The sequence below is a fragment of the Triturus cristatus genome, chromosome 6 (genome assembly GCF_964204655.1).
Source record: "Triturus cristatus chromosome 6, aTriCri1.1, whole genome shotgun sequence".
In the NCBI taxonomy this organism is placed as follows: Eukaryota; Metazoa; Chordata; class Amphibia; order Caudata; family Salamandridae; genus Triturus; species Triturus cristatus.
In genome coordinates, this window is record NC_140589.1 from 1,643,965,033 (window position 1) to 1,644,253,390 (window position 288,358).

The following is a 288,358-nucleotide window of genomic DNA, read 5'->3' on the forward strand; positions in this document are numbered from 1 at the left end:
AATTTCTAACATATATTAAATAAAGCAATATTATGAGAAAAACAGGTGTCTGTCTACTTTCATGTCCAACTATAAACTGTTGACTTCCTACGTGTCCCTACGTCAACACGGGCCCTCATCTCCCGTTCAGGATCCCTCGGCCAACTAAGTCTGGCTCTTCGGACCTTGCCCTTGCTAATATTCACGTAGTAAGTCCCCCTGGCCTTGCCGCTACCACGGATTGCCTCCCTTATTAATCATCATGCATGGCGTGACATCTCACCTTGCGCGCCTTCATTCAATTTTAATCGTCACTTCACCGGCGCCGTATAGATTTAATTGTTCCGCCTTGAATTATAATCGCCATAGCATCACAATTTCGGGTTAGATACTTCGTTCCCTTGGTTCCTAGCACTAACGGTTCTAACTAATTTCATGCATGGCGCGAGATCTCCAACTGCATGCCTCATTTCACCAGGTGCATTTCACAAGCACAGCAAGTCCTACTCCCCCGCTATCAGAATTGCGCACCTTACAACTTATACAAGGCCCAATTAATTTATTACAACCTCACCTTTCAGCGCCATATTAATAGGAATGTCCCGCCTTGAACTATTTTCGATCGATGTAGCATCACATTAACTGCTCCGATGCTTCATTAACTTGGCCATTAGGATTAACGCTTACGCGCCCTTATTGCACCAGACTACTTAATCACTACAACGCCAGTGTTTATTAAATCTTGTTTTTAGGACACAGAACTAATTTACTACTTTCCCCTATTTTAGATCTTACGTGCTCGCACTTTACATTGTCCTGATGATGATTTTGAATTACTAAGATCGAAACACCGTCGACTACAATTTCAAAGTTCCCTCAAACTGTCTACCATCTGGGTTCTTTTGATCTGTTTTTTTCAATGCGATGCAAAGTTTTTATTGTCACTAAACACTTCACTTCACACACCCTCATTTATGTATGTGTGAGCACTGTATATAATGCATACTCTTGAAATGCAAAAATGAAAGAAACGGAAGCTACTCTATTTTATGATGTTAAATAAAATGTGATGCCTTCCTCTATTCTTCTGTGTCCTTGCATACATTTCTGAACTGGATCCGACTGGGTTCAATATATCAATGAATGTAATTGAATTATTCTTAAACTTAACAATTGTAGCCTTGCTACCTGAGTATCCTTGACCTCACCAGACCACTGTCTTTCTGAACTAATTACTTACCCCAGGTCACAAACGTGTGGGGTCCCCTTGTTTTTGAAACGCATCCTACGAGCAGTGGCTACACTGCAAGGGTTTTTCACCACTCACGTGGTATTTTTCCTTATTGATTGATTATCTTCGCTTGATCATAGAATGACAAATCCAATAGCTCCTACTTATATAGAGGACTACATAGCGAGGATCATTAGTGGCCCCTCCCTCTTCCAAACATCATCAGCAGCCCCAACTGCACCGACTGATGCTGCTACAGATAAAATAACAAAACTAGAAAACCTTAAAAAAAGCATATTAGAACAGAACTACATGCACGCATGCTCACAGAGTATCTTAAAGGCGATATTATTCCCCTAGGGCTACAGGTGCGTAACACCCCAGCCATCTTCCTACAACACCCCAAATTCAAAAACGGTTTTGCACACATAAGGACAACATGCTCACGTCATTGGATGGTCCTTGGTATAGACATCGCGCTTGAACAAAGCAAAAAAGAACTTGAAGAAATATTACTCCTTGAGAAAGCTATCTTGGAACTAGACAGCCTAGCAGACACTAAATCAGTCCTTGAAAAATTAGACAAAACTATCTCTGATTTTCACAAATTTGAACACCACAAGAAAGCAACCAAAGTGACAAAAGATATCAAAAACTATAGCAAAGAGAAAACATACCCATACCTTAGGGAGGACTATTTTACTCAGCCCCAATTCCCACAAAGACAACGGGCGGGTACCTGGGGTAGATTCAAAAATAAACAACCAGTCACTTTTTCTGACTCTTCTGCAGACTCTGACACATCTGATCAAAGTGCAGGACCGAGTTCAGCCCCCAATACTCCGAATTTTTTAGGGAGGGGCCAACACTTCCAACCAGAGAGAGGGAGGAACAAACAGAGATACAATTTCCAACCAGGGGAACGTCAGACACGACGGAAATTCTACCAATGGGGTTACCAGTATTAACCGAGCCCCTCATTGAGGATATTCCTCTTAGACAACCCATTGAAGAAATTCCAATCTTTAACCTCTCCAGCCATCAGCTAGCCACTACTGAAATCTCCCTCCTCAGTAAGGGACTCTCTTATGTACTAACTGAAAAAACTGACTGGTTTAAGATACAGACTGAAATTTTCCAATTCTTTAGAAGAATTAGACTACAGGCCTTTTTTCTCAATAGAGATACTTCCCCTAATTGGGACACTACGGGCCTACGACCTAAATCCACCTTCAATCCACCTACGGGAGCATTACCACCTGAGGTTTTATCAGTTGAGCATCTTGTCTTGAAAGATTTGGAAAAACTAAGAAGTCAACCCAAATTTGTCCCATACAATATAAGCATGGAAGAGAAAAAAAGCCTTCTCCACCTAAAAAATGCATAAAAACATTGTCATCAAACCATGTGACAAGGGTGGCGGGATTGGGATCCAAGACAAGTCCAATTATGACAAAGAAATTATGTGGCAGCTAAACAACAATACACACTATGAACCATTGAATAATAACCCTCTCAATGGCATAAAAGATCTAATACAAACATCAACCAAGGCCGCAGAAGAGGCAGGCTACATCAGTCACAATGAGTTTCTATTCCTGAATAACAAAAACCCTAGAACTCCAGTACTTTACACACTGCCAAAGGTACACAAAGATTCCAGTAATCCTCCAGGCAGGCCAATCCTCTTGGAATGTGATTCCATTTTGGAACCCCTAGGGAAATATGTCAATTTCTTTATTCAAGACATAGTTACAAACACAATTGCCTATGTTAAGGACACAACACACTTTATCAACATAGTAGAAAAAGAGACCTTTGACCCTTCTTGTGAACTTCTGGTCACCTTGGACATCGAGTCACTTTACACTAACATCCCACAAGACAAAGGCAAAGTAGTCATTGAAAAACATCTCAACAACAGACCACGTCCACATAGGGTACCGACTGAATTCATCATTTCCCTTCTCGAAATAGCTCTCTCTGAAAACTATTTTCTGTTCAATGAGAAATACTATAAACAAAGGAAGGGTACTTCTATGGGTGCAATTTTCGCCCCGAATTTTGCCATACTGTACTTCGATGAAATAGAGTGGGTATTCATCCTAAATGAACTCAACCCACACCGTAACAGAATTAAAAGCTGGCATCGCTACATCGACGACGTGTTTATGATCTGACATGGCCCCAACTTAGAACTCGATGAGTTCTGCCTCTGGCTTAACAACTGCCAGCCGGACCTCAAGTTTACACATGACTCCAGTAACCACTCTATAAATTACCTAGATGTCACTGTTATTCATTCAGAAGGCACCTTATACACTACCCTTTACAGAAAGACTACCGAACGTAACACCCTACTACATTATAGAAGTGCACATCCCAGAGCACTTACAGATGGACTTCCCTTTGGACAATTCCTACGAATCAGACGGAATTGCAAACTCAAAGATGACTATTTTAAAGAAGCCAATATCCTGTGTGATAAACTACTCAACAGAGGTTACCCTAGACGCTTAGTCAAAAGATCTATGAAAAGAGCTTGGTACTCCCACAGGGAAACACTCCTGGAACCCAAACCTAAGAAAGTCCTATCACGGATCACCTGTGTAACCACCTTTTGCCCCGCTACCAACAACATAACCAAAGTAGTCAAAAAAAATTGGCCACTTTTGACATCCATAAACATCACTAAAGAAGCCCCCCTTTTTTCCTTTAGGAGGGGCCGCAACATCAAGGATCATCTAGTTAGGGCCCAAAGACCCACATCCCAAAACAATAGAATTCAGTCTTTCTTTGGATTGCCTCCTGTTATAGGCCATTTTAAATGTGGTAACTTCGCTGCATGCCCTTTCACAACTAACAGCAGAGTATTTCACTATGACACTAGCATGCATGATCTGAATGTTTTCTCCAAGTGTAATTCCACAAATGTAATTTACTGCATCCAATGTCCATGTAACCTGAAGTACATAGGCCAGACAACGCAGAAAATCAAAGCCAGAATTGGACAACACAGGAGCAGAATACGCTGCCGAGTTACAACAGCCCCTTTGGGGGACCACTACATTGAAAAAAGACATACTGAACATGATATCAAATGGCTAGTGATTGACATGCTTCATCCTAACAACAGAGGTGGCAACCCGAATCTCATTCTAAACAGACTGGAATGCAAATGGATGTTTAATTGTCGCTCAATCGAACATGGCCTTAATACTATTGATGAGTGGAATATGATTCTGTAAGCTACAAGTCTCTATGCTGATACTGACTCTTTGCGCTTGACACTAGAGCCTCTGGGTCTCATGCTCACCGTACCATCCACTATGATGTTCATGTAACTGTGTTTTATTTTAACCCTTCAAGTATGAATTAAGACTATAACAGCATTTTGTGTATAAGCGGCCATCTGTGTATTCACATCGCTATGCCTTGTCACTCCTTTTAATTCAGATAGTAATTCCTTCTTTTGTTAGCCTCACATAACTACAGTTAATCCCTTGCGCCTTCATGCGCGTGTAGAATTCCCTCATCCAACATGGCTGCCTTTTTACTCCGTTAGGCTACAAGGCTTCTGTACCATACTTACGGTCCACGCATGCGCAAATCCAATCCTAGGCTTCATCAGCATGCTCCGCGGTTACACACGCCACACGCTACGGACTGCTGCCAGCGCGTCTCACTCCGGGATTTGATCACTCCGGAATAATCACTTTTCCAAGTAAGTTTGACTCCTGGGTTCACGCCGCCCGCATGCGGTTCCTTCTACCTATTAATCCCCGTTTTCCTCGTCTCCAGCATCACCGGGACTGTTGACTCTTCCTACGTGTCCCTACGTCAACACGGGCCCTCATCTCCTGTTCAGGATCCCTCGGCCAACTAAGTCTGGCTCTTCGGACCTTACCCTTGCTAATATTCAAGTAGTAAGTCCCCCTGGCCTTGCCGCTACCACGGATTGCCTCCCTTATTAATCATCATGCATGGCGTGACATCTCACCTTGCACGCCTTCATTCAATTTTAATCGTCACTTCACCGGCGCCGTATAGATTTAATTGTTCCGCCTTGAATTATAATCGCCATAGCATCACAATTTCGGGTCAGATACTTCGTTCCCTTGGTTCCTAGCACTAACGGTTCGAACTAATTTCATGCATGGCGCGAGATCTCCAACTGCACGCCTCATTTCACCAGGTGCATTTCACAAACACAGCAAGTCCTACTCCCCCGCTATCAGAATTGCGCACCTTACAACTTATACAAGGCCCAATTAATTTATTACAACCTCACCTTCCAGCGCCATATTAATAGGAATGTCCCGCCTTGAACTAGTTTCAATCGATGTAGCATCACATTAACTGCTCCGATGCTCCATTAACTTGGCCATTAGGATTAACGCTTACGCGCCCTTATTGCGCCAGACTACTTAATCACTACAACGCCAGTGTTTATTAAATCTTGTTTTTAGGACACAGAACTAATTTACTACTTTCCCCTATTTTAGATCTTACGTGCTCGCACTTTAGATTGTCCTGATGATGATCTTGAATTACTAAGATCGAAACGCCGTCGACTACAATTTAAAAGTTCCCTCAAACTGTCTAAACCATCTGGGTTCTTTTGATCTGTTTTTTTCAATGCGATGCAAAGTTTTTATTGTCACTAAACACTTCACTTCACGCACCCTCACTTATGTATGTGTGAGCACTGTATATAATGTATACTCTTGAAATGCAAAAATGACAGAAACGGAAGCTACTCCATTTTATGATGTTAAATAAAATGTGATGCCTTCCTCTATTCTTCTATGTCCTTGCATACATTTATGAACTGGATCCGACTGGGTTCAATATATCAATGAATGTAATTGAATTATTCTTAAATTTAACAATTGTAGCCTTGCTACCTGAGGATCCTTGACCTCACCAGACCACTGTCTTTCTGAACTAATTACTTACCTCAGGTCACAAACGTGTGGGGTCCCCTTGTTTTTGGAACGCAACTATAAACTCATGCATTTTTTTACCTGCCAAAATATTTTGTACTTTATGTCACCAACACCTTTACTGTTGCTGAAGTTGCCACAGCAACTGCTACATAGTGGCTATTGTGTTTTCCCACTACTCTTCAAAGTTGCACAGACCTGAGTGACTGCAGGTAAGCACAGTTCCATGTAAGGTATTCTTCTGTCTTTGATTGGACAAGACATCTAGTTGCAAAGAATGTGGCAGGCATAATGAAGCTATAACTCTGGCAAAGTTGGGCAATCTTGCACTTCTACGGGGAAGTGGAAGGTTTCCCGCCTTTGGCCGCTTTCGTGGTGTAGGAGGCTGGCTTAGTATCTGGTGCACACTTATTTAAGTGAAGCACCCTGCACCAATCCAGGAAACCCTTATGGTGATTTTAGTGGTCTTAGACAGTCATAGAAGGCTCTCTCAGTGGTAGCTGTAGAGAGCAGCCTTCAGGCTTAGTCCAGAAGGAGTGTAAAGCAGCTTGTTTTATTAGTGCTAATCATATAGTGTAGGTTAAACGAAAAAGTACCACACAGTGTAGTTATAAAGATATGTATTTATTACAAACACTGACTAACACATTGTTATATCTCCTACCTGTAGATATAACCACAATACCTACAATACTTCAACAGTAGAACAGGTAAGTAGCACAAATACACTGTGGTCACCAGGGGGAGACCAAACCATGTACTAATAAAGTGGAACGCAAACCCCGACTGAAGTCAAGACTGGACTCAGAAGACTTAGAAGAGCCGGGAACCCAAGGAACCATCCAAGGTAAGTACCCAGGAACCCCACGGAGGCCGTGTGAGAGTGGAAATACGACTGCATGCTCAATACAAGTGAAGGGGAAGTCGCAGCTGCAGTTTTCAAGAAGAAGGACTCTTCCCAGAGGACCGTGAAGAAACCCCGTCAGGTGATGCTGTGGATGACCAGGAGACGTTCACAAGCTGTCCCATGTTGGAAGCAGAGAGCCAGGGGGTCGGTTCCCAGCGGGAGCACAACAAGCCTTGACAGCAGCAACAGACAAAAAAAACAAAGAAGGTCCAGTGTCGGGACCAGCAAAGTCCAAGGAACTCACCAAGTGCAGGAGAGTCAGAGCAGGCCACAAGCAGGCAGGATAGCCCACTGAAGCCAAAGAAGACCCTCAAGAGGACCCACAGGCTGAAGGCATAGGAGTTGCTAGAGGACTTTGAGCAGCTCACCAAGAATGCAGGCCCACGGTGCAGAGGATGTGGTGAGAACAAAGATCTTGGTAGCAGGAGATGCTGGAGTCTGGAGCTTTTTTGAGCCTGAAGATCTCTGGAGAAGAGAGTCAACAAGCCTTGGTAACAGCAAGTTGATACGGTGCACAGGCTACTTTTCCAGCTGTTCCGACAAGGGATACTGACTTCAAACTTACTGAGAAGACAGTGCAGGCCTCGAGGGACCTGCAGAACCATCACCTGTGTTGCTGAGCCTTTTGGAGTCCATAGGACATTGGGAACAGCAGACTGGTCAGCTTAGTTGCAGCGCCTACAGATGCAGGGGAGTGACTCCTTCACTCTAAGGGAGATTCCATCGGGTGTCTTGGATGTCCACAGGCCTGGAGAAGAACCTGTATGAACCACAGGCACAGATGATGCAGAAGACTGGCAGGACGATGAGATCAGGAGCAGCAGGAGTCTTCCAGATGCAGTCTTGGTTCCCAAAGCAAAGTCCAGCTAAGTCCAACATGCCCAAATGGTTGAAGTGGTTTCAGATCTGAATCTTGTCCCAGACGAATCTGAAGAACCACCCACAGGTAAGCCCTTAGGTATCCAAAGGAAAGGGTTAAGATGATTCAGAGGTCCCTCCCAAAGGAGGGGTTGGACAGTGGGGAGGATACCCCCAGGTCCTTTGTCCAGTTTCACACCAGAGCCGGAGCCAATCGCTCCCTGAACTGGTTTGAACTGGAGTATGCAAGTAGGGCATCAAATGTGCCCTTCAAAGCAGTCTGGTGGTGCTGGCAAGCGCCCCCATCACAGCCCAATACACTAAGTCCTGTCTGGGGGGAGGTTATACCTCCCTGTGACAGGAAGCCTATTGTCCTACCTTCCCCTGCTCGAGCCTGGCTCAGCAACAGGAGTGCAGAATCAGGGGAGCCCCCAATATATGAGATACTACATCCAACACTGGAATCGGTGTTGGGGTAGGATTCCAACATGTTTAATACCAAACATGACTGGTTTCATTGCAGCCAATATATAGTTAGACATCTCGTAATTGACTTGATGTCCACTTTATATCTAAAATGGCTGGCCGCATTTCCAAACCTGGAGAATCGACTCCTAGGTTTGTAGAGAGTGTCCTGCTCATGCAGGGCACCCTCACACTTATAGCTAAGCACCCTGCCTTCAGGATTGAAAGGCCTACTGTTAGTTCTGAGAGTCTCTAGTTGGCAGAGGCAAGTACCTTTGTCCAAATAGGGACCCTTACTTTTAGTCAGGGTAAGGGGGTACACACTGTAGATAACTCCTGCTCACCCCCTTTGGTCGCTTGGCATGAGCAGACAGGCTTATCCCCAATGCAATGTGTAAAGTATTTGTACCAATACTCACAGTAATATAATGAAACACCCCAAAAGGACACTACGCAAGTTATTTATAAAAATATAAATCACTTTATATAGATCAGGCTGATCAGAACGTCATACATCCAACGTACATAAGTAGACTTTCTTTAGAATGTTCTTTGTAGTGTTCTTATCAAGAAAAAAAAAAGAAAATGATTTGGTAAAGGTAAGCTTGTAGTCTCTCTACTTCATTAGGTAAATATGCAAAACAGTCCCCGAGGTGCGGTAGACAACTGGGCAAGGGACTGTATCAATTGCTCGGAACGTTTGGTTACGAGCACCTGGTACTTGTTGAGTGGTGCTCAGTACTACTCCTATCTCCCAAAGGCTTTTGCCCCTTTAAATGGCTGACTCCGTAGTCAGCGCTGCAGACTTATGCCAACAAGTGCCACGGGTGAGAGGGTTACTTTCGGAGGGCCGGCCACAGTACCGCAGCTCTTCACTGTGCCTGCACGGGCCGCTTACTCCTGGATGTGAACAGAAACAGTCCCCCAACAGGCCCACACGTGGGGATTCAGAGCAAGCATACCTGGAGCAAGGCGGTCTCTCGCATCTCTCCGGGTAGGAGACAGCTGCTCGTTGGGTTGCTGGGGATGCCTTGCACTTCCTGGAATCCCTTGGTGGCCGAGTGACGTGTTGGCGCTGGGGCCAATCCCAGCGCAGCTCCTCCTGGACGCTCCCCTTCGTTGCCGAGGGACGCTTCGGCCAATCCCTGCGCTGCCCTGCGGTGACGTTGGCGGACTCCGAGCCGCAGTGCTGATTGCAGTAGCGATGATTTTCTCTTTGGCAAAAGGGATCGTGCAGACCCCCGGGCCGCAGCGGTGAAGCCCGCAAGCAGTATTCACGGCTCCCGGACCGAGCGGTGAAACTGGCACAAAGCATTCACGGCTCCGGGCTGCAGCGGTGAAACTGGCAGAAGGTATTCACGGCTCCCGGGCCGCGGTGGTGCAACTGGCAGCAAGTATTTGCTGCTCCTGGGCTGCAGCGGTGAAACTGGCACAAAGCATTCATGGCTCCCGGGCTGCAGCGGTGAAACTGGCAGAAGGTATTCACGGGTCCCTCTCCTTGCAGAATACACGCTGGGTGCACCGAGCACGCACTCAGCATTGCTGACGTTTTACAAAGCGGTAGTGGAGAAACTTTTATGGCCCTGTATGTATAAAACAGGAGGCCAGCTCTACTCAAGCCCTTGGAGACTTTAGATCTTCAGAGGAGGCAAATCACACAACACAGCTCCTCTTCAAGTAGGGGGGCACAGCACACAGCAGAAAGTCCCTTAGTCCTCTTCCTTAGCAGATTCAGCAAACTGCTGGCCAATCCTAGACACACTTGGCCAGTACTTTTCCTCAGTCTTCTTCTGGCTGTTCTCTTTGGCAGAGATTCCTTCTTGATCAGAAAGTTTTCTTGTCTGATTACACAGGGGTTTCAGTTCTACTTTTATACTCCAAAAGTCTTTGTTCTTCTTGTGTGGGGGGTCCTGGACCCAGTCCAAACCAGTTCTGGGTGCACTCTGCCAGTGCACATCTTCTTCCTTTGTGAGTGTGGGCCAGGGCCATCAGACGCACCGCGGGAGGTGGAGCCAGCATTGTGGCAGGCAGGCACAGCCCTATTGAGACCCAGGTGCTACTCCTCCTCACCACTCTACATGCAGATGGGGCTATTCAGCCTAGTTCTGGCTCCCCCAGACTCCTGGAGCCAACCCCAGCCCCTGTCACTCACAAACCAGACAGTCAATACACAAACAGGCTGAGGCACACAGAAAGGTTGGGCAGGAAACTAGCCACTTTCTAAAAGTGCTATTTCCAAACTTAGAATTTAAAAACCATCTTCACTAAAAGATGTGCTATTAGATTCTGAGTTCAAGGATACCAGATTCCATATGTCTCTCTTGCCGTTATGGAAAGATATGCAGGTAAACATGTTACACAGCATTCCCCATGTTATCCTATTGGCAAGATAGCCTTTCAATAGTGAAAAATGAAATTGGCAGTATTTCACTATCAGGACATGTTACCCACACTAGTACATGTCCTACCTTTCACATACACTGTGCCCTGCTCAGGGGGGTACCTTGGGCCTACAATAGGGGTGTCTAATGTGTAGGAAAAGGGAAGGGTCAGGCCTGGCCAGTGTGTATACTGTTCAGTAAAACATGGCAGTTCACAGACTGCGCACAGGCCCTGCGGTGGCGGGTCTGAGGCACCATTTTAGGGCTACTCATGTGGGTGGCACAATCAGTGCTGCAGGCCCACTAGTAGCATCTGAGTTATCCGCTCTGGCACACTTATTGCACTTTACTTGGGACCTACTGGTAAAACAAATATGCCAATCATTGATAACCAATCACAGTAATAATTTAACCAGGTAGCACTTGCACGTTGGCACTGATCAGCAGTGGCAAAGTGCCCAAAGCCTCTAAACCAGTAAAACGAGATCCATCACAGTGTCAAAAACATGGAGGTAGAGGCAAAAAGTCAGGGGAAAGCATGCCAAGGATGCCAGGTCTAACACGTGTCCCCTCCAGCTGGAAAGTGGGGAGAACTACCCACCCTCTTGGGAGTTCTCATCACTAAGGCGGAAAAACCTGGACAGACCATCAGCATTGGCGTGTTCTGTAACAGGGCGGTGTTCCACCGTAAAGTCCATTCCCTGTAGGGAGATGGACCACTTCAACAGTTTTGGGTTCTCACCCCTCATCTGCATCAACCATCTGAGGGGCCTGTGGTCTGTCTGAACCCAGAAGTGAGTTCCAAACAAGTAGCGCCTTAGCCTCTTCAGTGCCCAGACCACAGCAAAAGCTTCCCTTTCAATTGCAATCCACCTCTGTTCCATGGGTAGTAGCCTCCTACTAATGAAAGCTACGGGTTGATCCAAGCCCTCGTCATTCACCTGTGAGAGCACTGCTTCCACTCCATGCTTTGAAGCATCTGTCTGCACCAAAAACTCTTTGGAGAAATCAGGCGCCTTGAGCCTGGGTGCCGTGCACATGGCAGCTTTCAGGGCATCAAATGCGGTCTGGCAGGCATCGGTCAAGATCACCTTCCTGGGCTGCTTCCTTGAAGTCAGCTCAGTCAAGGGGGCAACAATGGTGCCATATCCCTTGACAAATCGGCGGTAATACCCTGTGAGTCCTAAAAAGGCTCTCACCTCTGTCTGGGTCTTGGGGGGCTCCCAAGCCAGAATGGTGTCAATCTTCGCTTGGAGGGGCGCCACCTGGCCGCTCCCTACCTGGTGTCCCAAGTACACCACAGAACCCTGCCCTATCTGGCACTTGCTGGCCTTGATAGTGAGGCCTGCCCTTTGCAGAGCCTTCAACACTACGCAGAGGTGTTGCAAATGTTCTTCCCAACTGGAGCTGAACACAGCATTGTCATCCAGGTATGAGGCGCTGAATTCCTCCAGCCCGGACAGTACCCGGTTGACCAGTCTCTGGAAGGTGGCAGGGGCGTTCTTCAACCCAAAGGGCATGACACGGAACTGGAAGTGCCCCTCTGGCATTGAAAATGCTGACCTCTCCTGGCCCCCTCAGGTAAGGCAATCTGCAAGTACCCAGATGTTAAATTAAACGTACTAAGGTACTGGGCAGCTCTGGGGATGGGGTGCGCATCAGTTTTGGTGACCGCATTGAGCCCACGGTAGTACACACAAAACCGGAGTTCTGGAGTGGCGCCGGGTGCAGCAGCCTTTGGTACTAAGACCACTGGGCTAGCACATGGGCTGCTTGAAGGCTTAATTACCCCTAGCGCCAACATCTTGGAAACTTCTTCCTTGATGCTGGCCTTGACCTTGTCAGCTACCCTGTAAAATTTCTCCTTCACAGGTAGGCTGTCTCCAGTGTCCACATCATGGACGCACCAATCAGTGACTCCTGGCATCAAGGAGAACAGGAAGGCGAACTGACCCAACAAATGGCGACAGTCCCTCTGCTGTTCTGGGGTCAGTGTGGGAGAGAGGTTTACCCCATCCACTGACCCATCCTGCTCCTTGGCTGACAGGAGGTCAGGAAGATGGTCACTTTCCTCCTCCATTCCATCATTTGTAGCAAGGAGCATTGTCACATCAGACCTCTCAAAGTGTGGCTTGAGGCGGTTCACATGTAGGACCCTCAAGGGGTTCCTGGGAGACTGCAAGTCAACCAGATAGGTTACATCGCTCTTGCGCTCCACTACCTCATATGGCCCAGTCCACTTGTCTTGGAGCGCCCAAGGCTCCACTGGCGCCATCACCCACACCTTTTGCCCAGTTTGAAATTCGACCAGAGTGGCATTCTGGTCATACCATCTTTTCATTTCTTCCTGGCTAGCTTCCGGGTTCGCCTGAGCGAGTTTCCTGAAGCGCTGAGTCTGGTTGCAGAAGGCCAGCACATAGTTGAACACATCCTGGGGGATATTACCAGAGGATTTCTCCCAACCCTCCTTCACCAGACTGAGAGGTCCTCTAACAGGGTGGCCATACAGGAGCTCAAAGAGACTGAACCCTAAGGACTTCTGAGGCACCTCCCTATAGGCAAACAACAGGCATGGTAAGAAGACGTCCCACTTCCGCCTCATGGGCTCTGCAAGGCCCATTATCATGCCTTTCAGGGTTCGGTTGAATCTCTCAACCAACCCATTCCCTTGAGGATGGTAAGGAGTGGTAAACTTGTAAGTTACTCCACACTCCTCCCACAAAGACTTCATGTACTTTGAGATGAAATTGGTATCCCGGTTGGAGACCACCTCTCTGGGGAACCCTAAACGGGAAAAAGATCCCCATCAGTGCACGGCCCACCACAGGGGCTGCGATTGTCCGGACAGGGACAGGTTCCAGGTACCAGGTTCTCTTTGGCAGGGATTCCTTCTTGATCACAAAGTTTTCTTGTCTGATTTCTCAGGGGTTTCAGTTCTACTTTTATACCCCAAAAGTCGTTGTTCTTCTTGTGTGAGGGGTCCTGGACCCAGTCCAACCCAGTTCAGGGTGCTCTCTGCCAGTGCACATCTTCCTTTGTGAGTGTGGGCCAGGGCCATCAGACCCACCTCAGGAGGTGGAGGCAGCATTGTGGCAGGCAGACACAGCTCTATTGAGACCCAGGTGCTACTCCTCCCCACCACTCTACATACAGATGGGGCTATTCAGCCTAGTGCTGGCTCCCCCAGCCTCCTGGAGCCACCCCCAGCACCTGTCACTCACAAACCAGACAGTCAATACACAAACAGGCAGAGGCACACAGAAAGGTTGGACAGGAAACTAGCCACTTTCTAAAAGTGCTATTTCCAAACTTAGAATTTAAAAACCATCTTCACTAAAAGATGTGTTATTAAATTCGGAGTTCAGGGATACCAGATTCCATATGTCTATCTTGCCGTTATGGAAAGATATGCAGGTAAACATGTTACACAGCATTCCCAATGTTATCCTATTGGCAAGATAGCCTGTCAATAGTGAAAAATGAAATTGGCAGTATTTCACTATCAGGACATGTTACCCACACTAGTACATGTCCTACCTTTCACATACACTGTGCCCTGCTCAGGGGGGCACCTTGGGTCTACCATAGGGGTGTCCAATGTGTAGGAAAAGGGAAGGGTCAGGCCTGGCCAGTGTGTACACTGGCCAGGAAAACATGGCAGTTCACAGACTGCGCACAAGCCCTGCGGTGGCGGGCCTGAGGCACCATTTTAGGGCTACTCATGTGGATGGCATAATCAGTGCTGCAGGCCCACTAGTAGCATCTGAGTTACCCGCCCTGGCACACTTAGTGCACTTTACTTGGGACCTACTGGTAAAACAAATATGCCAATCATGGATAACCAATCACAGTAATAATTTAACCAGGGAGCGCTTGGACCTTGGCACTGATCAGCAGTGGCAAAGTGCCCAAAGCATCTAAACCAGTAAAACGAGATCCATCACAGGGTCAAAAACGTGGAGGTAGAGGCAAAAGGTCAGGGGAAACCACGCCAAGGATGCCAGGTCTAACACCTACCTTAGGGGTGACTTATAGGTTTTAAGTGCAGTGACCTCAGATATAAGGAAACTTATATCTGTGGTTAGTGGTGCTAGCACCAGCTCACACAGGCTGCAATGGCAGGTCTCTGGTCACAGTTTAAGTGGTCTCTCATGGGTGGCATAATAAATGCTACAGCCCATGGGAGACCTCTGGTGTATCTACGCCCTAGGTATCTTAGTAACATATACTAGAGAATTAGAAGGGTACACCAGTAGCCAATTAGGAAGGTACCAAAGTAATTACCATAGTCCAATTTAGGGAGGGAGCATAGTGACTGGGGTCTTGATTAGCAGGATCCCAGTCAGACTAGTCAGAAAAACAGAATGACATCAGCAAAAAGTGGGGAAACCAAGAATGCAAACTCTACTTTCCTACAAGTGGGTACAGGTTTTCAGTTCACACACCACTAATACAAACCTCATGAATTAAAACGCATTGTGGAATCCCAGTGGTGAAGAGATAATAGTGTAACAAATGGGAAGCAATGAAGCTTCATAGAGTTGGTAACATCCCCAAATTGAATTCCAGCAAAGAAATAAGCACATTCTAGTCAGAATAATAATGCTGGCCATGACATAAATTCACAGCAAAACAGGCGGGGGGGGGTTCAGAAATAGCAGAGAAGGTGAATGCTAGCCTACGAGGGACCAGGAGAAGAGAGTCAGAGTACAATCCAGTGGATGGCCATAGGAAAATATTGAATAGACAGGTAGTGTCAGGGTAGATTTGCACTGGAGATTTGTGTTGAGTGACATGCCAACATAGGTTGAGGTGTGTAAGCAATACAGTGAAAAAACATTTGTGTGAAAAGGAAGAGGACTCTTCTTCTTAAACCTATTTCTTAAATTTCCATTGCCTGTGTTTCCTTTAAAACACAGATTAAGCTCAAAATCACGAGAGCTAGGCTAGCAACATCCTGATCAGTAGATGGAAAAGGGGACATGTCTGACACTTTCTAAACCAAGACATTCTGATAAGGTGCTTCAGGAGCTTGGCTATCCGTGGAAACTGTTTCCATCCTCCGTAAGAGGTACTAAGTGGTAAAGCTATCTGACTGCTGTGGCTTCTGTGGTGCAGCAGGAGCACAGCAGGGTTGATCCAGTGACGGCAGCACTGGGCAGTGTGGGCGAGTGGAGTTAGGAGATGATAGACAATGTGGAAACCACCTAGTCGAAACACGGCTACCCTACCATGACATGAGAGTGACTTTTCGCGCCACTCTATGCTATCGCACTGACTTCAATTCTCCTGCATTGCCCACTGGCGTAACGAACCTTGAGGGGGCCTCCCTGCAAGAAACTTGGGGGGGCCCCCTCTGGGCTCAATCAGGAGCCCTGCAGCCAGAGTGCTGTGCTGAGGAGGACCCCTAGAGCTTGGCCCCCCCCGCACCGCGGGGGCTGCGGGGGCCTGTGTTAGGCCCCTGGCATTGCCCACACCCCTGCATTCAAGCTGCTGCAGGAGAGAGGAGCTTGAGGACCTCACATTGACTTGTGGTTCATGCAGTATTGATAGTCTCTCTACTCTCTATTGTATGGCACATAGGTAGTCAGCTATTCCATCTAGTTCACAGAATGAGGCAAACTTAAGAGGAAGGCAGTGGGAGATAACGTTCTGCACAATACCCCCAAGTTTACAGAGCTTTCCCTTCTTCTAACTGAACATTTATTTAACAAGATCCAATTGGCATTAAACCAAATGAGAATCACTACTATGGAGAAACTTAGTGCAGTAAATGTATAGATTGCTAGAATCAGCATTCATTCTCGATGAGGCATGATACCAATTATTGAGAAACTCTTAAAACGGATAAAGCAAGGACCCCTCAGATATTCAGTGACAATGGATTGTATATTTTACAGGAAGAGGAGTGACAGGATATGGTACAGGATGGGTAAAGGCCTTGTGCAATGTGAAATGCTTACTCATTCTTAATGGGACAACACAGACTGATGAGCTGCTGAACATCCTGGCGAGACACTGGTGAAAACATGTTAACATTGGCAGAAGTAAATTGCATTTTTGGAATGGCTCACCTGTACTTTGACTCAGCGAGAGCTTACTTTAAAGCAACTCGTGCACATTTTTTTTTTTTTTTACTTTATTTGAGGATCTCAAACTTTAAAAAAATCAATGCGCAGTTTGCACCACAATTTTAAGTACACAAAGAGAAATGTATATTTGTGCCCTCCCTCTCTATTGACCTGTTCCTCTAAGAGGGAAGCAGGGGATAAATCTCTTATTTAAGGATATTTAATGCAGAAAAACCAAAAGGCCAATTTTTGCAAATTTTTCAGGCCAGCTAATCAGGAGGAGGAAGGTGCGCAGCACACCAACAGTTTCTTTAGGGCATGCAAAGTTTAAATACGTGTTATTTGCAATGGTGCCCTTGTTGATATTTGAGGTAAAGGACGCCAGCTCGAGACAGAATGCCCTAAGAAAATCCTGCCCGTGTATGTCTAATTGTCCTACACTCAAAACTCCCCATGGTATTAAATAAATGCACTGTTCCCTCTTGTGTGTCCACGTGTAAGGGAGGCAGAAGAGAGTTGACACATTTTTGGAAATTTTAATCTAATAATGACTGAGTCGTGGTTTTAGCAAGTTTCTTGAGAATTAAGAGAATTGAAGCGTTCAACCCATCAATGAGTTCCATGGATAAGTTATTAATTCATCAATAAATATGTAACAATATACAATATTTAGTTGGATTAAAAAAATTATTTAAGTATTCCTTTATCTATTTTTAAAGTTTTGCAGAACGCTGGCTTGTGATGAAGTGCCACTTCCTAGTCGTACAATACATCGGCGCTTCTCCATGGATCAGTCCATGGCATGCTGTAACTATCCATCCCAATTCAAATTTGGCTTTCAATATTTATTTTATATACATATCGCAGATTGTACCAAAACGGTTTGTGTAGCAAGGCACGTGATATATATATTTTTTAATAAACGTGGCAGTGACACACTGCAGTGTAACTCTGCAGGGCAGAACCCCCAAACCTGTTTCACCAGGCCCTGCAAAACATCTTTTTATGACTGTTGAGATCACAAAATCAGACGCTGGGCTTGTTTTCTTAGTTTTAAAGTGAACCGTAAATCTTCTGCTATCTGTTTCTGGGAGCTGTTTAGTGTAAGGCCCAAAGCAGTTACTCCCAGCTGCATCACCTTGTGACAGAAGGGTTGGTTATGAGCGAGTTGGTGTCCGCACTGTAGACAACACAGTTTCATTGCAGACAAACAGATCCCACAGGCGCAGAATAGGTTCACAGTCTTCACCGACTTTTTTATTTATTTTGTATATCAAGGCTGGTGTCTTGGGACACATCACACAAGTGTTACTTTAACTACAACCGGCCCAAACATGAAATCATAGGGAATACTAAGTCTTGTAAACAACATGCAAATCACATTCTGAACATGTTTTGACTTATGGCACAATTAAGGACATCATAATGATAAACAGAGTCAAGTACTGTGGGAACTCAATGTTCCTTGTAATTAATGACTTTGTTTTAAAAGCAGAAGTGCCCTGCATGATTAAAATGTATTCAGATGTCCCATGGCATAGATAAATCACACACATTCATGTCGGCTGGTCGCTTGACACTGGGATGAATGTGTATGATTGAAGAACATGTACATAATGACACTGGCAATTCTGTGTTTTTAAACCGCACTACCATGTTAGCTTTCTTCTTCTTTTTTCACCATTAATCACGCGCACAATAATGCGCGACACTATCCCAATGCGGATGTTCATACAAACGCTGTTTCAGCTATTCATTGACTAAAACATTACATGAAAAAACCCTATGTTATACTGTAATGTCTTTCTTTCCCTCGTAGGTACAGATACTATTGATCTGACCGCCAATAATTGAGAGTGGTGAATTCACCATTTTTGTGCAGAACCAAATAGATTCTACACTCATAATCCGGTCCTGACGAAAGCCCCAAGACTACACAGAGGGCTGAAACATGTCGACCAATGACCATACAGAAGTGCGTACGATAAGTTACTCATTCTAAACGCACGACCTCACTTTTTAAACCTCCCAATCACTGCCTCCGAATAAATCATTGAGGTTGAAAGTGACTTAGGGATTTTACCATTTTTTTCACTTTATCACGAGCACATATTCACTCCTATCTCTGACCACTACTGTTAGTACCAACTAGGTCTTCCTCCAGGTGGAGGTCAGCATTTTACTAAAAATGACCCAATGATGATGCTGAAACAGTACACTAAAGGCGTAAAATGAAAATATACCGCCCTCGACCTGTGTAAACGTATGAGGGTCTTTTTATGACGGAAACAGCCGACAAGACCTTGGTAAACACAGGACAAGTGGTCCATTCGATTTTGATTTATAACCTAACGACTTGGAAGCCGGATGGACCTCAGCTTCTTTTTCCCTCCATCTGATTACAATATATTGAAGCAGCGCACAGCTGTGGGAAACTTTTTGTTTCTACGACAATGCCAGTAATAAGTCTGACATACTAAAACTAAAAAGAAATCGAGCTAACATGGCGGATAATCAAGGTTTGAGCTACACAGAAGAAGAAGTGAGTGCCATCCTATCAGGAGCCTCACTGTTGCAAGATAAAGACCTATCACAAACTCTGACACACAATAACGAGTGGGATGACTTAACAGAAATGAAGAAAGAACAAGTAAGAACAGCTATACATGGGATTATTATGAAAGAATATCTACGAGCAAATTCGGCTCCGAAAGGCCTATGGGTACAGAACACCCCACGTATTTTTCTTAAAGATCTCGCTTTCCGGAAAGACTGGTCGTCAATATCTTGGAAGTGCACCCGAGACTACCTAGTTTTAATAATCAAAACAGCAACAAGACTAGTAGAAGCACTCACAATCAAGATTCAAGTCAGTGAAGCTAACTTGAAGACGACAGTTCAGATCTCCGTGTATAAGAAACGCTTGGAAGAAATCAATAAAGAGATGAACGAGACAAAGGAGTACATCACCCAAAATAAAATCCAAAAATTGGGAAAAGATTTGAAGAAATTTTCCATGGAGAAAATGCACCCCTACGGAAGAACTGATTATATCATACCAGACCAACAAGAAGATGAAGAGACAACAGGAGAAAGCTCTGGGAACAACTCAGACTGGAGCGGCGACGAAACAACTAACCCAAGAAGAGGGAGAGGACAATTTAGAAGGAACCAAAGAAGAAGAACCAACAATTGGCAAATGTAATGTAATGTAATGTAATGTAATGTAAGTGCCAATTTGTATCGCGCGGCAATCGCTCCAAGGAGCATCTAGGCGCCCAGAAAGGACCACCAGATGTTAGGTAGTCCCTATGCTTACTTGACCGAGAACCCGAATTACACTAGGCTTCTGGCAGTTATATCTTGGAGATTAAAGATCCAGGTTTTTAGATGTTTACGGAAGTCTATTTCTTTATCCAGTAATCTCAACTGGGGGGGAAGAGTATTCCATGCTTTTGCTCCCAGTACCGCCAGGGATTTGCCCCCTCGAGTTTTGAGTCTAAAACTCGGGACGGTAAGCAGGTTGGCCGTTGAAGAACGCAGTGCTCTGGTTGGACAGTATCTGCTGAATTTGTTCCTCAGATAGGACGGGCCTAGGTTGTGAACAGCTCTAAAAGTAATTAACAGTACTTTAAACAAAACCCTTTTTGTAATGGGCAGCCAATGTAATGCCTTGAGGGCTTTGGTTGCAGATGATCTTTTCGGCCATTTTAGAACCAGCCTCGCTGCTGCATGTTGCACCATCTGAAGTTTGTGTGTGACAACTTTATTTGTACCAGCATAGAGGCTGTTGCAGTAATCGATGCGCGATGCCAAGATACTATGACCAACCTCAATTCCCTTTTCAACCTTATGTTCCAAATTTCCAAGGATGGATGAACCCCTACCTACAAGGCCCAAACACCATGGGACCCCCAATGAATCTACAACAGCCTCCTTTTTTAGGGAGAGGCCAAAACACCCGGAGAGGCAGAAGAAAAGGTATAACCTGGAACGACCAAGAGAGACAAGTACATACTCGGAGCATGACAAAAGAACAGCCAGGAACCAGCTCAATGAATCTTTGGTAATTAACCTCACAGACACCACCTTAACGGCAGACCAAGAAAACGTCCTCAATAAAGGACTTGGTTTTGTCCCAACACCGACAACAGATATTTTCAAATTGAAATGTGAATTATCTGAATTTTGCCGAAAGATCAAACTAAAGGCGTTCTTCCAAGACAAGGAAAATCACAGACAAGAAAGCGATACCAATCTCAGACCAAAATCGACCTTCTGTCCATCTTCTCAAATGGTCCCTGTAGAAATCTTAACTTTTGAACAAGCTATCATGAAAGAAATAGATGACATTAACCAACCAGGAAACCTTTTATAAACATCACACGGCAAGAAAAAGAAGCAATGAAAGAGCTAAGTCAGAACACCAACTTAGTTATAAAACCGGCTGACAAAGGGGGTGCTATTGTCCTCCTAAACAAACAAGGATATAACGACCAATGCTTGACACTACTTGCAGATACTAAATTTTACCAACGACTCACTGAAGATCCAACTAAGAGATTACAGAACACTATTGAACTCATGGTAGTAGAGGCTGAGACCAATCAATGGATTTCTAAACATGAGGCCGAATACCTGAGAACAAAATCACCCAGAACACCATACTTTTATTCACTGCCAAAAATCCATAAAAATAAAACACCACCACCTGGACGCCCTATAGTCTCAGGGATTGGATCGGTTCTTGAACCACTATCACAATTTGCAGATCAATTCCTGAGACCAATAGTACAGAAAACGCCCACCTATCTGAAAGATACGAGGGATCTTCTCAACATGTTATTAAATCTAACATATAATGAAGAAACAATGCTCTTAGTGGGTCTCGACGTGGAGAGCCTTTATACAAGCCTACCACAACAGAAAACCCTAGAAACCCTAGAGGACATTCTCTTCACAGGAGACTGGCAATATCGAACACCGAGACATTTTGTCTTGGAGTGTTGTAAGATGGCCCTGACTGAGAATTTTTTTGAATATGAAGGGACCCTCTACGCCCAACGACACGGTACTTCCATGGGAAGCACATTTGCTCCTAGTGTAGCAGGGCTTTACGTCAGTACTTTCGAACAACAATGGGTACAAAACCCCGCCAATCCCTTCCGCGACCAGATGAGGTTCTGGCGAAGGTATATTGACGACATCCTACTAATCTGGGAAGACACACAAGAAACGTTAGAGGACTTCATGACCTGGATCAACACAAGAGATGAGTGCCTAAAGTTCACTTATACTTCAAACAACAAGAAAATAGATTTCCTGGATGTCACTATTTTCTCTGAGAATAACACCCTACAAACAAGAACTTTTCATAAACCAACAGCTAAAAACAGCATCCTGTCATACAAAAGTCATCATCCCAGACCACTGAGGGAAAACCTACCCTACGGTCAATTTTTACGACTGAAACGAAACTGTAGTAAATTAACAGACTACAAAATTCAAGCAGCAGCTTTGGAACACAAACTAGAACTCAGAGACTACCCCCTGAAGATCATCAAAAAATGCCAAAAGAGGGCAAGGAATCAGCCCAGGGAAAGCCTACTTGAATCAGTTCAACGGGAAGATCCAGTAGACTTACTGACATGTGTAACCACCTACTGTACACTCACAAACACGGTGAAGAAAATGATCAACAAAAACTGGGGTATTTTAACATCGAACAACCTAGACTGGCCCAAACCACGGTTTGCCAACAAACGAACGCAGAATATCAAAGATATTCTTGTACATACAAGACCTAAAACCATCAAACAGGAAACTACTGTAAGTACTCTCTGGAATTACAGACCAGTAGTAGGACACTATCCATGCGGATCTTGTTCAGTCTGTAAACTCACAAAAACAACGAAGACACTCCAACTCCTACCCAACCTTACCTGGACATTACGTCACCATACGAATTGCAATACGACACATGTAATTTACATGATCGTATGTCCCTGTGGTCTCAAATACATAGGGATGACCTGCCGAAAAGTAAAGGTCCGTATCTGCGAACACAGGAGTAATGTAACTTGTAAACGCATCACCACGAAAATGAGCAATCATTACATCGAACAAAACCATAACCCAGATGACCTAAAATGGGTAGTCCTAGAGACTTTGACAACAAAACCCTACAACGCAGAGAAGATTCTCTACGAAAAAGAACAACGCTGGGTTTATCGTCTCCACACAGACACAGAAGGGATGAATGATAATGTCCCATGGCATACTCTCTGTCAATAAAGTAAGAATTCCTAAGCATATCAATCCTTTTGGAAATTTGTCTGCATGACCACTGAAGTCTGTCTTCCATGGGCATCAAGAAGGAACTCATTTGTATCCCTGAGTCAGTCAATTCCAATGAAGATAAAACTGGACTCATTTTAATAAGATGACAATAACTAAATACCAAGTAACGATTTGATTGACCCAATGGCAGTATATAAAAATATAAAAATGAGCGTGATTTAAGAACCACTGACATCATGCCAACCATTGATGCCAACCACTCATACAACAGTCCCTTGTCACTTTTTATTATGACCGGGATGATAAACGAGCCGAAACCGGCACCCGCGTCACACGGAGCACCGCAGCTAGAGGCAGCACAAGCAGATTACGAAGAAGTAGCGGGTGAGAACCGCGTACGAGCGGACCTTTCTGAAGACTCCAAAGGTCTCCAAGTAAGACGCGTTAATCTTTACTCTCTCCCCTAGAATGAACTCACATTCTATAGCCTGCCGGTGACTCCATGAGGCGCATAGACCGAGCGCTTAAGGTAATGAGCATCGCTAACTCGCATGACTGAATGAGAACGCCAAACGGCACTGAAGCCACACAACAGTTTATTTATTTTTTATTTTTTGGTTTGCTTGCTGTTCTGTCACCGTGCATGCCAATACTATCCCGTTGCACCTTTGATAACAGTTATTCACGCAACTAGAAAACAACCTAAACATGAACTACTCGACAATTTGGGTGTACAAGATAGAAACGCCCCTATCCTCCGACAATATGAGACAGGAGTTTTAAGCTCTCAGTCTGACATTCATGTCGGCTGGTCGCTTGACACTGGGATGAATGTGTATGATTGAAGAACATGTACATAATGACACTGGCAATTCTGTGTTTTTAAACCGCACTACCATGTTAGCTTTCTTCTTCTTTTTTCACCATTAATCACGCGCACAATAATGCGCGACACTATCCCAATGCGGATGTTCATACAAACGCTGTTTCAGCTATTCATTGACTAAAACATTACATGAAAAAACCCTAAGTTATACTGTAATGTCTTTCTTTCCCTCCTAGGTACAGATACTATTGATCTGACCGCCAATAATTGAGAGTGGTGAATTCACCATTTTTGTGCAGAACCAAATAGATTCTACACTCATAATCCGGTCCTGACGAAAGCCCCAAGACTACACAGAGGGCTGAAACATGTCGACCAATGACCATACAGAAGTGCGTACGATAAGTTACTCATTCTAAACGCACGACCTCACTTTTTAAACCTCCCAATCACTGCCTCCGAATAAATCATTGAGGTTGAAAGTGACTTAGGGATTTTACCATTTTTTTCACTTTATCACGAGCACATATTCACTCCTATCTCTGACCACTACTGTTAGTACCAACTAGGTCTTCCTCCAGGTGGAGGTCAGCATTTTACTAAAAATGACCCAATGATGATGCTGAAACAGTACACTAAAGGCGGAAAATGAAAATATACCGCCCTCGACCTGTGTAAACGTATGAGGGTCTTTTTATGACGGAAACAGCCGACAAGACCTTGGTAAAAACAGGACAAGTGGTCCATTCTATTTTGATTTATAACCTAACGACTTGGAAGCCGGATGGACCTCAGCTTCTTTTTCCCTCCATCTGATTACAATATAGATAAATCACTACCAAGCCCTCTTTCCAGTGTTCCTTTTGTCTCCCGGGTACCACACATTTGCAGAATGCTAGCATGCAGTGGTTTCATGGAATACACACAAACAGTGATCACTTTATCATCTCATCATTGAATCGCATACATACAGATGATAAGAATGAGGGGCAAAATCTCAAACAGTTCTTCTAGGTGACATTTGGGACCACCAATAGGAAGGTGCGTGCGACCTTCCTTCTCCTTGAGGAAGAGTTGGTCCTGTGCATCAGGGGTGAGCCAGAGAGGCCATTTTCTGGCCATGGTCACCTAGTTGGTGGACTGCTCTTGCATCTATTTGTCACATGTTTACTGCCTGACAGGCTGTGTGTTGAGGACATGAGGTGGCTTCTTGACTAGTTCGGTTCTAAAACCTCAGAGGCCTATGTCTGATTGTAAGTGCTTCCACAAACATGGAGAATTAACATTTGTGTTCCATTTAGCACAAAGCACCATAGATAATGGCCTTATTGCTATCCTCAAGGAAAGATAAGTTGGGTGATCATTCGTGCTAAAGTTTGTAATATTCTCTTTGCATAACTTGGCTATTGATTGCACAATATTGTTATCTTCAGTATTACCACTACTACTGTAGTTAATGTGCTAGTTGTTTGCTTACTCTCAGGGCCTTAAGACACAGAGGGCCCCATCTGTGGTGGTTGAGTCCGCTTGAAACTGGTATCCTGGGCACTGAACCACTATTACGTCTTCAAGCTAAGGCAAGTAAAACCACTTTCTTCAGTCGACTCTCAGAGGCTCCTAGGGCAAGCAGTCAAAGACATTTTTCTTGGGGGCGGGGTTAAGGTGGGTAGTGAGGGCTCACAGCTCAACAGCGAAGCAACGGACACAATAATGTATTGTTCAAACCAATCTGTGGTGAAGTATAGTGAAGTAAAGAGTAGGACAGTTGAATACTTCAAGCAAAAGGTTTATTAACCACAGCTGCGTCAGTCCAGAGTAACTGTGAAACATGGAATCTTTCCACTGCAGCCTCACACAGTACATTCTACATTCCAATGACATAGCACCATGTCATTGGAATGTATGCCAGATCACCACAATATCTCCCTTCTTTACAATAAATAAACAGAAACATATTACATAGAATAACACAGCGTAAAAACATCAATATATACATGAACATCTGATAATTAATCCAAAAGAACATTAATCACGATATCTTAAAGGTTTGATAACATTCCGCCTGCTACTTCTACGCTCAAGTTCAGGATAAGATAAACACTTGGATTCAGAAACAACAATGTCAGTAGAGGAAAATGAAGGAACATGAGAATGCAAAAACGGTTTGGGTGAAAGACAAGAATCATGTGAAAGAGCATCGTGACAATCCACCTTCACCACTCTTCCCTTATTCCACCATTCATTTTTGCTAGTTTTCACTGCATTCCTGGTCACAACCTCAATTCTGACAGCAGGTTTAAATTTAGACATAACCTTCGGAACATGATTGGGGCCTTGATGCGAACCCAGTCTCCTACACATAGTTTACTTTCAACAGGTCTAACTCTGTGAGTAGTGTCGTAATGATTTTTCATTTTACTTTGAAAAGCTTCAACTTTTGGTCTCACAATCTTGTCCATATTTAACAAATGATCACTTTTGTGTTGACATTCTCTCAACCAAGCAGGGCACAACCTTGAGGCAGGTGGACGTCCTCGTAACAATTCAAATGGTGTGATACCTGTGACAGCATTTGGACAACATCTATGTGACCACAGCATTTCTTCAATAGAGTTGCAAACATCAACCTTGTTTTGAATTGCCCATTGTATACACTCAACTAATGTGCGATTCATTTTTTCTACCAGACCATTGGCTTGTGGGTGGTATAAAGCAACACATTTGTGTCTGATAGCATTGTTACTAAGGAAACTTTTCATTTCCCTAGAAACAAATTGGACACCGTTGTCCGATACTATTTCTTTAGGAAAACCTTCCCTTAAAAACATACTTTTCAAAAGCTTGACAACACTAACAGTATTAGGTTCCTCTACAAATTTCACTTCCCACCACTTGCTGTAGTAATCTACAACTACAATGGCAAATCTTAATTTCCGTGGAAACGAACAAAAAGGACCAATAAAATCTATGGCGATCTTTGACCAAACTGTGTTAGGTAATTCAACAGGTTGTAATGGAACTACCTTTGTTTTAAGACCTTTGTCGCTAGAGGCACAGATAACACATCCCCGCACACTTGCTACAATGGAAGAGTCGATGCCGGGCCACCAATAGCTATCTCTAATTTTCCTTTTGGTTATAGTTTGTCCCAGATGACCCTCATGACCATAGGAAATAATCCTTTCCCTTAATGATACTGGTGGAATGAATGTATCCCCCCGTACAAGCATCCCCTTTTCTTCAATGGATAGTTCATCTGCCACTTTGAAATAAGGTTGTAAATTTTGAGGAAGATTTTTTTCTTTAGGCCACCCACTCATGACATACCCCCTGACACTATCCAGTTCCATATCTTTAGAAGATTCATCCAACCATTCACGTTCATTAAAAGTTGTATCATAACAAATTTCGATACATGCAATTAAACATTCTTCATCGTTTTCTTCACAATTTTCAGGATAATCAGTGAAACTTAGGGGTGAGCGAGATAAATAGTCTGCCCTTATGTTTTTACCGCCTGGAATGTATTCGATTGAGAAGTTATACTGTAGGAGTTTCGAGCTCAATCTTGCTATTCTAGGGGTGTGATCTTTGATAACTGTCCCACTTAGAATGCTAACCAAAGGTTTGTGGTCAGTTTTGAGTACAAATTTTCTCACCCAAATAAAACATTTAAATCTTTCAACCGCCCAACAACAACTCAAAAGTTCTTTTTCAATAACAGAGAATATTTTTTCATTAGACCTCAATGACCTTGAAGCAACCCCAATTGTTACTTCAGTTTTCCCTTTCATCTGAGCAATGGTAGCACCAAGACCGTCATTGCTAGCATCCACAGTAATAATGCATTCTTGTGAAGGTTCAAATGGTGCAAGGACTCCGGCAGAAATGATTTCCTTCTTCAACCCCTCAAACTCAGCTTGACATCTCTCTTCCCAAGAGAATTTTATGTCTTTTTTCAACAATTCCCTCAACTTTACAGTTTTCGCTGAAAAATTCTGAATGAATTTTGAATAAAATTCACAAAGCCCTAAAAAGGAGGCCACATTCTCTTTAGACTTAGGCGTAGGTGCTTTGGTGATAGCATCTACTAAGCCAGGTCTAGGTTCTACCCCTTTTTCCGAAATTACATGACCTAGATATTCTATTGTATTCTTTGAAAATGCACATTTACCTCGATTGGCCACAACACCAAATTTTTTTAATCTCTCTAGTACCTCACTCATACGTTTGTCATGACTACTCTGATCTTTTCCTGCTATTAAAATGTCATCCTGGAAAGTCACTACCCCATCAATGCCTTTCAGTACATTCTCCAACACACGTTGAAAAACAGCCGCAGCCGAAGCGAGTCCGAAAGGCATTCTCTTAAATTGATAAGAACCCATAGGAGAAACAAAAGCTGTTAAATGCCTTGATGATTCCTCAAGTACCACTTGATGATAAGCAGATGCTAGGTCAATTTTTGAAAATAACCTAGCGCCTGAAAATGTACTTATGATGTCGTCAATCCTGGGCAAAGGGTGTGAGTTTACCCAAATTACTTTGTTGAGACTCCTTAAGTCGACACACACTCTCAACTGCCCATTTTTTTTTCTTGCGATAACCAATGGACTTAACCATAAAGATGATTCTATTGGTTCTATTACACCATCATCACACATTTTTAAAAAAATGCTTTCCAAGTCTTCACGTACACTGAAAGGTACATTCCTCAATTTGTGTTTCACAGGAGTAACACCCTCTTGGACCTTAATCTTGTGTTTGAATCCATTAATTTTACCTAACTTGTCACCAAACACTGTAGGGAACTTCTCAACCCATTTGATATTGTTCTCACCTCCTGCAACAACCTCTCTACTTTGCTCACCATCAGTCACTAATGAAACTTGTACATCTCTCCCAGGTCTAAGCGTCATCCCAAAGAGACCGTGGTGATACCATCTCAGAATATTTAAACCTTTCTTAGCCACGTATACCTTTCCAAAAATGCTACGATCTTTGAATTTGAGTTGACACTCAAAATATCCTGATAATTCAATTTTTCTTCCATCATACGTGATAGGGTTCCTATCAGGAGGAAACAACATGCGTTTACCCCATACTTCATCATACAACTCATCGGTAATCATGGTCATTCTAGCACCAGAATCAATGAGCAGTCTAAGCTCTTTACCGTCTACCTCAATGTGTTCATACGGATCTACACAATCAGACTCCTCATCCTGTACTACAACAATCATGTCTCTGACTCCTCTTGTACAATTTTGTTCTTCATCTGAACTGTCAAATACATCTCCATCTTGCATTGCATTAATTCTATCTCTAGGCGTCTGACATACCTTTGCAAAATGTCCAATCTTGTTACACACTTTGCACTTCACATTTTTAGCAGGACATGGTCTGCTGTTAGGTCCATGTCTATTATTACCACATCTAAAACAAATATTCTTTTGTTGGAAAAAATTATTCTTAGACTCTTTTTTCTTTGAAATTTTTTTTAAATTACTATTTTGTTTTGAAATTGTACTTTCATTCATATTTTCTTTTGCAAGTGTGCTCTCTTTCACCACAGACACACCACTAGTTTCTTTGCGAGTGAGTTCTCTAAGTGCTTTCCGTGAAACCTCAATCCCCTTTACTATGTCAATTGTTTCAATCAGATTTGGGTTTCTCATGGTGAGGGGTTTTTCTTGTACCTTTTTATCCCAACAACGTACTACAATTTGATCTCGTATAAGCTGGTCTGTAAAGTTTTCAAATTCACACTCAGCAGCCAACATACGTAACACTGCTACATATGTATCTATAGATTCATCTTGCAACTGCTCTCTTGTGAAAAACTCATGTCTGTTAACAATTAAACTGGGTTGAACGTCAAATTGTTTTTCTAATTTCTTAACAGCTAATTCAAATTCATCTAAATCTTCTTGACCAAGGGGAGTGACATATGGTGGAAGATGTTCATAAATAGATTGGCCCTCGAATCCTAAATTGTGTTCCAATAGGAATCTCTTACGTTCTGCTCGATATCTATTACCACCTATAGCTCCTAAATATTTTGTAAATGCCCTATACCAATTTCTCCAAGGCACAGGTGGATCTCCAGGAGTTTGGAGGAAAGGAGGTGGAGCACCCACATTTTGCATAGTTGCCACTGTGTTTGAAAAATTTTTTTTTTACAATACCACTAACCAATTCGTGAATCAGATCTAGAATTTTCCTAAATTACTAGATAAAACAATTTATATTTTTCTTAAAATGAGAATAAGAATTATACCATTTAAAAATGACAAAAATAAATAAATTAAAAAAATATTGTTAAAAACTGCGTGCAATATCTTTGCAAAATGTTCTTTAGTTAATTATGCACATTTTTTGTTGTGTTGCTTCCAACTTTTCTTGTTTTACCTCCCTTCTTTTTTTTTAATAAAAAAAATATGTGGGTATCCCTTAGTCTTTGAAGAAAAAAAAATGGAAAAAAAATTGTTCTTGTTATTTTTCTCTTTGTTGTTGAATTTATTATGAATTTAATATAACCAGTGTATGTCTTTGAGTCTCATAGAAAGCAACTTCCTTTTTGATTCCCTATTAAAAACCAGTCAGCATTCTAGTTGTTGAGAAGATTAGGTTGGTCCTTCTTCTGTGTTCTCTCTCTGGCTAGGCTTCCGTGTTAGCTTTAACGCGCATGAACGAGTACATTTCCTTTAGTTAAAAGGCTTTCAGATCACCACACAATCCTTATCTTTCATGTAAAAGAAAAGACTTTAATCTCACAGCAGATCGTAGCACTACACAATTCAATGAGAACATAAGGGTTGTAATCTAAGTTGTGTTTATCATTTAGGGGCAACACCCCCTCTTCAGCATGCTCTCTGCCAGGGTCAAGATCCCATCATTGCAGTTCACAACTCACCAGGGGCTAAGGCATCGATTGGGCACATGTGCAGATAGCATCAAATATGTCTCCTTTGCAGCAGTGCAGTGGATACAGTTCTTGCTCCCTGTCTCATGGAGGTAGCTCTTCTCCTGAGGAGACAGTGGCGGCCGCCTCACTTCTGGACAGTGTTCGTGGGATGAAATCCTAAGACAGGTCTGTGCAGCAACCTTCATCTTCAGCAACAACTGCCTTCCCAGCCATTTGAAGACAGGTGCTCACATTCAGTTGTTGCAACCTGCAAGGAGTCGTCTGTGATGGAATTTTGCGGCTGCTGTAGCATCTGGACCAATCACAGCTTTCGGCTTCAGTGGCAATGCAGCTTCACTCTCTCTGATTCCAGGAGCACCAGTATTTCAAACCCTCAGCAAACTTTCAAGTGATATTTTGGTACTTGGTATTTAAAAGTCTTCATGCAGCTCTGTTATACCTGCTGCTGTGGTGACAGAATGTTGGTGAGTGGAATGTTGATGAGTGTGTGAGTCAGTTGGTGGATGGGCTGAGTGGGGCTCTATGCTGTAACATCTTATCTTGAATAAACATGGAAACTACTTGAATCAGACCTGCTTTTATTCACTACATTTTGGCGATGATTTTGAAAAGAGCCTGCGTATGACATCTGGGTGGTGGAAGCTAAGACAATTGGAAACATTTTTCTACTGAAATTTGAGGCCTGAAGCAAATTCAAGGTAAAGGAACTTCTTTCGAAACTAACAGCAGTTTATTTAACAGCAATCTGGCACCCCTGAGCCCCACCAGTGACCTTGAGATCAGTCTCTTCATCCCAAGTGTGCCAGTTCTTGCTGTGTCTGTCTCAAGTGTACTGGAGCTGCAGTGTCTCTGTTGACCTTTTTTCTGTCTGCTGCACAAGCTATTTGAGTCATCTTGCTGTGTCCCCATCACAATTTGTTCATGTCTCCACCACTGTGTTTGGATTTGGGTCAACTGCTGTGTCATTCGGGACTTGTTGGAGTGGTCATGTGATGAGTTGACCATTTGTGATGACTGCTTTCACCTTGAATTCAACAGAGTAGTTTTGGGGCATTTCTAGATGCAGCACTCTGCCAGCTGGATGTGATTACTTTTGGATATTTTTTTTTTGTTTTAAAAACTTTATTGTGCAGGACACCAGCAATACAAACATGGGCCTACAACCACCAGGGCCGGCCGCTAGCACATGCATGCCGATTACGTTACGACACAAAGCAGCGACTGATCCCCAGAGGCGCAGCAGAAAATACAAAAGTTATGCTCGGCAACTCGGAAGTTAGACAGAATACTACTTTTGGATATTGATGGAAGAAAACTTTCAGCACTTTGTTGTAGGACCTGTTAAAGCCGACAGTGGGCTGAATTTTGGTTTTATACCCTTCTGAGGCACGTTGTGTAACGCACACAACTTTCATGTGTGCTGTGACAGTTGCTGTGCTGAATACACCGTGAGGCTCACCGTGCTAGGAAATGATGAGAAAACCTGAGGAGATCGTGCGAGAATTGTAGCTGTTTAGTGTACCAGTATTCGAAGGAGCCGCAAGACGCTGTTAACTTGCGCACATCTTACCTTGTCGATTGAAGGTGCTGTGGATTTCCTTTTTGTGTTGGCAGTGCGTTCCAGTACATGGACGGGATGGGACTGCATTGGGACGTTTTCAGCACCAACGTGACTGGAGCCACCCGGCTCTCTGTGAGTCTGCGTGCCGCCATCTTGTGGTTGGAGGATGCCACAAGCACCAAGAATGTATTGTGCTTACGAAGCACATGTCCCTGTTTTACTGCCAGATGCTCCGGTCTTCTTCCTCTGTGCAGGAGGGTTTTCCTCTCAGATGCATGCCATATGTCTTTGGGGAGCACACTGGATTCGGTCCTTGCACGATGTTTATTCACACCTGGGTCTGTTCTTCGCTACGTGTCGCCATCCTCACCATCTGCTGCTGGTCATCATCGAGGAGTTGCGGTATCCGATTCTCACCGCGATGTCACAAGTAGTTCACTTCAATTTATGTTCTTTAATCGGCACTGCCCATGTCATATGGTTTTTTAGCACTTTGTGTGGTGAGCCTGTGTAAAGCTGGTAAGTGATGAGTAGTTAGATTTTCACAGCTATTTTGTGACTACTTCATCTACAACAGAGAACTTATTGGGACATTTCTGCAGTGGAATCTTCTCTCCTCTTTGGGATATTTTCTTGTTCCTGCTACTGTGGAACATCTTGTAGAACCTACTTTTGTCAGTGTTCCAGATCCCTCGGTGAGAGGTCGTTCACCGGAGGCTGCCATTTGTCCTTTCATGAAGTCAGATCTTCTTATGTCAATGTGTTATTTTGTCTTACAGTGGTTTTATTTGTTTCTTTGATGCTTTGTTCTCAAAGCTTTAATGAATGGTTTTCTACCATGCCCCTCAGTTGGTACCCGTCAAATCTCTTTCTTGTTGGCCTGGCCAGCCAGCTTGTTTTTGGTATCTGGGTTTGTTTGTGGTTTGTGGTGTGGTAGTGCATAGGTTTTGTGGTAGAAAGGGAGATGGTGCTGTAGGGGAGACGGAGTTCCAGGTACACACATTGCTATGTTAGCATAAGCGTCTTAGATTTAAAACGCCATCTTCCCACTTTTGCTGCTTTTGCACACGACACTACAGGTAGCTGTTATTGTAAGAAAAATGCTTGCTTGCTTTTCCTTCACATGAGAACGGTCTGTTGTTCACATTCCTAGACGTGCACCGCAACCTTGGTCTGAACACTGTGTGCAGAAGCTGTCAGGGCCAAATAACAATGTATGGTTTTAAATTCATGTTGATCGGCCCACGCTCTAGCCATAACACGCACACAGCTGCAAATATCTGAAACTCGAGTGCCTTTAATATTGCAGTTTGCATGCATGATTCAGACACTTTGGAGAAGACCTTTTCCAGACACAGAGCAGAGCTGATCCTGTGATGTGATTCACCTAAGCTGATATTTACGGTATGGGGTTCCCCATTCAAACCTAGAGACCTTCTATTACTTTAATAATACTAGCTTACTAGTGAAGGGAGGGTGGTTTTATTCCACTATCATTTGTAATATGATTTCCACCTTCATTTTCTATGGTATTGTAACAATGCTGATGGTTTTATTTTTAATCATTTGTCTGCTTATGTTAGCCAAAGTACTGCATCTTATGGCACGTAGTTAAAAATAAACATTTTAAACTTTACCGTGTCTCTGATTTCTCTGGTTGTGGACTGATATGAGAATAATAACGAAAAGGTGTTTCTGATTTCCACCATTCCTGAGAGTACTCTAAGTCGCTTGTTCTGGGTTGTCTAATCATTGGTAGCTTCGAGATGATACGGGGAACGAATGAGTCACTGATGCTAGCTGGATAGGGGTTCTGGGTACTGAGGTGAGATTTTGGTACACCGCAATTCATTGAGGTCCTGGTTTCCTGCACATAGTTCTGTGCATGAGCAGAATCCCTTCAATATGGCGCACCTAACGTTTGGTCTTATGATTTGAGACACCTTAGTAGTGCTTATATTAGTCCACAACGCCCTCACTCTTGTTTCCGGATAGCTGGAGTGACGGTTTTAACCTACCTAATAGTTTCTCTATAGGTTCAATCAAGCTTGTCAATTAAAAGGTTTTTTATTTTTGAACCCTTTTTGTGCTACTTTTATAATAGATTGTTTTTCTTCTCTATGTCCTTATTGGTGAAGTCGTTATTGCGGCGCATAGCCGCGCACCTCTCGTGGTGCCTGATGATGGGATGGCTGTTATCTTTGTAGTGAGTGCCGATGCATCATATCCATATGAGTTATTTAACTCTTGGTTTACCTTGCCGGCGGTGAATGTGGACGATAGTACGTGTCACTCTTACACCCCTACGGCAGTCCCAGCAAATTATACACCATATAGGACGCAGGAGATTCCTGTTTCCACTTGGCAGCATCGTATTTGGTTTAATGGCACCCTCCCACACACTGTTAGACCGGTTCATCTGGGCCCTTTGTCCATGCCAGGGGCCACTTGGCCGGTACTGGCCGGTTTTACATCTCATCCTCGTTATTTACATGCCACGGTTGATGAGTTACGTCAATTACATACAGCCCTGATTACAGTACATCGGGCTTGGGTGCAATACGTTTCACGCAATGTGCAGGTAGGGGCACCTGTTGTTGCAGAGCAACCAGCTGGCCCGGCCGGGATTATGATTAGTCCCGTCATGGTTAATTCGGTAATGGGCAAGCACCCACAGAATAAGGACGATTTGCCTTATTGGCTTGCTGAGAAATTTTACCAGCTGGAAGCAGTATTTCCGAACTCTACTCCTGTGGAGAAACACAGGATACTCATCATTAGTTTGCAGAAAGACTTAGTCCCAGAGGTGGCTGATTGTGATAACTGGGGTAAGGGTTTTGCAGCGGTTTACTCAATGTGCTTCAGCACCCTGTCTATGGCCGTACTGCCCTCCGTGATCAAACATGTTCAAGATCAACACGGTCCGGAGGCGGCGGTCGAATTGGGGATGAGGCTTGTCAGTGTGTTCGACGTAGTTGCCACTCTCATCCTTGGTAACGTCAAGGGAGATGCGGTTCACTTTCAAGTGTCGAATGCTCTGCGCCTCGTCGATAACGTCGATAAACCCCGGGAGTTGCCTAAAATTATTGCGGAGCCGTATAGAACCACAGGCCGCAGTAGTTTAGGGGTTAAGTCTTCTGTTCAGACCACAGTTGTGCAACAGCAAACTAAGATGGGTTCGTCTTTTAAAGACAAACGTCCAGCTTTTCCAAAACAAAATTGGAAAGCTAAGGAACCAGGAAAGCAGCAACAGAAACAGGGGTCTCGCCCCGCGTCGCCTGTACAGGCGACTAGTGTGCGCACATATGATTTGCGCGATTGCACTAGAATTAGATCACCTGATAAATTTCAGGTTACTGAACAACGTTCTCCTCGTTCTTCATAGGAAACATCGGTCTCACAGTCCGGTGGAGGAGAACGTGGCAAAGGTCGGGGTGCCCAATAGGGAGGTGAGCAGCCCCGTCAGCCTGACGGTAAAGGCAAGCAGGACGAATTTGCACGCCAGTGACCCCCGTTTCAGAAGAAGAAAGTTGCTGCACTAACAGCGAGGTATGCCACAGATAATGAGAACGCAGCTTTGGAACCTGACATGGGCACTAACACTGCTTGACAGCGCATCTGAGGTTACAGTAGTGCGGCAAGCACTGCGTCCATATCTGGAGGCGACAGCAACTGACACGTTCATTACTGTAGAAACTGCTGATACTAGAGTGGCTCCCCCGACAGACTATATGACATTGTCCTTTTACTAGAGGGTGACATACAACGTAGCATAAAAGGGATTTTTGGGGAGAATCTGCCCTCTACATATGACATTCTGTTGGCAGAGGCGGACTGGCCCCCAGCTTTCATTTTGGCCGCCCCTAGAGGGGAGCGAGGTAATCCTGCCATCCTTTGCGCACACTGTGCCGAAGGATCAGGCTCAGAACTTTGCAAAAGAGTGGGCTCAGGTGCTTGCTCCGGCTTTGTACCGTACTCAGGTTGGGTGGGATAAATTGTCACCAAGCCACGAGATTCCTTTACAGTCTATGCCCCAGCCACAACCCCAATATCCCATGCGCTGCGAAGCTAGATCTCACGTTGCAGAAATCCTTGAACAATTGGAATATCAAGCTGTTATTGAGACATGTGTGTCACCCATGAACAATCCTCTATTCACTGTAACTAAACCTGATGGGTCGTACCGTCTAGTTTTGGATTACCAGCATTTGAACTCTCGTTGTCGGACTTGTGCTGTACAGAATACCCACATTTCTGCCCTCGTTGATAGTCTCGTGAAAAACAGATTTAAGACCACACTTGACATATCCAATTGCTTTTATAGCCATAATCTGTCCTCTGTTACTAGTAAATGGAAAGCCTTTACTTCAGGCGGCAAACAAAAACAGTTTAAAAGATTGGCCATAGGCTATAAAAACCGTCCAGACGTCTTTGCCGCATGCGTAGTCTCTCTGTTAGAGAGCATTGACCCTGCTGCGTACTCATATATTGATGATATCTGTATCACGGGCGATGATTTATGTCCGCATCTGTGTCGCGTTGACCTCATCATTGTTATGTTTGCGGACTTTGGTTACAAATTCAACTTTGCAAAGTCACACATTGCAGAGTATACAGTGTTGTTTTTGGGCTATGAACTCAACAATGAAGGTCGAGGATTAGCCCCTCACTTCCTGGAGAAGTGCGCATGTTTGCGTGCTCCAACAACAAACTACAATCTTTGCTGGGTTTTCTAAATTTCGGGCGTACTTACATTCCCGATTATGCCCAGCGTATCAAGCCGCTATATGCCTTGGTACAACCTACTTTTTCCAAATCGAGCTGGCTGCCAGAGCATTCAGCTGTCTTGCAAAACTTTGCAGGCTGATCTTCTTGCTTCAAAGTACTTACTTACATGTGATAACCACACTAACCTGGTAATAAGAATTGTGCCTGGTGCAGTGGGTTTCACATACTTAATGTTCAATGAGGGCGACACAGTCCCCATTGCTTACAAATCACACCTGTACACTTCGGCTGAAATGCGTTTTTCAACTGTCGAAAAAGTTTTGACTGCGGTGCAGATGGCGATTCTGAAGGAGAGAGCACAGTCGCAAGGGAAACGCATGTTGGTTGTCACACCGTATCCTGCTCTAGAGGCAGTGACGAAAGCCAGTGTACCTAATTCTAAAGCTTTGTATCCACTTTGGATACAATGGGCCACTTCCTTGACTTCGCCGGATGTCACCTACATCTTTGATGCCTCATTGCAGACTCAGGAGTATTTGCAGTATGAATTCGTTCATCCAGCTCCTCTGTCTTTGCGCCCACTTGAGGATTACCATTGTGTCATTTACACTGATGGTTCTGCGCAACCGGCGATGGATTCAAAGCATGCATATTCAGCGGCCTGCGCAATTGTGGCTGGTACTTTCGTGAATGGTGAATTCAAGTCTGATGTCGTGCATACGCAGTCATTGGGTGATTGTACCGCCCAGTTGGCAGAGCTACGTGCTCTTGTGCTTGTACTGGAGTTTGCTGATCCACGAGTTACAACTCTTATAGTGGGTGACTCATTTTACTGTGTTCAGTCTTTTAACGACAATTTATTCTTTTGATCTCAAAATGAATATCGAGATTCCAAGGGTAGCACAATCAAGCATAAAATGCTTTGGGTTCGAGTTGCAGAACTTAAACAGAATCTGCCTCTCGTGAATATAATTCATACTCTTTGACACCAGCGTGTTGGTGTCCACGCTGTCGGAAACAGCTTGGCTGACGAGGCAGCAAAGACAGCAGTGGCAACATATCTAGTAGCAGCAGTTACAAGATCCAAAGTAAGACTGATGATGACATCTTGGCAGCTATTGCTGCAACGGAGAAGGGAAGTAATTACCCTAGAGGTTTCCCTTCTAAATACTCTTATCATTTAAGTCCTGATAAAGTTCCCTATGTGAGAATTAACAACGTTGGTGACAGATTGATTCCCAACGCGGACTGCAGACTTTCCTTATAACAGCGGCTTACGAAGGTATGGCTTCTGCGCAATCCGGCGTTTCAGCAACTGTTACTCTCTTACAACAACCTTACTGGTGGCGCAGATTGTATAAACAGGCTCGTGCTTACGTTCTTAATTGTGACATCTGCCAGCAGATTAAACCTTCAACTGCTGCGCGCCCACCACAAACACAGTTGTACTTATCTAATAAATCACTTGGGTGTGTTTATTTAGATCACTGCGGTCCTTTCTCCTCTGATACTGCGTATAAGTACATCTTTTTTGCAGTGGATTCGTGCACACGTTTTCTTTGGGTATGGCCGCAACGGAGTGCTGATGTTCGAACTGTCATCAGGGATTTGCGCGTCTTTGTGGGAATTTTCACATGTGGTACCCTTCATTCTGAGCAAGGTCCTGCATTCGCCTCTAAGGCGTACAAAGAAGCCATGAGATCTTTGGGGGTCCAAGTCAAATTTTCATCTCCATACCGGCCTGAGGGCAATAGTGTTGTGGAACAAATGAACCGTGACTTAAAGCAATCCCTGACAGCTAGGGTTTTAGGCACTGGCAGGAACTGGTTAGCCCATCTATATAACCATCAACGTGCACTTAATAATCACCCTAGAAGGTCTCTGGGTGGGCGGACCCCATACGAAATGCTCTTTGGCATAAAGATGTTTGTTCCGTACCTTGATGGTCTAGACATGGCGGCGTCGGTCGCACCCTTTGACGTAGATAATCACTGTGCTGTATTACAGAATCTACAAGAGACCAGAGACAGTCTTGCAAAGGAACACTTGCCCTCCACAACTGATGCTGCGCTTCAGATTCCGGAAGTCAGCTGGCTACCTCGAGTTGGTGACCTGGTCCGTGAGAAGGTGGAGAACAAGAAGGAGTTCGGCCCCTCTTATCGTGCTCCAGTACCAGTGCTTGGCGTGCAGGGTATAAGAACAGTCATTTTACCCCCACTTCCTGGTCGCAAGGATAACAGGCACATCTACATTGACAATTTCAAACTACAGCGAGTGGCCGATTCTTCTTAGTATGACTCCAGCGGTCTCTTGTCCAGCGATGCTGAGAAATTCTGTTTTGGCTTTTGGCTCCGGCGTCTTCCACCAGGCCTGACATTGCCATCGAGATGCATACAGTTACTAATCCTTTGTTGCCACCACCGGCTGGTGGTCCACCTGAAGATACTGAATATACTTATCCCACAGATGTGTCGTTGCCTGGTTTACAATCAAATGCAGTTGACCAGTCACGTTTTTCATTTGACACTAACTCTATGACTTCCAATCCCCCATCGAAAATTTCTATTTTTGCTGCTTGGTTTAAAAGACATTTTTTAATTCCCCCTTGGACTTACATTTGGCTGTTGCTCATAAGTATTTTTTTTTTTATGTCCATTGGGTTTGTAGTGGTATTTTTTCATCTTGTAAATGGACACTATCTCGCCGAAAGATCTGCAGTTAGAATAATTGATGGAACTTTGGCCCCCCACTCCTCATCACACATCATGAAAAGGGACCAGACTTTTGTGAATATTACTGCCTGGCCTGTGTTGAATGGGATTGTGTGGGATGCTGTTAAATTTCAAATTCATGGTCCCACAGAGGTGATTAATGTCCCCAATGTACTTCGTGTTTCTATGAGGGATGTTGTGAAACAAAACATCCGCTCTGATGATTGGGACATCCATGCCATAGAGGCACTCTTTTCTGATTTGAAATATTATGCTGCTTTTGATGCTGAAGATTTGTATTTAGAGATAGCTAATTATGGGGAGTTGTTTTGCTACCAACACTATGGCAATCATTTCCTACATAAAGCAAATACTTTTAGAAATTTTGATAATTATACACAATGGGAACATTGTCCGGCACCCATTGAAGGCAGCTCCAAAACTCTAGTGAACAAATTTACATATTTTACTGATTTCAGCGTTTCTGAACCTGAAACCTTTTATTTTAAAGTGGCGGCAGAGTCAGCTAGACTGACCCACACTGAATTATTGCATTCCAAGTCCTTTATGGATGAATTGGCTATTGGGGGCTAGGAGCTGTGGAAAGATACCATTGATCTTAAATCTGTTTGGGGTTCTAAAACATGGCAGGTACAAGGAACAGAGACTCTGCATCGTGCTTGCCTTATTCCAAACCACATGTTATTTTTTAATTCTACCATTTTTCAAACCACCTGCTTTGGATTGGCTACTTCTAAAAAGATTAATTCCCCCTCTATTCCTGATCTGGGTGCTTATCCACAATGGAATAATCACACAGATCTGTCCCTTGATGCATTGCAGTCATATATCACTAATATGTCCTTCAACATTTCCGAATTAGATCGTGAAGGATGGCTGATATGGCAGAAGAGTTCAGATTCCTGTCAACATCGTTTTCTGGGTCTATACCCTGGATATACACAGGTTAGAGTGGACCCCCACTTTGAATCTTCCCATTCGGTTACTACCTATTCTGTGGGGAAGCTATGTCAGAACTGGCTGCAATATTCCACCTTGGCATCTGTTAAACTTCATTTATCAAATTACATGACAAAGTAGATTTGAATGATTTTGTTAAGGGTCCTGTAGGTGGCAGGTCCAAAAGATGGGCGTATGCTATTTATAATGAAGTCTGGAAATTATCTCAAATTGAAGCTGCTTCCAGATTAAGAGCTAATGATCAAGCAAATTTGGAAAATCTACTAGCTGTCATCGATAATAGCATTAACACCCTTTCTTCCAGAATTTACACATTAGATAATATTGTTTCATCTGTTGTGGATATTGTACAGGATGATATGTCTGTTTTATACCATGGACAAAATCAATTGCATTCTATAATGCAGTTTGCGTGGACTTTGCAAACATTGAAAGCTGGGAAAGTTCCCTGGGACTACATGAATACGTCATCTTTATTCCTGCCGTTTAATCTGTCTGCAAAACAACAGTTCATGTCCATGAAAGATGTAACATAGTCATTGCTGCATATTGAAAAGTTGGAACCTTTACCTTTCTCTGTGGCCGAATTGAACTCAGCTGTGTAGCTTATCCACGGGTTAATCACCTTGCCATTTCCTTTCTTTAAGTTCAGTTCATGTATGAAACATTATGCCCTAGGCATATATGAACCATTGGGTACTGCTTTCCTGCATGAAGTTTGGTCACTCCCATTTACATACAGATGCATGAGAGAGGGTTAAGAAGTTTATTTGAAAGGCGAGGAATGCACTTCCCCACCTGATCACTCAGTAGTCTGTAGGCACATCCAATTGCATGGCGCATGCAACGTTCAGGCACCGAATTTAGCTTGTGTTCTAAAGGGGAATCCTGCGCCAGCTATTACGCCCACTTTTACATTATTAGCTAATGGTAGTTATTTGCTTTTGAATAATGAGGCTTGCTGCGGGATGCTAGTGGGAATTCCCTACATTTTAACTGTCTCACAACGAGTAGTCTGTTGTAAAAATGCCCTTTTCCGGCCCCTGCATGTGAGACTTGATCCATCTGGCCTTCCATCCCAACCTTGAAAGCAGAGTTCAACAAGATGAGCAGAATAAGGGCTCTATTGTCTCAAAAAGAAGTCGTACTGACTTCCTTCCGTGAAACATTCGTCCTTCACGTAGCCAACACCCGCACGAGGTGCATGCGCTTTTAAATACTGTTCTCCCCCTTAATTTCGGTGCTCTGATTCATACTATATTCAATGCCTCGTCAACAACTGGCTTGGCGCATTTTTTCAAAGTTGTGGGCTTCGGCCTCATGACCTCCTTCCAGACAATCTTTGGTGTGATACCGGCATTTTTTCATTCTATTTTTTCCAGCGTCTTTGGCGGGCTCCCGTTGATTCTCGCCCTCACGGCTGGTGTGCTCCAGTTGGTCTGCTTGCTGCGCAATGGCTACACAATATGTGTCACACGACTGCCTGCCCCGGCTGCTCCAACTTCGTAACCGGATGCTTGCATATTATGGAACATTACCACTGGCCACTTTAAGCGTAGCCTATGGATTGTCCTTCCGGTTTTCCTACTTTACTTGCGTGCAACCTGTTTTTCATTGCCTAGATTGTCCTTTCGAATGGGCTCTGGATTTGTGCCTGTCGAACTCGGTGTCTCCTGCCCCGGATTATGATCGAATAACGAGTCCCTTAGTGGTTCATGAGTTGGACTGTTCTAGTGGCAGTTCTAGTTCTTATGACCTGTGGAGCGGCACATGGAGTCCTAGGGAATTGGGATATCTATACGGCAGTGTATGACTTCTTGGCGAGAAGTTATCTTGAAGAACACGCAAGTTGTCCTCTGATTGTGCTAGAGGCTCCAGTTATCGAGGAACATGTATGCTCATTTACTTTGTTAGACTGGATGGCGGAATCTTTTACAGAACATTATAATGACTTTCTCTTGGAGGCTGTCGCTACTTATTGTGCTTACACGTTGATGGATCAACTTGGAAGTTGTCCATCTTCCAGTAGTCAAACTACAGATTTTTGAGTTTGTTCCATTTTTTTTGACTCCACACCCAGGCTCTGCCAAGCCTTTGCGAGATGTTACATATTTTTTTTTCCCTTTCTTTTTCATTTTTCAAGCTGTTTTTTTTTAACTTTCACTACCAATTATATGGATGAACAATACATGCACTTGGTTCTGTCTCTGTCGAACTTGAACTCTGCGTTCCTAATTTGTATCCCTATTTGTTCGTGGTCCGATCAAGGGAGGGTGTAGTGGAGACGGAGTTCCAGGTACACACATTGCTATGTTAGCATAAGCGTCTTAGATTTAAAACGCCATCATGCCACTTTTGCTGCTTTTGCTGCTTTTGCACATGACACTACAGGTAGCTGTTATGAGAAAAATGCTTGTTTGCTTTTCCTTCACATGAGAACGGTCTGTTGTTCACATCCCTAGAAGTGCACCGCGACCTTGGTCTGAACACTGTGTGCAGAAGCCGTCAGGGCCAAATAACAATGTATGCTTGTGAATTCATGTTGATCGGCCCACGCTCTAGCCATAACACGCACACAGCTGCAAATATCTCAAACTCGAGTGCCTTTAATATTGCAGTTTGCATGCATGATTCAGACACTTTGGAGAAGACCTTTTCCAGACACAGAGCAGAGCTGATCGTATGATGTGATTCACTTAAGCTGATATTTATGGTATGGGGTTCCCCATTCAAACCTAGAGACCTTCTATTAGTTTAATAATACTAGCTTACTAGTGAAGGGAGGGTGGTTGTAGTCCACTATCATTTGTAATATGATTTCTCCCTTAATTTTCTATGGTATTGTAACAATGCTGATGGTTTTATTTGTAATCATTTGTCTGCTTATGTTAGCCAAAGTACTGCATCTTAGGGCACGTAGTTAAAAATAAACATTTTAAACTTTACCGTGTCTCTGATTACTCTTGTTGTGGACTGATATGAGAATAATAACGTAAAGGTATATCTGATTCCCACCATTCCTGAGAGTACTCTAAGTCGCTTGTTCTGGGTTGTCTAATCATTGGTAGCTTTGAGATGATACGGAGAACGAATGAGACACTGATGCTAGTTGGATAGGGGTGTGGGTACTGAGGTGAGTTTTTGGTACACCGCAATTCACTGAGGTCCTGCTTTCCTGAGCATAGTTCTGTGCATGAGCAGAATCCCTGCAAGAGTGCATGAGAGCATTCTTCTTACAGCTCATGTGTTCCTTTTTCTATCTTCCTTTTTCTTTTCTTGTGGATGATATTTTCCACCTATTGTCTTCATGCTGATGTTCAGATTGTTGCTATGTTGCCTATTTGTGGCAATGGTTCTGACATCATTCTGTTGCATGCTGTTGTTTCTTTGTCATCTTTTGCTTGCATCAGATTTCATTGTCATTCTATTTAGAGTCCTTTTGTAATTAACATAAAGAAAGGAGATGTGTTATACCTGCTGCTCAGCCAGTGTGACTGTGGTGACAGAATGTTGGTGAGTGGAATGTTGATGAGTGTGTGAGTCAGTTGGTTGATGGGCTGAGCAGCAGGAAGGCTGCTCCTGGTGGGGCTCTACGCTGTAACATCTTATCTTGAATAAACTTACATGGAAACTACTTGAACCAGACCTGCTTTTATTCACTACAAGCTCACGTAGAAACTGCACAGGGAGATTGGGGAAAATCCTTCATGGCACCGGTCACTCCTTGATAGGCCACTGGGACAGCCACCTTTCTCTTAATATTCCACATGTCAGGAACATGCTTGGCTACTCCCACAGGGCAGCCTTCCCTCCAGCAGGGGCATGCTCACTTCTCTTGCAACAGGCATGCTTCTAGGCACTTTAAGCATACCTTCAGCTCTTCCAGCAAGTAAGTGATCTTGCCTCACTTCTGAGAGGCTGACTGTCAGGCAGACACCAGGCCAGGTTACCAAACAGCTCTTTGAGTAGTCTAGTGAACAACCCCTTCCTTAGTCGAGTAAAACCAGGACTACAATTCTTCCCTTCAACAGGCCATGCCAATACTCTGTGTCTTTCTAAAGTCAAAAATGGTTCTGCCTGGTGGTGGGACTTATCAAGCATTGTGTCATCACCAGTGCTTAATTTGAGTCAGTGGTTGCTGGCATTTAATTGTCAACACCAGTGCTTATGATGGTCTGCTATATGGTGGCGCTGTTTATTTAATTTAGAGATGAGCACAACAACAGTTCTTTGCCAATACAATATACCTTAAAACTTACTAATACCTGCCCCCAAGACTTTCTCATAACTTTGGGGGGCTGGAATGGTCTGAATTGCCACACTCAAGGGAGTGTAACTGTTAGTAGCTGTGTTGGTACTGTCTTTGGCACTGCTTACTGGGGCAATATGTGATGCGACTACAGTCGTCTCCTGACAGGGGCCCTGGCACTTATTTTTTCACAAATTAAGCACTGGTCATCACTGAGAACATCCCCTCTGACAGAATACTGAGCCCATCAGCACCTGTTCTCCCGGGTGATGTGACCACACTATTGCCAGGCTAGATCACATCCTAAAAGCTCTAGCCTATGTTTTACTGGATATGGTCACTTCTGGTTGAGACACCACAGCTTAAGCCAGCTGGGTTACTCAGCTTCAGGCTAGAGTGGCTAATCTGGTACAACCATGGATGTTTCAATAAACAATTAGTGCTAGACCACCTCCCTTGTTTCCTTAGGTTCTACCTATGAAAATCAACCAGAATGTTTTGGTCACGGTTATGTTATGCTATGTTATGTTATGTTATGCTATGTTTATGTTACGCTATGTTTATGTTATGTTGTGTTATGTTATGTTCATGTTTTGTTGTGCTACGTTACATTATGCTTTGTTGTAATGATGTGTTATGCCAACAAATGATGGACAGAATGCTGAATAACTGATACATTCACCAGCAGTCAAGAGATCTGGGTTAAATCCATCGTTCTTTTGCTTACCATGCCACCCCAGTTTACACCCAGCCATATGCAAATCAGTCTTGACCCTGTGCCTCATGGGAATAGTCCAGACCGAACTGCAAAGCCAGGTCCTCCCTGGACCGGAAACAAGCATCCTGGGACCGGTTTCTGGGTATTACCCTTCATCAGCCAGGCTAGCTTGAATCCAGTGGCACAGTGAACAAGGGACCCACATCTGGGCATACCCATCCCACTTAGGGAGAAAAGTGCTACGCCATCAAATGATGGACGGAATGCTGAATAAATCATACATTCACCCCCAGTCAAGAGATCTGGGTTAAATCCATTGTTCTTTTGCTCACCATACCACCCCAGTTTAGACCCCGCCATATGCAAATCAGTCATGACCCTGTGCATCATGGGAACAGTCCATACCTGTTAGATTTGGGGGTCTCTAGTTGGCAATGGTTGGCACCTTTGTCCAAATAGGGACCCTTGTGTCTGGTCATGGTAAGGGGATACACTCCTAAAATAACCCCGCTCACCCCCTTGTAGATTGGCACGAGCAGGCAGGCTTATCTCAGAGACAGTGTGTAAAGCATTTGTGAACACATACAGTAATACAGTGAAAACACTACAGATGGACACCACACAGGTTTATAAAAATGAGTATTCTTTACTAGACTTAACACAAGACCAAACAACAAAAATCCACAATACTGTAATCAAAAGTAGACTTTAAAATGGTAGGAAATAGCTTAATTCACTTTAGATTGCAAATGCGACACTTTACTCTCAAAGTACCTTGGTTGCGTAGCGCAGAACAAACAAAAGGGTCGCAGGGAAGGTGATGCATCGGTTCCTTACACTCAGGGGAGTGGATGTGTCGGTTCCTTACTGCTACACAATAAATCAATCAATCAATAATTTGTAAAGCGCACTACATACCCGCGAGGGTTTCAAGGTGCTGAAGATGGGGAGAGGGGGGTGCTCTTGCTACTGGTCGAACAGTCAGGTCTTGAGTTGTCTTCTGAAGGTCAGAAGGTCTTCGGTTTGTCATAGGATGAGGGGGAGGGTGTTCCAGGTCTTGGAGGCGCAGTGGGAAAAGGATTTGCCTCCGGCTGTGGTTCTACGGATGCATGGGATGGTAGCCAGGGAGAGGTCTGCGGAGTGTAGTTTCCTGTTTGGTACGTAGAAGGAGAGTCGACTGTTGAGATATGCTGGGCCGGTCTTGTGGAGTGCCTTGTATGCGTGGATCAGGAGCTTGAAAGAGATTCTTTTGTCGACAGGGAGTCAGTGCAGGTTCCTCAGGTGGGGGGTGATGTGGTCGCGGCACGGGACATCGAGGATCAGGCGTGCAGAGGCATTCTGGATTCTTTGCAGTCTGTTGATTAGCTTGGTAGGGACTCCGGCGTAGAGGGCGTTCCCGTAGTCTAGTCTGCTGCTGACTAGGACGCAGGGGAGTTGATGCTCGCTTCCTTACTGTGTGGGGAGGTGATGCGTTGGTTTCTTACTGCTCTCCGGTACGATGCGACAAGATGGCGCCTCGATGTGATGCGACGATCCTGTGCGATGCGACAAAATGGCATCTTGGTTACAATGTGACAACGTAGATGCGATGCATACATGCCCGACGGCCATGCGGCGACTCAGTGATCTTCTGCGCCACGACAGGCCCTGCGACACGCTTCTCCAGTGATGCAACGGCGAACTCTGCGGAGGCGGCTAGCTTCTCCGGTGATGTGACGCGATTCGGTGATGCGATGGCGACAGCGGCAGCACGCTTCCTCGGCGATGCGACGGCAACTGCTGCGGTGGCAGCCCGCTTCTTGTCATTGAGTCGCGCTTCCAGCTCTGAGAGACACACAGTCTCTCTCTTAAGGCCCAGCACAACAGCAGGCACTTCCATTCCCAGCAAGGGAATTCAGGGGGGAGCTGGTGGTGAAGTCTTGTATCCCTGAGACTTCAGGCAGGAGGCAAGCTTAAAGTTCAAGCCCTTGGAGATCTTCTACAAGATGATGAAAAGCACACTCAGTCCTCTTCTCCTTTGTTTGGCAATGAAGCAACCACTGCAGGCCAACCCCCAAACACACAGCGCAGGGCTAGTCTCCTCCTTCAGATTCCTGGTTCTTCTCCTCAACAAAGGTTTGTCTTGACTCCCAGAAGTGATCTAAAGTTCTGGGGTCTGGGCCCACCTTTTTATACACACAAATCCTTTGTCTCTGAAGGAAGAATGTGTCTGTACCTAGTCCAAACCAGTTCTGGGTGCACTCTGCCAGTGCACAACTTCTTCCTTAGTCAGGGTGGGCCAGGGTCATCAGACGCACCACAGGAGGTGGAGCCAGCATTGTGGAAGGCAGGCACAGCCCTATCAAGCCCAGGTGCTACTCCTCCCACCACTCCCAATGCAGATAGGTCTATTCAGCCTAGTGCTGACTCACCCTGACTCCTGTAGCCACCCCAGCCCCTGTCACTCACAAACCAGACATGGAATACACAAACCTAGCAGAGGCAGGCAAGAAAATATCTACTTTCTAAAAGTAGTATTTTCAAACACAGAATGTAAAAATCACCCACACTAAAAGATGTATTTTAACATTCTGAGTTCAAGCATACTAAACTTGAATTTCTTCCTTGCTCCCTGAATCAGTTAGGATTATAAGATGTTATAATCAAACTGCCCTTTCTGGCCTATGGGAGCAGGTAGCCTTGCAAAAATGGCTGTAATTCACTATCAGGACATGCCACACACATCAGGGCATGTCCTACCTTTTACATACAATGCACCATGCCCATGGGAGTACCTTGGTGCTACCTTAGGGGTGGCAAACATGTAGAAAAGGGAAGGTTTGGGGACTAGCATGTGTGTACACTGGCCAAGTCGACATGGCAGTCCCAGACTGCACACAGGCTCTGCAATGGCAGGGCTAAGCCATAGTTTACATGCTGCTCCCGTGGGTAACACAATCAGTGCTGCAAGCCCACCAACAGCATTTGATTTACAGACCCTGGGCACACGCGGTGCACTGTACTAGGGTCTGACAAGTAAATCAAATAGCCCAATCATGGAGTCACTAATCCATTACACCAATTTACAATAGGGAGCACTTGAACTTTGGCACTGAATAGTAGTGGCAAAGTGTCCAAAGCATCTAGACCAGCAAAACACATAGCAAAAATACAGGAAGCAACAGCAAAAAAATGGACGGGAGACCCATGCCAATGGTGCCAGGTCTAATAGTACCGAACTGCAAAGCCAGGTCCTCCCTGGACCGGAAACAAGCATCCTGGGACCGGTTTCTGGGTATTACGCTTCATCAGCCAGGTTACCCTGAATCCAGTGGCGCAGTGAGCAAGGGACACACGTCTGGGCATATCCATCCCACTTATGGTGTAAGGTGCCATGCCAACAAATGATAGACGGAATGCTGAATAAATCATACATTCACCCACAGTCAAGAGATCTGGGTTAAATCCTTCGTTCTTTTGCTCACAATGCCACCCCAGTTAAGACTCAGCCATATGCAAATCAGTCTTGACCCTGTGCCTCATGGGAACAGTCCAAACCGAATTTCAAAGCTAGGTCCTCCCTGGACCGGAAACAAGCATCTTGGGACCGGTTTCTGGGTATTACCCTTCATCAGCCAGGCTAGCTTGAATTCAGTGGCGCAGTGAGCAAGGGACACACGTCTGGGCATATCCATCCCACTTAGGGTGTAAGGTGCTATGCCAACAAATGATAGACGGAATGCTGAATAAATCATACATTCACCCACAGTCAAGAGATCTGGGTTAAATCCTTCGTTCTTTTGCTCACAATGCCACCCCAGTTAAGACTCAGCCATATGCAAATCAGTCTTGACCCTGTGCCTCATGGGAACAGTCCAGACCGAATTTCAAAGCCAGGTCCTCCCTGGACCGGAAACAAGCATCTTGGGACCGGTTTCTGGGTATTACCCTTCATCAGCCAGGCTAGCTTGAATTCAGTGGCACAGTGAGCAAGGGACCCACGTCTGGGCATACCCATCCCACTTAGGGTGAAAAGTTGTACGCTACAAAATGATGGACAGAATGCTGAATAAATCATACATTCACCCCCAGTGAAGAGATCTGGGTTAAATCCATCGTTCTATTGCTCACCATGCCACCCCAGTTTAGACCCAGCCATATGGAAATCAGCCTTGACCCTGTGACTTTTTTTGCATTTGTCACCCCGAGTGGGACGTGTATGCCCAGACGTGGGTCCCGTGCTCTACATGCCACTGGAGTCAATCTATCCTGGATGAGGGGGGCAGAAAGCCCGAAACCGGTCCTAGGATGCCTGGTTCCAGTCCAGGGAGGACCTGGCCTGGCAGTTCGGGCTGGACTGTTCCCATTGGGCGCAGGGTCAAGGTTGATTTGCATATGGCTGGATCCAAACTGGAATGGCATGGTGAGCAAAAAAACAATGGATTTAGTCCCAGATCTCTGTACGGGGGTGACTGTATGACATTGTTCTGCATTCTGGCCATCAATTGTTCTTTTTGTAATGTTATGTTATGTCACCAAAGTTTCTTAGTGCCATGATACTCAAAATATGATACAGTATATGATACTGCTGAACTAAGATAGATATGAATAGGTTTTCAGTTACTGTTTAAAACATGAATGGGAAGATTCTGACCAAATAGTCAAGCATAGGAAATGCAACCCTTTTGCTGTGGCGGCTGAAATAGCATGATCGCCAAAAGTTGAAAATCTGGTCCTAGGACTGTTTAATAAAAATCTTTTTTTGAATTTAAAAATACGATTAGATGTACCTCACTTAAATATTGCTGCAATGAAATCTACAGGTTTACTGTTCCTCTAGAGAGGTTTTCTGGAGTCCCAATGAAGTTTTTCTGTTCCAGTTACAGTTACAATTTATCTGCCGACTGATAGACTTTCGATAATCAAAAGTAGCTTTGCTTATGTTCTTAATACGTGGGGGTGGAGCACTAATGACAGTGTCCTTTAAAAATCAAAATATATAACTGGCAAACCTGCAGGTTAGACTGTAAGAAGGTTTTGGAGAAATGAGCTGCAACATTGTCGACAGACAAAGGACTGCTGAGATTGAGATAAGAGAACAAAAAGATGCATGTGTACCTTACCCAATGTAATTGCCTAATAGCTGAGACAGTTTGGCTGGAAGGGAAATGTGTGTCCTTATTCTACCAAGGTGTAAAAGAAAATCTAAGTTATCGTGCCTGTAATGGACTTGCATCCCTGAGCTGGCACCTTTTGATTACCCGAAACAAAGTGGACCTGGCCAGATCGACTGATGCCGTTTTTAACTTCGCCTCCAGAGAGGGAGGGAAAACGTTTGGGGCCCTCCTGAAGATTTATAGAGCTAAATGTATTGCGAAGGTTACTTATGGGAGTGAGATATGGGGTCACACCGGGCATGAGGCACTACAAATCATCGAAAACACCTTTTTGAGGCGGGTGCTGTCTTTACCGCCGAGCTCCACATCGTATGTTGTGCACGAAGAGTTAAGGATGGCTTTTCTTTCTGATGAGTGGGCCTTTCATCCCATAGCCTTGTGGATGAAGATCTGGACCAAGAAAGTAAACTCCCTCAGCAAGGATGTTCTGAGGGATTGCCTCTCTCTTGATCACGCTACTCGCATCCGTTGGTTAAAGTACATTAGAGAACATCTTTGCAGTCTAGGAAGGGTAGATCTATTTGATAATCCAGAAACAATATGTAGAAGGGACCTAAATTTTGTGACGCACACCCAGCACAAATATTTTGGGCCAAAGATTTTACCAGGGTGCAGGAACTGTTAGCATTTGGGGAAGACAATTTTGTTTTAAAAATAAATCTTCTCAAATTAGAAATACACTTCTAGGAGTAAAGTTCAAGTGTATTATAATTAGATCGTTTAAAACATAGCCTAAAAATACCAAAGTTTTAAAAACGTTAAGTACAAGTAAATGTTAACCTGCAATTCTTTTTCCCTTGAAAGCAGAGATATTTACTAAAATTCCACTAGTCTCGTTATTGCCATTTAGCAGGATTAGAAGGAGCTTCAGGACCTGGTATGATGATAGATAATGCTGAGATGATGTTAAGTTAGAGGGGAATATATGAAAGAATACCCAGCTCACTTTATTTTCTTATATTTTTCAAATGTCCTGCTTTGGTCTTCCTTCTCTCACAGCCTTTTCTTCACCTGATCATTCCAATACTGTGTGTCTTGCTAAAGTCAACAATGGTGATACCTGGCATGGGGCCTTATCAAGCATTGTGTTATCCTCAAGTACAGCATTTCTCATATAAACTTCCTTTTAGAAAGGTGATGGCTGTCACAGCAGTTAGCAATGGGCTGGCTCCAAGTAAGGGAATCGGGAATGGGTGCAATTATGTGTAATTTCTCTGCACCTGACTCTAGTCCGTCTTCCTGAAGCTGTAACCAAAGACAGACAAAAGAGCAGGGACTGCATAGAAACTTCCTCACTTTAAACAAAAGAAACTGCAGTCCCACTCATCACCCATACCATCTATCAAAGGTCATATAATCTGGAGCCCCCTGCGAAGAAGTCCTTGATTGAAATCTGAGGGAAGCCCTGTCTCCATCCTTCACCTCAGGGTCTAGGTCTCAAACCTCCAGCCACAATCATGCAGGCAATACACTATCTGGGGAAGCTGTCCTTGTTTTCATTCATGTGCCATGATAAATCAGGGACATACAAAATTAGTCACACCTGTTCCAGTAATCAGGCTTATACAACACAAAAAGTCAACTACCATACTAGTTTCACACTCACTGCCCAGAGATGCATCCAACATGTTCATGGGATATCAGCACAATATTCTGGGTCTTCATTGATACAGATAAAAAAGATTGGGTCGCATTACAGAGTCACCAAAAATGATACACTGCCACCAACTCTTTACACGACATGCCCAATTTATGGACAGCAGTCCAATGACCACTGTGATGAAACTCTTGGTGTTAGGTAGTTCCCACTAATCCATAGAATCTGCATGTTTGTGCACAACATAAAGTTTGGTTGAGGTGCCTAGACTGATTCGATGCACCCCGTAGTATATGTTGGCCTAGAGACCAGCTAGCTCAAAGTGCCGCCAAAAGCCCCCTAGCCTAAACAGGGAGTGAATGGTTTCTGGCAACCACTGAACATGACAACCCTGACCCCTCAGGGATCGTGGTAACAGATCTAGAACCCTTTTGATCAGTCACTCGTGTGCTCTTGTTCTCAGAGAGGTATGCAAAGAATGCAAAATGGGACGTTGTTCAATATATTTATTGAACCAAAGTTATTCTTGTATAGAATACATCCTGCGCTAACCAGTAGACAGAAACATATGAAAGTGATTACAAGCACCAAAAGAGTAAATAGTAGGTACAGTTCCACCATGGTGCTAAAACAGTGTATATGCAGACATATAAAACAAAATAGTAATCAGGTGTACTCCTACTAGGCAATCCCTACTCTATGTGCCTCTAGTGTGTGTGTGAGTATGTATAGCCAAGGATTCCCCTACGGGATGATCCAACCCCATTACCTGGTGGGAAAGAATGTAGGACCCTGTCTTGGTCACAAACTGGACACCCCTTACAGAGGTGTTAGGCAGCTGCTTGGCAAAGCCTCAGCATACAGGGACCTCTCGATGTCAGCCGAAGTGTCCCCTCTGGCTAACCCCTGGAAATGCTTATTTATTTATAATACAAAGCATCCTTACGATGTATATGCAGATTAGCATTGTTATGGATATGTAGATAGCCCTGTTGCCCCAGGAATGAAGATAGGACAACATTTGCACAGCATGCATGAAGGCCTTGTACTCAGTGTTTGAGGCATTATAATAATGTTGCGCGTAGTGAAATGTGTTATCAAAGCAGTTTCTGAGAAATTAATCAAATATTGTTATTCATGAAAATATGTACAAACGGTCACAGTAAAATGGTATTGTGCAGAAAGAAGACAATGTAAGAAAATGTGCAGCATTGCTACATGGGCCTAACCCGAGCAAATAACTTTTGTGAGTCCCTCCAAACAACCAAACAGAATTTTGGACCTCACTTTACCATGTTCTGGCCTAAGCCTCCGCATAATTGCTAGATTAGTGAGACAGCAGGGCCAAAATAAAAGTCAAAATACAGGTTTCACATTCAGTCAGACGGGGCTGGGTTACATTTCAGTTCACAATGTGCAGGAAATTCTTATCCCAACACTCACATATCAGCTAAACAGCCACAAAGTGAAAGGTGACATCAGCGCCTCACACACAATACTATGGTGTCCTTCTTGATTCCATCATATCGCCTCTATTTTTCAACATCTACCTAAACCCCTTACCAAGCCTGATTAAAACTTTCAACCTCACTTCTTTCAACTCTGAAGATGACTCCTAAATCAGTGTAAAAATGGATGGTCTGTAAGAGCTCTACAATTTAAAACTTGATGTCTGCTTTTTGGGGCATAAACCCATGGATGATGAATAAACATCTATAGCTAAATACAGCAATGACACAGAGAATGACCTGCTGAGAATTACAAGTATACCAGCCTACTGCCATATGCCATAAGGAACATGAGGCCTTTTCAATGATATGAGAGGAGTCAGAATCATTAGGGTAACCATGTATTAAGACCTGTACTTGATACCACATGTTAACAACGTCAAACAGAGTGCCTTTGACAAAGGCCGTACCTACTGTTTGTCGGCTTATTATATAGTTATGTAATTTCATACATATATTTCTGGCCCACACTAGTACTAATGCCATAGTGGTCAGCAGCCAATTGTAACTTACACCTCTTAAATTCATAAGACATATCTGCTATCAGGGCTGTTCATCACCAGTACCGTGCAGTCAATAAACCAGCCATCACTAAATAAACAGGCATGGACATCTGTCACACACTGCTGGTCAGTTAGAGGACTTTAATCTAGCGCACAACTGCAGGTCCCAAATATCTATACACTACAGCAGCTTCTTTACATCTCACAATGGCACTCACATATGGGATTATAGTTACAATGACCATTTTAGCAGATCTCTCCACTTCTCTCTCCCTCCAACCATGCCAGCTCTGTCCCACAATATACACAACATTTGTGATTGGACAAGTGCAGTAACCAGATAATCAGACTATAATCATAAGAAATACCATGAAGGGACCTGCAGAGCTGCTCAAAGCTGCCAGTGTACTGGAAATGCCAGAATACTGAAAAACCATAAACTGTTCATCTGTGTCTTTTACACCTCATAATCCACAACACTGCTACATCCCATAACATGGTTACCACACTTCAGTGGTCCGCACACACAACGTGGAAGCACTTCCTGGATATGATCACAAACAAAGAAAACACCCTTCCAACTGTGAGGAAAAATATATATCTACATGTTTGCATCAGCCAAATAAGTGAATCAATCCCAAATTCTCCCCCACACTATCTCAGACCCACTGAGCTAACTATGTCTGTCTCTGACCAAACTGCTTGCTCTGTGCTTCTAAATCACCCCTCCTTTACAAATCTATTCAAGCCTGACCCCAGGACCTTTATTGCCCTCTTTGACACGTCCTGGGTTAACAGCTGTGAAAAGCCTCTGAATCTTGCAGGTTTTGCTTAAACTTGCTTTCTGTTACCTTGTGTCCCTATATTGCTCTATGTCTTGTATGACAATTCTATTTGTATATGTACAACCGTATTTGGCCTTGTCCACATCTAAGGATTTTACTGATGACAGCACTTTCTGCCCTATATATGCTCCCCTAAATATCTATGTGGGGAAGAAGAAGCTTGTTCCAAGACGTGACACTGTGTCTGCCTTCTGCCTTGGCATACCAATAAAAGAAGGTGCAAATACATTTCCTGTGTTTTGGGGCTGCTGGAGTCTGTTTGCTTTGCGGCGTTGCTCTGAGGAGGGTTGGAAGATTTATTACCCAACAGAATGGCGTCAGAAGTGAGATGCATTGAAGGACTGTAATGTCACCAGTTGGAAAGTAGGCTGTAAAACGCTAAATAACTTGCTGGAGTGACCTTTCCGTGTTTCAAATGCTCAGTTAGAACATGGTATTATAATTTTTTTTTTAAAAGGGGGTAGTAACTGGCATTTAATTTAAATAGGGGACTGAAGAGAAAGATTAATTGAGAATCTTTCTCTGTATCAATACCTTTTGAATTGATATGTGGCAGTGGTCTACGGGACCGCATAATCCACAGCAGAGGAGCCTAGCTAGAGAATAATTTATGACCCCAAAGGTAGGGGTAACAAAGAAATAAAAACAACCCTCCCGGAGTGTAGCGTGGGAAACATTGACTATTGGCTGGCGGCAGGACACAAGAAAATGAATTTCAAATTTGCACTGTTCTGTCATTGATCAATGACTGTATTTAATTATGTTTATGTGTTGATCTTTACAAGTATTGTCCCGCTATGTTTCTTTGAAATGTTTCTTTGAGTGATATCAAAAATTAGTACATTATTGCATCAGAGAAGACAAATTGTTTTATGTGGTGTCTGAGTGGTCCACAACTGTTGATTTTTTTTCTCTCAGGTCTCTCTATCCAAATGTTAACAAATGTTTCCTTCCAGGAGACAAATCTGTTTACCTTTCAGTGTTTAAAATTGTGAGTGAAGGGCACAATGGGCACTGGCAAATCTAAAGGAACTATGGAGGTGGTAAGGCCTCACATGGTGAAAAAGACAAAACAATTGTTTAAACAACTGTCATTAGAGAAGGATTTTAAATTACCAGCAGATAGCCTTGCCGCTCAGGTTGTAAAAGATACAAATTGTTTAGAATATGTAACTCCTTTTTGCGCGCTAGTGTGGACGTGGAAAGGGAATGAAGGGCTGTGGCCTAGATTTGGTTCTCTTGAGATAGATGATATTGAACGCTTGACAGGAAGTATACACTTAAAGGGTGACCCATCATGGGATTCACACTATGTAAAAGATTGTTTACAGCAGTGGCTTTCAATTGCAAAAAATAAAGCTCTCCTTTCAAAAAAGAAAGGCCAGGGGAATGCCTCCACTGAATTCAGAGACTGTTCTGCAATAGCATTGTTGAATAGTGAGTGCAAGAAGCCTACTAAAAAAGAGCTAGAATTAGCAAAAGATTGTCCCACATCTTTTAGCCAGTGTTTATTGGAATTAAGTAGCTATGTGCAAACAGAAGAACATTTGTTGTCACTATGGCAAAAGTGTGGGTTTTCAACAATTGAAGCAGACTGGGTTAAAGAAATACCAAATGCCACTACTTCTAGAAGGGCTGCTGCTCTGCTATGTATTTGGACGCACCGACAAGTAAATATTGACATAAATAAGTTAAAGAAACTGTTTATCGCCTCCAAGCCTCAAGGCCCTTTTGTCAAACTGGGGGAAGGAACAGAAAATGAGCGAATAGCTAGTAGCGCATTTTACTGAGGAGGAAATTTTGTTGCTTACTGAGGAAGAAAGGAAAAGACAGAGAGTAGATGCAAATAGTGAATTTAATTCCTGGGTCTCAGGTAGAGCCAGCAATGAGAACAGCCACCAAACATTGGGACAAAATATCCATTCTGCAGGGCCTGTTTCTCCTGCACCTTAATTCTCATCCCCTCCTCCAGCAACTTCAATTGACCCATCACTTTCAGGCCACTACATACAGTGTGAAAGATATAACACACCTGAGCAAGCACTGGCTTCACAACCAAACTTATCGCGTGTACCTTATTTCCACATATCCCTGGAAGGTGATTTAACTAGTGTATCTGACATGCCAACTAGCCCCAGAGAGGGCAGTTTTAGAACACCAGTCCTGAATGGGCACTTATCCATAGGAGGGGACATGATACATGCTTTTGAATACCCAGCCCAAACTTCCACTTTTGGTCTGAGGGAAGATTTAGGGCTGAGTGCAAAAGAGAGAAACGATGATGAGGAACATGAGCAGTTGACACACCTGAGGAAAGAGGCAGATGAGTTCCAAGAAGAAGTGAACACTGATAGGGTGGAAATACAATGCTCCATTAATAAACTACAGGATAAGCTAGAGAGGAGGGAAAGGCTGATACATACACGGTCACGCACACGGACCCTAAAGGGAAAGGGTGAGCACTCATATACTGATGACATACTATTGAACAAGAAAAAAATAACTGCACCAAAAATAGTGTTGGGGGCACAGCCATGCTCAAGCCATGGACCCTCTTTGAGGCAACCCAAATGACTACGGACGTGCCTGACCCACTGACTGCCAGTGTAAAATATTATGAGTGGCTTCATGGGGGCGTGGCTTCGGCGCCTTAGGAGATGGCCGCCGATTTTGAAAGCTCCGCGGTGCCGTGAGGTGACGCGGCTATTCCAGGCTGTTTTCGTTCGACGTTGGAATACAGAGACTGCTGCAGGCATCGTTGGAAGTGCTGCTCCGGTCACCAGGGTACTTTTAATGGCTTATGGTGAGCGTAAAAGACCTTTTTCGACTCCTTGAAGGTCGCGATTTACTCGCGGCCGCCGTTTTGTTTTTTCCTCATAATGAGATTTTCGAACTTTTCGACGTTTCTCTCCAAATAATGCATTTTTCTTCTGGGATGGTAATAAAACGAAGAGTCTAAGGCACTTTATTGCAGCTCCTCTACTGCCTTGTGGATACAATGTTTGTCATGAGGCTCCTTTTAGGCTTGCTGGTTTTGCGTCTGGAGCATAACTGATTCCCTCAGTTTTGGAGTTTGAATTGGCAGTCATGCTATTCTTTAGCCCCCGGCTACTGTCCGCTTATTGTGGGTGATACCGCTTTCTGAATAAAGAGCTTGGTACTGTTTTTACATATATAACACATAGAGTGGATTGTGTGTTACTCTGCTTTCAGTGACTTTATATTGCTGTATTTTTCTGACTGGAATTTTGCTGAGGAACACTTTTTTCTCGTCTTAGTCATGGCAACGTCTCGGTCTACCCGTAAGGACGCTCTGCTATCCAATGACGCTACATTAGAGGATTTCAATCCTTTTAATATACTTCAGGATGGCGCGGATGATATTCCTAGTGACTCTGTTCCTACGAAGGGCTCCCTTTCCTCTACAAAATACCGTCTTCGGCTTCCTCCACGCCTAGAAAAAGAGGAAACGTGAATCCGCCCTCTCCCACTAATCCTTCTTCGCCTCTTTCGTTGGAACTTATCCTTGAAGAGATTCGAGCTCTCAAACCTTATATGGAAGAAACTAATACTCGTTTGCAGAGTTTGGAAGACAATTGGTCTCATACTGAACAAAGGGTTGATGTTCTGGAGAAACGTGTTGATTTGGTTCAGAACTTCACTGCTCAAGTTCCTCATATCCACAGAGAAATCGACCATCTCAAGCAACAAGTTGAGCAGTTAGAAAATCGCAATAGGCGTAATAATCTACGCATTTATGGCCTGGCTGAAGGACTTGAAGGTTCTGACCCAATATCCTATTTTCAATCTTTTCTCCCAACTCTTCTTGGTTTTCCGGAAGCTCCATCATTAAATATTCAACGTGCACACCGTCTGGGTCAGATTTCCCGCTCTTCATCTTCCTCATCGAAACCTCGTGGGGTAATTCTGTACCTTCGAGAGTATACGGACCTTCTTAAAGTTTTACACGCTGCCAAGCAGAGAGGAAAGATATCTTGGAATGGTTCTAATCTCTTCTTTGCTCAAGACTATGCCAAAGTTACTGCTGATCGTCGCAAGAAGTTTTTGGGCATGAGGCCAATCCTTCGCAGCATGAACGCTCGCTATGGCTTATTCCATCCTTGTCTTTTCAAAGTAACTTATAACAACAAAACAACCAACTATGAAGACCCTGATGTGCTTAAAAAATTTTTGGATTCTTGTAGAGGAGTCTCTATGGATACTTCTAAATCATAATTTGATACGAATGCCTTAGCTCCATATGTTCACTGTTTGTTACTTGCTTGCCCTTCATTGTGATTCTCTTTTGTCTTAGTCATATGTGAAAACGTTGGTGTTATTATCACCTTTCATGTTTTTATCACTTTCCATGTTAATTATTATTCTTATTTTTCCTTTTAACCGGTTGCAGTCTCTGTGTTCCCCTGTTCTTTCGTTTTCTTTTCATTTTGCCTGGATGATGCTCTGCGTGTGCTTCTCGTCCTGCGGTCTCTCATCCGGCTTCTGACCTTCTCCATGTGGTGCCACCTACCCCATCCTGATTGTTCTTTTGTTGTATGTTTTTCTATTATCATATTGTCTTCTCCTTTGTTAGCAATCTTGTTTTGTCTTTTTGTTTTTTGTTTTCTGTTATCTTCTCTCTTTCCTTCTTTTCTCCTTTTCCCCCTGTTTCATTTATACTTTCAGCTTGTCTCCTATATTTCTCATTTGAACCATCTTTTTCTGTATCCTTACTTTTTCTGCTGTTTCATGATCTTTTGTATTTCTCACTGCTATCTCTTTACATTAATGAGTGTTTATTTTGATACATTCTTCATCTTATTGTGGCTTGCATGCATAACTGCTTTTTTGAAATGTTTTGAATAAGTTTTATATAAGATTTAAATGTCGTTAAATATTATCTCTTGGAATGTTAAAGGTTTGGGTTCTCCTATCAAACGTCAACGAGTTTTGTCACATATTGCAAATTTAAAGGGGGATATTGCTCTTTTACAGGAAATTCATGTACAGGATAGTGAAATAACTAAATTACGACGGAACTGGGTAGGCCATGTTTTTGCATCACTGGGCTCTGGAAAACGTAATGGTGTTGCTATTCTCTGTCATCAATGCTTAGATGTTCAGCTTATAAGACAGGATAATGACTCTGATGGTAGATGGGTGGTGATTTCCTTACTGGTTAACAAAATTCCTCTCACTATTTTGAATGTTTATGCTCCCACTGCACAGGATAAATTTTTTTGGCCCCAAATTCTTTCACTTTTAATGCAACGTACTGATGAATATTTGATTTTTGGGGGGGATTGTAATATGGTTGTAGACCCCTTTATTGACAGACACTCCAACTCCAAATGTATCCCTTCTTTTATACACTCTCAATTCACTTCCACTATTTCTCAAAGAGCTCTTGTAGATTCTTGGAGAATCTGTCATCCCACAGTACAAGAGTATACATATTATTCACCTGCTCACTCTTCGCAATCCCGAATAGACTACCTCTTTATTTCCAAGGCTTTACTTCAGCACATTTCTCATTCAGACATAGGCTCTATACTAATCTCTGATCATGACCCGGTTTCCTTGAGTTTGGACTTACTTCCTCCCATTTAAGGCACTAGACGCTGGAGATTTAATAACTCTCTTTTATTGGACCCTAAATTCACGCCAGCCTTTCTCGAGTTTGCCTCCTTATTTTTTGAAGAAAATGAATCCCCTCAACTATCTCCTCAACTTGTATGGGATTCCTTTAAAACTGCCTCTAGAGATTTTATCATATCCTTTGTTGCCCAAAAGCGACGTGCGGCTTCTCTCTCCTCTCAGACACTTAATCTTCGAATTAAAAATCTGGAACACATTTATTACTTGTCAAAAAACAAATCCACCTTAAAAGAACTCATTAGCGCCAAACTTTCATTTAATAAGGTCTCTACCGATTCTGCAAATTTATATCTACTTAAATCTAGCGCTAAATACTAAAGTGCACAAAACAAATCTGGTAATCTCCTTGCTAATTATCTCAAAGTTAAAAAAGAACGTACTAAAATTGAATCTATCACATCTTCAGCGAATATTGTCCTTCATAAAGATGAAGACATCCTTTTGGAATTCTCCAATTTTTAAAAATCATTATACACCCCAGAATCTACACCCCTCTCATCTGATATTGATCATTATTTAGCCTCTATTCCCCCTCCTCCTTCTTCCTTAGATGTAGATTTCTCCTCTCTAGAGTCTGATATAGATACTAAAGATATTCTCAACGCTATTCAGTCACTTAAAAAAGGGAAAGCTCCAGGTCCGGATGGCTTTACAATAGAGTTTTACATTCACTTTTCCAACTTACTCATCCCCAAATTACTTAGGTTATTCCTGTTTTTCATTTCTTCCCGGATTTCTGAAGGTTCATTTCAAGAGGCCCTGATTTGCCTTCTTCCTAAAGAAGGTAAAGATCATTCGTTATGTAAGAATTATAGGCCTATTTCTTTGATCAATTTGGATTATAAAATTTTTGCGAAGATTCTTGCGCTCCGCCTGGACAATGTTCAACCTCATTTAATTGGTAAAGAACAATGTGGTTTCATTAAAGGTCGCCATCTCTCTGATGATACTCGCCTCTTTTTCAATGTTCTTAGTAGATCTCACTCCCATACAGCTTCGTTAGCAGCCGTGGCTTTGGATGCTGAGAAAGCTTTTGATAGAGTTAACTGGCAGTTTATCTTTTCGACTCTTACTTGGTTTGGTTTTGGTCCTAAATTTCTTTCCTATATTTCACTACTTTACTCTTTTCCAAGATCATTTATTTTAGCTAATGGACTTGTTTCTTCTTCTTTCCCACTTCTTCGAGGTGTTAGGCAAGGTTGTCCTCTTTCTCCCCTTTTGTTTATTCTGGCTTTAGAACCCTTCTTATCTAAAATCCGGATGAACAAAAATATTACTGGTTTCCCTTATGGAGATAAATATCAAAAAATCTCGGCATATGCCGATGATATTCTTTTATTTCTTTCTAATCTACTGTCCTCTTTACCGGCTTTTCTCTCAGAAGTCTCTTCTTTTTCCTCAGTCTCAGGATACAAACTCAATGTAGACAAATGCGAAATTCTTCCGTTAAATAAATATTGTTTTCATTATGATTTTGTTTCATCTTCTTTTCACTGGAGTCCTACTAAGATTAAGTACTTAGGTTTATGGTTTACTCCTTCTATTAAAGATACTGTAGCTCTCAATCTTAAGAATCTTCAGTCAACGTTAACCACTTCCACAGTGCGATGGCTCCCCTTATTTTTATCTTGGTGGGGTAGGTTAGACTCTATAAAAATGATGTTGGTCCCTGTAATTTTATTTTTCTTGTCTAATCTCCCGGTTAACATTCCCAAAGCCTGCTACAAAAAAAATATATACTATCTTATCAAAATTTTTGTGGCAGGACAAAAAACCTAGGATGTCTTTTTCCAAACTTAAACAACCTAAACACTTAGGTGGAGTTAATTTCCCTGATTTCGCATCTTATCATACTTCCTTCTTTCTTAAGAATTCTTCTTCATTATTATCTCAAAATGCGACTGATCTGTTGTCTTTACCTTTGTGGGTAGAGATAGAATCTCACTTTATTTATCCTTTTTCATTTGAGGAATTTGTATCCTTCTCTATTACCCCCCAAACATTTTCTCTTCCCATCCTTAAGCATACTCGTAAAGTTTTTCATCCTCTTATGCTAGATGGTTTAGATGATCGGAACCGTTTCTTGCAATCGCCGATTTGGTATAATAATCACATTTGGATTAAAAATCGGACTCTTTTTTGGAAAGATTGGTTCAATTTTGGTCTTAAATGGACCCAGCAGCTCTTTCTAGGTGATACCTGCCTGCCCTTCTCTATATTGCAATCGCGGTATTCTCTTCCCTCTTCTTATTATCCTAAATATATATTATTGACCCTAGCTGCTCAGAGTTCTTATGATAAACTCCTGACTTCTTCCTCACAGATTGCTCCTTCTCCGGTTCCAATTTCATCCTTAACAGTGAACACTTCAGCTTCTCAAATTTATAATAAATTGAGACTCATTGGCCACCCTCAGATTAAATCTGCAGTTGAATCTAGCTGGGAATCTGATTTGGACACTTCCTTTTCCACCTTAATATGGGATAAAGTTTGGACTAAGTTCAGGAAATCCTCTAGGGCAGCAAATACCACACAAACATTATTTTTCATATACAATAGACTTTTATTCACTCCTGCCAAATTACATCAGATTAATCATCTTTTTCCCTCTACCTGTTGGTCTTGTCCAGCCCCTGTTGCGGATCTTAAACATATGTTATTTACATGTCCAGTTATTCATCAATTTTGGATTCAGGATTGGCACCAAATTAACAAAATATTTCACACTCGTATCCCTTTTTCTTTTTCTCATATTTTTCTAGGTAGTGTTGCAGAAGTTTGGTCTTCTTCCACATCCCTCAACACTCTCATTCTCGATTTACTTATAGCTGTTGCTTTTCAACAAATTACTAAATCATGGAAAAATGCCTGAAACGTTTCTTTTCAGGCCTGGTGGTATGGTGTTTGTTATAACCATCGATTAGATAGAGCTTATGTTCACCCGATTACATCGGCCATTAAGCGTGATTTATTGTGGCTACCTGTCACTAATTTCCTAGATGTATCCGCTCAATCACTACCTTCTCATTCTCCTGCTATAGAGGAAGTCTCCAAACCTCCTTACATTATAGTTAATTAAATATTGTCATATTTTGTGCTTGCTCTTACTATTTACTTAAGTTTGTAGTAGTGAGTTCATTATGATATATATGTTATATTTTTTGGAACAATATTTTCAATTGTATTACTATGATGTTTAACTCTTTTTTACTTTTCTTCCTCCTCCCCCCATTTTTCCATCTTTCCTTCTTTTTTCTTTTTCACTTTTCTCCTTCTTATTTCTCCTTCTTTATTATACATAGCATATTTTCTATTTCTGCATTATTATTATATATTGTATTGTATTACTGTTGTCATTTATACTTCTACCCAATAAACTTTTCTTTAAACTTAAAAAAAAAATGAGTGGCTTCATAAAATATGTATTGCCTATACCCCCCTCCCTCGAGATGTAGAAATGTTATTGAAAATAGGATATGGGAGCAGATGGTCTTTAGTAAAAAGTGTGCTCCAAAGTCCACAGGAAAGAGATTGGACCATACTGACTAATAATATGGATGTCACAGAAAATAGATTTATTAACTGGTTAGAGTCTATCAGGGACACAATAATGGCCTAGCAGTTAAACATGGTGATTTTTCTCAAGTCACTGCCACGTTGCAGAAGCCATGTGAGTCAGTGGCTGATTATATCTTGAGGTACAATGAAGCATGGGATAACAGTGCAGGGGTACCGCGCACCACAGAGGCTCTAAGGTATTGGCTACGCAAACCCTTATGAATGGATTACTAGCTTTTTTGGCCCACAGTTGTAAACTGCACCACCATGATTGGTCCACTGAAGGATATCACCAGTTGTGCATGCTTCTCATAACCATGGAAAGAGATGGTATTTTTAGGGTAAGGAAGGACATCGCTAAAAATGACAAAGGAATTACATTGCAGCAAGTACAAAGAGAGGAGGAGCCAGAGGGAATGTACTATTAGGGGGTACAGCATAGACAGGATAATAGACAAGGATACCAGAGAAGAGATAAGAGTAGGGATCGGTGTTATATTTGCCAGCGGCATGGGCACTGGAGACGCAATTGTAGAAATAATAGAGGTAGAAGGGACTGGAATGAGAGAAGTGACCAGTATAATAGAAATGATAGAAACAACAGGAATGAAAGGTTTGACAGAAATTAGATCCAGTCATCTGCACCACCCAGAGACCTGAAGCAGACCCAGCACTCCCTGGAGAATCCTTTCCAGGAGCAACATGGATCAGCATAGGACCACGCGGAGAGAGAGATTGAACAAACTGCAGCAACCAGAGCCCAGTGCTTTATGATGAAGGTATCAGACACACCTGAGGATAATCCCATGTTCCAAATTAAGGTAGGAGGTAAAGAGATCGATTTCCTAATAGACAGTGGTGCAACCGTATCAGCAGTAAGAAACAAGTTGGATCCTAGTAGTGGTGAAACAGTCACTACTATAGCAGTAAATGGAATGATGATGCATGAAGAATTGTCAGAACCCCTACCAGTTTCTGTTGATGACTTCACAATGACCCATCAGTTTCTCCTGTCACCAGATGCACCCATCAATTTGCTGGGGAGAGACGTCCTCTGTAAATTGCAGGCAACATTATATTTTTCACAAAATGGGATTTACTTACAAGTACCTGAGGACAGGTTAGAATTGGCTAATAGAACACTTACTGCTTGCAAATTAAGTGAGGACTCTGTGCACCCCCCATCTTGTCTCTCTCTCTCCAACACGTGACCAGTGGACTCCATTTCATGGAGATTTTTATGAAAACATGTTTCAAGAACTGTTTAAATACAGCCCTGACATTGAGAGTGAATTGGTCACTCATTTAGTGCAGTTGACATTAGTACCTGGGCCCATACACTGTACTGCAGCATTTTTCACAGGAGCAGTGCCTGAATGGTACGCCTACTGGGAAGACAAACATTTGTACTGGACAATGGTGTTGCTCAAGCACACATTATATGTAGGCAAAGAAGGTTGTGCAGTGAGCATTGAACTAGGATCACAGGAAATTAGGTTATTTCATGTACCAGATTTTGAACCACATGTATCCATAGCTGTAGCACCAGGTTACTACCCTAAGGATTTGGGCCCCATGGTCAAACACCTTCAGGACTTACCTAGGACAAAGGATTTTACATTTCCTTTAGGAATTATGTCTGTGTTAGGAGATGGAGAAGGGTGGTGTTGGACGTTGTGTATGAACAGAAATGACAGAACTGCAGTTTTTGACAAGCTTGAAGGGAATATGACTTTACAGCTGACTAAAAACAAGGTCCTAGAGCAAGTGAACTCAGAGGTTTGGGCAAAACACAAAAATGAGGCAGGATTATTGAAAACATGCCCTCCCCATAAATTGACACTTACAGAAAATGCAGAACTACCTTATGTCCGTCAGTACAGACTGTCACCTCAGGAAGAGGAGGGAATAAAACCTGTGATTGAATCTCTCTTGCAACAAGGTATCATTAAAAAGAACTCCAGCCCCTGTAATAGTCCTATCATTCCATTGTCCAAGGGCAATACTGGTCAGTATAGGCTCAAACAGGACTTACGACAGATAAACAACATTGTGGTTCCCTTAGCATCTGTTGTGCCTGACACCAATACTATGTTATCTTCTATACCTGTAGAGGCAGAGTACTTTTCAGTCATTGATCTCTCCTGCGTTTTTTAGTATTAGAGTCCATCCAGAGAGCGAGTACCTTTTTGCTTTCACAGTGAAAGATACTCAAGATACTTTCAGAAGACTAGCCCAAGGCTATACTGAGAGTCCCATGGTCTATGCGCAGGCAGTGAAGAGAGACCTGGACAGCTTCCACCTGGAAGGAGGGAGCATCATCTTGAAGTACGCTGATGATCTACTAGTGGCATCTCCATCACATCAGTGAGACCTGTGAAAAAGACACTGTAGCACTGCTGAATCACCTCCAGGAGAGAGGATACAAAGCTTCATTGACAAAATTCCAGTGCTGCCAAAAAGAGGTGACTTACCTGGGTTATGTGGTATCCAAAGGTACATGCTGCATATCACCTGACAGGATAAAAATTATTCAGGGCATGCAACCACTGTCCACCAAGAATGGAATGCTTTCATTCCTGGGGATGATGAACTACTGTCGACTGTGTATCCCTGAGTACAGATCCTATGATGCTATCCTACGACAATGTACACTACAAGATGCTCCCAACAACATTGCATGGACTAATGAACTTGCAGACTGTTTTAAGAAACTGAAAGAGAATTTGTGCACTGCACCAGCCCTGGGGCTGTCTGATTACAAACTGCCCTTCCATCTCTATGTGTCAGAGCAAAATGGCATTGCAAATGGTGTCCTAACACAGCAGCATGGCTCAGGAAAAAGACCTGTGGCATACTACTCTGTGACTTTGCCTGCAGCAGTAAATGGGCATCCAGCTTTTTTGAGGGCAGTGGCATCAGCAGCTGTGATGGTAGAGAGGACGGCTCCCATTGTGTTGGACTACCTTTGTATTGTTTATGTGCCACATTCGGTACAGTTGTTTTTGTCATCTGCAGCAACACAACTTTTTACGGCGGCCAGGCGAACAGGTTATGAGGTCACTCTGTTGTCTAACACCAATATCACCTTTAAAAGATGTCCACCTGTTAATGTGGCAACATTATTACCTCCACTAGGTGATTCAGATGAGAACCCTGACCATGACTGTGTTGGAGTTGTAGAGGCATGCACCACACCCAGACCAAAAAACTAACTATGAGTGGTACACTGATGGTTCCTCCAGCAGACTAACAGACACAGATTACAGAGCAGGTGTGCTATAACAACACTAGACACCATAGTTGAAAGTCCAGCCCTCCCCCAGGCACATCTGCCCAGCAAGCCCAGCTGTATGCTGTAACAAGAGTATGCATCATAGCTGAGGGAATTTTTTCTAACATTTACACTCATTCACGCTATGCCTTTAGAGTTGTTCACGATTTTGGCCAGCTGTGGCAATATTGTGGTTTCATAACAGCAGCAGGATGACCCATTCAAAATGGCCCCTTAGTAAAGAATTTGGTACAGGCAATACTACTACCCAACAGAATAGCAGTAATAAAATGTGAAGCACATACAGCAGCTAATGCTGAGATAGCTAGAGGTAATGCCATGGTGACTCAGACCACACACCACCTATATGGCATACCTCACTGCCACACATAGGAGTAGTAAGCACTATACACCAATTGTTGCAATACAATAAAATGCAATATTTATCATTTGTGTATCACCAAGATTTGTTTTGATGTTATTAAGATCTTTGTTACCATCACACTTCAGAATTACAAAACAAAATGTGCTTCAATTGTGCTTTCATAATTTCGTATATGTGTTGAAATATTTGTACAGTTCGTTTATAGTTATTACCTTTTTTTGTATCAGAAACAAATTGAAATCCTACAGTCTTTCTTTTCACACTCCCTGTACACTCTCATGACCCCCTCATGTGCCCTCTGTTTAATGGGCCTAGCACATAGAGCTCATGTCACGTTAACCTTGTGGCACTTCATGGCGTGCTATGATAACTTGCCTGAGTTTTCCCTAGACCACCTTACAGCTTGGAAGCATTCCCTAAACATGTGAACCAATGGCTTGCCTTTCTCTTGCTGTTGCTAGGGTCTTGGAGTGTTTTCCCTTGTGCACATTTCGACAACATGATACGTTAGTTTCCTATTAACTGCTTCCATCCATTAGTTTGGACCAGCTCTTCCTGTAAGGTCACAGTCAAGGCAACACGAGTTTCCTCAGGAGTCTTGGAAAACCTTCTAGATTGCCATGTGTACCACGTGCCACATGATTCCATTGTATCTATTGGACCCTGAACATTTTATATAAACCACGTCCAAACCAGAGCCTCTTGCCTGGTCTTCGCTCCCTGCGGAACAAGTTTCCTGCCTGCCCACTCATCTGAAGAACTAACTGGACCTGTGCAGGGCACTTCTTGGCTGCATTTCAGGCTACTTTGGTGATTCCCTTGACTCTAGCACCGTCAACGCATCCTTTGTCTCTGCTTTCTGCCCAGCTACTCCAGTTCCTCTGCAACTACCTGAGTCAAGACCTCAACACTTTCTCTGAACGTAGGACAAGTTGAAGTACTAGGCTAAGTACTTGATATCAGGTTAGTGCACACTATCCTTTAATAGCACCAAGCAGGCTGGAGTATCGGTGCCTTCAAGATGATAGACTTGTCTTCCAGTTTCCTTCCCTTAACTTCCCTCCAGTTCACCTTGATTATTCTTGCACCGGACCTTTCCTGCAACCTTGGCTTTGAACTATGTTTATACAAGGTCTCAGTGTTTCTCTCATGACCAACAGTGCCTAGAAAATTCTCCTCAGAGCATTTGATTCTGTACCGTGTGATCCTTGTACCGAGGTTAATGTGCCTAATATACCCTAGGAGTGTCATACTCCAACCCGTGTTCCTAATATACCTTGGGAGTGTCATACTCCAACCTGTGTTCCTAGTGTACCTTGGGAGTGCCAGAAACTCCAACCCATGTTTTGAGTGCAATCTTGGGAGTGTCAGAAACTCCAACCCATGTTTTGAGTACAACCTTGGGAGTGCTAGTAACTCCAATCCATGTTTCAAGTTGTTTTATCCTGGGAGTGTCAGAGGTTTAAACCAGTATTTAGAGTTCATCCTCGAGGGTCTCAGAGATTCCAATTAATGAACCTGGTTATACTACTTTCTTACCGTTTTGAAGAAGAATCATATAAGTTAATGTTACTAAAGTTAATACAATGACAATGCATAAGAAAGATTGCTAGTATACTGATGGCAATTACCTTTTCTTATTGTTTCCAGTGTATTGCTTCTTCACAAAACCATATGTCCCTACCTTTGCAAACACAGAAGGTCTCCGAGTTACACATCCTATTAAGCAGTGTGAATCACCGCAGAGCAGATCCAGTACGGCAAGCCTCTCTCTTCTTATTTTGTCCCTACCCCTCAGAAAAGTGCGTGATTCAGGAGTCTCGTCCCTGGTTCTCACGCCTTTCTGAGAGGGATAGGATGTCCAGCATCAACTCCAGTGTCGTCTCTGCGGTTGGGACCAGGTGAGTGCTTGACATACATAGGGCCACTGAAGTTATGCTATTCTGCGGTCACAGCATTTTCCACATAATTTTGAATTTTCCACATTTACCATATAATCCATCATCTGATGCATCATCTGCAGATTTTAAGAAAAAAAAACGGGTCAAAAGTTTGTAAAAACTCTGCAACATGTGCTGTTGCACAGTGGGAAATGTAGATTTTTCACAGCCTGGTGGCCAGAATGTCTGGATTTTTTGAATGTCGGGACAGGGAGGCTAACATTATGCCATCTCCTTTTATTGTCCAGTCAAGAGGAACATGACCAAGCATTGGAGAAAGTGTGTCAACAGCTTGAAGAAGCTGGATTAACTTTGAATGGAAAAAAATGTGCAATAAATAAGAATGAATTAACATTCTTTGGTCATATATTTTCAGAAAAGGGGATAAGACTAGATCCTATCAAAATAATAGCCTTGAATGCAATGCAGAGGCCGAAAGATGTAGCAGAATTGAGATCTTTTCTTGGAATGGCAAGTTATTGTGCAAGATACTTAAAAAATTTTGCAACCATAGGTTCACCTCTAAGAGAATTAACAAAGAAAGGAAAAAAAATTCAATGGAATACTGACTGTGCATTTGAAAAAAGAAAGATGGAAATAACAAACGCAGCAAATTTAAAATATTTTGACCCACACCTGTGTACAGAACTAATAGTGGATGCCAGTCCTGTAGGCTTAGGTGCATTATTCGTACAGCATTAACCTGGAAGGGAAAGTGCAAGATATGTAATCTCACATTCTAGCAAAAGTTTATCCGAAATAGAACAAAGATATTCGCAGCCCGAGAAAGAAAGTTTAGCTGTTGTCTGGGCATGTAAACATTTTCATGATTTTATTTATGGAAAATCATTTGTGATCATCACTGATCTTCAAGCACTAGTTTCTATTTTTGGAAATCCTAAAACTAAAATGCCTCCAAGAATTGAAAGATGGGGAATGAGGCTCATGGATTATGATTTTAAGATTATCCATAAACCAGGAAAAGAACGTAATCCTGCAGATTATTTATCCAGGCATCCATCTAAAGCAATAGATAAGCATCAGCTAGAAGTGGAAGAATACATACATTTTATAGTAAGATCAGCAGTTCCAGGAATTGTTAAGGAAAGTGAAGTAATTGAGGAAACAGAAAGAGACAGTACCCTCCAAGAAGTAAAAAAAATCTTGCATGAAAACAAATGGAGATTGATAACCAATGGAAGTCAATTTCAAAGAAATGTAAAAAAAAATGATATACTAGCATTCAAAAATATAAATTCGGAACTATCTGTAACTTCATCAGGAATACTACTCAAACTAAAATAATAATACCAGAGAGTCTTCAATGTCGTGTGATTGGTTTAGCTCACGAAAGCCATGGAGGTGTCTCAGCAACAAAACATTTTCTAAGAGAAATATTATGGTTTCCACGGCTAGATAAACAGGTAGAAGAAATTATTCAATCATGTCATGTCTGTCAATGCACAGTAAAAGAAAAAGGAGTTGAAGAATTACATATGTCAGATCTACCAGATGCTGTGTGGTCAAATTTAGCAGCAGATTTGTATGGGCCATTAGACTCTGGACATTATTTACTAGCAATAGTAGATGAATATCCTCGTTTTCCAATTGTAAAACTAATATCTTCTACTTCCACTTCAATGGTACTTCCAGTACTGGATGAAATATTCTCAACATGGGGAATACCTAATATATTGAAGACAGACAATGGGCCACCATTTAGCGGAGAAGAATTTGGAAAATGTATGAACTATTTAGGAATAATACACAGAAAAGTAACTCAAATGCGGCCTAGAGCAAATGGAATGGTAGAAAGATTGATGGCAACTATTAAAAAAGTGGTACAAAGAGCGAAACTTTCACAAATTTTTATAAATCAAGCATTGTGTCAAATCTTAAGAGATTATAGAAATACTCAGCATCCATCAACTGGAAAATGCCCTTCGGATTTAATGTTTGGGCAATCAAGGCGAACCCGTTTACCACAGTTACCCTCAATTCCTCCAAAGGTACACAATGAAGTCCTGGACAAGGACAAGGAAGCAAAAAAAAAATGAAATACTACGCAGAAAAAGGAAAAAAATGTCAAAGTCAAGATTATCAAATTGGTGACCTGTTATTAGTTTGACAACAACAAGTACAAAAAATCACAAACCAGATTTCACCCTACACCTTTGGAAATTACAAGAATACAAGGTACAGCAATGACTGCAGAAAATGATAATAGAACAATAACAAGAAATAAGTCTTTCTTTAGAAAAGTTACACCAAATGTTGAACAAGGAATTACACACTCAAATGACCAACAAGATGAATGGATACAGAGAAAATCTGAAAGAATTTAAAAATCTATTTACTTTATCTATGTTGTTTATTTTTTTATTTATTTGTTTTTTGTCTTAGGGGGGAGGGGAGAGAATGTAATAATGTATAAATGACATTATGATGTCATTAGTTCTAAAAGAATGTTAAGGCTTATGAAATGCACAAGGGGCATTCAACTGATGTACTAGCATGGACATGAAAGCTGATTTACAAGCTTCATTAAAAGATACTACTAAACTATATTTATTGTGTCTGGAGGACTCTTTTACACACAGCAGCAACAATTGGAATAATTTAGAACTTTTAAGCATTCTAGTGAGATATAAAGTACAGCAACGTGCAGCCATCATCCTTCTTCCAGCGCTGCAAACAAGATAAATCCAAAACCAAAGAAATCTCCAAGGATGAAAGCTCCCCAAACGTTATTCCAAATCCTATTCCTCAAAGCCTTTTCAATCTGAAAGAAATTGAAATAACATACGATTACCACATCAGGGTAGGATTTTGCTGTGGGATAATCTTAGCCTCCGTGTCATTAATGAAATCCAGATTTTTCTGCCCACCAGGATGTGAAGTCTACATTTTATGTCAGGACACGGAGGCTAACATTATGCAAGTTTAAAGTACTGTAAACATATTGTCAATTCCATTCACACCAGTCTAAAGTAAGATTTTATAGATATTCTCATTGGCGCAGTCTGCAGCACTACGTGCGTCTTGGAAACTACCCCCCAAGATGAAATCTTCAGATGATGACGCACCCCTAAGTAAATGAACCCCAAATCTACTGACATGCACACCAGCCTCTCTCATGACCTCCTTCACCCACCTTGCCAAGATCTGGGGTGAGACAGCTCTATGAGGCCATCTACTCCTTCAAGCATTTAATCTCGCAAAGCCTGTTGTTTGTCACAAAATAAGGGTAGAAAACAGTGATAGATAACATTTTTGTCCTTATTTTATTATAGAAACAAACTTCTGTTGGTTTATAGGCCCTGCTAGTGACATCTAGGGCTCTTACATCAGATTTTCACCTAAACGACACTAAGCAGAGTAAAACTGTCAGTTCAAGAAAGATATGTTTCAAAGACAAGTTAGAGTTATCTCCCCAATTTGCTAAAACCTGTAAAACATCCTTACATCCTATAAGGAAGAGTACTGGGGAGGTCAAGCACACACATGCCGCACATAATTTTCTTAGTCAGCAAATGCTGGCCAACAGAGACGTCAGCAACCAAGCAGTGCCCAGCTAATATAGCTGGCCTGTAGACATTCACTGTCCTGTATGATAGACCTGAGTCAAATTTCGTCAAATAGTTAGTCACATGTACTAAATCAGTTGAAATGGGACCGTATTACCTTCTAATACACCAAAAGAAACATTTCTTCCAAGCCAATCGATATGCTGTCCTCATTCCTTATGCTCAGGACTCAGATATGAGTTGAAAAGCATCTGCCGAAAGCCCTGGGATTTCCCACTATCTCCTGAAATCCACCAAGCCATCAGAACGAGGAGACCCTGACTCACTAGGGTATGAAATTTTCCCCCTGGTCGTAGAATTATGTCCCTGAATGTCAGTATTAGGATAGAGGATTCTATTGTAATTTCCAATAAGATTGGAAACCAAGCCTGTGACCTCCAAAGTGAGGTTACCACTGCTGTAGTCTCCCTGCATCTGTGTACTTTCAAAAGTCTAACTGTGGACGAGTTCCCACATCTCACTTGCATCTAAACTTGCATCAAAATCTATCACTGTTTCCAGTTCCTCTCCAAAAATTGCCCTGCTTCTGCATTCTGTAGCCATCACAACAGCTTCTCCCTTGAATCTTGATCTAATGGGACCATCTGAGAGTTAGACTTACTGGTCTGTAAACCTCTTGCCTTGAGTCTCTAGAGGGTCCGATAATACAATGGGTCTGGAAATAGTGCCTGTCTCGTTGGAGGATAACAGGCCCAGCATCCTTGCGAAAACCCTCAAATGTATTCCTTCTCTCCTTAACACTTTCTTTAATTCCCTACAAAATTGTTTTCGTTTTTCTCTTGGAGGTTTCAGCTCTGCCTCAACTGTGCCTACATTAAAACCCAGAAATGGTATCTCCTGACTTGGCACTAAGGGCCATATGTAGATAAATTATATTTACCGATTCATAAATACCGAATTTTACCGATTCGGTATTTATGAATCGGTAAATAGTATGTAGGTAAACAATCGGTAATTATTACCGATTCGGTAAATATCGGTATTTATGAATAGGTATTTACCGAATCGGTAATAATGCATCCCTTCCCATTCATTCCTATAGGCCTGGAGGCCCATAGGAATGAATGGGAAGCCATTTACTATTACCGATTGGGTAAATACCGAATCGGTAATAGGGGAAGCATATTCATGGGTGGCAGGGTGTCACATTGACACCCTGTTGCACCCCTGATTCGTGCATGTGTGCACATGTGGCGCACATACATGCCCTAAGGGCATGTATGTCTGCCACATGGCACTTTTAAATCTGCCAAATATAGCTTTTTGAAAGGTATTCGTTATTTATCATCAACCTGTAGTTGGTGATAAATACTGAATCCTTACTACTGAAATTCACTCACTTGAGTGTTCCCTACATATGATTTAAGGATTCGGTAATTTACCGAATCTGTATTTTACCGATTCGGTATTTTACCGATCCCTTACCGATTCGGTAAATTACCGAATCCTTAAATCATGCCTCCTACATCTCAAATGCCTAAATACCGGTCGGTAACGGGATATTTACCGATTTTCGGCCGTAACCGACCGGTATTTAGCTACCTACATATGGCCCTAAGAGAGGAAACTGAAGTCACTGGATCGAGTGCCTGACAGGGCTCATCGCAGCCGATCTCAAACACAAGCAAGCGCTCAGCGAGGCACTCAACATGGCCCACGGCTCGAGAGCCGCGTGGCGTGCCGTCAGGATTTAAACCGGCATAACAGCTAAATAACGCATATGCTCACAACAGGGAAACAAGGCCGCCTTGCCCAGTGTTAAGGTACAAATGCCGCTCACACTGCTCCCCCTAATGCTCATGCATACTGGAGATCAGAAACATGCCTGAATATACAATAAAGGCTAAATGATGAATATACAATAAAGGCTAAATGATAATAAAACTATAAACAGGAAAGATAAAAACACAACAGTAATTAAATTTTCTCCTACGAGGAGAGGGGAGATGCCCTTAGATACCCAGTTTAATACTATCAGACCTCTAATGTTAGTAGGTAAAACAAACAATACTTATCTTGTGAGCAGCAGCAACAAAAGAAGGAAGATAGCTGCACGTTGCTGTACTTTATACCTTACTAGAATGTTTAAAAGTTCTGAATTCTTTCAATTGTTGCTGCTGTGAGCGAGCAATAAAAGGAGATTGCACAGTGTTAGCCTCTGTGTCCTGACACAAAATCCTTCGCAAAGGTTGACTGGTCGGTCACTTTCCAGATTCTTATAGCTGTATTTGGATGCAGAACTTCTACTAATGCATTGAAGCCTTTGACCAGACAGTGTTAACATGTGTAAAAAATTACAAAGTAAAGAAATAATACTATCGGACATTTTGCTGCATTAAGCCTCATAATTTGTGTTTTCTTGCAATATAATTTCGTCCACTGCCGCAAAATTCCAGTAGCGCTGTCTGTACCCTAGTGAGATTGTCACACAGTTCTCTTTACAAATTCCTATCGCTTTCCAGTCGAAGAAAGAAAACTAAAGAACATCTCCATGTGAAAAGACTAAGCAGCAATTTGTCAGAAGACATAGCCTGACATTTAGCACAGCACAGCAAATGCAACAGGATAAAAACAAAATGTAAAGACATTTTTATTGCTCATTCACCTTTCGAACTGCAGCACTCCTCATCCCCCTCACTTCTACTTCCTTCACCTGCTTTTTCTCAATTAGACAAATACTAGGTCAGCTGGTTCGGTCATTTGGTTAGGCCAAAGATTACTAGAGGGTGGTTCGGCCCTCAAATGCCTCACCCCCCATCCCACTAAGGCCCTGCAGGGAAATACAAGTAAAAATTAATCACTTCAGCCTCGGGAGCTGAAGTGAAATGAAAGCAAGGAGATTTGAGCCATACCTCTTAGCAGAGGCAGTCAGGAAGAACACTGATGTGAAGGGTGTATTTTCTATGTTTACTATAGCAATGATTCTGGAAATAATAAAGTTTTGCACAAGTATAGGGGAAAATGTATTAAATTGCAAAAAGGATTCAATCAGCACTTTTTTTCAAGCGGCTTGTGGAGCAAAATGGGACTATAAAAACCAACCACACCCGCTGTGAAAGTGAACCTGGAAAAAAGGCGAAATTTTAGTGTTTCATGTAATTTGTGCAGATAATGTGGTTCTCCCTGATGGTCCAGTGAGAACCACACAAAGGGCATAAAGCGCTTGAATTGCCTACAAAGCTGGCAGTTTCTGGTACTTTTTAGGATTTCCGCCTTGATTTTTATATGTGGCATGTGGAAGCACAATCTACTTCCAAATACCTAAAAAAAAAAAAAATTGCCCAGCCCCACTTAAACATATTTTGAAGCTGATAAAGTTTGATGGGTTTTACATCTAGATGCAAAAGAGTTCACTTTCTTTTTTCCACCACATTCTAGGTATTGTAGGTCTGGCAACTCTATAATAATGAGAGATGTTGTGTTGAGGGTTAAGAAGGCTAGTCTGGAAACATTGCTATATCTGATCATGTACCATTAGTCATTACTTTGTATTTGCCAATGGGGAAACCAAATGGTCCCAGACAACACCATCTCAATACAAAACAGCTTTAGCATCATGCATTCAGGGCATATATTCTGGGTGAGGACTGAGTTTTTGGATTTAAAGAACGGCTATGTTAGCTCTTTTAACATAGCGTGGGATACTATGAAGTCACATTTGAGGATTAAAATATGTTTTGTCATTGCAATAGAGAGACATATATATATATGATGAAGTGTCCCGGAATGTAATTAAGGCTGAGATGCACTTTGTTAGATCCTGGAGAAAAGAGGATATGGATGCACGTACTAAAGTCTGGTGTGCTTCATGTAATATATTACATTCTAAGACTGACTATATTGTCAATGTGATGCAACACAAGCTTTGGCCAAATTGTGAGTGAGCAAGCTCAGGAAGCCCTTACTAGCAGTCTAGAAAAGGTCAGTCTGCTCACATGGACACATTTCTTTTCCAATATGTTCATGATTCTGCCCCTATAAGATCTCGAATTGCATATTGTGATGAAACAGACAAAAACAGGATTATGGTGAATGCAGGTGGGTGCCTTTATAGACTCTCAAAGGACATGGTAAAGATGAGGGACACAGTTGTGGACAGTTTGTGTGCATTTTCTTTGTAGATAGGTGTGGCCAGGGCTGGACTGCCCTCAGCGGGCACCGGGTGTTTCCCCAGTGGGCCGCTGGGGTAGAGGCTGGTTTTGGGACCATGGGGGGCATTTTGTGTCAGCCGAAACCAGCCTTAGCAAACAACTCTGCTGCACCCCCTCCCCCCAGGTTGGGCCTGGCCGAGCAGTTTGCCAGAACTGGTTTCGGTTCCCAGTCCGGCCCTGAGTGTGGCAGTTAAGTACTGGGATGACAAGGCGATGAGTAGGTAAGTGCCTCTGTGGCATTAAGCTACAGTTGGCCTTGACACATATATGACTCTTTACAATAAATGCATGAACAACGCATTCCATTACAATGCGGTCGTTACAATGACTGTGTTGTTTCAACGCAAGCCATTACATCGCAAGTCGTTTCAACGACTTGCTGTAGGGGGCTCCTAAATGCCTTCTGTGAATACCGAAAGTCTTAAAATTAGGATTTTTTTCAGTTTAGTAGTAGTATAGTTAGGACTCCTAACTTTAGGACTCCTAAATGCCTTCTGTGAATACCGAAAGTCTTAAAATTAGGATTTTTCTCAATTTAGTAGTAGTAAAGTTAGGACTCCTAACTTTAGGACTCCTAAATGCCGTCTGTGAATACCAAAAGCCTTAAAATTAGGATGTTTCTCAGTTTAGTAGTAGTACAGTTAGGAGTCCTAACTTTAGGACTTCTAAACTGAGAAAAATCCTAATTTTAAGACTTTCGGTATTCACAGAAGGCATTTAGGAGTCCTAAAGTTAGGACTCCTAACTTCTGTGAATACCGAAGTGAGTAGGTGTCTTCTGTGAATACCAAAATGAGTAAGTGCCTTCTGTGAATACGAAAATGGTAGTAAGTTTAGGATTTTGTCTTAAGTTAGTTCTGTGAATCGGGCCCAACATTTCTCTGCAAAATGCCTGTAATAGACTCTCACAGATCACCCACATCAAAAATAAATGAAAGCAAAAAGGTATTTAAAACAATCTGCTTAAGAGTTATTCTAGGTCATCAGGGTGAGACTCTCTGCAGAACAGAGCTGGCTCAATCAGGGGCCCTGGTGCAAAGCCCACTTTGCCCATGTCTTAAAATGTCTCTGTTTGCACCTGAGAATTGACACTGAATACTTTTTCCATGTTTTCTGCAATATTGTAAGACAGTATAATAATTTAACTGCAAATCCAGGGTAGCAGCAGAGATGGAGATTTGAAATGAATATCATGGATTGGCCCTGGACCATTTCATTGGGCGCAGTTGTATCTTCTGGGACCCCTCAGAGTCCAGAAAGCTAATGACAAGGCATTGCACCTTTTAAACTGTGTCTCTGAGCATATATTTGCTATCTTGTTCTTAAGGGTTTCCATTGTTCCTCTCTACCTTTCCTGCTGATTGTGGGTGATGAGCAACTTGAAAATACTGGTGAAATCTTCGGCCCTTACAAATTGCTTGCACTATGTCTGACGCAAAGTCTGTTCTGTGGATGATTGCTACTGAAGCTCAGTACTCTGAATCAGGGAATATACACTCTGAGTAACTTCTTATCTACAGTGGTGGCATCTGCATGGGCAAAGGGGTGCACTTCCACCCCTCGTGAAGACATACATACAACAAGAAAGAGATAGGAATAATTAGCACATTTGGTAATCCAAATAAAACCTATATGGGTGTGCACACAGGTGTCGAAGGGGTAGTGTGAGCAGAAAGATGGCTCTAATCCCTTTTCCAGCACTGTGTTACAGGCAGATGGTGCAGGACTGATAATAACTTTGGCTATAGCATAGAAAAAAGGGTACATACCAATGAGTTGCCGCATATGTCTCATGTCGTTCCTACCAATGTGGGCTACTCCATGAATCAACCTGGCCAGGTTGGGTAGTAGAAATGTCAGTGTGAACTCACACCCAGTGCTATCTAACCACTCACTCTCAAGGTCTATTTTATATTGCTGCTTAATCCGGCACTGTTTTTCCTTTTCAGAGACTTGGTACTGGAATTAAGCCAAATCTTTTAAAGTTGGTACAAGAAATAGATCAAGTTGCTATAACAAACACAGCAGCATCATTATTTTTAGACAATGCAGCATTCGCATCAGATTAATCGTCTAGGGTACAATGCCTTGAAACATCGCCATGAAGGTGCTGGTGAGCAGCGCATCCATCATTGCCACCTTTTCTTGTAACTGTAAGGCATTTAAAAGGTTTACAACATATATTTCCCATTCTTAAAAGGAGTATCAGCCAAGGTCAAAAACTCTCTTTGCATCCAAAGGATCTCAAAGTCACACGTCACTCCAAACCCATACTTTGTGTCTATATACACAGTAACAGTCTTTTTTGTTTTTCAAGCTTTCAAGGGTGACCATAGGATTCTATTCACAATGGTCACTGGCCCTGGGGTGATACTTGTGCTCACTCTAGATGGATAAACAGTAGTGGGATCAGCCTCCAACATGGTTCCCTTGCAAGCGCATTGCTTGTTTGCTCATTATCTCCTTGTGCTCCAGCTACAGGCGATCCCACAGACACTGATCCATTTACAGCATGACCAGCTCCAATCCCAGCCTCTTTGGCTTACATGGCAACATGTCTCACAAATTCACCTCCCCAGTATCCTCAATTTCTTTCTCTTGTGGTTCAGTGATCAGGGCAAATAAGTAGGTAGGAGTTGGAACAGTTGGAGCACAAGCCCTGATTCTGTCCCTGCTGTGACAAATAGGTATTCCAATTTTTCCTGAATTATCTCCATACTCTGGACTTTGTATTCATGTCTGGGTTGGTGTGCCTCCTCATGCAAGAGCAGCCATTGATCGGCAACTATCTTATTCTTGGAGTTGTTCAGTTTTTCTGCAAATTAGCTAATCTTTCTATCTTGAGCATTGTGTCCCACAAAGTCTGTCTACTTATTATTAGTGAGTTTCACCCACTCTCGTACATAATTAAATTTTTGTTTACCAGATTGTTGGTGCATAGTATGGGCAGGGGTTCTTTTCGGTGGGGGCTCACTACATTGAGAATGTATAGCATTTTTTACGATTCATTCACATTCAGATAACAGGAAAGAAGGGCCTGCAGGCCTTGTACCCGCACCACATCCCATTTCAGAAATTAGGGAAGGAAACAGAAAAAGGAATTGGAATAGGGGTCCCTTCAGTTATATTTCTTCTAAATGATCTTGTGGAGAGAGAAAATACAGGTCTCTTGCAGTCTCATGAAGAGAACTCCATGCATTTGAAGAACCTTCACTCAACACCCCAAAGTGCTTGTAATGGGGTCAGGGAGGCTAGATCAAAGGGCTCTTTTTTCAAACATTTAGCCTTCAAGGACCTGCTCTCCATGTCCATGCACTGCTGCTTACTGTCCCCACTGCAGCACTATTTCAAGAACCCGCTCACTCTATTTGATGAGTTCATACTTACTTTCTTTTTAATTCTGGACTCAATCCCAGTCCTATCTGCCCAAACAAATTTTCCTTGTATATCTCCCATCATATCCTACACAGATGAACATTGTGTGCATTTTCTCTGACAAAACATTAGCCACAAACAATATAAGTCATGCTGGCAAGCAACAAACAAATGTTAAGCGATGTTAAACTTTGCCTAAACTTTTGGTTCAATTCATGCTCATACTTTTAGTCAATTTGTCAGATCCTGCATTATGTAGTCTCTACCACAGCTCCCCTAGAGAAACGTCTCTGTTGCCTCTGGCGCCTTGGGTAGTTGGGTGAAGCTCAGTCCAGCACTTTCCTGTTTTCGATCTGTTAAGGCGCTTCCAGATGCCCCTTGCGTCACCTGTTAATAATAAAACACAACACATCAGGAAACCTAAAGTTCAAGTAGCATTAAAAGCAAAATAGCAAGTGGCACGGATAAAGAATCAAGCAGTTGTAATTTCAACTGACCAGAGTTTTTGCTAGAAAAAGGTGAGTTGGAGCATGGTGCTGAAATACATGGAATTCTAGACCAGTTTTCTTATATACATAATACATATATGCTTTTTCTCAATAGAGGTCACTGGAGCTTAACTGATCTTGTGGCCAAGGAAACTCTGAAAGTCCAGGAGGAGAAGATATCATTCATACATAAAAAAAAGAATCCTGGATGTCCACTTTCCCTTGTTAGATTCTTAAACAGGATTGTGCTTCTAGGAAATGTGCAAAGGTACAACCTTAAGCATCCTGCCTCCCTGGCCACTTGAATCATGGAAGTTAGCCAGTGTATTATAAGTCAGAAGAAGTGTCAAACTACTATAAAATCACATGCATATTTGATTATAAAATATTTATGAACTTTTGTTTAAATATTTGAATATTAACATTATACTGCATAGGAGTATATGGACCTGATATAAATAGGATTTAAGTTTTTGCATCCTATTGTACTTCCTGAGAAGCCCAAGAGTGCTCATTGTCCCTACCTGTGACAGTCAAGTGCTGAAGGAGCTGTACTTGGGGATCGATTACGATGGCGGATGGAATGGAGTCCGTCCACCATCGTGGTGGTGACTGGGACCGCCCGCAATACATATGGCAGTTCCGTAAACCAAATTAGGATGCAACCGCCACCATGGCGGTCGCATCTTGCATTTTAACATTGCTGACAGCAGCACCCGCCATGATGTTCAAAGAGCATTTTGTGCATTTCAGTGCACTACGTAGCAGGCACCACATGGTGCCTGACACTTAGTGCACTGAAATGTAGGGGGGTACTATGAGAACCCCCCCTGCACATACACCTCAATGAGGGCCCACAACGGGCCCCCAAAAAGAACCTCTGCCAGCTTTTTTATAACGGTTTCGCCATCATGGAAAGGCTGGATCAAGACTGCATCATAATATGGTGGATGGTGCCTGCAAGGCACCGCCACCATATTATGCATGCAGACCACTCCGCTCCACCAGGCAATCGGTCTGATTGCCTGTGGCGGTTCCCTGGCGGACCGTCTTTGCGTCTGCCACAGTCTCAGTGTAGATCCACCCGCCATCCTAATCTGGCGGGCGGACAATCCACGTTTGATAGCGGACGGATCGTCACTGCACGGTTGGCGGTGGCGGTCCTTACGGCGTCATAATGACCCCCTTGGTCCAGATTCCACCGAAATAGTAGGAAAAACCTTGGAACAGAAGAGGCAAACAACACACAGGCCCTACAGCTGAGGCCCAGTAGCCCCTGCTTATCACATGCCCCCCTCCAAACAGGACATCCTGCACTCCAATGTACGTCAGTGTTAAGCTACATACTGTATTCACTTCCCTGGTGCAGCAGAGATAATGCACCCTAAATATCAGACCACAACATCTAGGACAGAATATCGAAAAATAAAGTATCAACAGGTAGGTAAGTCTAAATGTTCTATACTTAACTCCACATATATGTATCTATGTGGTACCTATATCTTCAAGGTACATAGATATGGAGTTAGTAATAGTAAAGCTCTACTTCCCTATATGTACTTACCTTTTGATATTTTGTCCCTCGATATTCTTGTACCACGATATTGTTGGTGTTGATATTCAATAGTACAATCAGCAGAAGACAACTCACACACTAACAATTGATTAGGGGGATGCATGTTTTCTATAAATGACACACCTAGAGTATGTCATTAATAGGGAAGGAATTAATTTGCACCCTGCTGACAAAGCAGAACATTAAGCCTCCTCAGAGCCAGCTTCAATTATCATTCACATTTAAATATCAGTCCCTTCATTTGTTAACCATCAATCGACGTCATGAAGCACCAGTTTGGTGCCCTTGTTGGTACACCTCCGTGCTCTACTTAATACACTGATATTACTTCGTAAGGGAATATTCTGTGTCTCCAATGCCAGTGTGCTGTTTATCTTCGTAAGAACAATACTTGGAGAAAAATGTGCCTAGTCTTTTCTAAAGCTTCACAACATTGAACCATTGGTGTTTAGGGAATGGATTTTTGTGTAGAATAAACTTTTCTTGCAGTCACTCTAACTTGAAAATATACAGACAGGAATTACATATCCACGACAAACATAGTACGTCGCTTAAAAAAACGTAGCTGAAGTGACAGGTCTCATAGAAATGAGGTCCTATTTCCTGAATTTATGAGCCCCTATACTCTATTATTGTTGGATGTGGTGGAGAAGAGTGCACAAATTACAATAACCCTTAGTGCTGTATTGTAATTGCATTTATATAGTGTTTACTACCCCTGACAAGGCATTGAAGCGCTTTACACCAGAAAGCACACTGCTCTGGAACCCAAGTTTAGTGATTAGGCTAATCAGTGTTCTTGGTTATTGTTTCCTTTTGGGATTAGTTTTATGCACTCAAGCATACCATTCCATGCATTCATTTCAGTTCCTTTGTAGTAGATTACATTAATATGTGTTAGGTATGAACATTAATCAGGGATATGTGAGCTCATGAAGGTGGTTGAAGGGATTAATAAATGAGCTACATGAGATTAGGTATTGTTAAATTGCAAGCGTAGGATTTTCAATTTGTGATCTTTGACTTAGTTGTGGGTAATTTGCAGATTACAAATATAGAGATAAAGAGGAACATGCATGTGACTTAGAGTAGGTTGCGCTCAGAGAAAGAGGCATGCATTCGATCAAAGGAAAAGAGAATTTATCACATCCTGGGTTTCAGAGATTGTTGAATGAACACAGGTAGGACAATTTTCATGTGTTCCCGTTGCAGAATTAGATAGCAACCCCTTTCACAAAGTAGTAGCTAACACAGTTGATAATACTGGGGGCTAGTCACAAAGGTAACTTACAGTTGTAAATAATTTACAATTGTAATTTACTCCTACAATTTTGAATAAACTTTTGACTAGTCACACAATCTGAGTGTAAAATTACTCAAAAGTGTAGATTTACAGGTCTCCAATCCCTGATAAACTGAGTGGAGCCAAGTCTATGATTGTAAATTACTACTGACAAAAAGAAACACTTAGAATTATGTACAGCTAAATAATGATTCTGAGAAACCCTCCATTAGAAAATAATAGAGGTAAGTACTTGAAATAAAACCCCTGAGGAAATAATGTTAAATTATATTTCATTATTTAAAACAGTTAAAATTATAAATAAATATATTTTAATTTTAAATAAATATATATACAAAGAAATGTATAATTTAATTATAAAATATTTGAAGGACCTTTATGTCATTTAAAAATGTATGTAACATACCACAACAATGTGATTTAAAATCATTTAATTAATTCTATACATTACTTTAAATAATCTTTAATGCAAATAAAAAATGTTATTTTGGTTGGAAATGTATTATTGAATTTAACCTCTAAAGAAAATTTTATTTCATTTAACATATTTATTTTCATTATAGATTTATTCTGAATCAAATTGTAGCATTTGTGTGTTTTACATTTTTCTATTTTTTATTTAAAATAAATATACAGCATTAATGTAAATTGACATTTACCATATGAAACATTATTAATTCTTTCCATGTTTTTACACAATTTTTTACCTTTTTACTACACTTTACCATCTGGATACCATATGGATAGCTACAGCACTATTAACTTAATTTTCAATTAAATCTTTACCAAATTGCAATACATTGTAAATTAAATTAAAATGATTTTCTCAGTTTATATAAAAATATATGCTCATGTAAATAAAAAAAGATTTTTTATTACGCATTGGTAATTATTGAAAGTTTGTAATTAATTAAAAGTAATTTAATTAAATGGTAAAAATGAAGTTTAAATTGATTAAATATGATATAATTAAATAATAATATGTTTTTCATTTTAGATTTTTCAACATTAAATTATATTTGTTTATAGTTGTAACTATTTTAAATAGTTTAATTTAATTTAACATGATTTTCTATGGTGGTTTAATATTAAGCCCCTATCATCATTATTTTCTATGGGAGTGCGTTGCAGTACCAGTTGTTAACAATGTGTGGTGCTGTACTTACTCCAGCACTGAGCTGGATTAATTTACTACTGTTTTGGTCCCTTTTTAGCTGTAGTAACTTTAGAAATGCAGTTTGTGCTTATTCTTAAGTGGGTCTGTGTTTGTATTTGCATGTCCTTCTCGAAACCCATCTTTAAACCACCTTAATCCTCTCCCATTTAGGGGCCGATTCCAATCCGGGTCAGAAAGCTCTCCAACCGAGCCGGATCTGGAATGTTTTCTGACCGAGCCGGAGTCCTGCAGTCCGACTGAGCGAGTACGATGCGGCCGTATGCTGCCGAACTCTGGTTCAGTCGGACTCCCATAGAAGTCAATGGGAGCCGGTCGTACGATGCGTACATGGGCTCCCATTGACTGAATGGGTACGTCTCGAACAAGGGCGCCCCCTACAGTGGGTACGCATCGGTGTCATCCGCACCGTACATGCCTGTGTTGGGGGACCCTTGGGTCTCCCCCTGTGTCCGAGTCGTAGTGCTGCGGATGACAGGGGGTCCGACGCGGACCCACAAAGGCAACTTCCCGGACGTTTTGTGGGCCGGACACTCCGGCTTGCACCGGCTGTCTGACGCGTGCATTGTACTGGCTCGGTCGTAAATCGCATCCATTGCACGCCACGGTTAGCTTACGGCCGAGACGTACCGAGTGGTTTGGACCCGGAAATGACTCGGTCGGTGAATTTCACGTAGCTCGCATCGTACTTGCTCGCTCGTACAGCTGTACGAGTCGGCCAGAAAAAACACGCATACGGCTCATAGTTTTTCCGGCCGGATCGCATTCGGTGCCCTTCTAACCCAGATCGGAATCGGCCCCTTAGTAGTAAGTAGACGCCTTTTTTCAGCGACTTCCCCGATCCCTCCCACATTTACTAGTAAGTAGTAAACTTATAAGTGTGAGTATCTCCCCAAAGGAAAATAAATGGGGAGATAGAAGTGGAGATTTACATATGTAGGTTTGTGAACAGCATTTTGTTGTACTTTGAGTACTATTGTAGTAGTACAGAATGCAGTTTGTGAATACGTCCCAGTATGTCTGAGGTCTGCTGACGCTCTTGTTCCTTACAACAATAGGCTTAAAGTTGCTCTCCATGTCCTGCCTAGAGGTCTTTGTATAACTTTCTTCAACTGGCACTTACATTATCAGTTGCATCTAGTGTACAGCTATTAAGAGCCCAAAACAAGCTCAGTGCCACAAACCTTTATCTCAAATTGCATTCTTGATGTGTTGATTAATTCACAAACTCTAAACCGAGTGGATAATGTACATTGTTTGGGAACAGGACTATGTGTTTAATGTAACGCCACAACTTGAAATGCATTCCTTTCCTTTCGGGGGAATGGAGGAACGCCCCAAGCGCTGATTTATGTAAGGCACTCTGTTCTCTTTTGACTTCACTTTGGTTACCCGAGTGTGTGACTTTCATTTATTTTATTAATTGTATTGTTGTCTTTCAACTTTTTGTAGTGGTCTGCAGCCTGGAATGGCCTAGTTACAGATATAGGGGTCTCTATTACGATGGCGGGCGGACAAAGTCTGCCTGCAACCGCAACGGCAAAAAGGGACCGCCCGCATCCCGCATTTTCTACATTGTGGTGGGCGTTGCTGTAAGCAGCACCCGCCACAATGTAAAAAAGGCATGTAGTGCATTTGCATGCACAACGTGCCAGGCACCGCTCGGTGCCTGCCACCTTGTGCATGCAAATGCAGGGGGGTACAATAGGTACCCGTGCACCCCCACCCCCCCAACATCCAGGGGGCCTGTTACGGGCCCCCAACAGCGAACACCGCATGCCATTCCATGGCGGCAATGCCACCATGGAAAGGCTGCTCTCCACCTGCATCATGATATGGATGGCACCGCCACCATATCCAGGCCCTTTTTCACCCGGTCTACCGGCGGAAAAGCGGCGGACGATCTTCCCATCCGCCGCGGACCCCCCAGCCATCCTAATGTGGCGGGGGGTCATTCTTGGAAGGATGGCGGGCTGAACGCCATCCTAATGGGACCCATAGTGTTATATAGCAATGGGGTAACCTGATAAACCACTGGACCTGTGTAAATTACAGTACAAAATAAGGGGTGCAGTGGTACACCATTCAATCAACAAAATGTAACATCACCTCGAAATCAAATTGTTACAATGTATCAACTTCCAACATATGCTGATTTATTCAATGAAACAGCATAAATATTATGTACATTTGCTTATAAAAATGAAGGTGCTCCAAAGGAAGTGAGAAAAAGGTACTCAAAGGGGATGTGCACTCATGAGTGTTCTAGGGTAGGAAAGGCAATGTGCAAATAATTACATCAGAGGACTGATAGACACCTATCCACCCACATAAAGGCAATATTTACATATCGACACAGTGACTTTCTGACATAGATAATCAATCCCTATTGTCTGTACTTGTCCACTCTGACATGGACCGTCGAACATTAATTGTCCTTCTACCTAATCATCCTCATTTACATATGTCCATCACCAGAATAATGAGATTATATATTATTAATTTATTCTAGGTGTCTCCTCTCACCCTCCCCTTTGGTCCTGATGAAGACCCCAACGTAAGGATTATTCTACTTACACGAGTTAGGGGTTGAAACGTCGACGGTCCTGGTCAGAGTGGACGAGTACAGACAATAGGGATTGATTATTTATGTCAAAAAGACACTTTGTCCATATGTAAATATTGCCTTTATGTGGCTGGATAGGTGTCTCTCAGTCCTCTGATGTAATTATTTGCACATTGCCTTTCTTACTGTATAACCCTCACAAGTGCATATCCCCTTCGAGCACCTTTTTCTCACTTCCTTTGGAGCACCTGCATTTTTATATGCAAATGTACATAATCATTATGCTGTTTCATTTAATAAATCAGCATATGTTGGAAGTTGATACATTGTAACAATTTGATTTCGTGGTGACGTTACATTTTGTTGATTGAATGGTGTACCACTGCACCCCTTTTTAGGTCTCGCCAAGCGATGCAGCGCATGCGCTGCTTGCTCCTGGCGAGATCTATTGTCGTCGTTTTTCGTGCGAAGCGAGGGTGGAAGCTCCACCCACGCTTCTTACTGCGGCGCCCACCAAATCCATGGTTTCTATTGGGAGGGAAGCATGTTTAGTTCCCTCCTTGTCTTCCTTCGGCGTGCCTGCTCGTACACAGCATGTGAACTCGCCTGGACATGACATATGCACGCGCTGCTTTGCTTTCCCCAAGCGTTTCCTGTAATAACAGTGCGCGCTTTCACTTTCTTTACTCTTCACGCGCCTGGACATGACATATGCACGCGCTGCTTTGCTTTTCCTGGGCGTTTCCTGTAATAACAGCGCACGCATTCACTTTCTTTACTCTTCGCGTTCCCACAGTTTTCCATCTCTACACTCTGCTACCGCAATAATGTTGGAAAAGCACGTTCGAGTCCCGGCGCCGGTTCACCCTCCTGTGGTTCTGTGCCAATCACTTAATCTTCTCCGAGTACAGCTCCCGCAGTGCCAGGAGTAGGCAATACCGCAGGCCTGGAGATTCCCAACACAGATACCTCCTCTCCAGGTGGTGTCAGATGGAGGCGGTGGGGAGGGTTGGGGGCACTAGCAACCTACACTACAGTCTCCCTAGGGTTAACAGGTCTGTTTCAGACCGCTGTGTTAGTTATTCCATGATGCAGAACACGGGATTCCATCGATTTTCAATTGGAACAAAGTGTGCGGTGTATCGATTACTGCGCTCGTGCAAGTGGAGCCAGCAGCCAGCCCCTGCGGTGGAAGCGGGGAGGGGCGAGTGGCTTGGCCAGCACCTGCCCCCCGGAGATAAGGGGCCTACGGAGGCAGGCAGCACACGGCCACCAGAGAGAAGGCAGCACAAGGCGCCGCAGAGCACACATGGCATCCTTTTCACATCCTAGTGTGCAGTGTCTATAGACCTGCTGTGTGCACACAGCTCACTAGTGCAGCCAGACACAAGCACCTAGAGCTCACATACTTCTTGGCACAACGAACGAGAGGCGCGCTTGTGTTTTCCCCAGATGAAGGTTACAAGTGGTTGTTATGATCCAAACATTAAATACATGAACACACTGTTTTTTAAACACCTGTCAGTCTTTCAGTCTTGGGGAGGGCACCGCCCCCACCAGGTCTTTAGTTACAGAGTTTTCACTGACTCGTGTTCCTGTGCCATAGCACCGTCGGTGTTTGCCTGCCACCCCTGCCCTCCGCGGCATTTAGCTCACAACCTGGCGAGGGAGGGCACCAGTCTCACGAACCACACGTCTCCAAGCCCCTTTTAAATCAGCGATGTTTGGGGGCAGAGTTTAAGGTAACTAAGGTTTTATTAAGGGGTTCCATAGCCACCGCCAGGGGCTTTAAGTGCGATGAAAAAATTAGTGGGGTGAGGTCTCCGTATAGGAGTATTCAAACAAGTGCACCTAGAAATTTCTTAAAGGGGGCGTGGCTTGTGCAATTAACGGAATAGCTAAAAGATACAAAATAAAGCACCGTGCTTCAGACAGGTATCACCTGACAAGTATTTGGAGGCCTCTCTGATTTCTCCAATATTGCGTGCAGATACACCACACAATAACGAACACATGCCCAAAACAAGCTAAACATTGAGTTTGCAAATGCTTGTTAACTGTATCATAAATGAGTAACAATGATTTTGTTGTGAATATTTAGAGCTAAAAGTGTCAGTTCTGAAAATATCTCCTCCTCCGACGTTTCACCAGCTGTGTGTGCCTCCCACGCACACACTTTCATATAAAACAGTGATTACAATCTGCACATAAGTGATCATAGCACTGTGCGTCTGCCGAGAGGCCAAGGACTGGATGAGTGAGTAGTCCGAGCACCTTTATGACCCACTGCCTGGCATCGTCAGAAACTCCCATAGTCTTCACTCCAGAGCGCCCAGAGGTGACTCAGTTCACAGAAGACACTGTACAAAAGTCCTTTGCCACATGAAAATATAAAACAAGCATTTGCAATGCAATAGGTCTCGCATTTACGCGAGTGTTTAAGCTATTGGCATTATAAATGACAATACCTTCTATTTATGTTTTTTAAACAAAAACAACAATAAAAGGCATTTCATTTGCAATGTCAATAGCTCAAACTCGCTTGAAAGCGAGACCTATTGCATTGCAAATGCTTGTTTGTACTGTAGCTTCAGATATAGATAGATTGAAAATAAAGACCATTCATAATTATTCGAAAGCTGTGCACAACGCCCAATTCCAGTTAATCTTGACATGGTACATAAATACAAATTGACTCACAGATGTAAATGTTTGCAGCAGCATAACATATCCCTGGTGATTTTCCTGCAGGCGTTTGATTTATGCTGAAAACGCTATTCTTAAACATAAAGGCCCTCTCTCCACCAAAATGAAGCGGTGTACATCCCTGCTGCTCTATTTTCTGTACATTTTCCACTTGTTCGAGCAAGTTATGAAAATTAGCATATCTCATTAAACATCCAATAATTTAAATTCCGACTCCTCTTGCTTACTTAGCAAACTATTTAATTCGCACCTGCATAATCGGTTATTAGCAGTTCATAAAATAATATTTTTATACTGATGTTTCCCTTTTCAAAGCTCGGTGTTTTTCCATTTTATTTAGCTGAGTTGTGCAATCCGTCTTGCAAAATCAAAACAGAGTGCCCCTCCCTGCACAAATACAGTGACACAGCTTCACTAATGTAAATACATGCTGAGAGCATGTTTGAAAAGAGATGTTTATGCTGTAGGTTTAAAACTTTCTATACGAATGAGACAATGCTGAATTTGAACAGACCTCAAAAGAGTCTTTTATGGTTGATACAGTAGGTTTTTGGCACTAATTAAATGTTTTAGGGACATATTATCAAGAAACGGCGTTAATATGCCCTTGAGAATTCCCATAGAAGCCCATGTTCTGGTGTCAACATGGGCTTTTATGGAATTTCTCACAGGCATATTATCAAGCCCATTATTGCCGCAGTTTTCTAAAGTGCCGATAATTTTAACGCAGTGCTTGATAATATGCCCCATAGTTCCTTCCTTGAAAGATCCCCATTAACAGAGAAAAGAACTACACCTGTGAAAATGGTATGGTTACTCAGGGGAGCCCCCTTTTCTTGTCCTCAACTTTTCAAAAGAAAGTGCACCCACTTTGTGATCGTCATACCAAGTTTTGAGCAGATATGGTAAGCGGGGACAAGGACAAGTCGCACCAAAAGTTTATTTCACATTTTTCCATTTTAAGTCTCAAGGGATTCTTTGCTCATCGATACACGAAAAAAAGGAAAACAATGCTGAACACAATGACACCTAATTTGGCACGACGGTAGAGATGAAGATTCAAAGCCTCTGAACCATGGACTCCCATGGCTCTAAAAGTAAAGTAATACTTGACTTTGATTGCCCAGGGAACGTTTCTCCCATTGGGCATTGTGGTACTGCAGCCCTCAAGTCAGGTCAGCTGCATCCATTACAGGACAAAGGTATTCTGCCCCCAATCCAGAAAGTGCAAATAAAAGGGCACATACGGGGCAGGATGAGCACACCCTGAGCCCAGGCCCATGTGGAGGGGGTGTCAGGATGATTTGTTCCTGGGACTTGCAGTTCCTTCTTTGCTCTCAGCATGTCCCCATCTGTGCCACAGAATCATTCTTAGATCTCAGCATCTGTAGGCTTCACTGGCCTGGTGTCGCACAGCCAGGGACGTTTCACATAACTATGTTGTTCTCTTGTTAGGTCTGTGGTTCCAACAAAGGTCTTTGAAGCTTGCCAGAGGCTAGACTCTTCAGTGCCTTTCCCTGGATTGTGCACCCCCAAAGGTCGTGCACAGTTGGGGGCTGTATGTCACTGGAAGTTGGGTCTCAGTCACCCGACTGCACATGTCCAAAGACTGTGCACCGTGCCTGCGGTCCATGACCAGCCCATAAATAGCCGGGTCTTGATCCCGCATAGGGCGAGACGCATGGCACACAGTGGGGGTAGGATGCCGGCAGAAGTTGGGGCTAAGCACGCCCTTGCTGCACAAGGCTAAAGGCCCTATGCAGAGGGTGGTTATATGCCCACAGAGCGTAGGGTATGTGATTACAGCATGGGATTTGCACACTTGGAGAAGTTGGCTCTCATCCCATCCCTGATAGTTTTCTTCATTTTATTTTGTGCATGCCTGAAAGCTGTGCTCTGTGGTAGTCACATGACTGCAGGTCACCGGCTAGCCCCGGCTGAGTATGGCCAAAGGCTGTGCACAATGGGGCCTGGATCCCTGCGGAGGGTGGTTTGCAGCATACCCTCACCATGCACAGTGAGATTTGGACTCCCATAGAGGGTGAAGCGTAACACAGGACCTGCTTCAGTCTCTGGCATAGCTCTGAAGCCCTCCTGCTGTGCATGGTCAAAAGCCGTCCCCAGCTGAGTTTGGACACCGCCGCAGCCCACAGCCAAAGGCCAGGCGCAGTCACTCTTGTCTGCCTGTCGAGGGTCGGGCACAGCACTTGGCCTGAGACCAGGCCTTATGCTTAACTGTTGCTGGGCATGGAATGAATGACACACCACATTATTATTCTTTTTTTAATTCATAGAAACCGCTGATCTACTGCAAGTCTATCAAATTAAAGTTATGGGGAAACCATGTGCCAAACTGTGTTTTTTGCTTTGGATCTACGAAGGATCCATACTCAAAACATTGCAAAAAAAGTATATATACTCTGTCCAGTAATTGATTATCACTGTTAAATTGATAAGAACTACCAGTGATTTTAAAGTTGCATTCCTGTGAGGAACAGGCTCTGTCTGGTGAACGTTTGACCCGATTAGAATCTCGAAACATGATCGAATCTGGTAAACTTTGAAACTTGTGTACAAAGCAGGGGCATTTTTTATTGTGTAAATATATTAAGGTTATGCACGTCCAACCAATGCCTTTATTTGCAACACATAATTTAAGAAATGCTTAACCCTAATAATAAAGCCTGACCAGGTATATTAATTGGAGAGTAACATTCCATATTGTAGCTTTGTTCAGCTCACAGACTGGATGAAGATATCTCTGGTTGAATGTACGTGTCAAGATGCTGCTATGAACTTAAAAAACAAAAAAGATTCTAGTCCCTTTTTTTCTATCCCTCCTTTCTTCTTCTATCCCTCTACTATTCCTTTTCAATCCAAAAAAACAGAATAAGATGTCCACCACTCAAATTACTTTCATAATTCACTATACTAATTCACCACTAATCCTTATGGGTTCCGAAGTAGCGTGCTACACGCCGAAAAAACACTTTTGCTCATTCCTTTAAACATGATAAATTAGCTTACACCCAATTGGTACATTTGATTTACTTATAAGTCCCTAGTAAAGTGGTACAACATGTACCCAGGACCTGTAAATTAAATTCTACTAGTGAGCCTGCAGCACTTATTGTGACACCCTTTTAATTGGCCTTTTAAAACATGTATCAGGCCTGCCATTGCACCCTGTGTGCAGTTTCAAACTGCCAGTCCAACCTGGCAGCCTAAACCTTCATTTTTAATACATATAAGTCACCCTTAAGATAGTTCCTAAACTTCCTATAGGGCAGGATGAGATACATCTAAAATGTTGAGGAGGTACTTTCATGTCCTGATTGTGAAACACGCCTACATTCATTATTAACTCATTGTAATTTAAAATGCTCTTTAATGGTAATGTCAGATATTAAGTAACAATTCTAAAAATGTCACTTTTAGAAATGTGCGGGCAGTTTCTTGGCCTAGCCATTTGGTGGTCACTGCTGGTGTCCTGGGTCACATGAATAAGGGCCTAATTTAGAGTTCAGCAGACAGGTTACTTTGTCAAAAAAATTATAGATTTTCCATCCGCCGTATTCCAAGTGCCATTGGATATAAGGCATATTATCCCAGATGTGGGGAAAGATCTTGGAGTTTCTCCACTTCAAAGCTGTCTCCTGGTATAAATATTTGACCCTCAGACCAACTTTTCAGTACACTCCTGGACCTGTGGAGATTACAAAATAATCACTGCCATGCTGCCAGAGGGCTGCCCTGCTGATTGAGGCCTACTTTGCTCTCTGAGAAGGAAGACTGGACCTGTTCCCTTCATCACTGGTAAACCTGAGTGACTCCAAGGATCAGTTGGCCAACCTCCTCTTCTGAGCTACAGGGACACAACAAGCTCCAGAGGCCTCCTTGCAACAGTCCAGCCGACCTGCTGCACTGGAACGTCCTGGACCTGCAACTGGACCGACCTGAGCACTGCTGGCCTCTGCTGGAGTGAGTTCCTGATCTCCAGGTCCTGAACTTTCAGCTGGCATCACTTGAGCAGCTCCAGTGACAAAATGGAGAAATCCATGAAGTTTTGGGCTGTTTGCTACCAGGAAAGGACTCGTTTGCACTGAGATCTTGCCGCCCATGATGACTGCCTACACTAACTTCCGGTGAACCTGACTCTTGATTCTATAGCAACCACCAACAACTTGAGATCTGTATTTCCTGCTACAGCACCTAAAGCCCCCCAGTAACTGCCAATGCAAAGCTCCAGCAACCACCATTGACCCTGCCAACAGGATCTCCTCGCTACAGCAGTGTCTGTCCATGATACCCCGACCTGCTCTTCACAGTAGTCGCTGTAGTAGGCCATCCGCAATGCTGTTCCTGCTCCTCGCAGACTACTCCACCATGAACAGGACACTTTGCCCCAGATTTTGAGAAGGTAACTTTTTTCAGCAGGAATAAACTGGTCCCTGTATACATTGCGGTCAGCCTGAACATGTGACTTTTCCCCCAGTTTAGCACGACCAGATGACTGTGAGTGGCACTTTGTGCTTTCAGAAAATATACTTAGCTAAATCTTTGAAATTGCATATCTACAATTGTACTAATTACATTTATGTTGATTTGGTTTCATGTTTTTATTAAATTTTACTCTATCTTCTTTTCTTGTGTGGTGTTTTCACTTTATTATTGTTTGTGTACTAAATACATTCTTTAGACATTGCCTCTAAGTTAAACCTTAGTGCTTTTGTGATAGGTTACCAGAGAGTTTCACACAAGAATAAGGAGCCAAGGAACTGATTACTCTCAGCCAGTGACATCTGCATCAAATCTTAAGGCACAAATGGTAACATACACATTCTGGGTATCTCACAATAAATTGCATCTGTCTTTCCGGATTTCTGCCTCTGTTTTTCTCTGCCTGTAGTTTTGCTCTCCTCATTTTTTAATCTCTGTCTTTCTCTGCCTCCTTCTTTCTATCTTTTGATCTTACTCCGTCTCTCCCTCAGTTTGTTTCTCTGGGTATCTCTGTCTTCCCGTCCCTCTGTTTCTCCGTTATGCCTCAGTCTGCCTTTCTATATTTCTGTCTTGCATGCTGGGGCGGCTCCTCCACTATGGCGGAGGAGTGTCGCCCCACTGCTTTCTCGCAGTGCGAGAAGCAAAAGCATATAATGATAACTGCGAGAAAGCAGAAGTGTTTGGTTGGGAGTGGGCCTGCTCTTGTTGCAAAGTCACCCACCTGAACTCCGGTTGTTCCTTCTTCGATGTTGCCTGTCCCAGAATCTCCCTGAAGCCGGTCGGCAACGCAAGGAGTTATAATTCTTGCGTTTCCGTCTGGCCCCCGGGGGAAGGGAGGAAAGGGAAGAGAGAGAAAAATATAACACTGGAACTTCGGTGGTTGTATCGTTCTGGCAAGGCCAAGGTGAACTTCTGCTCTTTTTGTTTACCTAGGGTTCAGGAGTACCAGTCCTAAAAGACATTGAAACATAATTTATAACAAGCTGTGTAATTGTCCTTAGTCTTCTCTATTGAACATTGCTACTCTTCAAAACATACCGCAGAAAGAATTAGAACGTAGAAGCCACCATCTAGATTATGTCATCAATTTGTGGATATTCGGTGTTATTCTCTCTAAACAAATAAACAACAACTTAAGTTATGTGATATGTACTGCAGCTTACTCTAGATATATCTCTTATTGGTCATCTTATACAATCACCATATACCTGATAGTTTGTTAGGTATAAACCCTAACCGGGGTTTTTGGAATGGGAATGGTTCACCAACAATTTAAATAAATAAAAAAAGTAAAAATAAGAAAAATCTTTCTTCAATATATAATGTCAACAATGAAGATCTGTCTTCTTTTTTAAAGCACCAAAGTTCTCTTGTAAGCATCAGAGTTTGTCTCTTTAATAAGCACCAAAGTTCCTTCACAACTGTAGTTGGTAAGCTTCTAGATCTCGAAGCCTACTATTGACTTGTGTAGCCTTAAATCATCCTTGAATGTACCAATATGCAAAACATCACTACTTGCATTTTGTTCGTGAAGGGTTAATCTGGTTTCTCTCGCGACGAGGCTTTGTGTTGAAAAAATACTTGAAAACAAGAGCTCTTACCATGTAACTTAGTCATTTCTTTTGGGCGTTACCTTCTCTCGAGGGTTGCTAGGCAACTGACTTGTTGATCTGTTTTGCAGGAAGTTTGCAGGAAGTTTGGTGATGACCTCCAGGAAGCGGAAGATGCCTCCACCGGAAGTCCAAAGGTAAGAATCACCGGGATGTCAAAGATTCGGGGCGGGTTCCTGGATTCAAGGCGGGAGTCCAAAGCCGACAGGAGACGGAGTCAGGTAAGTGAAGCGCACGGGAAGCGAAGCACTGAATCGAGGCGGGTGGGGTTTAAATAGGACTGAGCGCCATGGTTCTGGAGACCGGTAAAACGTGCTCTGAGGATGATTCGCATAACTTGTGTACCGGCACGGCGGTTTACAAACGTGTTCAAAGCAATTAGCAACGTGCCTTAGTACAGTCTTGTGGAAAGATAATTTTGGTGATTCAAACATTATACAAACAAGCATTGGCAAATGAAATACAATATGCTGTTTTCTAGCAACTTGTAAAAGAACACAATGACTCCTTGACTTTCATAATTACCGGAACAAGATTGTAGAAAACACATCCTTGCATAATGTGACAGAATACAAAGGTAACACATGAAACTTAGTACTAAATATATTTCAGAAGCACTATAATCAGAGCGAGTTCTAGGTTTTCGTAACAGCTCTAGGGCAGGGGAGGAGTGGCTTGCCTACTCTAAAAAAATAAATTGCTTTATTGAAAAGCAATTACAGACATGGTGGTCTGTTAACCCCAGCAGGCCACCTTCCCTGTGATTTTTGCAATTACCAATGGGTTGAAAACCGATACTATATGAATATTAATGAGGTATGGTCTGTTTGTGACCAACTAAGAAACGCAAAATGTAATAAACACACATTTGTACAAGGATGTTTGTGATTGAAATAGAAAATCGCAAAAATGTACTATTTGTGTCAGGGAACAGACATCGCGCGCCTGCAATGTCTACGATCCCCAGAATGCCCGGGGAGAGAGTGGGAGGAGCCGCGACAATAGAAGGGCAGTGACACGCACATGACGCTGCGCGTAATTCCGGATTGGCGAGTTTCGTTGTTTCCTGAAACCGCTCCGAGGAAGATTGGAGCCGTGTCTTTGGAGCTCTTGTCCGCCGTCTGTTTGGCATCCCCTGCTGGATGCGAGAATCTCCGCCAGCCTCAGCCTTCAGATGCCCGTCCAAGTCGATAACCTGCCGAGGCAAGTGGTGGTCGAAGTGCACACTCTGAACACCTGAGCGGTGCATGGTGTTCCCGGATCCGGACCTCAACCGTCAGGTATTTCGCGTCAGAGAGTACACCCCCAGGGTGTGGACATACTTAGGTAATACTCGCTGCTGCTCGCTTCAGTCTACGGCGAGGCAGCGAGCATTGTGACTGTCTCTTCCCTTACCCCACGAATCTCCCGTGAACTTTGGTAATACTCGCTGCTGCTCGCCTCAGTCCATGGCGAGGCAGCGAGCGTTGTGACTGTGTCTTCCCTTACCCCACGAACCTCCCGAGAGGTATTTAGTTGTGGACTAGGTGGAGCGAGAGCTTGGGTCCTCGCAGCGGTGCAGTAACCGCGTTGAACGCTTAACCCAAACTATCGTAATTCTAAATCAATCAATCAATCAAAGACATTTATAGAGTGCACTACTCACCCGTAGGGTCTCAAGGCGCTAGGGGGGGGGGGGGGGTGCCGTTACTGCTCGAACAGCCAGGTCTTGAGCTTCTTCCTGAAGGAGAGGTGGTCTTGGGTCAGGCGCAGGTCGGCCGGGAGGGAGTTCCAGGTCTTGGCGGCCAGGTAGGAGAAGGACCTTCCTCCTGTTGTCGCTCTACGGATGCGTGGGATGGCGGCGAGGGCGTGGCTGGCTGATCGGAGGTGGCGTTTGGGAGCGTAGAAGTTGATTCGGTTGTTGAGGTAGCTCGGGCCTTGATCGTATAGGGCTTTGTGTGCGTGGGTGAGGAGCCGGAAGGTGATTCTTTTGTTGACGGGGAGCCAGTGTAGGTCTCTCAGGTGTCCGGAGATGTGGCTGTTTTGTGGGATGTCGAGGATGAGTCTGGCTGAGGTGTTCTGGATCCGCTGGAGTCTCTTCTGGAGCTTGGCGGTGGTTCCGGCGTAGAGGGCGTTGCCGTAGTCCAGTCGGCTGGTGACGAGGGCCTGGGTGACGGTCTTCCTGGTCTCCGTGGGAATCCACCAGAAGATCTTCCGAAGCATGCGCAGGATGTTGAAGCAAGACGAGGAGACGGCGTTGACTTGCCTGGTCATGGAGAGGGAGGAGTCCAGGATGAAGCCCAGGTTGCGTGCGTGGCTCGTCGGTTTGGGTGCGGTGCCCAGGGCGGGGGGCCACCAGGAGTCGTCCCAGGCGGAGGGCGAGGAGCCCAGGATGAGGACCTCCGTCTTGTCTGAATTCAGCTTCAGGCGGCTGATCGTCATCCACTCGGCTACCTCTTTCATCCCTTCGTGCAGGTTGGCTCTGGCGGTGGCGGGGTCGTTGGTCAGGGAGAGGATCAGCTGGGTGTCGTCGGCGTAGGAGATAATGTTGAGGTTGTGTTGGCGTGCGATGGCCGCGAGGGGGCTCATGTAGACGTTGCAGAGGGTAGGGCTCAGCGAGGATCCTTGAGGGACGCCGCAGATGACTTCGGTGGCCTCTGACTTGTACGGAGGTAGGCGGACTCTCTGCGTTCTTCCGTCGAGGAAGGAGACGATCCATTCCAATGCCTTCTCCTGGATTCCGACGTTGCTGAGGCGCTGCACTAGGGTGTGGTGGCAGACCGTGTCGAAAGCCGCGGAGAGGTCTAGGAGGATGAGGGCCGCTGTTTCTCCGTTGTCCATCAGGGCTCGGATGTCGTCGGTGGCGGCGATGAGTGCGGTCTCGGTGCTGTGGTTGGCTCGGAAGCCGGACTGTGAGGGGTCGAGGGATCCGTTCGTCTCGAGGAAGGCGGCCAGCTGTTTGTTGACGGTCTTCTCGATGACTTTGGCTGGAAACGGGAGTAGCGAGATGGGGCGGTAATTCTTGAGTTCGGTGGGGTCTGCTGTAGGTTTCTTGAGTAGAGCGCTGAGTTCGGCGTGCTTCCAGCTCTCGGGGAAGGTGGCGGTGTCGAAGGAGGTGTTGATAATGTCCCGCAGGTGGGGTGCGATGACAGCGTCGGCTTTGTTGAAGACGTGGTGAGGGCAGGGATCGGTCGGAGATCCGGAGTGAACGTATGAGAAGCTGGTAACTAACCGTTCTCTCAACAATTACTCCGTGTGGATATTTGGTCACAAGAACAACATTTATTTTGTTTTTTCTCTCTTCAAGCCTTACCGAGACACGTTAGACACCCCAGTGTGAGGGTATTTACGGAACTGAGGAGAGGTTCCTAGGGCAATTAACATTCCGCTCATTTTCTCTCATGGGGGGGCCCAAGCCAACTAAGGTGTGAGGCATAATGCCGCCAGTTCATGTACAAGTATGTCTGTGAGGTGCCTGGCCTGTGTTCTGGTTTATTTGTTGGTCTGAATATGTCACAAAGCAAGTGCTAGCAAAAAGGAAAGACAAGAACCATTAGGCAAACAGATATTAAGGAATTGGAACTCCTAGCGAGAATTTATGAGCGTAGCATTAAGTGTATTGTCTGTGTTATTTCTTTACAGGTTCTACTCCCTGCTGTTCCCTTCCTTCCCTTCCCTTCCCTTCGCTTGATTGCTCCAGCCCTCCGTGCCATTAGTGCAGGAGTTGGGGACGTCGAGAGGTGGACCCCTTATGGCATCACTCGAATCCTGAGGAGTCTTGGACCTGGGACAGAATCGTCACAGAATTCCGCGCCCACGTATTAAAACTCCTCCCGGTTCGGGGGTTGCTTTAGGGACGCGGTATGGACGAGGTCCTGCAAGCACTCGCCGCAGTTAAACAGGAATTAGCAGCGTCTAGGGCTGAAACAGCGGCGTTACAAGAGAAGATAGATAGGATGTCAAGAAACCCTTTTCATAGAAGCACAGGGACTCCTTCAATCCAGGTCACCGTGCCTCCCCCCATTCCTTTAGCCAACCCTGAGAGATACTCTGGGGATCCCCAGAAGATACAGGTGTTTTTGATGCAAATATTGATGCATTTTTCTTGCAGGCCGTCCTCTTTCCCGAATAATCACTCTAGGGTTGCGTTTGCTATCTCCTATCTGGCTGGCGATGCAGCCAATTGGGCGGTACCATTGGTACGTAATAATGCTCCGGTTTTATCCGACTGGGATGAGTTTAGGGCCGCCTTAGAAGGGGTGTTTGATAGGCGTTCTACTACGTTTAGCGCTGATCGGGAGCTTCTAGAGTTAAAACAAGGAAAAACATGAGTTGGTGGCTTATTTGACCTCCTTTAATAGGTTGGTAGCGGAGGCTGCATGGCCAGAAGAAAAGAGGATGTCCCTATTCTACCAGGGCCTCTGCGATGAGTTAAAGGATGTAATCGCTAGAATAGATCCCCAACCCCGCACATGCAAAACTCTAGTTAGTCTAGCCTTAAGGCTGGACGGGCGCATCGCAGACAGGGGGGTGTCACAGGTTCCAAGGAGAGAGAGGCAGGAAGGAAGCTACCGGTAGCGACGTAGCCCCAGAGCCCATGGAAGTGGGCGCAGTTTGTGCGCCTCTATCAAGGATGGAAAGAGAGAGCAGGAGAACACAGGGGCTGTGTATGTATTGCGGAAAAAAGGGACATTATGTCCGCGAATGTCCCGCTCGACCTAAAAGACCAGGGGGGACATACAGGAACAGGAAAGCAGTAGCCACAGTGGCAAGCTCAGACTTATACCCCGTAGCACTGGGTAGTCCCATGGACACAGAGAAACAACCCTGGAGGATCCCTTCTCTGGCCACTAACCAACAGAGAGACACAGAAAAACATATTGAGCTGGTTATGTGGTTAGACAATGGTCAACAAACATATCAGATAAAGGCCATGTTGGATTCCGGGGTCACGGGTAACTTCATACCCCGTGGTTTGGTGGAAAAATTAGCCATAAGGAGGGTGTCTCGAGTGATCCCAGAAGAGGTGTTGGCTGTTTACGGTAAACCACTGACCTCCGGGCTCCTCATAGAACAAACTGAGAGCCTCAGGCTAACGTCTAGAACAGGAGAGATGTACCACGTAGAATCCTTGGCATTGAACATTATAGAAGCCCCACAGTATGAGGTGATCCTGGGGATGCCTTGGTTTAGCCTCCATAATCCTACCATCAGTTGGAGAGAAAAAACGGTACAGTTCCTGTCAGAGGAATGCCAGGAGCACCTGGTTTTTGGTGAGAGTTCTTGTGCGGCAGTTTTGGCCAACTCGTTCATAGCCGCGACAGACGCGGAAAAAGACATAAGTTTGCCCAAAGAATATTCTCACTTTGCGGACGTTCTTAGCAAGTCTCAAGCCGAGTCGCTCCCTCCTCACAGGTCCTACGACTGCCAGATAGACCTGGTGGAGGGGGCTGCCATCCCTACGTGTAGGGTTTATGCGCTCTCCGAACCCGAGACCAAACACCTCCGTGAGTATCTGGACCACTTCCTGGAAATAGGTTTTATCCGTCCTTCCCGTTCTCATGCGGCGTCCCCTTTGTTTTTTATAGCAAATGCCAATGGGGACTTGAGAGCCTGTTGTGACTACCGCATGCTGAACAAAAACACCGTTCGCAATAGGTATCCTTTGCCCCTTATCACAGTCCTATTGGGCCAAGTACGTGAGGCAAAGATTTACATGAGATTAGATCTTAGGGGTGCGTACCACCTGGTGCGCATACGCCAAGGGGACGAGTGGAAGACGGCTTTTAAGACCCGCTACGGGCTTTTTGAGTATCTGGTAATGCCGTTCGGGTAGTGCAACGCCCCGGCGGCATTCCAGTACTTTCTGAACGATGTGTTAAAAGAGTATGTTGACAGAACAGTAGTAGTTTACATAGATGATATCTTGATTTATTCGGAGTCAGTGAGCCGACACACTGAACATGTGGTACAGGTATTAAGGGCCTTGCGGAAACACCGCTTGTTCTGCAAACTGAGCAAGTGTAAATTTGGGGTGAATGAAGTGGAATTTTTGGGGGTAATCCTCCATCCGGAGGGATTGAGTATGGCAGAGCGTAAAATACAGGCGGTGCAGGACTGGCCGATTCCCCGCAACGTTCGGGAAGTACAGTGCTTCCTGGGTTTTTCCAATTATTACAGACGGTTCATACAAGGGTTCTCGCAAAAGGCCCTACCAATCACCCGCCTTCTCAGAAAAGGCGTGCCTTTCGCATGGACCCCAGACGCAGAAACGGCCTTCGAATTCTTCAAAAAGGCGTTTACCTCAGCACCCGTGTTGTGACACCCACAGCTCAACACCCCATTCATAGTGGAGGCAGACGCCTCTAACGAGGCTATTGGGGCCATATTGTCGCAACGAGACAAAGACACGGGGCAGCTCCACCCAGTGGCATACCTCTCCAGGAAGCTTCTCCCGGCGGAAAGGAACTATAACATAGCCGAGAAGGAGCTGTTATCAATAAAAAGGGCCTTTCAGGAATGGCGTCCATACTTATGGGGAGCTAGATTTCCCATCACCGTATATTCCGACCATCGGAACTTGCAGTAAATACGAACAGCCAGACGTCTGTCCCCCAGACAAATCAGATGGATGCTCTTCTTCGAAGAGTATAATTTTGTCATCACCTTCCCACCAGGAGCGGACAAACGTAAGGCGGATTCTCTGTCCCGAGTGCTTACCACAGATGCGAACGTAGAAGTACCAGAAGAGGCCATAATTCCTTCCTCCAAGATGATCTGTACGTTACACGCGGAGGAATATCTGGATAGCATAAGGGAAAATAGGAGCACCGAGGCCTGGAGCAGATGGGCAGCGGAAGACCCGGAGAGACAAATCCGGCATGGACTGCCGTTTCAGAGCCATAGGTTGTTTCTGCCTACCTCAGCTCTTAGGAAAATGGCTTTTGCTTGGTGTCACGAATCTCCTTTAGCAGGTCACCCGGGCATGCAGAAGACGACCTTATTGGTGCAAAGGTATTTCTGGTGGGCCTCCCTAGTCCCAGACGTTAAGAACTGGGTATCCAGGTGTGAGGACTGCACAAGGGGAAAAATGGACACATCAACAAGGAGGGGCAAACTCGTTCCTTTGCCCACCCCACAGTCGCCGTGGCAGAACATTAGCCTGGATTTTATCACGGGTCTCCCTGTGGAGCAGGGTTGTTCTGCCATCCTGGTGGTAATCGATAGCTTAACAAAGTTGGGTCACTTTATTCCTTGCAAGATGCTACCTACGGCTGGACAAACAGCTCAACTGTTGCTGCAACACGTGGTGAGGATACACGGCATTCCGCAGGTCATTGTGTCTGATAGGGGCCCTTAATTCATAGCCCGCTTCTGGAAGGGGTGGTGTCGCTCTATGCACATTGAGTCAGCAGTGTCCTCAAGTTTCCATCCGCAGACCGATGGTCAAACAGAACGATTGAATCAAACGGTCAAGAAATACCTGCGGTGTTATGTGGAAGAGGCTCAGGACTCCTGGGTGGCCATGTTATGGATGGCCGAATTAGCGTACAACAACGCAACGCACAGCTCCATAGGCGTCTCTCCCTTTTTAGCCAACTATGGCTATAATGCCCGGATTTTGCCTCTCATCCTGCCAATACGCACACACAATCAGCCTTCGGTGCAAGCTCACATACGAGCGTTACACCAAGGGCACGCACAGGTGAGGAAACATCTGGTAAAGGCAAAATTAACCTATAAAAACTGGGCGGATAGACACCGCGTATAGGGCCCTCAGTACAAGGAAGGAGACAAAGTTTGGCTGTCCATGAAGAACCTCCGCTTCAAGCTGTGTAGCGTGTTCCACCCCAGATATATAGGCCCCTATAGAGTGGTAAAGCAGATCAATCCAGTGGCTTATAAACTACGTCTGCTGGGATCTCTTCGAATCCACCCGGTCTTCCACTGTAGCCTGTTGAAATCTGCCAAGGGAGGGCTGAGAAAGCCACCACCGGCCGTATCCACCGAAGATGGCCAGGAATATGAGGTGCAACGCATTGTGGATTCCAAGTACTGGGGGAATAAACTGTGGTACTTAATATCCTGGAAAGGGTATACCGCGGAAGAGGATTAGTGGGTAGCCAGTGTCAACGTGCATGCACCGGCCAGGGTACGTGCATTCTACCGCCGACACCCTGACAAGCCTGGTTCAAGGAGGCGCCGGGACGGGGAGCTACTGTCAGGGAACAGGCATCACGCGCCTGCAATGACTACGATCCCCAGAATGCCCGGGGAGAGAGTGGGAGGAGCCGCGACAATAAAAGGGCAGTGATGCGCACATGACGCTGCGCGTAATTCCGGATTGGCGAGTTTCGTTGTTTCCTGAAACCGCTTTGAGGAAGATTGGAGCCGTGTCTTTGGAGCTCTTGTCCGCCGTCTGTTTGGCATCCCCTAATGGATGCGAGAATCTCCGCCAGCCTCAGCCTTCAGATGCCCGTCCAAGTCGATAACCTGCCGAGGCAAAAGGTGGTCGAAGTGCACGCTCTGAACACCTGAGCGGTGCATGGTGTTCCCGGATCCAGACCTCACCCGTCATGTATTTCGCATCGGAGATTACACCCCCAGGGTGTAGACATACTTAGGTAATACTCGCTGCTGCTCGCCTCAGTCTACGGCTAGGCAGCCAGCGTTGTGACTGTGTCTTCCCTTACCCCACGAATCTCCAGTGAACTTTGGTAATACTCGCTGCTGCTCGCCTCAGTCCACAGCGAGGCAGCGAGCATTGTGACTGTCTCTTCCCTTACCCCACGAACCTCCCGAGAGGTATTTGGTTGTGGACTAGGTGGAGCGAGAGCTTGGGTCCTCGCAGCGGTGCAGTAACCGCGTTGAACGCTTAACCCAAACTATCGTAATTCTAAAGAAAACATATGAGAAGGTGGTAACTAACCATTCTCTCAACAATTACTCCGTGTGGATATTTGGTCACAAGAACAACATTTATTTTGTTTTTTCTCTCTTCAAGCCTTACCGAGACACGTTAGACACCCCAATGTGAGGGTATTTACGGCACTGAGGAGAGGTTCCTAGGGCAATTAACATTCCGTTCATTTTCTCTCATGGGGGGGCCCAAGCCAACTAAGGTGTGGGGCATAATGCCGCCAGTTCATGTACAAGTATGTCTGTGAGGTGCCTGGGCTGTGTTCTGGTTTATTTGTTGGTCTGAATATGTCACAAAGCAAGTGCTAGCAAAAAGGAAAGACAAGAACCATTAGGCAAACAGATATTAAGGAATTGGAACTCCTAGCGAGAATTTATGAGCATAGCATTAAGTGTATTGTCTGTGTTATTTCTTTACAGGTTCTACTCCCCGCTGTTCCCTTCCTTCCCTTCCCTCGCTTGATTGCTCCAACCTTCCATGCCATTACTGCAGGAGTTGGGGACGTCGAGAGGTGGACCCCCTATGGCATTACTCGAATCCTGAGGAGTCTTGGACCTGGGACGGAATCGCACCAATTTGGTAATCACAAACACTTTCCTCGTACATCTGGCCTCATATCTCATGCTGCCTTTTTCTCCCTGTACTTCTCGTAATTCCTCTCTCTCCCTGCCTTTCACCCTCTCTCTATGGACCCTATTAGGATGGCGGACGGACTCCTGTCCTCCCGCCATCCTAGTGGTGTCGGGACCAGCTGCCACTGGTGCGGCGGTCTCCACCGTCAATTATGATGCCACCCCCACCGTGGCGGTGGCATCCCGTATTCACAACATTGTGGCGGGCGCTGCTCACAGCACTGCCCGCCACAATGTTGTGAATGGGCGTTTTGCATTGACATGCACAACGTGACAGGCACGCGCAGTGCCTGCCACCTTGTCCATGCCAATGTTGGGGGGGTACCATGGGTACCCCCCAAGCGCAGCCCCCCATCCCCCCAACAACCTGGGGGCCTGCTACGGCCCCCTGTAGCAAACACCCCATGCCTTTCCATGGCGGAGTCTCTGCCATGGTAAGGCATGAAGTATGCGGAGTCTCTGCCATGGTAAGGCATGAAGTATGCCACATCCTAATATGCCACCATATTCAGGTCCTTTTGGAGTCCCTCGCCATAGTAATATGGTGGGGGTAATATGGGGCCATCCGGTGGGCGGATCGCCACTGCCGGGCCAGTGGTGGCAGTGGCGATCCGCCCGCAATCCTAATGGGGCCCTATATCTCCGTTTGTCTCTCTCAGTCCTCCTGAGTGCCTAAGTGCCACACTGCCCAGCCCTTGTGGGAAAGAAGTGTATTGTGGCCACAATCTATCCCAATATCTGCGGGGACAGAAGCATACCTACTCACATCAAAAAACGTAAATTCCTCAAAAGAAGAGGGCATTTTTCTGTTAGCGCTGAAAACCTAGCCAGATATCCCCATTCAAAGAAAATTTAGCTGCACCTAAATATTCTCCTAAACTTGAAGCCAATCACAAATCTTCCTCTCTTGAGAAAAATCCTAGAAAATCTGTAGTGAAAACAACTCTTGGGCCGTAAAGACAACAACCTTTAAACAAGCCCTAAATCAGTTTGAGACTAGAGGCAAAATACGCAATTAGATACAAATCTGCCTTGCGGCGAGCATGCAGTTCCTCACAATGGTTTCATTTGAATCCTCATGCTTGCCTATACAATTTGATGCTCCTCAGGGTTCAATTATCTTAGCACATCTCTTAAATCTATCTATTGAACCTTTGGCACAGTGTTCCAAGACTAGGGCACCTGTATACTCAATATGCTGATGTTTCTCAGCTTTATCTCAAAATCTCCATCCTGTGGATATTACGCCCCTTGGGGTTCACAGTGACAAGTTACCAAAATAGTTGTTGACCTTGTCACTAAAAGTTAAACAAATCGAAACTCAATTATTTTTTCAATATCCAATGCATCACCTCGTCCCCTACAAACATGGCTTGACACACTTCTTGCAATGGCTATTAGACTCTCGCTAGTACTACTTGCCAAAGCCCGCAGATTAAATATATCTCTATATGAACTCGATTTTACATGTCAATAATCCAACAAAACTGCATATTTTCAGCTACACCTCATAAGGAAAATAGAAACCTTCATTCATCTACAGACTTCAGGTTAGCTGTCCAAGTACAGATGCTCGCCCACCTTGACAAAGAAAATGCTCTCCTACCCAAAACAGCTACTTCCCATCTCAAGACCACTTTGTAAGCAGGAGCTCGCCTCGTCTCTAACATACAAAAGTTATAGCACATCGCTCCATTATTAACACAACTGCAAGACCCAAGAGGCTTAGTTCAACTTCAAAATTGCCTACATAATTCACAAAGCCTGGACTTCATTCCTCCCTCATAGACAAACTCTTCCTCTGGAGGTGAAAAGGTGACAAGAGAAAAGCCCAACTTACTTCTCGAAGTCTCTAAAACAGAAAAATAAGACAGCAAATCACTCCTTCTTTTGCTTTACCTCCAGGCTCTGCGACCTGACCCCTGAGGCTATTAGAATGACCCTCAACCTCCTGACCTTGAGGACAAATCGAAAGACTTACCTCTTTAATACATATTTTCTGGACAAGTGCTCCCCTCCTGCCCCCTTTTATTCAGTCTTTCTGGAAGTCTCCAAGACATTTCCTCATAGTACCCTATGAAATTCCTACCTCCCTCTTCCCATAAGGTCTCAGCTATCTTTATTAATATTCGTTGACTTATGCTTATGGTTGTTCTCTGCTATGTTGCACATTCTGTTCTATATAAAGCGTTCTGTAGCCCCTCTTGCTAGGGCTACATTCTAATAATTAAATATATTTTATGTCTGGGATTATTTTAAGGCACTTTTCATGGGCTTAACTTTTTCAGTTTGTGCTAGAAGAAGGCGGCGCTGAGCTGTAATGTGCAATCAATTGGAAATCAATATATTAAAGCTTATTAAGCAATAATAGAATGACCTCTGACAAAATATATGGGTCATTTACTATTTCAGAAAACCACTGAGCTAAAATGGTCTTGGATCATCAATGAAATAAGAAGACTGAAATTTGAGGAGCACTATATAAAGAATGCAGTCGTATGTGAGCTATTATTGGTTTAGAAGCGGAAGATGGATAAAGTTAACAAACTATACGGTTGGGGGGATTTACTTACTAGAGAATCAGTGGATGAAAGATAGAGTTAAGATATTTTTCACATTCTATATTTCCTTTAATAAGCAAAATAAATGAAAATTCATTACCTGAAGATACCAATATTATCGAATGAGAAAACCAGTGAGTTTGGACAAGAGATCACTTTAGAAGAGCCGGAATTTCTAGTTAGCACCATTCTGCAAAGAGAGGATGCAGGATAAATGGGCTTCTTTTGAACATTTATAAGAAGCATTTAGAAGCATAGCATTTTTTTTGTATTTTCAATCAGGTGATGACCATACACTATATTCCTGTGTTATGAATGGATGCTAAAATCAAATAACAAAGGCCACCGTTGTGCAAATCTTGAAGAATAAATTCTCTCATTAATTGTGGTTTATAAATGCATGCGAAGATAATGACATAATGGCCAACCAAAGTGTGTTTAAGCCTACCTTTTAATATTAGACAGGGCTTCATGCATCTATTGTCAAAGTTAGGACACTGTATGACAAATATGTGCCATAATGGAGTTTAATAATCAGGTCTCATCTTTTTTCAGTCCCAGACTGGGTTGTATCCTGCACGTCCTTTGTATAATTTTTGAGAGGAAGGAAATATATGAATTCCCGAAAATTTAGTAAACCGGTGCATTGTTATGCAAATTCAATTTCATTGGCAACACTAGGCTTACCTGTGGCAGCTATGCCACAAAACCAGCAGGTTTTCACTAAGAGAAATTAAAATACAGGACATAAGCAGCACCATTCCAACATTACATTCAAGAAAGCAATCAGTAAACTGTAATGGTTAAAATGAGACCACAAGGACACAAAAATGATTAGGGTATCAGGAAATAGAATTTCTGAACTCAATATAAAAAATGCAACTAGAAAATAATGAATATGTAAACGTCATCCTTAGTCTATGTGCATTGTAACATTCGGTGACCAGAGGCCACTCCTGCACAAAAAATGGAAAACAGTGCCTAGCAAACTTTGCTGCTTCATATGCTGGGCAGACAATGTCAGTTACTCATGTATGTAGGGATCACTGTCATCCAGTGTTAATTCCAGTTCTCCCCTTTCAATGAACCCTAGCACACTTAGGCCTTGATTACGAGTGTGGTGGTAAAAACTGCTAAACTCCCATATCTGGTAATACCGATTTGGCAGGGTATTTAAAAAAGGTATGTCTTGATGAGTTTTTACTGTGTCCCCTGTGGTCAGAATTTACTGCATGCGTTAAATACTAGATGTGGGCTACGTACCATGTGTTGTAAATACTACACCTGGTAAATGGCAACTGCTCAAAATACCAATAAGTGGCTATTTCCAGGAATTGTAAGTTCCTGGAGTGTGAAAATGAGCAAGGCTCTACAGAGAAGAAACCTAGGACACCCAAAAGCATACCAACTCATCCTTCCTGTGTGGAACTGTGCAGGCAGTTATATTGTGTGGCCAAACCACCTTAAAACAAGACAAACAGAATCCATTGCCATCCTTACCAAACTCTTCCTTTATTGAACCCTGCAAGGCAAGGAAGTCCCCATTTACAGATCCTGAACTGGAAGTCCTGGCAAAGGTGTGATAAGATAGTTGAATGTCTAATGAGCCATCTCATGCACAAGACCCTCCTTAAGCCAAGAACATGCCTGTGGAAAGTGATAATGGACAAAATCAATGCCTTATCAAATTATCTACATGAGGTTCAGAACATCAAATACAGGTTCCAAACCCTGAAATGCTAGATATGTAAGAGAGTCACCAAAACATGGCAACTGGTGGGAATTCTTCATCTCTGCTGTACCTCAAGCTGTAGGAAGGAAAATTAAGAGAATCATTAAAATGTCTGGAGTGGAAGTCATGAACGAAGGTTTTGAAGTTGGGGGAATCTAACTAAAAAACATGAGAGTTGCAATACAAGTATATGTGGTTGGTAAACAGTTGTCTTTGCTGAGAATCATCTTCATTTCGCACAGTGACTGATGTAATTTGTTACAAAAAATTCACATTTATTGTTGTACATCCTGCCATAGAGGTATTGAGTTCTCTAATGGTACTGATGGTGGGTACTCAGATTGGACTACAACAAATGTAATGTACTGTCATTTTGATGTTGATGGATTGATATGTCTAGTATCCACCAAGCAACCAAGTACCTGGATGGTGATATGTTACCATAGTATGACCAACATTGCTCCTATGCCGGATCCTATGAAGGTTCATGGCATTGTGGTTTGATCCAGAACAGCTAGCACCCCAATTCAGTGTACACAGGTCAGTATCCCACAGTATTTGCACATTAATGGTGCATTTCATTTTTCGGTAGCAGTACCACTAGTTGTACATGAATTCATCCAATTGATCTTAGGATCACAGCAATTCCCACAGTGATGTTATGTTTTGTTATGCTATGTTTTATGTTACGTTATGTCATGTCATGTTATGTGTATTTGTAAAGTACACTATCATATTGGTGCTGAGCAGGTGTGTGTGCCTAGCCCTGTCATGGTATTTTGGTTAATTGAAAAGCATGGTCTTCAGCTTCTTACGGAATTCAAAAGTTAAGTAGATTTTGAAGTGGAGTGGGAGGCTGATCTACGCTTTACTGGTGTTAGAATCCGGTTTCTCTGGTTGGCACAGGTAGGTACTTGTGACAAGCAGGGGACCTTTCCTCTAGTCAGGGTAAGGGGTTACACTACTAAAACAACCCCTTGCTCACCCTCTATGTAGCTTGGCGCGAGCAGACAAGGCTTATCTCAGAGCGTTATAGGTTAAGCATTTGTGAGCACATACAGTAACCAAGTGACAACACTACAAATGGACACCACACAGGTATTTATATTAAAAATAAGGATTCTTTATATAGGATTATCACAAGACCATTAAACGATTAAAAATACACAATACGGGAGGAGGAGCCAAGATGGCGACCGGGACGGCAGCGTAGGCTCCCGGCTCCGTGAACCTCCGCACCCCGCACAGATATCCTGCACGAGATCCTTAGCCTGCGCCATCTACCCGTGTTGGTGAACGCGAGCGGCAACCGGCCGTGTGACCCCGAAGTTTCTGGCAGCGGTACCGCCGGAGAAATGACCGTCTGAAGTTTGCGGCCTGTGCAGCCCCGGAGCCGGGACCTCGAGTGAACGCCGTGGCCGGGCGGCAGTGCAACAACAACGGCCTTTGGTGACTGGGTGGGGTCGGACTGCCGGAGTGGTGCGAATATCGGACCGCGCTTCGCCGTGGTCGCTCCTACCACTAAGCGTAGCCGAACGAGTGCGTGCCCGTGGTGGCAACTCCAAGACTCTCCGGTGATTGCTTCAGCCTTCGCCGGTGAGCTGCCCGGACGCCGCCCGTAACGTGTCCCGATTCTTGCGGGCTGCTCCCGGATTTTCACGGGCGCTGGTCCGTGGTGGGGACGACTGTGGCCCGTGACCACACACCGGACACATTGTTTGCCTGCCCTCGGAACCCAGTTACCAGTGCCATGGAACCCGAGGCGCTTGTGTCTGAGCCCCGGCCCCGATCTGGGATGGACCTACCCAGCGGCCATTTTGGTATGCCAGAGTCCACCATCCTGTACACCGGGTTGCAGCAGGATTGGGAGGGTGCGACTCTGAGGAGCGTAGCGGAGCGAGCGCCGGGAGCTGTACTGGGGTACGGTGACCTTTTCGAGGCTCTCGTGCCCTTCACTCCACCCTGATTCACGGAGCCTGGGTGCTGGGGAGCAAGCTCGATGGAGTGACATCAGCGTCGGAACAGTTGCCGCCTGCCTATCCCCAGGTACACTGGGACTTCTCATGCCGCGCACGGGGGGACAGTGTCGTGGCCGCCCCTGTGAATAGTGCACGCCTGGACTCTCCGGACAGTATATTAACGTAAGATCAGCTGGCTGTGGATTTGGTCTGTCCCGGAGGTTTCGGACCTGAGTGGGGGGTGGTGGCCTTGTCCCGTGCACGGTCTCCGACGACCCAGGCAACGTCCAAGCAACGGTCGCCCGCCCTGGCTGATTCCGCCTTCCTGGGCCTGGTGTGCAGTGTAAATCCTGGCTCGGCATCGGGAAAGACGATCCTCCCTAGAGCTGACTGTGTCGATCTTCAGAGCCCTCTACCCTACCTGTGTGTGTCGCTTCCTGAGTTCTATTGGACACTTCTCCTCCTGGTAATATTGGACATGGCACTGGGACTGGGGGTATGCATGGGTGGGTTTGCAAAGAGTGGCCAAGGATGATGCTGACCCTTCCGAGGTGGTCACCTACTAGGCGGGCGGGCTCGGGAGTTGTGTGCTCTCACGGCATAACTGTTAGTGTACCAAGTGCGTAATGCTCCTTACTCCTCTTTGACAGGGTCGATTTTGTGTTCTTTATTGTTTGCTTTATGGGAAACCGTGTGGTGCGGGAGGGAGAAGCCGGGGGCGTGTTTTGCAGGCCCTCCTCCAGTTTATTAATACTCTCTCTACCCCCCCGTCTGGTGGGGGCTCTTTTCCCACTTCTTTTCTCTGTTTCTTCTATATTTCGGGTCTGGTTCCGGGGCGACAGGCACACTGCTGGGGGGGGGGGGGCGTACTCATCTGCAGAGGTGCAGGGTGGGGGGTTGGGGGGGGGATCCTTTAGTCTTTCACCTCCTTTTTCTATGGCCTCCTTTTCTTCTCTTATTCTCCTTTGTCTTTTTCTGGGATCAGCATGGTAGTACTCCTTTGTTGTTAATCACTGCTGTTTCCGGAGTGCCATAATTTCCGTGGAGTTTCCTGGGTCTTGGGGCAGGGGGTTGCGGGCGCAAATGGCCGTGTCATTCCTCCACATCCTGAACTTCCTGTTTCAGCGCCATTGCTTAGATAGACTGCTGTGTATTGTTTACGTTCATCGTTCTGCCTGCCATTTTTCGCTGCTGGGAAACTGTTTGGCACCTGATCCTTCCATCCTTTTCTATTATAAAATGTAAACCTTGATTATCCTGGTCTCCTACTTGGGCTGTTCAGAGACTGAGAGAATGCTAACGTCGAGATTTTGCTCCCCGAGGTACTGACTGTGATAGACCTGCTTTCTGTTATTCTGATTGTTTAGCGGCCGGCCCCGGGGGTTGTAGGCCCATACGTGTAATTGATTGAAATGTCAATAAAGGTTTTTAAAAAAAAAAAAAAAAAAAAAAAAAATACACAATACGGTTGCTTAGTTGGTAGAAGATTGCTTAGTTTCTCTTAAGTTCTTAAATGCGACACTTTAAGTCAATGTACCTTAGATGCGACACGCAGGGCAACAAAAGTGTTGCAGCGATGCAGTTGCGTTGAAGTTCTTGGTGCAAAAGAAATAAAGACGGGATCTTCCAGATGAGTTACGCTTCTCCGATGTTGCGAGAAGGCTCGACTCGATGCGTCAGCTACAGCGGCATCACCTTTGGTGAAATGCGACGACAGCGGCCTTGGCAGCGGCACTTTTCTCCGACGTTGCGAGACGCTTCCGCTCGATGCGATGCTGCAGCGGCAACACCCCTTCTGCGAGATGCGACGACAGCGGCTCCGACGGCGGCACTCTTCTCCGTGGATGCGAGGCGCTTTTCTGGATGCGGTGCAATGCGACAACTACGATGGCTGCGATGGCGACACGCTTCCTCCTCGATGCGAGATTCTTCTCTTGATGCGGTGCAATGCGACAGCTACGATGGCTGCGATGGCGGCACGCTTCTTCGGCGTTGCGAGACACTTCCGGAATGATGCGAGACGCTTCCGCTCGATGCGATGCTGCAGCGGCGACACCCTTTGCGTGATGCGACGACAGCGGCTCCGACGGCGGCACGCTTCTCTTCCTTGCGTCACACTTCCAGCTCCCTGCAACACGCAGTCTCTCAGAAGGCCCAACAACAGCAGCAGGCACTTCCACAAGACTCTGGGGAGCTGGGGGTGAAGTCCACTGGTCCTGGGACTTCGTTCAGGGGGCAAGCTCAGTTCAAGCCCTTGGAGATCTTTTCAAAGCACAAGTTGAAGCAAAGTCTTTAGCAGTCTTTCTCCTCTCCTTCAGCAGCAAGGCAACCACTGCAGGCCAATCCCCCAGGTCAGGGACAGTTACTCCTCCTACAGCTTTCCCAGTTCCTTCTCCTCTGGCAGAGGTACTTCTTGTTTCAGCAGGATCTAATTTCTTGGGAGCAGGGTCCCAATACTTATACCCCTAATTCCTTTGTTCCTCTGGGGTTGAGGGGCCTTTGCCCAGTCCAAACCAGTTCTTGAGCACTCTCTTGACATGACTCTGCCTTTCTATTCAGGGTGCAGGGCAGAGACATCAGCCGCTCCACAGGAGGTGGAGCCAGCATCCTGGTAGCAGAGCACAGCCCTATTCAGAGCCCAGGTGTACTCCTCCCACCCATCTGACTGCCAATCTTCCTATTCACCACCAGGCTACCTAGCCCTGCCCCTCTGGGTTTTCCCAGCCCTGTCACTCACACAACCAGACAGGCAGATACACATCACAGCAGAGGCGGGCTGAAATGGTCAAGCAAGCAAATACCAACTTTCTAAAAGTGGTATTTGCAAACACCGAATATTAAAATAAACTTTACTAAAAGATGTATTTTATTATTCTGAGTTCAGGCATACTAAACTCGAATTTCTACCATGTTCCCTGGGTCTGTTAGGATCATAGAATGTAACAATTCTAACTGGAGAACAGGAAGCCTTACAATAGTGAAAAACGTAAATGGCTGTAATTCACTATTAGGACATGCCACACACATCAGGGCTTGTCCTACCTTATGCTTACAATGCACCCTGCCCTTGGGCCTACCATACGGGTGACTGATATGAAGTTAAGGGAAGGTTTAGGGACTGGCAAGTGTGTGCACTTACCCAGTCAGCATGACAGTACCAGACTGCACGCAGGCTCTGCAATGGCAGACCTTAGATACATTTTACCAGGCCGCTTCTGTGGGTGGCACAACCAGTGCTGCAAGCCCACCAGCAGCATTTGTATTTACAAGCCCTGGCACTCCTGGTGCACTTTACTGGGGTCTGACAGTAAACCAAATAAGCCAATTATGGAATCCAACCAACATATACATTTTAAATAGGGAGCACTTGCACTGTGTCACTTGTTGGCAGTGGCCCAGTGCTTCGGAGCAGCTAACACCAGCAAAACACATGAGGCACAGTGACAAAAAAGTGGAAGGGAGACTCATGCCAAGGTGCCAGGTCTAACACGTGTCCCCTCCAGCTGAAAAGTGGGGAGAACTACCATAACCCAGGGAGTTCCTCATCACTAAGGCGGAAAAATCTGGACAGACCGTCAGCATTGGCGTGATCTGTACCAGGGTGATGTTCCACCATGAAATCCATACCCTGTAGGGAAATGGACCACCTCAACAGCTTTGGATTCTCACCCCTCATATGCATCAACCATCTGAGGGGCCTGTGGTCTGTCTGAACCCGGAAGTGAGACCCAAACAGGTATGGTCTTAGCTTCTTCAGCGCCCAGACCACAGCAAATGCCTCACGCTCAATAGCACCCCATCTCTGTTCCCGTAGAAGTAACCTCCTGCTAATAAAGGCTACAGGTTGATCTAGGCCCTCTTCATTAATCTGTGAAAGAACAGCCCCCACACCATGCTCTGAAGCGTCTGTCTGAACGATAAACACTTTGGAGAAGTTGGGAGCCAAAAGCACGGGCGCCGTGCACATAGCAGTTTTCAGGGCCTCAAAAGATTTCTGACAGGTGTCAGTCCAGATCACCTTCCTGGGCTGCTTCCTTGAAGTCAGCGCTTTCAAGGGGGCAACAATGTTGCCATACCCCTTGACAAACCTCCTGTAGTACCCGGTGAGACCTAGGAAGGCTCTCACCTCTGTCTGGGTTTTGGGTGACTCCCAATTCAGGATGGTTTCTATCTTGGGTTGAAGGGGTGCCACCTGGTCACTCCCAACTTGGTGCCCCAAGTACACCATTGAACCCTGCCCGAGCATAACCCGGAACTGGTAATGCCCATCAGGGGGGGAAAATGCTGACCTCTCTTTGGCCCCATCGGTCAAGGCGATCTGCCAATACCCAGATGTTAGATCAAACGTGCTGAGGTAGTGGGCAGCCCCTAGCCGATCTATGAGCTCATCAGCTCTGGGGATGTGTGGAAATTTAGTTCGTATCTGAACATTATCTGCGCCATCTTGTCTTTCCCCAGCACCACACGCAAAAACACACGGCAGCCATTTTAGGCACCATGGCCTCTCTCCCTGCTCATTGTCGATCGCCAGCGCGTCCCCCTGGCGCTGCGAACATCCCCCCCACGCGCTGACCACCCCCGCTCTCTCATACACGGGCCATAAACCCTCTCCTTCTGCGCGACCCTGCCATGGAACCACATCCCACGCCTGACCGACATCCCATACATGGTCATACATCTCTTTGATAACCCCCTTCCTCTGTGCCCGATTGTCCGGACCGATCCCAGGCCATCACCTAGCCCTGCGGATGCAGTTTATTGCCCCTACTGTAAGGGAAACACCCCACATCAAAGGGATTACAGTAGATCAAGGCCCCCCCCCACCCCCTGAGACCCGACCAGTCGCACACACCCCCGGGAATTGGCGGAATGTCCAGCTGTGTGATAGCCATCTCCTACTGTGAGTGGGGTGGGGACTTCCACTGTAGATATGTGTGGGAACGAGCTTGAAGTAGGGATTCTGAGGATGTTCTTTCATGTATCAAAGCGATCTCAAGAATGTGCCATGTATGATAAACCGGCAATAAAGTCATAAACCTGTGTATAAGAGGCCAGGCCTCAGAGATGTGGTTAGAGCACCTCGTGACGATACCTTGCTGTCTGATCTGATGTGTTCTACTCCGACGGAATAAAACTTTGTTTCCTGCCTTCCAGTCTCCGGCGCCTGCCTCTTTTGTTGGTTAAATCATCGAATGGTATAAGAGGCGATTACCGCCGGGCAAATCTTGAAAGGTTATTGACTGCAACTGCCGCTACCATTTAACAATTGGCGTCCCAAACGTGGGGCCCATCAGCGACACGTGGAACCAGTGGGAGAGGTCCCGACGACAGAGTGAACAACTGCAACGATCGGGAGAGCTCCTGCCCGATAGACCCTCGTCTGGCAGCCGATCATCCGAACTTCACTGGTTCCGAACAGACCTCTCTCGAGTGATCTACGGTCCTGACTGGGAACCATCAGGAGTGCCGCGGCAATAACGGAGAGTAGAGGACGATCGTGCGCTGGAGGCAGAAGACGAGAAACTGTCCATGCGGTCCGGGTAAGGTCGTGAAACACGACAAATTGCGACACGATTGATTGATTGATTGAAAATACTAGTATTTCTTATTGATTGTTCTCCTTGAGATATTCGCTGTCTACAAACGGGGAAGAGTAGAAATACTCTCTCTTCCTTTGCAGATAGTGAAGGGTAGGTAACGCAGACTTTTGTCCCCATTGTAACCCGTCGTGCCTATTTTTATCTCCCCACTGATTGATTGTCCGAACATTGTTTTGAAGAATAGTGCTCTTTGAGATATTCTCTGTTTGCAAATAACGTAGAATAGAAATATTCTGTCTAGTCTTTGCAAATAGTGAAGTGTAGGTGACGCAGACTTTTGTCCCCATTGTAACCCGTCGTGCCTATCTCTTTCTCACCATTGATTGATTGTTTGTCTGAACACTAGTTGTTCGATATTGGTTCTTTGGAGGTATTCTCTGCTTACAAATAACGTGGAACAGAGATATTCTGTCTAGTCTTTGCAAGCAGTGAAAAGATAGGTAGTGCAGACTTTTGTCCCCGTTGTAACCCGTCATGCCTATCTTCTCCCCACTGATTGGTAGTTGGTTCTGCCCGGCCCGCTTATTAGAGGTGAACCATCCGGCTCCACTGGAGGGCACCCCTAATAAGGACATGTTCACTAAATATGGACTAGTCGCCGTAGCATATAGCAAGCTATGGCATAAATATACAAAGAAGGACCCCGAGAGTCAGTGGCCACTGATGGGATCCTTCGATGACCATAAAATAGAAACGCTAGACATAGCTCTACGTGGTAATAAAACGACGCCTACTATGCTTGACAGTGTCGGCATGTGGCGCAAAGAAGCAACGCAACGGAAAAAGAGGGAAGATGTAAAAGCAGAAAAGGAATTACGAAAGGCAGCTCACCTTGCCGCTAGAAAGTTAGAGGAAGAAATAAAGGAGAGAAGGGAAGCTAAACTAAAACAAGAACCTGAAACATCAGGCCAGTACCCTGTTAGGACCCCCTCTATGCTCTACCCTGAGTTGCCTCCCAAGCAACGAACGAATGACGAATTGCTATTAGGTCCCCCGATCATCTACATGCCCCCTCCATACGCACCCTCCCAACCGGTAGTGCAACACCCACAACCCCCAAACACAAGCGAAAGCAGTACCAGGGCCTCGGTCCTCACGGCCTCCACGCCGGCCGAGCCTCTTGTACTGAACACAACGTTGGCGATAACGTTAGACGACCCTGAGATGAGAAAGAAAGATTCCACCAGAATGAATCGACTAACAAAGGATGAACGAGCCGGAATCGATAAGATAGTAAGGACACTGGTAGAGCGAAAGGAAAGTGAGGAGTATATAACAGACGTGTATAACTCGTATGCTGACAACCGCAGACGACACTTTGTCGTACGACTTTGTTATCACGCCCTGAATACATATGAGGATAGGTACCACGATAAAGGTCCCGAAGGCTTAGCGGCCCTATATAGGAAGGTAGACATTGGGGAAGAAGGAGAGGGCGATGTGACGGACCTCTTCACTCGTACACTCGAGGTCCTCCGGCACCTTAAAGAGCACAGACAGACAACCAAAGCAGAGACCCCCATAGCGACTGAACCCCAGACAGGAAGGGCTGATACCATGATGCCCATCAAAGAAGCCGCCCCCTACTGGGTCCCCCCACGAGGTCAGGGAACGCATGACGACATCAACCACCAAGATGCGAAGGGAAGGGTTGTATATAACTGGGTCTACCAGCCATGGGACCGACAAGACATTTTGACCTTTAGAAAAACCCTACCCGACTTAAGAAAGAACCCGACTGCCTTCTACACCGAACTAGGTACAGCCTTAGGTTCGACAATAATGACCTTAGCAGATATCGACTTGTTCTTCGGGTTATGTCTGCCGGCTGATGTGTGGAAGCAAATCCGGAAAGTCGACCACGCTGAGCCGTTCGGATATACCTGGGTACAACTCGATACCATAGACAAACAGCGAGAACCGGGACAGAAACCCCCGAAAGCCATATTGGAGCTCCCAGACAAGATTGTACAGAAATTGAAGACTCTAATCCCAGAAAGAAAGGTAGACTGGTCGATAGTGACGGCTTGTCGCCAGAAACCCCAGGAGGATGTGTCTGAATACTTCTCTCGATTCGAGACCGTGTTTTCCGATTATAGTGGCCAGGACATGACCACTGCAACCGGACATCACCTCTTTGTCCAGAATTATGTGAAGGGTCTGTCACAAGAAGTCTCCCAGAAGCTACAGACCAGCGAGAGTAGTTGGGCAGCCTCCAAACCCGCAGCAATCCTGCAGATGGCCCAATACTACGAACACCAAAAGAATGAGAACGATAGGGCGTCCGAGAGAAAGAAAAAGGAACTGAAGGAGAGGGAAATGATAGCACAGTTGCAAGGGGTGACCATAGGAAGGGAGCCCCCTAAAGGGAATTACCAACCAACCGCCTCTAGAAAGCTACCCCCTAGAGACCATACACCTGCACCCTACACCGGACGAAGAGATTTAGACGGGAACCAATGTGCCTTCTGTAGAGGGTTCGGACACTGGAAATCCCAGTGCCCGGTCCTTCTGTAAATGAACAAAAATAGGGACACCAGAGACATGGCATATGACCCCAGAAGTAGAGGACAGGGACGAGGGTACACGAACGACGCCATCAACGACAGGCCAGGCAGACCAAACACCTTTGATCGCCCCGACAAAACCAGTGTCAGCAGTCCGACTACGAAAGCACCCATGACTTTGCATACGACCGCCAGGGGCAAGGGAGGGATCCAGTCGAACTCCGTGTTGACCAGCAAGGTCCTTACGTCACTGCTAAGGTCTTGGGCACAAAGTCTCCATTTCTGGTAGATACTGGGGGCGACACGTAGTGCGTTATCTAAACGACTGATTCCTAGGGCACCCTTGTCTGGCTCACACGTAACCTCAATAGGCTTCGATGGAACGCCCTCCACTAACCCCTTGTCAGCACCAATCTCCTTTGACTTAGAAGATAACACCACTGACACGACCTTTCTGCTCTCCTCCAACACCCCCGATGCTATTATGGGACTCGATTTGCTAAAACATTTCCGAGCTACCATCAGATGTTCCCCAGACGGAGTTCGAGTCATCCTGCACGATAACCCAGATCTGTTCAGACCTTGTCGCACACGACTTATGCTCTCTATAACCGATGCTGACCTGTCCCTACTCGACACGTTACCCTCACATCTATGGGCAAAAACCGACTCAGATGTAGGGCGCATGGTGATCGACCCAGTACACATAACCGTCCGACCGGACGCAGTGCTCCCAAAGCTTCCACAGTATCGAATATCGCCCGAAGGCGAGATGGCATTGGTGGAAATCATCCAGTCCCTAGTCGATGCAGGAGTAGTAGAATAAGTAGTCAGTAATGTTTGCAACAGCCCTATCCTACCCATTGTAAAGAAGCAAGGCGAGGGAGATGAGAAAGCATACCGCTTCATTGTTGACTTATGAGAAGTTAACAAAGTAGTCATACCTCAGTACCCCGTGGTCTCAGACATCACCACCATCCTCACCCTGATTCCGTCCACTGCCACCACCTTTACTGTTATTGATCTCAAGAACGCATTATTTTCCATCCCCATCCACCCAGACAGCCGCTACCTGTTCGGCTTCACTTTAAAAGCCCGCTCGTACAGATTCTGTAGGGCACCCCAAGGCTACAGTGAGAGTCCCAGCATTTATAGGCAAGCCCTCAAGAGACAACTAGATGCAGTCCAATTACCCGATGGAGTGGTGTTAATACAGTACGTCGATGACATTCTTTTGGCGGCCGACACCACTCCACTTGCTGTCACAGCCACCATTCACCTCCTCCACTTCCTTGCGGAGAACGGTCACAAGGTCTCCAGGAAGAAGTTACAGTTCTGCCAACCCCAAGTGACATACCTAGGCCACCTCCTATCCAAGGACGGGAGGAAACTTACACCTGACCGAATTCAAACCATCCTAGAAACCCCTGTTCCCAAAACTCAGAAGCAAGTGCGGTCTCTAGTAAGCCTCACCTCCTTCTGTCGACAGTGGTTGCCAAACTTCAGTCTTATTGTAAAACCTCTGCTTTCCCTGTTGGCTAAAGATGCCCCCTTCCCTCTCCCCTGGACACCCGAATGCCAATCCTCCTTCAAAGAATTACGAGATGCCCTTTGCTCAGCACCAGTCCTAGGAACCCCAGACTACACTAAACCTTTCTCCTTCTACACCTATGAAAGGGAGGGATGCGCGTTGTCTGTCCTAACCCAGTCCATAGGTCCTAAACAACGCCCTTGTGCCTACTTCTCTGCCACTCTTGACCCTGTAGCCAGAGCTTTGCCCGCCTGCCTTCGAGCAGTAGCCGCCGCTGCTGTCTCTATCCGGCAAAGTGAGGGGATCGTGCTCTCGAACCCCCTCACTGTATTGGTACCCCATGCGGTTGACACCCTCCTGAACCAGACCAAGACTCAACACCTGACTAGCGCACGACTGACTGGTTACGAACTGACTCTGCTTGCACCCCACATCACATTAAAACGATGCACCACTCTGAATCCAGCTACTCTACTACCTCTCCCTGACACTGACCCCAATGCGTCCCCTATACATGACTGCGTGACCCTCACCGACGAACAGACCAAGAGTAGGGTTGACCTTCGAGATACTGCCTTCCCGGACCCTGACGGAGAACTGTGGGTAGATGGCTCATGCATCAAGCTCCCCGATGGCACCACCTCAGCCGCCTATGCAGTCACCACAGCCCGAACAGTTGTAGAGACAGCCCGCATCACACAGCGATCCGCGCAGGCGGCTGAACTGATCGCTCTCACACGAGCATGCATCCTAGCAACAGGGACTACCGCAAACATTTACACAGACAGTCAGTACGCCTTCGGGGTAGTTCACCACTTTGGGCTCCTATGGAAAGAGAGGGGATTCCTGACTTCACATGGCACACCCATCTTACATGGAGATCTAGTCTCTGCCCTGACCAAAGCAGTCCTCCTTCCCACACGGCTGGCTGTGATCAAATGCCAGGTACACAAGAAGGTGACAGACATTATAGGACAGGGAAATGCACTAGCTGACATTACTGCCCGAACCACAGCCGAGAATAGGTCCACGACCCGTATGTACGTGACCAGGTCACAAACTGAGAAATGGAAGGATGCTAGGGAAACGATTAGGGACATCCAATTAGCCAGCTCACCACACGAATTAACTGAATGGGCACGGGTGGGATTGAAGGACGATGACGGTTGCTGGCGAACTAAAGACTCGAACAAATGGTTGCTACCTGACTCATACTTGATCCCCATGCTGACCATGGCACACTCCCCCGCACACATAGGGTCCGCCCCCATGATAGAACTCATCTCCAAAGTCTGGCACAATGACAAAGTCCCAGACTCAGCCAAACGTCTGGTCCAACAATGCCTGGTATGCCTCCAACACAACCCTGGGAAAGGAACTGCTGTACCCCGGGGAGGGTTTGGGGTTCCCAATCACCCCTTTGAAGTCCTACAAATGGACTACATCCAGTTAGAAAGGTGCCAAGGTTTGAAGTACGTACTTGTCGTTGTGTGCCTTCAGCAAGTGGGTGGAAGCCTACCCAACCCGCGACAACACCGCTATGACTACCGCAAAAGTACTACTGAAAGAATTCTTCCCCCGGTACGGCCTTTGTCGAATTTTGTGGAGCGACAACGGCCCCCACTTTGTAGCCGAGGTTATCCAACTCATCTTAAAGGGGCTGGGTGTAAAACAGAAGTTCCATGCGGTCTTCCATCCCCAATCTGCAGGCTTGGTCGAGCGACATAATGCCACATTGAAGCTTAAGATAGCCAAAATAGTTGCCACCACAGCACTGAAATGGCCAGACGCTCTCCCGCTAGCATTGCTTTCAATGCGTTCCACCCCCACCAAACACCACTTAACCCCCTACGAGGTCGTCTTCGGGCGGCCCATGAACCTTTGGACTGCACCGAAACCAACATCCATCCACGACGTCCCGGACGTCCTCATGTCCGACTATTTGTACAACCTAACTAAAACGTTGTCTGTTATCCATCAGCAGGTGCTGCAAGCCATTCCCGATGTTTCCAGGGGCCCCGGGCACGACATCCAACCCTGTGACTTTGTCTTAGTGCGTAACTTCCAGCGCACCAAGAGTCTGGAACCCCGGTGGACGGGCCCCCTACAAGTCCTGATCACCACCCGAACAGCTCTTCGAGTAGAGGGGAAGCGCAATTGGCTGCATGCACACCACTGCAAGAAGGTATCATCGACCCTGACGACCACGGACAACATCACCACCCAAGAGGAACTTCTGGACAAAGACCGACCATCCCTGAGCCGCTGCCCGGATACAGAGACACTTGAATTAATGAAATATCCCGATCCCACTGTGCCATCCAAAGAAGGGTATAACCTATGACGAAAGGAGGGAACTTCGGCTAAGCAGACCACAAACTAAATTGAAATCTCAGAGCGGTTGCCTAGCCACTTCAAAGGCCACCAGGAGAGAAACTAAACAAAGTATGTGGCTCTGCCCGCTACCAAGTCCCTTGAAGGTGATGGAAGCACCCGACATGAAGATGATGGAAGCAACCGGACGTCCGAAGATCCACTACAAAAATCCAAAGACTGACAAAATGCACAGCTCAAAGACTATTGCACTTTTCATTAGCCTTCTCTTTTGCCTTCTCCTCGTGGTCACCTTCTGGATCGTAGAGGAGAGCGCACCTGCTCATAGGACATTACTGACCACCGTTCAACCTACCACCATGAAAGAACACCATCTGATCTCACTTTCACCCCAACTCCGAGAAAGGCGTAAGGAGTTCTGGAATAACTCTTTTGTGCAGTTGCTCCACCAACACAATCTTGCCGCCAATGCCACAAATTGCTGGATCTGTGGATTACTACCACATGCCACCGGACACTCTATCCCTTTCATCCCTTCACCTTTTTCGGTCCATGGCTCCTGCCTCGCTTGGCTAATCCTCCTGCAAGAAAGCTACAAGGATAATGCCACTTCCGGCAAAACTGTGTCACACTTCTACCATGGGTTCTGGCTGAACAAAACTGGAAAAACTTCTGCTCCCTTCTGTCCTCTGAGATCAAACACTTCCTTTCACATGGACATCCCTGCCAAAGAACGAGTTGAAATGCAGGTGTTCAACGACCCAGCCAGACCCACCTTCTCTTACCTCCGGAAACGGACGGCCGCCACCCTAACAGTGGCCCTATCCGTCATCAACATCACTGGACTCGTGTGCCTCGAAGGCCTGGGGGCGCAGCTGGTGGGCCACAGCTCCTGCCTCATCACCCGAACATTGGACTCAGTTGATCCACCCTCCTTTGTTACCTCCCCAAATATGTACTTCGTCTGTGGTACTAAGGCCTACACCTGGCTTCCGAAAGGTTGGGGAGGCACCTGCTACATCGCTTTTGTCCTTCCTCCGACATATGTGGCTCCAGCAAACCATCACCGACAGAAACGTGCCAAAGACATTGTACAAGCCGACTCCACCGGAGCACAGTTCCTGGATGCAGTAAAGGGACTTGTTCCACTCTGGGGTCCAATGGCAAACAGCCGTGCCATCCGCCACTTAACCCAGGCAGTCGAAACGGCGATGAACATTACGGCTGGCATCCTCGCCAACAACACCGCCGAGCTTCAAGCCGTCCGCCTGGTGGCTCTTCAGAACCGCCTCGTTCTAGATGTGGTTCTGGCTGATCGTGGAGGAGCATGCCGCATCATTGGGTCCAGCTGTTGTACCTACGTACCGGATAACTCACCCTCAGTCTACAAAGCAATTGAACACCTCCACAGACTTCCCGCAAGGGTTCATCAGGAGCAAGGAGGATGGTCACTTGGAAGTTGGTTTTGGGACACTATTAAAAGTTGGGGATGGAGGCTGTTTTCATTTATCCTAATACCGATTGTGATACTATGTGGATGTTGCTTGGGGATTCAGTGTCTGCCACCTTTATGTTCGCTTTTTATGAACTGTATCTGTCCTAAGACTCTGGACTTTGAAGCCGAACGTATGAAAGCTTTGTATGAGGTAGAAATGCGTAATATTATGGGGATAGATCCGAACTAAGCAAGCTGGCGAGATATGTTAAAAGGGAGGACTGTGGAAATTTAGTTCGTATCTGAACATTATCTGCGCCATCTTGTCTTTCCCCAGCACCACACGCAAAAACACACGGCAGTCATTTTAGGCACCATGGCCTCTCTCCCTGCTCATTGTCGATCGCCAGCACGTCCCCCTGGCGCTGCGAACATCCCCCCCACGCGCTGACCACCCCCGCTCTCTCATACACGGGCCATAAACCCTCTCCTTCTGCGCGACCCTGCCATGGAACCACATCCCACGCCTGACCGACATCCCATACATGGTCATACATCTCTTTGATAACCCCCTTCCTCTGTGCCCGATTGTCCGGACCGATCCCAGGCCATCACCTAGCCCTGCGGATGCAGTTTATTGCCCCTACTGTAAGGGAAACACCCCACATCAAAGGGATTACAGTAGATCAAGGCCCCCCCCACCCCCTGAGACCCGACCCCCGGGAATTGGCGGAATGTCCAGCTGTGTGATAGCCATCTCCTACTGTGAGTGGGGTGGGGACTTCCACTGTAGATATGTGTGGGAACAAGCTTGAAGTAGGGATTCTGAGGATGTTCTTTCATGTATCAAAGCGATCTCAAGAATGTGCCATGTATGATAAACCGGCAATAAAGTCATAAACCTGTGTATAAGAGGCCAGGCCTCAGAGATGTGGTTAGAGCACCTCGTGATGATACCTTGCTGTCTGATCTGATGTGTTCTACTCCGACGGAATAAAACTTTGTTTCCTGCCTTCCAGTCTCCGCCGCCTGCCTCTTTTGTTGGTTAAATCATTGAATGGTATAAGAGGCGATTACCGCCGGGCAAATCTTGAAAGGTTATCGACTGCAACTGCCGCTACCATTTAACAGATGGGGTGTGCGTCAGTCCTGGTGACTGAATTGAGTCCTCTGTAGTCCACACAGAACCGGAGTTCGGGTGTGGCTCCCGGCGCTGCAGCCTTTGGGACCAAGACCACTGGGCTGGCCCAAGGACTGCTGGAAGACTCAATTACCCCAAGGGCAAACATCTTGGAGACCTCCTCCTTGATGCAGGCCCTTACCCTGTCAGTCACCCTGTAGGCCTTGTGCCTCACAGGTGTACTATCCCCAGTGTCCACATCATGGACGCACCAATCAGTGACACCGGGAACCAGGGAAAACAGGTCAGAGAATTGTCCCAGCAGCTGGCGACAATCATTCTGTTGCTCAGGGGTCAGGGTGGAAGAGAGGATGACACCATCCACTGACCCATCTTGCTCCTTGACTGACAGGAGGTCAGGAAGAGGCTCGGTCTCCTCCTCCATCCCAGCATCTGTTGCTAAGAGCATGCCCACTTGGGACCTCTCCAAGTGGGGCTTGAGGCGGTTGACATGTAGGACCCTTAAGGGGTTCCTAGGAGACTTCAGGTCCACCAAATAGGTAACCGGACTCTTGCGCTCCACCACCTCAAAGGGACCGGTCCACTTATCCTGGAGCGCACAGGGCTCCACTGGGGCCAAGACCCATACCTTCTGTCCAGGCTGAAGCTCTACCAGAGTGGCATTCTGGTCGTACCACCGCTTCATCTCCTCCTGGCTGGCTTCCAGGTTTGCCTCAGCAAGTTCCCTGAAACGCCTAGTCTGGTTTCTGAAGGCCAGCATGTAACTATATACATTCTGGGGAGGTTTCCTGGGAGATTGCTCCCAGCTTTCATTGACCAGACTTAGAGGTCCTCTCACTGGGTGTCCATACAGAAGCTCAAAGGGACTGAACCCTAGAGACTTCTGTGGCACCTCTCTGTAAGCAAAGAGGAGGCATGGTAAGAGGACGTCCCACTTACGCCTCATGGGTCCTTCCAGGCCCATTATCATGCCTTTTAGGGTTCGGTTGAATCTCTCAACCAACCCGTTTCCTTGGGGGTGGTAAGGTGTGGTGAACTTGTAGGTTACACCACACTCTTGCCAAAGGGATTTCATATATTTAGATATGAAATTGTTACCTCGGTCAGACACCACCTCTAGAAGGAATCCCACTCGGGAGAAAATTCCCATCAGCGCACGTCCCACCACGGGGGCCGTCACTGTCCTCAGAGGGATGGCTTCCGGGTACCGGGTGGCATGGTCCACCAGGACCAGGATGAACCTATTGCCCATCGGTGTCCTGGGATCCAGGGGCCCTACAATGTCAATCCCCACTCACTGGAATGGGGTACCGACCACAGGGAATGGTTGGAGTGGAGCCTTCTGCTTCCCTCCACTCTTCCCACATGCCTGGCAAGTTTGGCATGTTCTGCAGTGAGCATCTGAACTACTGCGCATTTGGGGCAAAAAGAAGTGGGTGACAAGCCTTTCAAAGGTCTTGTCCTGCCCCAAATGTCCTGCTAAGGGTACATCGTGATCAAGCCCCAGTAGGAAGGCTCTGAAGCTCTGGGGTACCACCAGCACACGGGCTGACCCAGGCTCAGCAACCTTAGGCTCAGAATACGGGAGGTCGTTCTCCCAGTAAATGAAATGTGTTCCGGACTGATCACCGTTGTCCTGGTCTGCAGCCTGCTGCCGCATACCCACAAGAGAAGGGCATTCTTTCTGCTCCCTGCAGAACTCTTCCCTGGAGGGTCCTCCTTCCTGCTGCCAATGGGTCAGCTCAGGCAGGTCCCCCAGTTCAGCTATCTGTTCCCCTGTAGGTTCCAGGGCATCCCCCTCAAGGTCTGCTCCCTCCTGGACCGTGGGAACTTCAGGGGCCAGTTTCCCGCGCCCCCTGCTCCTTCTCTTTAAGGCCGGTCCCTGGGCCTCCCTCTCAGGCTCCAGGACCTCTTGAGTACCTCTACTGGCTGCCATGGACCGTGTGGTGACACACGCCCAATCCGGCATACCCAACATCTTTAGGTGAGCTCTCCGCTCCACCTTAGCCCACGGTGAGCTCTCCAAGTCGTTCCCTAACAGACAGTCTACAGGCATTGCGGGCCTCACAGCTACCTGAAGAGTACCAGAGACCCCCCCACTGAAAGGGAACCTGAGCCACTGGGCAGTGACTCTCGGTGTTGTCGGCGGCAACAACCGGATAGAATGCTCCTGGGACAACCTGCTCCTGAGACACCAGGTGGCGCTTGACAGCCGTCACACTGGCTCCTGTGTCTCTGAGAGCTTCAACCCTATGGCCATTTATGGTCACCCACTGCCTGTATTTTTTAGTGTTCTCAGGCAGCTGGGTTTGGGGGACCACTTCACGGTCTCCTAATGAGACCAGGGACATCTCTGTGGGACCCCACCCACCTTGGACACCCATCTCCTCCCCCTGGGCTACACTAGTCACCTGCCGGGATGGAGCACCAGTGGGTGCTGGTTTACCAAACAATGGACATTTCACATCAGAGGCAAAATGCCCCATGTTACCACATTTGTAACATCTGATGGGCCCCTTCTGAACAGGTGTACCTGTCGGGGCCCCTGTCGGTTTCTGGGGTTGGGGAGGCTGAGAACCTTTCTTTTGGTTCCCTTGGGGACTACTTTGGGGCCTCTTCTGGAACTCCCTCTATTTACCCTTGTCCCCCCCACTCTTCTGCTGGGGACCCTGCCCACCTTTGGCGGAATCTCCCACTTGACCCTTGTGGACCCTGGTACTGACCCAGCGGTCCTCCTCCTCAGCAAGCTTCCTAGGGTTAGTCAGCCTACTATCAATCAGGTGCTGGCGTAGCTCAGGAAAACAATTACTGGACAAGTGCTCCCATGCCATTAAATCAAGAAGCCCTTGAAAATCATTAACTTTGCTACCCTTCACCCAACCATCCAGTGCTCTGCAAAAGAAAGTCACATATTCAACATACGTACTGTTTGGAATCTTGGTGCAACCCCTGAACCTTTGCCTATACAACTCAGGGGTCAACCCATACCTAGACATCAAAGCAGCCTTCATATGGGGATAGGAATTATAATCATCTGAAGGCAAATCCAGCAGTGTATCCCGCCCCTCACTAAGGAACCGTCCCCACAACCCCGCTCCCCAATCTTTCTCAGGGACCCGGTGGGAAGACATGGCTACCTCATAGGCCTTAAACCACTGCCCTATGTCATCATTCTTGAAGAATTCCTTAACCACATCCTTGGGTATGTACACCCTTGATTCTGTCTGCACTGACGGTGTGCTGCCACCAGAGGGAGCAGACTCTAAACTCTTAGCTTTCAGATCTAATTCCCTCAACTTTGTTTCATGCTCCATTTGTATTCTTCTCTCTTCCAGAGCCAGTTTCTTGCTCTCTAGCTCCAGCTGCCCATTCAATTTGAGTTTTGCCATTTCCATTTTGTGCATCCTACTCTCTCTTCTATCTGCCAGCTCCACTGGAGATATACTCTTAGTAGACACACTGCTACCAGCAGAGGAAGGGCTTCTCCTTCCTCTTGAGCCCACTGGCCCATCCAGCTGCTCATCTGCATCCTCATCATCAATGGCATTCCTTGCTTCTACCCAGGCCCTCAGCGCCTTGTAGAACTCTGCCTAGTTTTTACATCCAGTTGTAGAAACTTTAAATTTCCTGCAGAAGAACTTTAGCTGTTTCAACGGGTAGCTGTCCAGTTTCTCTTCTTCCCATTCAAATTCTGTATTGACAGAGACTATGGATGCTGCTTTCCCCACCATAGTAAAGCTTCGCAGTGCTCAAAAATAGACAGTCCAAAAAGAAATCTACCAACAAGTATTGGTTGCGTTTAAAGTCTGCACTCACTAAGTAGTGTTCACCAATTACTGTACATGAGTCACAAATGCAAGTCCAGAATCCTCACCGCTGACCACCAATGTTAGAATCCGGGTTCTCTGGTTGGCACAGGTAGGTACTTGTGACAAGCAGGGGACCTTTCCTCTAGTCAGGGTAAGGGGTTACACTACTAAAACAACCCCTTGCTCACCCTCTAGGTAGCTTGGCGCGAGCAGACAAGGCTTATCTCAGAGCGTTATAGGTTAAGCATTTGTGAACACATACAGTAACCAAGAGACAACATTACAAATGGACACCACACAGGTATTTATATTAAAAATAAGGATTCTTTATATAGGATTATCACAAGACCATTAAACGATTAAAAATACACAATACGGTTGCTTAGTTGGTAGAAGATTGCTTAGTTTCTCTTAAGTTCTTAAATGCGACACTTTAAGTCAATGTACCTTAGATGCGACACGCAGGGCAACGAAGGTGTTGCAGCGATGCAGTTGCGTTGAAGTTCTTGGTGCAAAAGAAATAAAGACGGGATCTTCCTGATGCGTTACGCTTCTCCGATGTTGCGAGAAGGCTAGACTCGATGCGTCAGCTACAGCGGCGTCACCTTTGGCGAGATGTGACGACAGCGGCCTTGGCAGCGGCACTCTTCTCCGACGTTGCGAGACGCTTCCGCTCGATGCGATGCTGCAGCGGCGACACCCCTTCTGCGAGATGCGACGACAGCGGCTCCGACGGCGGCACGCTTCTCTGTGGATGCGAGGCGCTTTTCTGGATGCGGTGCAATGCGACAATTACGATGGCTGCGATGGCGGCACGCTTCTTCGGCATTGCGAGACACTTCTGGAATGATGCGAGACGCTTCCGCTCGATGCGATGCTGCAGCAGCGACACCCTTTGTGAGATGCGACGACAGCGGCTCCGGCGGTGGCACGCTTCTCTTCCTTGCGTCACGCTTCCAGCTCTCTGCGACACGCAGTCTCTCAGAAGGCCCAACAACAGCAGCAGGCACTTCCACAAGACTCTGGGGAGCTGGGGGTGAAGTCCACTGGTCCTGGCATTCGTTCAGGGGGCAAGCTCAGTTCAAGCCCTTGGAGATCTTTTCAAAGCACAAGTTGAATCAAAGTCTTTAGCAGTCTTTCTCCTCTCCTTCAGCAGCAAGGCAACCACTGCAGGCCAATCCCCCAGGTCAGGGACAGTTACTCCTACAGCTTTCCCAGTTCCTTCTCCTCTGGGCAGAGGTTCTTCTTGTTTCAGCAGGATCTAATTTCTTGGGAGCAGGGTCCCAATACTTATACCCCTAATTCCTTTGTTCCTCTGGGGTTGAGGGGCCTTTGCCCAGTCCAAACCAGTTCTTGAGCACTCTGTTGACCTGACTCTGCCTTTCTATTCAGGGTGCAGGGCAGAGACATCAGCCGCTCCGCAGTAGGTGGAGCTAGCATTGTGGTAGCAGATTACAACCCTATTCAGAGCCCAGGTGTACTCCTCCCACCCATCTGACTGCCAATCTTCCTATTCACCACCAGGCTACCTAGCCCTGCCCCTCTGGGTTTTCCTAGCCCTGTCACTCACACAACCAGACAGGCAGATACACATCACAGCAGAGGCGGGCTGAAATGGTCAAGCAAGCAAATACCAACTTTCTAAAAGTGGTATTTGCAAACACAGAATATTAAAATAAACTTCACTAAAAGATGTATTTTATTATTCTGAGTTCAGGCATACTAAACTCGAATTTCTACCATGTTCCCTGGGTCTGTTAGGATCATAGAATGTAACAATTCTAACAGCCCATTCTGGCCTATGGAGAACAGGTAGCCTTACAATAGTGAAAAACAAAAATGGCTGTAATTCACTATTAGGACATGCCACACACATCAAGGCTTGTCCTACCTTATGCTTACAATGCACCCTGCCCTTGGGCCTACCATAGGGGTGACTGATATGAAGTTAAGGGAAGGTTTAGGGACTGGCAAGTGTGTGCACTTACCCAGTCAGCATGACAGTACCAGACTGCACGCAGGCTCTGCAATGGCAGACCTTAGATACATTTTACCAGGCCGCTTCTGTGGGTGGCACAACCAGTGCTGCAAGCCCACCAGCAGCATTTGTATTTACAAGCCCTGGCACTCCTGGTGCACTTTACTGGGGTCTGACAGTAAACCAAATAAGCCAATCATGGAATCCAACCAACATATACATTTTAAATAGGGAGCACTTGCACTGTGTCACTGGTTGGCAGTGGCACAGTGCTCTGAGCAGCTAACACCAGCAAAACACATGAGGCACAGCGACAAAAAAGTGGAAGGGAGACTCACGCCAAGGTGCCAGGTCTAACAACTGGTGATGTAAGAGAACATCCATACTCCTGATCTGGCTCTGTATATGCGTGGGATGTGTGCAAGTAGGAGTCCTGTGGAGCAGAGGTGTATGGGTTGTTGGTCGAAGGAGATGTAGCTGTTCAGGTAGGTGGGGCCTAAGTTATGTAGTGCCTTGAAGGAGCATGTGAGGAGTTTGAAATGAGCTCATTTGTGTATCAGGAGCCAGTAGAGCTCCCTAAAAGGCGGTGCGATGTGAGTTCTGTGTGGGAAGTTAAGGATATGTCTGGACGATTTGTAGTCTTCCAGTGAGTTGCTCGGTGATTGTGACATGGACAGTGTTCACGTAGTCCAAATTCCTGGTGACTAGGGCATAAGTAACCCTTTTTCTAGTGTTGCTTAGCAGCCATTTGAATATCTTCCTCAGCATCTTCAGGATATAGAGCCAGATGAAATGATGGCATTGACTTGATGCAGTGATAACATTGACTTGTACTGCCATCTCCTGTTTGCTGTCTATAATTATATGACGCTCCTGGCATTTGATCTGGATGTGTTGGACCTGGCCCTCTCTGCAGGGTCATCTCCAGAACTTTGACTTTACCCTCCACTTTTTTGTGACTTTGTTTTTGTTGGCCTCAGGACTCGGGGCACTTTATCAATGCTGACCAGGGCTGAAGTGCTTGTGCTCGCTCCCTTACGCATGGTAAAATTGGTTTATACATGATTGGCACATTTAATTTAGTTTTATGTCCCTTGTAGAGTGGTTTACCATATTCCTAGGGATGTAATTTAAATGCTACTAGTGTGGCTGCAGCACGTATTGTGTCATCCCCATGCAGCCTGAATGCAGTTTAAACTGCCAATTCGAATTGCCAATATAACCCCCTTGTAAAGCCTTAAATTCTCCCGTTATTGCATATAAGTCATACCTAAGGTAGGGCCTAGGTAGCCCATAGTGCATGGTGCCTTGTAATTAAAAGGTTAGACATGCACTTTTAAGTTTTACATGTCCTGTTAGTGAAAAACCTCTAAATTAATGTTTTACTACTATGAGGCCTACGTGCCAACTGTTGATTGGCAACAAATAAGCATTTCCTATTTGGTATCTATGAAATTGTAATTAATAATCCTCTTTAAAGGTAAAGTCAGATTTCAAATTAATTATGATATGCCACTTTTACAAAGCTAGCATTTTCCAGAACTTGTCCACTTAGAGAGTGCAGCCTCCCCGGAATCACATGTCTGGGTGTGACTAGTAGTTAGACTTTGTGAATTCCTCCCAGACAGTCACATAATAGAAGGATTAAGTGTTCCTGGATGGGCCTTCTGCTGGTAGAATGGGGGGATGGAGCTGAGCACAGCCCCATTTGCAACTGAATAGGCTATGCTCTGCCTTAGCACAAAGGGCTTGACATCTCCATGTTGTCTCTGCAGCCAGCTTGGAGCCAGGGCGGAGGAGCCAGGACATTCCAAGCACTTCAAAGAGAAACCTATAAAAAAAGTTCCTCTAACTTCAAAGATGGCAATATGTATAAACATTTGGCCCTCAGACCCACTGTTCAGTTTACTTTCTGGGCCTATGGAAGGACGCTCAGAGGACTGCAGTCTACTTTGGCTTACTGTGCACTCCATAAGACTGCTTTGCTGTACCTGGAATTATTGCGTTGCTGCCTGGAGCCTGCCTTGATCCTTCAGAGACCAGCTCTGCTGCTTGAGCTCTGCTACTTAACCTGAACCCAGGAATAGTGACTTCAATAGCTAGTTTGCTGGCTTCCTGTTCAGAGCCACAGAGACATAAAAGGCTCCCACAATTTTGAACCTGCACCTGGATCCAGCCTGAGGGACACCTGAACTCCCAATTGTTGTCCCACCAGTCCTTAACCATTGGTTGAGGTGCTAAAAAAGATTCCCAGATAGCCAATATCCCAAATTTGGGACCTGGAACATTTTTGGGTAAAAACTGCTCCTAGAACCGATGGAAGACCGAGACCAGCCTGTGCGTCAATCCGCCCAAGGTGCTTCTGCGGTCTGTTTCGTGGCTACTCCCATTACTTTCTTCTCTGTAGCAGCAAATTCTGTTCAGCGGTCCATCGCCAAATTGGTATCAGACCTGCTGAAACTGAATTGGGCTACAGCTGTGTCCTGCTGGAGATTATCGACCTCTAAAAAAGTTACTAAGTACAAACATCAAACATTTTACCGCAACTTCATCCAGAGGCTCCCCGATTACGACAGTCCATCCTCAGACTCTGTCTTCCGCTTTGCCCTCCTAAAACTTACCTTCTCAGAACATTTTTCTTGAAAATTCTTATAAGTCCGAAGATAAGCACTGGCCGGACCCAATCTACTTCTTGTATCCGACCCGCACTCCATCACAGTACAGACAGTTTCTCGAAACTAAATGTCTGCATTTGGAGTTTTAATCTTTTAGGCACTCCTTTGAAAAAAGAAAATTAAAAATTAGTAACTCCAGATCTACTGATTGGATTTTTGTTATTTTTGGTTTGGAAGAATTTATTAAAATGTACTCTGTTTGTCTAAATTGGTGTGGGATTTTTCTTGTGCTTTTAAAAAAAATCTGTTACTATTTACGTGCTGCATAAATACTTTACACATAGCTTCTAAATTAAGCCAGACTGCTTTTTGTGCCAAGCTATCCATGGTTCAGCACAGATTAATTTAGTGACTTTTTCAGGTTCACCCCTCGAGATTCTGGCTGTTGGTTGGCCAGTGCTCACACCCCAATCAACAACAACCCAATTTCTAAGTGTGGGTGTTGGTACAAATGCTGTAGAGAGGTCCAGGAGATTGAGGTTTGCCATGACTCATCTGTCAGGGATCATGCAGATGTCGTCTGTAATGGGAATGAATGCTGTTTCTGTACTGTGGTTGGGCCTGAAACCAGAATAGGTGACTGTGCACATGGTGTAATGTTTCTCAGCAGCAATTAGAGTCCTTCAGGTTCTTCAAAAGGGTGCAAAGGAGTGGAATGTTTGTGTCTTGGTATGACTTTGAAACAGTACTGCCCCAATGGCAGAGGATGAGGCATACGTTTCCACAACAAACAGAAGAGACTGGTCAGGATGTTGTAAAATGAAAGAGGTATTGGGTGCATCCTAATGCCTTGAATGGCCAAATGGGCTAGAGTGGTTAACAGTAACACAATACTGGAAAGACCAGTGATAAACTGCCTACAACAGTTTGCAAATCCCAAAAGGAGTCATATCTCCTTAACATTTGATTCAATAGGCTAGTCTCTGACAGCTTGAATCTTTTGATCATCCCTCCTTTTTCAAGATATGTAAACTCAAAAACATCTCTTCACAAGTGTCAATGGTGACTCTTTGTCACCTTAACAAATCATGAATGTTGTCTTCAGCACAGCAACATCCTATCGTGGGGAAGTGTTCTTCCAGGGTGTAGGAAAAATCAGGATGCCAATTCAAGTAGGTCACAGAAGATATCTTCAAGAAAATGCTCGGAAACTGCAAGGCCATTTCAAATCCAAGAATATGACCATTTATTAAAAATTCCAATACCAGGTGTTAAAGACTTTTTCATTTCTGCCTGTTCCGGATGCTGACCATATTATACACCCCCTGCAGATCCAAAATGGTAGAGATCTAGGTATCCCTGATCTGGTCCAAAAAAAGGAAATCAGAGTAAAGCGTAACAGTCCTAAAAGGAAATGGGATTCAGCCCCCACATTTGATCCACTGGCTTTACATTCCTCCTGCCTTAAACAGTAAAAAAACACAGACACCATAGCAGTTAAATTAGAATGGTAGAAATATCTCAACCCTCAGATTGTTCTGAAGCTAGTCTCATAAGACTTAGGAACTGCTTTAGCATTTGTTAGACAGTGTAATTTGTCAGCCAAATGGTCAATCTATCTGCCCTACCCCAGTGGATCATCAGCTTTCTGTTGTTGGTGACCCTGTTGGCCAAGGTGACAGAAAGCTTACTCCAATGCCTGACGGAGTGATGATCATTAGAGTAAGAGCATCATACTGCCAGCCTTATATAGGGCGGCTGCCTAGCATCTTTTTCACTATCTGTCACCGCTAGGGAAATTGTGGCAGTCACAAACAGAAAAAAAAATCAAATATTTACACCCCACATCCAGGGTCATAAGTTATGTGATTTTCAAACTTCCACTTTGGGAGTTTATTTTTGAATATTGCACTACAAAAAGATGATGGATGGAATGGTGAAAATTGACAAACATTCACCCCAAGTTACAGATCTGGGCCTAAATCCATAATTGTTTGCTAGCCACGCCATTTCAGTTTGGACCCAGCCATATGCAAATCAGTCTTGACTCTGTCAGGCCAGGTCCTCAGTTGACCAGAAAACAGGCATCCTGGGACCAGTTTTGGGGTATCATCCCTCATCAGCCAGGCTAGCTTGTTATCGGTTCAATGAGGACCTGACCTTACAGTTCGGGCTGGACTGCTCCCATGGGGAGCAGGGTCAAGGCAAATTTGAATATCCCCTGGTCCAAACGGGAACGACATTGAGAGAAAAGAAATGATAGATTTAACCCAGATTTTTGACTGGGGGTGAATTTTGACATTGTTCAGCATTCCATCCATTATCTTTTTGTCTTTATATCATAGTCATGGCAAATGTCCCTAAGTTGCACCCTGAAACAAATGAGTCCACCATTGAGCTTAATAATAAAGCTATAAATTTGAATCAATGAGTTCTCCCGGCCATAAGGTTACTTATTGCAGAGGTTCTCATGGCAAGAAAGGAGGGGTGGATTGGGAGGATGCACAAAGAACTCCAAGGGGATTGTGTCATCGTCACTTTTAGAAGCCCTAAGGGTGCCAGTGATCTAATTAGGGCATCTCAATTAGGCCTAATTAAAAGCAGCAGTGCTTAGATCTTGACCTGTGGCTTCTTTTATAGAGACCTGACTACGCGCTCAACTAGTTTCATGGCACCTCAACTGCCTCTTTTTAATCTTCCAATTTATAACCATTTCTCCTCATTGGGTGACCTGACAGAAAATGACTGACCCAGTACTTGTAATTTGTCTAAGTTGATCCCCTTAGAAGGGGCCAGATGTGGTTTGGACCCCGCAGTTGCCCAACCCTGTATCCCTCACGGCATGTTAAATCACGGGAACACACCAGTGTTTGGATCATAAAGAGCTACCTTTGTAACCCAACGAGGTAAACGTAACCGTCTCTGTGGATCCTGCCCATGAAGTTAACATCATTTTCTGGAATATTATCAGACTTGCCAGTAAAATGGACTGTGAGGAATGGGACCAACTTATATGCAAGTATGATATTGTTTTTTTCCAATAGACATGGGCCACAGAGGCTATTAGTGTAGTTGGCTACTATACCCATATTGTTCCTGCTTTTCTATTTACATCGGGTAGGGCTCAGGCTGGTTTAATGGCTTGATTCAAAGTTACCTGAGAATGTAGTATCTCCAATCCCCTCTAGTAGTAATTTGTTTCAAGCTTTTTTATCTACATGGCCCTCTGGTTTGAGCAACATTTTAATACATTTTTATAATGGGTACATTGAATGTGACCATATTGTTAATCTTAATGTGTTGTCTGATTTTATATTAGGCTTTGAAACCCATTTTGTCTCAGCACACAAAGGGTATTAAATTATCCTAGGTGGAGATTTTAATGTTAAACTGGGGTTATTTCTGTCGGAAAACAAATCTCATATGTTTGACTGTCTTAGCATAGGGAGTGAAAGGCAGCCTAGCGATAAGGGGGTTATGTCCTTTTTTCAAACAATAAAAATGTTGGATTTCATTAATATTAATGAATTTTGCGACCCACTTTATCTGACAAAAGTCACCTTTCAAAGAGCGGAATCCTCCTCCATTATTGATTACATATTCATCTCCTGTGATTTGTTATCTAGGGTGTCCAGGGCTGCTATCAGTGAAAGTTATTGTGACCACAATCCCCTATGCCTTGGTCTATATATCCATTGGAGGGGGAGAAGTCATAAAGGTGTGACATCTCAACCTTTAGTTACTAAGACTCGGGGCCTTTGTCTGGAATGGAGAAATGCCAACCTAAGTATCCTCTTAAAAGAATTATGCTTGAACCATCTCCCCATGGTGCTTAATTGCCTTACCCCTACTGATGATCAATGGGCCATGTCCAAACAGTTTGCTATGCTTCATTTAGTTTTCAGCAGCGGCATTTAAAACCCACTAGATCAGGGGTATATGAGACCAAGTTTACAGAAAGGCCTCTGCATGCTTACACAAGGAGAGACCCTGGGACACATTCAAAATCCAACTGTGGAGAGCAGATTATAGGGTCGCACAAAAGCTTCAGAATGAGTCCTGGGGAAAGTTGGTCAGGTTGAAGGACACTAGGACCTTTTTGGGCAGTGGTGGCAAATATTAAAATTGTGGGTGTAAAATCAAATACTGTCATCATCACCATTAGCCGAGAAGCCTGGGTTAACCACTTTAAAGTGGACTACGGGTCTGAGACCTTAGCCCAGCTGGCCAAGGAGCAGGTGGTTACCTCCTTAGCCTTGGAATTCACAATTGTTGACGTCAGGGAAGCCATTGCCAAAAGCCCCCTAAATAAGGCTCAAGGTCCCGACGGGGTACCTATAGATCTTTATAAATTATCCACAAATCTATGGCCTTCCCTGTTATGTAACTGTTTCAATGGCATCAGCAAGACGGGCATCACTCAATCTTGGCGATCTGCTGTTTTTATGCCCATTGTGCAACAGGGCAACCCACAATCCCCGGGGTGTTACAGTCCAATATCTTTACTGGATTCAGCGGTCAAGCTGGTGGGGAGAGTTGTACTGGAACGCCATTTGGTCTGGGTCAGGGAATTTGACATTTTGTCAGAGGTGCAGCATAGTTTCCATGAGGGGATTGGCATGATGGAGCAATGCTTGAACTTACATCTGTTGATCAGCAAATATACTGTTGCTATGCAGAGCTCAATCTGCCTGGCCTTTATGGACCTATCCTGTACTTTCAACAGTGTGGTTAGGTCCAAGTTATGGGAGACTAGTTTAGGAGAGCGGACAGATAGTTTTAGATTGGGGAGAGGGGTACGCCAGGGGTGCATCCCAGCCCTTTTGTTATATCAATGGCTTATGTGCTGCCATTTCTTCTAAACTATCTGACAACCCCTCTGTTGGCTAAAAAAAGGTTCCCATCCTATTGTACCTGGACGATGCCTCTAATGGTCATACCAATGTCTTAACCCCTAATGGTCTTAACATCCTAGAACAAGAATTTGTCACCTTTATGGGGTCTCTTAGACTTGTTACAAATCAATCTAAAACCTTTATTATGACTTGCAATTTTTGACAAACAAAGATGTGGAGTTTTTCAATTCAAGGTCACCCCATTGCCCTCACCCTAGACTTTTCTTTCATGGGCGTTGTCTTCGATGCTAGGGACAACTGGGGCCTTGGTACTGCCAAAGCCCGCTAGAAATGTGTTAGCTCTGCAGGGTACATTTTTAATCTTGCCAAGAGCATTGGGGATAAACTAGTGGCTCCCCTACTAGAGGTCTATAGTAGAGAGTGCCTACCAATTCTGATATATAGGTCAGGCATCTAAGGGGTACATCAACACAAATTCTTTCCAGGGGGAACAAAACAGGGTGCTTAGGAGACTTTTGGGTGTCCCGCCTGTGTTCTCCACTTTAATCTTGCACCAAGAGCTGGGGTTAGACTATGTAGTCTGGCACCCCTGCTTCTGTGGTGCTTGATTTGGACTAACCCCTCTGCCTCCTTCCACAGGGAAATTGTTAAGGACTGCCATTCTTGTGAGAAAGGCTTGAATAGTCCCTGGCTCAATTATATAAAGATGGAGTTGACATGTCTGGGAAATCTGCACTTTTTTCCCGAGCCTGATACTATGGCTCGAACTGATATGGCTTGGGTGAAAACTTCATTTAAATTCATGAAGTGGTGCTTTAGAGAGAGACACAAACTTATCAATCCCTCTGTTGGAGAGTATGCTGGATTATGTAGCACCATTCCATTGGCACTATGTTTGGAATGGATTGATTATACATGGGCTAGAATGGTACTTACCCGTTTCACATTGTGCTTTGTGAAATGGCTCCTGAGCTTTCCTGTTGGTCAGTTCGATCCATCTCTAAATTATTGCTATGCTCCTGTGATGCAACTTTGCCTCCAAGTCTTTTGCATCTCACCATTTTTTGTCAATTGTATCTTGATTTTACTAAAAGGTTTTGAATCCCAATAATTAGGACCAGGGGCATTAGAATATATAGGGCCGCATTGGTCTATTTGCAGCCGCTTGATTCCCCATCCAATTGTATACATATCTGTTCAGTTTTAAAATGTGCTATTAATTGAAGGAAACTAATGCTCTTTTCAAGTCAATTGTACCACATAATTTTTATATGTGTCTCTGTATGCCACTTGGTAACTGTTATCTTAAACTATGTAATTTCTTTAACCTGCACATGCACTTTATTTCACTTTACAAATACTGGAGAGTATGTAGCTCATGAGTGGCTTGATAAAACATTCAGTCCAAATGTGTCTCGCCTCCTTAAGGCTTTTAACCCTGCATATGGTTTGCCTTGAATTTTATTTTTGTAATTTGTTTTAGATGTACTTTTATGATTAGTTTGATAACTTAAACACAATCTTTGACTGACTGAGTGACATCAACAAAGGCAGAGTAAGCTTCTGAAATATGAAGTCCATGATCTTACATATGCAAGGCCGAGCAAGTTAATGTCTGATGTATACATAATCCTGAAAAGGCTAACTGTGCAAGTGGGTTATCTGGACACCTGAAACCAGTCATATGAAAAAAATCATACATTTAGTAGGGTGATAAAATATCAGCCCCTGTCTTGTTAAACACATTAGTAAAGTCACAATAAGCTCTTAGAATACAACGTTGGCTTATGTCTCCAAAGCCAAGCAAATTAACATCTGAAGTCTAGGTAATACTGACCCTAGGAAACAAAGGAGTGCACAATGCTCACTATTGAAGGTTATTTCCTGCTTCTGGCAGTTAATCGGAGAGTTATGAAGATGCCAAGATTAGAAGGACAACTGCAAGCTGAGGTTGTGGAAATTATGTCCACTTTCAAAGATCACACATAGCCATAGTCAGTGGGAAATGAGAAGAGATTATGTTTTCCAAGCAATATTCCACAATGAAAGTTGAGGGTGGTGCCATTAATGCCTCTTACTGTTTCATTCTATGCTTTCTTCCTAATGGGGATCCTGAGTCACCGAATGCAAAATCCATAAAGCAGCAAGGTGCCCCACAACTAATCAACGCTATGACAGACTGACAGCAGTCCTTATGCTGTGAGCAGTGTTCAATTCAAATCAAATTTAATCTTCTAAACAGTAAACCCCTTGTGCAGATTGATGCGCAATCTTGGTTTAATGACGATCACTGGAATTTCCCAGGCACTATGGGCATTTATGAAGGAAATGACCAGCTCTGTCACAGTATATGCAGAGGGCTTAATTTCTTATTCACTCATGTTCTTCAACCATAGTTACCTATCCACAGAGTTTCCTTGGATATACCAAGCGTTCCTTCAATTTTGATGGTGTGAATTTCCATTGGGATCTCCTTGACCACTTTCATTCACTATAACTCTTGTCCTACTGGGCTCCATTCTATCGTGTAGTTGGTGGTCTATGAACAACCTGGACCAGGGAGAAAAATTGTGCCATAAAATCTTTTTTAAAATGCCACATCCCGTAGCCTATTAAACTGTCTGATGTATGATACTGGAAGTTAGAATTCTTTCATAATATTAGAAAATTCATGTGGACATCCTCTTGAGCCTGGAATTTGCCAAATGTAGATTGCAATTGATCCAAAAAGAACTGGTAATTCATTCCTAATGCATCTTCTTCAGTCAAATAAAAAATAATTAATATAACCGTAGGTTTGTTTGCTGTAAAATCTTGTGGCTTGGACACTATGGGCCTAATTCCTAAAAGTGCACTTTGACTTTAGTCTCAGTTTTCTTCTTTTTGGAATTCACAGAGTCACTTACTAGAAGAGTGCATCTCTACACAGCCATGCCCCAAATATGGCCAGGAAGGCAAAGGATTGCTAGTGATTTTTATCTCATTTCCCACTTCCCAAATGTACTAGGTTCAAACGATTTGACTCATGTGGCACTTCAGCCACCTTCCCACACTGCACACATCTTATGCAACAGATACCACTGGCACTCCATCAATGTGCAGGCTGTGTGTGATGCAAGTGACTGCTTTACCAATGTGTATGCTGTTTTCCCAGGCAGTGCACATGAGATGTTTATTTTCCACAGATCACCTATTGCACACCAGTTGTTAGCGAGCGCCTTTGGGAACATTTGGCTTCTGGGTAAGTGCTGCTCTCCATACAGCTCCAATATGCATACATGTTGGTTACAAGTCCACAGCAGTAACAAATGACTAATACTCAAACCACATACATGACCCTAGCTGACACTGCATGTAGCTTGCTATGCGTAATGTACTATACAGACAAGAGAGGGCCATTTACAATGTTTCATTAGTTTTCCCTTCAGGTAATGAAGAATATGCACTTCCTCCTCATCCCCTCACACCATATAGACGGGCACCCTCTGTATCTCAGCGAAGGTACAATAAGGCACACATCCATACACAAGCCATAATAGAGAACACGTTTGGTCTCCTTGGGTTGAAATTCAGATGCCTTGAACCTACAGGGGATGTGGTATTGTACTCCCTTGAAGTTGTGTACAGGATAATAGTAGCCTGTTGCGTCTTGTACAACATTGTAATGAGGCAAGGCTTGCACAGTCTTCTAAACCCTCACCAATGTCAAAATACAGGGAACCGGGGTGTTTTCCTGAACAGATGGCAGGGTATGCATGTGCATTACCAGCTGGTTGATATTTTCTTCTCTTGATCTACCAGTTGTGTTGCAGGTTTTATGTGGTTTCACAGTCTGTTGTCAATGATGATTGGTGGGCATTTACCACTCTACCTATAATTCCATCCTGAGACTACTCTGCTAGCCTTTCATAATGTATGTAATTGCAAACTGTTATCCTTGAAAGGTTGAATTTTTTAACGCTGCTTTTAAATTGAATGTTATTATTGCCTTAAAGACTTGTTTTATTGTGTTGGGGGGTGTTATTAATTGCTGCTATTCTCCGTTTTTTAATTTTTTTTACCTGGAGTGTGTTATACTCCATTTAGCTTTGCACTTTGCACTTTGTTGGGGACGGAATGACCCGAGTGGCCATCTTGTCAGTGCCACGCCGGGCCAACACCACCCTACTTAATGGCCATATATCGGACGCGTGCAGTGGACGGGCCGATGGCGCGCCAATGGAGTGCCAAAGGCGCACCTAAGGCAAGCCCGTTTGCGCCCGTCCGCGCCCCGACAGCGCCCAGGGCCAGCCATGCTGCCCGCTCAGAGTCAACGCTTGGCGACAGGCTCCAGTTCTCTGGTGAGTCCTTAAAAGCTCTTCGGACCCCCCTTTGCCCTTCGCATGGCAGCTGTGATAAGTCTATCTACTCGGACTTTGTTTGTGCGGGCTGCGGCTTTAGGCCTATGTTAGACCTTCCAGTAAGTGCCTGGCCTACTAAATCTTTAGGGGTTCCTTGTATTCGGGTGGCCCTTATTAATACAAGATCACTTAAGAAGCATTATGCTGATGTGTTAGACCTGGTCTTAGACAATTCGCTAGACCTACTGTTCATTACGGAAACTTGACTGGATGGGACTTCTAACCCCATCGTTGCGTTGGCTACCCCGGCTGGCTATAAGATTTCTCGAGTCGATCGTCCTGTTGGCAGGGCGGGGGGAGTAGCCATCATGTACAAGGACAAGTGGGTGCTCCAAAAGGAAGACACCAGCCTATGGGGTGACTGTGAAGTTTTGGACTTCAGTATCCACCTTTCTGCCCACTTTACATTAGGGGGTTATCTTATTTATCGTACCCCCGGCCCAGTCAAGGCATTTCTTAAATCTTGTGGTGACGCCGTGGTTGAACGGCTCTCTGCTTCTCCCACTACATGGTCTTAGGTGATGTGAATCTTCACCTTGATCACGTAGAGGCCAGTGACTTCCTTGATTTTATGGAGTCTCTTCAACTGGCTTAACTTCTTCGATGGGTATGTCGCAGCACACATCAAGGGGGCCACATTTTAGACCCGATTTGTTCTAACTTTCCTATTCAGGTGGCCGAGCCTCTCCCTGTGACCTGATCGGATCATTTTCTTACCTTCTTTTCTTGGGAGGTCACCCAGCCCATCGGCCGGCGCATAGCCAGCGCCCATCAGCTTTTGGCAAAATCGATCCTCTTCTGTTTAATAGTACTTTGGTATCCTCTTGACCTTCCCTTCAGCAGGACCTTGAAGGGAGCTTGACAGGGTTCACGGAGTGGATCTCTGATTCTGTGGCAGTACTATCCTCACCACGCCCACCCAGGCTTGCCAGGGAGTCTCCCTCTAAACCCTGGTTTTTGCCTGAGCTCAAACTTGTAAAACACGATTGCAAGGTACTGGAGCGGGCGTGGCGAGTCAGCGATTACTGCCCCTTGCGAAACATACACTCAGAACTAAGCAAAAGGAGTACTATGTTGCTATAGCTTTGGCCAAAAGCCGATACTGTGCCTCACGTATTGATCAGGCCAATAGCAATTCTAAAGATATTTTTTCTATAGTGCAGAGTTTTCTGTCTCACAGTGCTCAGACTTGTTAGTTTCCAGCTTCCGAGACCTGGTGCAATGTTTTATCCAAGTTTTTCTTGGATAAGATTTGTTCCATTCAGGCAGCTTTCTCCTCCGGTGTAATTGGCACTATGGCCTCTCTGCCTCCTGCCCAGCCATCAGCTGGCTCTACCTTTACTTTGCTGGCCTTTTTGGCAGTAGACCTGCCTAGCACCCTTAAAATTCTTAAAGGCTTGAAATTGGGCTCACCTTCGGACCCTTGTGCTGCTAGACTATTGGCATCAGCTGCTGACATTATCAATATTATTAATATCTCTTTCAATCAATCACAGCATTTGTATAGCGCGCTACTCACCCGGAAGGGTCTCAAGGCGCTTGGGGGAAGGGGTCCGCTACTGCTCGAACACCCAGGTCTTGAGTTGTCTCCTGAAGGCGAGGTGGTCCTGGGTCAGCTGGAGGTGGATGGGGAGGGAGTTCCATGTCTTGGCCGCCAGGTAGGAGAAGGATCTGCCTCCGGCGGTGGCTCTTCGGATGCGTGGCACGGTTGCGAGGGCGAGGCTGGTAGACCGTAGCTGGCGGGTGGGTGTGTAGAAGGTCAGGCGGTCGTTGAGGTACTTGGGGCCCAGGTCGTGGAGAGACTTGTGTGCGTGGGTGAGGAGCCTGAACGTGATCCTCTTGTCAACGGGGAGCCAGTGCAGGTCCCTCAGGTGGCCGGAGATGTGGCTGCGTCGGGGGATGTCCAGAATGTGTCGGGCGGAGGCGTTCTGGATGCGTTGGAGTCTTTCCTGTAACTTGGCGGTGGTTCCGGCGTAGAGGGTGTTTCCGTAGTCCAGTCGGCTGGTGACGAGGGCCTGGGTGACCGTTTTCCTGGTTTCGGTCGGGATCCATCGGAAGATCTTGCGAAGCATGCGAAGGGTGTGATAGCTTGATGAGGATACGGCGTTAACTTGTCTGGTCATTGAGAGGGAGGAGTCCAGGATGAAGCCCAGGTTGCGTGCGTGGTCTGTTGGCTTGGGGGCGGTGCCCAGGGCTGGCGGCCACCAGGAGTCGATGGTCCCAGGATGAGGACTTCTGTCTTGTCTGAGTTCAGTTTCAGGCGACTGTTCTTCATCCACTCGGCGACGTCTTTCATCCCTTCGTGTAGGCTGGTTCTGGCGGTGTCGGGGTCTCTGGTGAGGGAGAGGATCAGCTGGGTGTCGTCGGCGTAGGAGATGATGTTGAGGTTGTGTTGGCGTGCGATGGTGGCTAGAGGTCTCATGTAGATGTTGAAGAGGGTGGGGCTGAGTGAAAAACCTTGCGGGACTCCACAGATGACTTCGGTGGCCTCGGATCGAAACGGGGGGAGGCGGACTCTCTGTGATCTTCCGGCGAGGAATGAGATGATCCACTTCAGTGCCTTCTCTTGGATGCCGGTGTTGTCGAGGCGACGCATGACGCCCTTGTGCCGGAAGCCTGGAAGCAGGCGAAAAACCTTCCCCTTTTAAAGAAGCCTTCACTGGACCCATCGACTCCTGGTAACTACCGTCCTATCTCACTTTTGCCTAGTCTGGCAAAGGTGTGTGAGAAGGTGGTTACTAGACAGCTTACCGAGTATGTTGAGGGTGCGGGTCTATTGCTCAGTTGGGATTTCGCGCTTCGTATAGCACGGAGTCTGCTTTGGTGGAGGTCTCTGAGGCGATTAGGGAGTGTGTGGATGCTGACGGGAGGGCAGCTTTGGTTATGCTGGGCCTCTCAGCGGCATTTGATACGGTACCCCACTCCTTGCTTCTTGCTAGTCTCTCGGAGATTAGCATATCCAGATCCGCCTAGAGCTGGCTCAGGTCCTTCCTGGATGGCCGGACACAGCAGGTCTGGCTACCACCATGCGCTTCCGCACCTCAGCCAGTGGCCACTGGTGTCCCACAGGGGTCGTCCCTTAGCCTCCTTTTGTTGAACATCTATGTCACCACACTGGTATATTTAGCGGAGGGGCTAGGGGCTACGCGGATGACACCCAGCTTCTGTTTTCTTGGGGAAGGGATGATGCTTTGGTCTCCTCTGCTCAACAGTGTCTAGCCTCCGTCTTCCACTGGCTGGCTCATGCACAGCTTAAGTGCAATGAGGAGAAATCCGAGATCCTGTTGTATGGCAAATTCCCCGCCAACTTCAGAGAGACGTTGTGGCCTCCAGGGTTCCCCTTGCCATATGTGACGGGGAATTCGGCTAAGAACCTGGGGGTGTGGTTCGAGGAGAATTTAACTTTCTCGACCCAAGTCAAGAAGCTGGCTGGGACTTGCTTCGGCATCTTAAAAACTTTGAGGAAGTTTCTCCCCTTTCTCCCAAAATCTGCGAAGGAAACTGTCATCTGGGCTTTGATCCCCTCTCGCTCCCATAGACTATGCAAATGCAATGTATGCTGGCTTGACGGGTTATCTCTTGAATAAGCTCCAGGTAGTACAGAATTCGGCTGGCAGGCTCTTGTTGGACCTCTCCGGCAGAAGCAGTGTGTGTCTGTATCTGTGATCTTTGCACAGGCTTCCTGTTGAGGTTCGGGTAAAATTCAAGATTTTGACTATTGCCCACAGTGCCCTCCATGACCTGGGGCCCATCTACTTACAGAAGAGGTTTTCGTTCTATGCCCCTGCGAGACTACTGCGGTCCTCTTCAAAACTGTTGGCTCAGATTCCCCTTTCACCCACCAAAGGCTGGAGGGTTCTCTCTTGCCCACAAAGCTGCTCTGGCATGGAATGCCCTGCCGTTGGCCTTACGCAGCATTCATGATTCTTTGACTTTTAAGAAAAAGTTAAAAACTTTCCTTTTTTACCTTTGTCCCTTGACCTTTCAATGCTCGCGCCGAGACACTCTTCGGAGTAGCTGTGCGCGTTATAAACTTATATAACATAACATAACATAACTTAAAGGTTAGGCTATGCAAAACATTTCTCTGATGTGTTTTGTATACCATCAGGGCTACGAAGTTAAGGAATCCATTGCTCTTGTGGAGCTCAAGTTTCTCGATGATCCCTGGCCCAGTAGGCATCTTTAGCATTCTCTGCAATTGCTGCCACGATGGGTCATGCCTATGCATTGAGTCAGTGACGGATGGCTCAGTGAACAAGGTGGAGACTTACACGTTTTTCACCAAATTTGTATTTTGTCACTCTCATTAAGAAGTTTCATTTCAGGCACACAATCATGCATCCCCTATGGGTTTCAGGTGCCATGCTGTCTGCCTCATTTTTTTTATCCACAAGCGTTTACAAACAAATGTTACATGGGGGTGACAGAGAGTGAAACTTCACATGGGTCCACTCACTCCGCATTGTACGGCCAACAAATGCCAAAAACACACACAGGACTTAGTGGCATAATCCACTGGATCATATAATCCACATATCAGCAGTACAGATGGAGTAGTCTTTGCTGCTGACCTACAGAGGCCATGGATGAGAAAACATGAGGGGTCATGTGCCTCTGGGGCTTATTTACAAGCCTAATCCGCTGCCAGTGAGTCACTTTTTTGGACGCACTGGCAGAGCAGAGTGCCGAACCATATCTATGAGGCCACGCAAAGCCACTTTGCGTGGCTTTTCATGGCATCTTAAATATAGAGTAAGGCAAAGCAGAGCAAGTTGCCGCTTTGCGTTACTCTGCATCAAAGAAGCGTTACATAGGAGTTGCAGTTGAGGATCCCATGCAACACCCATGAATTTAGATGCATTCTCAGATATAAATTTTTCCCCCTTTCTATGCGTGCTGCATTCTGCAGCACACATAGAAGGAGTAAATGTCTCAATTGATTGTTTTTGTGCAGGAAGGTGCACTTACTGCACAAAAGCAATCATTCCTACAATGCAGATACCCTTGCACCATGGTGCAAGTGCGCCTGTGTTGGCACTAGACATACAATTGTGCAACAGTGCAGTGGAAGAGGACAGGAAAGCACTGTATCTCATGGATACAGTGCAATCCTGCCCATTTCTTTTGACACAGGGCATCGCAGCAAAGCGAGTTGCTGTTCTGAGTGGTGTGATAAAAATAGAACCCAAAGATACATATTTGTACAGGATAGGTAACATATTTCCTATCTCCATGTGTTGTTACTCTTGCGGCAGTGTAGCTACAATGTACCATAGAGCAAGTGTTCCTGTGTCATGAAGAACATTGTGTGTGAGAGCAGTAAGGGGCTCTTTTCTGCACCTACCAAAAAGTAGAATTATGGGAGTATTTGTGTGTGATGCATTCATGCCTAGTTTGGGGATATTTAAATCTTTGCTGACAAGGCAGATGGACATAGCTAAGTTAATGTAGGATTGTGGCACAATCCATGGGTGGATGCATGGATATAGCCCTGATTGACCCATGGGGGCCTGCATAGTGTAAGGCAAGGCAAGACATTGCTATGTGTTGTCTTTGTCAAAAAATGTTTGGTTGCATTGGCATACAAGGTGATGCAAATAGACCCTCATCCCCTTCCCCCACAGGTGGTTTTGCAACTAGCAGGAAAGCTTTGTGTAGGCTTGCATTCTCAACGCAGGGACAATTTCATCCAACTTGAGGTAAGTACACATGCAATGTAAAAGAATATCATATTATGTTAGGACATGTAAGCATAATTGCACAAGTACAAACTTACCTTCCACATGTGGAGCACAACGTCCATCTTCCTGTATATCATTTCCTATACGTCATAGCCTGTATTTCATTTCCTATATGTCATATCCTGTAAGTAATTTTCTGTGTATATGTGTTGATCTCCCTCCACATGGGGAGTTTCCGCACCATGTAAGGAACTTCCGTCCCGCATTTGGAACAGACACTGCGCAGTCAGAGCAGCAATACTGCACTCGGGCGGAGATCAACACAAGCGCGCAGGAAATGACATAAAGGATATGACATGCAGGAAATGACATATATGAAACTGAAGGCAGCTAGTTTGAGATGATTCTGTGCCACCTTCTCCACAGAGATGCATCCTCCTCCATCCTGCTTCTTTTTTCACCTATACTGCCCCCAAAGTGTCTGAGGGTCTAGATGAGAAGGCACCCCCCTTCACAAAGAGTGAAGTAAAGATCATTAGTGATGAGTTGCTTGCTAATCACCTTCAGTAGCTTTATGGGAGCACTGAAACACAGTTGAGCAATGTATTGCACGCCCAATTATGGTGGACATTGCCACATGCTATAGTGAAGTGGGGGTGTTTATCCGGCAGGGCAAAATGTGCAGAAAATGTTGGAGGACCTGAGACACTTGGCCAGGACAAAGGCCCAGGACATCATGTGTGTGTCCTTCCAACCCCATTCACAGCGACCCTGCATGACCCCACTGAACTTGATGGTCCTACAGGTAGCCTGGCCGACCTTCCATGCTCATCTGGAAAGGTTTGAGCAGCCAAAAGATGGTAAGTACATGAACTGTATTATTTTGTCATGAAATTTGATGTTTGTGGTGAGTGTGATGTCCTGTCATGTGCTGTTTGCAACCTTTAACTTAACTTGAGTCATGGCCACAGAAAGCATAAGGTCTATGCATGAATAGATCTTTAGGAATATTTTTTTCGAGGACTCCTGGTACACAAATGGGTAGATTTGCATCACAAATGTATTTCTAAGATGCAATGTGGGTGGACTTTCATGACTCTTGAATAAAGGACCTTATAAAAGTCAAATGCTATGGTGAAATATTTGGATTTGACACTGATCATTGCTAGCATGACAGTTTGTAATGTTACTATGTTGTATCATGCATGCATTTTGTTTGTGTTGTTTCACTTAGTTAAAACTTGCTACTTGAACCACATCTTACTCCATATGATACATACAAATTCAATGTGTACTAAATGTGCACATCTTCTTAACAATGTCATGTATGTCAATGTCAAAAACATTTGTAGCAGTACTAAGTAAGCACATATGAGTTGCAGTGTGCTGCACAAAGCATTCTTCTAATGGAAACGTTGGCTTTATCCATGTACAGAACCTGATGTTCCCATTGGTAAAATATATTTTAATGACATGATTTTTAGCATTATATTTAAGTGCCTGATTCACATTGATTAAATCACACTTTAGTATAAGATGCATTTTGCTTTGCTATTACCAATATGAGGGCTGATATTAAGTTTATGACTGTGCGGACTAGGCAGTCAGGGCACAGAACTCCACATATAAATTGATAAACCTGGCTACACAATTTTGTGTGAAGATCTTAGCCCCAACTATGTATTCTGTGCACTTGTTCATTCACTATTGATTTGTATTTTGGGAATAATGATAAAAACTTCAACTTATACTAAGTGGAAGTTTACCTTTGAAAATACTGCAGACAATACTGACCATGTCTGTCAAATTCTACAATATCTGAATTCTTTTTTCACAAAAAAGCCAAATCACACATAATATTTTTTAAACTCACATATTATTGCTTACTTAGGTCAAAGCACAACAATGACAGCAATTGCTTCATCTTTATTTTTTAACTTTGCTTGTATTCAACACCTACATAATTATTCATTTGCATTTTTCAGTGGACCAGGCTGGCCAAGGGACATCACTACAGGACCATATGCAGACCAGTACATCCTCGGCTCGTAAGTGGGCATGTCCTCTCTACACCACCAGCAAAGAGGAGGGAGAACAATCACCCACTAGGGTACTTTATCCACCCAGAGACTGAAGAGCATAAGAAAAAAGAATCCAGATGGAAAATGAGGAGGTTGGGGGGAATAGAAAGGGAATCTACCAGCTAGGGAGATGAAAAAGTTAGTTCTCCTCATGGGTCACAAGATTAACCATCTACAATGATGTCCGCAGAGCTGCCCCAACAAGATCTGGGTCTGCAATTCCATTCCATTAGGGCCTCCAGCTACCCCCCCTGCCACTACCCCCCTTCAAAGTGGCCACCAAGAAGAGCAAGAGTTGAGGGAAACATATGCCCTGACACCCCTCCTGTGTGCCACTATCTCCTCCATGCGTGTTTGTACCTATGGTTGAACTCCAGGGGGTTAGGATTGGGATTGAGAATGCCAAGACTGTGTTCTCTTCCAGGTCATTTGGGATGAGTTCTGGATGCTCCTAGAGACACAGTCTAGGCAGGTTGATTCAATGAATGTCTTCATCATCAACTTGAGTGGTGCTATATTTTCTGTATTAGCCCCAAGACACGCCCAATCTACTGTTGTTCACCAGCCCTCTCTGTTTCCCCTGCACCTCTTGTATTGTCTCTTCCTGTGGGGTGTCTGGTCCTGCTGAGTCCAGCCAAAATTCGTCCACATGTGATGTTGATTTTCACATCACAGTAAAAGATGAGAGTGAGGATGGCCAGTGACTGTATCCCCCTGAGCCTGAACCCTACTTTCAAAACACAATGCGCAGAGGTGGCCAGCATGGTTCGTGGGTGTCAGGAGGGTGCGGGCCATGCGCGGGGGCGGGTTGTGTAGGTAAAACTGTAAAAAATGATTAAATAAATAAAACCGCCCCGGTCCTGTGTTTCTGCCTCTGTACTCTGAAGCTCAGGAAGCACAACAAAGGCTACCCTCACAAATCACAATGCTGCAATGCAGCGTTGTGATTGATTTTGAGCGCCCTGGTTCGATGCGCAACCAGGGAATGAGGGCTGGGCTTGTTATCCATGCAGGCTGTAACGCAGCCTGCATAAAGCACGGGGAAAGTGCTCATGACTGGTTTGAGCGGCCTGAGAGGGAATACCACTTCTCCCAAACCCTGCTCCGAGAACAGAGCAGCCCCGATCACCCGCCCACCCGCAAAGCAACAGGAAACTTAAAATGCTTATAACTCAAAATTATTATAATTTTATGTTTCCATTGCAGGGCACTGCTTAAAAGCAGTGGGGCGACACTCCTCTGCCATAGCAGAGGAGCCGCCCCTGACCATGCGGCTTGGAGAGCGGGCATTGTTCTTTAAGTTGACTGTGGACTCTTGTGTTTGGACAATGTTTTGGCTGTGGACTATTTTATTTGGTTCCTTGTATATAGACTGGTTCCCCTGACGGTTCCTGACACGTTTTATTATGTTGCCCAACCACATAATAGTTCCCTTGCCCTGTCTGCCAGAAGTCTTTATTTGAGTTCCTTTCTCTCATTTCACCTGACAGCTTATTTTTAAACTTTAGTAGAAATGTTCTTTATTTATGTACGTATATTGATATTTTTCACAAAACATGTCTGCAATTTATTTGCCATAATTATAGTTGCATACGATGTGGTTAATTGTAAATCTGTAGGGGTTTAGCATATGCTTTCAACATGATGCCTTGTAACACAGATGTCCAACAGGTCAACATGCAGTACTCACAAACATGTATATAGAAATATATGTCCTACAACAAAATGAATCATCTAAAAAAACATCAAAGTCAACTCATGATAGGGGCACATATTTGTATATACATATGTTGAGTTAGAAACATGTACAATAGTCATGAGGGATATCTTTCACAATTTTGCAATTGCCGGGGTGAGCATTCTGGGTGCATGCCAATGTGTGTGTACATGTGTGGCAGTTGCCTGTGCAGGTGGATCAGTTGGCTCTTCTGATGGAGCTAGTGGTTGTAAAGATAGGGGGTGGCTGTACAGGTTGGGGTGGGGGTTGCTGTACAGCTGGGGGTGGCTGTATAGGATGGGGTAGTTTTGCAAATGAGGGAACGCCTTATTGAGATAGCGTTGGTGCTACATGTATGCCAGCACAATATGAAGTACAGGAGGTGCAGCACACGCATCTGGGGCCCCTTCTGTAATATCAAGTGCTCGGGGCACACAAAGTGGGTGTAAGACAGCCCCAGGTGTTCATATTACCATTTTGATGCATTCATTTTTATGTAGTTGTTTCCTTCTGCAAACCTTTCTAAGGTCACATTCTGGAATCAGGTGTGGTCTGCAGTATGGAAATGAAAAACTTTGCTGGTGGTCTGGATCGACGCTCCCTTTTGTGAGGAGTGGGATCAACAGTTGCAGGGAATGGGGTGGGTGACAGTGTTTCTACTTGTGTCAGGGGCTCACTTTAAGAGGCTACAGCATATGTACTTGGGCCAGATGTTGTAGGACCACAGACAGGGGTAGACGGTACTTGGAAAGTCCTGCACATATGTGTGAGAATGTCAAGCAGCACCCAAGCCAGGGACCCCATATTGGAGCTGAGATTCTCCATCTGTACATTGTGCTCCCTCTTCAACTGCTTCATGTCCCAGAGCGCTGTGAGTAACTGGCCCATCATGTCTTGGGTCTGATAGAGGAATCCCAAGACTGGTTGATGGTGGCCTGGCTGAAAGTTAACCCAGTGGCCTCACTTTGCTGGCCCACTAAATCCCATCTATGACCCCCACCCATACTACCCTGTGACCTTGGCCTAGTGTGCCCCATCCCACAGGTTCCTGGCTGAACCTGAAGTGGTGGTGGTGTCAGGTGAACAGCGGGACTGGGAGCTCAAGATTAGGGTGATGTTGCTTTGGACACAGCGAGTGGAGGTATCCATGGCCTGAGATGTGGTAACACCTGGGGTGGAAGGTGGAGGTGTGGGCCTAGTAAGACTCACTGGAGCCGCCTGCCCAGGCAGACCAGATGAACCAGCCAGCTCCTTATCATCCAGACTTACAGGACTGGAATCCTCACTGAAGGTTTGTTCCTGGTGTAGAGTGGAGCTCTCCTCAGTGGCAGGTGTTCGCCCACGTACTCTCGGTGTTGGACCTATTATACATGAAAAACTACAATTATTAAAAGTCTAGATTATACATCAAATGTGTTTAAAGCCTAGAAAGTAGCACTCTACAAGGAAAAAAGATATTTAACATAATGATTGTACGTTTCAGTGGTATTATAACCAATAACAGGGACAGTTCATCAGAAAAATAGGTAAAAAGGTGTCCTGAAATTAAAATAAAAGAATGAATTCTAAAGTACACATTAAATTCACCAAACATTCGAAAGAACACAGTAGAAAGGAGAAATGTGAAATTCAACCTCCCAAAGACTAGCATGCAAAATACCTGACTATTACGCAACATAGAATTATATATGGCATTAGGCATCATACAAATATTGCAGAGTCAATTAAAAAAAAACACTTCATTATACAAATTTACATGCCTTACACTTTTGAAAAACAAACAAGATGATGGACGGAATGTTGCACATTGGCAAAACATTCACCCCCAGTCACAGATCTGGGTTTAATCCATCGTTATTTTGCTCACCACACCACCCCAGTTCAGACATGGCAATATGCAAATCAGTCTTGACCCTGTGCCTCATGGGAACAGTCCAGCCCGAACTGCCAAGCCATGTCTTCCCTGGACTGGAATCAAGCATCCTAGGACTGGTTTCGGGGATTCACCTCTCTTCAGCCAGGATAGCTTGAATCCAGTGGCGTAGTGAGCACGGGACCCACATCTGGGCATACCCTTCCCACATAGGGCGAAAAGCAAAACAAACAAGATGATGGACGGAATGTTGCACATTGGCAAAACATTCACCCCTAGTCACAGATCTGGGTTTAATCCATTGTTATTTTGCTCACCACACCACCCCAGTTCAGACATGGCCATATGCAAATCAGTCTTCACCCTGTGCCTCATGGGAACAGTCCAGCCCGAACTGCCAAGCAATGTCTTCCCTGGACCGGAATCAAGCATCCTGGGACCGGTTTTGGGGTTTCACCCCTCTTCAGCCAGGATAGCTTAACTCCAGTGGCGTAGTGAGCATGGGACCCACGTCTGGGCATACCCTTCCCACATAGGGCGAACAGCAAAACAAACAAGATGATGGACGGAATGTTGCACATTGGCAAAACATTCACCCCCAGTCACAGATCTGGGTTCAATCCATCATTATTTTGCTCACCACACCACCCCAGTTCAGACATGGCCATATGCAAATCAGTCTTGACCCTGTGCCTCATGGGAACAGTCCAGCCCAAACTGCCAAGCCATGTCTTTCCTGGACCGGAATCAAGCATCCTAGGACCGGTTTCGGGGTTTCACCCCTCTTCAGCCAGGATAGCTTGACTCCAGTGGCGTAGTGAGCACGAGACCCACGTCTGGGCATACCCTGCCCACATAGGGCAATCAGCAAAACAAACAAGATGATGGACGGAATGTTGCACATTGGCAAAACATTCACCCCCAGTCACAGATCTGGGTTTAATCCATTGTTATTTTACTCACCACGCCACCCCAGTTCAGACATGGCCATATGCAAATCAGTCTTGACCCTGTGCCTCATGGGAACAGTCCAGCCCGAACTGCCAAGCCATGTCTTCCCTGAACCAGAATCAAGCATCCTAGGACCGGTTTCGGGGTTTCACCCCTCTTCAGCCAGGATAGCTTGACTCCAGTGGTGTAGTGAGCACGGACCCACGTCTGGGCATACCCTTCCCACATAGGGCGAACAGCAAAACAAACAAGATGATGGACGGAATGTTGCACATTGGCAAAACATTCACCCCCCAGTCACAGATCTGGGTTAAATCCATCGTTATTTTGCTCACCACACCACCCCAGTTCAGACATGGCCATATGCAAATCAGTCTTGACCCTGTGTCTCATGGGAACAGTCCAGCCCGAACTGCCAAGCCATGTCTTCCCTGGACCAGAATCAAGCATCCTAGGACCGGTTTCGGGGTTTCACCCCTCTTCAGCCAGGATAGCTTGACTCCAGTGGCGTAGTGAGCACGGGACCCACGTCTGGGCATACCCTTCCCACATAGGGCGAACAGCAAATGGAATCAAGCTATCCTGGCTGAAGAGGGGTGAAACCCCGAAACCGGTCCTAGGATGCTTGGTTCCAGTCCAGGGAGGACCTGGCTTGGCAGTTCGGGCTGGACTGTTCCCGTGAGGCACAGGGTCAAGACTGATTAGCATATGGCTGGGTTCAAACTGGAATGGCATGGTGAGCAAAAAAACGATGGATTTAGGCCCAGATCTCTGTACTGGAGTGAATGTATGACATTGTTCTGCATTCTGTCCATCAACTGTTGTCTTTGCATTTGTCACCCCGAGTGGGACGGGTATGCTCAGACGTGAGTCCCGTGCTCTCCATGCCACTGGAATCAAGCTATCCTGGCTGAAGAGGGGTGAAACCCGAAACCGGTCTTAGGATGCTTGGTTCCAGTCCAGGGAGGACCTGGCTTGGCAGTTCGGGCTGGACTGTTCCCGTGAGGCACAGGGTCAAGACTGATTTGCACATGGCTGGGTTCAAACTGGAATTGCATGGTGAGCAAAAACACGATGGATTTAGGCCCAGATCTCTGTACTGGGGTGAATGTATGACATTGTTCTGCATTCTGTCCATCAACTGTTGTTTTTGCATTTGTCACCCCGAAGTGGGACGGGTATGCTCAGACGTGAGTCCCGTGCTCGCCATGCCACTGGAATCAAGCTATCCTGGCTGAAGAAGGGTGAAACCCCGAAACCGGTCCTGGGATGCTTGGTTCCAGTCCAGGGAGGACCTGGCTTGGCAGTTCTGGCTGGACTGTTCCCGTGAGGCACAGGGTCAAGACTGATTTGCATATGGTTGGGTTCAAATTGGAATGGCATGGTGAGCAAAAAGACGATGGATTTAGGCCTAGATCTCTGTACTGGGGTGAATGTATGACATTGTTCTGCATTCTGTCCATCAACTGTTGTCTTTGCATTTGTCACCCCGAGTGGGACGGGTATGCTCAGACGTGAGTCCCGTGCTCTCCATGCCACTGGAATCAAGCTATCCTGGCTGAAGAGGGGTGAAACCCGAAACCGGTCTTAGGATGCTTGGTTCCAGTCCAGGGAGGACCTGGCTTGGCAGTTCGGGCTGGACTGTTCCCGTGAGGCACAGGGTCAAGACTGATTTGCACATGGCTGGGTTCAAACTGGAATTGCATGGTGAGCAAAAACACGATGGATTTAGGCCCAGATCTCTGTACTGGGGTGAATGTATGACATTGTTCTGCATTCTGTCCATCAACTGTTGTTTTTGCATTTGTCACCCCGAAGTGGGACGGGTATGCTCAGACGTGAGTCCCGTGCTCGCCATGCCACTGGAATCAAGCTATCCTGGCTGAAGAAGGGTGAAACCCCGAAACCGGTCCTGGGATGCTTGGTTCCAGTCCAGGGAGGACCTGGCTTGGCAGTTCTGGCTGGACTGTTCCCGTGAGGCACAGGGTCAAGACTGATTTGCATATGGTTGGGTTCAAATTGGAATGGCATGGTGAGCAAAAAGACGATGGATTTAGGCCTAGATCTCTGTACTGGGGTCAATGTATGACATTGTTCTGCATTCTGTCCATCAACTGTTGTTTTTGCATTTGTCACCCCGAGTGGGATGGGTATGCTCAGACGCGAGTCCCGTGCCCTCCATGCCACTGGAATCAAGCTATCCTGGCTGAAGAGGGGTGAAACCCCGAAACCAGTCCTAGGATGCTTGGATCCAGTCCAGGGAGGACCTGGCTTGGCAGTTCGGGCTGGACTGTTCTCGTGAGGCACAGGGTCAAGACTGATTTGCATATGGCTGGGTTCTAACTGGAATGGCATGTGAGCAAAAAAAAAGATGGATTTAGGCCCAGATCTCTGTACTGGGGTGAATGTATGACATTGTTCTGCATTCTGTCCATCAACTGTTGTTTTTGCATTTGTCACCCCGAGTGGGACAGTATGCTCAGACGCGAGTCCCGTGCCCTCCATGCCACTGGAATCAAGCTATCCTGGCTGAAGAGGGGTGAAACCCCGAAACCAGTCCTAGGATGCTTGGATCCAGTCCAGGGAGGACCTGGCTTGGCAGTTCGGGCTGGACTGTTCTCGTGAAGCACAGGGTCAAGACTGATTTGCATAAGGCTGGGTTCTAACTGGAATGGCATGTGAGCAAAAAAAAAGATGGATTTAGGCCCAGATCTCTGTACTGGGGTGAATGTATGACTTTGTTCTGCATTCTGTCCATCAACTTTTGTTTTTACACTTCTGAAGTCAGCAAACTTTGTTTGTGATACACATGACATCAATTCTATAGCATAACAAGGTTAGTACAACATAGAAATTTACACATTAAGACATTTCAGAACTTAGAATGGGCTATTGATTGACACATATATTACACCTTAACATGATTTCTCATTGTACTGCCTATGTATTGTGTTCCTAGATTTGTCTTTTGCAGGCATTACCCATTTCCTGTCTAGTCTTCAAATCCATGTTGCTCAAATCTGTTCTTTCTTCCCAGTCTTTGTCCTTCCAGGCTTTAGGTACCTCCTTGTTCCTCTCGAATTCCCAAATCCTAGCAAAGATGAAGCTTTCCATAATAAGGCCTAGTCTCATGAGTTTCTGACAGAGGCCCTCTACCTTACCTTTTTGCTACCTGACAGATGACACTGCCTTTCACCTACACAAGTAGAAGATCTATGCTCTTCACGTGAAGTGAATCACTGAAATGTTTTGAAATCCGCATAAGTGTGACATATGAGTTTTGCAGCCCCAAACTAAATAACTTAGGAATTTGAAAATGCCATGCTGCTATGCAAGTGGATTTTGGTCAGTTTAAGAAAAGACAAATAATGATCCCTTTTAATAGCTAGACAATTGCATCAATAGGGTTTTAGCTGTCCTGTATACAAATACCAAGCTTCATCCAAAGGCTCTAGCCTTGATTATGAGTTAGGAGTAAACACATGGAAAGATTATATGCATATGTTTACCTACAGTGTGCCAAACCCCTTTGAAAGAGAGCAATTGTGCGGATACTGTGCAATGTTCCACAATATATTCCCTTTTCTGAGAAGTTTAAATCACTCATTTAAAGCACAATTTTAGCACTCGCTCTGAATCCGGGACTTTATGTCTGGCTGGGGCGGTTTAGGCTTTGGGGTAGGTAGAGTAGAGGAAGAAAGGGAAGATTTGTTTTGAAAGGCTTTTGCTGTAGTAGCCAAAGCAGTCATGCTGTTCTATCTACCAGCATTAGCGACTGCTAAAAATCAGGTCCAATGTTCCAGCACCTGGCAAATCCATGTGTGGGAACACACTCGAACAGTTGTGGCTAGGCGAAATGGAATTCCATACAAGAAGTCAACTACACTTGACTTATAATCATAGCATATGTAGAAGTTTAGAATAACCTACAGGACCCCTGGCTTCCTAGGGTAGAAGCAGAACTGAACTCTGCTACAGCTGAACAAGGTAGCCACAGGGTTAGCAGCCCTGTTTACTTTTTTCACTTCCAGAGAGAAAATCCAGAGTCTTCTCCCATGGCGAAGGCTGCATTTAGCAGTTTTCACTGCTTCCTACCACCATGTTTTCTTGGCGGTGACGAGCAGTGAAAACTGACCTGTAATTCTACCCATCTAAATTGGGTGGGCAGAATGACAAGCTCAGCTCCGACGACCGTTACTCCACAGGGCCATCAGAGGGGATTTTTCACAGTGGAGAGAGTTGTCTCTGCTGTGATTAATCCCAAGGTGTGCCCGCAAAAAATTTGGTGGGATGGCCCCATTCTTTTTTTTATTTTTTTAAAAATTGTTTTATGCATTTTGACAAGTACATTTACATACAAATCACAACATCCCTCAACACCCCAATCGTCTCAGAGGGGGGGCATTCTTGATGGTGAAGATCCTCTGTTCGGATGGAGTATTCTTACCACCAAGAATTAAATCGGGCCGTAAGAGCCTGTTTTAGAATTTAGCAGACTGTTTACTCCATCATAAATATAATGTATAGCCCATTTGCTGTATTACTATTACTACTGGATATAATGCATTTGTAATACGGCGGATGGGATATCCGTCATATTTGTGATGGAGTAACTTGTCCACCGAACTCTGAATCAAGCCCTGAGTCATTTCTGTTCTGCATTTATCTCTCCCCTAATATCTTTATGTAAACGCTCCATATTTACAATAGAGAACATATTTTCATTGACTGAGGTAGAGTGAAAGGCTGATATCCTTGACAATTTAAATGATTATTACCAGGTTTTACAATAGATGAGGTGTTAGCTTCTGCTCAAGTATTAAAAAGCTTTGTCTTAGTTCATATCATGCTGCATGGGTAAGCTACATCAGGGGTAATGGGCTCATGTAGCACTTCACATGATTGCGTGGGTACTCCATCTTGACCAGCTGCTTAGCCTCACTTGGAAATTTGAATATCCCCACCACCTTTGTTAGATGTCACATTTCTGGTCAAGAAATGATTGGGAAAGTCTTGAAAGACCTGCTTAAATTCATTGTGCTAGCAAATAAAATTAATCTCTTTTTCTGCGTATCAGCAGTCCTGCGCAATGTAAAAATAAGCCTGGCTGATCATTCATTCATAGGCTCCCAATTAAGAGCAGAAAAGCTAAGCATCCCGCTAACATTTTGTCAAAAGCATAAACTTGTAGAGATTTGATTCTGTTTCTTCATATTACTGGATTTTACGTCTAGTTGGAAGGAAACTACGGATGATTAGAGAGAGGTAAGTGGCTCCTCCTTAATGTGGGTGAGTAATATGAATGACTAAGAAACTACCCTAGCTACTTCTACACCTGATGCTTATATGCGGAAGGCAGCCTTAATATAATTTTGCAGTATCTTTCTACTCTTAAGATGCCAACAATTTTTGATGGATGAAAGCGAACGAATGACAGATGAGTAACCTCAAAGTAATGTAAACATTGGGCAGAAATGTTTCTGCTGTCAATTGTGCATCGTGTGAAGAAAGAGACAAGAGAAACAAACAAGAAACTAACATAAAGTACACAGTTCAAAAGCATAACATCATTCATCTGAGGCTTGGTCTGTTAGATCAAGTAATTTCTAGTTCCTTTTCCTTCATGCATGATGGGATTTGAAGGGCTTTAATGATTTATCAGATGTTCATGTTGTTCTTTGAACAGCTGGTGTAATAAGACAGCAGAGCATAATCCTCGCTTCTGGACCTGGAGTAGGGTTCGACTCAGGCCACACTGGACAGGATCCTGTGACACAGTGGGACAGCACTAACCAGGTAAACGTCAGTATGGCTACTGCTCTGGATACTTTAAAGCATAGCAACAAAACACCTTTTTAACCCTTAAATAGGAGCTATACATATGTCCTATGAATATAGAAACTTTTCAGATGTCAGTGGTTTTCTTGTAAAAGGAGAAGAAAATTGACCTCATGTCTTTAAAAGTCCTCGGACAGTGATGATCCCAAATTAACATAATCAGGGTAGATACACTCATAATTTGTTCTCCAAGTACTTAAATGTACTTAACAGACAAATATTAGCACCAATACGAGTTTATCATTTGAACTTTCTCTGAGGTCCTTAGATGATTGTGTCTTGACAATTAGATTCCCCTGAAGGGTAACTAGTAATTCGCGCATAAGAAGCACCCATGTTATCAGCACTCTGGCCTGAATCGAGGAGACTCTAACATTGCACTGCTTGCCTTCCTCATTCCTCGTGTGCTTTTGTGTCCCAACTGAGAGTTTTAGCAGAAGCCACATCTAGCAGCCTCCTGCAGCTATCTTCAATCACAGCAATTGCTGGGAAGACAGGGCCAACAATCTGGAGGTACAAGAGCATCTTACAGTCCTTGCACCTCTTGTCTTGCCACAGATGTCCTCCCCCCTTTACCTGTAAACGCCTTCATTAAATGACAGAAACATGGTGTCAGGTGTGCTGGCATGTGCAAATCCATGTAAACAACATGTTTGAAACCACTCCCTCTTACGGCTCACAGTGTCACAGATTTACTGTTTGACTACGAGCTGTACCCATAAACATTTGCATTCTCTTTCAGTGTCACTATAACCACATTAATGCTGCTTTTACTACTATAATCATTAGTGCCATTGAAAAGCATGCTTTAGTCAAACTTCCATTTTCCATCCCTCCCCTTGTGCTCAGGCTCAAGGCTCCAGTGTCTGTCATTACCAAGTAAAATAAGATGTTCAGGTACAAGGGCCTTTAATTAGAGGAGATTGGGCAGCCCACTGGGCCAGCTGGTTAGCTGATTCTATGGTCTCCGACCCCTAGGCAAAGAACCAACCATCCTCTTTAGCGATATGAATCTCCAAGCCTACAGTGAACCCACCAGATCAGTGGCTCCACTGTAGGATCAGGAAAATACTGAGTCGGTCCAATGTAATTTTGGCCTCTCTCTGCATTTTTGTTGTTTAACTTAACTAAACTATCAAAGTAGGAGTTCGTAAGTGTTTTTGTTTTTTTCAAAATACCTTTTTTTATGTACATCTATGCTGTCAACATCTATTATATCAAAACAGGGCTTGAGGACAAAAAAACATAATGAGCTTAAAATGTTAGCCCATAACTATACAACGCATTGTGTTAAGTCAATTCTACCATCCCATACGCGGATCGTCACCCACCACCATGTCCAAGTTATTAATATAAGATTGCCATCACCCATCGTCTTGTATTATCGGAGTGAGGGGCGCCATATAGAGGCCTCGATATTCCTCTCACCTTTTCCAGATTGTGGGGTGATTTTGCAGGTATTATCTGGCTTTAAATATATGGAGCTCCAGTCCCATACAGAAGCCCACCCCCGCTTTCCCTTCTATTGTGGGAGGGAACAGGGCCTTCCAAGCTCTGGCTATATCTCTTTTCGCCAGAGTGAAGCCCAAAAATAGCAGATGTTGTTTGTATCGGGTGCCACCAATCCCTTCTGTGATGTGTGATAGGGTTAGTTTCAGTGACATAGGTATCTTCCATCCTAATACCTCGGCTAGACATGTCATGACCACTCTCCAGAACCTATTAAGAGTGATACACTGCCAAATTGTATATATAAAAGTACCCTCGATGTTGCCACAGCTCAAACATATAAGGTAGGTTATTAGTTCTGCCCTCCACAGTCTATCTCTGGTGAAATATACTTGATGCAAGTGTTTGAATTGGATTAATCTTAATCGTGCGGCCGCAGCCACGCCACATGGGGATTCCAGTGCCTCAGCCTAGTCGTCATTCTCCAGGGGACCCAAGTCTATTTGCCAGGACTCACAGAGCTTATCTAATGTGGTTGGGATATTTGTCACTAAAGACTGGTATATCTTTGTAATTTTATGGTCTCCCAAATCTCCCATGAATACTTTGGCCACTATTGGATTGAGCTCAGGTAAGGCCTCAAGATGTGTAATATAAGGAGTCAGCACATGACGAAATTGTGGGTATTTGTAAAACTGTGAGTGTGCATGTCAAACTCCTTTTGGAGGTCTTGAAAAGAGTTCAGTGTTTGGCCATGCATAACAACTCCCAGTGTGGAAATACTGATGTTGTTGCAATCCCTAAAGCCTGACATTGTGGATAATTGGGGATAGAGACCATTTTGCCATAGGGGTGTCTCTCCCGTCAGTCAGCCCCACCATCCTATTCAGTACAGTGATTACTTCAGGCCCCGACCACCACCTGTGTAGCCGGCGGCAATAATCGAAGCTCTCATTTCTTTTAAAGGTAGGAGTGGGGAGGTATGTCTCCCATCAACCAGTGTTCCAACGTGTACGCCCAGTCTCGCCTGTCTCTATACCACCACTTGTTTAGTTGCAAAAGATGAGTGGCTGCATAATATGTCTGAATATCTGGGGTTGCTATCCCTCCACAATACGTGACTGAAAGCATGTTCTTTGTGCGACTCGGGTAGCGCCGTCTGCCCAAAGGAATCAACTCACCGTTGTATTTACCTGTTGGAACCATGCAAGCAATATCAGGAAGGGGTGGGTCTGCAGCTGATATAATATACGGGGGAGGGAAACCATCTTGAATATGGCCAATCTCTCCATTATAGACAGTGGCTGGTGCGACCACAACTTCATTTCAGCCTGCACTTCAACCACACAGGAGTAACGTTATTCTCCCATGCTACAGGTTGGGAGGCTGACAGGAACACACCCAAGTATTTAAAACCCTCTGTGGCTATCTGCACGTCTTTAGACCATGTGCCCATTTCACTAGCATCTCGCAGGGGCCAGAGGATTGATTTACGGGTATTCATATATAGTCCTCAGGTCTCACCGAAAATTTGCATTATTCACAGCAGTCTTGGTCCTGTCCCATTGGGGTCGGTGACGAAGAAGAGGACATCATCTGCGTAGAGTGCTATACGATCTGAAATCTCTTTAGACCACTCAAAGCCTCAGACCTGTGCATCCATTCTAACCCAGGAAGCCAACGGTTCCAGGGCCCTCACAATTGGAGATGGGTACAGGGGGCATCCCTGATGGGTGCCATGCCCAATAGGAAAGGCTTGGGAGACTGATCATGCCACCCGAACTGAAGCTGTGGGGGCTGTGTACAGCAGTTGTATACATGAGATAAATCAGGGACCAATATTTAATCTATGCAAAAGTGCAAACAGATATATCCAGCTCAGTGAGTGGAATGCTTTATCGATATTGGCTAATGATAATGCAGCTGGACCGTCTAGGTGATCTATTGCTCCAATTGCATTGTGGACACAGAGTATATTATGGCGAGTAGCCTGATGAGGAATGAAACCTTCCTGATCTGGATGTACCAGATCTGCCATATATGGCAGAATCTGATTTGCGAGAGCTTTGGCCAATAGCTTGGCCTCAACGTTCAATAACGAAATGGGAGGATAGGATGCATGTTGATCAGGAGGTCAGCCCAGCTAAATAAACACTGTAATTTCTGCATGCCGCCAATCAGGTGGGAGCTGTCGCTCTTATGAGGCAGGTAGTGTGTGCCCAGCTGAGGCTGGAGAAATTTGAAGAATTTGCACAGGAAACCATTTGATCCCGGTGCTTTGCCAGAGCATACGCCCAGGAGGGCAGTGCCCAGTTCCTCAATGGTAAGGGAGGCGTCTAATTCTTCGAGTGCTGAGTCAGACAGTGCCTTCCGAGGCAAGTCATCTAGGAAGCGCTGTATCGTGGATTCAGATAGGGTTTCGCTAGGGGGATACAATTCCGTAAAGTATTCTGCAAAGCTAGAGGCAATTTTAGATGGGTCAGTTAGCACTCTGCTATCGGTGGCCTGAATATCGGGTATGTTGGCATACTCCATGTCGTAATGTGATCAGTTTATCACCCCATTGGTATATTCTGCTATGGGAGTCCAGCCATGGCTGCTTAGCCTCATCCAGCAGCACTCCAGCATATTGTTGTTGTGTAAGGAAGAATTGTCGGCGTATCTGCTTTCCGTCCTCCCCTCTACCCCGCCGTTCCAGTTCTATAAGCTGAGCCTCGGTTTTGATCAGCGCTTCGCGGCGTTTCTTCCGCTGAGCAGTGCAGTAGGAAATGCTTTGAAACCAACCCTTAAGGGTTGGTTTCATAGCTTCCCATAATGTCTCTATCGACTCCACTGACCCAATATTTTGTGTGAAATACTCAGCTATTGCTTGGTGCATATGTGATTTGTAGTGTTGTTTTTGCAAGTGCCAAGTTGAATGATGCTAGCAAAAGGCAGTTTGATCAGTGCCCATTCGCAATTCAAGCACCACTGGGGAGTGGTCTGATAGGCCCCATGGCAATATCTCAGCCTTCGCTATTCAATAAAAGTAATTAGTGGGTAGGAATATGTAATACAATCGGGAGAATGAGTAGTGAACACAGAAGTAGTATGTGTATCCATGATCTGTAGGGTGTAGTTGTCTCCAGGTGTCCACCCATCACATCCCATCTACCATGGTTTGTAAGTGTGACACAAGAACTACCCGCGACCTTCCCTCCATCCGCCACCTGTCCTGCATCGGGTGTAGGCAGCATTCCAGTCACCCCCGATAATAGTTAACCCACCGGGTGTCTCCTCTAGAATTATCATCAGGCGATCCACAAAAGACCAGGCCAAAGGGGGAGGGGCGTATTGACTACCTAGGACAATTTGCTCCCCATGGATCATGCCTAAGATAATGATATATCTGCCTTGGGGATCGGACCAGGATTTAGTGTCTACAAAAGGAATCCTACGGTGTATCAGAATTGCCACACCCTGGTATCCTCTGGTGAAACCAGAGTGAAAGAATTGTACAAAGCCAAAACAGGAGAGGCATGGTATTTTGGCACCCAAGTGGTGGATTTCCTGCAATAACTGGAGGTCCGCTTTGTATCGTTTAACCTGGCAGAGTATGGCATTTCTGTTTATCTTGTCTAAGATGCCCTGCACGTTCCAACTCACTATCCAAAGTCCTCCCCTGGGGCCTGCTATCATGTCAATTGACATAGGATCTGGTGTGTCTGGATTCTAGAATTGGACCTGTGGCTGGCATCATCTGTGAAGATATCATAAATAGGATGAAGAGACACAGCACAAACAGCAACTTAAACAATCCAACACCACCACCCACCCTCCCTCCCCAATACCTCAAAAGAGTTGAAGCATCTGTCATGGCTGAGGTGGAATTCCTACCCCAAAGGGGGCCGGAATCGTACCTTCGCCAATGGATCCCCATTTACTGTCCCTAAGACTGAATTAGTTCCTTGTCGAGATGGATGATCTCTCTAGGGGTTTAACTCGCATAGTTCATCACCATCTGCTTGTACTGGATATTTTACTTGGCCCTCAAACGTTGCACTGTGAAGTTGGCGATTCGCATCGGATCTCGTCTGCTCTCGAGTGAGACTTGCTGTGGGTCTTGGATCTACGCTGCGATCTCTGGTTTTGTTTTCCTTTAAATGTATTGAGATTATGTGCTGCATCTCTGGATGATTAGTCCAAATCATGTCGCTGAGGCGTATGTGGTTTCACAGCTACTGTTTCGTCCGTCCAAGGAAACACCTCCTCCGGTGTTTCAAAGAAGAGCGATTGCGATTGATAGGAGACCCGTAGGCGGGCCGGAAATAGTACGTCATAAGGGATCTTCAGGTCGCACAAGTTGGCCTTGGCCGCCATTAATGATTGACGGCATTGTTGCACGAGTTTAGTATAGTCTAGATATATTAGTAGATGCTGTGAGGCATAGAGGAGCGGATCTTTCAATATGGCCTGTTGCAGGATGACATCTCTGTCGTCAAAGTTCATGATCCGGGCAATTATAGGTCGCGGCCTGGCACCCGGCGGGGGTTTCTGAAGTAAGGCCCAGTGAGCAAGTTCCATAATAAAGCATTGGGACACAGAGTTAGGTGAAAGCCAGTCTGTTAACCATGTGGTGAGGAATTGTTCCACATTGTTCCCTTAACAGCCCTCTGGAAAGCCCACCAATCTGAGATTATTTCTGCGGACCCTTACCTCTGCATCCTCCACTGTGGTCGCAAGGACCCTTGTGAGGGATTCCAGTAATAATACTTTTTTCTGTAGGGAGGTAACCATGTCTTCAACACTTGATATTCTCGTTTCCGCTATTCTGTCAGCCGCCTTATGTAGGTCTTGGCGGATTAACATGACATCCGAACCCACTGCACCAACCTTAGCCCCCAAGGTATCTATCGACTGGGTGATGGCGGCCTTTGGTGTGCCCCACCGCGTCCGACGCCTGTTCCCCGGCTCCCGTATATTGGTCTATCACGCTCTGTTTGGTGCCCTGCATCTTGTCGCGTATCATATTTGCTGCATGTGGGGGGCCCCTCGGGGCAGGACACCCCTCGGTCGCCACCGGTGCGCAACATGACCAGGCTGGCGGGTGGCAATGCTTACCAAGGGCCAGAAGACCCTCGGGACAGGACACCCCTCGGCCGCCCCCAGTGTGCAACACGACTTGGCCGGCAGACGGCAATGCCCATCAAGCGCCAGCGGTCACAGCAGTGTCCCACGACCCCCGGGGTTCCGATCTATCTTCGGAGGCTGGGGGTAAGCGAACCACGCACAAGTCGCACCGGATCCTAAACCAGACGCTTCCACAAGCTGACACCCCTCCAATGGGTACCCCAATTGCAGCCCTCGCTGGGCCTGTAGTTGTAATAGCACTGGCCCTGTCTTCTTGGGCACTGAGTGCTGGCCTGATCAATTGGTACGGACCTTACCGGGACCGGGCCCCCTCCTCACCTCAGTTTTGTCTGCTCCTTGACCTCAGTTGCCACCCACGTCCACTGAGAGCATCTCAGTGGGCCTTTGCTGTGGCTCACCTCCAGTAGATCACAATGGTAGGTGTGATGCTCACGTGTGCCATCCTCTATTCACTGCCCATGCTCAGCACGCCGCCGCCTCAACGCTCAATGTTCCACTGCCCTCAGCATAGGTCCAGCCTCTCCTCATGGGCATCAGCACTGGCCTGGCGTGACCGACACCCGCCCCTGGCACCGCGATCTGTGTCCGTAAACGGTCAACCACCCACCCGGGCAGGTCCACATCGGGGTCCTCCTGTTCCTGTAAGCAGGTCCGTGAGCCCGCCAAGGCTGTCGGTGACCCCCGAGCAGGAGCGGACAATGGGCAGCCCAGCCGCAGCGCAGGCCTCGGATCGTCTGCGCGGCCGACGCAGCAACTTCACCGATGGGCCGTGTCCACCCAAGGTCAGCAGTCTCTAAATACCACGACTGGTGCCTGATGATGGTATGATCTCTTCGTGGGGCAGGAGGGTAGAATTCGAGCCGATGGGACAGGATAAATAGAAGGATAAATTTCGGGCTACGGAGCTCGCCTAAGGCGCGTCCGCCATGATTGGGCCACTAGGCCATGCCCCTCCTTGAGTTTGGAAGTGTTCAACAAACTCTCAATTGTCCTGTGAGTAGTGACCATTAATGCATTTTTGTGCCAGTGATCCCCATGCCTGCCTGGGTAGGGACATCTAGATATTTACGTGCCTTGAATAGGGCAAAGTGACCATCAATGTAAGATAGAGGCCCTATGGCAGACGTGTCAGATTCTAATAGTGGAGCCAGCAGGAGTTCCACCATTAGAAATCCTGCTGTTTTCCCACCTCAAAAGGAAGAGGGGAACTATGAGGTAGGCGTATAGGGCATCTGCCTCTTTATGGCAAATTTGCCACATCCACCAAACACTACGGGCCCCATTTACAAAAGAAATGACATGGCGCTGCGCAGCAAGATATTTTGCTGTGCCAAGTGGCATCATTTTAAAAGCACAGGCATGTGAGTTGTTAAGAGCAATACGAAGCATCTGTGTTCTTCCCCTGTGCTGGTGCACAATTGGATCCCAGTGCCGGCGCAGGCACCCTTGCATCATGTTGCAAGGGTTGCCTGCGTTGTAGGGATTATTGTTTTTGTGCAGGAAGCATGCATAGAAAGAGGAAAAAAAGAGGGGAAATAAAAGTATATCTTCCCGTTGTGCCACTCCTATGCCTCACCTGGGGAAGGTTAGGATTCTGACGCATTCCCAGCTTTAAATCTGGGAATGTATCAGGTTCCATGGATGTAACATGGGAACACCCACAGCAACACCCATGGAATGATTCTTTCACGCAGAGTAATGAGTGAAAGGGGCGCATATTTACAAGGCCATGAAAAGTCATGCAGGGGGACTTTACATGGCCTTGTAAATATGGGCAGGCACCCCGCGCCACCGGTGCATCCAACAATGTTGCGCAATGGTCTTGTAAATGTTGCCCTAAATGAACTCATGGGTCTTTTTTTGTTGGAGAAGAGAGTGAAAAAAGGTCCATATTGCAGGTGCAACTTCTTCCTATTCTGTTTCTGCTATTGTTTGCACCCATGATTTCCTCCTTAGCAACAGAGAGGAATAATCATGACGGTAGATTGGATGTAGCACTTCCTTCTCTTCGCTGCACAGATGTGCTGGGCACCATTTATGCCACATTACACACATTATCCAGAGACGGTAGAAGCCATTATGCCAGACCATGTCACATTAGTGGTTGTCTTTTTGGAGTTGGGGGTAGCACTGGCTACTTTCTTGGCAGCTACATATGTTTTTGGGCAATTCAGATAATATCTAGGAATCTTGGCTCATAAAATGCAGGATCAGAGCAGGAGTTCTGCCTCATTTTATCTGTAGAAAAATTTGTTACGATTTGGATATTGATAATGCAATCTATGGCAACTACTGATTGCTCTCTGTAATATTCATATTTGCATTTGCACTAACAAGAACTACCTGTCTAGTGTTCTCAAATCTATTAAGCCTGAAAATAACCTAGTCACCCAACACACCCATGAAGAAGCATATGCACCTTAGCATTGTAAAGCAAAGCTCCAGGCTCAGATCCTGGGGCCATCGCATCCCGCATATAAAACCACGGAATCCAGTGGACAAACTGAGCAACAATGCAGATCAATCAAGACAAATAACTGAGGGTAATCTAGCTCCCTAACTGATGGACCACAGGAGATACATTGAGGAAAAGCTACTGAAAGTTCGAGAAAGATATATGTAGCCGTCACTGCCCCTATAATGCACCCAGGACCTCAGTAGGCACACGAGAAGAAACGTGGAAAACTCAAAGAATGTATCTCTGCCCATCGCATGACCCTTGGCGCTCCCACAGCCCTAGCAGAGAAAGTATAATCAGCCCACAGGGGAATCATTTAGAAATATGTTTCTATGAATCTAAAGTAAATTACCTGTCCCAATGGTAACAGTTAGAGTTAAACGTATGGTACAGATTTCCGTTCAGTTATCATGTGGATTATTCTGAAGGAAACAGATACACAAATAATCAAGTTATAAAGAGATTTCTATATTCCGTAGATATGATAAAGGGTGTACAACACAAAACATTCCACCATCCATGAACCATGTACAAGTCAGTGATGCAAACACACAGGTCACTGAACACAAAACATTCCATCATCCATGAACCATGTACAAGTCAGTGATGCAAACACATAGGTCACTGAACACAAAACATTCCATCATCCATGAACCATGTACAAGTCAGTGATGCAAACACACAGGTCACTGAACACAAAACATTCCATCATCCAAGAACCATGTACAAGTCAGTGATGCAAACACACAGGTCACTGAACACAAAACATTCCATCATCCATGAACCATGTACAAGTCAGTAATGCAAACACATAGGTCACTGTATGTAAAGTCCACTCTTTGTTCGATTAATATCAGTCCAGTAGGAAAAGTTTTTCATAAAAGGACGAAGATCCAGCGATTTTAAAGAAAGAAGTGGACTCGGACGTCGATGTTTCGGTCTCCAGTGTCAGTACAATGCGAGACCATCCTCAGGACCGTGACTGATAAAAATTACAAAACATAAAATAATTATTTACAAACATATGTCTGTACATTTAGGAGGGGCGTGAGATGGCAATTGTGCAGCTCACCCATGTTCGACTGCAAACAAACCAAGTTTGATTTTGAAAATGAAGGACTTAAGAGAGTCATACATTCTGAGTAGTAATTAATGTTGAAACATCCACTCTCTGTTGTGCCCCCTGACATTAACACACATGCACAGACCTCTATATGCCTTTTTCCAGAGATATGACATTTCTCCAGTCTGACAATTGAAGATGCTCATTAGGTGCAGCTCATTAGGGCCACAGTTTTGAACCTGGTGACACAGGGCAGCACAGCTAATCACCTTCCTGCACTGCCCTGCATCACATAGAAAGGGCAGGAATGCACCAAACTTGTCCAAAAAGATGCATTCCTGTCCTTTCTCCTTGTGCTGTTGCAGCCTGGCACCAACACAGACACCCTTTCATGGTGCAAGGTTGCTTGAGTTGTAGGCAGGATAGATTTTGTACAGGGAGGGTCACCTTCCTGCACAAAATTAATCCTTAGAGGCCTCTTTCTATGTGTGCTGCAGAATACATAAAAAGAGGACAAAACAAGGAGAAGTAAACATTTTTCTCCTCGTTAGGCCTCTCCTGGGGAGGTGTATCTTTTGGCGTATTTCCAGGTTTACCAGGTTGGGCAAATCTGGGAATGCATCAAAATCTATGGGAGTTGCAAGGGAACACTCACTGAACGCCTCCCTTTCACAGAGTAATGCAACACAATGATTTGCGTGACTTTATACATATGACTTAGAGGTTCGAGTCTTGCTTGTACCATGCTGTGTGGTGCAAGCATGATGCAAAACCCTTATAAATATGCCCCTTAGTGAGGGTGTTAACCAATATTGCAACTTCGGTGGGGACCACATGGGTGGGGTTGGGAGATTATGTATATCCCAGGGAAGAGACATGGGACTATAAATGAGTGCAAGAGCAGCGGATCGGGATGGAGTACAGGAAGGAAATAAACATTTAAATAAACATCAAATTAGGATGATGAGCCTTCTACACAGAGCACAGTCATCACAAATTTCAACTTTTTCCACCACCTATATGCTGAAACTAAAACCAATGATACCCATCCCACCTCATCTCATTGACATACAGCACTACAGATTGCCAAGATGATCTCATGTCCATTTAGCATTACAGATTGTAAAAATGAGGCTCCTCTTACCAGCTATCCGTAGACCAGAGTAGAGGGGGAGAGCTGAGTCCTGTTTGAGGGCTAACTTGAAGGGAGAATTCAGTCATGACAACAGGGCCTTTGAAAACAGACACCTGTAGGGGCCCCATCATGGAGCACAAAGTCGTCTTTAATAGACCACTGCCCCTTAGTCTATTCCATCTTTGCTACACTATATATGTGGACACATATTCCACACAACCTACTCCCTAAATCCAGCCCCCATGCAAACCCAAGAGCAGGAACATACCCACATTCACTAACCCCTGCCTTTGAGTTATATTAAATTGCTGCAGATGTTGGAAGCTAGGCTTCCATTCTGGTGTCCATGCTTTGACAATGTCTATGTTGAATTCCCTCTGGCACGGTTGGCAGTGGTGACGTTGATGAAGGTAATGTGGCACCTTACTGCTATCTCCTCACCCAGATGCGGTTACAGTGTTAATTTGGACTCTTCTCTGCTCTTCCAAGAGTTCTTCCGGATCACATTATGCATTTTCTTTAGTGCACTATGGATGCAAGAGGATGTGGAGATGGCTGTCTTTTCTGCATTCATAAACTTTAAGTTTGCAAACACACGCGCAGATGCTGACTGAGAACCCACTGAACTTTAAATCTTTATTCCACATGCAGGCCCATCTTATGGCTGTTTCACGGTTATGGACAGCACAGCACCTGCAGGAACACTCAGTGGTTTATTGCTAATATTGATTTCATATTTAACCATTCATAAACTACAAAAATAGGTGTCTTGGTGTACAATTAGACCACACGCATGATCCCATTCAGCTGCAGCTGTTGCCGCGGTTTGCACCACTTTTCTTAATATTATGTTTCTCGGTTCATTGAAGCTGTTCTCCAGTTCGGGTTAATGTGTCACCCGAGCTCAGCTTTTTCAAACTGCCAATTGTAAAGAAATATCATATAACCAACACTACATTTTCTGGTCATTATTTCAATTACAGATTTCCCTTTGAACTCAAGTACTGATTTGGTTTCCAGAACTCTGAGCAAGTTCTGGGCTCTCTTTTTCCAAGGGCGTGTTGTTATGGAAACAAAAAGAGAATAACTCATTGATATACACTACTCTAAGGTTTCGCTTCTGTTTATATCGTCAGGGTCATGCATTTAAATGAACAATGCAGTGGAGTGGGTTCAATTATGTGCATGACGAATATGTCTAGAACTGAATAATCCTTCTATCTAAGGGGGTGGTAGTGTCCTTTTATTCATCCTTATATTGAATTAAGTCAGGTAGGAAGCATGGTCATTGCATATATTCATAAAGAAACGACGGTAAACTACTGCCAGGTTCACAAGCGCCTTGACGCCCTTGGGCATTATTCGCGCTCTACAATCCGATTATTCGTTCATTCATAAGCGCGTTCAGCCAGAACATGTGCATTTGAGAATGATTATTGTACAGAATTGATTGTGGCATGTGCAGCACTGACTGAGAAGCTTATTAAAAAGTCTGCTGGGGTATATTATGAAATACTTGGAATGATAAGTCTTTACTGACAGTTCAGAGCAAATTAATTGCAGCCTTAGAGCTCATATTTATATGTGTATGAAAGGGCCCTTGAAACTTCATTCCAAGCGATGCAAATTGGTAAAAGAATAAAGCTGTTTTGAAAAAAAAATAGAAATACCAAAGTCCTGCACAGAAGGAATGCTGTACAGTGTATATCTCTTGCCATTCTATACTCTATCTTTCTATTTCTCTATCGTCTTCTTTTCTTCTCTGTCTCTCAACTATGCTTTTCCTTACACCCGTGAATCCCTCCGCCCTCCTTCTCTGCTTTTGTCCACCCTTTCCACCATTTCATTTGCTCACCCCTGTATCGCTCTATACTTCCTCTAACTTTCTCACCTTTATCTGTCGATTCTCCCCGTTTTTTCCTGTAACTCTTTCTCCCGTGTCCCTCTTCTTTATCCCAGGACCAGACAGGAAAACCAAAAGCAGCCTTGTCAAGAAATGCTCAAACCAGCCCTACTCCCTGTGTCTCCTCACCCAATTTCTCTCTTTCCATCGATCCGTTCTCTCTCTCGCCTCCCCATGAGCGACCTTGGGCTTTCAAATCTGATCTCCAAGGACTCCAGCCTACCGGGGAATGCCGGCTGGAACAAAAGACCTCTCCGGCCCTGCTCTTTGCTCGCCACTGCATCTCATCTTCCTATTTTATTCTCCCCCATATCTTTGCACTCTTCCTCGTTCTACTCCTATCCCGACTTCCTTCTGACAGTGGGCCTGAGGCCCCCTCAATGGGATGCTGCATCAAAGTATCTGAGATGTGACGTCCTTTATTGGGAGCTATGGCTAAAGCATGGGCTCTGTGTATCTAGGCTCTCCTCGGCTAAAAGCACTAAACTTCCATTGTTTTTGCTGTGAAAAGCTGCTCCTCATAGGGCCGTTGCTCCCACGTCCAATCTACTCATGGCAGCATCAGCACCTGAGCTCTAATTTCATTTCTTAGGAGTGACATATCGCAGGGACAACAGTGCCCAGGTGCGCACCCCCTCATAATAATGCCACTCCAGAGATTTGCATGTACTCACTGCAATACCCTAAACAAGATTCTCAGATCCGTCCATTCGCAATGTCTCACCCCGCCCCCCCCCCCCCCCAAAAAACAGTGCAGGCATAAGGTAATGCTAAAACAATCATTCCGCCGCCAGATGTAATGCCCCACATGTGAGGAACAGAAAGACTTGAATCCTTAATCTTTGCCCAGCAATTGGCAAAAAAATGCAGTAAATGTCAGAAGTTGGGTCATATACCACTATAACTCCTAATTATTTAAAATAAAAGCATTTAAACAACATACAGTTAAAAAGTAATAACACAAATATAATTTAACAAATACAAAACAACAAAATAGAATTCAAACAAATACCTAAAAGAAACCACAAGCCCACCCCCCAAAATAATTAAAACTACTTATAAATAAAACTATAATAGTGTTAGAATACTAACTAAATAAAACAAATACAATTAGAACCAATAATACATTTTACAATGCTTATTATTAAATACACTTATGAATGAATGATCAAATAATGAATATTAAAAATATAATCTACATAAGAAATAATCAGCCGACCCTGCTCCTCAGAATGAAGCACTCCCTACTGGGAGTGCACTCCAGTATAGTCATCCAAGTGCTGGTTCCATGTCTTCTCAATGAAAGTATTGCCTGCAAAAGCCCATCTCATCAAAATCCTACTGAAAAGTGACAGAATGACACAAACGGTGAATTACTGCCACTGGCTGTTATTGGTTGTAAGCATCACATTTAGGACCCATCAATCCATCCTTTTTAAGACTTTAATAAGAATGCACTAGACAAGCAGCAACATAAGATTGGAAATCAGAAATATATTAAGATGGTTTTCAGCCTACTGCGCTACTAGGATGTGGAAAAACACCCCAGAGCAGATGTGCTAGATCCCTTCTGGAAAGAGCTGATGACTTATCTTTGAAACAATACCTCATTGTTTTTTAGCTACAAGCTCCAGAACCACATTAGATGATGCCCTACTTCTTGCACTCCCTTTCATTGATTTTTTCTTCTCCTCCCATCAACCCCTCCCTTTACATGGCTCACCTCTTTCCCCTTTTGTTATTGAACTCTGACATGTGTCTCCATTTTCATCACCACAACCTTCTCTTTCCCCACTTTACTGGGAACACCTCCTTCATGTGGAATTCCCTCTCACATGCACCCTTCTTCATCACTTGTAATTCCCATATACCACATCCACCAAGCACGTTCCATGCTTACCCGCGCACCTTAATATTAATATAATTATTTTGCTTCATAAATAGGTTTGCATTCTGTAAATACCATACATATATAAACACTTACATATTTGGGCGATCCCCTGATAAATACTTATAGTTCAAGCAGTTGAAAAATTAAAATAGAAATGGGACTCGAACCAGGCAGTTTTCCTGCCCGCTGTAACACTGTGGTACAAAAGGGGGTGGTGATGGAAGGAGCATCAGAACCAATCAAACACTCACACCCAGTCAACAGATCTGGGTTTGATCCATCACCGTTCTTTAGCCCACTCTGCCACCCCAGTTCAGACATGGCCATATGCAAATCAGTCTGACCCTGTGCCTCATGGGAACAGTCAGCCCGAACTGCCAATCCATGCCTTCCCTGGACCGGAAACAAGCTTCCTAGGACCGGTTTCTGGCATTTCAGCCGTCTTCAGCCAGGCTTGCTTGAATCCAGTGGTAAAGTGAGCAAGGGACTCACGTCTGAGCATACCCTGCCAACTTATGGCGAACAAAGCGGTACAAAAGGGGGTGGTGATGGACGGAGCATCAGAACCAATCGAACACTCACACCCATTCAACAGATCCGGGTTTGATCCATCACCGTTCTTTAGCCCACTCTGCCACCCCAGTTCAGACATGGCCATATGCAAATCAGTCTGACCCTGTGCCTCATGGGAACAGTCCAGCCCGAACTGCCAATCCATGCCTTCCCTGGACCGGAAACAAGCTTCCTAGGACCGGTTTCTGGCATTTCAGCCATCTTCAGCCAGGCTTGCTTGAATCTGGCATTTCAGCCGTCTTCAGCCAGGCTTGCTTGAATCCAGTGGCAAAGTGAGCAAGGGACTCACGTCTGAGCATACCCTGCCAACTTATGGCGAACAAAGCGGTACAAAAGGGGGTGGTGATGGACGGAGCATCAGAACCGATCAAACACTCACACCCAGTCAACAGATCTGGGTTTGATCCATCACCGTTCTTTAGCCCACTCTGCCACCCCAGTTCAGACATGGCCATATGCAAATCAGTCTGACCCTGTGCCTCATGGGAACAGTCCAGCCCGAACTGCCAATCCATGCCTTCCCTGGACCGGAAACAAGCTTCCTAGGACCGGTTTCTGGCATTTCAGCCATCTTCAGCCAGGCTTGCTTGAATCTGGCATTTCAGGCGTCTTCAGCCAGGCTTGCTTGAATCCAGTGGCAAAGTGAGCAAGGGACTCACGTCTGAGCATACCCTGCCAACTTATGGCGAACAAAGCGGTACAAAAGGGGGTGGTGATGGACGGAGCATCAGAACCGATCAAACACTCACACCCAGTCAACAGATCTGGGTTTGATCCATCACCGTTCTTTAGCCCACTCTGCCACCCCAGTTCAGACATGGCCATATGCAAATCAGTCTGACCCTGTGCCTCATGTGAACAGTCCAGCCCGAACTGCCAATCCATGCCTTCCCTGGACCATCAACCCCTCCTTTTACATGTCTCACCACTTTCCCCTTTTGTTATTGAACTCTGACTTGTGTCTCCATTTTCATCACCACAACCTTATTTCCCCACTTTACTGGGAACACCTCATTCATGTGGAATTTCCTCTCACATGCACCCTTCTTCATCACTTCTTATTCCCATATACCACATCGACCAAGCACGTTCCATGCTTACCTGCGCACCTTAATATTAATATAATTATTTTGCTTCATAAATAGGTTTGCATTATGTAAATACCATACATATATAAACACATACATATTTGGGCGATACCCTGATAAATACTTATAGTTCAAGCAGTTAAAAATTTAAAATAGAAATGGGACTCGAACCAGGCAGTTTTCCTGCCGGCTGTAACACTGTGTCACTGCTGCTTACTCGACAGAAGTGGCACTCAGTCCCTCAGCCCACTGGGCACCCAGAGGGGTGGGACAACCACTCGCGCAGCAAAAGCGCTTACGGAAGGCCACAGCATGGGACATATCTGGGTGGGTGCCTGGCTGAGCGCGGGAGAAGCTGGGCCATCCCCCTTGGTTTTTGACTTCCATCGGCCAACAGTGAATGTCTTCCGTTGGGGGTTCAAGACTTGCCTTTGGGGGCCAGGGATTTTAGCTAGCAAAAACAGTTAAAGAAAATTACAAGGGGATAAGGTAGCTACTCCCAAAAACTTGCACTGCACCACCCTTGACTCTTTCTTGGTACGAGCTGTCAGGGTAACTGAAAAATAAATTACTTTAGCGGAAGCGCACTTATCTCTGGAGATGGACGAGCCTTCCCTGAGGCATCAGGGTTTACCTAGAGACTCTGGGGACAAAGAGGTTTCTCCAGTATCAAACAGCCCTACGTTAGAGCTGGCTACCCAAACATTGCAGTCTTCTTCTCCCCCTGCCAATGCGATGCCCACCTCTGACCCATTGTTCACCAGTGGTGGGGGACCCCCCCAACAAGAATACAATGAAAGCTTAGCAAGCAGGCCAACATAGGGCCCTCAGAGTTGCTTGAGCCACTAATGTGCACAGCGCTATGGACAATACGCTTGTTCCATTAACACCGCCCAATCCAGCTAAAACCTTCAACTCGGGGTGACACAGATTTTGCACCTAGCCAGCCTAGGAACCTATACTGAGTTTTCTCTGATGTTGGACAGACTTAGCAAACTGAAAGTCGCAAGTTCTCAACTTTCGAAACTACATCTTAATACAAGAGATCAAAGGGCCTTTATCCTAGATTCTGCAGGGGCCGATACTACATCACACATCTTGAATTCCACTTCTGCCACACACCATGACCCACTCCAGGCTGACTTTGTTTGTGCAAGACTACAATTCTCACTGCCAACACAGGGAGGCCTGTTGCCAAGGAAAAGGGGAATTGGTGCTCAGGCACCTCAGAGGGCAATGGAAGGGTTCCATTGCCCTCCGAGGAGCCTGAGCACTAATTCCCCTTTTAAGAATTTGTGAACTAGTCAAGACCTCAATGAGGCTGGAATATCATCCTAATCAGTTCAACCTTGATCTGCCCCCTGACTGTTTTCCTTCTGCGGCCATACTGACCAAAGAAAAATCCATCCTTCAGCTGAAAAACACAGTCTGTCACTGGCTGTCCCGAAATACTGACTTTAGGATTAATAAATTCAAGGATATTCTGTTTGTCAGAAGGGTTGGGTGAGTTGGCTCATCACCCAAGCACAAAAGTGGGGACTGTATTGCGGGGAACTGTAAAAATCCAAGCCTCACTGAGCGACTAATCCTTTGTGGTACCAGGCTGCACCAGAAGGGTGCTGGCACTGGCATAAGTATTCTTCCTTTGGAGTATTTCTACAAACATCTCACACCCCCTTATCCAAAAGTAATGTCAGGAAGAAATTATGTCCAAGATCAGACAGCGGAGTTGTGTAACGTTTTTGTTCCAGTTTACAGTAGGTTTCAGCCACTCTCAGACCTTGATAGTCAAGATTGATGCTTGGTGAGTAATAACCTCCATTTAGAGTCGACCCATGTAGAGCTACATGAAGAGACACACGTTTTTTGACAACGACAGGAAGTGTGGTGTGGGCACCAGATTAGAGGAAAACCCAATGTTAACTGATCACGATCCAACATGTCCCACTCTGAACCTTAATACTACTGAATCCCCTGCTGTGTGCGCCAAACACCCCGATCACATGCATCCTATTAATCACACTTCCCCTAATCCTCCTTAATGAGTTCAGTACATCTTCAAATGTACCTGAGATCCCTTTTCTGTATTTGTCATTGAACATTGTGGGGCTGAAGGGGAAAATCATGGATCCTGAGTGTGTGACCTTCATCAATTCACACAACTTAATGATTCTCCAAGGAACATGGGCAGTGGAAAATACATTTAGGTTGGGCTACTCCAACTTCAATATTGAGGCAACACCCTCTAAAGCTGGGCACCTGTCCAGTGGTCTCTTAGTTTGGCTAAAGAAAACACCTGATATAACTGTAAAAAAGTAGGATATTAACAGCAGTGACATAGTGGGACTGTCCCTCAGGTGTGGAAGTGGCTGCAGGGTCTATCTGTATAATGTCTATACTCGCTCAGTATCACGTAACAAAGAATCCCCCACACTACACTTGCTTACTCACCACCTTGCCAAAAGAGTAGATAGTTCTCAGCTCATAATTGCTGGTGATCACAATACCACCTTCGAGCCAATAGGTGGTTTAGCCTCTGTTTTGGGTTTAGAAGATGAAGCCAGAGGTATACCCCTATTAGAGTGAACCCTTATTACCATGGCCAGTAGTAGCCACACAGCTCTTGTCCATAACTTTGAATTATGGCATGCATGCATGTAACAGGAGGTTTTTGTCCGATATAAAGCGTGCCCACACATTTGCCCGTGGTCCTATACAAAGTAGAATCAATGAAGTATTTCTGGCTCTTGATGTATGGCATATGGCAGAGGATCTTGAAATCCTCACATGGACTGATAGTGACCAAAACGCACTGTGCTTCCATTGGGTGCCACCTTTTGAGGAGTTCTGCGACCCTGGGTGATAAGTCAGAAACAATCATTACTTTGGACAATATTACGAAATCGATCAAATAGTCCAAACTGAGCCTTGATATGGTAATTTTAACTGGTATTTATGATGATTTTAATGATATTCTTAAACTTCTTAATGAATGTCCCTGTGATATTTCCTTGCTACCAGACTATCACATTGCCCTATTTGTTGCCTGAAGGTCCGATGTACTGAGTCCCAAAATGGTAAAAAAGCCCTTTTCTTGCAGTCTCCTACTTGTTACACTAAGGAGTGTTGTAAGGCGAAGGGCCAACTCTTTGAAGCTGTGAAAAAAGGAGTCCACGATGAAATCTGTGCTGCCTGAACAAACTACAAGTGGTTAACTTCCAGAGCTGAGTAGACTGTAATTGCCTAGCTCTAGTAGAGACATCCAATAATAATGACTGTCAGACATCCTGGCATATTTTTGCACTTGGTTGTCCCGGATTTAACATTCCTGTAGAACTAACAATTCAACCACAACAGTGGGTTGAACATTTCTCCACAATTTATGCTCAATCTAGCACAGGGTCGGATGTGTCCGTGACTCAATCATTAGATCTGGAAAATGCTACTGCGATTACACAACTTTTTTTTTGTTGAGTTTTATATAGCACTAACTTGACCTGAAGATAACAGGTATCAGAGTGCTTTACATGAGCACCACTTTCATTACAGATGGACACATTCATTTTTGTTAGGCGCAGGAAGATTAAGTGATCACAGGATGTTGAGCGTCCCTGCCAAGACTTGAACCCGGTTCTCCAGCTTTGAGGTCGACCGCTCTAGCCATAAGGCCACATCCTCTCCTCATCATCTTGCTTTACCCTTCAAGAAACTGTTTGAGCTCTTCAGTCTATGGCTCTTAGGAAGGTTCCGGGTCCTGGTAGCGTTTCTGGCGATTTGTTTCATTCTGAACCCCTTGTCTGGGACCCTTACATAAACGGACATTCGATCAAGTCCCGGAATCCTGGAAAATGCTGAGATCATCCCAGCCTAATTCCAAACAAGCATATGCCTATCAGTCTCGTAAACAACTATCAGAAGGTTTTCTGTTGCCAGATCCAAGCTAGATTACAAGACTGGATTGACGAAGCATCTATCTTGGCACTTCTACAGGCTGGGTTTCGCTCCAAAGGTGAACACAATAGACCAAAATTTCAGTTTTGATCCTATTGGGGCAAAATAGTTTAAGCTGTCTAGGGATCACTTATGCCTGGCATTTTGTGGACCTTAGAGCAGCCTTTGATTTGACTCTAGGTAGCACTTTTGGCCCACTATAGCCGCTATGGGTATAGACCATACCCTGCTGGTCACACTCATAAGATTACGTAATAATACCACTCCACAAGTTAAGTTAAGTGGGGGATCGGGTGTCAACCTAACCAATCCTACCGGAGCAGCGAGGGGTGCAACAAGGGTGCGTACTCACGCTGACACGCTTCTAATTGTACATTAAGGATGTGATCAAATTCCTAGGCGATTGCACCCATGATTCCCAAAGGCTAGCTATCTGTTCCACCCCCACACTGCTTTTTGCAGATGATACTCTCCTGCTCTCCCAAACACCATATGGGATTCAAAACCTCCTTCATAAATTCACTGAGTTTTGTGACCCTCGTGATTTGGAGGTGAATACCACAAAAAACAAGATTATGATTTGTAATCCACACAAAGCATGCAGAGGCAATTTTGTAATGAAAGGGGAGCCCCTGCAAATAGTAAGGAAGTTTTCTGGGGATCAGAATTGACAAGAATCTAGTAATCACACATTGAGAAAAGTGAACTGGTGTTGCTGCACTCTGCCTCTAGAATTAGTAAGAGGCTTAAAGCAATCTCTCCCAAATCCACATTCCCTGCTATTCAGGTTAATAGGTGAAAAGCCCGGGCAGCAGTGCTCTATGGAGTAGACGTTTGGGAGATCGCAAACACTAAAGGACTGATCGCAAAAGAAAATCATTTCTTGAGATTCATATTTAGCTTACCACACAGCACCCCTACATTACCACTATTTTTTGACACAGGTCTTAAAAAGGTGTGAGATCTGGTGATATTGAAACCCCTGTTATATTGGGTCAGACTGTGGTCCAACCCAGAGATTCATCACTATAGGCTAGCAGCTGATGAACTCTGAGCCTGAGCAAAGTGCAACCACCACCCTGGGTCAAGTTTGTTAATTTCCATCTTAATGACCTAGGTCTTGGAGCTGGCACCAAGAGCAGAGTTAAAGCTGCCTTCTGCTACAGAAATGTTATTGAACACCACTGCAAAGCCAAAACAGCGGGTCTTGTGGAAGAAAATTTTGCTTGTAAATCCACCCCTGCAAATAAACTGTACCTCGACCAGATCTAACCACCCATAGCTCGCACGTTATTTATAAAATGTAGGTTGAGAACCCTATTAGCTATTCCATTTTCGGCAGCATGTGTGTTATGTAACCATGTAAGCGAGGATATTGAACAAGTGTTATTCTTTTCCCCCAAGTACAACAGGGCTTGGAGGAACGGACTTGAGCACCTATGCTTTTCCACTGGGGCGAGACAGTATTGAATCCTGCGATCAGACCCAAGCCAGGTTTTAGTTTTTGGAATTAGTCAATACCTATATGCAGTATGAGTACTCATGAAAAAGGCGGGAGCACTCTTCTAAACAATATATGCACCATTGTATGTGCTCCATCCAGGTTGTCTCACACTACCAAAGTTCCAGGGAAATTATGGGTGTTATATCTTGAAAATTGTATAAATGTTTTTATGAAAACACTATTGCTGCTATATTTATGTTTTATTTTTTTCCAATTGATTCCTGGAATTTAGATGCACTGATGCACTTTTCAATGGGGACACACTTATACAAAAAAAAATATTTGTATTCATGTAATGTAATCTTATGATGTCCGATGTGTTTTATGGGAAAGATCCCAAAATAAACTTTAAATTAATGAATGAAATGGGAAGAAGAAACTAATTGAGGAAAATAGAGAAAGGCAATGGGGCCCATAAGAAAGAATGAAAGAGAGTATGTGGCTAGAGAGGAACTCACTGTCACATATTCTGGACTTGCCCAAGGACAAAACAACTTGAATCAAGAGATAAATGGAGCTTTATGAAGGACTCTTCAGAATAAACCTTCCCCTTACTTTCTGTTTAGCTGTCAAACCACTTTGTAACTGGCAACTGCACGCAATGCCTTTTGACCATACTAAGGGGGATATTCTGAAGAACGTGAGATATTCATCGCCAACCTAGGCTAACGCAATTTTACATAACGCCGTCTATCACGGGAAACTAACGCCGTGTTAACGGCGTATATTCTCAACACGCCAGCAACAGGCGATAGTTCCCCTATAATGAGTCAAAGTCAGCGTTAAAATTACCGGGACGCTGATAAAAAAGGAAACCCGAACGTGATTAAAGTTGAGATGGGCCCAACAGCGATAAAAATATCAGCGATAAGCAGCGCCAGGCTTGCTATTCCCACGTCAGGCGGGAAAATTCACCATAAAAGCTGCCAGAGAACAACAACACCCAAAGAACTGAGAAGCACCATGGAGGAATCTGGAGCAACTATAGAGGCCAACTAGAACCCCACAAACCCCCCAGAGGACCAGCCAGGGACCTCAACGAAGGAGAAGGGCAAGAACAAGAAAAAGTGGAACCCGCGATTCAGTCCGTAGGAAAACAAGAACCTGATTACAGAGGTGATAGAACACCACCAACAACTGTTCATCACCTCGACTGTGTCATTGGCAACTAAAAATGCAATATGGCAGTCCATCTTGACCAAGGTGAATGCAGTCGGAGTGAAGTGCAAAGAAGTGCTAGAATGATGTGAAGCGCAAAACCAAGCTGAAACTCGCTAACAACCATAAAGCAGCAATGCAGACTGAAGGTGGGAGTCCAGTGCCACAGCAGGAGCTGGATGAGATGGAGAAAATGGTGTCCACAGTCATCAGTGGGGAGACGGTGGCAGGAGTTGGGGGACTGGACACTGCTCAACATGACCCGACCCAACAGCAACAGGGTGAGTAACGATCAGTGACCGGGGGGACGGGGTAGATGGGCACAATGGCACAGATGCCAATTAAATATAGCACAGTGCACACCCACTATGACTCTGGATCATGTCCCTGATCTCCTTGGCATACTGCAGCACACATAGAAACAGCAAGTAGGCCCCCGTCGACAATGTTCCCAGAGGGGGCCCTCCCCACACATCACTAATCTCACTACAAACCCATGCACATGTGCCGGACCCAGAAAAGCTGCGGGTCCATGAGCCACACTGACAATGCAAGTGACACTGCATGACCATTAGCATGGCTGCAGTCCAATTATCATGACCTGGTGCACGCCACAACACTGAGGTGGCTGAGTGTGGACCACATCCGTAAAGGAGCAGCTCACACTCTGACACATCCACGTGCACAAACAAACGCTGACGTCATCTCCCTTACGTCCATTTTGCTCATGTTGTGGTACTTGAGTCACAGGGAGTGGATCACTGACATAATATCGACAACAACAATATCGACCTACCAGAATATTGTGTCAAGAATATCGGTGGGCAAAATATCCGCATCCTATCTCTACAAAGGTAAGTACAAAAATAGCGAAACCAAAATATCGTTGTTTGAAATATCGTTGTTCAAAATATCATTTTCTTAAATGTCTTAAAAATAATATAAAATAAATTCAATAATAAACATAATTAATAAAAGCAGAGTTAGAATTATTTACAAATGTTGAAAATTATAAATAATAAATGTAATATAAAAATAAAGGAAACATATATATATATATACACATTTTTATATATATATTTACGTAATAATATTAATCAATAATTATTTTATTAAATTATAAAATGTTACAAAAATAATAAAAATGATAAATACATATATATATATATATATATATCACGTGATCAAGGTTCTTTTTGAATCGAAACGCGTTGTGAAATAAACGGTGATTCAACCACTCTCCCGGAGTTTAGCGTGTTTCTGAGAGCGCGCTTACTTTGCAAGTGACGGTGTGGATATTGAGTGGCGGTGTGCTCCGCCGGCATGCACGCCATTCTCCGAGGGGCCCAGTCAGTCTGGAAGGAGCAATTTTGTGGACATATATATATATATATATATATATATATATATATATATATATATATACATAAACTTGTAAATAAATTGCAATCAATTGCAAAGTAGAATCAATGATGTATTTCTGGCTCTTGGTGTATGGCATATGGCAGAGGATCTTGAAATCCTCACATGGACCGATAGTGACCAAAACGCACTGTGCTTCCATTGGGTGCCACCTTTTGAGGAGTTCTGCGACCCTGGGTGATAAGTCAGAAACAATCATTACTTTGGATAATATTACGAAAGCGATCAAATAGTCCAAACTGAGCCTTGATATGGTCATTTTAACTGGTATTTATGATGATTTTAATGATATTCTTAAACTTCTTAATGAATGTCCCTGTGATATTTCCTTGCTACCGGACTATCACATTGCCCTATTTGTAGCCTGAAGGTCCGATGTACTGAGTTCCAAAATGGTAAAAAAAGACCTTTTCTTGCAGTCTCCTACTTGTTACACTAAGGAGTGTTGTAAGGCGAAGGGCCAACTCTTTGAAGCTGTGAAAAAAGGAGTCCACGATGAAATCTGTGCTGCCTGAACAAACTACAAGTGGTTAACTTCCAGAGCTGAGTAGACTGTAATTGCCTAGCTCTAGTAGAGATATCCAATAACAATGACTGTCAGACATCCTGGCATATTTTTGCACTTGGTTGTCCCGGATCTAACATTCCTGTAGAACTAACAATTCAACCACAACAGTGGGTTGAACATTTCTCCACAATTTATGCTCAACCTAGCACAGGGTCGGATGTTTCCGTGACTCAATCATTAGATCTGGAAAATGCTACTGCGATTACACAACATTTTTTTTGTTGAGTTTTATATAGCACTAACTTGACCTGAAGATAACAGGTATCAAAGTGCTTTACATGAGCACCACTTTCATTACAGATGGACACATTCATTTTTGTTAGGCGCAGGAAGATTAAGTGATCACAGGATGTTGAGCGTCCCTGCCAAGACTTGAACCCGGTTCTCCAGCTTTGAGGTCGACCGCTCTAGCCATAGGGCCACATCCTCTCCTCATCATCTTGCTTTACCCTTCAAGAAACTGTTTGAGCTCTTCAGTCTATGGCTCTTAGGAAGGTTCCGGGTCCTGGTAGGGTTTCTGGCGATTTGTTTCATTCTGAACCCCTTGTCTGGGACCCTTACATAAACGCACATTCGATCAAGTCCTGGAATCCTGGAAAAATGCTGAGATCACCCCAGCCTAATTCCAAACAAGCATATGCCTATCAGTCCCGTAAACAACTATCAGAAGGTTTTCTGTTGCCAGATCCAAGCTAGATTACAAGACTGGATTGACGAAGCATCTATCTTGGCACTTCTACAGGCTGGGTTTCGCTCCAAAGTTGAACACAATAGACCAAAATTTCTGTTTTGATCCTATTGGGGCAAAATAGTTTAAGCTGTCTAGGGATCACTTATGCCTGGCATTTTGTGGACCTTAGAGCAGCCTTTGATTTGACTCTAGGCAGCACCTTTGGCCCACTATAGCCGCTATGGGTATAGACCATACCCTGCTGGTCACACTCATAAGATTACATAATAATACCACTCCACAAGTTAAGTTAAGTGGGGGATCGGGAGTCAACCTAACCAATCCTACCGGAGCAGCGAGGGGTGCAACAAGGGTGCGTACTCACGCTGACACGCTTCTAATTGTACATTAAGGATGTGATCAAATTCCTAGGCGATTGCACCCATGATTCCCAAAGGCTAGCTAGCTGTTCCACCTCCACACTGCTTTTTGCAGATGATACTCTCCTGCTCTCCCAAACACCATATGGGCTTCAAAACCTCCTTCATAAATTCACTGAGTTTTGTGACCCTCGTGATTTGGAGGTGAATACCACAAAAAACAAGATTATGATTTGTAATCCACACAAAGCTTGCAGAGGCAATTTTGTAATGAAAGGGGAGCCCCTGCAAATAGTAAGGAAGTTTTCTGGGGATCAGAATTGACAATAATCTAGTAATCACACATTGAGAAAAGTGAACTGGTGTTGCTGCACTCTGCCTCTACAATTAGTAAGAGGCTTAAAGCAATCTCTCCCAAATCCACATTCCCTGCTATTCAGGTTAATAGGTGAAAAGCCCGGGCAGCAGTGCTCTATGGAGTAGACGTTTGGGAGATCGCAAACACTAAAGAACTGATCGCAAAAAAAAATCATTTCTTGAGATTCATATTTAGCTTACCACACAGCACCCCTACATTACCACTATTTTTTGACACAGGTCTTAAAAAGGTGTGAGATCTGGTGATATTGAAACCCCTGTTATATTGGGTCAGACTGTGGTCCAACCCAGAGATTCATCACTATAGGCTAGCAGCTGATGAACTCTGAGCCTGAGCAAAGTGCAACCACCACCCTGGGTCAAGTTTGTTAATTTCCATCTTAATGACCTAGGTCTTGGAGCTGGCACCAAGAGCAGAGTTAAAGCTGCCTTCTGCTACAGAAATGTTATTGAACACCACTGCAAAGCCAAAACAGCGGGTCTTGTGGAAGAAAATTTTGCTTGTAAATCCACCCCTGCAAATAAACTGTACCTCGACCAGATCTAACCACCCATAGCTCGCACGTTATTTATAAAATGTAGGTTGAGAACCCTATTAGTTATTCCATTTTCGGCAGCATGTGTGTTATGTAACCATGTAAGCGAGGATATTGAACAAGTGTTATTCTTTTCCCCCAAGTACAACAGGGCTTGGTGGAACGGACTTAAGCACCTTTGCTTTTCCACTGGGGCGAGACAGTAATGAATCCTGCGATCAGACACAAGCCAGGTTTTAGTTTTTGGAATTAGTCAATACCTATATGCAGTATGAGTACTTAGGAAAAAGGCGGGAGCACTCTTCTAAACAATATATGCACTATTGTATGTGCTCCATCCAGGTTGTCTCACACTACCAAAATTCCAGGGAAATTATGGGTGTTATGTCTTGAAAATTGTATAAATGTTTTTATGAAAACACTATTGCTGCTATATTTATGTTTTATTTTTTCCAATTGATTCCTGGAATTTAAGATGCACTGATGCACTTTTCAATGGGGACACACTTATACAAAAAAAATATTTTTATTCATTTAATGTAATCTTATGATGTCCGATGTGTTTTATGGGAAAGATCCCAAAATAAACTTTAAATTAATGAATGAAATGGGAAGAAGAAACTAAGTGAGGAAAATAGAGAAAGGCAATGAGGCCCATAAGAAAGAATGAAAGAGAGTATGTGGCTAGAGAGGAACTCACTGTCACATATTCTGGACTTGCCCAAGGACAAAACAACTTGAATCAAGAGATAAATGGAGCTTTATGAAGGACTCTTATGAATAAACCTTCCCCTTACTTTCTGTTTAGCTGTCAAACCACTTTGTAACTGGCAACTGCACGCAATGCCTTTTGACCATACTAAGGGGGATATTCTCAAGAACGTGAGATATTCATCGCCAACCTAGGCTAACGCAATTTTACATAACGCCGTCGATCGCGGGAAACTAACGCCGTGTTAACGGCGTACATTCTCAACACGCCGGCAACAGGCGATAGTTCCCCTATAATGAGTCAAAAGTCAGCGTTAAAATTACCGGGACGCTGATAAAAAAGGAAACCCGAACGTGATTAAAGTTGAGATGGGCCCAACAGCGATAAAAATATCAGCGATAAGCAGCGCCAGGCTTGCTATTCCCACGTCAGGCGGGATAATTCACCATAAAAGCTGCCAGAGAACAACAATACCCAAAGAACTGAGAAGCACCATGGAGGAATCTGGAGCAACTACAGAGGCCAACCAGAACCCTACAAATCCCCCGGAGGACCAGCCAGGGACCTCAACGAAGGAGAAGGGCAAGAACAAGAAAAAGAGGAACCCGCGAATCAGTCCGTAGGAAAACAAGAACCTGATTACAGAGGTGACAGAACACCACCAACAACTGTTCATCACCTCGACTGTGTCATTGGCAACTAAAAATGCAATATGGCAGTCCATCTTGACCAAGGTGAATGCAGTCGGAGTGAAGTGCAAAGAAGTGCTAGAATGATGTGAAGCGCAAAACCAAGCTGAAACTCGCTAACAACCATAAAGCAGCAATGCAGACTGGAGGTGGAAGTGCAGTGCCACAGCAGGAGCTGGATGAGATGGAGAAAATGGTGTCCACAGTCATCAGTGGGGAGACGGTGGCAGGAGTTGGGGGACCGGACACTGCTCAACATGACCTGACCCAACAGCAACAGGGTGAGTAACGAACAGGGACCGGGGGGACGGGGTAGATGGGCACAATGGCACAGATGCCAATTAAATATAGCACAGTGTACACCCACTATGACTCTGGATCATGTCCCTGATCTCCTTGGCATACTGCAGCACACATAGAAACAGCAAGTAGGCCCCCGTCGACAATGTTCCCAGAGGGGGCCCTCCCCACACATCACTAATCTCACTACAAACCCATGCACATGTGCCGGACCCAGAAAAGCTGCGGGTCCATGAGCCACACTGACAATGCAAGTGACACTGCATGACCATTAGCATGGCTGCAGTCCAATTATCATGACCTGGTGCACGCCACAACACTGAGGTGGCTGAGTGTGGACCACATCCGTAAAGGAGCAGCTCCCACTCTGACACATCGTGCACAAACAAACGCGGACGTCATCTCCCTTACATCCATTTTGCTCATGTTATGGTACTTGAGTCACAGGGAGCGGATCACTGACATAATATCAACAACAACAATATCGACCTACCAGAATATTGTGTCAAGAATATCGGTGGACAAAATATCGACATCCTATCTCTACAAAGGTAAGTACAAAAATAGCTAAACCAAAATATCGTTGTTTGAAATATCGTTTTCTTAAATGTCTTAAAAATAATATAAAACAAATTCAATAATAAATATAATTAATAAAAGAATAGAATTATTTACAAATGTTGAAAATTATAAATAATAAATGTAATATAAAAATAAATTAAACATATATATATATACACTTTTTATATATATATTTACGTAATAATATTAATCAATAATTATTTTATTACATTATAAAATGTTACAAAAATAATAAAAATGATAAATACATATATATATATATATATCATGTGTTCAAGGTTCTTTTCGAATCGAAACGCGTTGTGAAATAAACGGTGATTCAACCACTCTCCCGGAGTTTAGCGTCTTTCTGAGAGTGCGCTTACTTTGCAAGTGACGGTGTGGATATTGAGTGGCGGTGTGCTCCGCCGGCGTGCGCGCCACCCTCCGAGGGGCCCAGTCAGTCTGGAAGGAGCAATTTTGTGGACATATATATATATATATATATATATATATATATATATATATATATATATATATATACATAAACCTGTAAGATAAATATAAAAATACATTATGGTGCTAATTCCGATCCGGTAAAAAGGTCCTAGGAATCGTCGTACGGAGCGTTTTTCCCATACGACTCGTACCCGGTAAACTGTCCGTACAACCTAGGAAGTACGATTCGTACAGAAAGCCTATTTCCGTACGAATCGTACAAAAGACCGTACGGGTTAAAAAACCCCACAAATCAGATCCGGAACAGCCTGTACGCGCTGTCCGTACGTATGTAAGCAGCGTTTTACGCCCCAGCAAGTACGATCCATCCCTACGGCACTCCGTACGGCTCTTTTTTTACGGGAGCCAAAAACTGCCGTAAAAGCTGAGTCGTACAGGCCCCCCCACCACCCCTGTATGTACGCACCATACCACCACCCCCGTATGTACGCACCGTACCCCCACCCCCGTATATACGCACCATACCCCCACCCCCGTATGTACGCACCGTACCACCACCCCCGTATGTATGCACCGTACCATCGCCCCCTGTATGTACGCACCGTACCCCCACCCCCCATATGTACACACCGTACCCCCACCCCCCGTATGTACGCACCGTACCACCACCCCCGTATGTACGCCCTGTACCCCCACCAGCGTATGTACGCACCGTACGCGTACGCGCTGGGATCACGGTGCGTACATACGCGGGTGGGGTATGGTGCATACATACGCGGGTGGGGTACGGTGCGTACATACGCGGGTGGGGTACGGTGCGTACATACGCGGGGGGTACGGTGCGTACATACGCGGGGGTACGGTGCGTACATACGCGGGGGGCCTGTACAACTCGTACCCCGGGAACAACTTTTCCCGGGCTACGAGTCATACAAACTTCGATTCGTAGCGGGTAGAGTCATTCCCCGTGTACGGGATGTTTTCCGTACGATTCGTAAATCGGATAGCTGGTCCGGATCGTACTTGTACGCTCGGACTGTGTTTTTACGAATCGTACGGAAAAGTGTCCAGGTACGTCTCGTACAACTTTTCCCGCTACGATTTGCACGGATCGGGCCGATCCGTATGTACTTTTTCCCGTACAAATCGTACTTCACGGGTCGGACGTTACTTGTACGATTCATACGGAAAAAAATACCAATACGAGTCGTACGGAATTTCATTTTTACCGGATCGGAATCGGCACCAAAATATAAAATACATAAATATTAATTAATAACATTATTAATTCAATAATTATAATTAAAATTACTTCCAAGCCTAATTCCCTATAAACCCACAACCAGCTCCTAAAAAAATGACAATTAGCATATTTACCAATTAATTAGTGATTATTAATAACCAATTAATAAGTATTTAATAACACATTAAACATCACAATTAACAATATAAATTATTAAATACAAAAATATTAATTGATTAACATTATTAATTAATTCATTTTAATTAAGTTACTTCCCACCCTATTCCCCTATAAACCTGTGGAAATGTGGATTTTCCTGATCAGTTATGTCCCCTATCTTGGACCCCAACGGTTCTATATGCATGTTACAAGTACATGTATGTTCCCTCCAGTTCCAGTTTCTAAGACGCAAACATATGTGTGTCTACCGTCGACATGTTCTCTGTCAGATCCGCCATCAAAGGGCTGGATATTCGATTCATAAGTATAAAAGGCCACCGACTTTATATGGCTAAATTACTCCATTTTTACAGTTCAGGCAAGTAGGCCCGATTCTGTCCTCAAAGCCTTTCCCTGCTCTCTGTCTTTGACAGCTTCAGCTTGAGCTCGCATCTGTATCCATGAACTTTGTCCTACTCCCTGTGCAGCTAACGGTGCCTGCCTCGGCCAGTTTTCGCATGCCTGCCAAGAAGCTGTATTTCACCTTCGAATTATCTATTTTGCTCTCCAGCCGATGCATTCCTGTCTAGTGATTTAGGTAAACATTTCCTTTAGCTCACAAGCAAGGACTCAGCCTTTCCGTCCTCCTGCAAGTGATTCATAGCCCTGCTGCCATGGAAAGTTTTCTGCCCCTCGCATCTCATATAGACACTTAGACGCTTGTACACGCACACACAGTTAGTATAGAATAGATTCTGTCCGAGAGTCCTTCCTTGTGGATAACATAGTTCTCCAAACATAGGATGGTAGATATGATTTGGGATTAGGTTGACTTGACCCCCAGACTTCTCGTCTCCACATGTAGAGCTAAATGTCAAGTCCCCTTCACCCCCTAGTTGCACGTCAATTACACGTCATGCTGCTGCGCGCGCATCTATGCCAAGTATTATCTTATAGATCCACCTATGTCTGATAATGCAAACCAATCATGTTTCTTTTATTCCTTATTACGCCTAGTTTCGATTACGTACCTGTTTTGTCACTCTTCTTATCAAATGTTACGCCTTCTACATTCGTTTCATTGTAATGCACTTATTATAAAAATACATGTCTGTCAATAAATTATTGTACTTCACTTCCTGAACCCTCGTGGTGACGGAACCTGAAGGCCGCGACTCGAGTCGGCCATTTTGAATGGAATAAAGCCCATTTAGAAAACCTCTTATACCACGGATTCTGCCTCTTGTTATTTTGAGCTATTTTACTTTATTTTAGGATTCCGTATGAAATTCAGTCCGGTATTTTATTTACCACATAATGGCGCCCGAATAGGGACACTTTCTCATCTCACGCGCCGGCGGTGCGTTGCAGGCCCGGTCTCCTGCCACAGCTGGACGGACCATAAACGCGTACCAGCAGGATTTCCTGTAAGCTCCCTCCGGTCAAGCGGGGGCGACTGAGGCTGCGATCAACCCAGACGAGGCGGTGAGAAGTGCGAAGTATCCCGACCAGAGCCTAGCTGAGAGAGCAAGATCCGAGGTATACAGAGGCCCACCAGGTTTTCCGAAATCCCGATGTCCAGAGGGTCCGCTGTCCGTATCGAGTCCTGTCCATTCTCTGAGGCCTTCCGTTTCAAGGAGCTACTCGGTGAGTACCATCGCCGGGGAGGCGTGTTGACGCGCACATAGGTTGTGCCGGTCAAGACGGATTTGGGTACACAAATCCGGTCTGCACTGTTTAGCAGTGTATATGTACTGTTTAGCAGTATATCAAGTATTCCGAAGTATCCAGTTATTGTCAAGAATTCAGCGTGGTGATTAGTTAGGCAGACTGTCATCATTGTCGATCATTGTTAAAATGTTTAATGTTTAATGTTTAAAGTATTCAGAAATGTCTTGCATATTGTGGTATGAATGATTGTTCATTGTTCACCGTTCATTATTGTGTTTTTTTCATATTAAGTAAATTCAAGAGTAAGTATCAGATCAGTTGTAAATATGCCGCTCTTCTCGAAGTTAAGACAGATTACTACCAGAAAAGGGGTGCTTGAAGAAGCAGTTCCTATTCCTCCTAGGGACACTCCAGGGCATTTTATGTACCATAAACATGGCTTAGATGCCATATTGTTTCTTGATCTATGGGTAGATTATACCAAGGGATTACCGGAAAGTCAAAGGTGGCCCATAGCGGGAACCTGGGATGCAGAGTGCATCATGAAAGTGGAGGAAGAGTTATGGAAAAGAAAGGTCAGACAGTCACAGAAAGACGCTGTTGAGTTATGGCGTAAAGAATCTCATAGACGAACAGAAAAAGCACGTAGACAAGAAGAGAGGAGTAAAGAAAGTTCAAATAAAGTTCAAGAAAATCTATTAATTGAGGAAGGTATCCGAGTGAGATCAGAACAAGTAAATAGACAAAGAAATGCTCTTATGAATGGTATGTATCCCCTACTAGCCGAAGGATTACCTAAGGCTGCTCCAGAGATACCAAAAGACTTGCCGCCCCCATTATTTCCAATTAAGGTACATCCAAAGGGGCTTCCCAGAACCGCAGAAGATGTTTTTCTTTCCTCATATCTAGATGACGCAGCTCCCGAGTATGCTAACGCCGCACCACATAGACCGTCTGGCGGAGGGGTTCAACGTCAGGATCAGGTATCTGTCCCCGTGCAACAGCAAGTTCCGACACAAGCGTCGGCAAGCACATCTGTTTCCGCATCTGTCTCCGCAGTCGACTCTACAGAGGTATCGACACCCATAGTTGCTGTGTCACGTTCAACGAACCCATTCACACCCGACGCCCCAGATAGGGCCACGGGAGGTGCTAGCAGTACTTTTACACCACCTAGAATAAATAAACTTGTCTTTCAAGAGTCAGCACATTCACGTACACCTAAATTCGTAAGTGAACGTACGCTTAAGGAACTCCTTGTAAATTGTAGATATGACCCGGTGGTTGGTAAAGAGGACGAAATGGTCCTGGCATCATTACGTATCAGGCGAGCCGCAGAGTATTTAGCGAGGTTACCAGGGATGACTACGCATCTAGACAACATATACCATTTTGTTCAAACAGGACGAGATCCAGGATGTATTAACAGAGCTATGGAATTCCAGAAAGTAGAAATACAAGGGGAACTGTTACGTTTCCTCATAAACTGTATGATCAGAAATCAAGATCGTCCGGGGGTAGACCCGAATGCAATGCTTATTCTTACAAGATGGAGTCAGAATATATCAGAAGGGAGACACGATAAGCAAAATTGTATAATAGCCATGTGCCGAAAAATACGTAAAGAAATAGAGCGTATTCATGAAGAAAGATTGGGAACAGACGAGTTTGAGCAAGATGAAGTGTCCGAATCAGGGAATTCCGCAAGACAGTCAGAAACCATAGCCTATGTAGGCAGAGGAAGATCCTGTGATAATGCTAGATGTTTTCCTGATCCAATACATTCTGTATGCCCAAAAAACAGCAGAACGTATCCGACGCCTGTAATAAATCTGAAGTCTCCTGAACATTCGTTTCAAGCCGCAGATAAGATACTACGAGAACGAAGGGGTTACCACCTCCTCGATTCCATGGATGAGCAAGAATTAGCCAGATCAGCCGTTCACTGGATTGACAGTCCTGAAAAATACGGTGATGAGACCGTAGCACACACGTTCCTCAATCTCAGTACAGATGAACAACGCTTAGCTGGAATCTATATGATTCAGCAACTCCTCATATTATATAAGTGCCAACATGCTGACCCTGGTCCTTTACCTGATATATTAACGGAACTACTCACGAACAGATGGAGAGGTTCTAGTAACAAGCTAATTAAAGAGATATTAGTGTCACGTAAACAGTATGTCCTTTTTGTAAGTCCGGATTCTCTCTCGCTGCCCCACAGAGAAAGAACGCCGTACTATATGGATAGACAAAATCCTTTACGAGAAGTGCACCCAATAAAAGGCGAAGACAATGAGTTTCACCGTGTATTTGTTTACACACCCATATCAAAAATGGAATTATTAGAAATGAAGAAAGTAGTACCTAGTCATGACAAAGACCCAGCGGGTTTCCACCGAGAAATTAAAGACATGTTACTGATGGGAGAGTACACCTTTCCTGATATTATGACGATATTAAAGGTGCTTTTGCCTGCTGGCATTTATGAAAAACTGAAAGAAAAAGAGTGGGAAGTAGGAGACCAAAAGATAGACTGGACAGCATTAGCAGAGGAAGAAAGGGGCCGAACTGCAGGTTCGGGGCTCGGGGATAAAGTTAAACTGTTACCAGGTTTACTAGTACAGGTACTGCCACGTTTATTAACTACAAAAAAGGAAGATTGGGGTGCAATCACAGCCTGCAAACAAAGGCAAGATGAAGACACAAGCGATTATTATGCTCGATTTGAAAAATGTTTTGGTATAAATAGTGGTATAAAAGCAAGTAGTGACTCATATCCACATTTATTTGTGACAAAATTGGTGGAAAATGCATTGCCCCCAGTGAAGAATAGAATATTGAAATTCGAGAGTACCTGGCAAAGTAACACTCCGTCGCAAATGCTACAAATGTTACAGTATCATCACAATAGAATTAGGGATGAACAAGAACATGAGCATAGACGCATGAAGGATACAAAAATGAAAATGCTAGTTTCTCAGACAGTACCAGCAGATGGTCACAAAAAGGGTGTGACACATTCTGGTGATTCTGCAGTTCCTGTAAAAGGAACCTGCAATTACTGTAAACAACTAGGCCATTATGTACATGATTGTCCAGTCCTGAAACGTAATATAGCTACGGGTATTGCAAAAGAGAGACCACGATTAGTTAGACAAGATCAGAATGAACAAGGAGCTATGCAGCATGGACAGTCCATGCCAGTTCAGCAACAGTCCATGCCAGCCTCACAGCAACCCATACAGTTTGTGCCAGCTGCACCACCGTTGCCTGCTACTGCCACACAAACCACAACACGACAAATGTATCAGACTGCACAGTATGAATACCCTGAATATCAGCGCTACGCATGAACCAGCCTAGAGAGGGAAGTTGACTTACCGCTTATCGAGATTCCTGTAGATCAAGAAGGACCTTATGTACATAGTGAATTATTAGGTCAAGATAGAAAATTCTTACTCGATACAGGGGCAAGTCGAACAACTATAAAACGAAGTGAAGTTCCAGGGGCACCCCTCTCAGGCTCTCAAAATGTTTCCCTTGGTTTTTCGGGAAAACCTATTGTTAATGAAGTATCACAGCCTCTACCACTTACGATAGGACCTTTGACACGAACTACAGATTTATTGCTTACTAAATCATGCCCAGAAAATCTGTTAGGAATTAAAACTCTGAAAGCACTAGGAGCCATAATATGTTGTTCTCCAGAAGGAGTAAGGTTGTTTTTACGTGATTTTAAAGGTCACTATGTGTCTAGAGACATGGATCCCCGACTACAGACTTTACCAGTACATCTATGGGCACAAGGCCCTACGGATGTTGGCTGCATGAACATTACACCCTATCGAGTTACATTGAAAGCAGGAGTGGTACTACCACGAATGCGACAATACAAATTACCGCATGATGCTGTAGTGGCTTTGCTGAAAATCATTGATGAGCTGATTGCCCAGGGAGTAGTTATAGAAACAGACTCCAATATATGTAATTCACCGATAATTCCGATTCTTAAACGAACTGACCCTACTGCCCCACCAGTATACCGATTGGTTATTGATTTGCGTGAACTAAACAAGTGTATTGTACCACAATTCCCTGTGGTCCCTGATATATCATCGTTGTTGGCGGCGGTTGATTCCGAAGCAACATTTTTTACTGTGGTTGATCTCAAGAATGCTTTTTTCAGCGTCCCAATAGATCCGGAAAGCCAATACTTGTTCGGATTCAGTTTAAATGGGCGCAGCTTTAAATTCTCACGCGCTCCCCAAGGATTCACAGAAAGCCCCAGCATCTACAGCCAAGCATTGAAACGAGAACTTGACAGTATCCACATGCCAGTCAATACTGCACTGCTTCAATATGTCGATGATCTGTTGATCACCGCAAGAAGCGAGCCAGAATGTGAAAAGGCTTCTCTGACAGTTTTACATTTCCTAGCCGACAAGGGGCACAAGGTGTCCCCTTCTAAGCTGCAATTCTGTGTTCAGCGAGTTATTTATCTTGGTCACTCGCTGTCCAAGGAGGGAAGGCAGCTTACACCAGATCGCATCCAGTTAATTGCTAACATGTCAATACCCCAGACACAAAAGGAGGTGCGAGCTTTCATAGGCCTCACTTCATATTGTAGGCAGTGGATCCCTCAGTACGCATTTCTAGCAAAACCACTCATTCAGTTAACCACACAGGAGGGAGCCACATCGACTGTTCTCCCTTGGACTCAGGAACATACACAAGCTTTTGAAAGCCTAAAGGAAGCTTTATGTCAAGCACCTGTTTTAGCAACACCATGTTATAGCAAACATTTTACACTCTTTGTTACAGAACGCGAAGGTACTGCCTTGTCAGTACTCACTCAGGATCAAGCAGGATCACGCAAGCCATGTGCTTATTTTTCCAGTACATTAGATCCCGTAGCTCAGGCTTTGCCTGCATGCCTGAAATCAGTGGCAGCGACAGCTTTAGCAATCAGACAAAGCGATGCCATAGTATTAGGACACCCATTGACAGTTCAAGTACCACATGCAGTAGAGGTTCTTGTGAACCGAACACAAACACAACACTTGACCATAGCAAGACTTACCGGTTATGAACTAACATTGTTTCAACCACACATAGAGATCCGACGGTGTAATACATTGAATCCTGCTACACTATTACCTGTAATTGGAACAGACCCACTAGCTCATGATTGTGTTGAAATTATTGAAATAAAGACGAAACCTAGACAAGACTTGACAGACGTTCCATTGTTAGATCCAGACCTGACGTTGTATGTAGACGGATCGTGCATGAGAACAAGTACAGGAGATTTAGTGGCCGCGTATGCAGTCACAACAGACACTGAAGTTATTGAGACACATTGTATAGATACTCTGTCAGCCCAAGCAGCAGAACTTATTGCTCTAACGCAAGCCTGTATTCAAGCCACAAATAAGAAAGTTAATGTATACACTGACTCACGTTATGCATTCGGAGTTGTACACGACTTCGGCGTGCTGTGGCGAGAGAGAGGTTATTTAACCTCCCATGGTGCCCACATACAGCACGGACCCCTCATTCATGCTTTGTTAGACGCAATACATCTACCCACTGCTATATCGATTATGAAATGTAAAGCACACACGAAGGTTACTGATACCATTTCTCAAGGCAATGATTTAGCTGACAAAACAGCTAAACAGACTGCTCAGAATCGCACATTAGACATGACAAAGCCAATAGTTCAGACACCAACACAGTGTATGACAATTAAGGATCCCGCACTTGACGTAATTGACATACAGACACATGCCACAGCAGAAGAAATAAAGAAGTGGACTGAACTAGGAGGGATCCAGACAGATCAAGGGTGGATGACGAAGGAGAAATCTGTATGGTTTCTCCCTGATTCCATGGTTCAAGTCATTATAGCTACAGTTCACAGTCCAGCACATTTAGGAGAGAAGGCTATGCTAGACAGCATTCAGCACATTTGGTTCAATAAACATTTACGAGCAGCAGCTAAACAAAAAGTTCGTACCTGTATGATATGTTGTCAGTTTAATCCAGGAAAGAGTGTTCCCGTAGAGCAGGGTGGATTTCAGCCTCCTGACCATCCTTTTGAAGTCCTCCAGATGGATTATATTCAGATGGAACGTTGTCGAGGATTCAAATATGTTCTCGTAGTTGTCTGCGCTCTCTCCCGTTGGACAGAGGCGTATCCCGTATCAGATTACACTGCCTCGACTACTGCCAAGCAGCTAGTTCGAGAATTCTTCCCACGGTACGGTTTACCACGTGTTGTATATTCAGATAACGGTCAGCCTTTCTCATCCGAATTAATGAAACATGTCTCACTCTTGTTGGGATATCAGTGGAAATTCCACTGTGTCCGACACCCCGAGGCAGCAGGTCTCGTGGAACGACATAATCAACTTTTAAAAATCAGATTGTCTAAAATATGTCAGGAAAAAGGTGTGGACTGGATAGTAGCCTTACCAGTTGCGCTATTCTACCTGAGAATGGTAGCACACTCTCGAACAGGGCTATCCCCTTATGAAGTGATCTTTGGTAGACCACCGAATATGTGGGGGACGCCTATACCCCGTAAAATAACTGATGTTGACTGTAATATGCTGACAGATTACCTGGCTTCCTTGATGTCTGCACTACAATCTTGTCGTTCACAGGTAGTCGCAGCTTTTCCTGACAACACCGAGGTGAAACCTCATGACGTAATTCCCGGCGATTATGTTCTCGTCAGGAATTTTGATCGGAAAACCCAACTGGAGCCAAGGTGGAGGCTTCCTAAGTTGGTCCTGCTGACGACCAGAACAGCTGTGAAGATCGAAGGAAGAAAAGGATGGGTGCATTCCACCCATATAAAAAAATTTAATGGACTTCCTCCTGACACAAACAGTACTTCCCGTGTGTCTTCCCCCATTGACTCAAAGCTACCTTTGGCTGAGGCCAGTAGCACCGAACTCTATAAACAGAAACTCAGGTCCAGATCTAAACTGTCGGACGATTTGATTGTTTAAGTCCTCTCCAAGGTGAAGCGGTTGAATCTGTCCCGACATGTATCCCTTAGGTCTGAATCATGTAGAGTCCAGAATCATAATGAAACGACATGCTTATTGTAAATCACTGCGTAGCCACTGTATTGTGACTTTATTAATTTTGTTTTCCTTGAGTTTTTTAATAGTTACTGCAAGTATATTGTTGCATATGTATTATCCTGTTTCTAAACGTGCTTTCAATATAACTGATGAACATTCTTTTAGTGACCTACCCCCACATGAGTTGTCCTATAGACTTGCGCTGCGCAATAACACATTCATTAGTATGTTACATCATTCCCATCAGACTAGTAATGCCACCAATTGTTGGGTGTGTGGCCGACTCCCTCCCTATCAGAATACCAAAGGAGTTCTGCCTTTCTTTCCACATCCGTTCACACACAATGGCTCCTGTGGAGCATGGTTTAGTTTATTAAATTCCATAGACCCAGACACAGCAGTTTATCAACAACACTGGATATGGGGAAATCTGAATATAGTTTTATTCAAAGTCTGTCACCCCAATAAGGAGGGTCACCCCAGTAGAACAGGAACTGATTTAGAAAATGAAGTGTATAAATTAGGTAATTTTACGCCTAATCTTATGATTTTGAATGTTAAATCCGAAGTTGAACTAATTCTGCCCACTATGTCAGTATTTCCAGTTAAGGGTGAATTATGTGTAAGAAAAGTTGGTTCCATACATATGGGCCATAGCCAATGCGTTACTATAGTAGAATATAGTGATCAAGGTAAATCTTCATTTAGAGCTTCTCGCCATTCTTACTTTATATGTGGTCAGACGGCATATATGCGTCTGCCTCTAGATTGGGATGGTACCTGTTACATAGCATTCCTTTTGCCACCTGTTTTCCTAGCTCCCCCTGATTATTATCGAAATGTTCATTTAGTACACAATAGAGAGCGAAGAGATCTCCCAGTTGTCGATTATACTGAGACAGCATGGGACAAATATGTAGATTTCAATAAAGGTATCTTTCCCTATATAGGTACTATATCAAATAGTAAGCTGATACGCAGACTCACCAAGACTCTTGAAGCTGTAGTAAACGAGACTATAGCCGCCCTAGGCAATCTGACAGAGGAACAATCAGTGATGAGAATTGTTGTTCTCCAGAATGGTCTTGTCCTTGACGTCATCCTGGCCGATAGGGGCGGAGCTTGCAGGGTCATCGGATCCAGCTGCTGCATATTCATACCAGAAAATTCGCCATCTGTATATAAAGCTATAACACGCCTTCATAAGATTATAAGCCAGATACACGAGAATCCAGGCACTTGGACGTGGTCCGGGTGGTTTTGGAGTGTGATATCAGCCTGGGGATGGAGAGTTCTATCCTTCCTAGGTATTGGCCTTCTTATGCTCTTCAGTTGTTGTTTATGCCTGCAATGTGGACCAGCGATTTGTGGTCTGTGTGCCACATCATGCATTCCATATCACAGTTCTCGTTCAAAATACCGGAAGAAGAAGGAAGAAGAAATGATGCTCCATGAGCAAATCGATGGAATAATGAAGATTGATGTCTCTTGAAGGGCAAGAAGGGGACAAGGAGGGAATGTGGAAATGTGGATTTTCCTGATCAGTTATGTCCCCTATCTTGGACCCCAACGGTTCTATATGCATGTTACAAGTACATGTATGTTCCCTCCAGTTCCAGTTTCTAAGACGCAAACATATGTGTGTCTACCGTCGACATGTTCTCTGTCAGATCCGCCATCAAAGGGCTGGATATTCGATTCATAAGTATAAAAGGCCACCGACTTTATATGGCTAAATTACTCCATTTTTACAGTTCAGGCAAGTAGGCCCGATTCTGTCCTCAAAGCCTTTCCCTGCTCTCTGTCTTTGACAGCTTCAGCTTGAGCTCGCATCTGTATCCATGAACTTTGTCCTACTCCCTGTGCAGCTAACGGTGCCTGCCTCGGCCAGTTTTCGCATGCCTGCCAAGAAGCTGTATTTCACCTTCGAATTATCTATTTTGCTCTCCAGCCGATGCATTCCTGTCTAGTGATTTAGGTAAACATTTCCTTTAGCTCACAAGCAAGGACTCAGCCTTTCCGTCCTCCTGCAAGTGATTCATAGCCCTGCTGCCATGGAAAGTTTTCTGCCCCTCGCATCTCATATAGACACTTAGACGCTAGTACACGCACACACAGTTAGTATAGAATAGATTCTGTCCGAGAGTCCTTCCTTGTGGATAACATAGTTCTCCAAACATAGGATGGTAGATATGATTTGGGATTAGGTTGACTTGACCCCCAGACTTCTCGTCTCCACATGTAGAGCTAAATGTCAAGTCCCCTTCACCCCCTAGTTGCACGTCAATTACACGTCATGCTGCTGCGCGCGCATCTATGCCAAGTATTATCTTATAGATCCACCTATGTCTGATAATGCAAACCAATCATGTTTCTTTTATTCCTTATTACGCCTAGTTTCGATTACGTACCTGTTTTGTCACTCTTCTTATCAAATGTTACGCCTTCTACATTCGTTTCATTGTAATGCACTTATTATAAAAATACATGTCTGTCAATAAATTATTGTACTTCACTTCCTGAACCCTCGTGGTGACGGAACCTGAAGGCCGCGACTCGAGTCGGCCATTTTGAATGGAATAAAGCCCATTTAGAAAACCTCTTATACCACGGATTCTGCCTCTTGTTATTTTGAGCTATTTTACTTTATTTTAGGATTCCGTATGAAATTCAGTCCGGTATTTTATTTACCACAAACCCACAACCTGCTGCGGAACTAAAACGCAATATTTAATTTCTTAACGAAAAAATAATGATTTCTAAAAATATAATAATAAATATATTATAATTAAATTACTTCCCACCCTATTCCCCTATAAACACACAACCCGCAACGGACCTAAAATACGGAAAAATTACTTAACATAAAATTAATTACTTCTAAAAATTTCAAACATACATTAGAAAAATAAACTATACTTTTAACACATATACTAAAATACAGAACACTGAAGTAAATTTCGATATTATTTACAACGATATTTTGACTAATGATATTACTAACTTCGATATAAACAATAACGATACTTCTTACCTGCATGCCGATATTCCGGTCGACGATATTCTTGCAGGTTAATATTGTGTGACATCGATATTTAAACAACAAAATTATGGCATATCGATATTTCAACATCAATATTATGACTCTATACCACAGGGTGCATCTCTGCATCAGGGAGGTTCATATTTGAGCCCAAATGACACCCTGTTGTCTTTTAATGAACACCAATTACAGCCTTCATGTCATGTTTTTGTACACATGTGATACGCTGATGAGTGGGATTACGTACTACATTTGACACCCTGAAATGGAATTTCGAATATGTGACACCCTAAAAAGCCTCTCCGCACAGAGGTGACATCCCCACCATCTATTTGCCATTTGTGAGATTGTTAGCACTTAGGGGCCGATTCTGATGTCGGACGGACTCAGGTCCGTCCGACATCGGTCAGGAGCCATAACCGACTGACCTACTGTCGTCGGTTATGGCCCTGCAAGTACGATGCGACCGAACAGGGTTCGGTCGCACTCGTATACTTCACAATGCAAGCATGCATTCCGAGCGAAATGCATGCTTGCATTGTGAAAAGCAGGGGTGTAGTTCATCCCTGCACCCTGTGGCAGACACCCCAATGTGCCTGCCACCGGGTGCAGGGATCCACAGAGGGGCACCATAGGTGCTCCCAGGCCGCCATTCGGCAGCCTCGCACCCATGGGGGCCATACTGGAGGCCCCCAAAGACAGTTTCCGACTGCCTTTTCATGCCGGAAAGACCGGCACGAAATGGCAGTGAAAAACTGCCATCGTCCTCCCTCGATCGTAAAGAGGCGGCCGGGAGAGTACTGAGGGATTTCTGGACAGCGGACGCTCTCTCTGAGCCTGTCGTCCGCAATCCGGAAATCCGAGTCGGACTCCTTTCCAACCGAGTCCATCAGAATAGCTCGGTTGGAAAGGAATCCAGCTGACACGTTCCGATTCGGTCAGAAGGGTTCCGACCATCGTTCGGAGCCCAGCCAATCGGAATCGGCCCCTTAATGTTGCACTTACACTTGTCAAAGTGATGTGCTAATACAGAGGACTGACATGCACACAGGGAATGTGTGTTGCACTGAATTTATTTGCACCTGCTGTTCATGTGGTCATTTTGTACTGTTCCATGATTGCTAAGGACAGTCACAATGTGACGTGCTCATGCGAAGAAATTGTTAATGATTATGTTCCTTTGGGCTATTCCTGCTGCAGCTGCAGTGGGGTGTGGTCCACCTGCCTCATCTTCCTCATCAGTGTCCACTGCATCTGGCACTTGGATCCATGGGGCTTTGGTGCGTACACATATGTTGTGCAACACACAACATGCAATGATCATCTTGCACACTATATCTGGGCTGTACAGGAGTCTTCTACCTGTGATGTCCAGGCACCTCAAACGTGACTTTAACATGCCAAATGTGTGCTCAATAATGCCCCTGGTGCGTTTGTGGGCCGCATTGTACTGCCTCCGGGATGCGGAGTTCGGGGCTCGGAGGGGTGTCATTATCCACGGGCAGAGTGCATATCCTTGATCACCTGTGAGAGGTAAGTGAAATTAGTGTAAAGTGGTGGTTCTGCATGCTGTATTGGCAAACTCACAAATTGTGTGGCGTTTGATTTGTGTGACTTTGGGATTCATGTTTGCCATGTATTGCTTCTGGCAAATGTGTGGGATCAATGTGTATTAAGTGGCTCACAGCTGCTCCTCCCTTCCCCCGAACCTATTAACATATGTGCGCTTCACGGTTGCATCACTTGCACTCCTATGGCACACCATTGTCTTGCCTGTCTGCGCATGTCCGCAAGCCTGACAGCAACACTGTGATGTGGGCCGTTAAAGGTGGGCGGCCGTGTGTGTAGGCCTATGGTCAGGATATGGCGGACACAGAGACACACAGTGGTTACTTTGGTGGCCGTCCCGGAAGTGAACCACACCCGGAGCCCTTGGCTATTTATTCACACTCCTACGCTGGACTGGCACATGCCGGCCCATCCCACTACTCTTACGCTTACAGGGGGTGACATAGCTACATGTCCAAGGTCTTCTCCACTGCCTGAGGTAACATGGTTGCCTCCACTGTCCACAACACTACAAACACCAGCAGTGTATGTCCACATGGACATGTCTGTGCTCTGCATACTCAGGACTGTCCAGCACATCACTGCCACACTTGGCATTGTGTACATTCTTATTCATGGGTCACTTGTCTCCTTCGCACATACTTGGTTCCCACCTCTCCTCACATTCTGCAATTGTGTGGCAGAGGGGCTATGCCTTTGTGGAGGGTTTGTCTACATGTCTGGCCCCTGTTACCACAATTACTTGTGTTGTCGTGTCTGTTAGGTGGGCATGTTGTTTGGCATGTTGTATGTGATTTTGTTACGTGTGCATTCCCACAGTTGTGAGTTGTATGATTGTGGAGTTGAGGTGTGTGGTGTGTTCTGTTAGTACTTACCAATGAGCAGTCAATTTCCATAGGTGCCAATCTGAAAGCGCTGGTTGATGATGGACTGTCGGAAGATGTATGAATCATGCACACTGCCTGGGATGTTGGCGACGACATTGGTGAACTGTCCCCGGTGGTCCACTATTGCCTGCACATTGATGGAATGCGTGTGCTTTCTGTTGCGGTAATTGTGTGCAGTGTCGGCAGGGGGCACAAGTAGGGCACGTGTGCAGTCAATTGTCCCCAACACATGTGGGAAGCCAGCTATGGCATAGAAGCCTTGCTTGGTCTCCAGCTGTTCCAGCACATTGTGGGGGAATTGAAGGTGCTGGGGTATCAGGCTGATGATGGCATCCAAGACAGGTGCGAGGAACTTTGATAGGGCTCCTCCAACTCTGGCAGTTGTTGGTTGGAAGGTACCAGAGGCCAACAAGTGCAGCACAGCCAGCAGCTTTGTCTGCGGAGGGATGTTGGTTGTCCGCTGTGTTGGTACTGTCAGCCTGTGGGCAATGTGGGTCAAGATGCAGAGGATGGTTGTCCTTTTGAGCCTGCAGTGGGCAATGACATCCTCTGGCGTTAAGTCTCTGAGGCTGGTGTGTTTTCGGAAGGTCCGTTGTCTTGTTCTGCGCTGCCTCGGTGGCAGTTCGGGGGGGTGGTCCTGGGGGGGGGGTCCTGGTGTGGTGGCGGTGGGTGTTGTGGCCCTCTTGGGTCTCCGAGCTGCATGATTAGTAGCTCCATGGCATCTGTTGGTCTTCAGATGTGGCTCTGGGCTGGGCTCACTTTCTACTGCAGGTTTTTGTCCTACTTAAGAGCAGAAAAAAGCCGGTCTTAAGTCCCTCCTGCTAACGTGCGTTATGGCCTGTTTTTTGCCCGCATCGCCGATCTGGCTGGTCGTTGAGAATATCGCGAAGTGATGTTATAGTGAGTATTTGGACTCTGCATATGATTAGCGTTAGTTGTCGCTGTCAGCCTTGCCAATGTTTTTAGCAGCAGCTATCGCAGGTAAACTGGCGATGTCGGCTGTTAGCGCAGGCATGTGAATAGGGTGATGAATCTAGCGCCACTTTCGTGGCAGAAAAGTGCCGCTAAATCGGCGATGTGTCCTTGAGAATATGCCCCAAATAGTCATTGACAATAAATATATTACTGCAAACTGCCACAGAAATGTAATAAAGAAAATCTACAAAAATGAAATATAATACCGAGTACAGCACACCCTGATGGAGCTCAGGATATTGGTTATTTATGTAAACACTGCATGACCAAAATGCAAACTCTTTGAAGGAGATTTCCTATATCTAACTTAGACATACACTACAACACAGTCTTACTCAGGTGATAGGTTCTCAGAGATCTGCATTAGAACTAGTTTGCTAACTAATCCCATTACCTCTGGTTGCTGTGCCTGGATATGTTAGGATGTCCTGGGTTCTCTCGGGATATATACACATTTAGTACTGTTTTTGTTCAAGGGAGGGGCCATGCCCTGACACTCTCTACTAGGATTTAAGACTTTGCGAGTCGTTTAATATTCAAAAGGTAGCCCACCATCGTGCAAGGTGAACAGAGGCCCTTGCGGGGACCTGTCTGTCACATGTAGAGATCCCACCTCTCTGGCAGAGATATCTGTGATGATAGTGCATCCGCCACTTACATAAATAAAATTGAATGCCATGATTTTTCTTTTAATCTATTTGTTAATATTTTTTAGCTTTTCAGCAACAAATCACCCAGTCAGTGTTTGGTGCCAAAAAGTAAAATAAATAAAATATTTTAATAAAATAAAAAGTAAAATACAATAAAATGTCCGTGATGCACAGGGCGATTTGTCCCTTCACACTAGCTTTCCCGGCGATTCGGTGATGAATGGACCACCAGTCAAGGGTTTCTGAGCGCTTAGAAGCTCCACCATCAGAAACCCTGAGCTATCCCAACTCCATATAAGGAATGTGATCCACATGTGTGCATTGTTGCAGTGCTAAGGCTAACACAGATTCACCAGACTCACCAGAGTGGGACCGCTGACCGGGGTGCCTGTACTGTGTGTCTCCCTCGCCGCCGGACAACGTTGCCGCGAGGGGAGACTACAACTCCCGTGAGCCCCTGCTCCTCACTCCACTTCCGCCACCAGCGCGCCCGGAGGCGCTTGAAAAGCAGAAGCTCCCTCGGTGGAGCGGGGGGCATTGTTGCAGCGCTAAGGCTAACACAGATTCACCAGACTCACCAGAGTGGGACCGCTGACCGGGGTGCCTGTACTGTGTGTCTCCCTTGCCGCCAGACAACGTTGCCGCGAGGGGAGACTACAACTCCCGTGAGCCCCTGCTCCTCACTCCACTTCCGCCACCAGCGCGCCCGGAGGTGCTTGAAAAGCAGAAGCTCCATCAGCGTCGCGGGACGCGCGCGCGGGCGGCGCCGGGCTGAGCCCGGGGAGAGGGCGGGCCGTCTGTGGCCGTCCGGGGCCAGAGGAGGCCGGGTCGGGCTACCCCCCTTACACCTGCAACCTGTGCCAGCATTCCATATTCCAGTGAACGCTATTGTAAGGTATTGTGATGTAATTGTTGGGACCATAGCAATCCATACATATGTCTGAGGACCTGGTATCTGCTGTTTAGTGATTGTGACTGTGCCGATCAGGCCCGCGCCCCTTGCTGGTCACTCGCTCTACAACTTTGGTGTGTATTTGGGCGCCAATACTCTGCGGTTCCAAGAACACTGGCTAACTTATTTCCGGATTACAATATTATAGCACCCCTATGAACTAGTTGTTAATATTGGGTGTTGCATAGTGTATATTTTATATTTGTGCTGTGTTTTGTTGTTAGTGTCATTTCATAGTAAGTGCTATTCTTATCAGGCAGTATTCCGTGCTTGTTATTTTTATTTTTGTTTAAGGCAACATGTCTAAGTCAGTTGGGACTTCTCGCTCCATTGTCTCTACACTTGATAACTACTTAGTTAAAGTAGTAGACAAGATCAACAAGGAACGAAGACTATCCCTGGGTCTGGGTAGTGACAGTGTCCCTGACTCTGCGAGTCAACTAGCCTCCGTTGTGATCCCTACCACTGATGATAGTTATGTTGCGGTCTCTACAGATTCTCCAATGAGGGAGGGCACCTATGAAATAGAGCCATCACAGGTTTTCCCTGTTGATGAGGACCCCTCCAAGGTATCTGATATCAACAAGTTCCCTAATAATCCTGACGTCTTGGGCTCTGTGGCCCCCAAACCTCACAGAGTGTTATGGTCAGGGACACATCTAAATAGACCTGTTTTGTCCAAAAAAGGGGGTCGTAAAAGTAAAAAGAACATTGTTTCTGTCCTAAATGGGGGCACTACTGAGCCAAATTGTCTACATAATGATGTTAATCCCACTCATATGAAACTGGCCCCAGATCAGCTTGAGTTGCTTATTGGTATGACTGATACCAAGTTAGACAAAATTGTCCTTCCACTCTTGGACAAACTCGAGGCGGTATCTAGGGAAGTGATCAGATTGGGTGTGTTGGTGCAATCTGGCTTAAATTTAAATAATAGTCCACAACCACCTGTCGTGGTTGATGTGGCTGGGGGCAGGACTAGTAAGCCTGTGCAACCCACCAATGACACATTTTGTGCTGGTTTGACTTGTGCAAGCTCGAGTATCCCTACTCAGCCAATTAGTAGGTCCATAACAGCTATCGAGCGGCAGGGTGTTACTGGTAAATCAATACTACCATTTACAGGGGACGCTTTCAGTGTCATTCCAGTAACACCTTCTTGCTCTAATGATACCTCCTCAAACCCCACTACCTGTGCCCTGGGGAATGCGTCAAAGATTTCTGGAAGGGGGAAGTCTAATAACCGTGGCCTCTCCCAACCAAACCTCCCACCTGACTGCGCACCATACGTAGCAGTCCTGACCAATGTTACACCTATTAGGGAGGATGGGTTTTATCATTCTACGGAATCACATGACTTTCTAAAAAATAAAACTGTGGCATGGCTTAATCGGGAGTGTGGCTTTCCAGTGGATATGGCGGACCAAATTTTGGTTACCACCAGAACCAACTGGATTGGAACGTCCCCAAAAAATATCCCAGGGGATTGTGTTATTATCAATTTTAGTAACCCTCACCTTGCCACGACAGCTCTGATTCGAGCCATTCTCGCCCCAGAAATGATCAGGGCATTTCACTCCGTCCTTTAGGCTTTTTCTATAGTCAACACATTAACCATTTTTCTAGGAATTGCGGGGGGGGGAGAATGCGGAGAGAAGCGGTGCATAGTTCGGTAAACAGTTTCAGGTAAATACTGTTAACCGTTTTCAATGCTTGAGTGGGTTGGAACAAAACGACTGACTGAAGTTGGGTAATATCTCAGGGATACCTGTAGTCTGTACACCTACGGGCAAGGAGGGCGACCTAGTTGGCTGCTTGGAATTACGAATGGAGTTGGGTACGGTACCCCCGGAAATTTCGGAGAGTCAAGTTTTGCTGGGTATGGGCCAAAGTGTGTGTATTCCAGGGCCAATGGTTAATATTCCTGGGTCAACCATAGACTGTATGCCTTTGGGCAAGAAGGGAGATCCAGCAGGTTGCCCAGAGGTAGTTATGGAGACCTCCAATACTGCTACTTTCCAACAGGGTAGTAATTGTCTCCATATGGGGTCAGGTGCCCATGGTTTTTCCGGCTGTTATATTGCCAGTTGGAATATTGCGGGAATTAGATCGAAATCAGATAGTCTGGGGTGGTCGGAATTTTTAGCTCTCTTTGCTATTATTTGTTTACAGAAAACCTGGTGTAGGGACTTTAAAGGATATAATGGTTTCGTCTCATACCAGTTACCCGCTACTGGTTCAGTATCGGGAAGAGCTAAGGGGGGCCTATTGATCTTGATTTCAGTCCAAACTCCTCTGTTGGTCAAAAAATATGGACAAGTCGGGGCTCACTCCCAGATTTTATGGCTGTATAAAACAGGAGGTAGGAATATTCTTTTAATAAATTTTTATAATAATCTTTTTAATGATTCTAGGGATCAGGCGGTTAAAGCATTATCAAGGGCTTTGGATGACTTTCTTAAGGATACCAATGACATCTTTGATCTGTTCATGGCAGGGGATTTTAATGCCACCACCTGTCCACTCTCAGATGTTAACGTATGCGGGTTGGTGGACTGTCATGGGGATGGGATTCTTCATTTCCAACATAACTACTACGGAGATGCCTTAAATAGTCTCCTTGCCTCACACAATATGTATATCATGGCCAACGAGAAAAACGAAAAGGGGGAGATCCGCCCAACCTTCACAGGCCGGGGAGCAAATTCAGTTATCGATTTTATTTGTATCTCCTCGAGTCTTGAGGCCTGGACTACGGTACCTAAAGTAATAGATATCCAAGTTAGTGACCATAGCTGCCTGGTAGTAGAGGCTATGTTATGGGAAAATAATGGGATCCGTATCCCGGGCTGTATTGTTAATAGCATTGAGGCTGTGCGCCCTAATGGTACCAGACTCAGATGGAAGGGGAATAAGGCCGATATTACGTCTGATTCTATCATCACTAGCTGCCTGGCAGGCATTACTGCGATTTTAGAAGATAATCAAGGTACCAATGGCTCTGTTGAGCATTTTATTGGCATTAATGCGGTCATCGACTCTAAGCTTACAAGTACATGCAAGTATAAGGAGGATCGACCGCGGGGATGGTTTAACTCAGCCTGCACTTTGGCTATAAAGGAACTGAAATCAGCTCTATCTGTAACACAAAGAGATAAGGGTATGGTTGTAGACCTAAGAGCCAGATATAAAGAAACCCTTAAACGCAGGAAATCTGAGCTCCAGCAGGAGGCATGGGATAATTTGACCAAGGCTGCTGAATTGAATGATTGTTCCCTGTTCTGGAAAACTGTTAATTCCTCATTTCTTAAAGATGATAAAATCCCGGAATTAACTTCCAACGTTATGCAGGAAGAATGGGTTTCTCATTTTTCTAAAATCTTTGAGTCAGATAGTGCATCTTGGGATTTAGGGGATAGGTGGCCGCATACGCCACTGAATATTACCGTCCAAGAGGTTTTAGATAGCATAAGGGTCAGCAAAGGGGGAAAAGCACAGGGCCCAGACGGGGTACCAATTGATGTTTATAAATTGGTCCCTGAAATATGGGGGCCTCTGTTAACTAACATTTTCAATGCAGCTGTCCGTAATGAGATGCCCCCTACCTGGGAAGAATCCATTTTAATCCCAATTTTTAAGAAAGGAAATCGTGGGGAAGTTAAGAACTATCGCCCAATTTCCTTGTTGGATTCTTCCGTAAAAGTAATGAGTCGAGTGCTCTTAGCGAGGTTGGAAGAATGGGTGGAGGAAAACGGTATTTAAGCTGAGAGCCAGTTTGGGTTCAGGAAGGGTCGTGGTACGATTGAGCAGTGTCTAAATTTAGACCTACTCATCGGTAAATATACCCTGGCAAAGACTGGCACTATTTACCTCTGCTTCACGGATCTAAGTAGTGCCTTCGACCTGGTGGACCACGGTATTCTTTGGGCAAAGCTAATTGAAATGGGGGCTCCCGAGGGCATTGTGTTCTTTTTAGCACGTCTTTATACTAAACTACGAGCATGTGTCCGCTATGGACCTAAAGGGGAATGCACAACTATGTTTAAGATTGGGCGTGGAATTCGTCAGGGATGTGTGTTGGCCCCACTGCTTTTTACACTTTTTATTAATGAGATTGATTCTTTTCTTAAATCTCTGGCAGTGGATGCTCCCAAAATTAATAATGATTATGTCCCTGTGTTACTTTACGCGGATGACGCGGTTTTAATTTCACGCACCCCAAACGGTCTTCAACAGCTGATGGATGGCTTTCTGCAATTTATTAAAAGCAGAAAGTTAGTGTTAAATAAATCTAAAACTTATGTTATGGAATGTGGGCGCAGGAATGGAAAGAAACAGTTTTCATTTTTTATAGAGGGACAAAAGGTCCAGGCTGTCGACAACTTTTCGTACTTGGGGGTCACCTTTTCAAACAAAAACACTTGGGCCAATGAACATAAGAATGTCCGGGCTAAGATGGCAAGGAATGCTCATGGAATTTTTACAATGGCAACGAAACTGGGCGACAGGCGGGTCAATGATATGTTGAAAATGTTTCAGTCCCGGTGTGTTTCAATTGCTTTGTACGGAGCTGGCATCTGGGGCTATGCCCCGGCCGGGTCTCTTCAGGTTGAGGAGAATGTATTCCTGAAGAGACTTTTGTGCCTGCCAAGCTCTGTTTCTAACGCCTTAGTGCACACCGAATTGGGTATTCATCATCTTGCCGATTTGATTCTACTTAGGCCATTGATCCTATGGCGCTCCATTTGGATAAAAGAAGAGACCTCTTTGTGCAGAGCTATTATCTCTGATTGTCTTTCTTTGGACCATTTTCAAAGATCCCATGGTTAAAGTACGTTGTGGATAATTTTCGGGAGATCTTCAACATTAACATCATTGCGGATCATTATGGGGCCACTGAGCTGTCCAAATCCGATCTTAGGCAGTGCTTCTTACAACAGCTTTCCATTAGTAGACATCAGAAAAGCTCTGACCTTTCATCTTATGTTTCTTACTACGATTTAAATGAACTTGTGGGTTTCCAACCATATTTGTTACAAGTAACCTGGAAGGCACATCGGTTTGTGTTGACTAGACTTAGAATGGGAGTAGTCTACAACCTTGTTGCCTTTCCCTCTCTGCACCTACATCCTGTCGGCCCCTGTCCATGTGACAACACTACTTCCCAGTGAATGATCTACATGTGTGATAGGGTTGGAGCACAAACAATCTATGGTGGTACTCCCATGCCGCCAACCATGAATGAGGCTCTATTGTGAAATGAAATGGCTTAGACCTTATCAAGATGAAGGTGATTCCAGCTACTCTTACTCCTCTTGATACCTGGGTCCTTTATGTCGCAGGGGGCAGAAGGCCTGCTTTGAGGATAATATAGTCTATATTACCCTGTGAGACAGTAGATGCCACTGTTTATTAAAACTATGGCCTATGCGATATGTGACGAACAGGTGAATATGTGTAGGGACAAATATGTACAACTGAAGAAAACTATTTTCTAGAAGAGAGCTGACAGGGATGCTGTGGTCTTTGGAAGTATCATCAATCTTGTTGTTTTGATTACAGTTGTCTGCAACTGAAAATTTTGACTACTGAGTGGATATTTATGTCGTGCAACTTATGTGTTTGAAAAGTTGAATAAGTAAACATATACCTAAATTACACATAAACTATAAGAGGATCGAAGTTGATTGACAAGTACAAGTATCCTTTTCTCCAAGGTGAGGCTTCAGTACTGACTGCGAGGGGAAAGTAACCAATAAATAATCGAGGCAACATCTACTCATAAAATGAACAGAATCACTGTTTCTGACTTCACAATAAAAAAAATCTTACTGTATATTTTTATTGGTAATGTATTTTACTAACATATAATGAAATATACTTTGGCACTCACTGCTCAACTGATTTCTTTTGCTAGCACAATTGTTTTTGGGTTTTTTTAAGAACATTTTATTGGTTTCTGGTTTGACAAAAAGTTAGGGATGCATGTTTGGCAACACCAATTTTACTCCCTCTCCCAACCATGATAATATATGGGAGGCATACAAATGCCACAGGCACTTTGATCATTCTATCATGTCAATATTTCTGCTGGTTATCATCCGCACCATTCTGGGCTTCTTCAGCCGTGTCTGTCCGTTTATCTTCATTAACAACATTAACCACCCATTCACTTCCTGTCCCACCCACCGTTTTCAGACAGTCATTGATCTGACACCTCCAGTCATTCTCCTGGGCCCATCCTTCACATATCTTCTCAAGTATTTAGAGGCAGCCCCTTTCTGCATAAATCTATTTTTCCAGTGCCATATATGTATTCATCCCTGTGCCGGTCCTTCACTCTCGGTATGATATCTTTACTCTACTTCTGGGAAATATTCCTCTTTGCTTTGATAAAACTAGTGCTTAATTTGAGCTGGTGGTTTCTGGTGCTCAGCACAGCACTTCATCATCAACACCGTTGGTTTTTATGAGCACCAATTAAACACACATTCATTTACGGTAGACACGGGCAGAATTGAGTGATTTGCCCAGAATCACAGAATGTTGAGTCGATTCCTAGACTGAAGCCTGGTTCCCCAACCCCAAAGCCTCGAGCTCTGCTGCCCATTGCACCACATCCTCTCCTTACTTTCATGGGGGCATATTATCAATAGGGCTCCCAGTTTTATGGTATTTTTTTTTTTTACATTTCCGTCTGTATTTATCCATATTTATTTTTTAGTCATTTTATCTGTATTTATCCACATTTATTTTTGTCGCAAGCAAAAGAAGACGCTGCAGCCAGTATTTTTCCACATTTATTTAAATAGGCACTGCACACTTGCACTCAGTTGTAATAGGTTTAGATATATGTATATATACATCAAATTAAGTAAACACAATATAGTCATCTGAAAACTTTGCCAAAATATTTTAAAGAGAACATAGGCCTAAACATACCTTGTGTAACTTGCACGAGGAAACCTTCACTGCGGGCTGTGCAACCTAGGGACCTTTAAATCCTGCTCTTCTCTTGTCACATTTGATGTGCCTTCCCCCCACATCACTGTCTTTTCCTCTTCCTGGACACCAGTGCCAGATATTCACACTGCCCACCCAGTTCTTCACATTACCCAACAGTGCCACATTCTAACACTGTTCACCAGTGTAACTTTACTATTCTGAACCCCACAGCCTCTTTCTCACAGTCCTCATTGTGGCAGCTTCTTAAACTGCCCATCTCTTGCAACTACACATTTTGCCCCCACTACCCGTTCTTCATACTGCCTACTTGGGGAGATCCTCACATGCCCCCAATTGCAGGTCCCTCATGCTGTCTATCAGTGACAGCATCTCACACTGCCCGACAGGGTCAGTTCGTCACATTGTTTACGTATGCCAATAGCTGACACTTCCCATCAGACTCCATGCCCATTTAGTCCTAGGACTCTTTGCTGTGACTAGAAGCTGTAAGACCATGTTTGTGCCAGCTGTGCATGAGTGAAGTCAGGGAACGCAAGGAGAAGTGGGGTGTAAGGCTGAGAGTGGATGAAAGCCTCTGGAAGTCGAGGGGGGGCCTCCAGGGGCCCAAACATGCTCCAAATGACCAAGAGACAAGCATCCCCCCATCTGTGCGCCAGGATGTCGAAAAGGCCCCTGTCCAGAGAGGCTCTTCGACTCCTAAAGCGTCCAGATAGGAGCCAAGGGGGCGCCACATCACCGAGTACCTAATGTGCCATTGACACGAGTACTCGGTCCCTCACCCCTCCCCGCGGCTCCGAGTCCACAGCATGTACTGGCCTAGCAAAGGTCACATACAGTACTGAGCAGGGTACAGCTGAGGGACTGTAGAGAGCGGGCGGGCTCTGGATTCTGCTGGCTGTGCCCTCTTCACTGCCTCTGCTGGAACCAGCGCCTCCCATTTACTCTCTACCCTTCCCAATACACCATCTCTCATCTCTTCCCGGTACTCTCACCCCGTGTCTTTACCCTCGGCCGTTACCCACCCTTACTTCTCTTTCTGTACCCTTTAACCTTGGTCTCCTTCACTGCAGTCACCAGGTCTCTGGGCCTTATCATTTTTCTTTACTCTCCGATCTTATCTCTCCTATGCAGGCGCGCATAACACCCCCCCCCCCCTGTCGTGTGTGTCTGCTGTCTGCTCGCGCTGAGAAGCTTCCCGGGCACACACAGCCGCACCTGGGTACTTCACAGGTCTTTGAAAGACCATTACTTTACTTGTTAGCGAGGCTTTGTTGTCTTTTTCACTCCGAAGAATTAGCCCCCCCGTCCACCCCCCCTCCCCCGAAATTTGTATTGTGCCTCTTCCCAGAAGTGAGAGCATGCTGGATGGGGATGATTATCCTAGGCTCCTCCAGGGGTTCTGACCTGTGAAGGGAGAGTGCCAAATGCTGCGCCAAGAGTCCGCCCTCTAAGTAGGGCGCGCCTTTCATGTGCAGAGAGCAGCCTGCATTCTATGCATCAGATCAGGCAACCCTGAGCTAAAGCACTTTGTCAGTATTTTTCCGTTTTTATTTATAAATACAGACGAAGGACAAAAAGTTTTCCGTCTGCATTTATAAGTAAAAATCCGTTTAAACGGAAAACCGGGAGCCTTAATTATCAAGCACGGCGTTAAAAATTATTGCCGCTTTAGCGGCAGAAAACTGACGCTAAAGCGGCGATAATGGGATTGGTAATATGCCGCAGAGAATTCCAATAGAAGCCCATGTTGACACCAGAACATGGGCTTCTATGGGAATTCTCAAGGGCATATTATCAAGCCCATTATCGGCGCTTTAGCGGCAGTTTTCTGCCGCTAAAGTGGCGATAATTTTAACGCCGTGTCTTGATAATATGCCCCATGGTTTTTAGTTGATTTTGTTTTAGGCGCTGCTAACAGGAGAAATGGACTGGTGCAAGCTGCTTCCTGACAAGAGCCCTGGCACTTACTCTTTTTAAAAAAAAACAAATTAACCACTGGAAAAAACCCAAGTTCGATTATAGTTTGTAGCGTTCAAATCTTTCCAGGCAGCTCACAGCACTAGGGGCGTGTTCACTCCAATATGTACATCTGTAGAATCTCCAGGACTTTGTATCACCCTTTCTCAGGATGTTCAAAGCTTGGGGCATTCCCACAGTTAGTGTGCAAAAGTCACTTTCTGGGCACAGTTTATATGTCTCTTTGCCAAGTAGCTCTCCTTATGTATCTAGGTCGCCCTGTGTATTTGTCATCAGTGTGTTATTTGAGGTGGCTTTTGTTGTCATACGTCAGACTCATAGCCTCCTCTAAAGCGGAATCCTCTTTGGTCTCTTCCTCTGGCCATGGAACATGAAATCGCCATTTCAGATGCATAAAAAGACACTGTCTAAAAGTGCTCACCAATAATTGTTTTCAAATTGCAAACTATTATGGAAAAAGACGTATTTACCAGGATTATAATCGATCAAAGTGGATATGCGTTGAATTCCTGCCTGCTGCTTAGCTCTAACCTCTCACACAGCCGCTCAGTATTGTGCAAAATAGGACACTGGGGAGTTTCCCATACACTTTCTTTATTCCAGTAATTTAGGAATTAAAGTAATGTTATGCATCTAGATATCGAAAAGGATTAACATTCTTCAGTGTTTTAAAAATAAAAGTAGGGAACACATTGTTCTGGATGCCTTGGGACACCCTGAAGGCTTTGAGAAGAATGCTAACGGGCAGGATTTTCATCCAGTGTCTTATATCTTGTGTCTTCCTTTATTGTTCAATATTTCCGTAAGCTGGGCAGCATCTTAGAGACATTGCAAATCATTGTAAACCTTCATCAGCACATTTATGCGCAGTGGAATGTAGGTGATATATTTTGGTGCTGGCCACTCTGACTTACAGGAGCTTTTTCCATCTGTTTTCAGGAGGTTATTTGCGGCCATCTCTATATGCCCAAGGTTTGAAACGATTTAATCACTCATGGTGACTAACTGCACTGCAAAAGAAGGTTGAAACCATTAGTCAAGATAAGGTCAACATTTCCAAGCAACATAATAAACGATACTTTACCTGTTCACCAGATTAACAGTATATTGACTACATTCCAGGACAGACTCAAATTGAAATTCCTAGAATTAGATTAATCACTGTTTAACCTGCTGGAGAAGTAGGCGTTTTCCTCCCTTTCACAGCAATATACATGATTTCATTCTGAAAATGTACTGAAGGGGGCCATGGAAAAAAATAATACCTTTCTGAACGACTGATGAGCATTCTTAAAAAACAAAACACCAATGGAATTGAATTACCAGTCTGCCTATCAGGACTTTTCCCCTGGCCTTGCAGTCTCAGGAATCAGTAAACAATATCAATAGGTACTCGGTACATAGCTTTAAGAAGGTGAGTACGTCCAGGTAGAGGGCAGCACAGTTATCGCAGCTGAAATATAGATATGAATGTCCAGCCAGGATTGCAAGATTTATTTTAAAGATACGGCACTTTAATAATGTGTCAAAATATATTTACTGCACAAACAAATATTGGACGGAGTGCTGAATAAATCATATATTCATTCCTAGTCAGGAGATCTGGGTTAAATCCATCGTACTTTTGCTCACCATGCCACCCCAGTTTAGACCCAGCCATATGCAAATCAGTCTTGACCCTGTGCCTCATGGGAACAGTCCAGACCGAACTGCCAAGCCATGTCCTCCCTGGACCGGATACAAGCATCCTGGGACCAGTTTTTTGGGTATTACCCTTTATCAGCCAGGCTAGCTTGAATCCAGTGGCACAGTGAGCACGGGACCCACGTCTGGGCATACCCATCCCACTGAGGGTGAAAAGTGCTACGCAAACAAATGATGGACAGAATGCTGAATAAATCATACATTCATCCCCAGTCAAGAGATCTGGGTTAAATCCATCGTTCGTATGCTCACCATGCCACCCCAGTTAAGACCCAGCCATTTGCTAATCAGTCTTGAACCTGTGACTCATGGGAACAGTCCAGACCAAACTGCCAGGCCAGGTCCTCCCTGGACCGGAAACAAGCATCCTAGGACCGGTTTCGGGCTTTCAGCCCTCATATGGCATATGGCTGGGTCTAAACTGGGGTGGCATGGTGAGCAAAAGAATGATGGATTGAACCCATTTGCATTTGTTACCCCGAGTGGGACGGATATGCCCAGACGTGGGTCCCACACTCTCCATGCCACTGGAGTCATGCTATCTGGTTGATGAGGGCTGAAAGCCCGAAACCGGTCCTAGGATGCTTGTTTCCAGTGCAGGGAGGACCTGGCCTGGCAGTTCGGGCTGAACTGTTCCCATTGGGCACAGGGTCAAGACTGATTTGCATATGGCTGGGTCCAAACTGGAATGGCATGGTGAGCAAAAAAACGATGGATTTAGGCCCAGATCTCTGTACTGAGGTGAATGTATGACAGACAGTAAAAACGCAAGCCAAAAAACAAAAAATAAAAGAACACAAATCAGACACAGTAAAAAAGTAATGCAAAAACGTGTTTTCTGAGGTTAAACCAGGCTCACAGGAGGTGAACACGCTACACGATATTGAAAACCACAACACACCTGATAACGGAGAAAAAACAAAAAGCAACACAACCCAATTACAGGAACATGGTTATAGGTTTGCAATCATGTAATGTTTGTGATTGTATCCTCTACAAAACACCTGATTGTTTGACTACTTGTTTGTGAAGCTCACGGTCCCAGTCCTACCAACAACAGAAACCAAAATCTAACTGAATCAAATAAAACATATTGCCAATTGATATAGCAGGGAAACAGTAGCTATCCAAAGAAAACTGAAATGTCTGAAAGATAAGGAAAATGGAGGAAAATGCCAGACAAAATAAACATATATCCTATTTTAGAGTTTATGTTTGTTGGCCACTTAAAATCTGTCTATCTCCTGACTCTGGGAATTTCTGCAACTCCAAGCACTGAGTATATATACCCTCATGGGAGAGGAAGCAATCACATGATGAAGGGGGCAGTTGATAAGTGTTCAGTAGCAAAGGGTATGGGCATAAACAAACACAAGGGGAACACAATGGGATGACTCAGGCTATTTTAAATCGCGGTATTCAGAAGGCAAACAGGCTGATTCCCAGAGGTAAGGAAACAGACGGCAGTTACACAGGTGGAGTTGTGGAGGGACAATAACTAATGACAGTACAAGACAAGTGGAAAGGAAGAAAACTAAAGCCACAGGCAGCTCTCTCTCTCATTCAGTGATTTAATGCAGGTATCTGTCTGTGGATTGTGTTATTGCCCTGATATTAGGTTTCCACAGACCCAACTCTCAATAACGCCCAGTGAATGTTTCATAATTTATGTTGAGGTCTGGTTTTTGCAATGGTCAAGGAAACATGAGTGAGTATATAGGGCCTTATTACTACAAGTGTGGCTGCCATGAACCTTTGTACCCCTGGTCAGACCACAGTGAGCACGGCGGTCCGACCGCCTTAATACAAGTTGGGAGGATTGCTATTGCAAAGACAGCGGCTGAGCCAGTGACACAGCTAGTACACCACAGAACGCCAGAGTCGCGGTTGGGGAAAACCAGCTGCCAAAGGGCAGTACAGAGGAGTTTAACCACCATCTGTGTTATGAGCTGGCTTTCCGACGAGCCGACCGTGGCGGTGGGACAGCCAGCTTCAAGTCAGTGAAAACGAAGGATATGGGGTTCATACTCACTCCTTTCCTGTTCTTCCCATCAGAGTTTGACGTGTATCCCTTTCTTCAGCTGGCCCCTTCATAGCAGCATCTTCACCCCAAGGAATGCGAACCTGTTTGCAGCGATATACAGATGAGTCCTTTTTGTGCCATATACCCATTACCTGGACTGCCCACATATGGGCCAGACACAGGCAATCAGCAGATGGTATTTTTCCACATGCATTATGCAGTTAACTGACAGAATATCGACACCTAAAATATCCCCATACCACAATATTGAGATTTAAATATCAATGTCAAAAATATCGACATCCTGTATCTATAATGGTAAGTACAAAGAGATCCCCAAAAAATATGATGTCAAGAATATAGTTGTACAAAATATCATTATATATATATATATATATATATATATATAAAAAATAAAATAATACCTAATAACTATATTCAATAATAAAATTAATCTAAAAAAATAGATTTGATATACATTTTAACAAATATAACAAATACATTTAATTAAAAAAACACACATATATAATCATTTATATATATGTACTTTAAAACAATTAATAAACTATTAATTTAAATTAATTTTATCATTTTGAAATTATATAAAAAACGTAACAACTATATATAATATATATCTATATCCTTATCTATATCTATAAATATCTATATCTATATCTATATCTATATCCATATCCATATCTACATATATCCACAGCAAAAGTCTCCTTCCGGATTGTCGGGACCCGTGGAGAGTGGCGTGCACACCGGCAGAATACCGGTAATTAATCACAAACAATCCAAAAATCAGCACGCTCTCGGGAAACAAGGGATCCGTTCTCGTAAGTTTAGACACCTAGGGGCCCATTAGCATGTCGGGCGGATCGCCACCACCTACCCGCATGCCAATTCCCCCGCGCAATAGTAATATGGCGGCTTTCAGAATGAAAGTGGATAAAATTAGGTAGTGTGTTGACAGCATCCAATGAAATATATATATATATATATATTTCATTGGATACTGTCAGCATGAAAGTGAATAAAATTAGGTAGTGTGTTGGATGGCTCAGGAAGAAGTCTTTTTATTGGTTGATATGAAATACAGACATGGATATGCTTGTGAATTTGTGGAGTAAACCAAACCTGCTGTATCTCATTTGGAAGTAGCATGTTCCTTCTAGAATGTAATGTGTACTTATGACCTACTGGTTCCACTGGGCTGAGCTAAGACTGCATTGGGGGGTAAGGGTATTAAAGAGACAGAACATATTTTTTGAAAAGTTGAGGAGTGATGATACAATGTCAGTAATGGTAAGTATACATTTCCAACTTAGGCCTATTTAATAATGTGTTATGTAGTATTTCAATTTCAGAAAAATTAAGCTATATATCAGTTTGAACTCCCATTTTTTGTTGTTGCGATCATTCCACGATGATCTCGAAAACATAGCAAAAAGCACTGACAGGAACCTCGTTTTGAAAGATATGGAAAGGGTTATCAGATGCTAACCATTCACAAGTGGAGATGCAGTGGTCTAAAATGAAAGACATGATTTCAATTGCTGCCTTTCTCATGATAATAGAGCGTAAAGTTGACGAAGTTGCCATTTTAGACTTGCTTTGTATGAGTGGTGTACCATTCTTGTGCTTAGTTTTTACAAATCTTAATAGTGTCCAAACTATGCAGAAAGAGCTAAACCAACAATATAATCTACAAACTAAATTCACTGGTATGTATATAACTTTGTAAATATTTAAAAAATGTACATTAGAAATGAAGATGTATATGGGAGTTTGATTAAAAGGAGTATCACAGTGATGAGAAAAAATATATGAGTTGAACTGTGTGAGAAGTTGGCCTGGTATATGCTGTCCACTAATTAAAGTGGGCACCTTGCACTAGTCCAAATAACCTTTATGGTGATTAAAGCGGTCTAAGATAACCTTAGAAAGTTGTCGATATGATGTAAGGTACAGATGTTAACCATTGATGTATGATTACCATGCGTGGTTTTGTAAAACAATAAAAACAGATTTAAAAAAATAAAAAAAAACTAAAATAACCTTAGAAAGCTTTCCAAGGGGTAGCTTTGGAGAGCAGCCTTCAGGCTTAGGGGCCGATTCCGATTCCGATTCCGGTCGGAAGGGCTCCGCCCGACGGTCGGAGCCCTTCCGACCAATTCGGATCATGTTGGCCGGATTCCTTTCCGACCGAGCCATTCCGAGGGGCTCGGTCGGAAAGGAATCCGACACGGATATCCGGATTGAGGACTACAGGCTTGGAGAGCCCGTCCGCCGTCCGGAAATCTCCCAGTACTCCCCCGGCCGCCTCTTTGCGACCGAGGGAGTACGATGGCAGCTTTTGACTGCCTTTTCGTGCCGGTTTTTCTGGCACGAAAAGGCAGTCGGAAACTGTCTTTGGGGGCCCCCAGTAGGGCCCCCATGGGTGCAAGGCTGCCGAATGGGAGCCTGGGGGCACCTATGGTGCCCCTCTGTGGATCCCTGCACCCAGTGGCAGGCACCTTGGAGTGCCACCCACAGGGTGCAGGGATGAACTGCACCCCTGCTTTCAAGGATGCAGGCATGCATTCCGCTCGGAATGCATGCCTGCACTGTCTTGTGTACGAGTGCGACCGAACCCTGTTCGGTCGCATCGTACTAGCAGGGCTGTAACCGACGACAGCAGGTTGGTCGGTTACGGCTCCTGCCCGACGTCAGACGAACCTGAGTCCGTCCGACATCAGAATCGGCACCTAAGTCTTGAAAGAATGTTAAGCAGCTTGTTTTACCAGAATGCAAACTTATAGTATTGGTTAAATGAAAGAACCACACTGTAGTTATAAAAATATGTATTTATGGATATAACACACTCTATGTATGTCACAGTATCTCCTACATGAAGATACTCACAAAGCACACACTCATGTCACATGTAGTCTTAAATGGCACTTATACACAGTGAGCTCCAGGGGGAGACCAAACCATATACTAAAATAGTGGTATAAGAACCACGACTCGAGTCAAAACAGTGTCTAGAGGATGTAGAATCGCTGGTGACCCAAGGAACCACCCAAGGTGAGTAAGTAGGGACCCCACGGATGACAGGTGCAGTGTGGGAAAACGACCGCGTGCACCGTACAATTCTATGGGAGAGTCTTGGTTGCAGTTTAAAGTTTAAGGACCCTTCCAAGTGGACTTCGAAGAAACCCAGTGGAACTTAGGAGCTTGGAGAGCCACCCTACCCATGCATACCATAGAACCAGAGTTACCTATCCCAGGGCAGCCGGGTGCATAGGGCTGAATTGGCGTCGGAAACCACCATCAAACTCAATGGAGGACTTTGAAGAAGAACCACTGCTGGAAGGAAAATGAGTGTCCGTTGGAATCAAAAGGTGGATTGTTGTTAAAAGAGTACCTGAAAGCAGAGGGGACAGAGTCTGGTTCACTCAGGATTGACCAGGGGCACGGTAGACGAATGCCCACCGATGTCGGGTGCTTCAGGTGATTTGAGGGGGTTCTTGACTCTGCAGACACAGGGACCAGGAGATGTCAAGGACAACCAGGAGCAGGATATGAACAGTCCCACAAAGGATAATGATTGATGAAGAGTCGGTGTCCGGCTGGAGCAACAACAAGCCTTGGCAGTGGCAACCCATGTAGAAGGCCAAGGAAGGTCACCGTTTGGACCAGCAAGATCCAGGAGACTCACCAAACACCAGGGTGTCAGGGCCAGCCTAGAGCAGCCAGAAGAGACCAAGAAAATGAGCGTTGACCATCAAGAAGACCCACAAGCCAGAGGCACAGGACTCGCAAGGGGACCTCAAGCAGTTTCACATAGAAGCAGCCCACAGAGCACTCAGTGTGAGGAAGCCAAAGTTCTTTGTAGGAAATGGTGCCAGAGGTTGGGGCTACTCGAAACCCAGTGCACTTGTTTTTGAAACAACAACAAGTATATGCACTTGCAAAAGTATGCGGTGCACAGGGGTACAGGTATTGCAGCCCCCACAAGAGTTTCTGACCTCCAACCTGGTAAGAGGGCAGCTCAGACCACAAGGGACTTTGAAACCTACCTCCTGTGTTGCTGGAGCCTTCAGAGTCTGTAGGGGCTCAGGAGCGACAGACTGGTCAGTTGAGATGTGGTGCCTGTGGTTGCAGGGGTGTGACTCCTTCACTCCAAGGGAGATATCTTCCGTTGTCCTTGATGCTCCACATATCCTACAAGGAGCCTTTATGGTGCATGGGCACAGACAATGCTTTGGACGGAGAGGGAGATGAAGTTGGGCACAATCAAAGTCCATCGAAGTCCAGAGTGTCCAGAGTGTCCAGATGGTCGAAGGTCAGTGGTTTCTAGATCAGAATCTTGTCCACGATGAATCTAGGGTCCTACAGCCAGGTATGCCCCTTTTGTACCAACTGGAGAGGTTTGGACAGGTTCTGGGGACCCTTCCAGGGAAGGGTCTGGACAGTGGGGAGGTTACTCCCATGTCCTTTGTCCAGTTTCGCGCCAGAGCAGGATCCAACAGCTCCCAGAACTGGTTTGAACTGGACTATGCACAGGGACACTAAATGTGCCCCTCATGCAGACTATTGGTTGCTGGCAAGCATACCCACCCAGGCCTAATACACTAAATCCTGCCTGTGACAGGATACCTATTGTTCTGCCTTCCCCTGCTCGAGCTTGGCTTAGCAGAAGGAGGGTAGAAATGTGTCTCTGTTGGCACCAACCATTTTGGGCTGCCCGGGACTAGAAGGCTGGTAACAGGAACACCAGGGACCTCAAAAAGCTAGTTTCTGAGGAATGTTTGACACCAAACACGATAGGGTTTTTTTCAGCCGTTTTAGAGTTGGTCATCACTCGGTTGCATAATGCCTATGTCTATATGTCGTAAACGGCTGCAGCACTAACAACCCGGGAGAATGGACTCCGTGGGCTGCAGGGCTGTTCTGCTCATGCAGTGGCACCCTCTCACTTAGAACCAAGCACCCTGCCTTCAGGATTGTTAAGGCCTCCTATAGGGGTGACTGATAGGTTTTAAGTGTAGTGACACTTAGATATAGTAAACCTATATCTTAAGTAAGTGGTGCATGCACCAACTTACACAGGCTGCAGTGGCAGGCCTGTAGTTCCATTTTGCATGGCCTCTCATGGGTGGCATAATACATGCTTCAGCCCATGGGAGGCCTCTGGTGTACCTATGAACTGGGTACATGGGTACCATATACTAGGGACTGACACGGGGACCCCAGTATCCAATCTGGAGTGTACCTAAGTACACGACATAACAGTTTAGGGAGAAACCAGATAGACTGGGGTCCTGATTAGCAGGATCCCAGTCAGACTAGTTAAAAACCAGCACAGCACCAGGCAACAATTGGGGGTAACTATGCAGAAAGATACTACCTTCCTACAAACTGTATCTATTAGAGGGTATGTGTTTAAAAGGTTGGTAGTGAATGTTTTGGGAAGTAAGAGAAAAATGAATTTGTGCCTGTTTATTACATTGTGTATTTTATTGAAAAATAACATTATAGTTTTGTGGAAAGTTGCAATGAGGAACTAAGTTTTAAATGTTTAAACATTATGTGCAGAATATATACACCTGTCATTTGCATTCTGGGAGTTGTGGTACTTTTAGTAACATTATTAAAGGGTAATAGTGTAGTGAGATAGGAAAGATGAGAGCATGTTGTCTGTGTGTATATGAAGTAGAAAGAAGTAATACTTGTTAGATATATATTGTGAAGTGTTTGTCAATGTGGTTTTTAACTTATATGATCACTTTGCATATGCTTAGATGGTGAGATATAGCTTTTGTGCTTGCAAATAGCTATATATACAGTGAGACTTTTAAGTTTGCTTAAAGATGCAGAGAGGTGTACATTCTGGGAAAGATGGCTTGAAGGTGTACATCTCTTAAGAAATTGTATATATGTTCACATGGTGATCTATGTTCAGTAATGCCAATGAAAATGCCATGTATATGGTGAGGGTTGTGTTTTTCTTTACACATGCTTTGTTTGAGAAGGATTAATAGTGCAGAATGCCTCGAGAGTTCTTGTGCAAGCTTTATTTCGAGTGTAACTTTTGTTTGATATATGCTGAATATATTTTCTAGATGCAGAAGTAGTATTTGAGAAATGATGTAGGTATGCCATTCGCAAAAGGTTTTGTGCTTTGAAAAATTTCGAAATGTTGTTTTCTGTTTTAGAAACTTACTGATGCATGTGTACGCTCAGTAGCAAAGCAATGTATGTTTCTAGAGGGCCATGTATGCAATTATATATCAAGTTTGATACCCAGATTTCACTCACACATAGCTTAGAAAAAACCCAGATATACAGTAAAACTGGAAGTTTGACACTGACAGAAGGAGATAGCCATTGATTCAGAGATATAGTGACAATTGTTATGTGTGTAACAGGAATGAAGGTACTTTCTCAGTCACTCAGACAGTATTCAGGCACCTGTGGAATCACACAGCCACTACCCAGGCAGTTATCAAATCAGTGATTTACTATCCATGGACTTAGTCAATTATCCAGAAACTGTACATGTACTCTTGCAATCTGGCAGGCAGAAATTATGTAGTTATTGAAGTATGCAGGCACTACGTAGACATTCATCTAATCACCTAGGTACTATCTATTGGCTTATGTATTTAACCCGGCTGTAACTATGCAATCATTATAACATATGTGCAGAACTTATGCAGCCATCTAAACACCCACTTACAACCCTTGCTGTCATTATAATACTAAAGGATTTTGTTTCAAACTATCTAGTTGTTTAGTTCCAAGGGACTTATTTAGCAGGTGAATTTCAAAATAAACACCAATCAAAAAATGTCAATTAACTGAATCAATCGTTGAATATAAAGAGCACACACACGGGAAATCTTTTTGTGAAATAAACACAAATAGTTTTATATATAAATCAAATTAAAAAGGAGTACAAGTAAACAAATGATTCAGCAATAAATCATGAAAAAAAGGGTAAATCTTATCCACATTTAATGAACAAACATCTATTCCAACAACAATGGTTCTTTGACCAATTCTGGAAGTGAGGCCAACAGAGTCCAATGTTTTTTTATGATTTTTTTGATGTAATTAAAGATAGGGCTTTATTTATAGTTAACACTACTTTACCCTACCTTCGTTACGTACATTTATTCTATCTACCATGAGCAGTGATCTAGATTGTTGCTTGGACACACCAGTTTTTCATAAATTATTTTTTACGCATATTGGATGTGTTTCAAAATAGATCTTCGAGTATTCTGATTATGACTAGTTTTCGTTGAAAACTATGTCTCGCTGTTCAAATAATTAATACAATAAAGTTAGATATCACTATATCTATTTATTGCTCCTCTGACACACCAGGTTCTCATTATTCTTTATGAATATTGGGTGTGTGTCCTTTAAAATAGATCGTTCAGTATTCTGGTTATCATTGGGCTCTGTTGAAGCAATGGTTCACTGTTTAAATAATTATCACAATAAAGTTGGACATCAATTATCCTCACTTCCTGTAAATATTCACAATGGTCTTTCTTTGTTTGGGACCGTTAATATTACATCTATGCCCAATAAGAACGCTAAATCCAGTTTGATTTTTGCTAAGTGTGAGATTTCCCACACATAAGTGACATATCTACGATGTTGTATTTCAGTGTCGTCACGCAGCCAGAAAATAAACGAGGAAGGATTCTCCCCTCTATATGAATTTACTGCCAGTAATTTGATAAGTATCTGGTAGGACTTGTCTGTTATTATTTATTTTTTATTTTACTTGTTAAGAGTCATAACCATAACTGACCCTGATGATATCTAGTTTATTACATGCTGCATATTTTGTCAGTTACAGAAGCAGCAAGAACGGTTACACCACGATAAAGAATTGTCGTGTGATATCTGTAATCTATGAAGTAAGCTTTTTTTGGCGTTACAATATACGTTTGATTCACTCTGAAGCATTTTTTCACCTCGATTATATATATAACAGTACTCTGTAGATAATATTGATGGTATGGGGTCACGAGAACAAAAGCTAATAAGATTGCTCTTCACACACGGGCTATCTGGATTATTTCTGTATTAAATAAAGAGAGTACAATTATGTTTACATTGATGTAACTAATTGTATTATTTTACTTAGGGGTTTTTGTATGCAATATCTACTGTCCTGAAGATGGTCTGACGGATTGATGCCATCCAAGACCGAAACGTCGACTCTATCATCTACTTCTACAATATCCATTACATACAGTTGATTACTATTTTCTCAGAATGAGATATATCTCTGTTGACTTTGTTGGAATAGATGTTTGTTCATGAAATGTGGATAAGATTTACCCTTTTTTTCATGATTTATTGCTGAATCATTTGTTTACTTGTACTACTTTTTAATTTGATTTATATATAAAACTATTTATTGCTCCTCTGACACACCAGGTTCTCATTATTCTTTATGAATATTGGGTGTGTGCTTTAAAATAGATCGTTACGTTTTCTGGCTATCATTGGGCTCTGTTGAAGCAATGGTTCACTGTTTAATTAATTATCACAATAAAGTTGGACATCAATTATCCTCACTTCCTGTAAATATTCACAATGGTCTTTCTTTGTTTGAGACCGTTAATATTACATCTATGTCCAATAAGAACGCTAAATCCAGTTTGATTTTTGCTAAGTGTGGGATTTCTCACACATAAGTGACATATCTACGATGTTGTATTTCAGTGTCGTTACGCAGCCGGAACATAAACGAGGAAGGATTCTCCCCTCTATATGAATTTACTGCCAGTAATTTGATAAGTATCTGGTAGGACTTGTCTGTTATTATTTATTTTTTATTTTACTTGTTAAGAGTCATAACCATAACTGACACTGATGATATCTAGTTTATTACATGCTGCATATTTTGTCAGTTACAGAAGCAGCAAGAATGGTTACACCACGATAAAGAATTGTCGTGTGATATCTGTAATCTATGAAGTAAGCTTTTTTTGGCGTTACAATATACGTTTGATTCACTCTGAAGCATTTTTTCACCTCGATTATATATATAACAGTACTCTGTAGATAATATTGATGGTATGGGGTCACGAGAACAAAAGCTAATAAGATTGCTCTTCACACACGGGCTATCTGGATTATTTCTGTATTAAATAAAGAGAGTACAATTATGTTTACATTGATGTAACTAATTGTATTATTTTACTTAGGGGTTTTTGTATGCAATATCTACTGTCCTGAAGATGGTCTGACGGATTGATGCCATCCAAGACCGAAACGTCGACTCTATCATCTACTTCTACAATATCCATTACATACAGTTGATTACTATTTTCTCAGAATGAGATATATCTCTGTTGACTTTGTTGGAATAGATGTTTGTTCATGAAATGTGGATAAGATTTACCCTTTTTTTCATGATTTATTGCTGAATCATTTGTTTACTTGTACTACTTTTTAATTTGATTTATATATAAAACTATTTATTGCTCCTCTGACACACCAGGTTCTCATTATTCTTTATGAATATTGGGTGTGTGCTTTAAAATAGATCGTTACGTTTTCTGGCTATCATTGGGCTCTGTTGAAGCAATGGTTCACTGTTTAATTAATTATCACAATAAAGTTGGACATCAATTATCCTCACTTCCTGTAAATATTCACAATGGTCTTTCTTTGTTTGAGACCGTTAATATTACATCTATGTCCAATAAGAACGCTAAATCCAGTTTGATTTTTGCTAAGTGTGAGATTTCTCACACATAAGTGACATATCTACGATGTTGTATTTCAGTGTCGTTACGCAGCCGGAACATAAACGAGGAAGGATTCTCCCCTCTATATGAATTTACTGCCAGTAATTTGATAAGTATCTGGTAGGACTTGTCTGTTATTATTTATTTTTTATTTTACTTGTTAAGAGTCATAACCATAACTGACACTGATGATATCTAGTTTATTACATGCTGCATATTTTGTCAGTTACAGAAGCAGCAAGAATGGTTACACCACGATAAAGAATTGTCGTGCGATATCTGTAATCTATGAAGTAGGCTTTTTTTGGCATTACAATATACGTTTGATTCACTCTGAAGCATTTTTTCACCTCTAATATATATATAACAGTACTCTGTAGATAATATTGGTGGTACAGGGTCACGAGAAAAAAAGCTAATAAGATTGCTCTTCACACACGGGCTATCTGGATTATTTCTGTATTAAATAAAGAGAGTACAATTATGTTTACATTGATGTAACTAATTGTATTATTTTACTTAGGGGTTTTTGTATGCAATATCTACTGTTCTGAAGATGGTCTGACGGATTGATGCCATCCAAGACCGAAACGTCGACTCTATCATCTACTTCTACAATATCCATTATATACAGTTGATTATTATTTTCTCAGAATGAGATATATCTCTGTTGACTTTGTTGGAATAGATGTTTGTTCATGAAATGTGGATAAGATTTACCCTTTTTTTCATGATTTATTGCTTAATCATTTGTTTACTTGTACTCCTTTTTAATTTGATTTATATATAAAACTATTTGTGTTTATTTCACAAAAAGATTTCCCATGTGTGTGCTCTTTATATTCAACGATTGATTCAGTTAATTGACATTTTTTGATTGGTGTTTATTTTGAAATTCACCTGCTAAATAAGTCCCTTGGAACTAAACAACTAGATAGTTTGAAACAAAATCCCTTGTTGGCACCTTTACCTTCTAATTTGTCTGCCCAAGCCCTCAAGGGTATATTGGGTTTTCCCTACAGTTATATTGATTTATGCGCAGGCGATTGTCTGTTGTGGGTCACTTTTTCAAGTGGTTGGCGAAAAGAATCTAAGACTTCCTATTTTAAAAAAAAAAACACTTTATTTCGATCTTATCTATGTCTGAGGCTGAGACATTGTCTTACACAGATGAATATGTGTTGAAGATAGCAGCAGGTCCCTCGTTGCTTGGCACCCGTGGACCTGTGACACATTTGCTATTTGAATCTGGTTTGAACCAGTTAGAAAGATTAAGAAAGAAATTGGTTCGAACCGAGCTTAATGCTAAATTTCTAACTGACTGTTTGAATGCGAATATCATACCAACTGGCCTACAAATTAAAAATATCCCTATCATCTTCATTGAAGACGAGGATTTTAAAGTTGGTTTCAGTTTCGCATCAAATAAATGCTCGCGCACATGGATGGTGCTCAGTATTGAGAAAGCTATTAAACACATCAAGCTGCTCTCTAAAGAAATTGAAAATTTAGAGAACAAAATCAATACTGATTCGAGTATTACTAATGCAAAAGCATTGTTAGATAAAATTGCATTGAACATTAAAGATTTCGAAGAATTTAATTCCCACATGAAAACAGACAAATTACACAAAGATATTAGGAAATACAGCAAAGAAAGAACCTATCCTTATCTCAATAAAGATTTTTATCAACCACACGGCCCCAATCAAGGTCAAAGACAAGAACAACGTAAAAAGGTGACTTTTTCTGATACCAACTCTGACACTGACAGTGATCAGGCATCGGATAACACCTATCGACAAGTATATGACCAACAGCCTTCAACATCTAGGCAATCTTTTTTAGGACAGGATCGGAGAGGATCCGGTCAATCACGGCGACAACGAGCAACAAAGAGAGGTTGGTTCCGGAACCAATATACACCGGGCTTCCGACAGACCCGGAACCAGTATTACGAATGGTAAATTTAACTCAAACCATTCCAATCTTCAACTTATCTAAACACCAACTTTCAGAGGCTAAAATATCAGTTCTTTCAGCGGGGCTTTCGTTTGTACCCACTAATCGGAATGATCACTTTCAAACCAAATTGAAGCTATATAAATTGTTTCGCTCCGTAAGACTCAGAAACTTTTTTGCTAACAAAAATATACCCCGAGATACTGATACCACAGGTTTACACAATCATTCGACTTTTTTTCCGACAAATACATTGATAGCGAAAGAAGTTATCACTTTTGAAAATGCCATCATAACAGAAATAGACAACTTTTTCAATACTTCTGCCTATGTCAAACATAACATTACGAAAGATGAACATCTGGCTTTAAGAAATCTTCAGGCTTTATCAGATATTATCATAAGCCTGCTGATAAGGGTGGTGGGATTGTGCTTTGGGATATTGAGGCCTATAACATCGAAATGGCGAAACAACTATCAGTAGGGTCTCACTACAAGAGACTACCCAACAACCCAACTCCACGTCTAGTGAAGTCTATCATTGAACTCAGCAAAATTGGTCTTGAGGGTGGGTGGCTTAGTGAAATGGAGGCAGCTTTCTTAATTAACAAATCCCCCACGGTACCGGTAATCTATATCTTACCGAAAATACATAAGAATTCCAATACACCACCTGGCAGACCGATTGTGTCTGGCTGTAATTCGATTCTTAAACCCTTAGCCCAGTATGCAGACTTTTTCATCCGTCCTTTTGCTACTGAGACTGCTACCTATATCAGGGACACCACAGCAATCATCAATGTGGTGGAAATCCATTTCTTTGATCCTTCGTGTGAACTCTTGGTATCCATGGATATAGAGAGCTTATACACGAATATTCCACAACAAGAAGTACTTGAGATCATTGAAAATCTACTTAACAACAGACCCAGACCACATGCAGTTCCAACGGAATTCATTATTGAATGCATAAGGATCTCACTTTGTGAGAACTTTTTTCTGTGTGAAAAAACATTCTTTCAACAATTGAAGGGCGACGCAATGGGGGCAGTTTATGCCCCAGATATTGCTAATATCTATGTATCCGACTTTGAAAAGAAATACATCTACAATACATTGAATCCATTTACAGCTAACATTACATGCTGGCTCAGATACATAGACAACGTTTTCCTAATTTGGAAAGGGAACAAGGAACTTTTAACTGAGTTCCACAATTGGATTAATTCCAGAAATCCAAATCTGAAATTCAGATAAGATTGTGATAATCAACAAATGAATTTCCTTGATATTTCAATAAAAGTAGGTATAGATAATACACTATACACCACTTTATTCACCAAACCAACAGCACGAAATACCCTTTTAAAATATGACAGCCATCATCCGCAGTCACTCAAGGATGGACTCCCATTTGGACAGTTTCTCCGCCTCCGGAGGAATTGTTCTAAAAGGGAAGATTACTTCTTTGAAGCCAAAAAACGTAAAGAAAAATTACACTCACGCGGTTATCCCAACAAACTACTCAAAAGATCACTTAAGAGGGCTTGGTATAACGATCGGAATGCTTTACTAGAAGTCAAACAGAAAACGAGTGAACCCCTGTTGGTCTGTGTCACCACTTTTGGGACAGCTACGAACAGGATCAAAAAAATCATAAAAAAACATTGGACTTTGTTGGCCTCACTTCCAGAATTGGTCAAAGAACCATTGTTTTCTTTCAAGAGAGGTACAAATTTAAAAGATCGACTAGTTCATGCTTATAAAATGCCAGAGCATGATATAGTCGATAATATGAGACAGCTTGTACCTGTAATTGGTCACTATAAATGTAGCAACTGCATAGCATGCTCAAGTACTATCAATACAAAATCTTATGAACTAAATGGAGAGAAGTTCTTGGTGAAATCCTTCTCTAATTGCAATACCAGTAATATTGTCTATTGTATTCAATGCCCTTGTGGCCTGAAATACATAGGCAAAACAACACAAATGGTTAAAAAACGCATCTTACAACATCAGTCAAGAATTAGATGCAAGGTTGAAAATGCACCGCTTGTTGACCACTATATCCAAATGAAACATGCTGAGAAAGATATGCTATGGTGGGTGATTGAAGTAGTTAGATCCACAATCAGACAGCCCAATGTCGATCTGATACTCACAATAAAAGAAAATCGTTGCATTTGTCGTGCTGATAACATTAGACAGGGCCTGAACTCTGCCACAGAATGGCATACTTTAGCGTGTTTGGCGTAAGAATGAAATGCTGTATATGATCAGACTGTCTAATATACTGATGACCAAGATTTAACATAATTGAAATACATGGATTTTAATATATTCATTCTTAGTTCTTGTTTTGACATCTTATGTCATTATGAGTGGATAAGCCTCTTGAAATTATCAGTGTTCGATTGTTATTGTATTTAAAACTTTATTGTGAGCTGTAAGTCTAAATATAGTTGGTTTCTGTACACAAAGGTTTTGCTGTCTGAAAATACATTTGTGTCATTACAATGAACATTGTTGTGTTCACAATGAAATAGCTGTTATGTTCATAAGAAATCATTTTTTGATAACAATTTTTGTTGATAATATATTGTATAAATTATCATGTTCATTGTTTATTTAAAATAATGTTCAATTTAGGACTGTACTGTTCAGCCACAGATATTTTCAAGGTGAAAACAATGAAGTCTGGAGTCTTCTGCTTCATATCCATGCCATGTTGCATCTTAAATCATGATTCAAAACGATGCTGTTCAAACGAACAGAAGCAGTCTAAGATGGCTGCCACGTTGCATTAAGTTTTTTTATCCTGCTACGCTTCCGGATCCCAATCACATGGGTTCCCGCCTTTTTTGGCTTTTTAAACGCTATTTTTTTGGAGTTCACGTTAGGCTCCTAATGTGTGGACAGACCTCAGCGCTTCCAGTCTGTGACAAGAATCGTAAGTAGGGTTAAGGTTTCTTCATCGTTAGTATCACTTTACCCTACCTTCGTTATGTAAGCTCTCTCTATCCACCAAGAGCAGTGATTTTGTCTGTTTTTTTGACACATCGGTTTTCACAAATATCAGGTGTGCTTTAAAATAGACCTTCAAGCATTCTGGCTATTAATGGGCTTTGTTGAAAGCAATATCCTGCTGTTTAAATAATTCTATTGCTTCAAATCCATGTCATATTACATCTCCAATGATATTTTCCATTTGAACACAGGGAGTTCAAGATGGCCGCCACGTTTCATTAAGTTTTTTGAGCACGCTGTATTTCCGGATCCCAATCATATGGGGTCCCGCCTCATTCAGCTTTTTAAATGCTAAACCGTTTGAGTTCATGTTAGGCTACCAGTGTGCTGATATATCTTAGCGTTTCCAGTTTGTGGCAAGACATGTAAGTAAGATTAGGGCGTTTTCAGTTTGTGGCAAGAAATGTAAGTAAGGATAGGGCTTTATTTATAGTTAACACTACTTTACCCTAACTTCGTTACGTACATTTATTCTATCTACCATGAGAAGTGATCTAGATTGTTGCTTGGACACACCAGTTTTTCATAAATTATTTTTTACGCATATTGGATGTGTTTCAAAATAGATCTTCGATTATTCTGGTTATGACTAGTTTTCGTTGAAAACTATGTCTCGCTGTTCAAATAATTAATACAATAAAGTTAGATATCACTTGTCCCCATTCTTTGTGATTACCTAAAATGGTTTCCTTCTTTATGGGACCGCTAATAATACCTCCATGGTCTACGTAAATTTTCTCCATCTATTTATTGCTCCTCTGACACACCAGGTTCTCATTATTCTTTATGAATATTGGGTGTGTGCTTTAAAATAGATCGTTAAGTTGTCTGGCTATCATTGGGCTCTGTTGAAGCAATGGTTCACTGTTTAAATAATTATCACAATAAAGTTGGACATCAATTATCCTCACTTCCTGTCAATATTCACAATGGTCTTTCTTTGTTTGGGACCGTTAATATTACATCTATGTCCAATAAGAACGCTAAATCCAGTTTGATTTTTCCTAAGTGTGAGATTTCCCACACATAAGTGACATATCTACGAAGTTGTAGTTCAGTGTCGTTACGCAGCCGGACAATAAACGAGGAAGGATTCTCCCCTCTATATGAATTTACTGCCAGTAATTTTTTTTTTTTTTATTTTTTTTTTTTTGAAACCGTTTATTACAATCTCAAATATATACAGGTATGGGCCTACAACCTTCCGGCCGGCCGCTAGAGTGACAGAAATAAATGACATATATACAATAAGGCACTTGGCGTTACAGAGACGCTAAAGCAGGAGGTATCAACAACGTGGGCCACATGACTCTGAGCCCACAATACGGTTTCGTTTTATACAACACAACAACATAAAACCACACCCGCAAGGCAACCCGAGAGCGAAAGTGACAACATATGCTCCTCAAATGGGGAACCCGAACCATACACTAAAATCGAAGGAGGGGAAGGGGAATAGGTCCGGGACTGGGAAAACACTGTGCCCGGGATTGAGGGAGGGGGTCATCTAGGGGGACGGAGCTGGTGAAGCGGGAGGCAACAATGGCGGCTCGCAAATACCCCCGCGGTAGGCGTTCCAGGGGCCCCACACCTTCAGCCACGCCCCAGGCTTACCCCGCGCCACATACACCACCTTCTCTCGGAACATGCACCAATCCATGTGTTCTTTCCAGGCCGACACTGCCGGGGGCCTCTGGGATCCCCACAGTTGAGCGATGTCACGTTTAGCAATCATATAACCCAGCGTCACCCATTGCGTCTGCGGAACCGAATAGTCGGTCGGTTCCCACACATTCAGCAGGCATCTCCTCGCTTCAGGCACCAGCACGACATGCGTAACCGCTCGCAGGACCTCATGCACACCACGCCAGAATCGCTCCACCCTCGGACATTCCCACAGAATATGTAAAAAAGTCGCCAATGCACCGCACCCACGCTTACACAGTCCATCCTCGGCATAGCCCATACGCAGAAGCCCTGGCCCCGTCATGTACACCCGGTGAAGTATCTTAAGCTGGACGAAGCGAAGGCGAGCCGGGATGGCCACCTCCTTCGGGGAGGCCACCGCGGAAATCCAGTCCTCGTCGTCCAGCTCCAACCCATCAGCAACCCAAGCCTCGCGGAGCCCAGTCAGTAAGCCCGAGCGGTCATTAATCAACTTCTTGTAGATGAGGGAGATCGTGCTGTCCGGAATGTGGCCATCTAGCACTCTATCCTCCAGTGGGGAGGACTCCAGGATGGCGGACACGTCTGGGAAGACAGAACCCAGTGCGTGGCGGACCTGCAGGTATCGAAAGTATTCACTGCCCTGCAGCTGAAACTCCGCCTGCAGTGTCTCGAATGTTTTGAATCCTCCCCTCGTCCAGAGGTCCCCCACTGTACTAATGCCTATCGTGTCCCACCTATCGAAGCCCTTCGAGGTCCATAGGGAGCCCAACCTCTCAGACGCATACAACGGTGACGCCCGGGTCAAACGGTCCTTCCATCCCATAGCTGCATTGGCCGCGTGCCATACTCGCACCATGACACGCGTGGGTCCCGTCAGGCGAGAATCGGGCACGCTAGTGTAGAGCGCTCGATTGTAATCGCCACCGGGCAGGAGCATCTTGTCCATTTCAAATGCCGGGTTTAAGGCGGGCCCGTAAAGGCCGTGATTAATTGCAGCTAATTGGGAGGCCCAGTAATACCGCTTAATATCCGGGAGGGCAATCCCTCCGTCATACCACGGGAGCGTCAACTTTGCCAGGGCTATACGCGGCCTCCCGTCCCAGAACAGGCGGCGCTGCAAACTCTCCACCTCACGGAAGTAACGCGCCGGGACCAGGTCCATCGAGTTCTAGAGAGCGTACAGAAAGCGCGGTAATAACATCATCTTGAACAATGCCGCCCGGCCGAGCGGCGAAAGCGGCAAGCGCCGCCAGCGCGCGATGTCTTCCTTCAAGCGCTGGAGGGGGGGAAGCAAATTCCGCTCGTAGCGGGCCACCGGGTCAAGCGTAATATAGACGCCCAGGTAACGAAACCCCTGCGAGGCAATCTGGATCGAGCAGCCCCGCGGGAGAACAGGAGCCTCCCCGGAAAGTACATAGACACAGGATTTAGCCCAGTTGATGACAAGACCTGAGTTACGGCCGAAGGAGCGCAGAACATCGACCAGGACAATCAGTGATTTACGCGGGGAGGCTAAGTACAACAGGATGTCGTCGGCGTAGAGGGACACGCGGTCCTCATACTCAGGGGTCCAACGGAGACCACGGATAGAAGGGTGCCACCGCAGCCACTCCGCCAGGGGTTCCAAGGCCAGTGCAAACAGGAGCGGCGACAGGGGGCATCCCTGTCGCGTGCCCCGTCCCAGCACGAATGGGGCCGAGACTCGACCATTCACCACCACCTGCGCCAATGGGTCAGAGTACAACAATTTGACCCAGCTGATGAATCCCGGGCCAAATCCAAATTTCGCCAACATCGCCCAGATGTACGGCCACTCGAGCGTGTCAAACGCCATGGTGGCGTCCAAGGACGCCAAGATGGCCGGCTCCCGCACGAATGGAACACGCGCGAGCACCCCGTGCAAGCGCCGCAGGTTAAGGGCCGTGTTGCGATGGGGAATAAAGCCGGACTGGTCTTGGTGGACCAGATCGCCCACCACGCCGACCAGCCGGTTGGCAAGCACCTTGGCGAGGATTTTAGGGTCCGCATTCAAGAGCGAGATCGGCCGATAGGATGTAACCCGGTCTCGCGGTCTCCCCTCCTTGTGGATAACCACGATGGTAGCTAGACGCTGGTCCGGCGGGAGGGAGCCCCGCGAGTGGGCCGCAAGGAACATCGCGCGGAGGTGAGGTGCCAGTACATCCGGTCGCAGCTTATACAATTCGATAGGAAGGCCATTCGGGCCCATGGCCTTGCCCGAGGCGACCGAGCGTATGGCGAGGGCGATTTCATCCGAGGTGGGAGCGGCATCCAACGAATCCCTGTCCTCCACTGAAAGCGAGGGCAGCGCGATGTCCCGCAGCAGGGCATGGGAATCCTCCTCCGAGCAGGGAGAGACCGGAGAATATACCTCGCGGAAATAATCCGCGAAGCAAGAAACAATGCCTTCCGGCTCAGTAATTCGTACACCATCCATCCTCTCAATCAGCGGGACCACACGACTTGCTCTCTCCTTCTTATCCAACCACGCAATCAGTTTGCCAGCCTTATCACCCACATCGTACAGTCGCCCCTGTTGCTCTCTGCTAAGGCCCCTGGCCGACTCCATGACGAGGGCCCTATAGGCCGCCTGTTTAAGGTGTAGAACATGCAGCGCCGCGTCAGTCACCCCACTCCCCAGACCACCCTCCAATTCAGTAATTTCGGCCTCCACCCGGGTCACCTCCTCCTGTGCGCGTCTGCGGGCATGGGAGATAAAGGAGAGGGCCTCCCCTCTGAGAACTGTTTTGAAGGCTTCCCACAGGGAGATAGCCGACGGAACGGACCCCACATTCTCCTCAAAATACCGTTGCAATGATTTAATCAGGTCAGCACGAATAGTGGGGTCACGCAGGTACCAAGCATTGATTGGGGCTGCCCTGCCCTCTCCCCTCGGGAAGACACCCAAGTGCAATAGGAGCGGGGAATGATCTGAAATACCCCGCGCCAGATGGCGCACCTCTCCCACCCTTCCAGCATAGGCCGCAGGGACAAGGACATAATCAAGCCGCGAGAGGCTACCATGGGCACCCGAATGGAAGGTGTACTGCAGCTGGGTGGGATGCTTTAAACGCCAGCAGTCCACCAATCCCAGTGTGTCTAAAAGGCCCGCTAACCACGCCTGTGCCCGGGGGAGGTCCCTAGGGGGATGACGATCCATAGTCCCAGAAGCCACCGCATTGAAATCCCCCCCAACCACCAGAAGCCCCCCCGGGAGGTCAAGGAGGAGGCGTCCCAGATCTGCAAAGGTGGTGGACTGTAGCCCCGGTGGGACGTACACAGAAACAAAGACAACTACCTTGCCCTCCATCCTCCCCACCAAGACAGTGTAGCGTCCCCTCTCATCATGGCGCACCTCGTCTATTTCTAGCGGGAGCGAGGTCTTGACCATGATGCCCACCCCCCGTGAGCCTGATGTGAAGCCCGAGTGGGCCACCAAGCGAAAGCCACGGCGATTCATGGCACAAAAGGAGTTACCAATAAGGTGTGTCTCCTGCAGAAAGACCACATCAGGCGAAATCCGTTTCAGATACTGCAGGACCACACCCCGCTTGATCCTATCACCCAGTCCGTTAACATTCCAGGACAACAAAGTCAAATCCCTACCCCCCATCACATAACGAAGCCATCATTTGTCCCCCCCAGAGCATCTCAAAAACAACAATACAATAACGGGTTTGCCTTGCGGTAGAAACGAACCACACCCCACCCCAACCCACCCAACCCAACAGAACTCCCCCCACCCTGCACCCCTGCATGAGCCCAAACAGCCCCCCCAAAGTGCAGTGTGCCTGTCGCCCCATAGATAAGAAAACTAACTAGTCCCCCAGAGGAGGAGGGAGATCCCCCAAGAGACCCCACACGACCTCCACAGGAGGGGAACTTACCCTAACAGTCAATAGTGACAACAACGCAGTCCAGAGCAAGGCCTACCATTAGTCCCTCAGTCCTGATCCGGCGGGCCCTCCCCACCAACCGCACCCCCCCCCACCCCCCCGGCCCCGATCTCCGGGCAAAGTGTCCAGCCAGTCCCCGGCCACCTCGGGTCGATCAAAAAAGTGCGTGTGGCCATCCACCTCCACTCTCAGCTTAGCTGGAAAAAGCATCGCATATTTGAGATTCAGGTCCCTTAGGCGACGTTTAACACCAAGAAAGCTCAGTCTCTGCTTTTGGACTGCCGGAGTGAAGTCAGGATAGAAATTGATGTCCATATTGTCAAGTTTGACCGGCCCTTGTAGCCTGGAAGTCTGTAGGATAGCGTCTCTGTCCCGAAAATTGAAGATCCGGGCGATGAGAGGCCTCGGAGGGGCTCCAACCTTAGGCCTACCCCCGGGGACCCTGTGGGCACGCTCCACCGCGAAGAATTTACTCAGCCCCCGAGGCTGGAGATGGGTGAGAACCAGGTCCTCAACAAATAGATCCGCCGCCTCCGCCTCGCGTTCCTCCGGCACCCCGATAATGCGAACGTTGTTCCTCCGGGCCCGACCCTCGAAATCCTCCAGCCGATGATTCATCAGGGCGCTCGCCTGGCCAAGCCTGCGCACCTCCTGTTGGAGGGCCGCCACGTCCGTTGTGAGGCCCGTGGTAGAGTGGGCCAAAGAGTCGACCCGGTCGTTGGTTTTAGACAAATCAGCCCTCACGAGGCCCACGTCCACGAGGACCGAGTCAATCTTCTGCGCCAGAGTGTCGAAGCGCTGGTCCACCGAGGCCTTCATCTCGGCGATGGCGCCCATGACGTCTCGGAGGGTCAGGTCCGTGGGCAGAGCGGAAGCATCAGTCGGGCCCGTAGGGGACCTACGCGGCGCCTCTGGGGATCCCTTCTGGAGGGTGTAGCGGTCCATACTGTTGGATTGCTGGGCCGCGCCACGGCGGGTCGATTTTATCTTAGCCCGATCGCCATCTTGTTTTGTGGACATGGTTTCGATCCCCAAGACGAGTCAGTCTCCTCAAGAAAGGGGGGGGGCCGACAATCCAGTTCAAGGGGTCCAGGGGGGAGCGACCACCGCTCCGCAGGACGGACCGCAGCTGGCGGACCGGCAGGGCACCCCAGCGAGACCACACCACCGCACACCGCCCCGCAACCCAACCTCGCCTGGCAGCAAGGAGGGCGCAAAAGCGAAAGTGAAAGTGCGGGGTACGCGAGTCACCCAGCCTTGCCCGCCGCTGTTGTTCACTTTGTGTCCGGATCGCCCCACAACTCCAGTACGGGGGGCCGGTGTGGAGAAGGCCGCAAACCTCAATCGATGCTCCTGCCGGTGTCCGAGGTCCGATTTAAAAACGGAAAACGGGCGTCACCTCTGCTCGGGCTCACAAATACAGTGCCCTCATCTGGGACAGGATTCTGTCAGGATTTATGCAGGAGGTCGCGGAGGTCCTCGGGAGCCTCGCACCTACGCGGCCGTCTTGGTTGCGCGCTAGGCTCCTCCTCCTACTGCCAGTAATTTGATAAGTATCTGGTAGGACTTGTCTGTTATTATTTATTTTGTATTTTACTTGTTAAGAGTCATAACTATAACTGACACTGATGATATCTAGTTTATTACATGCTGCATATTTTGTCAGTTACAGAAGCAGCAAGAATGGTTACACCACGATAAAGAATTGTTGTGTGATATCTGTAATCTATGAAGTAAGCTTTTTTTGGCGTTACAATATACTTTTGATTCACTCTGAAGCATTTTTTCACCTCGATTATATATATAACAGTACTCTGTAGATAATATTGGTGGTATGGGGTCACAAAAACAAAAGCTAATAAGATTGCTCTTCACACACGGGCTATCTGGATTATTTCTGTATTAAATAAAGAGAGTACAATTATGTTTACATTGATGTAACTAATTGTATTATTTTACTTAGGGGTTTTTGTATGCAATATCTACTGTCCTGAAGATGGTCTGACGGATTGATGCCATCCAAGACCGAAACGTCGACTCTATCATCTACTTCTACAATATCCATTACATACATTTGATTACTATTTTCTCAGAATGAGATATATCTCTGTTAACTTTGTTGGAATAGATGCTTGTTCATGAAATGTGGATAAGATTTACCCTTTTTTTCATGATTTATTGCTGAATCATTTGTTTACTTGTACTACTTTTTAATTTGATTTATATATAAAACTATTTGTGTTTATTTCACAAAAAGATTTCCCGTGTGTGTGCTCTTTATATTCAACGATTGATTCAGTTAATTGACATTTTTTGATTGGTGTTTATTTTGAAATTCACCTGCTAAATAAGTCCATTGGAACTAAACAACTAGATAGTTTGAAACAAAATCCCTTGTTGGCACCTTTACCTTCTAATTTGTCTGCCCAAGCCCTCAAGGGTATATTGGGTTTTCCCTACAGTTATATTATTATAATACTAAGGCATACGTGTGCACTGATGAAACACTCAGGGTCTACTCATGCACTCATGTAATTACATAGCAAGTACCATTGTAGTAAACCCATCACCCATATTGTCTAAAGAATACATATTCCTCAGTAAAACTCGTAAATACATGGGTTTGTGGTTGAATACCTCAATACTCCCTGGATGATTGAATGAGTGCATATGTAGTGCCTAGGTGATTCCTTGAGAACATAATACGAACTTTAGGTAGGAGGCTGTATTATTTGAAAACTCCTGATTTATATTAAGGAGAAATGACTAGAGCACTTTTGCATGGTAGCGTGGCAGACGAAGAAAAGGTTTGTGGTGATGTGCTGTTTTGTTTCTTTGGTCCTGAGTGAGATTCTAGGAAAAATGAAGAGTTGTTAAGAGGAGGAGTTGCAGAACAAGACACATATATTACAGTTGAAAGTTTTAAAGAAGAGATTACAAAATTTAAGACAGTGTTGTGTAAAAAAGCAGTATGTTTGTATATGCTGTTGATGCACTTACTAGAAGATTTAAACATGGACTGTTCACTCTTATTTAAAAAGTGAAAAAGTAAATCATGATAACTGGCAAAAGTTACCTTCATATTTATTTGTCGAGGGACAATTTGACTTGTCTATACAGCAATGTAGGTAGTGTTATAATAAATCAGAAGATAATAAAATGAACAACACATAGATATTAGATACCCATTTTGTAGGATAATAAAATGCCTGCTAATGTGGAAAAACTATAAAGGTCCAAAAATAAAATCAACATTTAATATTCTTTGCAGCACTGTGAAGGGCCGTAATGGACTGCTCTCCAACACTCACTACAACTCCACAATCCATGCAGTATGATGCCTTCGAGGAATAGTGTGGATCGAAATCTTGTAGTTGAGATTGGACTTTTGAATGGACACTCTGTTTCAGTGTTGTTGTGCTTCTATTAAAGTCAAGATTCCTTCAGCTTTGCATTGCCTTCTTTCTGCTCACTATGAACCTGATTTTTGGCAGCATTGCAAATAGCTGTAACACACTGCTCACCTGCTGTTAGAACAACAGTACAGTCCATGCAATACGCAGCCATTATTGGAAACTCTGGAGCCATAATTGTTGTAGTAGTCTGTACCTCCACAGGGACTTTCTGGCTGGGAATTGTTGCTGCTGCCACTGATGTAGATGGTCCTCCAGCTTCCTTCTGCTTGATCAGTAGTTGGAGACTTTTTCTATGATTGGTTGGAAGATGATAGAGCATGAACTATACGGATAGGGCCCTCAAAGAGGGCAATGTAATTCAAGTGCTACAATCTATACGCGGATCTCTCCCTTTTTGGTGTTCATATCCCTTATCTCCGCTAGGTCAAGTGGCACTGGCCAAGATGTTAGTACTCCCCAGATTGCTACACTTCCCTGCCAGTAATGATCACCAACCATTTCCTCTGTGAATTTAAGGGCCTCCTATTGGACCTGTTGTGGGGACAGGACCCTGAATGTAAGCCCTTGATGATAGCACAGCGTCTGCTATCAGAGAGAGGTTAGGGTGCCCCTAATTTTGATTTGTACAATGCCGCAGCACAGCTGCAATGGCCACTGCGCTGGCTCAATGTGGTCAGAGTGCTGAGCGGAAGGCTGTCCGGGCATGGTTGGGTGCCACCAGCGTATATACTTGGCTGACTGATTGCATCTGTCCACCACAAGCAAGCTCTAGTCTGATAAAGGCTCTCACCATAACCTATTCTCCTTAAATCACCATGGATAAGTTACCAAGTATGCATGCATTGGAGGACTGCCATGATATAACACCGTGGATGGTGGCAGGAATAGTAAATTGGGAGATCTCTTACATGAAGGGGACCCAATGTCATATGCTGAAGTTATGGACATTTATAACATAGGTGCAGGCTGCTTCCTGATGTATTATGCCATACAACACATAGTGCGGACCACCTGGGGAGAAGGTGAAACAGAACCACCTCACTTGCCTATCCTGCATACACGCCTCACGCACGATGGGCTACACCATACTATCTCAATGTTATATATATCACACTGTCTGCTGCTGGCCTGCTGGAGGTAGGGAAGGTGCTGGCTTACTGGACTGACGTGCTCCCAAAACCACTGACCATTAAAACCTGGATGCAAGCTCTCCAACAGGTGAAGGAAGTATGTTTTGCCTACTACGGCTGTGCCCTAAAGCCAAAAGAGATAAACATTTGTACAGATTTATTGACCTTGCGATTGTGCTCTTCACACAACCAATCACAATGCAATTGAAGTTGTTTACACATTTGGACATGGCTAAATGGTTGAACACATTGCTGCAATGGGCACAAGTGGAAGCTGGTGTATTGCTCTCCCTTCAAAACACGGGGGTGGCAATAATGCAAGGCAGAAATTAAGATACTTACATGGTAAGGTTCTTCTTACAAGTTTGCTGGTCCGACAGCCCGAACACCGTGACCATGGCCGCCAGGAGACCGCAGCGTCAGCGGTCTTCTGACTACCATATTACGAGTTTACAGCAGTTTCCGCGGTGTGGCTGTGGAGATTTTGCAGCAGTAGTGATAACTTCTCCATATGTATCAATTCCTGTGTTAGCATTCCGACTGCATATGTGTCGATTGCACACATATGCTGATCCATGTGCAAAAATACCACCTATCTATTGCCGTAGTCAGGCCCATATGTGGGGAGACCAAGCAATGGGTATATGGTATAAAAAGGACTCACCTGTAGATTGCCACAAACAGGGTCATAATCCTCAGGGTAAAGATGCTGTTGTGGAAAAGGGGACCTGAAGAAAGGGATCCACATCGAACTCTGACCTAAAGAATAGGAAAAGAGTGAGTATGCATCCCAAATCCTTCTGCCGACTTGAAGCTGGCACTCTCACTGCCGCTGTCAGCTCGTGGAAAAGCCAACTCTAAACGGACAGCACTGAAACTCCCCTCTACTGCCCTATGACAGGTGCTTTCCTTTGACCACGACCCCAGCAGTCTGCGGTGGGCTTGCGATGTGGGTGGTTCAGATGCAGTTTTTCCAAATGCATTAGGCAAAACTAATAAAATGGCGATCAAACCACCAAGCTTGCAGCCTTGGGACCATAGGTACCGCAGTCCATGGACCCCCAAACACATAATACGGCCCATAGTAAAGAAGCCAAATGCGACACCCGCCTATCCTGAGTGGGATGGCAATCCTTTTTGGAATGAAGCGCACGCAGGATTTTGGCTTACAATCATTTTGCACTGAAGAATCTAAGAACACCACTGTCATGGGATGCGCCGCCAGGGTCCTAGGAGCACTCTTTTACCATTGTTTGTAACTTTATGTACCTTTATAATACTTTGTGCTGCCCAGCCCCGCCACCTAACCTACTGATGAGAGACCTTCCTCACTCTACTCCACCACACATGCAATTGCTCCACAAAACATATGCTATCACAAATGTTTGAATATTTTTTCTCCTGTACCAAGACTGTGTTTCAGATGTCTGTACTTATTGTGTATGTCTTCACAGTTTATGTTTTCAATGTGAACCAATTAAATAGGTATGAAATTAATTAAATCACAAGTTGTAGGAGAGCTACCTGCGGATGAAGGTCATCAGAATATCATCCTATATCTATGGTTTTTCTGTGTCTAAATATCATTGTTCACTTTTTAACTGTTGTACTTTTTGCTGAACACTTCATGTACATTTCACTGTAGGGTTTTAAATGCACTTTGTTATAAATAAAATTGCCTCTAGTCTACTCTTCACATTTAGTTTGCCCCCCTTTTGATGGTCTACTTGTGCAATGGGTCTACTGTCACAGCACTGCTTAAAGCCAGCAACTGTGCATTCATGCAGATGTCACGCATAGTGGCTGCGCAGACGCTGTAAGCTCGTCAGCGTTCATGAGCGTCCCGGAAGCACCTGGCACTATACATGCTGCCTGTTTTACCAACCACTGTTGATACTCATGCGACAAACTGTACAAGCTAAAGAAAATAAAGGCGAGTGAGATAAGTAAAGGGTCACAAAAGTAACTGAGTAAACACCGATGGTAACAGTATCCTAGGGGAAAAATCATTCCTACACTTACACTGGCTGCTCCCTCGCACTCACTGGGAGTTACGCTTGAATTGTCAACACCTTAGAGAGCTGAAATTACCTTTTTAAAAATTACTGGGATCGTTTTTAACTACATGACTGTTGCTTTTAAAATTTTTATTTTTTACTCTGTTGCTGCTACTTATGTTTTGAGGGACTAAGGGGCATCTTTGAGCCGCTTTTAGGGCTCTGGGGCTTTTGTTCGACTGCCAACTAGTGCGACCGGACGCATCCGCCATCTTTGGTGAGGCGGTTGCTCGGTTGGCGGTCTAGTGCGAGGGCGTTTCCTGCCCCCCGCGCTATAAATTGTTTAGATTTTTTTTTACCTCGCCCTTTACACTGGCTGCTCCCTCGCACTCACTGGGAGTTACGCTTGAATTGTCAACACCTTAGAGAGCTGAAATTACCTTTTTAAAAATTACTGGGATCGTTTTTAACTATATGACTGTTGCTTTTAAAAATTGTATTTTTTACTCTGTTGCTGCTACTTATGTTTTGAGGGACTAAGGGGCATCTTTGAGCCGCTTTTAGGGCTCTGGGGCTTTTGTTCGACTGCCAACTAGCGCGACCGGACGCATCCGCCATCTTTGGTGAGGCGGTTGCTCGGTTGGCGGTCTAGTGCGAGGGCGTTTCCTGCCCCTCGCACTTCACAAATGGCGGCGAATTCCCGTCCGCGTAGCGGGCGGGCGCAGCGGGCGCGCCGATGGCGCGCCAGAGGCAAGCCCGTCTGGGCCCGTCCGGGCCAGAACGGACCTTGGACCAGGGACCCTGCCGGTCTCCACAGGTAAATTTACTAAATACTCAAAAACAGACTTACTCATGCTAAAGCCGACCGACTCACGTTATTGCACACACGGAATTATACCTGATGCCCTTTTCATACCCTGTGAGTACTGCCCCTCCCTTAGAAACCAGGAGAGTGGTAACAAAACCCCTGTGAAGGACCCTTTCAAATTAGGACTACTTAATTGTAGATCCTTACCTAAGCATTCTACTCAAATCTCTGAGCTGATTCAAGACACTAGTCTAGATATCTTATATCTCACTGAAACTTGGACGTCAGACTCCTCAGACTTTGACCTAGTTAACTCTCTTCCTCCCGGCTACTCGAATCACTGCCTCCATAGACCGCAAGGAAAAGGAGGTGGTTTAGCCATCATTTATAGGGACAAGTTTTCGTGTAGGGTAGTCAGAGGTCCTATTCTAGACGCTGAAAGCTGTCACTTTCACATACAGCTTTCTCCTAATTACTCTTTAGCTGGATTGTTGGTCTATCGCCCCCCCCCGGGACGATTAAACAATTTGCCAGCTCAATTTTGGACTATGTCCCAGTCCTTGCGGCATCCTCCTCCTACTTTGTGCTTTTGGGGGATCTTAATCTCCATTTCGACCTGCAGGAAGATAAGAGTGTAAATGACCTTAGATCGGAACTTAGAACAGCTAATCTCAATTTACACAACTTGGAACCCACGCATGTGAAGGGTCACTTGTTGGACCGTGTGTTTTCAAACATTGCGCACCTTCAGATAGGTTCCCCTCTTCCCTTGCCTTGGTCGGACCATTTCCTGGTGGTAGGGGAGCTTAATGTCAGCTTGGACCCTTTTCGCTCTCGGCTTCAGAAGACTCCCCCTATCTATAAGAGAATTTGGTCCCAACTTCCTACTGATAGCCTCTTATGTACCCTCGCTGAGTCCACTCCCCCCCTGGTTGTGGGCCTTTGGAGGCCGACACTGCTTTCCATGATTGGCTACGCCACTCGTTAGATGCGGTTCTGCCCGTCAAAAAGTGCACAAATAAAAATAACAACCTCAAGTCATCCTGGTACACCCCAGAGCTGGGGTTGATGAGGAAGAACTGCAAAAGACTTGAACGGGAATGGCGGAAGGACTGGGCCGCCAATAGTAAAGACAATTATCGTGAAGCCATGAGATCATACAAAGCTGCACGTATATCTACTAAGGCCGCCTACTTTGAGGAGCGAATAAATAAGGCAGGCAACTCTTCTAGGGAAACCTATAAGATTTTCAAAGAGCTTATTACGGTTCCCACCTCCCCAACCTCTCAGGCGGAGAACTCCAACAAATGCAATCAGCTGGCTCAGTTTTTTGACACCAAAATACGGACCATCCTAGCTAGCCTTCCCCCTAGTTTAGGAAATATGAGCACAGCAGCCCCCAAGGGGGTTTTAGGTGTGAAGGGACTAGATACAATCTCCCCCATTTCAAGGGAGGCCTTCTGTGAGGAGCTTTCGGCTCTGAAGAGTGGCTCCCCGCTGGATCCCATGCCCATTCGGATCCTCAAACAATGTGTGGATCCTATTGTTGGTCCTGCAATTGACCTTTTGAATGCCTCCTTCACTCATGGCATTGTCCCACCCAGCTGGAAGCAGGCAATTGTCAAGGCACTCTTGAAAAAGCCTGACCTTGACCCTACTGATCTGGCAAATTACCGCCCCATCTCACTCCTGCCTTGCTTGAATAAGATCGCCGAGAAGTTTGTTAATCGCCAGATCTCCGGCTTCCTGGAAGCTAACAATCTACTAGGCCGGACGCAGACTGGCTTTCGCCCAGGTCAGGGAACTGACGCGGCCTTGTTAGCGATGGTGGAAGAAGGCAGATGTATCTTAGATTCGGGAGGGTCCGCCGCGATAGTCCTCCTGGATCTAAGCGCGGCTTTCGACACGGTGGACCATAATATCCTGATCCACCGTCTGGGAAAGATTGGAGTAGGAGGCTTGGCCCTCCAGTGGCTTCAGTCATACTTGAGTGATCGTTTCTATCAGGTCTGCGACGGCGATTTTAGATCCCTGCCTATTCCCCTCCAGTGTGGAGTCCCGCAGGGCTCCTCGTTGAGCCCCACACTTTTTAACGTCTATATGGCCCCGCTGGAGGAGGTTGTGGCACCTTTTGGTGTGACGATGGCAACTTATGCAGATGACACTCAATTGATTGTTTCCCTATCTCTATCGGAAAGTCAGGGGGTGAAGTTCGCTGCTTGCCTTACCAACATCATGGCATGGATGTCGGACTCCCGGCTAAAACTGAATGGGTCAAAAACGGAGCTAATGCTTCTTGGCAATCTGTGCTCGTCACTGCCCAAATGTATGTGGCCGGCCAGTTTGGGAGCCCCTCCGGCCCCCAAGGGCGCTATAAAAAGTCTTGGGGTATGGTTGGAACCTGAGCTGTCTTTGATTACGCAAGCCAAGCGAGTGGCAGGGACGTGCTACGGGCTGCTCCGGTCAGCCCGAAAAATTCTGCCGCTTCTTCCTGATAATTCTAGGAGACTTCTGGTCCAGGGATTGGTGCTCTCAAGGCTGGACTACAGCAATGCCCTCTTCTTGGCGGCACCTGAATCCACTTTGAATGTGCTCCAAAGAGCACAGAATGCAGCCGCGCGGATGCTCACTGGTACAGCCAAAATCTCTTCAGCTCGGCCTGCTTTGAAGGCCTTGCACTGGCTACCAATTAGAGCAAGCATCAAATTCAAATCCCTCTGCATAGTGTTTAAGGCTTTACAAGGATCCGGCTCCCCCATTCTTAGAGACTTGATCCGCCCCTATAAACCTACTTGTGCCCTTCGCTCTGAAGTTGGGAACCTTGTAGTGATACCCAGAGCAAAAAAGGTGAAAACGGGTGGACGTCGCTTTTCCATTAATGCGGGTCTACTCTGGAATACTTTACCAACGGCTCTGCGTAAAGAACCCAACCTGACAAAATTCCGTAAAACACTGAAGACTCATCTTTTCCCTCTGTAGGTCCCTCCTGGTGTCCTGGGGTAGTGGTTCAGTGTATCACTCAGCGCTGGGACGCTCAAGGGCAGCTACGCGCTTTATAAATCTGTTTTCATTCATTCATTTCATTTCATTTCACATTCAAGGGAATGCTCCCAAGCTGCTAGTCACTTAATAAACATGTTGAAGAAATTACTTTCCTTTTAGATACTGAAATCTTGGACATTCTGGGGCATATTTATCAAACTTTCATAAAACGGAGCAAGCCACCCTGCTGGGCATTGCATGAAAGGATAAGGGCAGGAATACACAAACATTTAACATCATGCGGCTCATTCCTGTACTTTCCAAGCAATGGTGCACTTTTGACTGCCTAGCGTCAACGCAGGCACCCTTGCCCCATGGTACAAGGGTGTCTGTGTTATAAGCAGTATTGTTTTCTGCAGGAAGAGGCATCTTCCTGCAGAAAAACTATCCTGAGAAGCATTTTCCTCTTCCTATGTGTGTTGCCAAACGCAGCACATTTAGAAAGAATCAAAAAAGAGGACAAATAAAGCTATTTCTCCTCGTTATGCCTCCCTTAGGCAGGCATAGCATTTTGACGCATTCCCAGGTCTACCACTAATGGTAAATCTGTGAATGCAGGTAACTATATCCCCAATTTTAGTTCAATAGGAATTTGGAGTCAATTGTAGAAACAGTGTATTGACCCGAGTCGTCCTATGTAAGAGATGTTATCTTTGGACATAACCATAGAAAGTGTTGGGGTATCCACAGATATTGGAGAAGACGCCTCACTCACTAATAGTTACATGCTTCATCATCGGCGTCTTTCCACACCCAGGTAAGATGGTACTACCTGGGCGGACTCAACCAAAAGATGTGATGGGAGTTCTTATATAAATTTTCTCTGGTTATGCAGGTAACCAGTTCAGTGGTAGATTCTAAAAATACCTCCAGGTATACCCCTGATGCGAAGCTTTATTCTTGGGGTACCTGGGGTACCAAATAAAAAGCGTATGCTGTGATAGGGTTATTTTGAAATTTTTGTTTCAAATGTACCCACTTTTAATGCCAACATGTTTCGGGCCACGCACAGAGCCCACAAGGGTCTGGGGCATTCTTCAGGGCTGTCTTTTCTAGTAGTTGGTTTCCCTGACTCAAGTTTGACCATGTACTACATGCAAACCCAGGTAAAAATTGAGGCCTATTGCACTCACCTATAGTTTGTAATCCAGTAGATTTTCTGGAAAGAGAAAATAATGTCAAAACCATGTTAGAACTGTATGTTGGACTAACACCCGTAGTGACATCTGTGACTATAATCTGTGTGGCTATATCACTCCACCCGTGATTAGTGCGGTATCACCTACTACGATGTGTTTATTTGTATCATATTCCACACATCTAACTTGAGTGTGACTTATTTGTTTAAAAACTCTCTTCCACCAACCAGACGGATCTCATCTCTCAAACTCGATCTCCAAATAACCTTCGTGGCAATATGATTGTTGTTGCCTGTGCACCCCGTGATTAATTGTAAAAAAGGGGGGGCCAACCGGGGAGTGTTTACTCGGTGCAAGGGATGTGAAAAAGATGTCTTCTCCAAACCTACACCTTCTTGTCAAGTGATAAAACTATGTTAGTCAGATATCAAGTCTCACCTACTGATTGGTGCTAGTTTGCACCATACGGGTCACGTGACTTGAGGTGCCGTCTTGTAGTCACACACTAGGGGTATAAAACATAAGGGAAACTTTGAAGTTTCATAAAGGTGTAGAACTGTGGTAATGGTGTAATTACAAGTAAAAAAAAATCGCGTGCCTTCATAAGTTTTATTAGAATGCTAAAAGTATGCTTGCTGCATCACCCGTAATATAACAGTTGATACTGAACTCTGCCATAAATGTGATAGTATTTCTCGTGTTCTCGAATGCAATAGTCTGCGTTATTCTAACGAAACCGTATCTGGGGTGAGCTCTGGTTGTTTGTGCTTGGATCTGTTGACCGATAGGCCATGTCAGAATGACAAAACCCCCCATCGTTACTCAATTGTTCAGGCCACTAATAGTAGCATAAAAATAAAGGAGGTGGTTTATCGAATATTAAGCATTCTCGTACAAGCCGCATATTATTGTACAGCAGTACTTAGTCACACCACACACACACTCTTCATTTAGGCAGACACGCGATCAAATCCGCTGCATCTTACTTCGTCAAAGATCGGTCACCATGGGTTCACCTATAGTGTTCACTGCCCGCCGCCGTGTCGATCCGGTGTGTGGGTTGTGATTTTAAATGGATTGTGAGCTTCCGTCAGTCTTCCGTGTTGCGTCGACAACGTATTGTGTGATTGGATACGGTGTGTCACGTGATTAGACAATAGGAGAACGTGCATACGTCATAATGGCTCAAGCGTCTGCTGTATGACGCGTCGTTGGCGACAGTATGGAAGATGTAGGCTGCAAGACTGATGTGTACGTGTTTGCACCTTATTTCGGACAAAAAACACAGAAAGGATCCTTGCTGCGTTATATGAAAGTATGTTCAGGATCCCTCAGTTACAGGTGTATAGCACGGATATACCAATGTCGAATAACATTGAAAACCCGTCCCACATCTATATTTGTCTATGTTATTTCGCAGGCTTGTTCCCGTGTACATATGTATGGGGTAGTTACCCTCTTATCCAACAATTTTTACACTAAGATGTTGTTGTCTTTGAGTGGAAGGGTAATCCCCATGTCTATCTCCGGATTACTTTTGGTCAAAACGCTCACTAGTTCCCTCGAGATAATCAGCGTTTCATAAGGTATGGGATTGTTAGAAACAGACGTTTCAGTGCAATCTATAACACCCAACTAGTGTCCATTCGTATTAGGATGTTTACAATACGAGTCTCCATCTCAGGTTTTATTTAGTTTAATTTTTTGTCGATCAATGTGTTCGTACTTGTTGGAGTAGATACTAGTAAATATCAGTGACGTTCAAACTATGTGTGGGGCCCCACTCATGGTAACATTGACCACGGAATTTCCTCATTTAACCCATTGCTGACACTTGAAGTTCGGTAGATCCATTGTTGTTCTGCTTTCAACAGTTGTTTATCATTGCATTGGTTGGGCAGTTTTTCAATGATTGACCAAGTGAAGTCATTCTCACTATGTCCCAGCGTTTGGAAATGACGCATCATCTTTGTGACCGTTTTTCCGCATCGGTAGGTGCTGCGGTGTTCATTTAATCGTGTCTTGACTTTGCGTGAAGTCATGCCAATGTACCTCAGATTGCATTTACAGATCATGATATACACCACATTTTGGTTGTTGCAGTTTGAAAACGACCTCTGTTCCCATGGCGTCTGTAACCCAAGATCGATGGTTTTACTTGCTTTTGTTTGGGAGCACACATTACAGCTCCCACATGGAAAATGTCCTACAACTGCGGGTAAATCCCAAAGTGTATTTATGTTATCTCAGGTTCCTGTCTTCTTCTTGGGGCGGGTGTGTACTATTGAGTCCCGTAGGGATTTGCCGCGTTTGAATGCGAAGAGGGGTTTGGGTAAATTGAGGGTTCCTGAATTTAGGGTCTTCCAGTATCTTAATATGATTCCCTTTAGTTTGTTAGATTCAGTGCCAAAAGTGGTAACGCACACTCTTCTCTTATTCTCAGGTTTGAGATACGATTCCAGTAGTGCTTCCCTTGAGTTGTTGATTGCCCTCTTGTTTGCTTGTTTTACTAGCCGTGGTGGATACAGCTTAGAGTGTAACTTTTGTGATAGTTTCTTTGCGTGCACCATGTAGGCTTCCTTATCTGTACAATTCCTGCGTAGTCTTAGAAATTGTCCTACTGGTAAGTTGTCTTTCAAGGTTTTCGGATGAAAGCTATCGTATCTCAGTAGGTTGTTCACATCTGTAGGTTTATAAAAGACTTCCGCTTTTAATTTGCCTTTGTCGGGCCAAATTTTTAGATCGAGGAAGGTAATCCAGTCTCTCTTTACAGTCATTGTGAACTTGAGATATTGATCTCTTGAATTTAACCAGTTCAGAAAGTCTTCTGCTGTTGCTTCGTTCCCTTTCCATATAAGGAAAATGTCGTCTATGTATCGCTTCCACACCGACATATTGTCTACATACGGGTTAGTGTCGGTGTAGATAAATTTAGTTTCAAAGTCATGGACATATAGACAGGCTATACTGGGTGCACAGGTCATGCCCATTGAAGTGCCTTGAGTCTGTAAGAAGAAATCGTCATCATACTCGAAGTAGTTTTTTGTTAGTTCCAATCTCGCACAATCAATGATGAACTGTATAGGGGTGATGGATGTCCATACTTCATTCCTCAACAAAGTATCGATTACTTGTAGGGAGGCTTCCTGGGGGATGCTGGTATACAGCGCCTCCACGTCTAAAGTAATCAGCAGATCTGTAGATACATTGTATGGTATCAACTGGAGATTGTTTAGAATATCTCGGGTATCTTTCAAGTATGACGGCATCCTTTGGACGATGGGTCTTAAAAAATGATCTGTGAATTTAGACAATGGTTCCAAAATTGAACCAATCCCGGAAACAATTGGTCTTCCCGGTGGTGGGTTCACATTCTTGTGCACTTTTGGCAAAATATAGAAATAGGGAACTTTTGGATTGGGTTCAACCAAAAAGGCTGCTTCTGCTGTCGTGATCCACCCCTCTTCAGCTGCTGTATTTACCATAGTCGCTATATTTTGTTTCAATCCTTCTGTGGGATCTCTATGCAATCGTTTGTAATTGCGTTGGTAATCCAGTAATTTTCTACATTCCTGTTGGTACATTTCCAACGGCATCACTACTGTGGCACCACCCTTATCCGCTGGTTTGATAATGATATCATTCATGCAATCGATATTTCTGATTGCTTCTCGTTCTGTCGAAGTCAAGTTGTTAAAAACTTTCTGTTCATTCGTTTTCATTTTATCCACTTCTAGTGTGACCGCCTTCTCAAATGCTAGGAGAGCGGGTGGCATAGTGTGATTGGGAGGAGTAAAACGTGATTTTCTTCTGAGGCCGGTGTTTTTATCCTCAGCTGGTTCTTGTGTATCGTCTGCATCTGCAAAAAATACTGATAATCTCAGTTTTCGAAAGAATTCTGACAGTTCAATATTTAGATTGAATGAATTTGTCCTGGCCGTGGGTACAAAGCCTAGTCTCTTGTTTAGAACATTCTGTTGTACCGGGGAGAGAGTCTTAGCACTAAGGTTTAGTATTCCTGTTGGTTCCTGCTCGTGCTCGCCTCTGGTGTTGTCTGTTCTTCCTGGTTTTCTCTCCAGTGAACTTTGGGGCCTCTCCGATTTTTTCCCCCTCCTCTGGTTGGGCCCCTCCCTAAAAAAGAAGGTTGGAAGGGTGGCCATTGATATCCAAACTGAGGAGGCGGGAATGGTGGTTGCATGTAGGGTCCCCATACAAATGGTTGTTGTTGGAATGAGCCCATGGTCTGGTAATTGCCCCTATTACTCCGGGAGCGGCCGCCCCTCCTTTTACTGTTGTTCCACCTTTGGTCTTTCCCCTCAGAGGAGGAATCGCTTGAGGTTCTAGTTGAGCCTGCACTGTGGGTATCAGAGAAATCTGATTTGTCTTTCTCAGTGGGATTGTAATCCGCTTTTGAATACGGGAAAACATTTTCATACTAGAAGCGTTTGAGATCTTTTTGAAATTTAGTGATCTTTGCTTGTGTCAAGTATTCCTTGTATTCGTTGATGGTCTTATTGTTTTCCTCCAATTTCTTTTTAAAGGCACTGATGGTAATTTGAGTTTTTAACCCATTTTCCAATGTTTTAATTTCTATTAGAAGGGCATCCGACAGTCTCCTGGCTGTTTTTATGATTAAGACTAACCAATCTCTTGTGCATTTCCATGCAATAAGGGACCAGCTGTGTCGAAATTCAGGGTCATTCAAGAAGATTCTGGGGGCATTGGTGACGATTAATCCATTCGGGGCTATGTTACCCCGAAGGTATTCGGTCATGATTGCCCCATGCAAGAGAGTTTTAAGTTGTGTCCTTTTAAGTTCAGTAAGAGAATCCCAATCCCCGCTGTTTTGGGTGACTTGGGCCAATGTAGTATCTGAGATCAGAGGGGGTAGGGATAAAATGCATGAAATTTCATCCTCACCGTATGCCAACCCTTGTGCCATTTTGAGTGACAATGGGGGAAGTTTGTGGGAGAAGTATTCGGAAGGTCCAGGAATGAGAGAGTGGTCAGAAAGATCAAGGGGGGTGGGAGTTAAAACGTAGGTTTATATGAGAATCAATTTTTGTCTCATATAATTAGTGCCTTATTTGGCCACAGGATGTTTTAGACTCTCGAGGCTAGGGAGGCCCCTCTATATCTTGTAACACTAGAGAGAGTGAGAGAAAAGCAAAGCAGTTGCAATCTCCCGAAAGTATAATATCACAGAAGCAACTGCTGGTAACTATATCCCCGATTTTAGTTCAATAGGAATTTGGAGTCAATTGTAGAAACAGTGTATTGACCCGAGTCGTCCTATGTAACAGATGTTATCTTTGGACATAACCATAGAAAGTGTTGGGGTATCCACAGATATTGGAGAAGACGCCTCACTCACTAATAGTGACATGCTTCATCATCGGCGTCTTTCCACACCCAGGTAAGATGGTACAACCTGGGCGGACTCAACCAAAAGATGTGATGGGAGTTCTTATATACATTTTCTCTGGTTATGCAGGGAACCAGTTCAGTGGTAGATTCTAAAAATACCTCCAGGTATACCCCTGATGTGAAGCTTTATTCTTGGGGTTCCTGGGGTACCAAATAAAAAGCATATGCTGTGATGGGATTATTTTGAAATTTTTGTTTCAAATGTACCCACTTTTTATGCCAACATGTTTCAGCCCACGCACAGAGCCCGCAAGGGTCTGGGGCCTTCTTCAGGGCTGTCTTTTCTAGTAGTTGGTTTCCCTGACTCAAGTTTGACCATGTACTACATGCAAACCCAGGTAAAAATTGAGGCCTATTGAACTCACCTATAGTTTGTAATCCAGTAGATTTTCTGGAAAGAGAAAATAATGTCAAAACCATGTTAGAACTATATGTTGGACTAACACCTGTATTGACATCTGTGACTATAATCTGTGTGGCTATATCTCTCCACCCGTGATTAGTGCGGTATCACCTACTACGTTGTGTTTATTTGTATCATATTCCACACATCTAACTTGAGTGTGACTTATTTGTTTAAAAACTCTCTTCCCCCAACCAGACGGATCTCATCTCTCAAACTCGATCTCCAAATAACCTTCGTGGCAATATGATTGTTGTTGCCTGTGCACCCCGTGATTAATTGTAAAAAAGGGGGGGCGAACCGGGGAGTGTTTACTCGGTGCAAGGTATGTGAAAAAGATGTCCTCTCCAAACCTACACCTTCTTGTCAAGTGATAAAACTATGTTCGTCAGATATCAAGTCTCACCTACTGATTGGTGCTAGATTGCACCATACGGGTCACGTGACTTGAGGTGCCGTCTTGTAGTCACACACTAGGGGTATAAAACATAAGGGAAACTTTGAAGTTTCATAAAGTTGTAGAACTGTGGTAATGGTGTAATTACAAATCCCAAAAAATCGCGTGCATTCATAAGTTTTATTAGAATGCTAAAAGTATGCTTGTTGCATCACCCGTAATATAACAGTTGATACTGAACTCTGCCATAAATGTGATAGTATTTCTCGTGTTCTCGAATGCAATAGTCTGCGTTATTCTCACGAAACCGTATCTGGGGTGAGCTCTGGTTGTTTGTGCTTGGATCTGTTGACCGATAGGCCATGTCAGAATGACAAAACCCCCCATTGTTACTCAAGTGTTCAGGCCACTAATAGTAGCATAAAAAGAAAGGAGGTGGTTTATCGAATATTACGCATTCTCGTACAAACCGTATATTATTGTACAGCAGTACTTAGTCACACCACACACACGCTCTTCATTTAGGCAGACACGCGATCAAATCCGCTGGATCTTACTTCGTCAAAGATCGGTCTCCATGGGTTCACCTATAGTGTTCACTGCCCGCCGCCGTGTCGATCCGGTGTGTGGGTTGTGATTTTAAATGGATTGTGAGCTTCCGTCAGTCTTCCGTGTGGCGTCGACAGCGTATTGCGTGATTGGATACGGTGTGTCACGTGATTAGACATTAGGAGAACGTGCATACGTCATAATGGCTCAAGCGTCTGCTGTATGACGCGTCGTTGGTGAGATTATGGGAGATGTAGGCTGCAAGCCCGATGTGTACGTGTTTGCACCTTATTTCGGACAAAAAACACAGAAAGGATCCTTGCTGCGTTATATGAAAGTATGTTCAGGATCCCTCAAGTACAGGTGTATAGCACGGATATACGAATGTCGAATAACATTGAAAACCCGTCCCACAACTATATTTGTCTATGTTATTTTGCAGGCTTGTTCTCGTGTACATATGTATGGGGTAGTTACCCTCGTATCCAACAATTTTTACACTAAGATGTTGTTGTCTTTGAGTGGAAGGGTAATCCCCATGTCTATCTCCGGATTACTTTTGGTCAAAACGCTCACTAGTTCCCTCGAGATAATCAGCGTTTTGTAAGGTATGGGATTGTTAGAAACAGACGTTTCAGTGCAATCTATAACACCCAACTAGTGTCCATTCGTATTAGGATGTTTACAATACGAGTCTCCATCTCAGGTTTTATTTAGTTTAATTTTTTGTCGATCAATGTGTTCGTACTTGTTGGAGTAGATACTAGTAAATATCAGTGACGTTCAAACTATGTGTGGGGCCCCACTCATGGTAACATTGACCACGGAATTTCCTCATTTAACCCATTGCTGACACTTGAAGTTCGGTAGATCCATTGTTGTTCTGCTTTCAACAGTTGTTTACCATTGTATTGGTTGGGCAGTTTTTCAATGATTGACCAAGTGAAGTCATTCTCACTATGTCCCAGCGTTTGGAAATGACGCATCATCTTTGTGACCGTTTTTCCGCATCGGTAGGTGCTGCGGTGTTCATTTAATCGTGTCTTGACTTTGCGTGAAGTCATGCCAATGTACCTCAGATTGCATTTACAGATCATGATATACACCACATTTTGGCTGTTGCAGTTTGAAAACGACCTCTGTTCCCATGGCGTCTGTAACCCAAGATCGATGGTTTTACTTGCTTTTGTTTGGGAGCACACATTACAGCTCCCACATGGAAAATGTCCTACAACTGCGGGTAAATCCCAAAGTGTATTTATGTTATCTCAGGTTCCTGTCTTCTTCTTGGGGCGGGTGTGTACTATTGAGTCCCGTAGGGATTTGCCGCGTTTGAATGCGAAGAGGGGTTTGGGTAAATTGAGGGTTCCTGAATTTAGGGTCTTCCAGTATCTTAATATGATTCCCTTTAGTTTGTTAGATTCAGTGCCAAAAGTGGTAACGCACACTCTTCTCTTATTCTCAGGTTTGAGATACGATTCCAGTAGTGCTTCCCTTGAGTTGTTGATTGCCCTCTTGTTTGCTTGTTTTACTAGCCGTGGTGGATACAGCTTAGAGTGTAACTTTTGTGATAGTTTCTTTGGGTGCACCATGTAGGCTTCCTTATCTGTACAATTCCTGCGTAGTCTTAGAAATTGTCCTACTGGTAAGTTGTCTTTCAAGGTTTTCGGATGAAAGCTATCGTATCTCAGTAGGTTGTTCACATCTGTAGGTTTATAAAAGACTTCCGCTTTTAATTTGCCTTTGTCGGGCCAAATTTTTAGATCGAGGAAGGTAATCCAGTCTCTCTTTACAGTCATTGTGAACTTGAGATATTGATCTCTTGAATTTAACCAGTTCAGAAAGTCTTCTGCTGTTGCTTCGTTCCCTTTCCATATAAGGAAAATGTCGTCTATGTATCGCTTCCACACCGACATATTGTCTACATACGGGTTAGTGTCGGTGTAGATAAATTTAGTTTCAAAGTCATGGACATATAGACAGGCTATACTGGGTGCACAGGTCATGCCCATGGAAGTGCCATGAGTCTGTAAGAAGAAATCGTCATCATACTCGAAGTAGTTTTTTGTTAGTTCCAATCTCGCACAATCAATGATGAACTGTATAGGGGTGATGGATGTCCATACTTCATTCCTCAACAAAGTATCAATTACTTGTAGGGAGGCTTCCTGGGGGATGCTGGTATACAGCGCCTCCACGTCTAAAGTAATCAGCAGATCTGTAGATACATTGTATGGTATCAACTGGAGATTGTTTAGAATATCTCGGGTATCTTTCAAGTATGACGGCATCCTTTGGACGATGGGTCTTAAAAAATGATCTGTGAATTTAGACAATGGTTCCAAAATTGAACCAATCCCGGAAACAATTGGTCTTCCCGGTGGTGGGTTCACATTCTTGTGCACTTTTGGCAAAATATAGAAATAGGGAACTTTTGGATTGGGTTCAACCAAAAAGGCTGCTTCTGCTGTCGTGATCCACCCCTCTTCAGCTGCTGTATTTACCATAGTCGCTATATTTTGTTTCAATCCTTCTGTGGGATCTCTATGCAATCGTTTGTAATTGCGTTGGTCATCCAGTAATTTTCTACATTCCTGTTGGTACATTTCCAACGGCATCACTACTGTGGCACCACCCTTATCCGCTGGTTTGATAATGATATCATTCATGCAATCGATATTTCTGATTGCTTCTCGTTCTGTCGAAGTCAAGTTGTTAAAAACTTTCTGTTCATTCGTTTTCATTTTATCCACTTCTAGTGTGACTGCCTTCTCAAATGCTAGGAGAGCGGGTGGCATAGTGTGATTGGGAGGAGTAAAACGTGATTTTCTTCTGAGGCCGGTGTTTTTATCCTCAGCTGGTTCTTGTGTATCGTCTGCATCTGCAAAAAATACTGATAATCTCAGTTTTCGAAAGAATTCTGACAGTTCAATATTTAGATTGAATGAATTTGTCCTGGCCGTGGGTACAAAGCCTAGTCTCTTGTTTAGAACATTCTGTTGTACCGGGGAGAGAGTCTTAGCACTAAGGTTTAGTATTCCTGTTGGTCCCTGCTCGTGCTCGCCTCTGGTATTGTCTGTTCTTCCTGGTTTTCTCTCCAGTGAACTTTGGGGCCTCTCCGATTTTTTCCCCCTCCTCTGGTTGCGCCCCTCCCTAAAAAAGAAGGTTGGAAGGGTGGCCATTGATATCCAAACTGAAGAGGCGGGAATGGTGGTTGCATGTAGGGTCCCCATACAAATGGTTGTTGTTGGAATGAGCCCATGGTCTGGTAATTGCCCCTATTACTCCGGGAGCGGCCGCCCCTCCTTTTACTGTTGTTCCACCTTTGGTCTTTCCCCTCAGAGGAGGAATCGCTTGAGGTTCTAGTTGAGCCTGCACTGTGGGTATCAGAGAAATCTGATTTGTCTTTCTCAGTGGGATTGTAATCCGCTTTTGAATACGGGAAAACATTTTCATACTTGAAGCGTTTGAGATCTTTTTGAAATTTAGTGATCTTTGCTTGTGTCAAGTATTCCTTGTATTCGTTGATGGTCTTATTGTTTTCCTCCAATTTCTTTTTAAAGGCACTGATGGTAATTTGAGTTTTTAACCCATTTTCCAATGTTTTAATTTCTATTAGAAGGGCATCCGACAGTCTCCTGGCTGTTTTTATGATTAAGACTTACCAATCTCTTGTGCATTTCCATGCAATAAGGGACCAGCTGTGTCGAAATTCAGGGTCATTCAAGAAGATTCTGGGGGCATTGGTGACGATTAATCCATTCGGGGCTATGTTACCCCGAAGGTATTCGGTCATGATCTCCCCATGCAAGAGAGTTTTAAGTTGTGTCCTTTTAAGTTCAGTAAGAGAATCCCAATCCCCGCTGTTTTGGGTGACTTGGGCCAATGTAGTATCTGAGATCAGAGGGGGTAGGGATAAAATGGATGAAATTTCATCCTCACCGTATGCCAACCCTTGTGCCATTTTGAGTGACAATGGGGGAAGTTTGTGGGAGAAGTATTCGGAAGGTCCAGGAATGAGAGAGTGGTCAGAAAGATCAAGGGGGGTGGGAGTTAAAACGTAGGTTTATATGAGAATCAATTTTTGTCTCATATAATTAGTGCCTTATTTGGCCACAGGATGTTTTAGACTCTCGAGGCTAGGGAGGCCCCTCTATATCTTGTAACACTAGAGAGAGTGAGAGAAAAGCAAAGCAGTTGCAATCTCCCGAAAGTATAATATCACAGAAGCAACTGCTGGTAACTATATCCCCGATTTTAGTTCAATAGGAATTTGGAGTCAATCGTAGAAACAGTGTATTGACCCGAGTCGTCCTATGTAACAGATGTTATCTTTGGACATAACCATAGAAAGTGTTGGGGTATCCACAGATATTGGAGAAGACGCCTCACTCACTAATAGTGACATGCTTCATCATCGGCGTCTTTCCACACCCAGGTAAGATGGTACAACCTGGGCGGACTCAACCAAAAGATGTGATGGGAGTTCTTATATAAATTTTCTCTGGTTATGCAGGGAACCAGTTCAGTGGTAGATTCTAAAAATACCTCCAGGTATACCCCTGATGCGAAGCTTTATTCTTGGGGTTCCTGGGGTACCAAATAAAAAGCATATGCTGTGATGGGATTATTTTGAAATTTTTGTTTCAAATGTACCCACTTTTTATGCCAACATGTTTCAGCCCACGCACAGAGCCCGCAAGGGTCTGGGGCCTTCTTCAGGGCTGTCTTTTCTAGTAGTTGGTTTCCCTGACTCAAGTTTGACCATGTACTACATGCAAACCCAGGTAAAAATTGAGGCCTATTGAACTCACCTATAGTTTGTAATCCAGTAGATTTTCTGGAAAGAGAAAATAATGTCAAAACCATGTTAGAACTATATGTTGGACTAACACCTGTATTGACATCTGTGACTATAATCTGTGTGGCTATATCTCTCCACCCGTGATTAGTGCGGTATCACCTACTACGTTGTGTTTATTTGTATCATATTCCACACATCTAACTTGAGTGTGACTTATTTGTTTAAAAACTCTCTTCCCCCAACCAGACGGATCTCATCTCTCAAACTCGATCTCCAAATAACCTTCGTGGCAATATGATTGTTGTTGCCTGTGCACCCCGTGATTAATTGTAAAAAAGGGGGGGCGAACCGGGGAGTGTTTACTCGGTGCAAGGTATGTGAAAAAGATGTCCTCTCCAAACCTACACCTTCTTGTCAAGTGATAAAACTATGTTCGTCAGATATCAAGTCTCACCTACTGATTGGTGCTAGATTGCACCATACGGGTCACGTGACTTGAGGTGCCGTCTTGTAGTCACACACTAGGGGTATAAAACATAAGGGAAACTTTGAAGTTTCATAAAGTTGTAGAACTGTGGTAATGGTGTAATTACAAATCCCAAAAAATCGCGTGCATTCATAAGTTTTATTAGAATGCTAAAAGTATGCTTGTTGCATCACCCGTAATATAACAGTTGATACTGAACTCTGCCATAAATGTGATAGTATTTCTCGTGTTCTCGAATGCAATAGTCTGCGTTATTCTCACGAAACCGTATCTGGGGTGAGCTCTGGTTGTTTGTGCTTGGATCTGTTGACCGATAGGCCATGTCAGAATGACAAAATCCCCCATCGTTACTCAAGTGTTCAGGCCACTAATAGTAGCATAAAAATAAAGGAGGTGGTTTATCGAATATTACGCATTCTCGTACAAACCGTATATTATTGTACAGCAGTACTTAGTCACACCACACACACGCTCTTCATTTAGGCAGACACGCGATCAAATCCGCTGCATCTTACTTCATCAAAGATCGGTCACCATGGGTTCACCTATAGTGTTCACTGCCCGCCGCCGTGTCGATCCGGTGTGTGGGTTGTGATTTTAAATGGATTGTGAGCTTCCGTCAGTCTTCCGTGTGGCGTCGACAGCGTATTGCGTGATTGGATACGGTGTGTCACGTGATTAGACATTAGGAGAACGTGCATACGTCATAATGGCTCAAGCGTCTGCTGTATGACGCGTCGTTGGTGAGATTATGGGAGATGTAGGCTGCAAGCCCGATGTGTACGTGTTTGCACCTTATTTCGGACAAAAAACACAGAAAGGATCCTTGCTGCGTTATATGAAAGTATGTTCAGGATCCCTCAAGTACAGGTGTATAGCACGGATATACGAATGTCGAATAACATTGAAAACCCGTCCCACAACTATATTTGTCTATGTTATTTTGCAGGCTTGTTCTCGTGTACATATGTATGGGGTAGTTACCCTCGTATCCAACAATTTTTACACTAAGATGTTGTTGTCTTTGAGTGGAAGGGTAATCCCCATGTCTATCTCCGGGTTACTTTTGGTCAAAACGCTCACTAGTTCCCTCGAGATAATCAGCGTTTCGTAAGGTATGGGATTGTTAGAAACAGACGTTTCAGTGCAATCTATAACACCCAACTAGTGTCCATTCGTATTAGGATGTTTACAATACGAGTCTCCATCTCAGGTTTTATTTAGTTTAATTTTTTGTCGATCAATGTGTTCGTACTTGTTGGAGTAGATACTAGTAAATATCAGTGACGTTCAAACTATGTGTGGGGCCCCACTCATGTTAACATTGACCACGGAAATTCCTCATTTAACCCATTGCTGACACTTGAAGTTCGGTAGATCTATCGTTGTTCTGCTTTCAACAGTTGTTTATCATTGCATTGGTTGGGCAGTTTTTCAATGATTGACCAAGTGAAGTCATTCTCACTATGTCCCAGCATTTGGAAATGACGCATCATCTTTGTGACCGTTTTTCCGCATCGGAAGGTGCTGCGGTGTTCATTTAATCGTGTCTTGACTTTGCGTGAAGTCATGCCAATGTACCTCAGATTGCATTTACAGATCATGATATACACCACATTTTGGCTGTTGCAGTTTGAAAACGACCTCTGTTCCCATGGCGTCTGTAACCCAAGATCGATGGTTTTACTTGCTTTTGTTTGGGAGCACAAATTACAGCTCCCACATGGAAAATGTCCTACAACTGCGGGTAAATCCCAAAGTGTATTTATGTTATCTCTGGTTCCTGTCTTCTTCTTGGGGTGGGTGTGTACTATTGAGTCCCGTAGGGATTTGCCGCGTTTGAATACGAAGAGGGGTTTGGGTAAATTGAGGGTTCCTGAATTTAGGGTCTTCCAGTATCTTAATATGATTCCCTTTAGTTTGTTAGATGATGCGTCATTTCCAAACGCTGGGACATAGTGAGAATGACTTTACTTGGTCAATCATTGAAAAACTGCCCAACCAATGCAATGATAAACAACTGTTGAAAGCAGAACAACGATGGATCTACCGAACTTCAAGTGTCAGCAATGGGTTAAATGAGGAAATTCCGTGGTCAATGTTAACATGAGTGGGGCCCCATACATAGTTTGAACGTCACTGATATTTACTAGTATCTACTCCAACAAGTACGAACACATTGATCGACAAAAAATTAAACTAAATAAAACCTGAGATGGAGACTCGTATTGTAAACATCCTAATACGAATGGACACTAGTTGGGTGTTATAGATTGCACTGAAACATCTGTTTTAACAATCCCATACCTTACGAAAGGCTGATTATCTCGAGGGAACTAGTGAGCGTTTTGACCAAAAGTAACCCGGAGGTAGACATGGGGATTACCCTTCCACTCAAAGACAACAACATCTTATTGTAAAAATTGTTGGATACGAGGGTAACTACCCCATACATATGTACACGAGAACAAGCCTGCGAAATAACATAGACAAATATAGATGTGGGACGGGTTTTCAATGTTATTCGACATTGGTATATCCGTGCTATACACCTGTACTTGAGGGATCCTGAACATACTTTCATATAACGCAGCAAGGATCCTTTCTGTGTTTTTTGTCCGAAATAAGGTGCAAACACGTACACATCGGTCTTGCAGCCTACATCTCCCATAATCTCGCCAACGACGCGTTATACAGCAGACGCTTGAGCCATTATGACGTATGCACGTTCTCCTAACGTCTAATCACGTGACACACCGTATCCAATCACACAATACGCTGTCACACGGAAGAATGAAGAGCGTGTGTGTGGTGTGACTAAGTACTGCTGTACAATAATATGCGGTTTGTACGAGAACGCGTAATATTCGATAAACCACCTCCTTTATTTTTATGCTACTATTAGTGGCCTGAACAATTGAGTAACGATGGGGGATTTTGTCATTCTGACATGGCCTATCGGTCAACAGATCCAAGCACAAACAACCAGAGCTCACCCCAGATACGGTTTCGTGAGATAACGCAGACTATTGCATTCGAGAACACGAGAAATACTATCACATTTATGGCAGAGTTCAGTATCAACTGTTATATTACGGGTGATGCAGCAAGCATACTTTTAGCATTCTAATAAAACGTATGAATGCACGCGATTTTTTGGGATTTGTAATTACACCATTAGCAGAGTTCCACACCTTTATGAAACTTCAAAGTTTCCCTTATGTTTTATACCTCTAGTGTGTGACTACAAGACGGCACCTCAAGTCACGTGACCCGTATGGTGCAATCTAGCACCAATCAGTAGGTGAGACTTGATATCTGACGAACATAGTTTTATCACTTGACAAGAAGGTGTAGGTTTGGAGAGGACATCTTTTTCACATACCTTGCACCGAGTAAACACTCCCCGGTTCGCCCTCCCTTTTTTACAATTAATCACGGGGTGCACAGGCAACAACAATCATATTGCCACGAAGGTTATTTGGAGATCGAGTTTGAGAGATGAGATCCGTCTGGTTGGGGGAAGAGAGTTTTTAAACAAATAAGTCACACTCAAGTTAGATGTGTGGAATATGATACAAATAAACACAACGTAGTAGGTGATACCGCACTAATCACGGGTGGAGTGATATAGCCACACAAATTATAGTCACAGATGTCACTACGGGTGTTAGTCCAACATATAGTTCTAACATGGTTTTGACATTATTTTCTCTTTCTAGAAAATCTACTGGATTACAAACTATAGGTGAGTGCAATAGGCCTCAATTTTTACCTGGGTTTGCATGTAGTACATGGTCAAACTTGAGTCAGGGAAACCAACTACTAGAAAAGACAGCCCTGAAGAAGGCCCCAGACCCTTGCGGGCTCTGTGCGCGGGCCGAAACATGTTGGCATAAAAAGTGGGTACATTTGAAACAAACATTTCAAAATAGCCCCATCACAGCATACGCTTTTTATTTGGTAACCCAGGTACCCCAAGAATAAAGCTTCGCATCAGGGGTATACCTGGAGGTATTTTTAGAATCTACCACTGAACTGGTTCCCTGCATAACCAGAGAAAAGTTATATAAGAACTCCCATCACATCTTTTGGTTGAGTCCGCCCAGGTAGTACCATCTTACCTGGGTGTGGAAAGACGCGGATGATGAAGCATGTCACTATTAGTGAGTGAGGCGTCTTCTCCAATATCTGTGGATACCCCAACACTTTCTATGGTTATGTCCAAAGATAACATCTGTTACATAGGACGACTCGGGTCAATACACTGTTTCTACAATTGACTCCAAATTCCTATTGAACTAAAATTGGGGATATAGTTACCAGCAGTTGCTTCTGTGATATTATACTTTCGGGAGATTGCAACTGCTTTGCTTTTCTCTCACTCTCTCTAGTGTTACAAGATATAGAGGGGCCTCCATAGCCTCGAGAGTCTAAAACATCCTGTGGCCAAATAAGGCACTAATTATATGAGACAAAAATTGATTCTCATATAAACCTACGTTTTAACTCCCATCCCCCTTGATCTTTCTGACCACTCTCTCATTCCTGGACCTTCCGAATACTTCTCCCACAAACTTCCCCCATTGTCACTCAAAATGGCAGAAGGGTTGGCATACGGTGAGGATGAAATTTCATCCATTTTATCCCTACCCCCTCTGATCTCAGATACTACATTGGCCCAAGTCACCCAAAACAGCGGGGATTGGGATTCTCTTACTGAACTTAAAAGGACACAACTTAAAACTCTCTTTCATGGGGCGATCATGACCGAATACCTTTGGGGTAACATAGCCCCGAATGGATTAATCGTCACCAATGCCCCCAGAATTTTCTTGAATGACCCTGAATTTCGACACAGCTGGTCCCTTATTGCATGGAAATGCACAAGAGATTGGTTAGTCTTAATCATAAAAACAGCCAGGAGACTGTCGGATGCCCTTCTAATAGAAATTAAAACATTGGAAAATGGGTTAAAAACTCAAATTACCATCAGTGCCTTTAAAAAGAAATTGGAGGAAAACTATAAGACCATCAACGAATACAAAGAATACTTGACACAAGCAAAGATCACTAAATTTCAAAAAGATCTCAAACGCTTCAAGTATTAAAATGTTTTCCCGTATTCAAAAGCGGATTACAATCCCACTGAGAAAGACAAATCAGATTTCTCTGACACCGACAGTGCAGGCTTAACTAGAACCTCAAGCGATTCCTCCTCTGAGGGGAAAGACCAAAGGTGGAACAACAGTAAAAGGAGGGGCAGCCGCTCCCGTTGAAATAGGGGCAATTAACAGACTATGGGCTCATTCCAATAACAGAGTGACAGTTTGGGGCGACAAACGCCCCAATCCAAGGGCACAGCGTTCAAGACCTTGAATCCTCAATTAACGTTGAAACCAATTTAATCATATTTTATACTCTTAATCATTCACTTGCTCGATTTTCTCTCTTGACTCCCATTTAATCCACAAGTGCGGTAACATGCCAATTTTCCAAATTTCTAATGCCATTGATGTGCCCATCCAGGCCTCTATACAATAACACGTACTGACGCATTTGGTTCATCCACAGACAGCTTTTATTTAAATACCCAATGCATTTCGGGCTGCTGGAGCCCTTCGTCAGGGGTCACTACAAGTAATAATAGAAACACATATTAGTTGCACAATCATTTTCTCGTACTCGAAGCTCTGTTTATGTTAGTTTAACTGCATACCAATCTCTAAACCCAAACTAATCATTCCCTGCTTGCTATGTTAACTGTATCCAACCACTGAAACGTGCAGTTCCCAGCTTTTGCTGCAAAACCTCTAACCCATTCATATTAATCCTTTAAGTTCTGAATTAAAGATCCAGCACATTATTCTACCATTGACTCGCCTTGAAATACTTCTTTGTTGAAAACGCAACCCGCTTCCTAATTCAGTCGTGTGATTATCTCCACTGTTTTTTGAAATTTACAGCAAAACTGCTCTGATGTTCTCTCACTTTCTGCTCTCTCGCTATCCTCATTCCAATAACAACCATTTGTATGGGGACCCTACATGCAACCACCATTCCCACCTCCTCAGTTTGGATATCAATGGCCAGCCTTCCAACCTTCTTTTTTAGGGAGGGGCCCAACCAGAGGAGGGGGAAACAATCGGAGAGGCCCCAAAGTTCACTGGAGAGAAAACCAGGAAGAACAGACAATACCAGAGGCGAGACCCAGCACGAGCAGGAACCAACAGGAATACTAAACCTTAGTGCTAAGACTCTCTCCCCGGTACAACAGAATGTTCTAAACAAGGGACTAGGCTTTGTACCCACGGGCAGGACAAATGTATTCAATCTAAGGACTGAACTGTCAGAATTCTTTCGAAAACTGAGATTATCAGTATTTTTTGCAGATGCAGACGATACACAAGAACCAGCTGAGGATAAAAACACCGGCCTCAGAAGAAAATCAAGTTTTACTCCTCCCAATCACACTATCCCACCGCTCTCCTAGCGTTTGAGAAGGCAGTCACACTAGAAGTGGATAAAATGAAAACGAATGAACAGAAAGTTTTTAACAACTTGACTTCGACTGAACGAGAAGCAATCAGAAATATTGATTGCATGAATGATATCATTATCAAACCAGCGGATAAGGGTGGCGCCACAGTAGTGATGCCGTTGGAAATGTACCAACAGGAATGTAGAGAATTACTGGATGACCAACGCAATTACAAACGATTGCATAGAGATCCCACAGAAGGATTGAAACAAAATATAGCGACTATGGTAAATACAGCAGCTGAAGAGGGGTGGATCACGACAGCAGAAGCAGCCTTTTTGGTTGAATCCAATCCAAAAGTTCCCTATTTCTATATTTTGCCAAAAGTGCACAAGAATGTGAACCCACCACCGGGAAGACCAATTGTTTCCGGGATTGGTTCAATTTTGGAACCATTGTCTAAATTCACAGATCATTTTTTAAGACCCATCGTCCAAAGGATGCCGTCATACTTGAAAGATACCCGAGATATTCTAAACAATCTCCAGTTGATACCATACAATGTATCTACAGATCTGCTGATTACTTTAGACGTGGAGGCGCTGTATACCAGCATCCCCCAGGAAGCCTCCCTACAAGTAATAGATACTTTGTTGAGGAATGAAGAATGGACATCCATCACCCCTATACAGTTCATCATTGATTGTGCGAGATTGGCACTAACAAAAAACTACTTCGAGTATGATGACGATTTCTTCTTACAGACTCATGGCACTTCCATGGGCATGACCTGTGCACCCACTATAGCCTGTCTATATGTCCATGACTTTGAAACTAAATTTATCTACACCGACACTAACCCGTATGTAGACAATATGTCGGTGTGGAAGCGATACATAGACGACATTTTCCTTATATGGAAAGGGAATGAAGCAACAGCAGAAGACTTTCTGAACTGGTTAAATTCAAGAGATCAATATCTCAAGTTCACAATGACTGTAAAGAGAGACTGGATTACCTTCCTCGATCTAAAAATTTGGCCCGACAAAGGCAAATTAAAAACGGAAGTCTTTTATAACCTACAGATGTGAGCAACCTACTGAGATACGATAGCTTTCATCCGAAAACCTTGAAAGACAACTTACCAGTAGGACAATTTCTAAGACTATGCAGGAATTGTACAGATAAGGAAGCCTACATGGTGCACGCAAAGAAACTATCACAAAAGTTACACTCTAAGCTGTATCCACCACGGCTAGTAAAACAAGCAAACAAGAGGGCAATTAACAACTCAAGGGAAGCACTACTGGAATCGCATCTTAAACTTGAGAATAAGAGAATAGTGTGTGTTACCACTTTTGGCACTGAATCTAACAAACTAAAGGGAATCATATTAAGATACTGGAAGACCCTAAATTCAGGAACCCTCAATTTACCCAAACCCCTCTTCGCATTCAAACGCGGCAAATCCCTACGGGACTCAATAGTACACACCCGCCCCAAGAAGAAGACAGGAACCAGAGATAACATAAATACACTTTGGGATTTACCCGCAGTTGTAGGAAATTTTCCATGTGGGAGCTGTAATGTGTGCTCCCAAACAAAAGCAAGTAAAACCATCGATCTTGGGTTACAGACGCCATGGGAACAGAGGTCGTTTTCAAACTGCAACAGCCAAAATGTGGTGTATATCATGATCTGTAAATGCAATCTGAGGTACATTGGCATGACTTCACGCAAAGTCAAGACACGATTAAATGAACACCGCAGCACCTTCCGATGCGGAAAAACGGTCACAAAGATGATGCGTCATTTCCAAACGCTGGGACATAGTGAGAATGACTTCACTTGGTCAATGATTAAAAAACTGCCCAACCAATGCAATGATAAACAACTGTTGAAAGCAGAACAACGATGGATCTACCGAACTTCAAATGTCAGCAATGGGTTAAATGAGGAAATTCCGTGGTCAATGTTAACATGAGTGGGGCCCCACACATAATTTGAACGTCACTGATATTTACTAGTATCTACTCCAACAAGTACGAACACATTGATCGACAAAAAATTAAACTAAATAAAACCTGGGATGGAGACTCGTATTGTAAACATCCTAATACGAATGAACACTAGTTGGGTGTTATAGATTGCACTGAAACGTCTGTTTTTAACAATCCCATACCTTACGAAACGCTGATTATCTCGAGGGAACTAGTGAGCGTTTTGACCAAAAGTAACCCGGAGATAGACATGGGGATTACCCTTCCACTCAAAGACAACAACATCTTATTGTGAAAATTGTTGGATACGAGGGTAACTACCCCATACATATGTACACGAGAACAAGCCTGCGAAATAACATACACAAATATAGATGTGGGACGGGTTTTCAATGTTATTCGACATTGGTATATCCGTGCTATACACCTGTACTTGAGGGATCCTGAACATACTTTCATATAACGCAGCAAGGATCCTTTCTGTGTTTCTTGGCTGAAATAAGGTGCAAACACGTACACATCGGCCTTGCAGCCTACATCTCCCATAATCTCGCCAACGACGCGTCATACAGCAGACGCTTGAGCCATTATGACGTATGCACGTTCTCCTATCGTCTAATCACGTGACACACCGTATCCAATCACACAATACGCTGTCGACGCAACACGGAAGACTGACGGAAGCTCACAATCCATTTAAAATCACAACCCACACACCGGATCGACACGGCGGCGGGCAGTGAAGACTATAGGTGAACCCATGGTGACCGATCTTTGACGAAGTAAGATGCAGCGGATTTGATCGCGTGTCTGCCTAAATGAAGAGCGTGTGTGTGGTGTGACTAAGTACTGCTGTACAATAATATGCAGTTTGTACGAGACTGCGTAATATTTGATAAACCACCACCTTTATTTTTATGCTACTATTAGTGGCCTGAACAATTGAGTAACGATGGGGGGTTTTGTCATTCTGACATGGCCTATCGGTCAACAGATCCAAGCACAAACAACCAGAGCTCACCCCAGATACGGTTTCGTGAGATAACGCAGACTATTGCATTCGAGAACACGAGAAATACTATCACATTTATGGCAGAGTTCAGTATCAACTGTTATATTACGGGTGATGCAGCAAGCATACTTTTAGCATTCTAATAAAACTTATGAATGCATGCGATTTTTTGGGATTTGTAATTACACCATTACCACAGTTCTACACCTTTATGAAACTTCAAAGTTTCCCTTATGTTTTATACCCCTAGTGTGTGACTACAAGACGGCACCTCAAGTCACGAGACCCGTATGGTGCAATCTAGCACCAATCAGTAGGTGAGACTTGATATCTGACAAGCATAGTTTTATCACTTGACAAGAAGGTGTAGGTTTGGAGAGGACATCTTTTTCACATACCTTGCACCGAGTAAACACTCCCCGGTTCGCACCCCCCCCCCCCCCTTTTTAAAATTAATCACGGGGTGCACAGGCAACAAAAATCATATTGCCACGAAGGTTATTTGGAGATCGAGTTTGAGAGATGAGATCCGTCTGGTTGGGGGAAGAGAGTTTTTAAACAAATAAGTCACACTCATGTTAGATGTGTGCAATATGATACAAATAAACACAACGTAGTAGGTGATATCGCACTAATCACGGGTGGAGTGATATAGCCACACAGATTATAGTCACAGATGTCACTACGGGTGTTAGTCCAACATATAGTTCTAACATGGTTTTGACATTATTTTCTCTTTCCAGAAAATCTGCTGGATTACAAACTATAGGTGAGTGCAATAGGCCTCAATTTTTACCTGGGTTTGCATGTAGTACATGGTCAAACTTGAGTCAGGGAAACCAACTACTAGAAAAGACAGCCCTGAAGAAGGCCCCAGACCCTTGCAGGTTCTGTGCGTGGGCCGAAACATGTTGGCATAAAAAGTGGGTACATTTGAAACAAAAATTTCAAAATAACCCCATCACAGCATACGCTTTTTATTTGGTACCCCAGGTACCCCAAGAATAAATCTTCGCATGAGGGGTACACCTGGAGGTATTTTTAGAATCTACCACTGAACTGGTTCCCTGCATAACCAGAGAAAATTTATATAAGAACTCCCATCACATCTTTTGGTTGAGTCCGCCCAGGTAGTACCATCTTACCTGGCTGTGGAAAGACGCTGATGATGAAGCATGTGACTATTAGTGAGTGAGGCGTCTTCTCCAATATCTGTGGATACCCCAACACTTTCTATGGTTATGTCCAAAGATAACATCTGTTACATAGAACGACTCGGGTCAATAAACTGTTTCTACAATTGACTCCAAATTCCTATTGAACTAAAATTGGGGATATAGTTACCAGCAGTTGCTTCTGTGATATTATACTTTCGGGAGATTGCAACTGCTTTGCTTTTCTCTCACTCTCTCTAGTGTTACAAAAAATCTGTGAATGCGTCAATATCATGGATGGATGCATGGGAACATCCACGCTCCAGCCATGGAACGCCTCCCTGGGGCAGAGTAAAGCAAGGCAGGGATTTGCGCTGCCTTGACTTATTCCAGATTTATCAAGCCATGCAGGACCACGCTTGGTGGCCTTGCATGGCTTGATAAATCTGACTTTGCAGTTGCGTTGGCCTTGAGCCCACTTGCATGGCCCAAGGACTACTCAACAAAGCGATGCCCCTCTGTTTTGCAGAAAGGTGGTTGACAGATTCGAAAGACCCAGATGTATTTAAAGCTATTCTGACTTCGTGCAATATATATAATAATATAACTAGAAGAGACTGAACCATTTATATGGCTTGAGGCCTAGCAAAAACATACAGGACAGTCGTTCTAGTTAAAGATATGGAATTACCACAGTTCCTGATGGCAGAAACACTCTTGTTTATAATACATCTCCAAACACTCTGGTCTTTTTTATTAGTTTATAGTCCCACTAGCTGACCTAAGTGCCCTTAGCTCTGTTAAATGAGATAAGTTCCGTGGATTAGGAGATTTTAATATAAAATGGGATGACAAATGCTGCTGTAAATCCATAGAGTTAGGGATTTCTTTATCTGCCTTAAATCTGGAACTACTTGTGACCACATCCACACATAAAAGAGGCCACACTATTAACCATATTTTTTATCACGAACAAAACGTCAGAATTTTTTCCTATAAAACTTGTTTGGATGAACCTGTATGGACGATTATTTAGTATAACTTTACCAAATCATACAACACACGTAAGAGAGAAAGACAGAGGTGATCAACCATGGTCTAAAATAACTAAACCTATTTTAATTGAGACACTTAAAAGAATTCCTTTACCCATTAATAGAACAGATAAAGAAGTCTCCCAAAAAGTGGATGATGTTAACAATTGTGTAAAAATGTCCCCCCTTGATATTCAAGTGAAATGGCTAAAAGATACTGCAAAAATAATGAAACGGTCTGGAGAGAAACAGTATCAGAAAGTGATAAATCTACACAAAGCATAAACTAAAATGTATTAAAAAAAAATATGCACAATAGCAATAAAAAACTTTCACAGATAAAATCTTAGCAGCAGAAAACTGCTGTAGGAAAGTGTTTAACCTTGTAAAAGTCATGGGGCCTGATTAGGATGGCGGGCGGACTTTAGTCCACCCGCCACCCCTAACGGAAACGGCATTACAATGCAACCGCCACCACGGCAGTCGTAATGTCTATATTTTGTATTGCACTGTGTGCTGCTGGCTGCAGCACCAGCCGCAAGACAAAAAGGGGACAATGGATATATCCCTGCACTACCTGGCAGGCACCATGCACAAACATGACCACACAAATCAACTGCAATGATCAGATGAATTTCTTTCAAGAATCAACTCTCAATAAAAAATATTTTGTTCATTGATTTTTTGATATACACAGATGATCACAAAATTGCAAATTTCAAAAATGTGTACTCACCATACACATTGCATGACATATATACAATTCACTTACAAAACACAACACAGACATTTTTTAGCTCATGTTCTGCGCAGTTTAAACTGCAATATTATCATAAATGCCCCTGACACCTACCGACATAAGGGAATTTTTACTTATTTTAACAGGGATAATTGTCAAATAGTGACCCTACTGAGCCCATAGGAAATTCTTAAAATGCAAACTTCTCGAAGTCTGAGAAGCCATATGATGGACTGAATGGGAGTCTTCCAAAAAACTACATGTAAACAAGGACGCAAAGATTGATAATCTTGTCCAAGCGGAGCAGCATGTTGTGGAATTAGTAGAGTGAACAAATTACGGCCTTTTTCCAAGTTTTTCAAGTGCCATGTGATTCAATGAGAGAAGACCCTAGATGAAGCTCTTTCAGCGTTCTGTGTCCTGAGGAGAACCCTTTATAAGAATTTCCTATGTGTGATCATGTTTGTGAATGAGTGAAAGAATGATAATCAGTACTGGCATTGTCTTTGGTGTTTAATATTTATGGCCCTAGCCTTACTGATTTTGGGCCAAACCCTTCCTTGGTGATAGGGATATGTAGGGAGGCACCATATGTGCCCCCTAAAACCACAGCTCAGGTCCAGGGGGCAAGAGGGGCCAGCTACAGGCCCCTAAAGTCCCTTTAGCCTGCCTGGTCACAGAGGGTTAACTGCCGCTGACAGACAGGCAGAAAGGTATACCATAATCCTTACGGCAGTGCCTGGCAGACACTACCGCCATTCTAGGGATAGCTGGGGGTCCAACAGCCAATCGGAATCAATCAGTCTAATGGACCCATGGAGGTCGGTCATTCTGACCGCCATGCTTCCGCACTCCCTTTTTATATGGCGGCCTGTAAACTTGCTTACGATGGTGGGGAGATCGCCACCTACAGCTTGGTGGCGGTCTCCCCTCCATCATAATCAGGCCCCATGTGTTTCATTGCCTTCTTATATAGGAAATATGCTAGTTCAGGTACTTTCTGTGAGCCCTTCTCATCTTTATTTTAACAGAAAATTGATAAAATAAAATACCAAATTTATAAGGAATGATCAGAGGAATGAATACGAAATTAGTCTTCCTCTTAACAGATTTTGATTTATTAAATTTTGAAGCAGTGCAAGCAATGATTTTGACAATTAGATTTGACTCACCAGTGGATCCCTGTCCAACCTTCTGTTCCCATATAGGACCTGACCTCTTTGCAACAGCATTAACTGAGTTACATATTCAAGCAATTACTACTGCTACAAGTCCCCAACTAAGGAAGGAAGCCCAAATTCTCCCTGTCTTCAAAAACTGAATGCTGACCCGGTAAAATTTCTAAGTATAGGTCCATCTCTCTACTTACTTTACTTGTGAAAAAAATGGAAAAGGAAATTAATAGAAAACTGGTTAAACTTTTGGGAGACAACACTCTATTTGACAAAGCACAGGGTAATTAATCTGTACTGAAAACTCAGAGGTTTTTTATGGAAGATTGTACATTCTCCTACCTGAGGAGCAAATACACTGACCTATGACTGAGGATGTGTCTTCTCAGGATCTTGGGGAATGAGAATGATTTAAAGGGATAAACTAATGACATCTTGGGGAATTTAACGGAAAACAATCCTAGGAAGGAATCACATGGCTTCCCATAAGAAAAAATATGCCTTAAACACAAATGAAGTCAAATACTGTCCCAAATATGTTTAGTTGCCACCCAATTCTATTGTTTTAGGCGCTGGCTTGTCATCGGCCAAGACATAAAAAAAAGCTACTGTGTTGTGATAGTTTGATTTAACAAGGTATTGGCAAGTTTTCCAAAATGCTCAGGAAAGTTCCAAATGCTCTTTAAGAAACCCCTAAAATTGCTTTTAATTTCTTCTGGGTTTCTAGTTCCATGTCTCTTTCCACCCCTCTCCTTACCAGAAGTTTCTAATTACTGCTATCCAAGCCCTCAAACTTATTTTTAAGGACTGTGGTTTGTGCAGCTGTCTTCTTCAAGAATTGCATTGACTAGAGGTTACCACCAGGTTGGTGTCATTTTATAGGACTGCCCCTTCTGTTTAGTTTCCCATCATTTTCCATGAGGGGAGCATTGTTGGAGACTGTGGTGCATTTGTCTTTTGGGGCACTAGTCTCACCAACTAATGTCCTCGGTGCCACCTGCGACCTAGTCCTTTTGTGTGCACCTGTAGAGCACAAAGTCATGTGATGCCATGGAGACAGGGAAGTCCTGAGCCTGCTTGACCATGTTTCTTTCAACGCAATTGCAGATCTAGGGATGTACACACATCTTTGTGTAAGGGCCAAATATGTACATATCGAAGTGGACATTTTGAATGTCTTAAAATATGTTTCTTGCCCTTATTTCAGTGAATGTAAATAAACACATGTGCCATAAAAACATTTATTTTTCTGTATAATTATCTTACCTTTGAGCAGGTTCCTAAAATTGATTACTCCCACAGACATATTATTGCTTTAATTTTCATTTTCTGCAAATGGTAGTTGTTTGTTAGAGTAATGCTAAATATTTGAAGCAGTGATCTAGTTTGTAGTCTTAAATGCTCTGATTTGCAAACTCGGAGCACTTGCAGTGCAAAATAGGTTTTTCTGAAACAAGAACCCATTTTGGGAATCAGTGAACTTTTACAGACTACTAAAATGGGATTCTCATGGATATCGATTTGCAGTTTTAAAAGAGCATTTTGTAGTCATCCCTGCTAAATTGCAAACTGGTATCCTATACATCAATGGTTTGTGACTAGAATTCCTGTTACCAACTATTAAAAAGTTACTGATTCCCAGGTTCGGTTCGTAACTAATTCGCAGAATGGATGGGGTACCCTTTGTGACTGTTGAAAAACGTTTCATGGAAAGTAGGCAGTGGTGCAGGGGATCACTGCCAACTCTCAAAATATTTTTTTTTTAAAGAAACGTTATTTTTAAAGCATCCCCGTTTTTTAAAAGGAAATCTGGCTGCTTTAAAAAATGTTTCTTTATTTCAATCACCAATATTGTGACCTGCCACCATCCCTATGACAGATACCATCGTAGTGAGACACAAATCGCAACCTACCTTATAAATAATAATGAGGTATAACAAACTTAACTAGTGGCAGATTACTATCAGTTTTTGTGACAAGTATATTAATACATCTGATCCTCTGATGTGTTCCAGAAAATTGCTGAATATTTTTAAATTATTAACTCCTAATTGAGAAAAGCAAATCCTATTTATCAGGTCCCTCATTCATCACTATGACTTCTACAAATAGTAGCAAATTATTGTCGCACTCCAGCTTTGCACATAGAGCGTGCTTGTGTTTCATTGCCTGGTATTGCAATTGCATTGTATTAATTTATTTCACAATATACTGCCCAAAGTGACATTTGAAAGCATGCCTGCTAGACAAGATACAAAGCATGAAATCCAAAAATATAGGTGCAGAGTGTTATGATTTGCAAATAAACTTACCTTAAGCATTACAAAGTACATTCAAAATTATCGAAAGAACCAAGAACTGCATTGTATTCATGTTTTGGTTTCATAAGTTGTCTCAAGAGTGCTATATTCTATGATCGCCGCTAAGAGGCAAGATGGTGGACATATGAGACCGTAGCAGAGTGCAGCCCCAACAGAAAGTTTGATTCACTGATGCAGAAATAGCGATGGGACGCAGCGATGACCCTAGAAAGTCGTTATGAGGAGGCATTAATCAACCCCAAGTGCTGCGGACACTACCTGTGCCTAATAGGGACACTAGTTGGTCTGGCGATGCTGAGGCGCTTTTCTACGGAGATTGCCAAAGGTTACGTCAGTGGCAGTGACCTTTACTAGGAATCCACGCTCGCAGAGACGGAGATCGAGGCGGAGGCGATGGGACCAAAAACAACAGGAGCTGCCGGCAAGACAAGGGCGGCAACCAAAGGAAATGATGGACGGAGTGTTGAACATTGCAAGCACTCACCCCCAGTCAACTGATCATGCCTTCCCTGGACCGGAAACAAGCTTCCTAGGACCGGTTTCTTGCATTTCAGGCATCTTCAGCCAGGCTTACTTGAATCCAGTAGCAAAGTGAGCAAGGGACTCACATCTGAGCATACCCTGCCAACTTATGGCGAACAAAGCGGAACAAATGGGGGTGGTGATGGACGGAGCATCAGAACCAATCAAACACTCACACCCAGTCAACAGATCTGGGTTTGATCCATCACCGTTCTTTAGCCCACTCTGCCACCCCAGTTCAGACATGGCCATATGGAAATCAGTCAGACCCTGTGCCTCATGGGAACAGTCCAGCCCGAACTGCCAAGCCATGCCTTCCCTGGACCGGAAACAAGCTTCCTAGGACTGGTTTCTGGCATTTCAGCCATCTTCAACCAGGCTTGCTTGAATCCAGTGGCAAAGTGAGCAAGGGACTCACGTCTGAGCATACTCTGCCAACTTATGGCGAACAAAGTGGTACAAAAGGGGGTGGTGATTGACGGAGCATCAGAACCAATCAAACACTCACACCCAGTCAACAGATCTGGGTTTGATCCATCACTGTTCTTTAGCCCACTCTACCACCCCAGTTCAGACATGGCCATATGCAAATCAGTCTGACCCTGTGCCTCATGGGAACAGTCCAGCCCGAACTGCCAAGCCATGCCTTCCCTGGACCGGAAACAAGCTTCCTAGGACCGGTTTCTGGCCATGTCTGAAGTGGGGTGGCAGAGTGGGCTAAAGAACAGTGATGGTTCAAACCCAGATCTGTTGACTGGGGGTGAGTGCTTGCAATGTTCAACACTCCGTCCATTATTTCCTTTGGTTTTTGCTTTGTTCGCCATAAGTTGGCAGGGTATGCTCAGACGTGAGTCCCTTGCTCACTTTGCCACTGGATTCAAGCAAGCCTGGCTGAAGACAGCTGAAATGCCAGAAACCGGTCCTAGGAAGCTTGTTTCCGGTCCAGGGAAGGCATGGCTTGGCAGTTTGGGCTGGACTGTTCCCATGAGGCACAGGGTCAGACTGATTTGCATATGGCCATGTCTGAACTGGGGTGGCAGAGTGGGCTAAAGAACAGTGATGTTTCAAACCCAGATCAGTTGACTGGGGGTGAGTGCTTGCAATGTTCAACACTCAGTCCATCATTTCCTTTGGTTTTCGCTTTGTTCGCCATAAGTTGGCAGGGTATTCTCAGACGTGAGTCCCTTGCTCACTTTGCCACTGGATTCAAGCAAGCCTGGCTGAAGACGGCTGAAATGCCAGAAACCGGTCCTAGGAAGCTTGTTTCCGGTCCAGGGAAGGCATGGCTTGGCAGTTTGGGCTGGACTGTTCCCATGAGGCACAGGGTCAGACTGATTTGCATATGGCCATGTCTGAACTGGGGTGGCAGAGTGGGCTAAAGAACAGTGATGTTTCAAACCCAGATCAGTTGACTGGGGGTGAGTGCTTGCAATGTTCAACACTCAGTCCATCATTTCCTTTGGTTTTCGCTTTGTTCGCCATAAGTTGGCAGGGTATTCTCAGACGTGAGTCCCTTGCTCACTTTGCCACTGGATTCAAGCAAGCCTGGCTGAAGACGGCTGAAATGCCAGAAACAGGTCCTAGAAAGCTTGTTTCCTGTCCTGGGAAGACATGGTTTGGCAGTTCGGGCTGGGCTGTTCCCATGAGGCACAGGGTCAGACTGATTTGCATATGGCCATGTCTGAACTGGGGTGGCAGAGTGGGCTAAAAAACGGTGATGGATTAAACCCAGATCAGTTGACTGGGGGTGAGTGCTTGAAATGTTCAACACTCCGTCCATCATTTCCTTTGGTTTTTGCTTTGTTCGCCATAAGTTGGCAGGGTATGCTCAGACGTGAGTACCTTGCTCACTTTGCCACTGGATTCAAGCAAGCCTGGCTGAAGACGGCTGAAATGCCAGACACCGGTCCTAGGAAGCTTGTTTCCGGTCCAAGGAAGACATGGCTTGGCAGTTCGGGCTGGACTGTTCCCATGAGGCACAGGGTCAGACTGATTTGCATATGGCCATGTCTGAACTGGGGTGGCAGAGTGGGCTAAAGAGCGGTGATGGATTAAACCCAGATCAGTTGACTGGGGGTGAGTGCTTGCAATGTTCAACACTCCGTCCATCATTTCCTTTGGTTTTTGCTTTGTTCACCATAAGTTGGCAGGGTATGCTCAGACGTGAGTCCCTTGCTCACTTTGCCACTGGATTCAAGCAAGCCTGGCTGAAGACGGCTGAAATGCCAGAAACCGGTCCTAGGAAGCTTGTTTCCGGTCCAGGAAAGGCATGGCTTGGCTTGGCAGTTCGGGCTGGACTGTTCCCATGAGGCACAGGGTCAGACTGATTTGCATCTGGCCATGTCTGAACTGGGGTGGCAGAGCGGCCTAAAGAACGGTGATGGATCAAACCCAGATCTGTTGACTGGGTGTGAGTGTTTGATTGGTTCTGATGCTGCGTCCATCACCACCCCCTTTTGTATGGCAAGACAAGGGCGGCACAACTAGGATTGCGGAGCCAGTCGGAGATGGGAGATGCCAGTGAGGAAGTGCCAGCACTAGCACTGACTTCAATGGCACGGACCCCGGGGCGGGGGTGCCGCGTACTGCCAGCAGATTCATGCCCGGAGAGAAGAAGAAAAGGCGGGGCAGCAGAGATGAGTCGACCGGCCGGCCCCTCGGTGGTTGATCTAATGAGAGGCCCAGCAGGGAAAGCAGCTCCGGGTCACAGCGAGGTGTGCCAGAACATTGCTATCGGGCAGATCGGGCAGAGCCAGGATTGCAGCTTGGAGAAGGGGAGAAATTAAGGAAAAGGCCCGTCAACATGAATACAGACTGACAGGGAAATAAGCTGGATGAGCTTAAAGGTAGGCCTGGAGATAATCCCCAAGTAATTGTGACTGTGAATGAGGGGGTGGGGGGGGACACCGGGCATGCTCCAGACGCCGGCTCTAATACAATAACTATCGATGAGAATCCAGGTGAAGTTAATACGGGCACTGGAGGGCAGGATTCCTCTCAGGTTAATACAGTTAATACAGTAATAACCTCTTACCAGGGCTATCAGATAATGACAACTTCTCAGACGGATGAGCTTCTAGGAGCAGGCTGCATAAATAATGGGAGTGTGGAAAAAGACTTTGGGGATGGAAAAGAGCCAGACAAGGAGCCTAGCGATTATTTATTTTCACTGTCAGATGGGGGTGAATAGTGGGAGGATCTTTCAGATATCTCCACAGGCCTGACCAACAGTGATTGGGATGAGGCTGATGGTGGCAAAGTAAAAGCTCTTATGAAAAAGAAAAAAAGAAAGTCGGGAACTAAGGACCTCACGTGGAACTACACCCCTATAAATCAACTTGCGGGCCAACTGTCTAGTGGACAACAAGTTTCAGACCAGGGGCCCACCTCCGACACTTGAAGCAATATTCCAAGCCATATCATTGCATCGTGATGAGATGAGACAGGATGGATGCAAAGCCAAAGCCGCAATGCGAAAGTGCAGGGAGTGATTCGTAAATTGACTAAAACCTGTAGTGTATTTGGGGAGAGATTGACTGACTTGGAATCAAGGGTTGTGGCAACTGAAGCGGATCTTACTGCGAAGCAGACACTTATATAAAATCTCACGAGGCTCAATTAGTAGATGTGCAATGGAAGCTGGAAG

General features: G+C 44.5%; 1 protein-coding gene across 4 annotated transcripts; it reads left to right on the plus strand.

The window, feature by feature from the left end:
* The first annotated feature begins 97,397 nt into the window (after positions 1 to 97,397).
* On the plus strand, positions 97,398 to 234,920 carry LOC146821754 (endogenous retrovirus group PABLB member 1 Env polyprotein-like). Of its 4 annotated transcripts, XM_085612798.1 has the most exons (7): positions 97,428 to 97,520; positions 106,618 to 106,777; positions 151,643 to 151,831; positions 152,957 to 153,019; positions 233,074 to 233,155; positions 233,262 to 233,328; positions 233,559 to 234,920. In XM_085612798.1, exons 1-7 carry the CDS (start codon positions 97,452 to 97,454, stop codon positions 233,598 to 233,600), a joined length of 672 nt encoding a protein of 223 aa, XP_085468924.1. In that variant the 5' UTR covers positions 97,428 to 97,451; the 3' UTR covers positions 233,601 to 234,920. The 4 variants fall into 4 exon arrangements, with proteins under 4 accessions (XP_085468921.1, XP_085468922.1, XP_085468924.1 ...); XM_085612795.1 differs by lacking the exons at positions 151,643 to 151,831; positions 152,957 to 153,019; positions 233,074 to 233,155; positions 233,262 to 233,328; positions 233,559 to 234,920 and adding an exon at positions 124,701 to 127,494 and having other exon boundaries at positions 97,398 to 97,436; XM_085612796.1 differs by lacking the exons at positions 151,643 to 151,831; positions 152,957 to 153,019; positions 233,074 to 233,155; positions 233,262 to 233,328; positions 233,559 to 234,920 and adding an exon at positions 124,704 to 127,494 and having other exon boundaries at positions 97,398 to 97,436.
* The last annotated feature ends 53,438 nt before the right edge of the window (positions 234,921 to 288,358 follow it).

What these genes read in the sequence shown, in the direction of transcription:
- LOC146821754 (XM_085612795.1), top strand. Translation starts at nt 125,167, where the DNA reads ATGTGGCTCTGCCCGCTACCAAGTCCCTTGAAGGTGATGGAAGCACCC.